The 256,461-nt window shown below is 35.5% G+C and overlaps 25 protein-coding genes, 5 long non-coding RNA genes, 1 other non-coding gene and 1 pseudogene across 91 annotated transcripts; 15 read left to right on the plus strand and 17 right to left on the minus strand.

Annotated features, from left to right (window-relative positions):
• Positions 1-13,077: 13,077 nt before the first annotated feature.
• On the minus strand, positions 13,078-20,565 carry LOC108200203 (probable nucleoredoxin 1-2). Its single transcript, XM_017368270.2, has 5 exons — positions 20,323-20,565; positions 19,997-20,175; positions 15,241-15,789; positions 13,931-14,437; positions 13,078-13,720 (listed from the first exon to the last, which is right to left on the minus strand). Exons 1-5 carry the CDS (start codon positions 20,552-20,554, stop codon positions 13,184-13,186), a joined length of 2,004 nt encoding a protein of 667 aa, XP_017223759.1. The 5' UTR covers positions 20,555-20,565; the 3' UTR covers positions 13,078-13,183.
• Positions 20,566-22,634: 2,069 nt separating this feature from the next.
• On the minus strand, positions 22,635-26,619 carry LOC108200845 (uncharacterized). Of its 6 annotated transcripts, none has more exons than XR_010287221.1 (8): positions 26,389-26,619; positions 26,256-26,305; positions 25,538-26,105; positions 25,291-25,462; positions 25,027-25,214; positions 24,815-24,935; positions 23,094-23,156; positions 22,635-23,002 (listed from the first exon to the last, which is right to left on the minus strand). It is a non-coding gene; the product is annotated as an uncharacterized LOC108200845 (long non-coding RNA). The 6 variants fall into 6 exon arrangements; XR_010287220.1 differs by having other exon boundaries at positions 25,291-25,470; positions 26,389-26,618; XR_010287219.1 differs by having other exon boundaries at positions 25,291-25,732; positions 25,964-26,105; positions 26,389-26,617.
• Positions 26,620-47,028: 20,409 nt separating this feature from the next.
• On the minus strand, positions 47,029-51,024 carry LOC108200262 (probable nucleoredoxin 1-2). Its single transcript, XM_017368359.2, has 5 exons — positions 50,790-51,024; positions 50,467-50,642; positions 48,962-49,522; positions 47,860-48,372; positions 47,029-47,682 (listed from the first exon to the last, which is right to left on the minus strand). The coding sequence occupies exons 1-5, from the start codon at positions 50,914-50,916 to the stop codon at positions 47,152-47,154; spliced, it is 1,908 nt and encodes a 635-aa protein (XP_017223848.2). The 5' UTR covers positions 50,917-51,024; the 3' UTR covers positions 47,029-47,151.
• A 9,874-nt stretch (positions 51,025-60,898) lies between these two features.
• Positions 60,899-64,395, minus strand: LOC108200224 (protein ALP1-like). The gene is made up of 5 exons (XM_017368292.2): positions 63,864-64,395; positions 62,713-63,235; positions 62,401-62,626; positions 61,703-62,322; positions 60,899-61,628 (listed from the first exon to the last, which is right to left on the minus strand). The coding sequence occupies exons 2-5, from the start codon at positions 62,926-62,928 to the stop codon at positions 61,356-61,358; spliced, it is 1,335 nt and encodes a 444-aa protein (XP_017223781.1). The 5' UTR covers positions 62,929-63,235; positions 63,864-64,395; the 3' UTR covers positions 60,899-61,355.
• Positions 64,396-67,270: 2,875 nt separating this feature from the next.
• LOC135149196 (uncharacterized) lies at positions 67,271-69,120 on the plus strand. The gene is made up of 6 exons (XR_010287430.1): positions 67,271-67,506; positions 67,604-67,648; positions 67,769-67,894; positions 68,136-68,216; positions 68,324-68,374; positions 68,670-69,120. It is a non-coding gene; the product is annotated as an uncharacterized LOC135149196 (long non-coding RNA).
• A 1,280-nt stretch (positions 69,121-70,400) lies between these two features.
• LOC135149739 (uncharacterized) lies at positions 70,401-73,715 on the plus strand. The gene is made up of 5 exons (XR_010287934.1): positions 70,401-70,875; positions 70,965-71,916; positions 72,267-72,356; positions 72,630-72,683; positions 72,790-73,715. It is a non-coding gene; the product is annotated as an uncharacterized LOC135149739 (long non-coding RNA).
• Positions 73,716-73,845: 130 nt separating this feature from the next.
• LOC108200602 (protein NSP-INTERACTING KINASE 1) lies at positions 73,846-76,670 on the minus strand. Of its 2 annotated transcripts, XR_001802773.2 has the most exons (4): positions 76,326-76,670; positions 76,168-76,238; positions 74,437-74,569; positions 73,846-74,249 (listed from the first exon to the last, which is right to left on the minus strand). XR_001802773.2 is itself a non-coding variant. In XM_017368815.2 (3 exons), exons 1-3 carry the CDS (start codon positions 74,751-74,753, stop codon positions 74,114-74,116), a joined length of 417 nt encoding a protein of 138 aa, XP_017224304.1. In that variant the 5' UTR covers positions 74,754-76,156; the 3' UTR covers positions 73,846-74,113. The 2 variants fall into 2 exon arrangements, 1 of the variants encoding a protein (XP_017224304.1); XM_017368815.2 differs by lacking the exons at positions 76,168-76,238; positions 76,326-76,670 and adding an exon at positions 74,606-76,156.
• Positions 76,671-81,535: 4,865 nt separating this feature from the next.
• Positions 81,536-82,195, minus strand: LOC135149267 (secreted RxLR effector protein 161-like). The gene has a single exon (XM_064084478.1). The coding sequence runs from the start codon at positions 82,193-82,195 to the stop codon at positions 81,536-81,538; it is 660 nt and encodes a 219-aa protein (XP_063940548.1).
• Positions 82,196-84,698: 2,503 nt separating this feature from the next.
• Positions 84,699-88,621, plus strand: LOC135149114 (uncharacterized). Its single transcript, XR_010287225.1, has 2 exons — positions 84,699-84,894; positions 86,644-88,621. It is a non-coding gene; the product is annotated as an uncharacterized LOC135149114 (long non-coding RNA).
• Positions 88,191-90,720, minus strand: LOC108201005 (B3 domain-containing protein At1g16640). Its single transcript, XM_064083975.1, has 4 exons — positions 90,357-90,720; positions 89,711-90,156; positions 88,831-89,609; positions 88,191-88,745 (listed from the first exon to the last, which is right to left on the minus strand). Exons 1-2 carry the CDS (start codon positions 90,615-90,617, stop codon positions 89,734-89,736), a joined length of 684 nt encoding a protein of 227 aa, XP_063940045.1. The 5' UTR covers positions 90,618-90,720; the 3' UTR covers positions 88,191-88,745; positions 88,831-89,609; positions 89,711-89,733.
• A 1,097-nt stretch (positions 90,721-91,817) lies between these two features.
• LOC108200474 (uncharacterized) lies at positions 91,818-98,946 on the plus strand. 31 transcript variants are annotated; one of them, XM_064085047.1, is made up of 12 exons: positions 91,853-92,568; positions 93,409-93,638; positions 93,727-93,807; positions 94,005-94,104; positions 94,182-94,247; positions 94,355-94,435; positions 94,540-94,650; positions 95,200-95,665; positions 95,771-95,847; positions 97,242-97,370; positions 97,452-98,218; positions 98,444-98,946. In XM_064085047.1, the coding sequence occupies exons 4-8, from the start codon at positions 94,078-94,080 to the stop codon at positions 95,254-95,256; spliced, it is 342 nt and encodes a 113-aa protein (XP_063941117.1). In that variant the 5' UTR covers positions 91,853-92,568; positions 93,409-93,638; positions 93,727-93,807; positions 94,005-94,077; the 3' UTR covers positions 95,257-95,665; positions 95,771-95,847; positions 97,242-97,370; positions 97,452-98,218; positions 98,444-98,946. The 31 variants fall into 31 exon arrangements, 18 of the variants coding, with proteins under 18 accessions (XP_063941132.1, XP_063941133.1, XP_063941117.1 ...); XM_064085055.1 differs by having other exon boundaries at positions 91,854-92,568; positions 93,409-94,104; positions 97,452-97,700; positions 97,971-98,057; positions 98,166-98,218; XM_064085053.1 differs by having other exon boundaries at positions 91,854-92,568; positions 93,409-94,104; positions 97,452-97,700; positions 97,981-98,057; positions 98,166-98,218.
• Positions 98,947-100,361: 1,415 nt separating this feature from the next.
• LOC108200192 (organelle RRM domain-containing protein 2, mitochondrial) lies at positions 100,362-105,558 on the plus strand. Of its 2 annotated transcripts, none has more exons than XM_017368248.2 (6): positions 100,362-100,463; positions 100,563-100,626; positions 102,781-102,898; positions 102,991-103,059; positions 103,462-103,568; positions 105,288-105,558. In XM_017368248.2, exons 3-6 carry the CDS (start codon positions 102,790-102,792, stop codon positions 105,363-105,365), a joined length of 363 nt encoding a protein of 120 aa, XP_017223737.1. In that variant the 5' UTR covers positions 100,362-100,463; positions 100,563-100,626; positions 102,781-102,789; the 3' UTR covers positions 105,366-105,558. The 2 variants fall into 2 exon arrangements, with proteins under 2 accessions (XP_017223737.1, XP_063940776.1); XM_064084706.1 differs by having other exon boundaries at positions 102,759-102,898; positions 105,288-105,477.
• Positions 105,559-105,696: 138 nt separating this feature from the next.
• Positions 105,697-120,467, minus strand: LOC108201006 (DExH-box ATP-dependent RNA helicase DExH12-like; annotated as a pseudogene).
• Positions 111,021-115,579, minus strand: LOC135149170 (uncharacterized). The gene is made up of 7 exons (XM_064084152.1): positions 115,450-115,579; positions 113,151-115,240; positions 112,864-113,043; positions 112,529-112,797; positions 111,958-112,438; positions 111,752-111,880; positions 111,021-111,675 (listed from the first exon to the last, which is right to left on the minus strand). The coding sequence occupies exons 1-7, from the start codon at positions 115,577-115,579 to the stop codon at positions 111,346-111,348; spliced, it is 3,609 nt and encodes a 1,202-aa protein (XP_063940222.1). The 3' UTR covers positions 111,021-111,345.
• A 560-nt stretch (positions 120,468-121,027) lies between the features above and the next one.
• On the plus strand, positions 121,028-122,392 carry LOC108201007 (protein CHROMATIN REMODELING 25). 2 transcript variants are annotated; one of them, XM_017369295.2, is made up of 4 exons: positions 121,028-121,104; positions 121,372-121,567; positions 121,666-121,764; positions 121,993-122,392. In XM_017369295.2, the coding sequence occupies exons 2-4, from the start codon at positions 121,391-121,393 to the stop codon at positions 122,356-122,358; spliced, it is 642 nt and encodes a 213-aa protein (XP_017224784.2). In that variant the 5' UTR covers positions 121,028-121,104; positions 121,372-121,390; the 3' UTR covers positions 122,359-122,392. The 2 variants fall into 2 exon arrangements, with proteins under 2 accessions (XP_017224784.2, XP_063940775.1); XM_064084705.1 differs by lacking the exon at positions 121,028-121,104 and adding an exon at positions 121,179-121,287.
• A 908-nt stretch (positions 122,393-123,300) lies between these two features.
• Positions 123,301-123,373, plus strand: TRNAR-CCU (transfer RNA arginine (anticodon CCU)). The gene has a single exon. It is a non-coding gene; the product is annotated as a tRNA-Arg (tRNA).
• A 1,166-nt stretch (positions 123,374-124,539) lies between these two features.
• On the plus strand, positions 124,540-128,334 carry LOC108201008 (uncharacterized). The gene has a single exon (XM_017369296.1). The coding sequence runs from the start codon at positions 124,540-124,542 to the stop codon at positions 128,332-128,334; it is 3,795 nt and encodes a 1,264-aa protein (XP_017224785.1).
• Positions 128,335-136,584: 8,250 nt separating this feature from the next.
• Positions 136,585-137,707, minus strand: LOC108201888 (ethylene-responsive transcription factor ERF109). Its single transcript, XM_017370225.2, has one exon. It carries the CDS (start codon positions 137,660-137,662, stop codon positions 136,772-136,774), a length of 891 nt encoding a protein of 296 aa, XP_017225714.1. The 5' UTR covers positions 137,663-137,707; the 3' UTR covers positions 136,585-136,771.
• Positions 137,708-142,076: 4,369 nt separating this feature from the next.
• On the plus strand, positions 142,077-150,095 carry LOC108202540 (histone H3-lysine(4) N-trimethyltransferase ATX1). 8 transcript variants are annotated; one of them, XM_064084278.1, is made up of 9 exons: positions 142,084-142,236; positions 142,843-142,970; positions 147,237-147,524; positions 147,741-147,789; positions 148,142-148,216; positions 148,312-148,846; positions 149,034-149,082; positions 149,503-149,570; positions 149,678-150,095. In XM_064084278.1, the coding sequence occupies exons 3-6, from the start codon at positions 147,265-147,267 to the stop codon at positions 148,468-148,470; spliced, it is 543 nt and encodes a 180-aa protein (XP_063940348.1). In that variant the 5' UTR covers positions 142,084-142,236; positions 142,843-142,970; positions 147,237-147,264; the 3' UTR covers positions 148,471-148,846; positions 149,034-149,082; positions 149,503-149,570; positions 149,678-150,095. The 8 variants fall into 8 exon arrangements, with proteins under 8 accessions (XP_063940351.1, XP_063940352.1, XP_063940353.1 ...); XM_064084277.1 differs by having other exon boundaries at positions 142,876-142,970; XM_064084279.1 differs by having other exon boundaries at positions 142,084-142,970; positions 149,503-149,582.
• A 1,939-nt stretch (positions 150,096-152,034) lies between these two features.
• On the minus strand, positions 152,035-159,984 carry LOC108201009 (pentatricopeptide repeat-containing protein At1g63330-like). The gene is made up of 2 exons (XM_017369297.2): positions 159,004-159,984; positions 152,035-153,953 (listed from the first exon to the last, which is right to left on the minus strand). Exons 1-2 carry the CDS (start codon positions 159,852-159,854, stop codon positions 152,231-152,233), a joined length of 2,574 nt encoding a protein of 857 aa, XP_017224786.2. The 5' UTR covers positions 159,855-159,984; the 3' UTR covers positions 152,035-152,230.
• On the minus strand, positions 159,911-160,552 carry LOC135149268 (putative pentatricopeptide repeat-containing protein At1g12700, mitochondrial). The gene has a single exon (XM_064084479.1). The coding sequence runs from the start codon at positions 160,550-160,552 to the stop codon at positions 159,911-159,913; it is 642 nt and encodes a 213-aa protein (XP_063940549.1).
• On the minus strand, positions 160,552-165,003 carry LOC135149235 (pentatricopeptide repeat-containing protein At1g63330-like). Of its 2 annotated transcripts, XR_010287515.1 has the most exons (3): positions 163,045-165,003; positions 161,031-161,209; positions 160,552-160,950 (listed from the first exon to the last, which is right to left on the minus strand). XR_010287515.1 is itself a non-coding variant. In XM_064084274.1 (2 exons), the coding sequence occupies exons 1-2, from the start codon at positions 164,866-164,868 to the stop codon at positions 161,174-161,176; spliced, it is 1,860 nt and encodes a 619-aa protein (XP_063940344.1). In that variant the 5' UTR covers positions 164,869-165,003; the 3' UTR covers positions 160,552-161,173. The 2 variants fall into 2 exon arrangements, 1 of the variants encoding a protein (XP_063940344.1); XM_064084274.1 differs by having other exon boundaries at positions 160,552-161,209.
• Positions 165,004-168,624: 3,621 nt separating this feature from the next.
• On the plus strand, positions 168,625-173,064 carry LOC108202539 (uncharacterized). Of its 3 annotated transcripts, none has more exons than XR_001803143.2 (5): positions 168,625-169,507; positions 169,619-171,032; positions 171,214-171,733; positions 171,844-172,673; positions 172,754-173,064. XR_001803143.2 is itself a non-coding variant. In XM_064084275.1 (5 exons), the coding sequence occupies exons 2-4, from the start codon at positions 170,531-170,533 to the stop codon at positions 172,607-172,609; spliced, it is 1,788 nt and encodes a 595-aa protein (XP_063940345.1). In that variant the 5' UTR covers positions 168,625-169,507; positions 169,619-170,530; the 3' UTR covers positions 172,610-172,631; positions 172,757-173,064. The 3 variants fall into 3 exon arrangements, 2 of the variants coding, with proteins under 2 accessions (XP_063940345.1, XP_017226478.1); XM_064084275.1 differs by having other exon boundaries at positions 171,844-172,631; positions 172,757-173,064; XM_017370989.2 differs by having other exon boundaries at positions 171,844-173,064.
• A 2,911-nt stretch (positions 173,065-175,975) lies between these two features.
• Positions 175,976-179,077, minus strand: LOC108202538 (putative pentatricopeptide repeat-containing protein At1g12700, mitochondrial). Its single transcript, XM_017370987.2, has 2 exons — positions 177,171-179,077; positions 175,976-176,454 (listed from the first exon to the last, which is right to left on the minus strand). The coding sequence occupies exon 1, from the start codon at positions 178,995-178,997 to the stop codon at positions 177,171-177,173; it is 1,827 nt and encodes a 608-aa protein (XP_017226476.1). The 5' UTR covers positions 178,998-179,077; the 3' UTR covers positions 175,976-176,454.
• Positions 179,078-186,289: 7,212 nt separating this feature from the next.
• LOC108201010 (histone-lysine N-methyltransferase ATX2) lies at positions 186,290-198,865 on the plus strand. Of its 3 annotated transcripts, none has more exons than XM_064084566.1 (24): positions 186,290-187,831; positions 188,017-188,065; positions 188,492-188,566; positions 188,658-188,880; positions 189,964-190,087; positions 190,174-190,278; positions 190,906-191,081; positions 191,323-191,415; positions 191,519-191,616; positions 193,002-193,166; positions 193,568-193,705; positions 194,059-194,106; positions 194,288-194,405; positions 194,505-194,570; positions 194,651-194,712; positions 194,996-195,052; positions 195,164-195,232; positions 195,429-195,621; positions 196,133-196,363; positions 197,119-197,180; positions 197,258-197,335; positions 197,787-197,882; positions 198,097-198,200; positions 198,267-198,865. In XM_064084566.1, the coding sequence occupies exons 1-24, from the start codon at positions 187,647-187,649 to the stop codon at positions 198,379-198,381; spliced, it is 2,730 nt and encodes a 909-aa protein (XP_063940636.1). In that variant the 5' UTR covers positions 186,290-187,646; the 3' UTR covers positions 198,382-198,865. The 3 variants fall into 3 exon arrangements, with proteins under 3 accessions (XP_063940636.1, XP_063940637.1, XP_063940638.1); XM_064084567.1 differs by having other exon boundaries at positions 194,086-194,106; XM_064084568.1 differs by lacking the exon at positions 193,002-193,166.
• Positions 198,866-202,047: 3,182 nt separating this feature from the next.
• Positions 202,048-208,284, minus strand: LOC108200958 (ceramide synthase LOH2). The gene is made up of 6 exons (XM_017369237.2): positions 207,957-208,284; positions 205,994-206,202; positions 204,758-204,913; positions 203,309-203,494; positions 203,038-203,216; positions 202,048-202,337 (listed from the first exon to the last, which is right to left on the minus strand). The coding sequence occupies exons 1-6, from the start codon at positions 208,068-208,070 to the stop codon at positions 202,321-202,323; spliced, it is 861 nt and encodes a 286-aa protein (XP_017224726.1). The 5' UTR covers positions 208,071-208,284; the 3' UTR covers positions 202,048-202,320.
• Positions 208,285-208,815: 531 nt separating this feature from the next.
• Positions 208,816-211,739, minus strand: LOC108202728 (ferredoxin--nitrite reductase, chloroplastic). The gene is made up of 4 exons (XM_017371255.2): positions 211,214-211,739; positions 210,446-210,800; positions 210,018-210,306; positions 208,816-209,894 (listed from the first exon to the last, which is right to left on the minus strand). The coding sequence occupies exons 1-4, from the start codon at positions 211,605-211,607 to the stop codon at positions 209,154-209,156; spliced, it is 1,779 nt and encodes a 592-aa protein (XP_017226744.1). The 5' UTR covers positions 211,608-211,739; the 3' UTR covers positions 208,816-209,153.
• A 2,338-nt stretch (positions 211,740-214,077) lies between these two features.
• LOC108201987 (glycoprotein 3-alpha-L-fucosyltransferase A) lies at positions 214,078-219,614 on the minus strand. 4 transcript variants are annotated; one of them, XM_064083945.1, is made up of 8 exons: positions 218,977-219,613; positions 217,972-218,132; positions 216,979-217,220; positions 216,176-216,280; positions 215,271-215,427; positions 214,928-215,155; positions 214,627-214,691; positions 214,274-214,406 (listed from the first exon to the last, which is right to left on the minus strand). In XM_064083945.1, the coding sequence occupies exons 1-7, from the start codon at positions 219,340-219,342 to the stop codon at positions 214,643-214,645; spliced, it is 1,308 nt and encodes a 435-aa protein (XP_063940015.1). In that variant the 5' UTR covers positions 219,343-219,613; the 3' UTR covers positions 214,274-214,406; positions 214,627-214,642. The 4 variants fall into 4 exon arrangements, 2 of the variants coding, with proteins under 2 accessions (XP_017225827.1, XP_063940015.1); XM_017370338.2 differs by lacking the exon at positions 214,627-214,691 and having other exon boundaries at positions 214,078-214,406; positions 218,977-219,612; XR_010287165.1 differs by having other exon boundaries at positions 214,265-214,691; positions 214,928-215,111; positions 218,977-219,614.
• A 2,654-nt stretch (positions 219,615-222,268) lies between these two features.
• LOC108201013 (putative pentatricopeptide repeat-containing protein At1g12700, mitochondrial) lies at positions 222,269-224,695 on the plus strand. Its single transcript, XM_017369299.2, has one exon. It carries the CDS (start codon positions 222,382-222,384, stop codon positions 224,227-224,229), a length of 1,848 nt encoding a protein of 615 aa, XP_017224788.2. The 5' UTR covers positions 222,269-222,381; the 3' UTR covers positions 224,230-224,695.
• Positions 224,696-224,872: 177 nt separating this feature from the next.
• On the plus strand, positions 224,873-226,822 carry LOC135149102 (uncharacterized). The gene is made up of 3 exons (XR_010287166.1): positions 224,873-225,179; positions 225,615-225,768; positions 226,175-226,822. It is a non-coding gene; the product is annotated as an uncharacterized LOC135149102 (long non-coding RNA).
• Positions 226,823-231,101: 4,279 nt separating this feature from the next.
• LOC108202692 (pentatricopeptide repeat-containing protein At1g62670, mitochondrial-like) lies at positions 231,102-239,912 on the plus strand. 8 transcript variants are annotated; one of them, XM_064084981.1, is made up of 8 exons: positions 231,102-233,210; positions 233,651-234,084; positions 234,732-235,050; positions 235,144-235,742; positions 236,130-236,306; positions 236,533-236,615; positions 238,147-238,248; positions 239,463-239,912. In XM_064084981.1, the coding sequence occupies exon 1, from the start codon at positions 231,213-231,215 to the stop codon at positions 232,746-232,748; it is 1,536 nt and encodes a 511-aa protein (XP_063941051.1). In that variant the 5' UTR covers positions 231,102-231,212; the 3' UTR covers positions 232,749-233,210; positions 233,651-234,084; positions 234,732-235,050; positions 235,144-235,742; positions 236,130-236,306; positions 236,533-236,615; positions 238,147-238,248; positions 239,463-239,912. The 8 variants fall into 8 exon arrangements, with proteins under 8 accessions (XP_063941051.1, XP_063941053.1, XP_063941057.1 ...); XM_064084983.1 differs by lacking the exon at positions 233,651-234,084 and having other exon boundaries at positions 234,732-234,895; positions 234,978-235,050; XM_064084987.1 differs by lacking the exon at positions 233,651-234,084 and having other exon boundaries at positions 234,732-234,895; positions 234,978-235,050; positions 235,681-235,742.
• An 8,261-nt stretch (positions 239,913-248,173) lies between these two features.
• LOC108202690 (pentatricopeptide repeat-containing protein At1g63330-like) lies at positions 248,174-250,388 on the plus strand. The gene has a single exon (XM_017371206.2). It carries the CDS (start codon positions 248,330-248,332, stop codon positions 250,178-250,180), a length of 1,851 nt encoding a protein of 616 aa, XP_017226695.2. The 5' UTR covers positions 248,174-248,329; the 3' UTR covers positions 250,181-250,388.
• The last annotated feature ends 6,073 nt before the right edge of the window (positions 250,389-256,461 follow it).

A 256,461-nucleotide genomic window follows, 5' to 3' on the forward strand; every position in this document is an offset into this window, starting at 1 on the left:
TTAATGTTTCAGCTTTAATAGTATAGTAATTTTTAAGGTTTGAGTTTAGTTTTGGTATAATCAAATAGGTTTTATATTTGTTTTATATTTCGATCGTATATTTGTTTTATATTTTGATTTGTTTATATTTTGTTGGAAACCCACTAACTTTGTTTAAAGTCCGCTAAATAAAAGTCTGTATAAAAGCCCGCGTACCGACCGACCAAACTTTTAATGTTTCGGCTTTAATAGTATAGTATAGATGACTCGCTTGATTTGTGATAATACTGAAAACACGTAACCATCTCTATATTTTCCCGATCCTATCACATTCTTTACATGGAGAGACGAGGGATCGTCATGTATTTTAAATTTTTATGAAAATTAATTTTTTTATATTATTTTAGTTTTTTAAATAAAAAATAATAATTATTTGTTATTAAAAAATTTAGAATAAATTATGAAATTACATTTTATATAATTTTATAATACGTGCCGAACATGAGAGAAAATGAAATTATACACCTAGAGAAGGGTGAATAGGTGTTATGGCTAATATACCCGATTTTTAATTGTTACCGAATAGTTAAACTGTCACAGACAGCTTACTGTTAATTTCAGAGTAAACAGTCAGCTAGCTAACAGTGCAGATGCAATGCAAAACAGATATAAACAGTAAGCTAGCAACACAGAGAATTTTAGCCAGATTCGACCCTTAACCCTATTGGTCTACGTCCTGGTCCCCTACCAACTGGTAAAAGATTATATTATTAATCACTAAAATGTTAACAATTACAAGATTCAATAATATAACTCCGTTCAACCCTTGTTCCTGTTATCAGCTTGCTGAAACCCCTGAACCACAAACCAAAAGATCTCCAAGACCTATAGTTCCCAAGTATACTCTTCTCTAGCTGGATATGCAGTAACAAAACTTTACACCTTGAACAATACAATGTAAGTGTGTAATACAACCGAAACTATGAACTCAATATAAATATATAATCAAATATAAGTACTAGAGCTCAAAACGAATTTTGCAATGAAAATATGTTGTATTTCATAAACTTGAGGTGTGTATTCTTGTTTTTGAAAACAGCAACCACACTCAAGTATTTACACCATTATTCCAAACGGTCATAATTCAACTAATCTCCAACGTTCTTGATTCAACAAATCTCACGTTTTATTTGCTTGAAAGATGATCGTTTGAACAACGTATATTTTATTGAGTAAAGCATGAAAAACGTTGTGAAGGTATCTCAATAAACATTTATATTAAAACAACCTTTTTGAAATCAAATAGGAGTAGTTAAAGATACGAACGACTTGAGAGAAAAACTCCTATCTTTTAGGAAATCGTTTTTGTTTAAAATGGAGCTCAAATATTTATATAAGCCATATACAAATATTAAAATCCTTACAAACCGATTCCTAACAAATCTCCACAATTTTAGTCTTCAATTTTTATCCGATAGCTTTTCTGTTCACGCTGTGAGCTTGCTGATAGAACTGGAGTATTTCCTGTAAGCTTGCTGACAGACAGATAAAATACTGAAAACTTGCAAACTGTTAGCACATGTATATAATCCTTTGATAGCTCGCTAACAAGCACCAGTTTTATGCTATTAGCTTGCTGGCAGTGTGATTATCAAAACTTTGAGAGTATCAATCTCCCCCTTTTTGATGATTACACTATATTTAGGAAAAGCAATAATACTCCCCCTGAATACAGCAATCTAATATCACTAAAACCTTTTCACAAATATAGAAATTCATATAAAACAAGTTTTGGAATACTTTTTTTGCCCAGGCCGCCACAACCCCGGGGGGACAGCCCTTTTCAAAAACAATTGTCCGACTCTTGTAGGGGCGGACAGAATGGCCATATATTTGGCACTTCTGTACGACCCTTGTAGGGACTAGGGACGGACATAATAGTTTTTTTTTCAATTTGTTTTGTTTCGATAAGCTATTATTATTATCATATTTTATAATATTAAGCGGAAATTTGGATATGAAAAACTAATATTTCAGTATGTTATTTTGTATACATTTCATTTAAAATATTTTATTTATGGAAAAATAAATCTTATTTTTAAGTAATAATTGAGTATTTAATATTATCAATATGTAATAAAAATTTTTTTTGAAAGGTGTGTAGCATTGGATACGTATGGTCACATCCTGGCAATTTGCAGCAACTGTTCTTGTGTGCATGTATTACAAATGTGTCTGCCCTGTGTTTGGTCGGACACATCAATTGAATTATTCATATATATTTTTATGCCTGCAAACCTGCTTTTCTTTAATTAAAAAATTGATGTGTCCGCCCGGGGTTGTGGCGGTCAAAACAAAATTTTTTGCAGCTGTATCCGTCCGAGGGTGAATAAATTAGAGTGGTTAATTTTGAAAAAATAAAAAAAGTGTTAGAGGGCAGGCCCTTAGGCCCAACTCCGAGAGGCCCAAAAAGAGATCCAGCCCATCATTTGAATCACTTAGACGTTATCATTGTAACGTTTAGGAGCTAGGATCGCGCTGCACTTAAGAGTCCATTACTTCCTTCCGTATCGGGCGAAACAGTTACACACAGGGATTCTCAACCCCCCCTATATAAATAACTAGTAAAACAAGGGTAAATGATTCACATTCATACATATACACATTCACTTACGCTTGCAGTTCGCTAAACCCTTTCTTGAACCACTAATTTATTCTCACGCCGGAGGTGAATCGGGGGAACAATCCCTCGCATTCTTCTCCTTTTCAGGTCACTTTCAGGCTTCGGCATCCGGCAGAATCTTGGCTCCAACAAAAAGATAATTAGTTTTGAAAAGATTTTATTCAGAGCAGTTAGAATAATGCAACGGAGGCTCGGACGTTAAACCTTGTCCCTCCAAACACAACTTCTATATTTTGGACATGATTCATTATTTGGCAGTTTTCATCAGTCAAGTCCGCCTCTAATTAGTACTCCCTCCGTCCCGGTCATTTCTTTACGTTTGGTTTGGGCACGGAGGTTAAGAAATATGTATAAAGTAGTGGAAAGGAGAAACAAAAGTGGATGAAGTGGTGGGACCCATTAATTTTTAAATTATAAAAGAGAGATAGTGGAGTAAAAGTAGTGTGAAAAGGAAGAAAAAGTAGTGTGAAAAGGAAAGAAAAGTTGGGAAGTGGTGGGACCCATTGACTATTTTTGGTAAGTTTTGGAATGTAAAGAATTGGATGGGACATCCTAAAAAGGAAACTGTAAAGAATCTGTTGGGACGGAGGGAGTAAATTTTTTTATTCCATTCGATTTTTACCTATAAATGGATCATTAAAATCGATACATGAACTGTGTCTGTCCGTGGCCTGTGGGCCATTAGCGTAACGCCAACATTTTTGATTGAAGATGTTTACTCTGCTGATAGAAATTAGAGGAAGTGAAAATTATTAGTCCTTCGAAGAGGGGGAACTGATCAACTCTGACAACTTTATACTTACTTTTTCAGTCATTAATTCCTACCTTGACTCCTCTTTTCATTTTATACTGGTAAAATTGAGATAATCTGTCTTCTCCAAGTCTTTTGTTTCTCGTATTTCTGCCCATATAATATGTACTACTCTCACCGTCCCAAAATACATACCGCTTTGATTTTTTGCACGTAATTTGATGTGCAGATAAAACATAATTCTATACATTATTTTTCAATTTTTTTTCTGAATAAAAGTATAACATCCATATTTTTATTCAGAAAAAAAAAAATTTAAAAATAATATATAGACATATATTTTATTTGCACCTCAAATTACATGAAAAAATTAAAGTGACTTGTGGGACGGAGGAGTACTATCTAACTTCCAAGTAACAAAAAGGTGGATGAAGTGCGGGTTCGAAAAATTTGTTAAAATATATGAGTATTTTTTTTGAAAACTTAAAATAGATGAGTATTGTTATATCCTATTATAAACGTTTCTTTTTGAAAAAAACTAATTCAAATTATTCATCTTTCTCTTCTTTCGATGCAAAATTAAGAATAATTTTTTGAAATTATACTTGTATTTAGTATTTCTATGATTTGACCTTTTAAAGTTATACACTATTGTCATTTTTCGATACACCGAATGAGGATATTTTTGTTGAAATAGTTATCCAATCAATTTTTTTTTCTTAATATGTATTTTGTCCAAAAACAAACATGTAGAGCGGAACGGATGAAGTATGTTCGTAGAACAAGAAATTTATATTATAGTGAATACTAATTAATAGCACCAAATAGTGATTATGAACCACCCAATTAAATAGCATGTATGAATTATGAACTTCATTATTAGTTTGTGTAGTATAATGAACAAAATCTATTATATTTATCAAATCATTACACTTCATTATTTTTTTAGTTTGTGTAGTATAATGAACAAAATCTATTTTTAAGTTTAAAACTATTAATTTTGTGTAAGAAAATTAATTAAGGCATACTAATTAATTTGAATTATATATATATATATAATAATTTTTTAGTAAAATGATCAATCATATTAGTATATTATATATATTGATAAATATTTTTTGTAAAAAATATAATTTTACAGGTTACGCGGGTCGGGTTCGGATTAAATGAGTGGACCCATAACCCCTCTATTTTATACGGGTCAATTTCGTGTCCGACCTGTTTTTGACACCCGACCTGAACAACCCCAACCTGTAAAATTCGTGTTGGGTTCGTATTAGGTTATCGGGTCTTGTCCAATCTTGACAGGACTAACTGCCAACTTATAAGTACTATATCCTTTTCTCAATTTAGTTTTAATAGCATAAATTGAATAAGGGTCTGTTTGGCTGCTAATTGATAAGCTGCTTCTGACTTATAAATCTCTTATTGACAAGTGTTTCGCGATCAAACTTATGAATTGAATTTTCAATTTATAAGTTAACCCGTACATTTTTCCACTTATTTTTATTTTTTAGTTTTTTTTAAATTTCGATTTTAAACATAAGTTTTGAAATGCTTTTCAAATCTAAAATTCATACATTAAGACCTCCGTCTCCTTTTACATGTCCATTTTCAAAATATTTTTTATCCCTATTTACATGTCCATTTATAGTTTCAAAACTAATTTAATGATAGTTTTTCAAATATATCCATATTTCAATTTTCAAGACTTGACTTATTTAAAACTTGGTTGAATTCATGTTTTCAAGACATAAAGTAGGAGTATTCCACCATTTTCAAGATATTAAAAAAAATTTATACAAACAATTATTCTTTGGTATGTGTTTTTCCCCTCAAAATGGACATTTAAAAGGAGACGGAGGGGGTAATTATTTATTTTAATTCATTTAAGTAAAATAAACTTTGACCTATAAGTAAATTTATCCAAACACTTATATAATTTATAAGTATTTACCAATTTATCACTTAGTAGCACTTATTCAATTTAAGTCATAAGTCACTTATTTTAAGATTTTATCAAACGGGTATGTGGCAACGCTGAAAAGAGGAGAGTGTTACGTTAGGTTACTGAACTCCGTGAATATAGATAATATTTTTAAAATTTTGATTTAAAATAAAGAATATAAAAACTATCTTACGTAACAACTGAATTTTGAAAATAAAAATTCTTATTTTTGAACTCTATTAACTCCCATTGAAATTACGATATTTTTAATCTTTACAAAACTCCAATATTTTTATTCGGGGGGGGGCTATTTTCTGTTTCTCTGCCCGAGTTTTTGCAGCACGGAAACATGCTAGGACTGAAAGTTCTGAAGTCCTGACAGTCGCTGCAAACCTGTATTTGCAACTGGTTGTCTCTCCATTGCCGCCTCTTCACCAATTTAAATTCTGCTAAAGCACAATTTAGTCATCATGACTCGCTTGATTTGTGATAATACTGAAAACACGTAACCATCTCTATATTTTCCCGATCCTATCACATTCTTTACATGGAGAGACGAGGGATCGTCATGTATTTTAAATTTTTATGAAAATTAATTTTTTTACATTATTTTAGTTTTTTAAATAAAAAATAATAATTATTTGTTATTAAAAAATTTAGAATAAATTATGAAATTACATTTTATATAATTTTATAATACGTGCCGAACATGAGAGAAAATGAAATTATACACCTAGAGGAGGGTGAATAGGTGTTATGGCTAATATACCCGATTTTTAATTGTTACCGAATAGTTAAACTGTCACAGACAGCTTGCTGTTAATTTCAGAGTAAACAGTCAGCTAGCTAACAGTGCAGATGCAATGCAAAACAGATATAAACAGTAAGCTAGCAACACAGAGAATTTTAGCCAGATTCGACCCCTAACCCTATTGGTCTACGTCCTGGTCCCCTACCAACTGGTAAGAGATTATATTATTAATCATTGAAATGTTAACGAATTTTGCAATGAAAATATGTTGTATTTCAGAAGCTTGAGGTGTGTATTCTTGTTTTTGAAAACAGCAACCACACTCAAGTATTTACACCATTATTCCAAACGGTCATAATTCAACTAATCTCCAACGTTCTTGATTTAACAAATCTCACGTTTTATTTGCTTGAAAGATGAACGTTTGAACAACGTATATTTTATTGAGTAAAGCATGAAAAACTTTGTGAAGGTATCTCAATAAACATTTATATTAAAACAACCTTTTTGAAATCAAATAGGAGTAGTTAAAGATACGAACGACTTGAGAAAAAAACTCCTATCTTTTAGGAAATCGTTTTTGTTTAAAATGGAGCTCAAATATTTATATAAGCCATATACAAATATTAAAATCCTTACAAACCGATTCCTAACAAATCTCCACAATTTTAGTCTTCAATCTTTATCCGATAGCTTTTCTGTTCACGCTGTGAGCTTGCTGATAGAACTGGAGTATTTCCTGTAAGCTTGCTGACAGACAGATAAAATACTGAAAACTTGCAAACTGTTAGCACATGTATATAATCCTTTGATAGCTCGCTAACAAGCACCAGTTTTATGCTATTAGCTTGCTGGCAGTGTGATCATCAAAACCTTGAGAGTATCAATCTCCCCCTTTTTTATGATTACACTATATTTAGGAAAAGCAATAATACTCCCCCTGAATACAGCAATCTAATATCATTAAAACCTTTTCACAGATATAGAAATTCATATAAAGCAAGTTTGACATTCATGGCAGTTATTTAATCAGATGATATAGCAAATCTTATAAACAGATATCAATTAAAAGTAGCAAATCATATGAGCAGATACCAATTAAAACCAAATACTTGCATAGATAAAATCCTAACGAGGATAAACCACTTGGTAACCATAATTATCCAAACACAAATTCAACTCAGGATAAACCACCCGAGGACCAAATCCAAACGACTTAAACAACTTAACCAGCAACCAAATCTTTTGTAGCACCAGCATGCTTGACGTCCACAGCAGCAGCCTCCTTGTCCTTATCTGGGCTTTCTTCAACTTTTTCCTCAGTTCCAGTACTGAACTTGATTTCAGAAGAGCCACCAGATCCATAAACCTTATTGAACTTATAGAGTTCTCAACCAGGGACACAGTTAAAAAGGGGGAGGGACACCACTTCTTCACCAATAAAAGCTTATGGGAGAAAGAAGATGAGAAGTGACAAAGTTAAGCACTCTGCACACACACAGGCATCCATTCTGGATTTTATGCCTTTAACTTCTCAAAGTCAGATTGATGTGACTCCAATAAATGTGGAGTCACAGCCCCCTTCTTCATCTCAACCAATCACCCATATTTATGATCTTACCATCTCTACTACTCAAACACAATCCCCAACCTCTTCTGTGGATGTGGAATTAATTCACACCACACTTGTAAATTCTCCATCTTTGGATTTCATGGAGAAGCCCCCATCTGAGATTGATCATCATCATTTTGATGATTTGTTGGATCTTTCTCTTCCATTTCCTTCTTCTGTGACAGTGTGTTCTGTGGATTTTCCTTTAAAATCAATCACCACAGACTCAACTATCACAGCTTCTAAACCTATTTCTTCATTTTCTTCAACTGATCTCCCTCATCAGTTGAACAGTGTTTGTCCTTCAACTGATCTGCTTAACAGCTCTCATCAGTTGAATGCCTCCTCTACTAATGTTTCAACTGATGTCCCTCATCAGTTGACAGCTGCTGCTACTTCAATTACTTTACCTCTTTCTACAGCAGTTGATCACATGGTAGCACAAACACTTCTAGGATTGAGTGGAGTGAGCTATGAAGTGGAGAGGCAGCCTAGTGAGCTGGCAAAAGGAGAGGGTGTGGAGAGTCTGGCATTTTCTTCTAGCCAGGAAAAAGGAGAGGATAAGAGTGACCCTTTAGTAAGGGTAAGTGAGGGAGAGGTGAGTGGTGTGGTGAGCCAAGGGGAGCCCTTGATGCAAGAAAAGAGAGAAATTGAGAGAAATGCAGGTGTCAATGAAGGGTTTAGTGAACAAGAGTTTCAAGCTGAATACAGATCCATATTGGATGGTGTTTCACTAGACCCTGAGACTTTTACTCATGGGATGTCTTCCATTCAAGATTTTGCCAGATTGGACAATCAAGCAGCTGAGAGGCACCTCAATCTGATTCACACTACATCTTCCATGCTTAGAGCAAAGGAGGCATTTACAGCTCTGCCTGCCAATGCTGGAGATGATTTTCATTATGATGATAGTGATGAAGACCTCAATGATGCTCTTGAGGAATCCCTTGTTGAACAACCTACAACTTCTCTACCTTCATGGCTCTCCATGCAGTCTGCCAATGCAACTGTTGTTAGCATGGAGCTGGAAAGGCAAGCCTCCACCATTCTTCAATCACAACCTGGAAGCTCATCCTTCTCTCCAGCCATCTCTGCCACCATTGCCAGTCAAGCTCTGGACAATCTCAAGCTTCACAAATATCAATCTCTCCATTTTCAGCATGAGATAGAGCATCTCAATTCTCTTATTGCCTCTGTTAAGACTGATCTGACCAAACAAATTGATGAAAAGCTTCCAGCTCAGGTCAAATCAGCTCTTTCTGCATCTGAGCAAAAACAACTACAATTGGAAAAGCAAGTGGAAGCTCTGGAAGGAAATGTCTATATCTTAAACTCTAGAATGGATGAGATGTTGCAGCATCAAAGAATTCAGACTGGACTTCTTCAACATCTTCTTCTTGCCTCTGGTGTTTCACTTCCCAGTCCATCCCCTACACTTGCTGCTAACAAAAAGGGGGAGAAAGAATTACCAACTCCTGCAGAATTGATCAGTCAAATTCCTCCTCCTTTCCACACTGAAAGGGAAAAGCAGAAGATTGCAAGGATGAAAGAATTGGACTCTATTGCAAAGAGAGTGGCTCAACTGGGCAAGAAATCATCTACTTCTTCTACAGCCACCACAGCTCAAATCTCTTTTCCAACCACAACCACAATTCTCAGGGTAATTACACCTGAGATTGTTATCCCTTCCAACACAGAAAAGGGTGAGCCATCATTTCTGAATGAGTTCAAGCCAATTCTGTTTCCAAACAATTGTGGTTACTCCAAGCCTGGAAAAGACTCAAGCTCAATCTACTTTCCACTAGCCAGGCCTGACAAAAATGAATACAAGCTTTTGGGCCAAGAAATCAAAAGTTATAAAGACTGTGCAGATGTGGCCTTAAAGGCTCATTTTGCCATCATCTACAGAGAAGGCCAGAAGCTGTTTATTGGAACTGGCCATCCTCACTACTCATTTGCAAAAGCTGAAGAGGTGGCCAGAGAATGTGAAAAAGAGGAGTTTGAATCCCAACTCTCTTTGAACCAAATAGAGGTGGATGAAAGGTATGCTATTGAGCTGAAAGAGGAGTTGGCAGCTGAGCTTTTAAATGAGAAAAGATTGCCTCTCGAATCTTCTCCAAAGAAAAAGAGAGTCAAATCTAAAACTAAGATGCCTGAGGCAGCCAAGAGAAGAGAAGAAGTGCCAGAAAAGCCTATCTCAAAGCCTTCTTCTCCAATCAAGGATACCACAGTAGTACATCCAGATGTCAACTTCCATGATGAGCCAATAATGCCAAAGGAGGAGCCAATTGACTTGGAAGATATCCCAATTCCAGCTTTTCTTGTTCAAGAATCTTCCAAGCTAAAGAAGAAAGTCAAGTCTGTGGCTAAGAGGATGGCTAACCCTCCTAAACCTCCAAAAGAACATGAAAATCCTGATGACTATCTGATCATTGCTAACATTGAAGAAATTTCTGAGTTGGAGCTGGAGCTGGATGATCTTCAAGAAGTAAGAGGAATAGAAGCAACTTCAAAATTACCTGAAAGATTGGTATTCTCTTACAAAAACAAGGGTGATGTCATCTGGCCTCTTCACAGAGTTCTGAATTCTGAGGGATTCAGTTCTCTAACAAAAATATATGGATCTATGAAGAGGACTGGAGGATTTACACCACCTGCAAAGCAAATGGTACTAAAGAGAATCCTTGAAATCAGGAAGGAATGGAACTCAGATGCTAGTCTACAAAGAAGGCTGAAAATTCCCTACACTGGAAAGAAAATTCATCATGAACCTACTCCAGTCATGGAATTTAGGGACAATCAAGGTGTTAGGAGATTTTTCAGACCTAAAGATCAACTCAAGGTTGCTAGCCTGAATACTCTGAAGACTCTTCAATCCAAGCTCAACAGACAAGATAGTGATGAAGAATGGTTCTACAGGATCTTTCAGAAGCAGATTAATATTCTTGAAGAAAAACTTAAGTCCAGAAGAAGAAGATCTTCTAGGAACAAGTAACTGCTCAGTCTAGAGGAGCATAATCATCTGTAATCTTTTCCAACTCTAGTATTTAAATTCTGCATTTTATTTTATTAATGTTTTGTTATCATCAAGTGTAGAATTTATGTCTGCATCTTCTCCAGTCATAAATTGGGGGAGATTGTTAGGAATCAATAATTTTTGATGATAACATAAACATTTTTGTAACATGTCTTACTTAGAATCTTTATCAAATTTCAGTTGTAATTGTTATATTTCTTGTCTTTGGGAATTATCAACGGATGGGTAGAATAGGATGGCTAATTGTAAATATCCAATGCCATGTAATTTTATCTAAGTGAAGGTTATTCAACTGATGAGATGTAACTATTCAACTGATGAAGACTGGATGATGTTTCAACTGATGAAAATCAAGCATTCAACTGAAGACAAAGTGTTCAACTGATGATGCTGGGGAATTCAACTGATGAGACTGGAACAGCATTCAACTGATGGAGTTTGTAATTCATTCAACTGATGAGCCGGGCATTCAACTGATAAGTCAAGAGCAGTTGAAAGAAACCAGAACTTTCAACTGATGAAGCAAAGAGCAGTTGAAAGTGACTAGAGCTTAAGTCTGACAAATCACATGGATCGAATTACACTAAAATAGACATGGAAGCCTAATTAGGAAAATAAAGAAGAAGCAGAAACATACTTATCTCATGCAGTGCAATCTGGATCAAATCAAGATGATGGTCAAAGATGAAGACATCTCAGAAAGCATGCATAAGACAAAGTTGTGCAGCATTGTTTTTAGATTAGAGTGCATTTTGTAATCTAGCTAAAAGCTTTGTAAAACTTGGAGTATATAACCAAGTTAGTAGCATCAGTTGAACTTGTTCAAATTACTTGAGAGAAAAATCTGAGAGTTAGAACTTGTTTGAGTGATGAACCAGCAGCTGTGCGAATTGTAAACAATCCACAGATTCTTCTATATAAAATCTCACGGGTGTATCATTCAATCCACCCGTATTTTTAATACTTGGTGTTTTTCTGTTTCCTGTGTTCTTAGTGTATTATTCTTGAATCTTTTAAATTTGTAAAAGATTGTATTCAACCCCCCCTTCTACAATCTTTCTTATAGTTGGTGTAAAATAACAATTGGTATCAGAGCGAGGTTCCTAACAAACAGGGAAAAAGATCAACACTGCTAGAGAAAGATGGGAAAGAAGGATGCTGGAGTGAAGATTCCTGTTCTTGACAAAGACAACTATTTTCACTGGAAAGTGAGAATGCATCTGCATCTGTTGTCCATTGATGAAAGCTATGTGAACTGCATTGAAAAAGGACCTCATGTCCCAATGAAGGTCTGCACAAGTATGGGAGCTGATGGTGAAGACATGGTAGGTAAGATGATTCCAAAACCTATCCATGAATATTCTCAAGAAGATACTGAAGAAGTGCACAAGGACAAGAAAACCATGAATCTTCTGTTCAATGGTTTGGATCAAGAAATGATTGATAGTGTAATCAGCTGCACAAGTGCCAAAGAAGTTTGGGACACCATCAGGACCATCTGTGAAGGGAATGAGCAAGTGAGAGAGAACAAAATGCAGCTTCTGATTCAACAATATGAGTCATTCCATTTCAAGGCTGGTGAAAGTTTGAGTGATACTGTTAGGTCCAATCAGACGTAGAAGGGGGGGTTGAATACGTCGTACCAATTTCTTCGATTTAATTTAATTGCGGATAATCTTGTTTCAGTCCATGTTAAATCAATCGTAAATAAATAACTCCAGCAAGTCGGGGAATATTCTTTGTATTAGAAATAATCCTCGGGTGCTACAAATTCCAACACAAGTGTCGGCTGCAGAGACTACAATCACTCTATTACAAACTCTCGATAAATACGATCTTCTAATTTAACTCTCGAGAACGTGTATAGTGTGTGCACTTACAAAGTGTGTAGTTGGTTTCAAATGAAACTACAAGGCTCTATTTATAGGCTTTACAAAATCTAACCATGGTTAACGAGTTCGTCCTGGACGACTTGAGTTCGTCCTGGACGGATTCGTTTTAGAAAAATAAATCTAACTCCCCAATATGTGATTGAAGTGGCGCCAGTTATATATATACTTATATATATCACAAACTTGCGCTTGGATACATATATGTATATATATTTTGTATTTAGAAGGTCAAACTTTGCGCCAGTCAAATGTTGCGCCCTATATGAACTCTATTATTCCAAACGAAGTGCCTAGGTTTCCCTCCATATGCAACCTGGTAGAAAGTAGTGTTGAAGGTGTGGGAAGTGGTGTTAATGTAAAACAATCAATATAAAAAGTGCAGGTTTTCTTATGATGAATAATGTGACAAATATGAAGAATAAGATTAAAAAAAAAAGTCAACATTCATTCCAAACTGGTAGAGTTAAACCTCAGATTAAACTGTTATTAATTTAAAGTGCAAGCAATACATAGATATTACAAATTGAATATCAATAGTGCCGGCCAAATGGAAAGTTTGACAAGTTAACTCTTTTCTTGTAGTCGCTGTGTGAGTAGATACTCCTTCCCTTGTAGTCCCAGTAGTTCCACTCGAAGCAAGTATTTAATTGAGATAAGGCCTCCTCTTCTAAACCACATCCAGAAAACGGGAAACATGTATCCTCAATTGTAGGATACCTTGTTTTCCTTACAAGTTTCCCATCTTCATCAAAGGCAAATACCGGAAAATAGGATAGTTGATCAAGAGGCTTGTCATGCCAGATTAAGGAGCCCAAATTGGCAAGTGTCCACTCGCTTGCCTGTGATACGAACCAAGGCATACGTCCAGTGATATGGTTACTCATGGAAGATTCCTCCCTGCCTATCAACACACGGATTACTTCAAATTTATCAGCAGTGCCCTTCGCCTTGCGATACAGCCTTTTTAACATCATTAAAAAATTGGCATTTAGGGACTTGTCACCACTTCTTTCATTGAACTCCAGAACAAGTATGATTCTCTTCCCAGCAACTTGACTAAAAGGAACCTTGAAATCATATTGACAGGTAGAAAAAATTAAAACAAGTTGAGAATATTACATCAATACCATGATATTATTGGGCATTAAAATAGGTATGGAATCTGTAATTTGCAACTTGCTTACAACTAATATTAAGGGATTTATGAAGAATTTTGTTTCAACTAAAAGAAAATAATTGAAAGTTTAAAGCATACATCAAGAAATTAGAAGATTCACCTGGGACCTATCTTTCATTCTAACAACAGTATTTGGATCACAAATCATCTCCAACTTTAGTTCCTTTACTTTTTCGGTCTCCAATTGTGCAACTCGTTTACGGGTGAATGGATATCCAGGAATCTTATACAAGCGCAAGATGTCGGAGGCAAATAGTTCAATATATTCTGCATGTGGCCCAAAAATTACAAGGCCACCATTTGCAAATTGCTCATTACGTGAAATTTCAAAAATCCGATTCAACCTTTTACAATTCGGGTCTCCAAACGGCAACGCCAACCAAGGCATAGTCTTAAACTCCTCCCAAAATAATTCTTCACTTGGCCAATTAGACAGGTTTGCAAACTCTCTGCCATAAATGAGCACAACCTCAAAATTTTCCTTGACTTGTGCAAGTTCTTTATAAACCAACTTAAGTTCTTCAAATAACTCAAGATTCGCCGGAGACTTTGTACCAGTATAGAAATATAAGGCTACAACTTTATCTTCAAAAGTACAAATAGGTACCTAAATAGCAATGATTGAGCAAGCAAAATCATTATACTCAGGGGGGATCAATAGTTAATAAAAGTAAGCAGAATGGGTATTTTTTTACTTTCCTGGCATTTAAACCTAGACCAAGTCAGAAAATGAAATATTATAATTATGAAGTAAATTTAGCTCATAAGCATAGATTTAATGTCCTGCAACTATTTAAGTGCTTGTTGCAGATAAACATCCTACGTCAATGTTAACATTTTGTGCAAACTTCTTGATGTTTCTACAATAATCTTCTCAGTCAAAGGAGTTGAGAATCTTATCCATGCACCAAAATTCATGTCAGCATTAAATACATTAATCTATCAATCCACATGTATCTTATTACTATTATTTATTCGGATTTTCTATGGTGTGCCCATGGGCACACAATAGTCACTAACTCCCATGAAAATATTAGCTTTTGATTGGGGGATGGATAATAAATGTTGATAGCCCCCCTGCATTCACATCAATTCCACCAATCAAAAGAAGCCATTTTCATGAGAGTTGGTGCTTATTGTATGCCCTTGGGCACACATTAGAAAGACCGTTATGGATTTACATCATTCTAATGCTATGATAAACTAGGACTTTCACATAGTTTATAAAACCAGGAGTTTTTTTTTTTTAAATTACTTTCCACTCTCAGTAACATTTATTAGTGTTTGCATGTGCTTTCATTCATCTTCCTTAATTCAATATTGGGCGTGGAATCTGGTTTTGCTGAGTGTTTATTCTCTAAACATATATTATCATAATCAAATACATTACGTAATTAAAGAACACAATACCCGATCTCCTTTGTTTGAAATGACATAATCACGTTGGGGGGAAGCCAATAGTTTTCTTAATGAAGGTTGCTTAATGATAGCTACATCTTCTTCTCTCAGACTTTCTATCTTTTCGTCACTAAATGGATAACTTGAGGCTCCAAACTCGAAAAGAAGATTCCAAGCATCACACTGCAGAATCTTGCCACTGGGATCAACAATGGCAAGCATGTAGTGTGAGGTAATATGTCGCCGGGACAAACCAAAGATTCTTTGCAAGAGTTCTCTGGATGCCACATCGGAAAATGGGATGGCAGTCCAAGGCATGTCAGAAAAGAGAATATCGAAATGTTGCTGACCAACTGGATGTAATTCACTTGGAAATTTGAATGAGCTATTTCCACTTACGGGAACCAACACGACCTCAAAATTATTGTATGGCCGTAAATCTTTGTATACATCCATTACAAATGTCGTATCCCACTTTGTAATGTTATAATCAGAATTGCAGTGTGGCAATTGCAAAAAATAAAGAGCAATAACCCTGCCTTCCAACTGCTCAGCCTTGACCTACAAAATAAATTTTATAGATGATAAGCAAATATGGTAAAGTTAGTCGCACCTATTTTTACTTTTTGTGTGTGTGTTTCATGTGAGCAATGTAAATGTTAAAGGCATAATTTTTCTACAAAAAAAGAAGTGGTATGACATATACAAGACATAGTAACAGGCACATGGAATCTATGAACCATTATTAACACATGAAACCCCTTTTTAGTATATTTGGTTTCACACTTTTTTAGTTTCACGTTTTTTGATTCCTCTATATCTTACAATTCTATATATATTATCTTAATAAAACTTCTTTGGTTTCACCCCTTTTTCATTCCTATATGTCTTATAATTCTATATAAATTATTATTACTATAACAATAGAAATATTGGAATCTTATTACTTGTAATTCTTGATTCTTACATGCCACACATTTATCCGTTGATCACCTACAAATATAATTTCATACAATTGTAATTGTTATAACTAATTGTAAAAGGTTGTAATAAACAATCATTGTCAAACGCATTATATACACAGAATTGAACAAGGGATTGTATTACAATTTACAAGAGAGTAGCATATAAATACACAATTGAATAATGGATTGTATTGAAGTAGCAAATCAATGATAATAACAGGAAATTCTCAATTTAGCTGCAATGGGCACTTGAAATTTTATATTATTATTTTTAATAAAATAGAATTATTGAAATCCTATTTAAATTTGTAAATCTTGATTCCTACCTGCCATACGACTCTCTATTGAGCACCTCTATACTAACTTTTATTTTTCTTTTAATCTGGAGCTAGGTAAAAGTTATGTTGAATCAAAATTCCTTTAAGTAAAGGAAATACAAACTAAGTTTTTTTAATAAAACTCATACTTTTGTTTTTCTTTTAATCTGGAACTAGGTAAAATTTATGTTGAATCTAAATTCCTTCACGTAAAGGAAATATTCTATATATAAGAACTTATTATAAAATTAAATCCGAAAGAATCTAGAACCTCTATTAATATATTTGGTTTCACTTCTTTTTGGTTTCACCTTTTTCTGGTTTCATTCTTTTTTAGTACTGTATGTGTTACAATTCTACATATATTATTTTTAATAGAACTTCTTTGGTTTCGACCTTTTCTAATTCTTTTATGCCTTATAATTCTATATAAATTATTTCTAATAAAATAATATAAATATTGTAATCTTATTTTAACTGTAATTCTTGATTCCTACATGCCACACAATTTTCCGTTGAACACCTACAAATATAATTTCACACAACTGTTATAACTAATTGTAAAAGGTTGTGATAAACTATCCATACTCAGGGCCAACGCATTATATACACAGAATTGAACAAGGGAGTGTATTACAATTTACAAGGGAGTAGCAAATCAATACACAATTGAACAAGGGATTATATTAAAATTTACAAAGAAGTAGCAAATCGATGATAATAACTCAAAATTCTCGATTTAGCTGTAATAGGCACTTGAAATTTTATTTATTACTAACCTTTAACCCGTGCGAAGCACGGGCGAGTATATAATTCTTTATTTTTTATTTATAAGAAAAAGAATATTAGTTAAGAATTTTTACGCTTATTTATATAAAATTTTTATTTGACTTTCAGTTTGTCTTTTATAAGTTATACATCTATTTATAAGTATTTATCAGTATTAATATATGTTATTAATAATAGTTTACTTTTTTCAAGTAATTATAAATTAAATTTACAAGGATAATGATAAAATTTTTGCCTTGTAATACAAGATGAGTGTTTTAGTATTTAAGATTGTTAGGATAATGATAATTTTTTGTCTTGTAATACAATATGAGTGTTTTTAGTATTTCAGATTGTTTAACAATCTTGATATGTTGTAGACTTCTAGTTCTATAGAAAGAGTATCAAACCAAACAAACATAACCAAACCAAAAATTTGTACGACTACAAATTATACCCATGTTGGCTTATTATAGTATAGTATAGATAGTATAGATAGTATAGATTTTTAACAAAATAGAATTATTGAAATCCTATTTAAATTGTAATTCTTAATACCTACCTGCCACACGACTCTATTGAGCACCTCAATATTTACTTTTATTTTTCTTTTAATAAGGAACTTGGTGAAAGTTTTTTTTTATGATAAAAAGGAATCAATTCATTAATTAAAAGCCATACGGCATCTAAAAATACAATCGAAATTGGACAGACGCTGAAGAATATCGCCATAAGATTGTTAGAATCATATTATAATTACAATATTTTTTGTTTAAAATCTACTAAGTTGCATAAATTATACATATATATATATATATATATATATATATATATATATATATATATATATATAGAGTCATGCTCTAGTGAGAACCAATATTAGTGTGAGATATGAGATATAATCCTAACCACTCATTTTATATCTTATATCAATCTCTCATCATACATTAATTTTTAATATTTAAATATTTTATCATTGTCTTTATTCTGATTCCACCACCCGCCACCTTCAACCACTGCCGACCACCATTTCCGGCCACCACCACCTCCGGCCACCACCAGAAAATCACCACCGGCAAACATAAAATCACCACCGTCAAACCAAAAATCACCACCGGAAAACTAAAAATCACTTCTGGAAAAATAAAAATCACCACCAGAATATGAAAACTACTACACCCAGCCATTATCCATGCCCACCAGATCCGGCCACCAACATCGTTTATAAACTCCGGTCACCAACATCATAAAAATAATAACTAGATTTTATTAGGAATCATAACAATAATTAGTAAGTGCCACCACATCACCACTATCACCATCTACAAACCACCACCACCTTCTACAAATCCCCAAATCTGAAAAACTACTTATTACAAAACAAAATCACTAAAAAGGAACTCCGGTCACCAACAAAATAACAATAATCACCACAAACGCCATCATTCATCACCGCCATAAGCATCTACAGACCACCACCACCATCTACAAACCCTCCAAATCAGAAAAATCACCGATTACAAAATAAAATCACTAAAAGTGAACAAAAATGAATAACCTGCTACTTGATAATGCTTGAGGTGTCATGAATTAATTAGGGAGATTGTAATCACCAGATGGAGGTCGGAGAGTCGCCGGAATGCTCCACCGATGGACTCTCGTTTGCGAGAACGAGGAAGAGCAGAGGGGAGGCAGAGAGTGACGGGGAGATAGGGAGGAGATGAAAGGAGGATGAGTTTTTGTATAGTCAAGGATGTGGAGTGGGGTTGCGATGTCGCCGGCGGTGACAACGCCACCGCGACATCGGTGGTAGCAGCAAATAAAGAGGGAGGAGGAAGAAGAGATTGACGGGAAGGGGAGAGGGGATTGCTTGCTGTTTGTGTATGGCCGAGCCCACCGCAGCAGCGACGGAGAGAGGGGGCTGAGCCATTGACGGCGATGACGGCAACACGGGGTGGGGGTGGGGTTTTGAAGAGGTGAGAGAAGACAGTGGGTGAGTAGTGAGGAAGATGGGTGGATAAAAGAAAATTTAAAAATAGAAATTGTGTGGTTGTGATTTAATTTAGGGATAAACACGTGTGGCTGAGATTAGATCTCACATCTCACACTAGTTGGGGTTCTCATAGGAGCACTTGCCTATATATATATATATATATATATATATATATATATATATATATATATCAGAATCATGTATAAAAATGACCTTAAATAAAAAAATTAAGTTAAATAATCTTTATTTGTAAGAGAAATCCCTTTTTAATGAAATTTGGATACCTAATTTGGTTCCCCCTCCTATTTTTATTACACTTCTAAATTCATCTCTCCCCGAAAATCTTATGCTCTTCAATAAAATAATAATACTATTGTTGAAATTTATTGAAATTGCAATACTTTTATTATAACACTATCAAGTTGCACAAATAACACACTCTTGTAAGGGATTAATTTGAAATTCTTTATTTTGGTTTTTAAATTAGATAATAATGCCAATGTTATTGTTTAATTATGATGTAATACATAAAAAAATATATTGTTTATATTATTTTTAATTAATTTAAATAAAATTTTCTTGGGCCCGTACGAAGCACAAGTTATCTAGTATAGTATAGTAATAGATATGCAGCTATGCGTACGTGCATAGTGAACTTGTGAAACATAAACATATGCAAACTGAGAATGTAGTAAGGGAGTAAGGGACGTTGAAGAAATACAAACCTGTTGATTGTTATTTTTGATGAGGTAATCCCTTTCTTTGGTAAAGAGAAGGTCATTAAGATCAATAGTATCCCCTTTTTGTACGAATTGATTGTCAGGATCCTGGTCTGCATTCCTACAATTAGATTTTGGAATCTCCCCTTTTAGGCGTGCTTCTTCTATATATTTAGCAGCATTTTCTGTGGGGACAGTATTAACCAATCAAATCACAGGTAATATAAGCATCAACAATGTGGGTACTGCTACAATTAAGTATGAAATTTCAAGAAAATAGAAATTTGGCACAGTGAATCGAAATAAAAAGATACTTATAGTTTGGTGAGTACCTCCAAAGCGATAGGTCGGCACAGACATGATGTTTCTACTCATATTGCTGCTGTTTGCTGTTGCCGGAGAAGTAATTAAGGATGATGTTCCTCGTAACCTAAACAATACTCCCAAACTCCTCCTCATCCCCTTCTGCACAAACAAATCTAAAAATCTTAAAGTTTGTTTTAAGGTTAGATGTTGATAGTCGGCTGCGCCTTTTCCTATCCTCTTGTGTATTCCTCCCTGCATACTCCCTACGTCCCATATTGTTGTCACATTTCCTTTTTTGTTGGTCAAATGGTCAAATTGACTAATTTTTGACCGAAGATTACAAGTCATTCTTTTATTATTTTTAAAAACTAAAAATTACATCTTAAAGTAGATTAAAAGTTATTTCCGATGACATTTTTTTTTTATTTTTTCAATTGATAAAATATCAAAAAATTTCAGTCAAATTTTGGTCAATTTAATCGGCACAAAACCAAATGTGACAACTAAAATGGGACGGAGGGAGTAATTCTCTCAACAATTATTTTTAAAAAAACATGTAGGTTGTATTGTACTGTCAGTCATTATTAAATAAAATAAAAAAATTACCGCATAAACTCGACTTATATTTCATGTTATATTCATAATATTAAATATACACTTGTTAGTATAACTAGTAATTTTGCCGGTGCTTCGCACACAAGAATGTTATTTTGTTTAATTATATTTTATTTGTTTGTTAAATTATTAAATTAATTTATTTTTTATGTTTGTGTTTTTTTTTAAAAATTTATAGCATGTCCTTTTTCCTATAAATAAATAAATTCTTTATTATAATACCTGAGTCTACCACACTGCAGTTAACCAATCAGAAAAGAGAAATTATTAAAAGACCAATCAGAGGTCATTTCTAAATTTTAGACCAATCATATTCATTCTCCAACTTTCCTTTTACCACACTCTGCAGTTAACCAATCAAAAAATAGAAATTATCTTAGGACCAATCAGAAGTCATTCCTAAATTTCAAAATTTAGACCAATCATATTAATTTTTCAACTTTCCTCAAACCACTTTTTATGTAGTTAACCAATCAGAAAATAAGAATTATTTTAACCAATACAATTTTTTATTATACAATATAATTAATCAACTCCTTTTCATTTTATGATTATAACTCATCTAATTAGACTCCTTTTCATTGTCTGATTGGAGACTATCTAATTAAATAATAATAGAATTTGAGATTTATTTTAAGTAATGTTAAATTTAATTCAATTCAATTTAAGATAAATTAAATTATTTTAGGACTTTAACCAATAAAAAAGAAGAATTATTTTAGTACCAATCAGATATCATTCCTAAATTTTACAGCAATGATATAAATTCTTCAACTTTAGATAATTTTAAAACAAATCAAAGTCCATCCTTAAATTTATTATATGACTAAACAATATTTATAATTTAAGATCAATTTGATAAATTTTTTTTAAAATTATGCGAGTCTCCACACCCTACAGATTAGAATAAGCTTTTTATTTACTTGATGGTAAAATAACAGTTTTTTGTTGTTATGGTTGTTAAAATATTAACATGTATTATGTGACGTGAATGGTTTTAGTGAATCTTTACAAATTTATGCTTTTACGGCATGCTCCATTGAATTTAATAATTTATATTATTTCATAAATAAGTTAAGTGCATACAAATTTTCTAAAATATAGATAAAAAGACTAATTATGCGGGTATAAATGAATTTATGCGTAAAAGTAATTAAATGATAATAATGATGATGATGATGATTACTGATATAAGGAGATGCATCCACCCGATCCGATCGACCTTAATCTTAAATTACTTTATTCAATATGGGAAATTGAAAAAATTTGTGGTCTTTAAATTACTCGCCCCGCTCCCGTCCATATTCTCTAACTGTCCCCCCAATCCTCATATAGACTATGTCCAAACTTTGACTCCGCTTCTTAAAAGTGTGGCTCCCACCAACGGGAGTAACGGAAAGAAGGGTAAAAATGAGTTCCAAATTCTCAGAATGGTGGCCAAACTTTTCTTCGCTTTTTAAAAGTGCGGCTCCCGTAAAGTGACGTTTAACGGGAGGCACACTTTTAAAAAACGGAGCCAAAGTTTGACCATCTTTTTGAGAGTTTGAAACTCTAGCCAATATTTTGAAAATCGGTGTAAACTTTAGCCACAACTCTAAAGTTTACTCTTTAAATAATTGCAAGAACAAAATTAATATAATACAACACCTGCTCTTACAAAATAACACAATAATTGATCATAATTTAGTATTCCATGCTCAATTCCTCACGGCCAACCAAAATCAAAAAGAACATAACAACTTTTTGGATAACTATCAATATCAAAACAAAGATCAACACCACAAAAAAGATATATGTATAATTCAAACTAAATAACAGAAGGAAATGGAAGTACTACAGGTTAACTTTTACAACTGAGTGAGGATCTGTTTAAGCAAGTTTGAGTGAAGACCTGCTTTCTAGGCAGCATGTTACTTGCAGTTTAGGATTATTACACATTATTCCATTATGCAGTCTGCAATGTTTCCAGCCCGACAACTTCTTAACTATTTAAAATTTTCGAACTTCCTGAAACCTGATTAACTGCATTGCAGACTACAATCAACTTCTCTTCTCACATATTATTCCTTGATTAATCTTCATCCTGGTAAACTGCATAAAAATTATCCTATTAGTAGACAGTAAAAAACAATGTAAAGGTCACTAACCAACTTCCACAAAATAGTACACTAACACAGTCTACCTTCATCAAATATTTCTTCTTCAAAATATTGTGTTCATGCTCCATAACAAAATCCATCGTAATCTGATTGTGCAAGCAATCACTGTTAAATCAAAAAATGATAACGAAACTAAAATTATATGATAACAGAAATTAAGTGAAAACTACACTTGATTTTTTGATCGCTCATAAAACAAATGTAGATAAACTCCCACCATTCACTACACATGAAATTTGTTTTTGAAGTTGGAATAGAAATGTTCTCATAAGCGGGGACGCTCGGTCTCGCAGAACCTACGAATGTTGCACAGCTCAAAGATGACTAAAAAGTAAAAACACATAGAAATTGGATATAATGTATATATTAGATTGGAAACTGAGATGCTTGTATAGGCCCATTGCACTTATATTTGTTTATAGGAACATATTGCACTTGCCAAGCCTTTGAAATTAAAATCTTAGATGTTGGGTTCATTTTCATCAAGGGTGCCTAAGTTAAATCTGAGATCGATAGGCATCAAAATTTTCTAACCACATCTTCCCCTTTCCTATGTTTTGCCATGTAGCATTCTGTATACATTTAAAAGATACTGATAGCTTCAAAACTTCCCTGTACTGCCCTTCTAATAGAAAGCAGCAGTGTAACATATATTAATATTTGCACCGTGTTCTGTTCTTGTAATGTTATGACTCTGGCTTGAAAAACAACTTTTTATAATAAAATATATTTTTTTAAACTTCGTGCTACCTTTGGTTGTGATCTACCAATACTATCAATGTAGGTGATTCGTTATCATTCACTTTGGAGGCAAATTTTTAAAAACTTCAAAAAAATAACCGAGGACTACTGGGTCAGTTCAAGCTCGACCTCAGTAAGCGAGAGAAAGGCGTACTGTAATGGTAAGATAGTTTAAGTGCTTATCATTATGTAACCTATGACAGATATATGCTTAGGTAAATCTCAGTATTACCTCTAGACATGCTTATCTGCCTGTGAGAACTGTCGCAGAAAATAAATATGTATACCATATATAATAAAGTAAAGGTAAAGCTTAACGACAAATGCAACTGCTATTGTAGTTTAACCTTGGTGCCTTATCTAATAGCTAGCTCCAAGAAACCGAGGTACCTACCTTATAGCCTTCTTATAAAATTATAGATAAAACGGATAACGGCCTCGAAATTCATTCCTTAGTCTATTTATTAGCCTTAAGATCAATGACCTCAACCTTGCACTGCTTGTAAACATTTCTGAGTCTAATACTGTATTCATAGCCTGATATCTTGCATGATTAATGCTATATACATGCTAAGAGCGTCATGGAAAATTGGAATTTATTGGATCATTTATCTTATCAAATGGACTTGACAGAACTACAGGCTTCCCATCTTTGTGAAGCTTAATTTGAGGTGCATATACTGTTGATGGGTTATTATATTTATAGGTGTTCGGTTGAAGAAATGCAAATGACAACCACTAATATGAGACTCTGAATAATCATACATCTGTTCCTTTGCAATTAATGTCATTACACATATATTCCAAATAAGTTTGTCATAAATTATTCATTAATAATAAGTAGATTAAATGGCTAACTAAAATATTAAGAGCAAAAGATGCAGTGGACACCATTATCCAATTGTTCACCGGCTATGGCAGGTGTAGCCGTGGCTAGTGGTTGTTTATGAGACGAAACTGGAACTGTAAAATTGCAAGTACATGTAAAACCAAAAATGTGTACCTTAGACGACATTAAAGATGGTTTTCTGTCAAAGCTATTCTGAAGAGCATCGGCTTCAATTTGCTCTGGATCCTTGAACAGACTTGGGCATTCATCCTTTGTATATTGCAACTAAAGGCACCTATAGCAAGAATATGTAACAGCCATGTTACTATTTCAACATGAAATCCTGTAAAAAAAAACTCGAGATTATTATAGAAGACATCACTTACATCCAATTTCTGGATATGAATAAATCCAAGAATCTCATCAACTCTTCCTGGACTATTGACAACTCACTGATTTCAACATTTCTTCCAAACAAATGTATCATATTTCTAAAGTGATTGATAATCCAAATACGCTATTCATCTATATTTGATTCATCTGTTGGTGGAGTGCGCGTACTATGTTCAAAGACCTATTGGACATGGAACGGTTGTTAGCAAAACAAAAGTTGGCAGACATGTCAAAGTACAAACAAAAACCCAACTCACTTTTTACTCCTCCTTTCTTGAAAATATGTCATAAGAATCAAGTCATCCTTCTCAGTTGTGTATACTTTTCTGCGGGAATGGTTGGATCAAATCCACTGCCAATCCTTCTTTCCTTTCTTCTGCCAGTGTCATCATGATATGCACTCATCTCTGTTACTCCTTGCCCGCGACACTAATAAGCTGCAAGTTTGAATTTCTTTGAAAATAGTTATAGGTATTAGTTTGTAATAAGAGATAGGAAATATACCCTCAAACTTGCACAATCTCGCACTTGCCAGTATAATCATGTGCAAGACTTTATAGAAAGCAAGACCAAGATTGATGCATCTTGAAAACAAATACGTCTGGAAACTATGATCTAATGTGCAAATCAATTATGAAATTGTTTTGTAATATCTGTTGATTCACTATAAAATCTTCATTGGTTTCTTACAACATTAACCTGAAACACAAATAGAACTTGAAGAGATTAACATGTTAGAATTACAAAACTTATTAAATATTAAATGGATCAAACAACACACAGAATAAATAATTTAGTTCAGGCATTTTAACAAACCCTTGATGACGTCTTAATTACACTAACCATAAATCAGAAATCAAATCATACATGATAAATTATAAATAGATTGAAATAAATTAAATCCAAAATAAAATTTGCAAATCACTGGACCTATTCTTGCCAGAAGTACGAAGCGGAGGGAGGTACATCTTGCCGAATCTGGGTTGGTGTAAGAATCAAAGCATGAAGGAATGGCAAAAAACACTATGAAACTCACGGTCATGGATGGGAAAAAGAGAAACAGGCAGACCTGCTTTACAAATTCAGAACATAAAAAACGAAGTGAACTACACAATTAGTATACTGCAGTTGCGGAGACTGAACGTTAGCAGAGCATTATGATCATTATTAAGCAACCAATTGCTGCTACCAAAAATAATTATTGATGTTCATTCAGACTAACCGGTTCTTGCAGAAGAAGGAGAAAGAGCACACAGTGGATGCGCTTACAACCTGTTTGAAAATATAATAGAACAACCAGTTAGAACTATGTGGTTGTGAAACCATGGAACCACGCTGAGAAGGAGAAAACTTACCATTATTCATCGCTGTAAAGGTGCAATTTTGGACGAAATCAATGAGTGTGAAGAAGTGATATGATCGAAGGTTGCAGTAGAATGGATCAATGTCACTGCGATTTGAAACTAAGGAGGAAGTGGTGCCTGAAATCATGGCTTAAAATAACTGTCTATAATTTTCAAAAATTTCACCGGATCATCCGGCTGTTTTCGGATCCTACTGGATTGTACATCAGTTTTCAGTTGTTTTGGATAATGGGTCATACCCGGAATGTATTAGATGATCCAGCTAGTTAGTTAAAAGACCAAAAACACCTCTCATTTAGTGTAAAGCTGATTTTAGAAAAGGGTATGTTTGGTAAATATTCAAATCCTTTGTATTCAGGAACTAGAATTATATAGATAGAATATAGATAGATATAGATATAGATATAGATATAGATATAGATATAGATATAGATATAGATAGATACTCGGAATGTATTGGATGATCCAGCTAGTTAGTTAAAAGATCAAAAACACCCCTCATTTAGTGTAAAGCTGATTTTAGAAAAGGGTATGTTTGGTAAATATCCAAATCCTTTGTATTCAGGAACTAGGATTATATAGATATAGATATAGATATATAGATATAGATATAGATAGATATAGATATAGATATAGATTATATATTCAAAATTGTGTTAATTATTCAATAAATATTCAAAATAGTAAAAGTCTACAATATTATATTTTTTTATCGAGTGACTGTGTTTTTATATTTATGATCTAACAATATTAAAATTGATGATTATTCATTTTAGCAATTACTTCTTTTTTCATATGGGGTTGGTATATGCTATAGGAGAGAGAAGCGTGCAGTCTAATGAATTTCCATTACTAAAATCGGCTTACTTAAGAGATCTAAATTATTACTTATTCGAAAGAAATCTAAAAAAATTAAAATATTTGTCCTATTATGTGTCCGTCTTTCATGGTACACCCCTAGTATAAAATTCGTAATATATACATGTGTTTTTTTTACAAACAAAATATTTTATTAATACGAAGTACAAACCCAGCCGGGACAAACCCCTGAACTGTCAACTACAATCTGATTGTGAAACAAAGAACGAACTAAACAAATTGTCGTTTTGTTTTCAAATTGCTTAACAAATAAAATATTCATATTCTTTGATCTAAAAAGTATTACAATGATATCTCGAGCAATCCAATCTACATCAGTAATGAAACTAGTAGTAACGCAATTGACCTTCACATAAGCATCATCTGTAGCCCAATGTTCAGAATTATCAGTCAAATCAACTGATCTTGGAGCACCAAACGTCCCCAAAACATGAACAATTATTTGTTACTGTAGTAGTGGCTAGTAGTGGTGTATAAATATCCTAAACAGCTGTAACTTTATTTTTACTTTTCTCTTCCACAAACTACTTCTCTTTTCTTTCTACAACATTCAATACAGTAATACTAGAGTTATGGCTTCTCAGCTGTGTTTCTTAGCAATATCTTGTGTTTCTTCTCTATTTTAGTTCGATATATTCATACTTAATATGGAATTCGAGCATTCCGCAACTTTCTCGATCGTCTTCTCCACCTAGGGTTTCGATTTTGATGATTTTTCTGCCAGTTCTTGATGAATCGCAATCTTCGCAATCCACCTCCTAATCGACATTCGTATGTTAATGTTGTAACAGGTACTTCTCAATCCCTGGCGAATCATGATAACAATGCCACAGATACTGCTTCTGATGTTAATGGTATCAGTCACAATACCCATCCTCTTTACTTGCATAATAATGATCAACGTGCCATGATTCTTATTTCTAAAAAGCTTATCGGATCAGAGAATTATGCTAGTTGGAAGCGATCTATATAGATTGCTTTATCTGCTAAAAATAAGCTTGTCATTCTTAATGGTGAATATAAAGCTCCTGATGATGCTTCTACTCTGTTTGCTCACTGGAAGCGTGTTAATGATATGGTTTGATTCAATTTTGGATTCTCAGATCGAAAAGACTCGTTTGATTCAGTTTTTAATGGGCCTTCGTAGTAGTTACACAGCAGCTAGAGGTCATCTTCTTATGATGAATCCATGGCCAATAGTGAATCATGCCTATATGCTTATCAAGCAAGAAGGAAAACAACGACAGATTGCTGGTACTAGTACTCCTATTGCTATGATGATCAACATTCCCAACTCTAAGCATGCTACATCTTTCTCTAATAATCAAAGAACTTTTGATAAGTCTTCTGAATCTGGTAATTCAAAAACTGTAACATCCCGACTTTTTGGAATATAAATACTAAATCCAAAATAAAACAAATTTATTAATCTTAAATTCTATTACAAAGGTGACTATTACAAAGGCGCATCTAAAATCTATAATCCACGTGTCAAAAGTCTTCAAATCTAATATCATCGAACTCCAAATCCAATGCACATCAACTCGCTCTTAAATCAAACCTGAAAAACTGTAAAGGGGATGAGCTATACAGCTCAACAAGTAACAATTTGACTAACAATAAATCTCGAAATCAGTGGGTGTTTTTATAAAACATTGTTCCTCAAAACAATAATAATTTTTAAAACACTTGTAAAAACAAATCCAACCCACAGTTTATATTTTAAAGCAATCAGAATTTAAAACAGAAGCAAAAACAGAAACAAAAATCTTATAAATACCACAGTCTTGCTCTACGGCCACATTTTCCCAGTGACCGCGATCTTATTCTTATTCTTTTGCCACACTTACCCAGTGACCGGGATCTAAAGTTCAATAATCACGCGCCCTTAATAGGTATCTGAAGTTGCACACTTGTGCGCCTACTAAGGGTATCTAAGGCTAGTTCCGGAACTATAGCGTAAATTATGAACGGGTTCGAAACGTAGAGACTGGGTCATCAAAGATTCTCATGTCTTATATCTTGTAAACTTCGAAACAAAATTCTTATATCTTATACAAAAATCTGAAATTCACATAGCTAAAATATCTTTTCGAAAATAAAAGTAGGTCAAAAAGTACTTACCTCACTGACGCAAACTCAAAAACTCACATCATATAAGATCACCCATCCAATCCTTAGCTAGCAACCAACCAAAATCATCTCCTCCTAAACTCCAAAAGCTTCCATGATTCCAATCTGCCCAGATCACTAATCTACTGTTTTGACCCTCTAAACGACATTTTCTAGGAAAGCTCAGAACACAAAAGTTGTAGAGTACGAAACGATCTTTCCGAAAAGGTAAGGCTCATAAAAAACGGACTCATAACGAATCGGGAATTAAATAAAACGTCTGCTGATTCAGATTCAAAGCGAAAAACAGGATCTAAATATGTTTTGTGATTTTAAAAATAGTTCGAAATAGAATCTGTGGAACACAGTGAACGAAAGTTGTAGACAATTGAAAGAGCTTTCCGAAACATCAATAATCATCAAAATCCGATAAGAATTGAATTTACTACGAATTTTACAAGACTACTGATTTGCGTGAATAAAAACCCTATGAATTTTGTAATAAAATGGAAGAAAAAGTTGGGCGGCTCGGACAAGATTATAAAAAAATGAGGGAACGCAATCGATATATAAAGAGTCTCCAAACCCTAATACAAGTCTGATCCATATTAGGCCCGTATCCTAATTCAATTTTAAATCCTAATCATAATCCAATTTTAATCCATTTTTTTTAATACTAATATATTAAAATTATCTAAAAATTACGGGATATACATACTATCTCTGAGGTCTTACTTGTGCCCTCATTCAAGTTTAATTTGCTATCCATCAGCAAGCTGGCTTCTCAAACTCAGTCACTTATTTGTTTCAATGGCACTGAGTGTTTAATGCAGGGCCAACACCAGACCAATTCTCAGATTCTTGGTAAACTGGTTGATGGTTTGTACTAATTTGTCAATTCAACTCCTTCTGTTTTCACAAGTATAAAGGATGCTTCTCTCTCTATCTGGCACAAAAGGTTAGGTCATGCTCCACATAGAATTATTTCCAAAATTTCTATGTTTGAATCAAAGGTTTCCTTATGTGGTGATGATTCTTTATGTGATATCTGTCCATTAGATAAACAATGCAAGTTACTTTTTTCATGCCTCGACAACTGTATCTGCACATCCTTTCACACTTATTCATTGTGATTTATGGGTGCCATATCAGATTCCTGCTTCTAATGGTTGTAAGTATTTTTTTGAGCATTGTTGATGATCGTACTAGAGCCATATGGACCATACCTCTTCCTACTAAGCAGCATGTTTCTCAAACTTTGAAAGATTTTTCTTCTTATGTTACTAATCAGTTTAATTGTACTGTTAAGAACATAAGAACTGATAATAGAGGGAAATTTTTCAATGCTGATCTTGCTTCATTCTTTACTAGTTCTGGCATTATTCACCAGACTACATGTCCTTATATATACTCCCCAACAGAATGGGAGAGTAGAAAGAAAACATAGGAATCTCTTAGAAATGATAAGAGCTTTGAGATTTCAAAGTAAATTGCCTAAAACTTTTTGGGGTGATTGCTTGCTGACTTCCACATACTTGATTAACAAACTTCCTAATTTTGTTTTAGGTTTCATAAGTCCTTATGAAAAATTAATCAAACAACAACCTTCTTATCAACCCTTAAGGGCTTTTGGGTGTTTGGCTTACATGTCTCAAAATTTACCTGACAAATTAGAAGCCAGAGCAGTTCAAACTATTTTCATTGGTTATTCTCCAACACAAAGGGGTTACAAATTGTATGATCCTGTCAATCATACTTTTCATGTCTCTAGGCATGTCATTTTTGATGAGTCTACATTTTCTTATAAGACTGCTGTCTCTTCTGAGGTACCTTTTCCTATGCATGGCTCTCTTTTTGGTCTTGATAGCCCTTTTGATGATGAACTTGAGTTTGTTTTCACTTTTCCACAATCAACTGCTACACATGACCATTCCTTCACACCTTGTCAATCAGACAATCCTGCTTGATCTCAGCAGGATTTTTCACCTTCATCTAATGATTCTGATCAGTCTGTTGTTACACCTCCTCCTTCTAGAATTTTTTTAAGAAGGAGAATTCAACCCTCTTGGATGAAGGATTACCAAGTGTCAAATGTTTTTGTCCCTTCACAACCATATGTTCAAGCAAATGCTATGTTACTCCATTGTCCTAAGAATAATGACAAGTATAATCTTCAACATTATACTCCTCCTTCTCCTAACACTTTTGCCTGTAGTGTTAACCCCGCAAGTGTTATTCCTGAACCTACTAGTTACAGTCAAATTGTTAAAGACTCTAGGTGGGTAGATGCTATGAACAAAGAGCTTCAAGCTCTAGAATCAAACAACACTTGGACTGTTGTGTGACTTGTGTCTTTACCACCTGCTAAAATGGTAGTAGGTTGCAGATGGGTATATAAATTCAAATATCTTTCAGATGGCTCTATTGACAAATTTATAGCTAGGCTTGTAGCCAAAGGCTTTACTCAGAGAAAAGTAGATTATTCTTTATTTGTCTACAATTCTAAGGGATTTTCATTTTTGCCCTAGTCTATGTAGATGATATTCTTTTGACTGGAACTGATTCTTCATTTATAGCTCATGTCAAGTTTGTTCTTCATCAGCAATTTACTATTAAAGATCTTGGTTTGGTCAAATACTATCTTGGTTTAGAAGTAACTAGAACCTCTGATGGCATCTATATCCATCAACACAAGTTTATTCATGATATGCTTGTAGAGGCAGGACTTGTGTTGCTGTATAGCTTCAACATAACATAGCTTATATGTTAGGTCTAGTTGCAGTCAAATACAACAACACAAGTTTCTCCATCAACACAAGTTTAAGCATGATATGTTTTGTCAGGGAACAAGTTCAGTTGAAGCTTCTTCAGCCAATATGTTCCCAGTTCTCTTTAGCTAGCAGACATTCTTAATAAAAGACTGAGCGGGAAATCTCATTGGTCTATCTCTCTAGATTGAGTGTGCTTTCTCTCAAATTTCAATCTGAGGGGAGAATATTAAACCATGCTGAAATTATAAAGTCAAGTTAACTACTGTAAATAGTTTGTTAGACAAGTTGTTACAGTTAGTTACAGTAATTAAAGTGACAAACTCACCCATACCAATAGCTAAGAACAGAGAAACAACCTTGGTTCGTAACTTCAAACTTTTACACTTTAATTCTTTCTTTTATATTATGTGCTTAGCTTTATTCCAATAAAAATTGATGTACACAATGTTTCTTCACCTACCATGGCACAGCTGGATGGTCGAGTGAAAGTACTTTGTACAAGTGTGAGCCATCATCGAGTAGATATAAAAGGATTTGCGAGTTTGCTAGTGAGATATTCATCACCTTCACCATATATGGCAATATGTTTTTTGCGCTTTATATCGAGCTTTTCAATATCCGTTCTGATAAACACAAAGCATAAAGTGCTCATTGACTCTGTGCTTGAACTGATTTCTCGAGTAAATAAATAAACACAAAGGTCTATACTCTACTCTGCATGGTAAGCAAATAAAAAATTAGCCGAAATATACTTTTAGATGGAATATATAGAATTAGAGTAATTTAAGCATATCACAAGACTTCAAAAAAATATGGCTAGAAAAATTTTAGTTGCGTTACACCTCCAAGTTGTCAGAAGTTGCTTAACAACTGGTGTACAGGCATGCACACAAGCTGATAATATAGAAAGTGAAAAAATTATTAGCTAGGCTCTAGTAATATATTGAAAAACAAATGTTGGCAATGGCTGCAACATGTTAGGATAACAGATGAAATAGTCAAAACTGATAGATTTTGTTGTGTAAGCATTTTTATAGGTTGGTTGTATGATCCCTAACTGTACATGATGATCAGTAATTAGTTGATTCGCGTATAATGACCTCTGTGTGGACCTTTTAAAGTTTTCCTGTTATGCATCAGAAGAATTTCATATTAGGCAATCAAAACCCTTCATTTGAAAATACTTTATCGAATACAATTAAGGCACAATGAGATTAAAGGTTGTATATACATAGTGGTGGTGTGAAGGCAATAAATCTTCGTTTGGAGTAGAAAACAGAGATAATCAAGTCGAGTAATAAAAGACATGATGATCTTCAAGTTTTCTAATTTTCTACTAAAAGCATGAAATGATTAATATTCAAGGAAAAAAAGAAAGTCGCATGAACAAGTTTAAAAACCTCTACTTGTAGTGGAAATATATGCAATTGATTTTTTTTAAACATTATGTAAAGTATTTATAAAATCCTCAAAATATATAACATTGCATCAATTAACCGTACTCTGTACTAATAAGCAATACATGTAGCATGGACAATCTAGGGGAAGATACCACGAACCTCCTATTTATTTTTATATTTTTGGGGAGGACTTGCGCCAAGGATATCAGTTGAAGCATGGCCTCCAGGTGGGGAATTGAAAATATGTTTTGTAAGTAGGTACATTTATAAGATGCATGGCTATTGGCTAGGTACATTTCATGTATGTATCACAAAGAAACTGCTAAAATGCAATCTCTTTCCAAAATAAAAATTTGCAAGACATAGGTATAAGGTACCTCGACAACCATAGTTAAGCATGTTTTGCATAAGATAATTTCCGGTGGAATCAAGAAGACTAGCCAAAGAATTTCTATGGGAGGAGTCAAGGTCATCCCAACGGTCATCCCAACGGTCAAAAAGAGTACGGACAACACCAGCACTTCACCGGCAAGACAAATCAACGGCGCCTCCAACCCAATCAGCAACGGCAGCTCTCACGATGACAATCGGGAGAAGAATCCACTTCAATCTCAATTGGATAAGGTTTACCTCCACTGGTTCCTCCTTGAAGATGACTACATCACCGCAATTAGGAAGGGAAACACGAGTCTGCTACCGGACGCCCTAGCACGAGTTAACTATCTCTTAGATGCAACTCCTTCTGAGCTGATCGTGGACAGTCTAAAGGGGGGGAAGAAGCTCTCTTCAGTCTACATCGTTTCCTCTACAATAATGGCTGGTGGGAGAGAGCAAGGAACCTCAAATCAAGGTTACCTGACAGCGATGGGGGTGCGGATAAGGCGGATCCTCTTTTCCCATTTCTACACGCACACGAGCATTTGATCCATCCGAACAACCGCAAACAGGCCTATGATGGGGACACAGAAGGTATACGTATGGCTCTCAATCAGATCCACTATGGATCTCTGAAATCTGGCACTTCAGGAAAGGGGAAACGACATAAAGCTGGCACACGGAGCCCTGGAGCTCCTGCTCGGGAGCATTTGCTCTCTCAGTCGCAGATTGCTAGGGATTTCATCTCAGGTTTCCGGCACCTGATTGAACCATCTGTGTTCATAGATGCCATGGCTAACGATGAGAAGGCCTTGTCGTTGGCCCTTGGTCAAATCCACCACAAAACCTTGCCGGAAACGGCGGCTCCCAAGAAATCCTTCAGAGATACACTGCTCTCCAATCCAGTCCGGCAGCCTCCGTCTCCCCCAAAAGGGGCCAAGCCCAGACTGCGAATTGGGGAAAATCAACCCAAGGGACCCATTTCAATCTTCTTCACTGGATTTGACGAATCGGTTAGGGCTGCAAGCTTATGGCAGATGTTTAAACAGGCTGGCGCAATCCAGGATATCATACTCCCTAAGCGAAGGGACAAATTCGGAAATCGAATTGGCTTTATAGTCGCTAAAAATGGAGGGGAAGCTTTCAAGATTATAAGCAAACTAAATGGGCATTGCATGGGCAAATCGACCCTCTATCTAGCTTTAGCCAAAAACCCAATTAAGAGTTCCCCCCAAGTTACTCTCCAAGGGGTCTCGCAACCTATTGCTCCTAACACAGGACCAAAGGAGTGTGCGAGTATGAATGCCTCTACTTGTGAAAACAAACACGGTACGGATTCACCAGTCAAAAACCCAGAGAGCATAACAGAGGATGCCTATCCTTCTAAAGCAGACTTTGCCAACACTACTTCCGGCGACACTGTACTGCCTCATGATGCTGCTCTCAAGGAGGAACTGGAGTGCTGTGTACTCTTGGTGACAGCCAAAAAAGAAACAGTATCGAATGTTGAAACGATTGTGGCGGGGCTGGGTTTCAGGGAGGTCGTAATTCGTGGTCTGTCAAGTTTCAAATTCATGGCTTACTTCACTGATGTTGCTTGCCTTGAAGAGCTAGACCTGGATTTCCTCCATGTAGGTTTCATGGAAGTCCGCAAGATCAGAGAAGAGGACCTCATAGTACCTCGCCAGGCCTGGGTAGAAATCAGAGGATTGCCCCTCCATGGGTGGACTGAAGCTAACTACTCTCTTCTGATGAAACCATGGGGAGATATAATTCAGTTTGGTCGCACTCTGGATGAAGATGACTTCTACGTCACCCCAAAGCTACTAATCGAAACTACCCAGCTTGGTAACATTGAGGCAACAAAGCAGGTTGTTATTTCAAGGAAAAGATGGCAATTACAGATCAAGGAGACCTTTGGGGTGGCATCCGACCTACATCAATTCACGGAGAAAGTCCCAACTCAGGAAAATGTTATCAATGATCCTTTCATCACAACTAGCCAGGGGAAAGCCGATTTTCCTCCACCTTCTCCCTCGGGTATCGAAAATGTTGTAGTGGAAGAATCCCACAATAGCGACAGGGTGAGTGAGTGCCCTAAAGTCTGTATTGAAAGTGACTCGGAAGACATAGATGGTTCCTGTATCAATCCTACAACCCCAAGAACCAACGTGGATATGGTTTTCGAAACCCCTTCAGAATACGTCCAGGCTTCACCTCATCCGAGCACTGAACAAGCCTCTCCTATACTGGATTTACACACAGCCCACTGGAAACCGAGGGATAGAGATTCATCCCCATCTTTCCCACACAGCAAAAGCAATGATGGCGAGCCAATAGTAGATGATGATTCAGACACAGGGGTATCTGACACGTTAACAGTCTCCTCTCCGGTTTTGAAGGAGCTCAGAAACCTAAAGGTTCAAGTTAGGAGAGGCAGACCTAGAAAATATAAGCAGCCACAGGTTAACAAACATTTCAAGGTTCCTAGACGCAAGAAAATTAGGGGGGAAGGCCTTCAACAAGTTTCTCATTTTTTCCTAAATGCCGACTATGATGAAGCTGAGGCTATCTACGAAACAGGGATCATGATGGGCCTCTTGCCTATTAACACCAAGGACAAATCCTTGGACCTCATAAAGGAAAACCTAAGGTAATCTCTACCTGGCGCTCTGTTTTTCTCCCTTTCAGTCTTAATGGATTTACAATCTTTTGTTTCTTGGAACGTGAGGGGAACCAACAATACCACTAGCAAATACTTAGTTAACAAATTAATACGCCGTCTTAAACCTGCACTAGTCTGCCTGCAAGAAACCAAGTGTGCTTTATGGTCAGAGAAAAATTTGAACTCCCTGGGTATGGCCCCTCCTTTTGGTTGGATTGATAGTCCATCAGTGGGACAGTCTGGAGGCCTTCTAACACTCTGGAATAAGAATATATTCTCCTTTTCGTCTTCAAAATCAACCGCGAATTGGCTTTTGGTTAGAGGCTCATGCTCTATTGACAACAAAGAGGCTCTAATAATAAACACATATGCTCCCCAGAGTCTTGTCTCGAAAAAACAAGTTTGGGATGAAATTCTGGCTGAATTGTCATCAGCCACGGAGCCATATGTGCTTCTATTGGGTGATTTTAATGCAATCCGTGGGATGGACGAGAGAATAAATTCGAAGTTCAACGCAGTCGAGAGTTCGCTTTTTAATGGCTTCATTCATGCATCCGGGTTATCAGAAGTTCGTCTGGTCAACTCGGACTACACCTGGTTTGGCCCAGCCCAAAAATGCAGCAAACTAGATAGATTTTTTGTTTCTCAGGACTGGCTCGCTCTTGGCACCTGGACTGCAACGGCTCATGACAGATCTACTTCTGACCACCGGCCTATCAGCTTGGCAATCACTTCCTTAGATTGGGGTCCAAAACCCTTCAAGCTTTACAATTGTTGGCTTGAAGATCCACAATTTGTTGAGCTATTAAATCGCACCTGGTCTTCATGCCCGGACTATGGGTTTACCCGCAAATTTAGAAGGCTAAGGGAGGAGGCAAAGAGCTGGGGGAAACTTCAGTTTGGTTCGATAGATGATAAGATTAAGGACCTACAATGTAAGCAACGCAGGTCGGATGAAGGGATTGGACCCAGAATGGATATGACACGGGTACGTGAAGAACTTGATAGATTGATCCGTATAAAAGTAGGGGTCCTCTGCCAGAAATCCAGGCTTAATTGGGACCTCAAAGGAGAAAAAAATACTAAATTCTTTCACAGGGCAATTGCTAGAAGACGGTACTCAAACAATATCACAAGTATCACAAAAGGTGGGGAGTCTGTCTCAAGCCCGGAAGAAATAAAAAGAATTTTGTTTCAGCACTTTAGGTTGCTGCTCTCTAGTCCGCTTCCGTGCAAAGTGTTCCAGTTAGGATCATCTATGCTCCCTCTCTTGTCTGAAGTGGAACGGCTAGATTTAATCAAGGGGTTTTCCTTGATGGAAATTGAAGCTGCCCTTGCGGCCACAGATGGTACCAAATCACCTGGCCCGGATGGGGTGAATGCGGGGATCCTTCGGGCCATCTGGCCAGCCATCCGAGAAGATGTAATGCACTTCTTTTCTTCGTTCCACAGCTCCAATTCTATCCCCAGAGGATACAACTCTTCCTTCATTGTCCTAATTCCCAAAGTCCTCCATCCAAAAGAACCTTCCCAGTTCCGGCCAATTAGCTTGATGAACTCAATTGTAAAACTGCTAACAAAGGTGCTAGCGAGACGCCTAAGGGGGTCAATGAACTCGTTGGTGGGCCCCTCGCAGTCTGCTTTCATCCAGGGGAGACAAATTTCGGACAGCATCTTAGTGGCGGACGAAATCATTCATTCTCTACGGTCAAAAAGGGCGAGTGGATTGGTGCTAAAGATAGATTTCGAGAAGGCCTTCGATAAGATACGGTGGGAGTTTGTATTCGAGGTACTAAGTTGCATGGGGTTTGACTCTAAATGGATAAGCTGGATTTCTTCGATTTTTGAGAGCTCCAGAATTTCGATAATTGTTAATGGTTCTCCATCTGACGAATTTTCTCCTAACCAGGGATTGAGGCAGGGTGACCCTCTGTCCCCCCTCTTATTCAATTTGGTGGGAGAGGTTCTTTCCAAGCTTCTACAACGAGCATCTGACCTGCGAATCATTACAGGAGTTTCCCTCCCCAATTACCCGTCTCCAATCACTCACTTGCAGTTCGCAGATGATGTCATCCTATTCCTAAACCCGGACTCAAACTCGATGGTAGGAGTCAAACGTGTTCTTCAATGTTTTCAGATCATCTCAGGCCTTAAGATAAATTTCTCTAAGAGCTCCCTTTATGGTTATGGCCACCCTGAGTTGTGCACGCGGAAGTGGGCTTTGTTTCTCGGTTGTGCTGTGGGAAATGGACCCCTTAAGTACCTCGGAGCTGAGCTGGGGACATCACCTTGCCTAGTCAAATATTGGACACCTTTGTTAAAAAAAGTGCACTCCAAGATTCAATCTTATGATGCCAGCACACTGTCGATCGCAGGACGCTTGGTGTTGCTTAAATCAGCAATCGATGGCATCCCAACGTACTGGTTCAGTCTGTTCAAAATCCCATCCGACGTGGTAAATAAGATTGAGAAGGCTAGAAGACAATTTCTGTGGAGTGGAACCACAAAAGTGGGAGGAAAAAGAAAATTACATCCCCTTAAGTGGGAGCGGGTGTGTACTCCAAAATCATCTGGGGGTCTAGGCCTGGTCCCAATTCGTACAAAAAATAATGTCTTATTAGCCAAGTGGGTGTGGCGAGCATACAAGGAGCGGGATCATTTCTGGAACAAGGTCATTAAAGCAAGGTATGGCAATGCTTGGAACTATGATGTTAATCTTCTATCGCCTAGAGTATGTTCCCCTATTATCAAAAGCATAATCAATGCATTTCGAGGGTCAGCCCATGCTGCTTTAATGAGGCGGAATGATTTCAAATGGGTCCTCAGAGATGGGTCATTGATACTATTTTGGGAAGACAGGTGGTGTGCTGATGAGCCACTCTGTCTTAAATTCCCAGGTCTCTACTCTATTCTTTCACTTCGCCACCTCTCCGTGAAAGATTTTCTGGAATCATGCTCGGGCGGTCGACCCTGGACTGAATGCCCCTCTCAGACTCATCCTTCGGAATTTAGATCCCTAATGCCTATAATCCGTTCAACGACGCTTAAGCAAGGTGCAGATGTCTTACTTTGGTTACATGCTAATGGCTCTTTCTCATCGAAGGCTTGTTACACAGAACTTCAAAAATCTGTTCCACAGAAACCTGGTGCTAGAAAGTTGTGGGGTACGATCTGGTCCGTCAAAGCTCCTCCGAAAATCATAAACTTCCTATGGCGAGTTCAATGGGATATAGTTCCTACCAGAAAATTCCTGATTTCTCGTCTGAATGGCATCTCTGATATTTGCCCATGGTGTGAGTTGGAGTCGGAATCGAGCCCGCACCTATTCTGGCACTGTGAATTGGCGAGATGGGCTTGGAGCTTTGTTAGCAACTGGTGGAGTTTGCCTAATATTCTCATCAGTTTGCCTCTGTTCTCTTTACAACGTCTGATAAATTTTAAGCTCCAACCATCAACTAGGCGCTTCTGGGGCTTGGTAGTAGCTGCAACTCTCTGGTCAATCTGGCTTGCAAGAAATGAGCTTGTGTTTACTAAAGTTAAAATAAAAAAGAATGTCTTGGTTGAACTCATAAGAATGCGCGTCTCAAAGTGGGGAAAAGCCTCTGGCTTGTTGAATTTTGGTGACACTCCTTTGTGGAAAATTCACCCTCAAGGTGCAATTGCCCTTCATAATCACAAAGTCTCCAAGTCATTCTGGCTTCATAAAAGATCTGGGTTTGATCTTGTCTGTGCTGTTGATGGCGCTTGGGGCCCTGTTAGGAAGTCGATGGGTGGAGGCGTTGGCGGAACTATCCACAATAATCGGGGCTCTTTGTTACTCTCTTTCTCAGGGCCTGTCCACTCCAAAAATCCTATTCTCACAGAAATAGCTGGAGTTCTGTTTGTTATTCAATGTCTCAGGAACCATCGCTTCAAAGCCTTTAAATCGGTAATATGCTCGTCCTCGGTAACAGTGGTTAATGCATTCAACAAGGGCATCAGTTCTGAGTTCCCTCTACTAGACCTCCCCTGCGACCTCGACATGCTTATCAACAATAATATTTTTGTTCAATTTGTTCCAAGGGAGTTAAACGAAAATGCGGTCTCTCTTGCAACAAAGGGTATTACCAGGCCTTCTTTCTCGGCCCATTGGGCTGATCTGTCACCTTATAATTGACTTCTGGTCAAAATATTTTGGGCTGCACTTACGACCCAAACCTGAATTATAATTTAATAGTTCTCGCCAGACGTCAGTTTAGTGTTGGGTCTGCTATCATAGGCCTTACTCTAGTAAATCATATCTTTCCCTCTGCGCCATATCTATACAGGCTGCTCCTTTTAGTACTTGTCATAGTTAGAACCTGCAGTGCTTCTCTTTAACCAGCAGTTTCCGAGGAAGGTTTCTCTGACATAGCCGTTTGTCCCGCTTTTTCATATACTTTCTGTCAAGGCTTTTCAGAAGCATTTCAAAATGACCGTCAAAATTTTTCTCTTTTCGCGGTTGCTTGGGTCTATATCTACCAACACTCTCTCCATTCTTTATCTCATCCTTCTCTCTTTTCTTCCCTTTGCTACTCTCCTTCCCCCCTCTTCTGCACCCATGGAATACCACTGGGAAGTTCCGGAAGCGGGTTTCGTCAAAATCAATGTGCACTGTGTTATGGCTGTGGAACCTCTGGCTAATGGTAACCTGAATGGAGTGGGCGTGATCATTCGTGGCCCTGATGGTGAGTGTCTTTGGATTGCACTGGGTACCCTCTCAGCACTCACGGAGGAACAGGCTATTGTTACGGGGATCCAGGCGGCCTGTGAGCACGCTCTTACCATTGGCAAGGACAAAACTCACATTGAAACTGTGAGTCCTCGTGTTTACGACACGATCAGCCTCCATGAACATATCAACCTCAACGATGATCAGCTGGAGGTGTATCGTAATCTCAATACCTTGTTTGCTAACAACTTTAAGGAGGGGATCACAAAGAGGAATGTTGCCTGTATCCCCCAGTCCATGAACAGCACGGCTGCATACCTAGCCAACTATGGCCTTGCCAATATGTCTGACTTTGGTGAGGTTCAGGGCTCAGTGGGAGAGCTGGACTACTACCTTGCTCGTGATATGGGCAGGACACTGATCCCACCTTATGTGGCTGGAAACCAGATCCCTGGTGATGGGGAAGTCATTGATGGACCCCCCCCCCTCCTCTGAAGAAGCGCAAGATCTCCCCCCCTCCTTGCCTTGCTGTGCACGCACATGAGCCTGCGGACAAAGGAAAAGCCAAGGTCCTCACTGCCTTCTCTTTCAATGATGATGGCGCACTAAACAAAAAGGCTGTGCAACTGCTTGATGAGGGGAAACTGAGCTGCTACTCTGGTGAGTTCGCAAAAAAGGAGATCAATATGGACGCTGTGGTTGGTTAAGGCATCCATGCCAAGGACGTACTTCACCATGCCGTGAATGGCACTATAAGCTCAATCATCCCCAAGCTCTTTGTCCCCAGGGTTTCCCCCCCTCTCGAGAACATCAAAGGCTTCATGACTGTGGAACAAGTCCTCACCCTTATGGGCTTTCAGGCTGATGGGGATGGTCCAGTTGTCGCTTCTACCAGTGGTCCAGTTGCTTAGGTCTCTTTTATCCAGTATTAAGATTATTATGTATTAGGGTTTCTCCAGGGTTTATGTCTTTAGGTTTCTTGGCTTTTGGCAGTTTTTCTGCTTTCTGGCTCACTAGGTGGGCTTGCTTTTGTGTAGAAACCATGGGACATTTGCTAGTTTTAATTTTAATGAATCAATTTCGCTTTTCAAAAAAAAAGGTACCTCGACAACAGTATCTAGCACCTTCTTGGAATACAGAAAATCATGAGGAGAAGCTGGCTCTTTCCATTGTGATCCCTCCCGCTGTAGTGCTCCACTATTCTTACTGTGTCTTAAGTTGAAGAACTATAGCCACTGGCGATTTAATTTTAATGCTCGCAAGCTGCAACCTTCTTAGACGTCATTACTTTGAGGCATCGAGTCAACGCCTTATTCCGTTCTCTCACCAGCTATAGCTTGTCTTTTGAGCCCCACTTGATGGTATCCTATAAAATTGGACTTCTTTCAAAATACTAACAGGTTGATTGCTAGGCTGTTCACAAACAGAGCCGAACTGAGTTTTAAATTTTTTCATATCGAACCAAGCCGAGCTTTCTTATCGAACAAAAAAGTGTGTTCAAGCTCGAGCTCGTTAACTAACGAGCCAAACACGAGCTTGTTCACGAACAAATACGAGCCGAGTCGAACCGAGCCGAGCTGAGCCAGAGAAAAATAAGGTCAAACCGCTATTTTACTCTTAAAATAGCAAGCCAAATAAAATTTTTAGTGTGTTTGGATGGTACCATATTATAGTTAATATTCTCCATCGATTTGATATATTATATGTTGAATTCGGCGTTCAATAACATATATATATGAAATTATCGTGAACATATTGTATTTTTTCGAGTTTTAACGAGCCGAGTTCGAGCCGAACACACTAAAAGCTCGGCTCGAGCTCGTTTTCTTAACGAACACATTTATGTGCTCGAGTTCTTAACGAACCGAGCCGAACCGAGCTTTTATCGAACCGATCTCGAGCTTGTTCGCGAACAGTTCTGTTCGCTAACAGCTCTGCTCAAATCACTTTAATAGGTGTACAAACACAAGTATGCGGATTATGTAGCAGAACTGCCGAATAACATGAGAACTTTCTAGTTGGCATCAGAAGCCGTAAAAACTTTTAACTTAGCCTGCTAATTACAGATTTAGTCGATTCAAATTTCACTTAGATAACAATTAGTGTCATTGGAAACAAAGTAGAGACAGATCGAATGTATTTAAACAACCAATATATACACAAGTGGGTTATATATTCCCGTATGTGCTTGTTTTGTCCTTTACAAAATATTACTTCATTTACGAATCACTTTCTACATGCAAATTTGAGAAGAATTAGTTCCATTAATTAAAATGGTAGTATTAATCAAGTTCAATTAGACTCAATAAGTATTATAACATATATATACTCTCCCAAGTGCCATGTATCCTTTATTAATGAATCAAAATATACATATGCAACAGAAGGTCAGAGAAAGCAAAGACACTTAACCACTTAGGTTTATTTACCTTCACTTTGGGGTGACCAGTGATCCAAAGCTGTTAGACAACAAGGAAACACCAAAGAGCACAGCTTTCCCAGGCTAGGGTAATCAACCTGTTACCACCAATGAAGATGTACGTCAAACTTAATCACATGTTCCCTACATTTCATTCTATAAAATACTTGAATCATTAAAAAACCTGGGTAATGAACCATCTCAACTGATAAGAGGCAACAATAGCATAGGCAACCGTATTCTAGCCGAAGCAGCAGATATCTCATCAGCCTCATCAGATTTATCTATCGAACTCTCGTTAAGGTATTTTGCAACCGGCGGTGCTACTTGCAAAATGACGATTATATAATGTTTGTAACTCATCCTATAAGGTACTTTTTTCCTCAACTTTGGAGGAACTACTGTAACAAAATATCCTCAACCTGTTCAACATAATTGCTAAGCCTTGCATTTAAGCAAGAACATTTACATACATGATATAATAAATTATGTTCACCATTACAGGGTTTTTCCTAATCTATCTATGAGAAACATGTGAATATACAGACCAGTTGCATTGCTTGGTGCCCTCGAACACGGTCAAAGCAAGCAAATTAAGACCAAAGATCATGCAAGCAAAACAATCTACAGTTTTTTCAAATGGAAATATGTTTCAGACTTGTATAAAAGTCGAGTAATTTCCATTTAAGGATGAATAAAGAGCTTTCAAGTTTGGATCATCCTTGTGTTTGTTCCAAGCTCCTTCAAACTGTGGTCCCTTGCATGTAAGGATTTGAATCACAGAAAATAAGTAAAGGTCAACGAACTGAATACTCAACATCGAAAATACAACAGTTCAGAAGTTACTAAGCACTTACTGATGAAGCAAAGATCAGTATTTGCAGAACTCATGTCCTAATCGCTTCACGTTCAATTTTCAGTGCCGCCTCCTTGTATAAATTGACCAACTCATCAACTAATCTGGGGCAGAAACATCATCAACTATCATAATTGCAGAAAAAAACAAAACTATTCCAAATTACAGCACTTAAATGATAAGGTCTAAAATCGGCTATCATCAGCTGCGGTTAGTGAAATGCACTAAGAAGCAGATGTGAGATGACATCAGAAGAGGAACTGAAAGCTCAATCATCGTATTATATAGTATGGTGTATATATATATAACTCAGATATCCAATGTTACCATGAACAGAGATGAATTAATACTAAATCTGGCCTCCAGTTTTCTCTCATGTTTTTGGCCTCCAGGAAGGTTTGAAAAAGCAAAAGTAATTAAGTTCAGTATTTACCATAATCTCTTTGGTTAGCAATCCTTCTCTCAGAAATAACTACTGCCAAGTAAGTGCAAAGTGGTGGTATTACTTAAGCTGGAGGTTACCAGAAGTCCGGAACATGACTTGTGCAAGAGAAAATATATATAAATAACTACAATAAATGGATGAAACACAACAACCAGTGATTCGAACTTCTCTTTTCTAACTCAAAAAGTATAAAATGTTTACAAGCTCTCCAATTTTATACCCATGTTCATAGTTATTTACAAGCTCCAGTGTGAGGTTGTTTGCAGGCCCCTCCATACCCCAGCATTTGTCTCCAGTAGGCCCCCTGATGATGGAGGCAATAGCAACCGTGTTTCCCACAGGAGATGGTACATCAGAAATTTCACAGTGAATGTTAATTTTGTATGCATCTTGATCTGGGATATCCCACATAAATTCCATGATAAGAGAAAGCAGGAAGAAAGATGGAGCAAGAAATGGCTGTTTGTATGCACTGGAAAGTTAAGTGGGTTATATATTCCTGTATTTTCTTGTTTAGTCTTTTACAAAATTTCCAAATTTCAGAAGAACTAGTTCTATTAACTAAAATGGTATTATTCAAGTTCAATAAGACTCGATACGTATTAAACTTGGTTCACTAATATATCTCAAACTTTCCACATTATAAGTGCTGCAAAAAGCTTTTGCAAGCTCTCGAAACGCTGAACTAGCAGCTATTGCAAGTGAATTGGGAATCCATAAAAGATGTTCAGATGTTGAAACTTGTGAGGAAGCTAATTTTGCACATACTAAACCAAAATTCCTAATTTTAATACTTAGTAGGGTTTTGGAGGTATCCGAATCGGTGTCGTTTTGAGGTAAAAGAGACGCCAGAGTGGATTTAACTGAAACATTGAACCTTCAGGTGGTTTATACTTTGTTTTTTTTTTATCGAATCTCAAAGTTGACCCGACAAGCTGTATTTATAAAAGAATGGAATGAGAACACATAATTATATTAATGTGTAAGTAAAATACACAGTGCAGAAGAATACGCAACTTACAGAAGGAGAGTTCGAAGAAGAGCTTCTTTGGGCACAAGGAACTCGCAAGGCACCATCAAGAACTCATTGATGACAAAACAGAGAATGTTAGGAAGCTGCATTGAAACGACTTAGCCCTCCATTTCCACATGAGTTGCTACTTCCAAGAAAGCTTATGAGTGTCTCAAACATATGTATGCCAAATCTGGAACCCAAGTGTGCTCTCTCAAAGCCAACTTGATGCAAAATCCCATAAGTGAACAGTCCCTTACCGAATACATGAAAGATGTGTGGTCACTGGTTGATGCATTTGCACTTGTAGACAACCCGGTTTCAGATGAAGATCTCTTCATTCATTAGTATCATTACACAACTTGGGACTGAGTACAAAGATGTATTGAGCTATATGCATGAAAACTTATTGATTTTGAAAATCAGTTAAAGAAAGACAAAGCATCAACTCCAGTTGCTGACACCCCCACCACTGGTTATTCCCACTGCGAATTACATGTACTCTACTGGCCCTTCGCGTACCATGTAGCCATTCTACAACAAGGCAAACCGATCAGGTCCAACTCACTCAATTCACCCGGGTACAAAATTATGTTCCATCAGGCAATCAGTCATTCCAGGGGCCTTCTGTCACTTTTGTAATCTGACCAAATTATACCACAAAAGAGTGTCTGACAACTGACTCGCTTTCTTCATGAATATAGAATTCAAACCTGTAGCACATTATGCCTCTTCCACTTCGGATGTTTCACATCTCTTAACTTTTACAAGATCAATATATCCTGGACCTTATGCTCCATATAACAACACACCTTTTAGTTTCATAAAAACAGTAGCTTTGTCTTGAATATGTTTTAAAGCCCTTTTATACGGAAATTTTGCTTCACTAATTCTTATTTGAGATGAAAGAATGCTATGTAGCCATTTTTATAATTGAAAAAAGAATCAATGTGAAAGCAAACAAAATTAAATGGTGCAGGGCTTTTTATGGAAAAACACATGACAAATATGACCAATAAGTTTAGCAAAATAATTGATAAATGTCTCAGTCTGGTTTAGCTAACTGAACTGCTGAACTGTTATCAACTTAAATACATAGCATGCAAAAATATAACAACTCAATTATCGATCTAACGACCTAATAAAAACCTTGATAAGTCAACACTTTTCTTGAAGTCACTGTGCGAGTAGATGCTCCCTCCTTTGTAGTCCCAGTAGTTCCACTCAAATTGAGTATTTAATTGAGCCAAGGCCTCTTCTTCTAAATCATACCCAGTAAAGGGAAAACAAGTATCGTCAATTGTAGGATACTTTGTTTTCCTGACAAGTTTTCCATCTTGATCAAAGGCAAACAGTGGAAAATAGACTAGTGTATCAAGAGACTTGTTGTGCCAGATATAGGAGCCTAAGTTGGCATGTATCCACTCGCTTGCTTGTGACACCAACCAAGGCATTCGTCCAACGAATTGATTACTCGTTGCGGACTCCTCACTACCTAGTAAGACACGAACTACTTCAAACTCATGACAAGTTCCTTTCGCCTTGCGGTACAATTTTTTTAACATTGTAAGGAAATCAGCATTTGGCGACTCATAACCGTCTCTATCTTCATGCTCCAAAACAAGCAGGATACTCTTCCCAGCAAGTTGACATAAGGGAACCTTAAAATTGAAATTGACAAGTTACAAAATAGAAAAACTTGAGATCATTACTTCATTACTAATACAAAAATAATGTGGGATACTAATATTAGGGGATTTATGAAGAACTTTGTTTGAACTAAAAAAGACAAGGGAAAGTTTAAAGCATGCATCAGGATATTAAAAAACTAGACTAACCTGGGCCCCATCTTTCATTCTCCGGACACTATTTTGTTCACATATCATCTCCAGTTTCAGGTCCTTTACCTTTTCAGTCTCTAGCCGTGCAACTCTTCTACGAGTGAATGGGTACCCATGAATCTTATACAAGCAAAAGATGTGAGACCCAAATGGTTCGATAAATTCCGCACGAGGGTCAAACATTACAAGGCCGCCAAAACCAGGTGCATCTTGCTTACTAGATGATATTTCCAAAATCCGATTCAACTTCTTGCACCTTGGGTCTCGATATGGCAATGCCAACCAAGGCATACCCTTAAGCTCCTCCAAAAATAATTCTTCACTTGGCCAATCACTGGAGTACCCAAACTCTCTGCCATAAATTAGCACAACCTCAAACACGTTTCCTACTTGTGCAAGCTCTTTATAAGCCAACTTCAGTTCTTCAAAAAACTCAATATTGCCCGGAGACTTTGTACCAGTACAAAAATATAAGGCCACAACTTTATCCTCCAAAGTGTGAATGGGTACCTAATAGTAGTTGGCAGAACGATTAAGCTAAGGGAAGATCAAAAATAAATACAAGCAGGATGAGTATTTTTCTACCATTTTCATAATTTTAGCATTTAAAATTGACTACGTCAGAAAATGATATAGAGTAATTAATATTAGTATTATTATGCAAAGTTATACATGCATTCCTTACAATGTCCAACTAATTATATGCTTGATGCAGATTAAAAAACCCCTACATTAGTGTTGAAAATTTTCACCAACTTCATGAAGTTTCTATAGAAATCTTCTCGGTCAAAGGAGAGGAGAGGAGTTGAGAAGCTTATTCATGCACCTAGGAATTCATATATCAACACTAGTTAATAATACTATTCATCTATCAATGCACATGCATCTAATTGATTATCCATATAATTCTAATGTCGTAACCTTCACAAATTTCAAGAAACTATGTTCTCTGTAACATTAAAAGTGTTAGTGTGTGCTTTTATTCATCTTCCTGAATGGATTCTATTGGTTGTGGCTGCATCTACAGAGTTATTTATTCCATCAACTAATATTCTCATAATGAAAGTACATGATGTAATCAAATGAAGAAAAACAATACCTGATCTTCTTTGTTTGAAATGACATAATCACGCTGAGGGGAAGTCAACAATTTCTTCAATGATGGTTGCTTGATAACATCATCATCTTCTTCCCTCAGATATTCTATTCTTTCATCACTAAAAGGAAAACCCAAGGCTCCATACTCAAAGAAGATATTCCAAGCATCATATTGCAAAACCTTTCCCATAGGATCAACAATGGCAAGCATTTGGCGGGAGTAAATGTATCGCTGGGACAAACCAAAGCTTTTTTGAAGACGTTCCCTAGATGCTACATCAAAAACTGGGATGGCAGTCCAAGGCATGTAAGAAAACAATACATCAAAATGATGCTGATAGTCGGTAGAAACAAATTGAGGAAAATCAGTTGAATCTTTGAATGAGCTTTTTCCAGAAACGGGAACCAACACGACCTCAAAATTGTTGTGTTGTTGTAGCTCTTTGTATTCATCCATTACAAATGATGCATCCCACTTTATCATGTTGTAATCAAAAGTGTGATGTGGCAATGGCAAAAAATACAAAGCTACAACCTTGCCTTCGAAGTGCTCAGCCTTAACCTGTAGAGGAAATTTGTATAAATGATTAGCATATAGTACTAGCAAGGGGTGCCCACTGGTTGGGTCGACGGGTTATATTTAAAAACAAAGCCTGAACAACAATAACAAAGTTGCAATACAATAATTTGCATTTCGTAACCACATTTACTTAGTAGTTGGTACATCCAAATTTTTAACTACCTAGTAGTTAACATCCAAATTTTTATGTTTGGACAAAATCTAAAGCACTCAAGTGTTAAGTTACACACCAAAGGGGCAATTCATCCAGTAGAACTAAGTCTTAATAATGTAATCAGAAGTACACTATATTGCAGTGTGACAGTGAGTACTGGGATTGTTATGCTGCCCAGTGATCTGTGTTACCGTGTATATATAACGTCAATACTTGTAGGCTGCATACGAGGTTGCCCCTATTACAAAAGTAAATTCAATATGCATGCACTTAGGGATCACAACTTAATCCTAAAGATTCTGCAATATCGATTACTGAATTTCTCAAATCTATATACACCTCAAATTAATAATATTATATTATCCTAAAAATTCATCTCTCCCCGAAAATCTTATGCTCTTCAATAAAATAATAATACTATTGTTGAAATTTATTGAAATTGCAATACTTTTATTATAACACTATCAAGTTGCACAAATAACACACTCTTGTAAGGGATTAATTTGAAATTCTTTATTTTGGTTTTTAAATTAGATAATAATGCTAATGTTATTGTTTAATTGTGATGTAATACATAAAAAAATATATTATTTATATTATTTTTAATTAATTTAAATAAAATTTTCTTGGGCCCGTAAGAAGCACAAGTTATCTAGTATAGTATAGTAATAGATATGCAGCTATGCATAAGTGCATAGTGAACTTGTGAAACATAAACATATGCAAACTGAGAATGTAGTAAGGGAGTAAGGGACGTTGAAGAAATACAAACCTGTTGATTGTTATTTTTGATGAGGTAATCCCTTTCTTTGGTAAAGAGAAGGTCATTAAGATCAATAGTATCCCCTTTCTGTACGAATTGATTGTCAGGATCCTGGTCTGCATTCCTACAATTAGATTTTAGAATCTCCCCTTTTAGGCGTGCTTCTCTATATTTAGCAGCATTTTCTGTGGGGACAGTATTAACCAATCAAATCACAGGTAATATAAGCATCAACAATGTGGGTACTGCTACAATTAAGTATGAAATTTGAAGAAAATAGAAATCTGGCACAGTGAATCGAAATAAAAAGATACTTATAGTTTGGTGAGTACCTCCAAAGCGATAGGTCGGCACAGACATGATGTTTCTACTCATATTGCTGCTGTTTGCTGTTGCCGGAGAAGTAATTAAGGATGATGCTCCTCGTAACCTAAACAATACTCCCAAACTCCTCCTCATCCCCTTCTGCACAAACAAATCTAAAAATCTTAAAGTTTGTTTTAAGGTTAGATGTTGATAGTCGGCTGCACCTTTTCCTATCCTCTTGTGTATTCCTCCTTGTATACTCCCTCCGTACCATATTAGTTGTCACATTTCTTTTTTTGTTGGTCAAATGATTAAATTGACTAATTTTTGACCAAAGATTATAAATCATTCCTTCATTATTTTTAAAAGCTGAAAATTAAATCTTAAAGTAGATTAAAAATTATTTCCGATAACATATTTTTTTATTTTTTCAATTGATAAAATATCAATAAATTTCAGTCAAACTTTGGTCAATTTGACCGGCACAAAACCAAATGTGACAACTAAAATGAGACAGAATGATTAACAATTATTTTTAAAAAACATGTAGGTTGTATTGTACTGTCAGTCAGTATTAAATAAAATAAAAAAATTGCCGCATAAACTCGACTTATATTTCATGTCATATTCATAATATTAAATATACACTTGTTAGTATAATTAGTAATTTTGCCCGTGCTTCGCACACGGTAACAGACCTGTTAGTAACCTGCATCAAGGAAAAATACAAGATAACAGGAAAACATGTGCAAAATAAAAATAAATCCAAATTAAGTCCATCCTAAAACAGGAAAAACCCATAAACCAATGTACGAGCTCTACAAAAACTCAGTCCTAATTAATTCAAATCATAAACCTATGTAGTTTATGAAGTTTAAACAAAAATACTGATCATCATATGATCTCAGGGCACATCATGACGTGCTGCATCATCTATTATCTATTATATATATTATATATATATGGTTAGGATCAAATAAAAACTTTTTTAAGTTACAAACTTACAAACTTTTTTTTATTCTCCCATCGTGTTAATCCTTAGTTATATAAAGTATCCATGTTGAAAATTCGTCAAAAAACATCACAATTTTTAAAAATAACGCATAAATAAATCGCGTTTTCAACACATTTATAACTGGGGTTCAACATCGGGTGTTGAACACTAATTATCATTGTGTTGAATATATCTAAAAAGATGTTTAAACTATACCTCTGGGGTTTGGGTAGGGTCTAGAAACATAAATATTAGTTAAATAACATGTTTACCTTAGTTCTTACATTTAAAAATTGGTTTATGTACTTCTCCACCACTATTTTAATCAATGTTCAACAAAATATGTTAAAAAAATGTTGAACTCAAGTTATATATGTGTTGAACAAAAAAAGTTTGTAAGTTTGTAAGTTTGTACCAGAACCCTCCCCTATATATATAAGGGTTTGTCTAGTGTGTGCCCAAGGGCACATGCTAAGCACTAACATTTATAAAATTGGAGGGATTTGATTGGTGTGGTTGTTGTAAATGCAAGGGGGGCCATCATTATTAAAGAGTGTAAGCCAATCAAAATCTCCCAAATTTATAAGTTTTAGTGCTTAGTGTGTGCCCTTGGGCACACCATAGAAAAACCGTATATATAATGCTGCAACATAGACTTTGATGAGCCAGAAAAATCAGTGCGAAATTACAATTTTACCCTTCATTTAGATGCATCAAATTACTTCTTCATCCCTCTATCTGCCCACGTGCCTATTCACTTTTTTCAGTTTTTGTCCGGGGAATTCCTGCGACTCTGCGAGCCTGCATTACCCTTCTAAACCTCCATCTTCCTCTTCTCCTGTGTGTTTGTTGTGTGCACCCAAGCTTCCAGTCCTATTATTTCAGTCATGGAGTGGTTTCTTAGCTGCAGTGGTTTCTCCGAAAACCCTACTTACAATCGTTGTCATTATCGTATATGTATATTCTACAAAATCTAATTCATTTGGTGTTTTATATATTTGTTGGGTAATGAGATTAAATTATTTACTAAAGTTAGGTGCTTTCACGGCCTCTCAGTTATCTGTTCGGAGAATTCCTGCAGACGTGTCCCATTGTTTGGTGAAGTCCTGATTGCCAAAATTGAAAAGTATGCACCAATAGCTTACAGTCCCACAGTTGGCATGTTTGCCAGAACTATATGCTCATCAGGTTTGTCTTTCCATATTCTTTGCAATTGCAGTCGTATATATTTTATTTAAAAGATGATATCCTGTGTGATTTGCTGTTTGGTGCGTATTTTGCCAATATCTGCAGGTACATTGGTGCATATATGAGAGAAAATGAGTGGTGATGCTTTAAATTATACACCGATTTGAAGGTAATTTTATCCATTTCTGAAAGAGTATTGGTGTCATTATGTGTTCGATTAAATGCTTCAATCAGTCAAGTCTCTTATCAAGACATTATGCTTTAGTTTGTAACTTGTATTGATACAAAGGAAGACTTTTTGGTTAAACTATATGACATGCTTGCAGAGATCCTTAAATACAGGACTTGCGTCTTGTATCCGATGCTCATGCTCCTATCTTAAAATTCAAGCACAACGGCATATTTATATATCTTATCCACACCAATGTTGCGATGTGGTCTATACCTGAGGTATGTAATTATTATCTCGTGTACCACTCTGTCACTTTGATTAGAGAATTATTGTTTAAAGTTTAAAGCATAACACTACTTTTCGTCTATGTGCAGTTGTGCACACTACACAGACTCACAGACACAAGCATTGTCTGTACTCTATGCATTTTTACTGCCGTCTTTGCCATTGGGAAGGAGTGTTCTAACCACCATGGAATGCAATGTAACCATTGATTAAATAATCTTAATTAAATACCTCTCTTGACACATTCTATAGATTTATCTACTCCTTCCTAAGTTGCTGCATATTTATTCAAACTAATTTTTCTATATGTTATCCCAAATTTTATTCACTTATTTCAGGTTGCATATATTTGAGGCTTATTTTGTGTTCTATCCCATTTTTCTAATAGGATTAACCAGAAACGAAACCAGCTTTGTACTTCTTGCCTTGTTTTTCATGTTCATATCCAATTGGTGCTTGCTTAAGAACTACTACCTCTGTATTCTTTTGGTTGTCCTTTTGACTTTTTGCACATTTTTTAAGGGGCATCAAAATAGTTCTAAAAATTATATTCAGTATTTTCTATTTATAAATAAAAATTTACTTATTTTTTCACTCAGAAAATAAAAATTGTGTTTATAAAAAGTTTGATTAAAAGTTGTGGTTTGTCATCAAATAGAAAAACTTTTTATAATGGAGTCCTTTTTCATCTAAATCTCTTTCAGTCTTTTGCCTGATGCATTCGTAACACATTTTAAAAAACATATAAAGAAACTGATTTTGAAGGCTGAATCTGTTTGTGGTGTGTGCTTTCTAATTTGTGTAAGAAATCACTAAGATGCCAAATCACAGGAATTCTGTGTTCAGCTATGTATTGGTGGATCAGGGTCTGTCCGCAGATGCCAAAACATAGGTTCTGGTTCTTCAGCATTGTATTGAAGCTACAATTTTATTATTTCCTTTATTCTTGCCTTAGCTTCTCAATCTTTTACTACATTGTTTGTCAGCTGATGCTGGCCAACAATTTTCCCAGTGGTTGCATATTTTGAATTATGTATATGACCCTGGGATTCCTAGATAAAGATGGCACAAATACGTCAATTGATACAAGAAGAGCCTTGTATAAGGTGAATATATCAATAATAGATAAAAAAAGTGGTTATGTTTTTGAATGCTACAAAACAGCTGAAGATTGCCAAGATTGATGTTAATTTGAAAGCCAGAAATATTCTTATTCTCTTTGCTCTGCAGTTGATTATCAACTATTGTTTTAAACATATTCGTCATGATTGTACATGCTGTAATCAAACTGCTTTTCCTGTTTATATGAGGTTGCACTGAAGGTCTACTATCATTATTTATGCCATTTTTGCCTTCTTAGCTCATATATATCTGATTTTATTTTTTTTCCTCAGAAAATAGTGCTGTGTGGAGGATCAATTATGTTTAAGGATTTCCACAGAAGATTACAGCGTGATGTAAAGAAGATTGTCGATGCTGGGGTCCTTGCATCTGATGGTCGAGTCAGCGATGAAATCAAAGTAAATTCTTTTTTATTCTTGTTTTGAGTTTTTGTGCTAAGGAAAAGACATTAGTAATATCACTGAAGGATTATCATCAGGCAAAACCAGTGGAAGTCAATGTAGTTTGGTTTGGAGGCTCTGTACTTGCGTCGACACCTGAATTTTTCCCGTTGTGTCCTTAAAAACTCTACTTAAAAATGAGATCATGACGATTATATCAAGTATTCTTTATCTTCTCCTCCACTTAAAATTATACATGACTAGGTTTGCCATGCAGTTGTCATATTTTAGCAAACCAACTCCTTCTATACTATTTAATGCTATAATCTTTACCAGAGGAAAGATTAATAAAGGTAATTTCAATTTCTAGAACAAGGCCACTGCTAGAACATAAGCTGAAATCCCATTTACAGGGATTTTGATTTGTTGAAACCCATGAAGAGAAGAAACTTGCAGAAGGTGAAGTGTTAAAAGTGGAAAACCAAGACAGTAGAGAAAGTCCTTCTTGGTTCGAAGAACTGATTGGAAACCAGGAAATACTGAGAAGCAAAAAGATCAAGGTAATTGTTGTGCTTGATATTATGAGATTTAGTACCATGTTATCATCTCCTTGCATCTGATATTCTGATCCTCGATATTCGCCAGACTCACATGCATATATTAATATTTAGAAAATTAATTTGAGGCATTTCAGTATGCATTAGAAACCCCCAATGAATATAATGATTATATAATGCAATTCGAAACCCTTCCTCACAACTCAGGCCTAAGAAAGTTTCCAGGTTTTTCGAAATTTAGGTGGATTTTCTTGTGACTAGAAAGACAGAGCAAGGAGTTAATGCAGTATCTGGTATGGACTTGGGGATGGTTAGCAATATTTGTGTACATGTGTGAACATAAAGCCTTTTGCTTAAAAAATTTTACCTCGTAGCAGTAGATTTGTCACAATAAGTTTCCAAATAATCTATTATATATATAATGCTGCAACATGTGTTTTCTGTGAGCCAATTTAATCTTGTGAAATTACAGCCTTACCCCTTCTTATTTTTTTATATTATTTACATGTATCGATCGATCTCTTCGACCCTTCTTGTTCCCTTCCCTGTACCATTCACTCTTCACTCTGAAGCTCAAATTGAGGTATGTGTTGTGATCAATTTAGCTTTATTTTCATATGGGTTATGCATTTTAATTTATTTGTATGTATATATGTGTGTATTGCGACTTGTGATGGTTGTGTTTTATGGGGTTTTATTAATGTCTGTATACTCTGTTGTGTAAGGTGAAGAGTGGAAGTCTTCTTCGTTAATTTGGAAGATTTGTATTGCAAGTATTTGGATACCTGGTGAGACTAGAAGTGACCCCCTTTTGCGATTTGTTGTTTTTGTTAGAAATTAGCCTCTCTTTATTTACAAAAAAATGACTTCTATTTGGGATACTATATTTGTATGAAGTGAATATGTAAGCTGTTAATTTGAGTTCGGAAATAGAATGGGAAGGGTCTTTGGATTTTGCCAATCTCTTACATTTGTTCTGCTTACTACCATTTTTACGCATTGCAAGGTTTGTGCCTTCCTGAATGCATGCCCCGTTGTTGCATAACTATTTTCTTTGTGGTCCTGTAATTACCAGATGATATAGGGCAAGCGGTATATTATTGTATATATGATTTTTGTGTAGAGAGTGAACTAATATTATTTGCATTTTACCCTCTGATTGGGTGGAGGGAATGAATCGAGATAAATGAGCAATTCTAAAGGAATTGAAAGTGGAAGTGCAGGATTTAAGAGGGGACAGTTAGAAAAATGAGTATGTGTATATTTTCTAACTATAAGGTTTGTAAAGGATACATTTGGGAGCTAGGATTGAGAATTTAGACTTATATTATTCTAGGGATTGAGTTTTTGCTCAAATTGAATGTAAGTGAAAATGTTACTCCTTTTTAATACACACCAAATAGTATAAAATTTACAACCTATTTTCATCGTTCCAACTGGGCAAGGTGCAATATACAGGACTATAGGGTGTGTTCAACTTAGAAATAGAATGGCGGGTAAAGAAACTGAAATTAGGCTAAATTCTCAACACGCGTATGAATAATTATTAGTTTATACTCTTTTTTTGGTCAGCTATGCCTCATTTTTTTACATACGAAATACTCATTCTTTGTTTCACCATTTTTTCACATATCTTAAAACAAGACTTTTGCTTTCCTCTTATACATTTCATTCTAACCATTACAGCCTTCTTTTAAACACAACTTCATTTATTTGGCCCGGAGCTGGCTTTCTCTTTACTCTTTAGCTTGACATAATAATGATAATGTTTAGTTGCAAGAAGCTAGCTATTCCATTTATTAGTTTTTTTAGCTCATGCATTAAAGCATTCTCTCTCTTTTTTTTGGGTGCAGAAACCATGTTGAAACAACTGACAACAATATCAACAACCGAGGTAATTTATTGATTTAGCAATTATCTTCAACGTAATCAGGAATATTTGAATTTGAACCATTGACATTGGATGCTGCTACAGAATTACAAACAGAGGGAAATACCAAGGATACTATGAGTGGTGCTGCTGTATTGGATGAAGTTGTCAAGAAGAAAAAAAAAGAAACGAAAGTGAAAAAGGTGCTGCTACAGATCAACCTGATACTGCAGAGAAAGAAGTGGACAACTTTAAGAAGAAATCTGAGGAGCTTTCTGATGTTAATGATTTGATCGAGTCTGCTAAAGTGAAGGGGAAAACAAAGACAAAAAGAGTTTTGATTTTTCTGATGAAAGTGAACGAGTTGAGTCTCTTGCAGATACAGTTGTTGATGAAAATAACAAGTTGACTGATAAAATCAAGTACAAAAAGATAAAGAAACGCAAGTCTAATAAAGTTGACCAAGAAGACAAAGCTTTAATGGAAGTTGTAGTCGAAGAGCAATCTAAGGATCTGTCAACTGCAGCATGTGATGTTGACAATGAGAAGAAAAGTTCCAAGAAGAGAAAAAGGTTGGTTTTTGATGAAAATGAGATCCAGTCTAACAGTAAGGAGGTAGAAGAAGCTAAACCAAAGAAGGCCAAAGGGCCTGAAAAAACAACAAAGAAAGACAAGAGTGCGGTGGGTGGCGAAAATGAAGAAAGTGCAAAGAAGAAGAACAGTCAATATTGACAGCACCAAAATATCGAAGAAAATACCGGATGAACATGAAGTTGGGGACCTCAAGAGTACAAAGAAAGTTCATCTTGATCATTCTGGAAATCATGAGAAGAGTGGATACAAGTAAGGCAATCAAAAATCATCAAAGAAGCAACATAACGGGCCAGCGGAGGTAAGGATTATACTGGCATTACTAATGAAACAAAATTATAGGGGAAATTTTTGTTATTTCAAATAGTATTGGTTGGATATTTTAAATTTTTGTAATTTGCTCTGTACCCATTGTTGTTTAAAGATAGAGTAGTTGGTTCCAAATAATAGATGTGGTCTTCTGTTCATGTCAATGGTTCTATTGTGTCTGCTTGCGAAATTGCGAAAGTCTTAAACATTTGAATTTATGTAAAAAAATTAAATTGGTGGGTTATATTTTTCCAGCCGAAGACGGTAAATGCATTTCAAAGGGTGAAAATTGATGAGGTGGAATTCGCTGACAAGAGGCTGCAAGATAATTCTTACCGGGCAAAGGTATTCTAGAACTTTTGTGTTTTTTTGCATCTCCAACTATGAGATTTACTTTATCATTATATATGTATATATTTACAAGTATTTTCGTTTCTAAATTGTCTGCAGAGCGGTGCTGAGATTGGATATGGCGCTAAAGAACAACAAGTCTTGGGGCAGGTTAGAGGAAGGTATGCATGTTACCAGCATAGTACGCATAAAAGGGTTAAATTGAATGTTTTCCCCTTTATTTTATACTACCTTTTAAATCGGTAAAATCTCATTCTGATTGATATGAAGAGAAATTTCTGTACGGTCCACTTCTTGCGGTTAACCTCCATAGACAATTGTTTTAGGTAGGACGTATTATTACATTGTCGTATTGTTTTTTTAGAATTGTTCTCTCTATAATCTTTTTACTGACGCAAACGTACATTAATTTTTTTATGCTAGCATCTATATGCATGCATGCTTCAAATACTCCTAACTAGCTGTTTAACTTGGTACTTAACATCTATTCTGATTTATGAATGCTATCTAATATTTTGTTTAATTGACTATATAGCAATTTTGTGATTCTTAATTATTATTATTATTATTGTTTTCAATATTTTCTACTCAAAACTAAAAAATTCTTATTGATTTTCTACCCATTGTTCTTTTACTGTGGTTTAGGATAGGCTGGATGGACAACTAGAGGTTTTGCTTGATCTGAATGAACTTAGTGAGGATGAAACAGTAGCATTAACTGTACCTGCAGTAAGCAAGGATGTACCTGCAGTAAGCAAGGATGCTAAATACTTGGCATATGCTCTCAGTTCGAGCGGAAGTGATTGGGTAACTATTAAAATAATAGATGGGGGTTCAGGACAAAAAAGTTCACAATGATACTTTATCATCGGTATGTAGTTTTAATTGGGCATTCTGTAAAAAGTAGATATTGCAGTGATCATAGACATTTGGTACTAATATATTAATGATATGTTTGCTTTGTCCCAAGTCAAGTAATGATAGCAAAGGCTTTTCTATTGTCGTTTCCCAGCTCCCAGGTAGGCCGGAGATTTAAAATTCACTTTTGTAATGATTTCCTGCTATGATTTAGAATTCAATTTTTTGAACTATCTATAATTAGTTCTTTGCACTACTGGTTTTCGTGAGATATGATTGCCATGATATTCAAGTGTGGCTCTGTGAGTACTAAATGACTGTCATTGAGCTTGCGATGTATTATTGTTGATTTAGATATACATGATACGTCCAAGAAAAATCTCCTTTTATAAAAACACTTGGACTTGAAAATTAAAACCCATGTCTTAGAGTTAATGTTGGTATGGTGGATCTCACTGTAGTTTATCAATTCTTTTAAGGACAATGTCATTGCTCAAATGATGCCAATTGTTTCTCTGTCTGCTTAAAATGTGGTGCAAGAAAAAGCCTTGTAAACTCCTACCAAGAAGTTGATTGATACTATATATACAAATAAAGGCACTAGCAAGGTGCAAAAGATTAAAGCTCCGGTTGCAGTGGCAAGCAATGTTCCAACAACTTCTGGAGGGAATATTAGTTATTTGGTGTTATAGAGGGGCCACGAGGTTAACTCGGAGTTTGTAGGCCTGCTTGACCGGATTATGAAGAGCTACACAGAAACCTTTGGGCAGTTGCCGACAAAAAACAAGAAAATTAGGACAATGAAGCTGAATATATTATGCTCTTTAGTCAACAACTTTGTCAAACCCCCAAATTAATTCAGGTAAATACTGAGGTTCTTTATGAGTTTCAGGCTCTTTTTACGGACTTGTAGGGATGGGGATTCAAGCTAAATTGGCTGATAAACCATCTCAACTATATTGAACAGCTCTTGTTTTCAAAGACTACTTAACGAACTTCATGCAATTGACTTTCACATTACTGATGCCAAAAGTAAATTACAGGATCTGCAGACTCTTTGTATCGAGGAAATGATACATTCAGAAAGCTCTCCAACTAAGGGTACCAGTCTTGCTGTTACTGTCGGCTACCTTGTAGATGATATGATATAAGAACCAAAAAAAACATTGACAGATGTGTTTGATCCTTTGTAGATTCTGTGTAATTTATGATATTTTATTCAAGAGTTTCAGGAACACTTTTCATTTGGAGAGAGTAATAGTTGATCTAAGGCTCTAAGCTATGCCTCTAGCAAATTGTCGCCGGTCTACCTTTCTTATGATATTGGCAATGTCCAAAAAATTATGATATTGGATTCATTCTAAATATTCTTGTCTTTTTCGTAGTAGTTCTTTCTTAAAGTGAATATGTAGGATAATGTTGGCTATTCTCTGTTCTGCAGATACTAGAACCATCCCCTACTTTATTCATCTGTGTTTCTGTGGAAGCCTATGAGAGTTTGCAGGTTACAGAAGTGGCTATATATTTTCGAACTTGGTACAATCCAACATATATGTAATTTTCTAACCTGGGAAAAAAACCTTAAAAGAAATGAAATTAGAGCATGCCCGTGCCTCGCACGGGCTATAAAGCTAGTTAGAATACAATATATCAAGCACCACTTCCTTCTTCCATTCATCATCAGAGCTCGAAAAGAAAACATCCATTTGATTTGGATTTGCGGAAAACAAACAAGCAACCCTGATTGCTTCTGGTTTGGTGATACCAGGCAAGCTAGCTATCTCAGGAAGTAAATTTTTCTTTTTTTTTATCAGCCTCTGATTCACGATTCTCTATAGAACTCATGGCATTCGCAATGGTTGATAAGTGATTGCTCATTCATTTCATAAATCCTGAGAATTCGGTAGCCATATGATTAGAAGTTAAATCTATGATTTGAGCAGATTTTTTCTTCTCCGTTCCTTTTGGGGTTTTTTCTTTCTTTTCTTTCTTTATTTACTGGAAGTTGTGGTAGACTATCATCATCACTTTCATCATTCGCAAGGTTAACGATGTCCTCAAGATTGTTGACAGAGCCTTCCGGCAACTCAGAAGCCATTCCATTTGCTCGATCAATACCAAAGATAATATCTAGCTTATCAAGATAAGGAAATGGAGTCCTCCACAGCCCTCCAGCTTTAGGATGATTCTGATTAAAATTGGTACATTAGTTGAAGAATACAAATTATAAATAACTAACAATGTTCTGACAAATTTATTTACCTTGCAAAAATCATCATAAGCTTGTTTCTCACATTGTATCATTTTTGTCTGATCATCCCACTGAAAGCCGGATGTTTTGTTTACCATTTCAGAAACAACAGCATACTTGTCTTTGAACCATTTAAATTTTGACTCAATATGTGGTATAGCTTTTAACCGACAACCAGGAAACTTAGTGTTTAACATTACCTCCAAATGACTTAAATAGCCATTCTTAAATCCTCCCTCACCTTTCCATTGTCGGTCAGCACTCAAATCTAACAAACATTTAATTAAAGCTTCTTCTTCCTCTTTTTTCCAAACACGCTTATTTTTCCCTCTTCCAATAGTAGAAATCTGACTATTTGCATCCATCCTGAATAAAACACATGCCGACACTATACGAGCTCGGGTGCGGACTGGATAAAATGAAGGACTTCTTAAAATCCCCCACCTTCCCTTCAGCAAGCCAAAACTTCTTTCAATTACATTTCTTGCTCGAGAATGTTTCATATTAAAATATTCCTCTGCACTTAATGGTTGATGATCTCCCCACTCTTTCAGATGATAACAATGACCTCTATAAGGTGCTAAAAACCCCTCACAGTTAGTGTAACCAGTATCTACCAAGTAGTAACAACCTTGCAATGCAATAATATGAATTATTAGTAAAGATTAATTATAATTAAGTTAACTGACTTAATTAGTCGTAAAATTACCTTGAGGCACCTTCAAACCATTAGGCCTAGAAAGTGCATCTCTTAAAACACGACCATCATGTGCAGAACCTTCCCAACCAGGCAATACAAACAAAAATTCCATATTGGGTGTGCATACACCTAATACATTCATTGCAAGGTTCTCTTTTCTTGTTCGATAACGTGCCCTCTCCTCATTTGTCACATGAACACTAACAAATGTTCCATCTAAGGCTCCTAAACAGTTCTATAATATACAAGCAAAGGTTTATAGCTTTAAATAATAAATTTATTTAAGTTAAAAATTAAAATTCCAAATTTTATAAATGGTACCTCGAAACACTTCCATTTATCAGAATCACAATCTTCTGTTATGGGAATGGGCTTTTTTAGTAAATGATTATGCAACTTTAAAACCGCCAGGAGGCAAAGATTGAATTGTCTGCTGACACTTTCTCCACTTCTGTGAAAATATTTTCCTATTGTCCTGTTTTTTTGATGATGAGCCAATGTATACAGGAACATAGCTAAAATCTCTTCCACACTCATATTTCAAGTCCCTCTTAGTCCACCTATGTCCTTAACCATCTCACAAAGTGTATAAAAGGTTTTCCTATTCATACGTAATTCATTCTTACAAGCAATGTCACCATCATTGATTAATGCATTTAAGTTATCATGTCTACGACATTTTTTATCCCTCATTCGGTGTATACTATGCACACTTATACCTAGAGTACGTAACACCAAGTACATGATAAATGCAATATTTATAATAACCAGTAAAGGCACAAGTAGTTCATTTTGGCTCCTCCTCCTCCTCCTCTTTGTTAAGGACAATCCACATTGGTCCATTCTGTATACACATTCACATACTCAGAAATAAAAATAAATATTATGCTCATATGTTTTATGCAATTTTACGTCACTGACTATACATGAACTAAAAAATGAATGTACTCCAGTCTTTACAATATCAGCAAGAAAGCACCAAATAAGCTAGAAGCAAATAAAAGATGCTGAGGAGAAGAATAATTATTTTAAATCTCATTGTTGTATGAAAAGTATATATCTAATTAATTTTTAGTATTTATATGTGGTTGTCTTTGTCCCCAGAATTCCTGTACATACAGTTTTTTTTACCGGCAAATTATAAATTTTCTTAGCTAAAGCGGGAGATAATCATTAGAACGAATATGCCGGAGTTATATACAATGCCGGAGTTATGCTGTATTCTTAAAATATCAAAAACAGGATACAACGGACATGTTGATTCTTTCATATCAAGTTTCATACACATAACATCCAAGGCATGAGCATACAATTTTACATGGTACTGTGATTGTTAGTAACGATAGTGGCAGAACCAGGGATATAGTTTTGTGGCTCTGTGATGAATAAAGTTGTGTGTTTCAGCATAAACTAATGTCCATAAACAAAGAATCAGGTAGAATGATGATATAATAAAGTGGAGAGGTGAGTACCTGTAATCTGGCGGCAGCGTGAAGAGAGCAGAGAAGAGGAGATGAAAGCGTTATGAAACCCGCGTGTATAATCTTATACAAGGATGATAAGGACTGGCCCATACCCACCTCCCCCCAAGGGTTTGAAAACCTAGATTTTGGGGGTATGAGGAATCGGTTTTAAAATTTAAAAAAGCCCAACCAAACATAAGGTATGGGTTTAGAATGAAGTAACCCCATACCTGATTCCCCATCCCCATGAACCAAACGGGGCCTAAGAGGTTGTTTAGAGCGGCTACAAGTTGACTGGTTCCAGCAAAAGGTTTGAGCAAAGAAGTGGAGATTATGGTTCAATTAGGATTTAGAACAGAGCAGTTGGGTTAATTAGGGTTTACAAGGGATTTGGGTTCAAGCTCTCTACTGATTTTAAGCTAATTTGGTTCAACTTTAAGGTATAAGCCCTTTTCTATCTTCTAATTAAATGTTTGTAAATTTGTATGTATATTTGGTTTGGGTTCGATTTAGATGTATCTTTGTAGTGTATTCATGTTTGTATGTTTGATTTGGGTTCAATTCAGATGTATAGATAGTGATGTATGCTTGTATTTAGATATATGTTTGTTTTACTTTGTCTCATGCCCCCCTCTTTCTGTCTCACTGTCTCTTTCACACTCTCACTCAATTTTCTATCTCTCACTTTATCTCTTTCTCTCCCATGTTTCTGTTACACGTGTATGATCTGTAGGTCTAAGGCATTTACTAAAAAAGAAAAATATAAAATGTAGTTTAAGTGTGATATTTATCATATTTGATACAATTAATAATAGACAGAGCTGATTATGCTATAATATGTCTACCTCAAATAATGAAATAATAGATATAGAAGAGAGAGATGGTTATAATATGGAAATCATGATATATCTTGGTCTAATATATATATATTTACTAAACAAGTAAAATTATCAAAAATGTTTAGACTGTCATATAGTATATGATTTAGGAAAATAGGGTGCTCGTTAGGTTGTGTATGATAGTATGAGTAAAAATGTAAGTCTGTGTCTACTCTAGTTAATAATTAACATTGCTGTGCTTGACAAAATGTGGTGATGGATTACAAAGAAACCGTGTGGATTAATCTTCCAAAGTATAGTGACGGCTATATTAACGGGATTAAAACTTTTATAAAAAATGCAGTTTCTAGATTCTCTGTAGGTAATGAAATATCATGTCCTTGGAAGAAATGTAAAAATGATAAATGGTATCATGAAGAGTGATCTATAACCATCTGATCTGCAATGGACCATCTCTCTAGTACTCCTACATTATTTTGCAAGACTTGTATGCTTTGATGTTATTTTGCAAGACTTGTGCTGTTTAAGTTATTAGCAAGACTAGTAAGCTTTAAGTTATTAGCAAGACTTGTAAGGTTTAAGTTGTGTTCTTTAGTTGGTGTTGATGGATTGTAGCAGTGGATGTGGTTTATTGGTGCAAAGGATGTTGGTTGCAAATTTATCTTGAATATTGTTGGTTTTGTTTATGGGAAATGCAATATTTGAATAGGATATTTCAAATTCTTTTTGTTTGTGGTGTTACAATAAGGTCTTCTTTATGTTGCAATAGGGGTGCTAAATCATTTAAAAATATTTTTATTTTGTAACATCAATTGTGTTGCAATATGTGTGTTGTGATAGACAACACAGTGGTGGATCCCAAGTGGGCCCCACAGGTGGGCCCTGAGCTTTTTTAAATCAGTACATCTATTGCAACACAGGTTTACGTTGGTATAGGATAAAAAAATGTTGCAATTGATGTCTATTGTAACATCATTTGAGGTGTTACCATAGAATGACCCTGATGTTACCATAGATACCTATGGTTATCGCGTTACACCTAACACCCAAAATATGTTGCAATAGCCCATTTCAGGCCTACGGTAACGTTTTTTGGTGTCTAACACTGATTTGAGGCTGCTAAAAGTCATTTATGGTGTAATGAACTTTTAAAGTTCATTCAAAACAGTAACTTAAGGTAGCATTCAGCCTCCTCTATTTTGGGGTTAATTATTAAATTGGTCACTAAAGTGAGCTTAATGTATCAAGTTGAAAACGATATCAAGATGGTCATTGAAGTCACCGTAAATATCACACAGGTTCCTCGAAATATGAGTTCAAGCATTAATAATATGATTTATAGAGTTTTACATATTATTTTAAAATGTTACCACAACCAACTAAAAGGTTATGACTTCTAGTATTTTGTGATAATATATTTAGATTTTATCAAATTTATTTTATTATTTATTTTTATTATATAATTATTTTTCTTGTTTTAATTAAAAAATAAATACCTAGTATGGATGGAAAATGAGTTTAGAGGGATATTAGATAAACCTAAAACTAAGAAAATGGAAAGGGAATGACTATTTCTACTAAACAAACGCCAACAAAAGGAATGAGTTTAATTGTTTCCATTTTCCTTTGTTAAATACCCCAACCAAACTCTTCCTTAGAGTAACATACTAATGAAACGTTCTTTATATAATAATATAATAGAGTTAAGTTCCATGTAGTCCACATATTTACTATAGTACCGTAGACCATGTATATTCTGCAACTATAGAATGGCATAAAAACATTGCAAAATGTATGAAACTTGTTATTTTGTGAAATACGTTCTATAAATATCACTATTTCATGAAAAATATTGAAAATCATTTATGTTCGACAAGTAGAACACATATGTTCTGTAATATGTAAATATGTTCTGCAAACTTAACATGTTTTGCAGAATAATGTGTTTTTCACTATTTAACTTGTAGAAAGTTTAGGATTGTCAAAATTTTTAACAAAATAATGATGTTTATAGAACATGATTTGCAAAATAACACATTTTGCAATGTTTTTATGTCATTCTATAGTTGCAGAACATATGTGGTCTACGGTACTACAGAAAATATGTAGACTACATGGAACTTTGTTCTAATATCAAAATATTAAAATATCAATTTATGATTATAAAAAGATGTAATTAAACTATTTATATCACTTTAAATATGATTCGATTGTATCAAAATTATTTATACAGTTTTACTTTTCTTATTTCACCCGTCATTACTTTTGAATTACATAATTAAATATTTATTAATTTATTATGAACTTTTATTTTAATTTGAAATTAATTCTCAACAACTCCATGCGCAAATCTATATCTATATCTATATCTTCTTAATCTATATTCTATATTCTATATTTATATATCTTCTTAATGAGTGCAATGCCCATTTAATTTTTTACCCGCGGAATACCCATGTTTTACCCAATTCCTTATATAATTTATCTGTTTTGAATGACCCGTTTAGATTAAAAAACCCGCTATATAACCGATTCCACGAGCTCATATTGTTTACTTGCCTTCTTCACGGAATTTGATTTGCTTATTTATTCTGCTGTCCTCTAATTTTGGCATTCATCTATTTCAGCATGGAAAGTGCGTGTAATCAAAGATGCATATTAGGCTATGTTTGTTATTATTCAAAATTTAAACTGAAGCTCTTTGCTTGCTATGGAAGAGTCTTTTTGTGGGTTGGTGGATTGATTTTTGGCAAAAGTCTCACCAGCCATGGATTCACGTTCGCAGCAGCCAATGATTAATTGTTCAAGCTCAGGTTTGTACCGAAAAGGCATGCTCTTCCGACAGTATTTACCGGGACTGTACTTTGCTCTCCGTGGGTGTGAGAATCATGTATTGTCTTTGATGTGCAGGTCGTAAGAGAAATAAAGAAAATCAGACAGATGGTTCACTTGCTGGTACTAGCGTAACTATAGCCTTGCATTCATCGAATGAGAACTGTACTTTAAATCATGTCTGTTTATAGTAGGAACACCATGTGTTTGTGTTTTTAATTCACCAGTGGCATGATGTTGCAGGTAGCCGTTAGCAAGGGTCTGGTAATGCTCTAAATTTATTTCTGCCGAGACGCGCTAAAAAAATTAAGAAATCCAGAACCACCGGGAATTCGTCATCCTTTGACAATATCAGCTCAGGGAAAAATGGTATTGATGCTCTCTCATTACGTAGGCTTGCTTATTTGTGGTTGATGGCTTACAATGTGTCCAACAACTGTCACTTTTTATTGTCGCAGCCACAAATCGTGTTCCTCTATTGACAGTTGATCAGATCAATCCAGTCAATTTATGTCGGAATTTCTTCCAAATATACAAATTAAGTTTGATGCTGCAGGCTCTGGAATTTTTTGATCTGATTATATTGCCCAATCTATTTTTTTATATGTAGGCACCAATCTATCTCCCCTCTCCAGCGGTCGTCGGTATGCATTGGTTGCAGTAACATGTGAATCGGAATATATTGGCAAAGGTACTGGGCAGGTCTTTTTTAATGGTTTGCCTATAAGTTTTGATTAGTTTTTGAATGTTCGTGGATGACCTACACGCATTCCATCATTGATCATTTTGCCATTTCAGTCACGGGTCGTACCCCGCTATCAGCTGTAGACCAGAATGCATCCAATCAATGTAAGTAGGGCATACCTTTTGAAATGTACGTATTAAAGGGTTTGCTTTAAGCATTGTATTGACTTGATCTGCTTAGAGTGTTACTGCACTGTGTTGCTACTGGTGTTTGTGTTGTTGATCGATGTATGGCCTAGCGAGGTGACTATGTGCAATAATTTAGTAAGAGCATCCCGGTTACTGTATAATATATATCGACACTGGTTACCCCCATGACCAATCGATCTAGTGATCTTACTTACTCCACGCCGAGTCGCAGTAGTTGATATGTTCGTTCATGCTTATCTTTTTGTTGCAGCAATCAGACGTTCTCCGTTGTGCAATGTTGATCAGAATGCAGTTCCTGGCTTTGTGTTGGATTCTACCATCACAGGTAGTTAGCAAATAAGCTGTGTTGGATTCCATTTTAATTGTCCACCTTTATATTAAAAGGTATAAAGGTATATGTAGTGTTATGTTAAGCCATGTTTGTGACCTAATTAACTGTTGGTTTTAAGAATTTGTAAAAACATTTGCCAATAAAATTAGTTCATATTCTGTAGACATGTCGTAATATGTAGTTGTGTTTTCTGACAAAAAAATTTAAAGCAGTTAAAATGTATAATCCGGGACATTGTGCTTCATCAACATTTGCGGCTATTGAGACTATATAGATATGTAACGTTCTCCGTTGTGTAACGTTCATAACTATAGTAGTTGTGTACAATGTTGTCATTTTCAATTTGCCTGGCTGATACCAGAAGTCCTACATGACTTAATGTAACTTATGAAAAATCCAATTAATTTTAGTCAAAGTTCGTTTATTCCATTTAAACAGATTATGCATAAACAGATTTAGGATAGGTTTCAATATTTTTATTTTTTGAGGCCATCGGCTGACATATAGATCTGAATAACAATGAAAGTATATGACATTTGACATCTATATATAAGGTTATCTTCTAATAAGCTGTGTAAAAACAATAAAATTTATATGTTTACACTTTACAAGTGGTTTGGCAAAAAAGGGATGTGTACAATATTTAATCATTTTTGTCGACTTTGGAGTTCACATTATTTTCCACTCAAGAGCACGAACAGACATTATTCAGGTTCTTCACTATTATTTTAGCTTTTTAAATGATGGAGAGGATTCATATAACTCATATAAAAGGCTAACTAATTTAAAATTTAAAGATTCTGCTATGATAATAAGCTTAAAATATAATTTACATGGCTCTGTTGTAAGACTTCCTGTTATATGTCATTTATTCTGGTACTTTTAATCCCGTCCGAGTTTAAGAGTTTGTATTATTTTGTGTTATATGATATTGATTTTTATATTTTTAATCATGTTTAGGTTTAATCGATTCTAATTATGTATCGGCCTTTATAATTTTGTACTACACTACTATCACCAAAGAAATTGACAGTGTCAAATAGAATTCCTTTTCTAAAATTGAGAGTGTATTAAAAAAAGTCGAAGTGAGAAATATAAATTAAAGCAGAAAAGCAACGGAAAGTGTATATGTAGAACAGATTTTTGGCAAGCAATTGTACCACAATTAAGTAGGTGCCTAAAGTAATTGTTTTGTAATAAAAGGGACTTAAAAACATGCCTGAATCCAATCTTTTCACTCCTCTGTTTGATGCAGAATCGAGTAAAGTAAAGAATTTTCGAATAAAGATGATTTATCCTGATGTTTCTTGAGAGAATTCATTACGGATACAATGATAAGAAGAATGAACAGGAAAAGGAAAGACCGCGACTTTAGCTCTGTCCAAGGAAAATCAAACAAAAAAGTTGTACATATAGCATATGAATAATAAACTGCATACTATAGCGCCCATTAGGATCTATATAGCTCATGACTTTCCACCACATGGAAAATTATATAAGTGCATATAATATAGGAATATTATGATTTAGAATTTGATAAAGACACTGATAGTAGTGCTCCTTTTTTCTTAAAAGACTGAACTAATCCAACTGCTTAGATATACTTCTATCTTGCTAAATTTGCAGAAACACAAGTATATATCCTAGCTTTGGAGGCTTTGGGCTTGGAATTATGATGGGTAAAGAGTTTCTATATGGATAGAAAGCATTGTTAAATTCAGTATTATAAGGCACATGGCTATATTCGAGCAAAAAAAGAATAAATACAGGTGGTTTTTCACGCAGTTATAATGCATATTGGTAAAATTTTGGTACTCCTTATATGCAGAGAGCTTGGGAGCCGGTTGTGGACACATGTGCAAATTATAATGGATGAGAAAGAATTATTGCTAATATGTCATTACAAAAACTCTTAACGGGAGAGGTCGGAGGCTATGCGGTTGGAGAATCAACAGTGGTTTATGATTTGGATTCCTATCAAAATTTGGAGATTCCCACTTGATCCAATATCTCCTCTGTCCACGAATAATAAATTCTAAATCGGTTCTAATTTGGAAACAATCATAGAAGTTGGTGATTTGTGCTCTACCACAATGAAATTCTACATCAGCCATGGCTTTCAGTTGTATGTTTCTTAAATTTCATTATTATTTAATTTTATAATGTCCGCCCAACTGTTTTATCAAGTCTTCTCACTCGCGTGATCCTTTGCAGGCCTAAAAATGGAAGATAACTCACATGAGTCTATTGTCTCTTCTTCGATTAAAATTCTTTGAGGCATTGTCTTTTGGTATGACATTACTTTGGTGTTTTGATATTTGTTTTCGTGTTTTTGCAAATTCTTCTATATTGGGTCAGTACAGAGCAAATATTGTATTGTTGGCATACTACTGTAGGAAGTATGCCAGCAATATTAGGCTACAGGTTTAAATCTCCCCTACTATGGTCCAAACTCAGCAATTAGTAGAATAGTCAAGGAACATATTATTAAGGAAGATAGTGCGTACTTATAGTGAGATGTGAAATATGTCAACAAGCTATAATTCTGACAGTAGACATGTATCAGCAACTGCAACAGAACCTGCAACACTACCTCCAGCAGTTGTAACGTCAGCAAGCCACTTTCTCCAATCACGGTGATAATGGTACCTAGAGTAGGTGATAGAGCACCAAATCCAGCAGCAATTGGTGGAGCGGCTAAGTCTGTTAAATAGTGTATAAGCTGATTATGAGAATCCTTTGGTTCTTTATTAAAGCTTCGTTAAAATTTCCTCAGAAATAGGGATAGTATTATTCCACCAGTAATCGCCATAAGGTTAAATGAAGGGTCTGCTGGTATGGAATGTTTTTGAGGCATGGATTCTTTCAAGTGGCTGTAGGTGTGCTGATACTGAGGTTCCACCTTTCAAGCAGCCACCCTCACACTGATCTTTTGATGTGTCTTTCAAGCATCTTTGTAGGAGCATCCGGCCTTTCATGTTTATTTTATTTGTTATCTGAGGTTCCATGGAGATCAATAAGCTTTATCTCAGTTTCTGTATACCTCAACATATCACTCATCAGTTATCACTGTCTTAGTAGCAGGAGTAGTGGACATGTCCGGGACAGGATCAGTAGAATACATTTCATCAATCTCATCATCAGATCTATCATTAACTCTTTTCAGGTACACTCCTCAGCAAGTCAGCATTTTATTCAATAAATATATATATGTAAAGATTTTTTAATTTCAATAATATGTTGATTTTTATAAACATGACGATATGTTCAATTCAATCACAGTACAGATTATTGCCTTTTAAATTTCATGAATTTAAATATATATTAAATATAAAATTTTAATTACTTTTTGTTAATTTAAATTAACATAATTTCTCACATTATTTTTTATCTTATCATGTGTAGTGCGGGCATAACTCCATTACTAAAACACGAGTTTGTTAAATGTGAAGTTAAGTTTAGCTTGAGTGAAGAAACTTTAAAAGGTTTTTAAGATATTTTTTGTATACTTTTCAGGGACTTGCAAGCAAAACTTTTTTGTATTCTTTGGTGAGATCATAGGACTTTGGGTCGGGTTTCGTGAAGGATGAAAAAAATACCCAGAAGGTAGGTAATTAGTTTTTCTGTAGTTTTGGAATAGTTGCTTGGGTTTGATCATATTAATACAATTCTGTGAGCTTTAACATTGAGCAATACAAGACATGGACATTGCAGTGAAGTCGGCCATATAATAATTCTTTTCTATTTTTAGTGCATTGTTTTAGCCAGAAGCATATGTACTTAACTGTAGGATTCAGTAGTCATGCAATAATCAGCTCATATTTTACTGGACTCACCTTCCCACACTAGACTCATGCATTACAATCTTTTATCTCACAGCCTCTTTTATGGATTCCAAGCTCAGCTTCTCCGATAACAAGGAGAATGATACCGGTAAATTTTCAAAAATAATCTTCCCCAAAGATAGCATTGTGGTGTTTTAATCTATTTGTAAGAGTTTGTTTTTGTTTAATCCCTAATCCAAGAATCTCCGATGCAGCTCGGAAATGGTGCTGGACTAAAATTTCGAATGAAAATGCACTGGTAAATGTATGATTTACAGACATTAATTTTGTGAATATATAATATTATCTCAATAGAATTCCAACATTTATACAGCGCACATGCGAAATTCCCATGATACTGCTCTCGATAGGTATCTGTATGATCGGATGATTAGGATTCAACAAAGCAAGCGTTCAACTTCGCATCCAGATTCAGTGTTGGATAAGCCAAATATTATTAAGAACTATATTTCTATGAGTTGTGGCTGAGCGTCTTGGCTCTTTACACTCGATAGTGATGTATGGCTTCCTGATTCCTTATATCTGTTTAATGATTTTGAATTTTAAAAATCTTTGTAACATTTAAACTTAGTTGCTTATCTAATGTACAAACATTGGACGCTTCGTGTCCGTGTCCCTGCCCCCTTTCTCTTCCTTGGGCTTTGGGTTTTTGTCCAACTTCCAACTCAATATCTTAGTCATCCTTCTTTTCGTTTATTTTTTAAATTTGTCCACTTTGTAGGAACTACCGGTACACACTATTGTAATGCCTGCTAAGTGGAATTCTTTACATCAGATTATAGCTGAAGGCAACCTGTACATTGTGTCAAATTTTTATACTAGGCAAGCAACTCGAGGACTTAGGCCTGTTTCTACCCCCAAAGTGCATTGTCTTTACACAAATGATCAGTGTTGAATTAATAAATGAATAGGACTACACTGTACCACTCAACATATTTGTGTTTGTAAAGATTGACGACCCGTACGATGTTTCAGGCAATGGTTGAGGTTCCCGCAGATACTATTGTTGTGTTTGGTTGAGAGGAATGAAATTTGTTAAGAATGGAATGAGATTAGGAATGGAATGGTGAGAGAATGGAAAGAAGGTTGAATGGAATGATCAATTCAAAGTTTGGTTATTTTTTTATGATTGGAATGGAATGAATCATTCCATTCATTTGAGTTGTTTGGTTACTCAAAGGAATGGAATGATAATTAATTAATATTTTTTTACAAATTTTTCCATGTAAAATCTTAACTTTCAGAATATATAAATTAAATACACAAATTAATTAATTTCATGTCAATAGCATACTTCCCAATTCATTACACAGTCAGTAGTACCTAAATCAACTATGATAAATATTAAAAATTCACAAATAAAATCCAAACTTTGGCCACAGCCAGTTCTTCATAATTTACAAATAAAATACAAAATTTGTGAAGTGAATACGAGAACACCGGAGAACCACAACACCTCTAGGCATTATCCATATGTAGAGCTTATCCTCTACCCTGGCCACGGGAGGTAGCGGCAGATCATTTACCAGATAAACTCTGGCTTGAAGTTCCTCTGCAGATAAATTTGCGATTGAGCACTTGCACTGTCTGAAGATTTGTCAAGTTACCAATGCTTGGAGAAAGAATACCAGATAAAGTCTGGCTTGGAGTTCCTCTGCAGATGATAATAACCAAAAAAAAATATTTACCCCATTGTACTAACATTACTATCTACACAATCTGTCACAGGATGAATAATGACTACCATTCAGAACTACAAGAAAATTTTCATGCATTTAACAAGCATTAAGTTTGCTGAATTTCATGAAACTGAAAGCAAGCAGAATTAAGGAATAACATACAGGCCAACGACAAGATAATCAGGTGAACAGGTGACCATTGTCCAGCTACATGGATCAGCTGCATCAGAATCCCACTTTGCTAAAACCCCATGAGGATCCTTCAAAGCAGCTTTAATACTCATCAAAGCTTGCACTGCAGTAAATGTATAATAAAAAAGAAATTAATTACCTTCAAGATTGACTCCTTTAGCAGTAAGCAAGGAGTTAACAGAAGTCCATAAGCTCAGATAAATCACAAAACAGAACACATAAGATAAAGGTAATATACATTCTGAACTTCCTCTAAGATAAAGGAATATGTTACCTCGGTCAGACATCACCAGAATCTTATAACCTTCCTCATTGGATATATCTTAACATTGTAATTATCATAACAAGAATAATATAGACACTAATGAGTGAAAGCTGCCTACATTATCCAATATAGACACTAATGAGTGAAAGCTGCCTACAGAGTAGATTAAAGTACTCCCTTACCTGGCCAAACTGGGGATGGGACAGTCAATTAAAATATTCCGAGTTCTTTAGTCATGAATCAACACAAAGAAAGATGAGATCTTTACCTACATTATCTCTCAGTTTTAACAACAAGATTCATTTGCAAATATGCGCGTAAATATTTAACAGTTTCTGTGAAGTACCAACCAGGTATTTAAGAAGATAAGATAAAGTACATTCTGACTTCTAGTAAAGCATATCTTTCCTGGCCTTGAACATAAACCTGGACCTGAATGTTGGACGATAGACATCGAAGAATAGACGATATTGCAGTTTACAAAATAAGTAAACAGGCACTCCAGCTAAACAACTGACTAGAATAGCAATCCACCTGCCCTTTGAATAAAAAAGAAAGAAGCTGGAGCTAAAAGCAATCATCATGGCAGTAACACTATAGACTAATTCAAGATTTTATCAATAATATTGTAACACTATAGACTAATTCAAGATTTTATCAATAATATTAAAACTGGAGTAAAATAATCTCGTGTTGATATTATTAATCCAACAACTCAACTCATCAATTTTGGCTGACAAGCACCATTCTCTGTTAAGATCAATTATTCATGCCCTTGACAACCAACAAGAAGAATCTTATCATATAGATGATCTAAATAACATATAGATGAGCAATAATGTCACAGCATGATCTAAATAACATATGGTTGGCTATCTTATCATGGACTGGGATGTTGCCTCAAGTACACAAGAACCTACAGCAATGCGTACTACAGCTACAAGAGAGATTGTAGAATACTAAAAAACGCGCTCTCAAACTAAAAAATAGCAATAGACGAAGATTCTACTTGGCAAAGATCAATATGATTTCTGCTTGAATTGTTTATGCAAAATAAAACCAATAAAAAGACACGCTCTCAAATAAACAGAATTGCCGATTATTCCATCTCTAGCAGGCCTGAAGACTATATATTGAAACGTACACAGTAGGCCTGTTTCCATAAACCTTTTTCTAATTGAACAATAAGAATCAATCTACCCATCACATTACTAGAGCAGCAAAAGTTGACAAGTACAGAAAAGTTAGTTATGTGATAGATCCAGGATCATCTTGAAATCTAAAATTAATTTGCAATTATCAAGTTCCACAGTTTACTTTCAGCATACAAAATAATTTACTCAACATGATTATAAATTATGATGACTAGCCAATTTTGACAGTTTTTAAAATCATTGATAAAAACAAACAAAAAGTATATAGTTAGAAAAACAGACCTTACTGATCTCGAATTGCCATAAGCCATGGCTGCACTCTGGATTTCCCCGAGCTTCGGTTAGAACTTAAACTGCAGTTTCAGCAAAAGTTATGTTCTGTAAATTTAAGTGAAACCATAAATCTGATAAAATTTTATCTAAATCGATAGATTTAAAACCTGTTTGGATAGATCAATCGAAACTCCAAAATATCTGATTGAGTCTTAAACTTCGTCTTCAATGGAGATGAATTATGGATTCACAAAATTTTCAGTCGAAAAGAGAAAGAGAGAGTGTAGAGAGGGGGAGAGGCAGAAAAGGGAGAGAGAGATGCGAGGAAGAGAGAGATTCCGGGAAGAGACAGAGAGATGAGAGAGAGATGCGAGGAAGAGATGCGAGAGAGAGAGAGAGGCGGAGAGAGAGGCGAGAGAGAGGCGGAGAGGGAGGTTTGTGAGAGAGGCGGAAAGGGAGGTGCGTGAGAGGCGGAAATGGAATGGGCTTAACCCGCACTTTCAAAAATGAATCGAGTGTTGGATTAACTGATGGTAGGGGAGAGCATGGGCCGGTTCGGCTCGGTTTCGGGATAAAACCGGAACCGGAATTATATATCTCCGGTTTTTAAAATCGAAAACCGCAACCGCCGGTTCGGATTCGGTTTCGGTTTCGGTTTTAAAAAGCCGGTTCGGTTATAATCGGTTCGGTTTCGGTTACAAAACCGACAACTACAAAATTGAAGAAATAATATAAAATAACACAAATTGTTGCAAGCAATCCAAAGATAATAATAATCCAACAGTGAAATTTAAAGTTTCAACATAGATAATTAGTCATAAGAGAGTGCATTCTCTGTGCTAAACTAAAAACAGACTACAGAGTGCTCAAACTTAAGTCAGTTAATTTGTAATTTAGCAAGGCCATCAGTGTTCAAGGCTTAAGTCAGTAATCTTGTAAATTACAAGATCACTTAAGCAATGCGAATCAAACTTAAGTACATAATTTAGCACTATAACAGAGTGAACTATAATAGAATTAAAATAACTTAGTCCAAAATGCTACCAGCTCAACTAATACAAACCTACTGGACAGCTTTTAATTTCTTCTGATGCACCAGTTTTATGTTTGATATAATCATATAAAATATACAATAACAGGGCAGCAACCAAACTAAGCAAGAGCCAAGACTAGCACTAATTTATAATAAAATTCACATATCAGCAAGATTAAAAACACAATTCGATTTACATGCACAAAGATGAACAAGTAATACAAAATTACAAGTACAAATAAATTATGTTTTATTGTAGCTAAACCTGTTCTGCACCTTATTATTAATTTGCATATATATATTTTTTTAAATCTACAAATGTTTATACTTTATTATATAGATTATAAAAAATTATATTTAATTATTTATATTAATAATCGGTTCGGTTCGTTTTTTTCGGTTCGGTTTTGAGATATAACCGGAACCGAACCAATCAAAACGGTTCGGTTTAATTTTTTCGGTTTCGGTTCCGGTTTCGGTTTTTGACGGTTCGGTTTTAACCGGTTTTTCTCGGTTTCGGTTTCGGTTCGGTTTCAGATCGGTTTTTTGCTCACCCCTAACTGATGGATAGGAATGAATAAAAAAATGGGCTATTCCATTCCTTGGGCCAACCAAATAGAATTTTTATTTTTTGGAATGGAATGGCCCATTCCATTCTGGGCTAAAGTCATTCCATTCAGGCCAACCAAACAGAGTGTATAGGTTTTCCTTTTCCATGTGTTACTCTTCTATGCAGTGCCTTAACATTTTGGTTGGGTCTGAAAGATAAAAAGTTCTTTTGTTGGAGTAAAACTCTCAAATATAATTTTTAAATTTTTAAATTTAGACAATAGTTATTTAAAATTTATAATTCTGATAATTAATAACTATGACTTTTTTAAAAAAACCATTCATTTAATATTACGTTAAAAAGTAATATATGTGTAAAATGAGGACATTTATCAAACGTCTATCAAATGTACATCTTATTGATAATATTTCATAATTTATGTAAAGTTTTTGGTAAGTTTGGAGTTTTAAAGGTTTTTTCTGAAAATATTGATATATATTGACTCACCTGAAAATATACATGTTAAAAAAATATTTATGAATAATGTTAATATTATTAATTTAATATATTTGTTTCACTTTCATTTTAATGAAATTTACCCGCACGCGAAGCGCGTGCATAATTCCCTAGTCATACTTAATAACTATTTTAGAATTTAGAACGAAAATTAAAACATCGCTGGTTCCTAGGGGTGTACACCGGTCGGTGAAACCGACCGAACCAACCCAAACCGACCATATTTCACCCGAACCAAACCGGATTTTTTTGACCCGATTGATAATTGAATTAAAAAATGAGTAACCCGATTTAATTGGGTTGGACACGGGTTTCGGTTTTTTTTAACCGATCCAACCCAACCCGATTAAAAAATATTAAATTACATATAAAAATTGTTCACCCCACCCCAATAACCCATAATACATTAGCCTAGTCCATTTAACTAATTGTTCATTCGTTGTGCTTTGCTAATTGTTGATTTGTTGTGCTTTACTAATTGTTTCTATTCAACTTAAATTTTAAATTTATTGCTGTAATTCTGAAGTTTCTGGTATCGAGCTTAACTTAGTATCGAGTTTTAATTGTTTTAGTCACTAGTACAGGTTTTTTAAGATGTTATAAGATGTTATAGTGCCTAACTCATTTTGTATATATTAGGTATTTCACCTGCTTGCTGTAATACATTCAGTTAAAGTTTTATCTTTTGATTTGTCGAAATTTGATTTTGCTAGATTATGAAAAGGAAATTATTTTATATTTCATAACCCGATCAAACCGATCCGAACCGAAGTAATACAAATTGGTTTGGGTTATGAATTTAATTTTTATGATTTGGGTTGAGAATTTGAAAACCCGATTTAATTGGGTTGGGTCGTTAAATTTCTTTAACCCGCCTAACCCGAACCGTGTACACCACTGCTGGTTCCCAGAAAGTGGCCTAACCGGATTTCTTTCATTGTACACTGACACACGCAGCAGGAGCAACTCTGCAACGATCAGTGGTTTTAAAAGTATAATATATATATATATATATGTACCTCCACCCCTATACCCTCTATCTTCTCTCTTACTTTACTACTAATCTGTTAACACTCACTCCATTCCATTACAGAAGAATCAAAAATCAAGAATCATTTTCAAGAATCAAGAAAATGATGAACAAGGTCTTGCTGAAACGTTTCTCCACAAAAGCTAGTCCCGCCACCATGCACCTTCCCGGTCACTCTCCGGGTCAGTTTCTTCCACCTCTCCTCACCACTCCACCCCAACCTGTGGATATGATTACTGCACTCCCGTTAGTCTCTTATCAAGACAAGCTGGAACTCGAAGTACCTGATGGTAACTTCTATCTTTCTCTCTTTTTTTTTTTTTTCTTTTTTTTTTTTATGTATGAAATATCAGTTGCAAATTTATAGAGGGAGTATATATTTGCATGTGTCTTTATGTAATTAGTTATATATTTTAGTGTGTCTAATTAGTTTATAGGTCTTCAATTTGTATAAACTCAAAGTTATGATCTGCTTGGGATCCTGGCCATGGAACTCTAATTAATTTGTGTATGAGGTTGAAATTTTTCGTATACGTCGTACAACTGTGAGGACTGGAAGGTGATGGTTGTACGTGGCATAATTAGGAGGTGGTATGTATGTTTGATAGGTGTAAGGATTTTAGGGAGGTGCAAAAAAATTGAGAGTTACCATTATACATATTGGGGGTTGGTATTGTTAGGTTGTGGGGAAGTGGTGGTACTGGGTGGGGTTCTATTGTGATGAGGGAGGCCAGTAGAAGCATTTGTAAAATGGTGCAAGAAATGAGGAGGAATATGATTGTGAAATTGTGGTTTTGTGGGAGGTGGTAGTCTGGTAGAGGCATATTAGCAATGTGAGTAGATTTTGGTGGAATAGCGTGTGTATGAAGGACTGTAGATAAAACATTACAAGTTAGAGGTGGAATTTGTGAGTTGAGGTTAGGTACCTCTTGTCAAAAGTAGATTGGAGTGCAGAAGCTTCATCTATGCCGGTATCATATCCGTTATTACCCACCCGTTCCTCCGTTCTGCCTTCAATATCTAGAATAAATTGTTTAAGTTCTGCAAAATTGCTATCTACTTTATCCATCCGTTTGAATCCCCAATCGTCCATCCCCACTATGACTACGAGTTCTGTCAACCGTAGCCACAGCGGCATCCGAGGTTTAACCTGGCGCTGATACCAATTGTAACTAGCAAATCCCAATAATAATCAGGAATGAACAACAAATAGGAAGAAACTACTTAAATGAACAGAGCAGAATGAATAGAAAATGTACAAGTCTTCATTTAAAAACCCTAATTAGAGCTCGTTAAACAAACGGTTATGGCTGAGGATGAAAGTTCAGATATTAAAGAGTCTTCACTTACCCAATAACCAAAGTCAGGTAAAAAAGATATAATGTAGACTAAGTATTCTAACATCATCGTCGCCATCCATTTCTTTGTCCGTCATCTGAGCAATTTTCTACCCCAACCTATTTAAGTATAACATGGAAGAAAACAAGGTTCTGGACTACGGGACCAGGGAGTGAACATTATGCAACTAATTGAATCTAGAGCCCCTTATTCACTGGCATTGTCATCACTTCTTAAGAAAACTAAAGCCTTAAAGAAGGAAATGTTAAACTTATATGTTCTTATAACTAGGAACTATAAACAACTAAGTCTCAGATTGTGTTCTTTATCTGATATGCATCCAGGTACATCTTCTAAGTAAGTGATTTTAATTAGAAAAGGGAGGCAAAGTACATCTGTGACCTGTACCTACTGCGAAAACAAGGAGAGAGGCCATAGCCCTTTTGCCAGACCCAGGCTCTGTAGTACAGAGTTCACACTATCTGCTAAACTTGTATCACAGTAAACAATATGTAAAACATAACATTCACACAGATTGACGTATGCTTGGAACAACTCTCTTGTTATTATTTGATAATGACCAAGTACAATACTTAAAGAGAAAATCAAATAAGGAAACTACCACCCTCAGACGCTACAAACTAGGACATCAGCTAACAGGCTCCTAAACATACTCCATTAGACTCCTAAACATACTTACTGGATTTATTCAAAACAAATTCCTAGATAATCTTCAGACACGTATGACCAAATCAAGTACCATAATACTGACTAAATAAACAAGAAAAATAATAATGTGAGTTTATAAGATTATAGCCAACATTTCCCCCCTTAATCTTAAACTCTCTTGGCAAGCTCCCTGACTCCCAACAATTTTCTCATTCTCTCGAACCTGATGGCTGGCAAGGCTTTAGTCAATATCTGCACGCTGATTTTCACTGGACACATGCTTGACAATAATCTCTCCACGTTCAACACACTCTCGTATAAAGTGATATTGAACATCAATGTGTTTGCTACATCCATGAAAAACTGGATTTTTCGAGAGATCGATCGCAGACTTATTATCCAAATACAAAACAACTGGCCCAATAGTTTCATCCGTCACTTGCTCCAATAACTTTCGCAACCATATACTCTGACATGCTGCAGCAGTTGTAGCCATAAACTCAGCTTCACAGGATGATAAAGCTATGCACCTTTGCTTCTGCGATACCCATGTAACCAAGCTTTCGTTTAAGTAAAATACCATTCCCACAGTGCTTCTTCGATCCTCAATGTGGCCTGCATGATCACTATCTGAGTATCCTTTTAATTCATTATTTCCATTCTTCCGTGAATACACCAGGCCAATCTCTTGAGTGCCTTTTACATACCGAAGGATTCTTTTGATCACATTCATCTGCATGATAGTTGGAGCTTCCATAAATCTGCTCACAATACCCACCGAAAAAGCTATATCTGGTCTGGTATGCACGAGGTACCTTAACCCCCCAACCATGCTTCTGAATTTTGTTGCATCAACTCGTACACCCCCTTCATCTTTAGTCAATTGTTCCTTTGGATCCATGGAAGTTTAGTGGGATTACAATTCTCCTATCCAGCCTGCCTGAGAATTTCCTTGGCATAACCACTTTGCTTCAGCTCAACAAACCCATCTCCCTACTCTACTTCCGAACCCAGATAGTAAGTCATCTTACCTAAGTCACTCATCTCAAAGAAACTATTCATTTGTCTCTTGAAGCCTTAGATGTCTGACACACTCGACCCCGTGACCAGAAGATCGTCAACGTAGATAGCGATAATCAAAAATTCCCCTTTCTCTCTTCTGGTATACACAGCCTGATCATATGGGCACCGTTCAAATCCAAGTTTTTTAAGGCAGTTATTTAGTTTAGCATACCATGCACGAGGCGCCTGTTTCAACCCATACAATGCTTTGGATTATTTATACACCAATCTTTCTTGACCTTTCTTCAAATATCCTTTAGGTTGTGCCACATACACCTCTTCGTGAATGTCTCCATTAAGAAAAGCAGTTTTCACATCCAAGTGATGCACTTTCCAATTATTCTTAGCTGACAAAGCCAACAGCAACCTAACGGTCTCCAATCTCGTCACAGGTGCAAAATTTTTTTCATAATCCACCCCATGTTCTTGAACATACCCTTTCGCTACTAACCTCGCCTTGTGTTTCACAATTTTTCCGCTTGCATCTTTCTTTAACTTAAAAATCCATTTAGAATCAATGATGTGTCCATTTGGCAATTCCGTTAAACTCCACGTGCCATTTTTCTCTATAGATTCGAGTTCTCTCTGCATTGCCAGCCTCCAATCCTTTTCGTTTACCGCTTGTTCATAACTCTGGGGTTCCTTTACTCCCGTAAGCATTAATTCTTCCTCTGATTCCACTGGTTCAGACACATTATAAATGTCAACCATGGACATGTAACGTTGAGGTTCAGCAGGACTTTCATCGTGATCTTCCCAGTTTGCACTAAATCTTGGCGATTGCGATGGTTCCATATCTTCAGTACCCCCAGGCTCTCCATCTAAATCTTGTTCAGTAGTTCCTTGACTTTCTTCGTTTTCTTCATCGAGGTTCAGTACAGAGAATGTTCCCAGGTCATGCTCATGACAACTTCTGTCTTTCTCCCACTGCCAGCTTCTATTCTCATCAAACACTACGTCTCGGCTAACCATCACTTGTTTACTTACAGGATCATACTATCGGTAAAGCCTTAGTGCCTGGTTCCCTTCCTAAGTTTATCACCTCCATGCTCCTATCATCCAGTTTCTTTGTGTGAACAGATGGAACCTTCATGTGTGTCACACCCAAATATGCGTATGTGACTGATGTTCGGTTTGACCCATCCATGCTTCGTATGGAGTCTGATTGGAAACAGACCTTGTTGGCAATCGATTCAGCACATATACAGAGTGTCTCACAGCCTCTCCCCAAAACATCATTGGTAACCTCATCTGCTTTAAGTAGCTGCGAGCCATCTCTATTGCTGTTCTGTTCCTACGTTCCACCACACCATTTTGTCGGGGCGTATAAGGAGCAGTGTAATATCTCTCTATTCTTGCTTCTTCACAATACATTTTAAACTCTGTCGAAGTAAACTCCCCTCCTCGATCCGTCCTGAAGACCCTTATTTTTTTCTTGTCATCCTCGACTTGAGCTCGAAACTACTAAACACACCAAAAGCTTTGTCTTTACTCTTTAACATGTACACCCACATAACTCTCGTAAAATCATCAACTAACAGAAAAAAGATTTGTTTCCACCAGGTGTGATTGGATCAATTGGACCACATAAATCTCCATGTACTAACTGCAGAGCTTGTGTTGCATTGATACTCGACTTCTGTGGAAAACTCTTTCTGACTTGTTTTGACTTCAGAGTTCAGACACCCAGTACACACTTCATTTGACAAGCCTACATTGGGAAACCCATGTACCATATTTTTCTTGTTCATCAGAACCATAGATTGATAATTTACATGCCCCAAACGTGCATGCCACAACCTAGACACCTTCTCTAGACACCTTCTCTGTTTTAGACAATAAACACCCTGGTTTGACGGGTTTTGCAATTAATATATATAAACGATTTGGCGAGCGTTTTACTTTCACGAGAAGTTTTCCTTTTTCTTCAAACACCCACAGAAAATCTCCCTTAAGAACCACTTTATTCCCATCCTCCGACATTTGACCCAGGCTTATTATGTTACTACAAAGTGTGAGAATATATAATACCTCATAAAGCTTTCTTTCTTCTCCATTTTTGCATCTGAAAATAATCGAACCCTTACCTTCAATCTTCACGGGTGAGCCGTCACCAAACTTCACCAACCCAGTGATCCTTTGGTCTAGTTCAACAAATTTTTCTTTATCACCAGTCATATGGTTGCTTGCTCCATTGTCCAGGTACCATAGGCTTGAAGCTCCTTCACTCACTTTAACACCACTTGCTAGCATTGGTTTTATCTCTCTTGTTATATCTTGTTTTGTATACATATCTGCATATCATATATTTATCTTAACATTTCTTATGCAGGAGGGATTTTTCTTGATCTGAGGCTGGCGACATGCCGTGTTATGTGTAGGGAGCCTATGCATACCACTATCCCAAACCTCCGGGTTCATAGCTTAAGGACCTCAAAGATTCGGGACTTCAAGAATGATATGTATGTGACGCATCTGAATAACACTATCCATACATTTCCTAACAACATCGTGAGGTTAGAAGATGAAGCAAATGAGGTATACTTTTAATCCTTTCTTTATATATTAAACTTCTATACCAATACTAGTACCTATAGCCAGGGGTGTACGGGGTTCGGGTTGGGCGGGTTGGCGGAATTTATCGACCCAACCCAATTAAGTCGGGTTTTCAAAATTTCAACCTAATCCGAACCGTATAAATTCGTAACCCAAACCAATTTGTAGTACTTCAGTATTTATCAGTTTGGATTGGTTTGGTTGGGTTAATAAATATTATAATCGCCGGTGTCAAATAGGTTTTCAACATCCATTTTTTCACACTAAAAATTACTTTAACAATTTTGTCAAAAACATAAAATTGAATTCAGTTAAAAAAATAAGTGGTAACAAATAATGAACAAATATATTCTTGAATTTAATCTCATATTCTCATTCATGTTTGTTTGCTACTTAAACGGATAAATTTAAAGCCATAAAATACATTTACATAACAAACAAACAATATTCATGTTTGTGTGCTCCTTGACCAACATAATAATGAATTTAATCTCATATTCTCATTCATAAATTTAATCTCATATATATTTAAATAGCAAACAAAAATTACTATATTAAATTTAAGAAGCACACAAATACAATAAAACTAAATAGACTAGGCTAATATGTGACGGGATTGATAAATTTAATATGTTCTCATCTTTTTCAATCGGGTTGGGTTGGATCGGTTTATAAAACTAGAAACCCATATCCAACCCAACTAAATCGGGTTACCACATTTTAATCCAATTACTAATCGGGTTAAAAAAATTCGGTTTGGATCGGACGAAATATAGTCGGTTCGGATTGGGTTGGTCGGTTTCGCCAACTCGTGTACACCCCTACCTATAGCAATACTAGTCCTAGGAGTATCAACACACTGAGTGAGACCTGTACTAACACTCACAACTTCATAGGCAAAATCGGATTCTTTGATCTTTAGAACTTTTTCTGTAGCAATTTTAGAAAAGAGTTTCATTGACATCTTAGTTACAGGATTACACAAAACTCACTTTGAAAATGAGTTGCATGATTACAGATAACCTTACTATAGGGCAAAGCGAGACCTGAGACTATTACCAGCTACATGCAGACAAAGCCAAACAAACTAATAACTTACTACTACCTGCATCTTGGAACCAGAACAACTTCCTAGAGCCAACTGGGGAAAATAGGTACTACTATAGATGAGAATGCAAAGTCAAATCCAAGATGAGAGCATATAGTTTCTATCTTTACCCTCTTTGGACAATTGATCCGCGATATAATTTATGGACCTCTCCACAAACACCAACCTTACTTTAGTGATCCATTTGCTTAGCAGGCCCAAGTCTGAAAATTTACATAGCACTGAAATGATGGACCAGCTTACTAGAGTCCGAGAAAATCGCTAGCTTGTTTTGTTTCACATGCTCTGTCTGTAGGAGTTTAGCATAAAATGAAGAGCTTCTAATTCCGTGTCGAAAACCGTAGCCTGAACTGCAGGACCAGAATATATAAACTTAATACCACCATCTTTGTTGTGGTTTCTTCACCTTTCTTATTTGATTTTATTTGAATATTTAGTGAATAATCAAATCAGCCATCCATTTGATTGTAACCATAATTTTCATCTTTTGAAACTATATATGTCTAGTTAAATAATATAATAATGAGATTTTCTTATATATATCATCATTAGGTCAAGTTTCCCACATTTTCTGATTTGCCTCTATTGAATGATTTCTTAGCAATTAAATTTTTTTTGTACAGATTAGCTTACGTCAGCTGAACTTTCATGACATAAATAAAAGATCTTTGTGGAGTTATTGGTATACTGATGGTCATTTCAAGAAAGACACAGGTTTCATGTCTCGTCAAGTGGTGAAGCATTCCCAGTTTTCTGAGCAAGTAGGAGTTTATGATTATGTTCCCTTGTTGCATTCTACATGTTCTGAACTATTTGATGAGGGACCTAATGACATCCGACGTTTTCTGAAAGATAACGGATATATCACAGGACAATATTATGATTCGAAGAGTTTTGCAGATGTTCTCAAGTGGTATTTCAACGGGCATGATGTTTATATCACGTTCAAACAACATCCTCAAGACTTGTACATTTATTTGGATGAGATTGCGATACTACTCCGCACTTGCGGTAGGATGATCAACCATCCCATGGTCCCGCTAATACCTGATGGGAAGTTTATGCTCCGCCATATTTAGCCAGTGATTATCTGTTTTTAAGTTCAGTACTATATGTAGAGGATGATATGCAGCAAGCATTTGATACTTTGGCATCCTGCAACACTATTTTGGCAGCCTTATTTTAGAAACTTTATTGTCAAACTTCTACATTAAGTTATGTTATATTTTGGTAGCACTTTTCATATGCCATATTTTAGGTGTTTGAACACTCTTATCAGCTAAACAAAGTAAGTTAAAAGTAGCCAACTAAGTGCTCTTCATGGCAATATCAGTTTTCTGAGCAGATTGATCAGGTTCTGTGACAAACACATAAAATTTGAAATCTTGCTCCAGTTCCTGATGCTTGAAAGCTCTTTTCTGTTGATGTTCCTTTATTCAGCTCCCCAGTACTTGATCTATCTCTTTCGCCTTGTTCTTCATTTTTGGCTTGTTATAGAGCTCCTTGATGAAAAGGTTGGCTTCTGATTCCTGAACTTGCATGAAAATATCCAGTCTATGAACAGATAAAGTTTCAACCATCACTAGGTCTCCATATATAGCTTCATTTATCAATATGGCAGTTAATATGTTGAATAACAACCATATCTTTCCTCTTTTTCAGGTTGGAAGAGGATTTAAAATGGCAACAGTACTTAATTTGCTGTTAGTAAGGTAATTTGAAGAACAGTCACATTGAGGCTTATGCTCCTGTTTATGGAGCTTCTCTGTTGCTTCTGTAGTTGATAATGTTCAGGCACAGATTAACATTGAGTGAAATTTTTGAATTAGATCATGCTACTTTGAAATCTGACAGACAAAGAATGTAAAAGATTCACACGCATAAGCGACGGAGTTGCATGTTCTGAGGGATCGGTTTTCTGTTCTTGATATATTTCCTGTCATATCCTTCCTTGGCGAGAAGAGTCTTGAGGGCTCAACGCCCTATGGAGGCATGAGTGTGGGAGTATTTGAATTTTCAGAAGAGAGCCTTGCTCATTACAGCAAACAATGGGGTAGATCAAAGCTAGTCACTACTGAATTCAGATACAACTATGCATGAACCTTAAATGAAACCAAAACAACACTAGCAATTTAATTAAGCAGTTCATAAATATATAAAATCAACTCACTGATATCAGAATATGACAAGTTGTTATTAAGATATGTATCCAGTGCAGTTTCTGAATCGAAACCAATATATTAGCTGTTTATATGAATCCCAAATTGAACTCTACATCAAATAAACAAAACATACAGTTCGTAAAAAATGATAGAGACTTCTTCAAAGCTTTGTTCACTCAGCTTCCTCCACAGCTGCTTCGATTCTCAGAAGAACAAATCCAATCACGACCCCGACTAGAGTTAAGCCATTTATCACTGCAGCAATCCTGAAAATCTCAGCCACTGCATTGCAGGTTGAAGTAAGTGCACCTCCACCTCCACTTCTCTGGTTCGAATGCTTCAGTGAGTAAGCAAAGTTTGCGAAAGATTGTTCAGTGCAGACCGGAAGGCCTAATGCCACAACATTGTTCTGAGCTTTTAGTCCACCAAATGAGTTCAATCCACTAATGTAGTTAACATTAGGCCTCTTCTGGGATGCTCTTATCGGGCTCGTGATCGCTGCAGCAATGCTGGTAAGTTTTCCTGGACATAGTGTAGCTGCCATTGATTCTTCAACTCACCACCTGAAACAAACACAAAGACTTATCAGTATTCTTGAAAAATTGGTAGTAGAAATAGAGGGAATAAATGTAAAGATGATAAATTTACTTGTATTTATTGTTATGGAGTACAGAATGATGAGTGATTATTATTAGAACTTTGTATTGGAAGAGAAGGAAAGAAATCAAGAAAGGATAAGATGGTTGGGTAATGGTTGGTTGAAAAGGAGAAGCAATGAGAGGTTGATTTTGTAGTACGCAAGCCACAAGGCTTCTTAGTTTGTGAAGTCTTCCTTATCTATAGCTAAATATTTCTATTCAGCATGCATTCTACAAAATTATCCCCCTCCCTTGCCAGCAACCTCTTGTTCCAATATCTCTCGCTCTCTTTACATGATGTCGAGAATCTGAACTCGGATAGATTAAAGACAAGTCATCCGGTGGAAAAAACGACAATTTCGAAAGTAAAAATATCAAAACCATTCCAAGTTATTACTAAAGAAAAGGACATAATCTTTATAAAAACATTAACTTCCAAGAAACAGTACTGAAACTTTTCACTCTTTCAAGCAGAGCTTAAGTCTTTTCCAGAAACATTACATAAGCAGCATAATCGAACTACATTACTGCAACAAATATTCGGCTCGAATGCTAATTCGTAGTCGAATTTCACTCCCATCATTTCCTGGAACGAATTCACAGAGGCACTTATCGTTCAGCTTGACTCCATTCCACCTCCAGAAAGCTCTCCACCCTTTCGCTAGACAGGTCCGTCCATCACCCCATTTTTTAACAGCTACAGGCCATGTCCTCCCTTGTTCATCGCAAACATCTATTTTTTTCTGGAAGCTTCAGGTTGAAGTCCCTGATCACATCCATCGGGACACGCTGCAATATCTTTGATTAGTATTTTGCAAGCAAATTCAAACCCAAATCCTAGTGGAAAATTTGATTTCTAGTGTAAATAAATCCAAAGAAATGATCCTTACCAAGTCACTTTTCCGTTTCGGATCTAATTTTCCAACAAAGCAAGCTCATCATCATCCATCTCCACTCTGTTATCTGCCTTATGCTCATCTTCTTCATCTTCCATTTCTTTGTCATGGCCTTCTTCATCTACATAATTCTCGCCTTTTTCATCTTCTTCCTCTTCCATCTCGTCTGCCTCAAAACCTTCAACACTAAATTCCTTCTCACATGCAGTGACTCCAAAAATCCTAACGTCGAAAAAGGATCCCCCATCATACTCAAAAACTAAAAAGTCTCCGTACTGGACATTTTTATCCTGCACAAACTTTGTCCAACCAGCTTCGAAGAACTTTTTCTTTTCTCTCTGCAATACCTCCACAGGCCAAAAATTCTCTTTACGATCCCTAATGAATGCATTATTCGGCAACCTATCTTTCATAATTTCAGAGAAGAATGGTCGGATCAACTGCAAGATGAGTATATCATAGTCAATAACTCAATATCTTCACAAATTAAGCTTTTTAAGCATGATTTGCTTCTATTACTTAATCAATAATCATTAAAAAATTCCATTTGAGCTTTAGACATAAGCATAACAAGTTTCCAAGGAACCTCTTGAATAGAACCTAACTGGACTAAACCACCATTATTGATCAAAAAACTTACCAGTCGTCGTTCCCTATCTTCTGCAACAAAAGGCTTGAAAAACTCTGGAATTTTCTTCAATTTCCTCGATGCCATGTATAGGTAAAGACAGCAAATTATAAACTCTATTTTTTTGCAAAACGTGTTATTTGCGTCCATTTTGCTTTTAAAAGTCGAGACATGTCCCAATGAATGGTGATCAAAGAAAGAAAAGTAAATAGACGGTAAAATCGGCCTGAGCTTCAAAGCAGCAGACCTTGATCTGCAACTAGTCACCTGCATGAATTTTCCGCAAAAAGAGCAAGCTTTTCATATGGATTTAATCCTATAACTCTGAGGCCTTCAGAAACCTCCAGCTGCATTTTTCAATATTGAATTCAATCCTATGAGAAGCTGCTGCATATGGAAATGTCTGTGCTGCCCTTTGTAAAGTGACGGTGTTAACTCTCATGTGACGGTATACTTGCAAATTTGCGTTGATAATTGATGATATGAAGTTCTGTCATTATTCGCTGACACGGAATTTCACATATTAATAAAAATTATATATATGCATGTTATGAGATGAATTTCACATTTTAATAATTGTTGTTTATAATTATATTGTTTATAATTAATCAATTTGGATGTACTCTGCCCTCAAATCTTACAATTCATACTCATAAACCAGGAAACTCTTAAAGAAGACGTGGTCCAAATGTTGAAACTCTTCTATCGGATAATGTGTTGAAGAAGGCGCATTCTCAAGACAAGGAAAACCATGTTCCTGTTCATGGTAAGTCAAGTATAATAATGCTGATTCACAACTTCATTTTACTTAAGTGAAAAATTAGGAGCAGTACATATATTTGAAAGGACAAACTAAGTGGTATACTTGCAAATTTGCGTTGATAATTGATGATATGAAGTTCTGTCATTATTCGCTGACACGGTCATTTGAGATTAAATGTTAAGCAAATCAGGCAGGTTCTTTTTGACCGAGAGGGGTTTTAATAGCCTGGGTCCATGTTGTGCAGATATAGCTCGAGTTAATGATGCATCATAATATATGCAACCAAGTGGTTTTCTTGATAAACCCAACTGAAGATTAAAGTTTAATATGCATTCAGGCTTAGGCTTAATAGAAGGTTGAATGCACTGATAATTATATAATTTTTTAAGTTTCAATTAAGGTATGGGGTGTTTTGGAGAGGCAGTACTTGAAATCGTGGCATCACCCTACTTTTGATTCAATTTATAGTACTCTCAGTTAATATAATATATTTAAGATTGTTTTGAAAAATATGGCATTCATTTTGAATACTTGATACTGATTTTTGATACAATGCCTCTCTGACGTCTTGCAAAATGGCTTAGTCCTGGGACGTACAGGTCATGGACTAAATATTGAGAATCGTTTTCATGATGGTATATATCTGAGCAAATCATCATTTTTTTTTACTCAGTTTTATCTTCGAATTAATCAGTATGATTATCCACACATTTAACCACTGCAGGGACCTATACAATAATGCGTGATATATCAAATAGAGACCTCAATCCAAACCTGGGTTCTGACAGTCTCCAACTTCTATTTGGTGTTCAATCGTTTTTTGGACGTATATTGACTTCTATTTAATTTTTAAGCCTGTGTTAAATCATTTCTTGGACATATATATGCTTCTGTTTGATTGCAGTATCATGCATTGATCTAAGAAAATGATAGAATTGAATAATTGTAATATGGTAGATCTCTTACCATTCGCATTAGGTATTTTATATATTAGTAATCATCAGTATATCAAATAACTTTGTTGTGTTCCATAACTTATGTAGCTTTATGTAAAGAAATGGTAAAAATACTTTCACCATTATGGGATTCTTTTTGTATGTTGATCAGCCAAGGGACCTTCTACAACCGTAAATGTGAAACTGAGTCACAAAATCTTGGCAGTAGCCCAATTATTAATTTAGAATTTAGCTTCCCTAGGCTTATTTAGCAAAAATGATACTTTCTGAAATGCATCAAATAATAAAGAGGACAACAGTTCTTTGAAAATCAAATTCATCGTGTGGTCACATATTCTACGTATGCAATTATCAAATAAAGATAAATGCCGAAGTTAGTGTTCCGATATTTTGTAGGTTAAAGCAGTGAGAGAGGCTATGACTTTGATGGTGGAAGCTTGGAGAGAGATTCCAGATGCACTTGATGAGGTTTCGCCGCTTTCTGATTCTCAATCTTCTTCAAAAGGTATGGCTTCTTATTTTATTTTCTATAATTAGTGAATTATGTAATAAACAAGAAGATTCATATATTTCAATGTCTACTTCCACTGAATTCATGTTACTGCTGCTATCCTTTTCAATATAGAAACCTGATTCATTAATATACTCCATTAATCCAAATGTGCAAACGGAGATGAACCAGATGCATTGAGAATTGGGTCAACACAACACTTATATCTCATTTTCTGCCCTTTTTCTTTTTAAAATAAAATAAAAATTTGATATCTTAGTTTTCTTAATTCAATGTGTTTATCTTGTGGGAAGAATGATGGTTTCGCTTTGCTTGATTATTCTTCCATAGCCAGTAAAAGAAATCTTTCAGAGTTCACTGACTAGAAAATAGATTGCGCTATGTTTAGAAATCTGATAGCAAAAAGCTCATAATCGGAAAATTGAAACTGCAACTTGGTCTGAATAGTTGTTTTAGAGGATATTAATTTAGGAATGAGAAATTATGCAACAAAGACGGTTGGAGACCAATAGAGTTACAAAGCTTGAAACTAGATAGGAACTTTTCAGTAGGAGCTCTGAGAAAAATACACACAATTTTGATGGGCCTAAAGCTGGCTCAAGTTTGAATCTTTGTGATGAAGTGTCAGATTATGTGGAAAAGCTAATAATATTGTCGGAAATCATCATGGGAACCATAAAGAGAGTGATGATCATGGGAATTCAGGCTTTTTAATTTTCTGCAAATATTCTACTTTCTTAATTAGGCTTCTTTCTCCTGTCTTATAGTGTGTGATAATGGATTAATATTTTAAGTTGTACTTTATTTTTCTGATTTTCTGGTTTGCATATGCAGGCAAATGAAGATAAGCAACAGTTCATTGCTGTACATCCAGTTGCACCGAGAATTGACCCAATAATTCCAGACGCATCTTCCTATCAGAACACATATTGCAAGCTCCCTGTTGTAGACGTTTATATTCAAAGTTTTGGAGGAGAACAGAAGATAACATTTCAGTGTCAATAGAGGTTATTAGGTCAATAGCCGTGGAAGAGGACCTAACATAAGCTCACTTTTGAAAAAAGGTATATCAACATCTGATATAATACATTGTATTTTATAACATTCATAAAGTGTGATTTACAGAGTTATATAACACTAATTAAATATCAGATATGACACGTTTGTCCGAATCAACTCCAGCGTATCAACAGCCTGCATCCTCATATACATTGTCTGAGAATAGCCATATTGGTGCGTGTATATGTATCAAACTTATGACATGTCCTGTAATGTATATCCACAAGCATATATATGTGAAAACCTTTTCGTGTTGATTTTTCAGATGCCCTCACATAGACTGTTTAATTAATATTTCATATCACTTGCCTGATACTTAAAATCTTCATTGTTTACCGTATCCCTGTGGGTTCTGATATTTTTTATATCAGTGGTATATAAAAAGGACCATCTGGACAGCATGAGGACTTATCATTAATTTAATAGTGTAAGCGTTTTTCTCCGATGTGTAGCCATCACTGGAAAGCAGAGGTATGCATTTTCAATTGTATCATCTGAATTATGTGCATCTGAAATAGGTGCATCTTCATGTATATCATCTGAAATAGGTGCATCTGGTGCATCTGGGGCTAAGAATCTGCTCGGAGAATTTAACGAGGCTGATGCAGAGGAAGGTACATACATCTCATAATTTTTTGACCTGTCACCGTGATTCCATGTGTTCTATGCTTTTGTTCAAGTTGGATGATCCACAAATTACTGTTTGTTGTCTCTTGAACAGGTGACGAGGAAACAGGGACAGAATTTCAACCCGACACATGGTACTTTCTTAATTAGGCTTCTTTCTCCTGTAAATGTTATTGTAGAATTTCAACCCGACACATGATACTGTCTTAGTTATTGCCAAGATATGGATGTGCATCATTGGATTAAAATTAAATGGTTAAACGTTGGTATGTTCATCAGGTATCTTGCACAGGATCGACAAAAGTAGGGAGTATAGTAACGCAGGCCGCAGCCATGAAAATTTTTATTGTGCCAAGAAACAGAAGATTTCCACGCTTTCAATTGCCACAGGTATGTGTGTTTGAATAAGTTTTTTCAGAAGCTAAAAGAAGAGATAGGAAAAGGGAAGAAGGCCATCATATGGCTTTCGCTATGGAAAGGATGTTGTAATTGTTTTCGATAGAGAAACCAAGCAACTTTATGTTCTATCTGATTATACCTGGCACTTCATTTTCATTTGACAAGATTAATAAGAGGATATTTTGACAAGATAAAATGGTGTAAAATACAATAATTTCCAAAATTTGAAGAGTATATGATTTTTACACTCATATCTGGGGTGCACAAAATGTTATCAGTTACAAGTTTCATGTTAGAGAAGCATATGAATGTATGTTTAAAGATTCGTTGATTGTCAAAGATTCATCTGTAAATTACAGACCCAGTGACATCATAGTAGGATATGAAGTCAGATATAGAAACTTTAAGTTGCAGTCATTAATTAAGTAAATCGTAGGTAAAAGATAAATATATACAGAAAATAAAAATCTGTTTTGATACACACAAATATTAATTTATCTGAATAATTTATGGTCTACATATTGACAGTTGTAATTGTAGTTTGCGTTGCAGAGACCACATATAATGACAGTTGTCGACTGTTTTATGAAACAATAGCGTTCCAAAAGAAGCAGCTTATGATGTACTAAAGGAAGCATTACAAATGAGAGTTTTCAATTTGGCACGCTCATAAATCTTCTTTATGACGGGGATGACAGATACACACATTTCTGAGCTCAGACAAAAGATATGATCACTTCCATACCGTTGGACCCTTATCCTGTATAATGCTTAACCGCTTTCGCGGTGTCCCTGAACTTCTCAATTTATTGTTTCACCCGGTGGAAATAATGTGAAATTGAGTTCTTCGACAATGCACATGTATACTGCGTTGCTGAAACAAATGGCTCATAAACATCTGTTAGCTACATTTGTAAAAGTATGTGCAAGAAATCTTTATGCAACAACACATGGAATGCTCAAATTGGATGATTATGCAAAGTTGTCAATTCTGCAGCAACACATGGTATGCTCAAAATATATTCTATGGTGACATTGAAATGCAGAGAGATGTTTAATTTTCTAAATCAGTTATGATCTTCTGGTGTTAATATCTTTGTTTCTATTGCAGATATAGAGACAGAGTCGTGCATCATTCTTATGATTCAGGATGCTGGCCGGACCATCCTGCTATTTTAAGATAAATAGGTGAGTGGCATGCAACTTCTCTATGATGGTAAATTGAATGATGTTCCACATATGCGACATTCCATTATTATCACCTTTATCAGGTCCTAATAAAGTGGTGAAGCAGCACAGAGGAAAAAATCGAATCTAGGAATTTTTGCTTGCATTGTATTATTTGGTCTATCCATCAGCACTGTTGTGTCAAGTCTGAATTATATATAATCTTTGTTGTGTCAAATGTCAATATGCCAATAAAAATGCAAGGTTTTAGAACTGAAAAGCTGCATACTTGACCTATTTGGAGAGCGCAACCTGAATGATTTATGTTGTTAAATTTAAGAGTGTCGTTGAGATGTCAATTTGTTAGGTGAAAGGAGCTAAACAATTGAGAAGATCCTTTCACACTAGAGTAAGGGAACCAAGTTTCAGATTGGCTTTAATCCATAGTTTCTTGCTAAAGGAACTGCAACAGAAGATCTAATTCTTACTGATTTTTGTGTGCTGGCACACACGTGGCATGGTCCACATGCTGTAAAAAAATCCTGTTAGAGCTTGCATAAGTGTGTTTCCGGTCAAGATTCATGTGATTAATAATCCATATTGTTTTTATTCTAATACTTTTTTAGCTTTAGGGTCTTACCTCATAGCTACTGAAAGCATTTTCTGGAAAACAATTGTATTGGGCAGAAAGGATCAATTCAAAAGTAGTATATAATTTATGTGGACAAACATGCTCCAACATGGTAAAGTAGTGGTAAAGTACGAACTCTGTTGTTCATTGAGGTGTATTGAAACTGAGTTTTAAGTCTCCTGCAATTTGTAAATATTATCACAATATAGTCAGAGCTTGATGAATTAATCCACATATGGTTACCAATTTCTTGATATATTTAGCATCTTACATTTGACTTGCCTATAAAGCAGGTTATTGTTTACATTGTTCTTATTGGCATATTTGCCTTATATTTTCAGCATGAACTTCTTTTTTTACTTCTAGGTGTAATGCACCGCAGGAGTAGAGCAGCATGTTGATTTTATTCTAAAAATTTTAATTTTAAAGTAAAAACTATAATTTGTTCGTAATTGGTTTATGAATCTTTTTATATTGTATGTATGGTGTTGGAATACAATATAATAATAAATTTATTGGTTTCTTTTTATAGTGTAACTATACATATTTGAATTTGAATAACTGATATACGTAATCTCGGACTAATTTGTTGAAACTGGGGAAGGCAACAACCATATCCGATCAAGATTCTTGTAGCAGGGAAATCATCTAGCCATGGTTTTCAGATTTCAATTCCCGCCATAGAATGTGTACAACTTTGCTTGGTGTTTTCAGCTTGCTGATTGCATCGCGTTTTCAGGACAATTGATATGTGCATCTGATGATCTACAGTTTGTGTTTGCAGGTTTGATCTCAGCCAATATTGTCACTTTCAGGGTTGAGGGTTTGACTATTCCTCGAGATAATTATCCAAAACCTTGGACCACAGACCTGAACCGAGGAGCAGAATCCTCGGAGATTGATTTGCATGGAGGTACGATATGCGACTGCAGCATCGAATATTTTACATTGAAAGTTAAATAATTTCAGGTTATCCTCTATCACCGTTTGCCAGGTTCTGAAAGCCTTACCTGGAGGAGGATTGCGAACATATATGTCACAATTTTGGAAAACTGCTGCAGCATCACCGAATATAAAATCAACGCTTCCATAGATTTCACAACTTTTGTAAAATTGAGTGCCGTATCCAACAAAAAGTGTGTCCTCGAACCCCTCAAATCTACACTGATAAAACGCAGAAAGGTGGGAAGTGCTTCTCAACGCCATGGCTTGCTCATTGCTTGATCCAGCTGAATTTATAAAGGTTATACCTATTGCTATCAATCTCCCCTAATATATCTGCAGACTATTTTATATGATTCATTGTTAAACAATTAGGAGGAAAGGAATGGTACAATTCACTGTGGTAGTAGCTAATATAGCTTTTTTTTTTATATTAGTAGCTGATATCAGTGAATAAAGACTAATAAACTTTATATTCTTTACTGGTATTGGCAGCCACTGCTGCTATCGAGTACATATCTTCTAAGTTGAGTAGCAAAAGCTACTTCTAATCGTACGTGACTAATTTTAGCCCTATCTAGGATTTGAGAGGCAAGGTACTAATCAAGGGTTACGTTGACTCCTTCACAAAGGAGGTTACGAGGTGTCAAATTATCAGGTTGTGCTATATCACCTCTGCTGACAGCAATCAATACCACATGTTATGCTTACTAAAACAACATATTAGATATGTCATGAATATGTTATTTATATTATTCGATTATAGATGTAGGCACTTCCATGAGCTCAATCCCAGTGCAGAACAATTCTACCTGCAGGGTAATCAAAATAGTGTAAATTTTGAGAATATCTGTAAATGTTATCGCAGATTTATCTATTTTTCTGTATACTGTTGTTCCTATTATTGGTTTTAGCGCATTTCTAATTTTACTTATTTGATTGTCTCCTGCACACATGGAATTTTGTTAATGTTTTGATTGTTGCTTTCATTGATCAAAACTATGTTTTTATATTCTGTACACATGTTTACTTTTCTCTCTACAGTAGTGGTGCTAAAAACTTTGGAGTCCTTTGATGCTGCACACAATAATCCTTTGTCCAAAAAAGATCAGGAAGGCATGTTATACCCTTCACGTCTATTTAATTTATTTTACTTAGATGCATTTTATAACTTACGGTACACATATCATGCAAGGGTTCGCTAAAAGCCTTTCTATTGCGGTCATACAGAAGCCACAGAGCCCAAGAAGATTTCGATTAACAGCTAAGCCGATCATCTCAACTTCTGTTTGAAGCTGAATCTTACCTCCAACAACATTTCCGTCTTTTAACCTTTTTACAGCTACAATTTATCCGTCTTTCAGGTGCCCTTTGTAGACTATTCCGAAAGCACCTTTAACAATATTGTTCTTGCTGCTAAAGTTGTGGGTGGCAACCTGAAGTTCTCTAAACTGAAACCTTCTCAGGTCTCCAATTGATACTTCTTGGCAATATTGTTTTGAAATTTCAAACAGACGATAGTTCTATAAAAGAATTATACTTCAAAATTGCAAGTCTGAATTATCTTTAGTAGTACCAACCATTTATCTTTATTACACTTCAAAATATGCCTTAGCCTCCTCCAAAAAAGAAAACTAAATATGACAAAAACTAGGCAGATGCACCCGAGGATTGACCCAATTGCTAATGCGATCTTTTGACTTTTGACCTTTTTTTTCATTCATGAAATCCGAGAATATTCGATTGAGATTGTTTGAAATTCAGGATTGTTTGAAATTCATTAAAATCTTGAGTTATTTAATTGGATTTTAAAATAAAATCATTTTAATATAAATTAGTTCACTTTGATGTATATAATAAATTAGTTCACTTTGAGGTATATAATAAGCACACTTGACTATACTTCAAATTTTTCCTCATTTATTTGGTTTATTTCGTTTATGTATTTTATTTTAATAATTATATTATATTTTCTATTCATTTAAAATTATTAATATCATCGAATTTATATCTCTAAATAGGATATGAAAGCTATTATTAAATGTTTTTGGATAAAGATATTAATAAATATATGAAAACAATATATTACATTTATATTATACACTCCTTCTGTTGCCCTCAATTGTATATATTGGGACTTTGGGAGAGCGGGATGTCACACACACTTTAATACTTGCGTCAAATACATTTATGTTACTTACAGTTCATATGGATAACTAACAATTTTTTAAAGTTTGGAAACTAATTTATATTAATTATGACGAAATAACATTAACAATTATGTCTTTTTTATATACATAGTCAAATTTTAATATGAACTCAATATTTCTTACCAATAAATATATGATATGATCTTTGTGTTTATTTTTTCGCGTGGATATAATTTTGATGTAAACAGTTGTAAGATATATTTCTTTATATATAAGTTCAACAGTTAATACAAATAGTTATAAATTGGATATGAATTGTTTTTAGAGAAATTTACAAGAATATATATATTTTTAACTTTTGTTTATAATTTTACTACCTCTCACTTGCACTTTTAATTCTATATTACCATTTTTTTTAATTATACCATTACTTTTGTCTCTCACTCAGTGTTACAGAAATCGGGAATCGGACCTAATCGGTCGAGCTACCGATTCAAGGATTAATCGGAAATCGGGGATTAATCGGAAGGATTAATCGGAGTTAAAATCGGGTTTCTTTTAATATTAAAATATTATTTAATATTTAGTTATTATTATATTAGCTATTTAGTAACTAATATATTTACTATATTCATAAACTCTATAATTATTCATATTTAAAGTAATATAGTATTTTAATTTTAATAATTTATCACATATACTTCGATTATTAAATATATATATAAGGATTAATCGGATTTCAAAAATCGGATCGATGACCGACCTGCAGAGGATTAATCGGGGATTTATCGGTTAAATACTTAAATGGGAGATTTTTAGAACACTGCTCTCACTTTTACTCTTTTCAAAATTAGGGCTCTCCATCGTCTCTCTCGTCTCTCTCTCAAGCCCTGCTGCATTAACTCTCTCAACAGGTACTTTCTCTCTCTCGCTCTCGCGCTCCCTCTCTCTGCCCCCCCTCTCTCTCTCTCCCCTTCCAACTTACTTTCTCTTTCTACAAATTTCACAATCAGCTTCGTTCCATTCCGTCGATCGTGCTCGTTCCTGTTCGTCAATCACCTGACTCTACTCAACTCGGTAAGTTCGCTTCTTAATGTGTGTGGCTGTGTGTCTGTGTAGCCGTACTGTTTGCGTGTTTTGAGAGATTATATGCTTGAGATGAGATGAATGACAGTACTATAGAGTGTGTGTGTGTGTGAATTTGTCATATGTGCTTGATGTTTGTGTCTGTGTTGTTGATTCAGTACAATTATGGAGGTGCTTCCACAAGTAATTGTATAAACTGACAAAATCAGTTGGGGTTATATGATTAGATTGCAATCTAGAGAATCTATTGCTGCTGCTTTCTCGAATATAGGTTCTGGACTATGTCAGCAGTTTATCATTTGGTGAAAATTTGGGGTTTAAACTAGTATTAGCTGTTTTCTCTAATATAAACGCCTAGAGTTCTATATATTCAAGTACTTTTAGAGAATTAATTACCAAGATACTTTTATATTGAGTTATATGATATTTGTAAGTCGGTCATATGCTATATTACATACTAGGATGAATTTGAACTTGTTCATATCGTTATCTTATATCATTTATACTCCTTGCTTCTTAATTAGTATGTAATTTTGTTCTATATACTTTATAGTAATCAGTTATTTGCGGTATCATGTCGCCCAACTAATTGTATTCGATCTTATTGTAGTGTGATCACACTATGTCATCACTATACTAATATTCAGCCGAAACTATTCTTTAAGTTCTAGTCGTCCTATAATATTGCAGAACTTATATTTGTACTTCATGTGTTTCTGGAAGTAGCTTGTATTAGTGGAGAACAAGTACTGATAATAATTTGGTCAAAAGAAAATAATGATCCCAAGGCAGTTGGTCCTCAATACCAGTTCCTTCTTATCTCACCCACCCTCCCTCTAACACCCTCAACTGTCTTCATAGGAAACCTGTACTAATCTATAAAATAAGTTTCTAACTCCTTTCATCTTGCAACCGGCAATTGAAAAGAAAAATCTGATAACCAGCAATCTGATAGGAGTTTTTGCTTTAGACGACAACATCGGTCACTTGCCAAGTTTAGAAGATAGCACAAGTTTCGTAACTTGGTTGGATAATGGGATGCATATGAAGAAAAAGTATGACTTCACACGCGCACACACACACATAAATATATTTGACTAGTCCCATATATTCTTATTTTGAATTTCAGTATAGGCCCCGTAGGGGCACTAGTCTTAACTGTATATTTTTATGGGTTTGTAACCATTGCAACCACATTTGCAACTTCTGCAACTATGGTTGCAAACTGTGGTTGCAAAGGTTGCAACCACATTTGCAACCTATGCAACTTGCACAAGTGCAAATGTGCACTTGTGCAACTTGTATGTAAACATATGATTTCTAAATTAATAATGTTTTCACATGTGAGATATATTGACATTGTGTATCTATACCAAATCAAGAAAAGTATAAGTGATCATCCTATTAGATTAAATTATAATATAGAAAAAAACAGTAATTTATTAGTTTGTTTCTTAATAAGCAAACATTTTGAGTTAGATATAAGTTATAACCATGATCGTGATAAATAAATCTAACTGATTTATTTCTTGGTTTTACGGTTGTTAAAATAATTTGTAAGCAGGATTTTAGGTTAATAGTCTGAATAAGTATAATTCTTATTTTTTCGGATCACTATAAATATACGTGAATTATTCGGAGTAAGAGGGTATTCAAAGCCATCCTCTATTATGCAATTGTTGATAATAATATTATAAATTCACATTTTTTTAAAACAACTTCCCAAAGCTTGATTTTATGTATTTTTAAACAATTTTAATGGGAGCTTGCGTAGCGCGGACATAATTCCCTAGTTATACTTTAATGATGAAAGAGAGCTTTTAATAATAAAATATTAAAAATCTTGTGAGAATAAGGTACATTGTAGTTCAAGTTGATAAAATATGTCCAAAATTACTATCATATGATATTTTATATTACCTCTATTTTTTAATATATTACGTTTAACTTTTTGGCACACACTTTTAAGTGCTTTGACCGGGTAGTTAAAAATATTATTTTTGAATTTTTTTTCTGAATAAAAATATGTAATCAAACTTTTAATTTAAAAAAAATCAATTAAAAATAATAAATTTTACAATTCGGTCTATAAGATGAAGTATTATATTCGGTGCTTGAACTAGGGCTTCTTCGACTTGTTCTTAGATCACCATTATGTCGTCATTTACGAGAGCTGCAGCTTCTGCCACACAAGCCGTCCTTAGAGGCTCACAGTACTCCGCTAGGTTTGGATATCCTCCTTCTTGCAGAGTCTATGTTTCTGGTACGTCTCTTTGTGATTAAAACTCTTAATTAATTCTCTCTTCCTTTCTTTCCCAATGTTACTCATATCTTTCTCTTTTCTTTTCTTCCCAGGGTTATCGGCGGATACGACTGATCAAAAACTTTTTGACGCCTTTGAGAGATTTGGGCGTGTATTGCATGGTATGTTCTTATTGATTAATGAATATGCTTTAACTTAGTCGATAAACCAACTTATGCGTCTTGCATCTAATGTTGTGTGCAATCATATGACTGGATATTTCCAGACGATATTTTCAATTGAATAAAATTGAAAATTGAAGTTATTAGAAATGAAATTCTAATTTCGGGTCATTTCGGGTCAATAGGGTGATTTTCAATTGAATAAAATTGAAAATTGAAGTTATTAGAAATGAAATTTAATTTCGGGTCCACTTCGGGTCAATCGGGTGCACTTTCGGGTTTCTGTCTCGATAAATCAGGTTTTGGGTTGGGTCGGGTTCATGTCGGGTTTCGGGTCTGATATTGCCACCCCTATTGAATATGATTTAACTTAGTCTATAACAACAATTTATGTCTTTGCAGCTAATGTTGTGTACAATCATTCAACTGGATATTCCAAGGGATTTGGATTTGTTACCTATGCTTCTGTACAAGAGGCAGCAGCTGGCATAAATGGCATGGATGACCAGGTAACTTGTACCGTAACTTCTATTTTTTTTTTTTTGCTAAATGAAAGTTTTATAAAAGAAGAGATAGAAATACATATCATTTTGAGCTAAACGTGTCAAGTGCCATGAGAAGGTTTAGGTTCTTTTAATGTTAGATTTTTAGTTATTGTGTATCTAATGTGAAAGTTTATTTTGTAATATTTGCTAAACCTATGAGGTATGATGGTGCAGGTGGTTTTACCTCGTATTGTGCAATAATTAATTCCTTTATTGGCTACTTCTTTGATAATGAGTAATGATTTGGCCACACTTAATTTTGCATGCTACTGCTCAGTTGCTTATTTTAAAACTGAGTGTGTACATTATTCTCTATCAGTTGGCAAGTAAAAGAGGCAGAAAAGTATAACCCCAAAATCTTTTACACGCTGGATGCTTCTGTCTGATTGCATTTTGTTGTATTCTTTGTTCTTATTTGTATGCAAGTTTTTATAAGTCTTTACTGATTGGAAAAGTAAAGAGGAGGATAACAGAGGAAACAGGAAAGAGATTTGTGTATATATATGTAAATGTTGAGAAGTGTAATTGAACTGAAGATTCTTTTTTAGGGGTTTTTAGTGATTGGGCTTTCTTGTTCTTTTTATTCTTCTATCTTATCTAAAGATCTATCTTTTTTAGTTCTGGAGGTTTTTTTTTGAGATAGTTCTGTTTAAGAATCAAGGGTTGTTGAAAATTTAAATTTTGGTTGAATGAGTGGAGTAAATCTGGAAATATTTGATTTTGATTATTTCTTTTGATCTGTTTGGAATTCCCCTTAAGCTTTCCAGAATCTTTTTGAAGATATGTAAGTGGATTTTGTTAAAAATGTGTTTGAATTGTAAGGTTGTTTGTTCAATAGCAAGCTGCCTGCTAATTTTAAGCTTAAAAAGACATTTTTATCTATGGTTTCATGGCATCGGAACCTACGTGGCCATCATGCATGCTTATTGCTGCAATTTTTTCTTACTATTCCGACAGTTACCTCTATCATTCTTATTAAGTACATTGTTGACACCGTGGTCTGTGCCTCTGTTTTTGTGGTCTTCACCCATTTTACATCTGCCTCTAGCACCAAGGTATTTCCCTGGGTCTTTGAATTACTTGTGGCACTATTCCCTGTGACGTATCTCTTGGAAGGCCAGGTCAGAATCAAGAGTCTCCTTGCAGAGAGTGGAGTTGGGGTTGTGGGAGAGGATGAAAGCAAGTTCACAACATTACTAGCGGTTGAGTGGACATCTCTTTTTGGTTTGTTTGCAGCAATTTTTATGCTTATTGCACTAGGAATAAAGTTTGAGTTGGCGTCACTGATGCGAGGAAAGGTAATATAAAGGAGCGGTCTTAGACATGGCCAATCTGGTCAAAGCAGCTCTGCTACATTGCCCTCCAGTCTCAGCTCTTAGTGAGTGAGAGACACTCTTTGCCCTTCATGGTTCATGCATGTATCTGTATACTTGGAAGGCCGAACCGGACGTTTCGGAAGTTGATGGTTCAAATATAGCCTAGTATCAAATAGAACAGGGGATATATTGTCAAGTTCAACGAGCGTCTTGAAAATTCTTATTAATAGTTTTTTAGTGTAGCAGTTAGTTATATTTATTGTTCCATATGACTGCAAATTTTATTCTTCCGTATTGGTAGATTAAGGTTTTTGGCTTAATTTTGGGTTGTTGGATTTATTGTGTTGCTTCTGTGCAATTTTTGCAGTTTCTGGATGGACTGGTTGTATTTGCTGCATATGCTGCTCCGAAGGTGCCACAAACTCATCCACGAGCCACGACCTAGGAATCTAGCATTTGATTGGATTCAATTTTTATTTTCTGTGTATCTGCTTATTGGTTGTCTTACATTTCCAAATATTTTCAAGATGGAGATGCATAACTTATGATCTTTCTCACTCTGTGAACTATGATGTCCACCTCTCATGTTACGAACCATCAATATTTGCAAACCATTAGAGCACCGATTACGAGTTTCATTTTGATTTCTTTACTCAATAAAGTGCTGCAATATCTTTTATGAAAAATATAACTCAATAAAGTGCTGCATAATTGTCATCACAAACCAGTTCCACAATTTCAGTGCATGAAAACCATTCATAGAGGGGTTATACAGAATTCCATACCACATATAATTATGGTCACATGAACCAGGCATAAAGAAGTTGAGGAGCAGCAGAAGTACATAAAAAGTGCAGCCTTACAATAAAAGAGACATCTTTAATACACAGAGTTAAAAGTTTCACTATGTAAACCAGAACAGCCACAAGCAAATCATTCTCTCATGTCATCCTCTGGAACACCTGCATCCTTTACACATGAAATAGAGTGTAGTTGTTCCTATCTGTTTCCGCAGGAGCAGCAAAATCAAGCTTCATCTTTGACTTCCTCTGGAGGGGCACCCTTTTGATGGCAAGCAACTGATTACTTTTCATATCACCAGCCACCATCCTTCCCACTTTGGTCCTACCCTCAAGATCCCGGTTCTAGAGTTACCTGCAAACTAATCTCTTCACCGGCCCTGGTGCTTTGATTATCAAGTTAGTTTTTCATATGCCAAATCAAACGATTGCAATTTCAATTAACTGAGCATCATTCATTTGCAACAGCTCCCGCCTCTTGTCATCCTCCATATCTACCAAATCAAACACTGTTAATTTCTATGCTTCCTCCTCCAGGATTCTCTTGACATCTTTTAGCCATTTCTTTAGTCAAGTATGGAAGCTGTAGAAACATCGAGTCAGTTTCCCTCATGCCTTGTATCACCCATTTGACTCACTTTCATAGCAAGAAGCGCCAGGCTAAGACATCCATTGCTAGAGACGACGTCAACCATCGCCTACTGGCAGAAAGAAGCACCTCTTTCTGATCGGCAGTAGTGGTGGCAAAATGTGGTTTTGGTTTGATTTTGGTTCTTATAAAATGGATTTGGTTTGGATAGATGAACCAAAACCATTTCCAAACCATATATTAATAAATGTGGTTATGGTTTTAGTTTGAATTATGGGTAACTAGTTTAGTAAGTAAAAATAAATTTTATATGATGAACAAAAGTTAATACACTCAAATCACAATATAATGAATACTAAATATAACAAAAGTATGTGTGAGTGTGTGAGTTGATGGAGTGGTTTAAGCTCTTGACTTCTCCAAGTAAGATCATATGTTCGAATCATGGGATGTGCATGTGTGATAATTAGCAAAAAGAAAAAAAGAAAAGAAAAGGAACATAATAGTGTGTGTGGAGAGTTATAAGAAATCTTAAAAGTGAGACTAAATGTGGTTAGAACCATATTTTGTGAGAAATGTGAGATTAAAAACCAAACCAAATCCATTTTTCTAAATGTGATTTCAAATGGATCCAAATTCACAATTTTGGTTTGGTTTGGATTGGTTTAATGGTTTTGCATCCATATTGCCACCTCTAATCGGCAGCAAGGTTCCCACCAACCAGTTGCCTAATATAGTGAGCAATTGTAGTAGAGCATTTTCCTTGACATGTGGGTCCGTGCATTTAGGATTATCAAAGGAGAATCTCTGGTGGCTAATTAATCTCCGTATCAGCTCCTCCTCTCCTGGTCATATAACAAGTTGTTCAAATTCGGAAGCTGATGCCAAAATTTTCAATGGACCTTTCAACTTTGTTTTAACAGTCAAAGAAGACCTAAGACGTTCTATTGTTGTGTAACTGATATATATAATAACTAGGTGTGAAGACCGCGCGAAAGTAAAAACATTTTTCGAGAGCACATTATCAAAACAAATAAGTTGTTTGTTTATAATCTTAAATAACAATATTAGTTGTTATATTATCATTTTTATCACAAGTTCCCAAACTGCTTGCAAGTTGGGAAAGTTTCCTGAAAAGGAATCTGTTCTACTTTTCTTCCAAGTATTATATCACACTCTCATTCTTTCATTTTTCATGTCAGCAATAACAATGGAAAATATGCTTTGGCAATGCTGATACCATTCAAGCTGAGGTGTACCAGAGTAGATAAATTCAATAACCAACCAAATATGCCACCTTGTAGAACACCAGTGTGGCCGAGATTAAGCTGCTGTAATTTGAAAAGATTACCAAGCTGATGTTGAACCGCTCCAGAATAAAGGTTATCAGGAAGATCGAGGTATGTGAAGCTGGTGAAAGAAGGAATGAAAACAAAATAAAAAACTTTAAAATTGCAAATTTAAACTTTTACATTAAAGATAACACATTTGTCTAAAAGTTGAGAACCAAATAAATAACAGCTTATACAATATCTTAATCAAGACAAGACAATTTAAGTCCACCATTATCCTACAATTTGCAAAGCCTCAAAGGCTGCTCACACTAAAAGAAGTCCCAAAACATTTCATAAATTTTTAAGTTAAAGTAGTTGAAGTACATCCTCTGTTTTCTCAGAGCAAACATCCTCTTTTGTATTTGGATTTTAAAGGTGAGCATTTCTCTCAGTAATACGACGGCCTCCATAACAGAAAATTCTTTCATCCATTTGACCACCCCTTCGCCAAATCTGTCTGCCCAATATATTTCGGATCAATGGCCATAAAAATCTTTACGCAACTCCTAAAACCATCTTCGAAGGCCTCTTTTATTTTTTTGTTTCTCAACAGCTCAATTGTTGGCCCTGTCGAGTGACGCCAATGCAAGAACACCCTTGAAAGCCCACAGGCCTAGAACTGAAAACAATCTTATAAATAAAAAGATATTCTTTAAAACATCAAACTTTATCTCTACAAGAATAGTCTATATCTATGTGTAATCACAATTTATTACGATTACGAACTAACAATATATAAGCAGACAAACTTAGGCACATCGTCATAGAATGAACAACAAAGTTATACAACTTATTTAAAAACATCAGTTGGGAAAAGCAGTATAAAGAAGTAGAGACTTGGTGGCCTCAGACAAAGGACGTTGTGCGAATATAACCTGGCTTTCTACTTGCTGGCACCATAGTGGTGAACTGAGCCATTTCTCACCAAAATCTTACTTGCAAATTTGCTAGCTATTAATACATTTCATGGTTATATATTCTTTATTAGATTGTATTCTAATAATTAACTTGTGTTTTATCCTTTATTATACATAAAGATAATATTTAGAAGTAATTTCTGAAAATTCCATTGACTCCTGTTTCACACTGTGCCCACTTACAGGACTTGTTCTAGGGAAAGTGACTTGTGCCTCCAAGCATTTCAAGCTCAAACTGTGAAGCCCAAATAATATAGCAGGCAAGTAGCTTACTATATGTAGCAGTAAAGACAATGCTACTATGCCGGAAAAAATTGCAAGGGCACTCGCAAAGGATCAGATATACCTAATGCAGAATAACCCGAAGGAGGAAGTTCATTATTCACCTCGATACTCAGTTAACAGTTTTTAACTTATAGAAAACCAACAACTTCAAGCAGAAAAGGATCAGGTAGAGCAATAGTAGCTAGTTGATCGTATGATAAGCATCATACAGGAAGTACAAGCTGAGCGATATGTATGCAAAAATTAAATGCCTCAAAGAGTCTGATATGAAGTTAGTTAAGTGTGTCCATATGTGGAGAGATTTTCCATAGCATATAGCAAGGATAAAGAAGCTTATCAATTCATTCTATCAAGCAATAATAATTCAGTTTACCTGAATTTATAAGCGGAAGTACAAAGAAAAGTTCGGAGAGTCCCACGAGAGAATGAATCGTGTCTGAACTGATTGCCCATACAAGATCTCCCTGAAAAGAAGATTGAAGTCCGAGAAATGACACAATAAATGAGAAGATTTCTATCATAAATCACAAGTGTTTGTAAAATAAAATTGCATGCGGAATGACTAAGCTGCAACTACGTATCACCTTGAGCTGCAAAAACATTTCATATGTGAATACAAGAAACAAATGACAACTATTATTAGGAAGGCATGAACACACAAGTCCCCTTAAAATAAGTTGAAAAAAATAATCACCACCTGTGGAATGTAACGATGGCTCTTGCGCTTAGGTTGGTGAACTGCTGCTGTGGAGCAGTCACTTAGAACAGTCTCCACTTGTGCTGGAGGTTTGTTTTTGAGCATACAGCTGGATGCCTGGATTTTCCTCACCTTTCCTTGCCTCTGTCAAATCTAAGACTTTATCCTAATCATCACCAATTAAAAAATTAAAATCCACGATAAATTAAGCATCAAAACCCTAATGAAACACAGACACCAATTCAAATACACATAGAAATTGATAAAGACAACGAACTGCACATACATAAAAATCTGCCGCTATGCTCTCCGGATAAATCAGAAGGAGATAACTGTCCACAACTATGATCATATAACATAAATCAACCCTGAAAATCGGCAAGAATAACATACATACCCGCTTTGATCCTCTAGCTGAATCCGTCATATTCATGCCGATCGGCTTTCCCCGGTGTGAAAAGATTGTCCAGAGAAGGCCATTTATAAGTAAATCTCTGAGGAGGCAGAGAGACCTCAGTTACGGAGCGGGTAACTGAAGTGCCTGTCCAAGTCCCAGGCTGAACATAACCGGTAGGCAAGCTGAGAGAAAATTATAAAAGAAATAGCCAAAAGTGCAGAGAGCAGGGATTTTGATTCAAGAGCGTAAGGAGCGCCACGTAAGCCGCCTGAGATTTTGCTTTATATAGATATAAGATATAGAGTATATTGCAAAACGCACCCCCCTGGTTTTTGCGAAAAGCACTTTTTACCCTAGACTTTCCAAAATTGCACTATCCACCCTGAAACTTTTTTTGGCGCGACATTTTAGACCCTTCCGTTAAATATTTCCGTTACCGTTAGTTACTGCTGAGGGTATGCTTGGTATTTCAGTTTTGTTTTTAATTAAATGCTGAGCAACGGTCTTATTGAGGTTGTCTTTATATACACACAATACATACAACCCCACAGCATCTTCTCTCTCTTTTCTCTTCATTTTTTTTTTCCTCTTCTTCAAATCGACTTACTGAATCATGGCTGGCAAATGTTTCTGTGGTAAATGGTTGGCAGCAAAGACGGCATGGACGGATGCAAATGCCGGACGTCGGTTTATTTCGTGTGAGAGATGTCGTTTTTTCCGGTGGTTGGACGAACCATTGTGTGAGCGTTCAAGAGCGATTATTCCCGGTCTGTTGAGAAGAATCAACAAGCTAGAAGCACAACAACGACCAGAGGCATGCAAGAGAATCGGATTTGTTGACGACACAATCGGTGGGCATATGGTCTGTTCTGAAGAAGGTGGGCGACTGGAGCTTTCGGATAGAAGCGGCATGGAAGTCCAGAAGGAGAAGTGCAGCTGCAACATCAGTCTTACTTTTCTTATCGTGACATGGATCGCAATTATTTTGTACAGTTTCTGTAAGATGCAAGAAGGAGAGGATTAGGATGTTTAGATTGAAGCTGTAGTGGTGTAGTTTGTAATGTAGTTTTATAATGAAAGCTCAGTTTCTTTACAACACAACCTAGTGGTCCAAGCACAATATTTAACACACTGACAAAGATTCCAAAAGAAGAAGAAAAACAAGTAATAATGCAAAGGTTGGCAGTTGATGACATTGAATAAAACGGATGGGGAACATAAATGTATGAGTTAGGATACAACCGACCAAGTCCCAAAATCATATCCTCAAAAGACCATACACTGGTTTCCTAACCAAAATACCATCTTCAAAACCAACATAATCCAAAAGACTACCAACAACAACAAAAAAGAGTCTTCACAAACAAACACTAGGACTTAATAGCATTTTTTTGTAGAAAATAGCATTACTTAGCAGGACCCTTCTTCTTTCTTAGTGCTGCCTGCAACTGTCCTAGTGTTGTAAACTTCTCACCATTTTTTTCAAAACACTCCACTCCCAAAGGACCTGTCTGTGCAGGTGGTTTGAAGGGTCTCACAGTGCCTCCTTGAATTAAAACATGCTTGCCATTCTTTAAGGGGCTGGATCTAGGTGACTTTCCTGCCAATTGTTTAGTCCTTGGTTGCTTTTGGGTGGCAAACAATTCATTCTGTGATTTTTGAAGGTCCTCAAGCTTCTCCCGGAGACTTTGTGCACTTTCTTCAGCATCCTTCCTTTTTTTCTCCTCATCAAGGGCCTGCACAGAAGAAGGAGATGATGTAATGTTGGTTGGATGATGGATATAGCAGATGATAATGGAATGCAAAGTATACCTTGGATGGGCAAGATCTGAGGTTGTGGCCTTCTTCCTTGCAGTAACTGCATTTTGATGGTTTTTGTGGCCACTTTGGCACCTCATCTGGATTTTCAGCTTGGTGAGCTGCTTCAACTCCATCTGATATCTATTTTAAAAAAGAATAAAATTTAAATGTGTAGATAATATTTGAGCTAGATGATAAGGTTGAGATAATGTAGATACCTTTTTGGGACATTTTCTGACATTGTGCTCCCATTGACCACAGTATGAGCACTTTAAACTAGTGCCCTGTCTTTTCAGCATTGTTGGGTTATTTGGCCTGGTTTGGACCACATCATTTTTCTTGTCTCTAATTTTTTTGGGCCTTCCAGGTGCAGTTTTCTTAATAGGAGGCAAGGGTGGTTCTTGTTCAGTTTGTTCCCAATAGGCCTCACCACTTATGGGCTCCAAAATGTGGCTATACACCTGCAAATACCTCTCCTTGCTGTAGCATTCATGAATGAAGTCCATAGGGTCCATTTTCTGGAATAAAATACATGCCACAACATGGAAGCAAGGGATCCCAGTCAATTGCCACTTCCTGCAGGCACATCTCCTCTGCTTCAAGTCCACTACAACCTCATGTCCTCCAGCTGACATGGTAACATGGTACTTGTCCCCACCATTCCACACTGGACTTGCTTTTGCAGCATCTTTAATTGCCCTAGAATAAGTGCAAATAAATAAGTGCAAATAAACAAGTGCAAATAAATAAGTGCAAATAAATCAGTGCAAAGTTGATGGAGAGACTCACTTTTCAATTTTTTTAAGTGTCTTGGTGCAAAATTTATTTTTGTTCTTCTCCATCTTACTTTTCCTCTTCTGGATCCTCACCATGCAAGTTTTGTGAATATTTTTGAACATTGTGACAATGCCATTATCTCTGTATTTGTTAATGGCATTGTTAAATACCTCGCAATTGTTGTTAACAAAAACATCTGACTTGCAGAGTTCTCTGAAGCCACTCCTAGACCACTGAGACCTTGGCTTTGCAGCCAACCAATCATAAGCATTCTTGTTCAGCTGTAAAAACTGAAATTAGTATAGCCTTAAACAAATGCAGTAAAGTTAATAAAATACGACAATTACCTTTTTCAAACTTTCCATGTTCATGTTGAAGAAATAGTCTGTAGTAGACCTAGCAGCCAACCACATTTGCCTAGTCACTCCTATACCCTTAAAATCTTTTTTCATGTTGTGATATAGATGCATCACACAAAATCTAATTTCAGCTTGGGGGAAATGTGTCTCAAGTGCATTTACAAGCCCCTATATCATGCACAGACCAAAATTTACACAATGCACAAACATCTAATTAACACAAACAAACAATGAAATATTCCAAGTTAATATAGATGATAGGTTTAGAAATGGACCTTTTGTCTGTCACTGATAAATGTGTAGGTGCCAGTATTTTCAATCCTCAAGTCATTCTTCAACAGCCCCAAGAACCAGTCCCAGCTGCTGTTGTTTTCAGCTTCAACATGTGCCCAGGCTACAGGGTACATGCCTTCATTTGGATCTGTAGCCACTGCAGTGAGTAATATACCTCCAAATGGACCTTTTAGATGGCATCCATCTAAACCAATCAAGGGCCTACATCCTTCAAGAAATCCTTCTTTTAATGGTCCCAAGCATACATAAAATCTGAGAAATCTTCTTCCAGGAAAACCATTCTCTGCAGGCTCTGTCATCAGCTTCACAGTGGAGGTTGGCATCACCTTCTTAACTTCATTTGCATAAAGATATAGCTTGCTAAATTCTTCTTCATGCCTCCCTGTTATAGTTTCTCTAGCCTTCCTCATTGCCCTGTATGCCATTGTTGATGAAATGTTACATTTCAAATCATTTACAACTTTTGCATGAAAAGATTGTAAGGGCCAACTTGGATTCATCCTTATCTCTTCTTCATAAGTCCTAGCCAACCAAGTTGAATTAATCTGTTTTTGAACCCATGTAGGTGTACATGTGTGTATGTTGCACACTGTCTTGATTTGAATATTGGTTGATCTCTGCTGCTTGATACCATAAACTTTCCAGTCACATCCAGCAGTGCAAACCCACTTTATCTTATCAGATAGATTCTTCTTGAGCCTAACCCCTCTTTGGTGTAGAATAGCATGCTTCCTCACAGCCTCTCTAAAAACCTGGCCACTGCTGAATAGCATACCCATCTCAAATTGTGGATCCTCCATATCATTTTGCTCATTAAATTCTGGAAAAGTGCTGTCCTCTTCATCACAAGAGGAGATGGCCATCCTCTCCACACTACTGTTATACTCACTCTCTGATGAAGTACTATCTTCTTCCATCTCTTCATTTTTCTCATCTTCTTTTACATATTTCTCATTAATTACACTCTCTTGTCCTTGTTCTTCTGGCAACACTGTCTCAATTTCATCTTCATCCTTGTCCTTGACACTCTTGGCCTTGTCCTTTTTCTGACTGAAATACTTGCCCTTGTTCTTCACATTGTTTCTCACTTCTTTTGGCTCTACAGCAGCCACCCTTGCACTTTCTTCTTGCACTTTTTCTTTAACACAAGGCAGCTTTGCACCTTGTTTATCCCCACCCTTTTCTTCAATAATTTTTGTTGGAGTACCCTTCTTCAACCTCCGTACAGATTTCTTCTGCTTTTCTCTCTTGCTAGAGTTTTCACCTCCCTCCATCTCATGTCTCTTGCCTGGTTTTTCAATTCCATCCACCTCACTTCTCTTGCTTATTTTTTCACCAACCTCCTTCTCATGTCCCTTGTTCTGTTTTTCACCAACCTTTCTTCCCTTCTTAGCTTTAAGTGGCTCTGGGGTCACATCATTACCAGCATCATCTAGCACAACAGGGGTTTCCTCTGTGTTCTTAAATAAGCCCCTCAGCATTGAGTACCTCCCTCTCTTTCTAGCTCTGTATGGTGGATTAGGAGGTGGGATTCTCCTCTTCTTTTTTTTAGACTTGGGCAAATGAGTGTCACTGGAATCCATGTTTGAACTGTCCCCATGGAAGCTTAATTTCTCTTCCTCCTCTTGTACAGTTTCTAGACCCTCATCCCTCACAGCAGCTTCTACCTCAACTCTTATATCTTCTATCCTTTCAATTCTTTGATCTATAGCCAGTTGTGTGAATGAAAAATCAGCAAATTCACCATCAAGACCAGGACCATTTGGGGTCGTATAGAGCCTTACCAACTTGTAGTTACACTCTACCAGAGTTTTCACAACCTCAAGATCACGATTAGTTTCAATCGGATTAATATTAGCAGCACAAAACTCATGCTCATTTGTCAAAAACCAAAGATCCATACTCTGAGTACTACAACCTACTTCAGCAAGCATAGCATCAATTTCAAATAAATCCAAACCAGTCACAGAACACATATCAAAATAGGCTATTTCACCACCAACATAAGCAGTACAATCCTCATTCAAATAACCCCCGTAATGAAGTTTTAAGGTAAAGTAGGGACTCATATCTGCAGCAAGATTTAAAGGGACCACAAAAATTTTAAAATATAGTAATAAACTACTGGAGCAAGCAAATATAGTAAATCATTTATCATGACAAACATAAAGGGACCACAAAGATTTAAAAAACAAAAACCCTAAAACACATAATGCATGCCACTATATATAGCAACAACACTAAATACAAAGCTTGAAAAAGGACATCGAAGATGCTTACCACCATAAGCAGGTATTTCGTCAGCACACTCTTTAACTACACTGCCACTATCATCACCGGTTGCTTTATCCTCTTTCCAAAGGTCACCATCATTTCGGGCTTGAACGCCGGTCCTTAAACGCCCTCTCATTGTTGTTAATTACAAAGCTTCAAAATGTTTAATTGCAAGTATCTCCAATCTAGGGTTTTGATCGCAGGGTGTAATCGGGGGAGATGGAGCGACTTCTGGATGGGGGGGTGGGTTATGTCTCAATTTGGGAGGGAATTAGATATTTAGGGGTAAACAATTAGAAAAACAAAAGTGGACTGTAAACTCCTCGGTGAAATTACAGCTTTGCCCTTAAATTTTAACGTTAACGGGAGAGACTAACGGCTGTGGTCAAACCAGGTGCATACTGCCGCGCTTTTGAAATGATGGGGGTGGATAGTGCAATTTTGGAAAGTCTAGGGTAAAAAGTGCTTTTCGCAAAAACCAGGGGGGTGCGTTTTGCAATATACTCTAAGATATAAGATATGATGCCATCATCCCAAGATTTAGAGAGGAGAGATACAGATCATCCTCTGTAGCAACACACTTGTTTCCAGATCGCTAAGTGTGTTCTCTACAAGCTCCGAAAGGTGATCATAGAGACTTTGACTAACTCCCTGAAGATTATAGTAGATTGGATTCTGGCGGGTAAGGCTCCTGGACATGAATGTCCAAGTAACGTAATCCACAGGACCACAGCATCTTGCTTGCTTGTAATGACACCACCTCGGCACCTCTGCATTAAGATTATCGTGCAGAAAATGGTCCAGGTGGCTTTCAACTGGGAATGCTTCATGCAACAACTTTTGTAATATTCCTTTCGTGGTGCATGGCAGAAAGTAACACACTTTCCAGCATTATCTGCAAGAGGACGACTAGCCTGACCCATCATCTGGAGGATATCTGTGAGTATTTTCCCATGATGATCACTAGATGAGCACACAATGGCATCCCCAGCACATTGAATTGAACTGGTCATTACTCACACTTGGATCCAACCAATTTCAAATAGGGTACTTAATATATCATGATCAGTGGGACTTAATTCTTCGTGTAAGTATCCCACACCATACTGCAGTGTCTCATGCAACATTGGTTCTTTGAATCTGTCAACAAAAGGCTCAAGCTCTACACTAGAGAATGTCATTAAATCCACAGCAGTGAGCATAGAGCATTTCTTTGAATCAGTGGGACCTCCTTGACCAGTTGACCCCCAATCAAATGAAGTTGATCAACAATGAAAAGACTTAACTTTCTTAACATGATTCCTCTGCTTCCAGCGGCGAGATAGAGCATTTCTTTATCAGGAGTGCTTACTATCAGTTGACCTTTCTCCAACAGTACGTTTGAGGTCCACAGCAGTTTCACCAGTTTATTCTATCACTCTCATGCCAAGACCTTCCCCAAATTTTCTCTTCCAGTCCTTAGCAAGAGAGTCTACAGGAGCAATGTAAACAGCCCTCAGGAGTCTTTTAATGATTCCTCATAATCGCAAATTCTGCACATATGGTCTTTCCACTCCCGGTTGGTGCAGCAACCATACGTTATCATCTGTGTAATATGCCTGTGAACACTTGAGTCTGCACAGGGCTAAAATGCTTAAATTCTTGGTACTCTGAGTGATATAAACCATGTCAGACGTTAGAGATAATCCTTCAAGCTTCAGCTGGGAAATATAAGCTTGTAACAAGACATTAATGGGAAATATAAGCTTGCCAACTCCATCTTCTCGTCTTGTCTCACAGTTACGTATTTAAATTCTTCACTGAGGCAGAACAGACGATAAAGCTCGATGTCCCCCATTGTTCTCATTGAAGGTAATTATATATCGTCCCATGAGTTATGTAATAGTAACTTGCAATGCGACCCAAATCAGTATCCACTTTTTCTCTCATACTTTATCAGATTGTTCTTGTCTAATGTTGTTGCTGCAGTATGAACCATATCAGCTCCTCTCTTCCAGTAACAAGTCTTTGCTCAAAGCCTCAGGAGCCAAACCAAACAAAGTAGGATTACATAACATGCAAACATACAGGGTACGTGTAACTAAGCCAATTGCAGGCTTCTTTGGCATTCTGCACAGTACCAATCACAAACTCTGCATTTAACTAATCGGCCAGTTTGGACACAAACCGGCTCTCAATTGGAAGCTGTTGATTCATTAAAGAGAGATAATACTGCAGTTCACTATATCCGGTTATTATTATTCCTTCCCCATAAGTGTCAAACTGAGGCATTCCTGCTCGACCAAGCATATGCATAAGTATAACATCCAAAGGACTTAATTCAGTCCATGCTCCTTCTTCCGGATTGTATACCGGGGTACCTTTAATGATGACAGTATGAGCAGGTAAATTGACACCCAAGCAAGAGCGGCTGTAGAAACCAGCACTTGTACATGACCGTCAGCAAACAACTCCTCAACAAGCTGGCGGTCAGCCCTATTCATACCTGCATGATGAATTGCAAAGCCATATGGAGAAAGATTCTTGAGAATTGAGATCATTCTTCTTGACAAGCTCAGTTGGGAACTAAGAATTTCACGAGAAGCACTTTTCTCTTTGATAAATCTGCTAACAGTGTCATTAGCTAGTGCTGAATCTCGTATTGCACGGGCTGTTTTTGCTGTTTCTTTCCTTGAGTGCACAAAAATTAGGACCTGATGCTTACCAGCTACACTAATTAACTTCTCGTAGCATACGTCATTCATCAATTGAAACCTCTGCAGTGGTTTTTTCACCGTGATACCAATATACTATTGAGCAAGAGGGCAGGGTCGATAACTGTTGTCAAAATCAAAGAGGCCTTTCTTTAAATCAACTCGAAGTAACAGAGCCACGTCTTCATAATTGGGGAGTGTAGCAGATAGCCCGACAAGCCTAATATGCTCTTTTGTGGTCTCAATGTGTCCAACAGTTCTCGCAACTATGCTTTCCAGAACAGGTCCTCTGTTGTCATGTAAAAGATGGATCTCCTCAATGATAAGAAGTTTCACAAGCTGAGTGTAGGTGCGATCGCCTAATTTCCTGGTTAAAATATCCCACTTCTCTGGCGTCGTGCCAATTATCTGAGTTTCTTCAATTTGCTGGCAAGTCGGTGCCTGATCTCCACTCAGCTCTTTCACATTAACGTCATAATGCTTCAAACTGTTAAAATATTTATTCACCCACTACTAAACCGATTGTAAAGGCATTAGGTGGATTGATTAAATATTTTAAAAACAACACATTCAAAGAATTAAATTTATTAAAATCTAATTAGAAAGATACTCTTGAATCAGTAATTTTTTGATTTAGAAAAACAAAATATAGCTGTACAAAGGTATGGAAAACATTATTTTAATTATATTATAATTTAAAATAAATTTTTATTTTCAAAGCCCTTGCGTAGCGGGCATAAATACTAGTTAACGTCATAATGCTTCAAACTGTTAGCAAGGTTTCCTAAAACTTCAGCCACAAGTGCTTTCATTGGTGCCACATAAACAATCTAGTAATTGCTGCTCCTGTGGGAGCACACAGCAAAAGATTTTCAGCTGAAAAAAGGGCTGCGTTATAAACTCTGCCTTGAACCCTGTTCAACTGGGACATTCCTTCAAAAGCTGGACGAGCCCAGTCTGGCATGGAAGATACTTTAATAAGCTTTTCACCCTCAGCAAGTGGTTTGTTTTCAGTGCTGGCACATGAACTTCTTCATAGCCCTTGTTATGGTTTCTATAGAAACCCAGAGAGAGCTCGCACTTTCTACTGGCCATCAGCAGACCACCCTGGTTGAATGCAAGGCTTTCCAGATCAAGCAACTGACGCTGCCCATTCAACCACCCACTATCTGCATCTCTATCTTATATGCCCCTTCGACCCCGATCTCCATCACCACCACTCTCATCCTTCAACCTGCGAGCTTCTTCTCTGATGCTTTTCTCCAAATTCTTTTGTCTCTCTTTCACAGTAGCCCTTGTGGCATGCAGCTGCTCCAGAATAGCTGCCAATTCTGGGCCCAACTGCGTCATTTCTTCTTCAATTTTCTTCCTTTCCTCTTGGTCTTCTGCCCTCGCCAAACGGGTACACCAAACTATTTTCATCCGATTCTTCAATAACTACTTGATAAGATTAAACTTATCAAACTGCGGATGCACCAATAACTTGGTTTCAACTTCTCTATCATCACCTTCAGCTAGGATCTTCAACACCTCTTCCGCAAGCTTTTGGCTCTGCTGTGGATCAATCTGCTGCTCATAAGCCTGAGAAATCTTCCTCTGAAGCCAATAGGCATCAATGTCCTGAACATTCAAAGTCATCCCCTCATTTGCTTCCACCTTCATCATCATCATCAATCCCACATCTGCATAGCCCCTGAGCCATGCCCATCTGCCAAATCATCCTCATCATCCTGTACATATCAAGATCACTCTCTTCTTCCTCCTCTTCATTCTCCTCAAACTCAACACCCACACCCACGTCATCATCAAGAGCATCATCCTCATCTGCAGCACCAGCGCCCCCAGCAGCATCACCACCCGCATCTTGACAATCCATAATAAGCCTCCCAATCGACACCAACTGATCAAACATATTACTTGGAATCTCATTTAACAGCTTCTCAATCTCCTTCTTCTTATCCGGGCTTAAACGTATCATTCTTCAACACAGCCAAAATCTCATCCACCGCCCCACTGCTGCTGAATAACACTAAGCATCGCCTCATATGCCGCCCTCGGTCTCCTTAGTTTTCGGATGATACATCCCCTCATCTGCAGTCATCAAAACCAAACTCGAATTAGCCCTATATTCATACTGCGCTTGCGCACCACCACCAAATTCGCCATAGCCTCAACTAACTTAAAAAAACAACTTTTCACTCTCAGACAAATTGTCGAACTTATAGCATACAAATTATCCTTTCACCAATCCACCTACAATTATGCAGACATAAACCAAACCAAACCAAACATAAGAGCGGGGTCTGGGGAGGGTAAGAGGTAGACAGACATATATAAGTTGTTAAAAAAATGAAGGTAATTTTCTGCAAATCTTCTTATAAATATGCTTAAATTACATGTTCTGCAACGTTGTTTTATATTGTCATTTCATTTCATTTGGATCTAAGCCAGTTTACATGGTGTTGACACATTCACTGTCTTAACGACTTGTCTGTTTTAGTCATACAAAGCTTATCAACTACGAATGCTATATATTACATTACATGTACCCTACATGCTTCATCTGGCACCTAGGATCTCTTTTCTCACATTTTAATTTTTCAACTAACAATATTGCGGCAAGTAGTCATTTCGTTAGGGGATATAGCAAGAGTTATATATAGTTGTAGAAATATTATACCTATGTGTTAATATATGTTAGGCTGACTTCATTTATATATAAATCTATCGAGTATATGGACAATCGATTAATTCATACAGATAATGTTCCAACTTAGAAATTGTATGGTCGTATCTGCACTGTCAGTCTGTCATCATCATCATCTCTTGTGCCACAGAGCACAAACTAGACCTCCATATGTTTGTAGTTATAAAAATGTAAAGCTATGATTTCTATGTTTATTTTGTAGGGGAACTTCCTCTCAAGTCAAGATCTACGAGACCTGTTCTCACTTCATGAGAATGTTAGGCAAGTTAATTGAACTACCCACTGATATTTGAGAAAAATAAATAATTCTCTATATACTGTTATTTAACATTAGCATTGTCCAAGGATATTAGATTGACGAAAGTTGCATAATAATTGGCTTTTATATTGCAAGGAAACAACTATTGCAAATGGTTCAACATGAGAAATCTAAGAGAACCGCAAGTAAAGATAATAGAGTGAATAAGTATTACTCCATCATAAAAATCTTGCTTAGTCATAACTGTTTCAAGTGAAATTTGTATGCAGTTCTGAAATTCATGAGAAGATGAACTGTGTCCGTTGCCGAAGTTGTGGAGGTATAGCGGATGATGGACCTGAAACTTATGGAGAAGAGGATGGAGGTAGTTCAGTAAATGAAAATTGTCAATCTGATCAGGAGGATATAGGGGGCTTTGCAGGGATTACTGGGTGCTTGCACAAGTTAAAAAGCTCAGAGAGACAGGTTAGTAAAGTAGATATGTGGAAGTGGAAACTAATTTTTGCAAAGGAATTCTTTTCATTTGCTACCATGAATAAGTCATTTATATATTTGGTTTACAGATAGGAACCCCTCTTGAAGAGGATTTAGGTAGTTGGGGTCATCACTTTAATCCGACATCTGTTCCAGATGCAATTTTACAAGCTTCAGCTGGAAATGAGGTCTGCTAACCGCTTAAAACCTTTTCAGATATTAATATAGAGGAAGCATGATACTGTTTACATATTTATACCAAGGTTATATAAATGCTAGCTATGTGTTTTACTTGGTACATTTTTCAAAGATGGAATATTCTTTTTGTCTTTTCTAGATTTTTTTTAACCTGTATATTTCTTTCTGCTGCTTGGAGCTATGACCTATATGAAGCTTATGATTTTATACCGCTACAGGTCACTTTCGTTTTTACGAATCAAGTTAGTGGAAAGCTTGTGCCTGTTGAACCAGTAGTCCCAAGGACAGGCAGAATGGATGAAAATAAAAACCAATGCCAGTCCAAAGAAAATCTGTTCCCAAAATCTCTATCAATATCACGTCAACCACACGCACGCCCATGGAGATCTTCCAATGGTGATACAACAAAGAACAACTTATCCGCTTCTCTAAAACCTTCACATGGAAAATATATCAAACCGGTTACACCACATTTAGAAGGTACAAAGCATGTAAATTTGAAACCTAAACTCTCCTTGAGGAAGCAATTACCTCAAAAAAGGCATTCCCCAGATTATATAGATGATGATGATGATTTTCAGTAAAACTTTTTAGTTGGTACACAGCATTATCTTACCATTTTCTTCTCTGTAACAAGCCTGATCAATTTTGATATTATACGTGATTCCATTAGTTGAGTCTAGCGCATTGTTTTAAACTCAGTCGAATTACCTAAGTAATTAATAAGTTTATAAGCAGTTGTTGATTGGTCTGGAAAGCAATACAGCTTCAGTCTTACATGTATCTCATACTATCCATTTCAGAACAGTGGAGCATCTTTTTACTTAGTTGCAGTAATGGTTGCCAATGCTCATAGTTAATGCCCAGACTTAATTTTTTCTGAATACCTAAATGGTTGCGAGGCCTGGTTGTATGCATATTGCATAGTCTCAATAATACCAGCAGAAACTACAAGGAACCTAGAACTATTATCAGCATTTTCCATACCTACTCATATCTGCACAAGAGCTAAAGCTAGCTCAAGAAACCATTGACAAAGCCTGCTTCTCAAGATCAATTGAACTCTGCAGTTTTCTTTCAAGATAAAGTACCTAATGAGCTGAGATGAAGGGGCTTGAATCCGTGTTGACTTGGCCATAGCCGGGCATAATCTTCTGGTGAGAGTGCCAGTGATCTAACAGTATTAGCTGAAGGCCACTAGAATGTTCCTCAGTGGTATATCAGCAAAGCTCCATTTAGTTCCATCGATAATCTGGCCGGATACTGGCGGTGGTTCTTTCTTCCCATAGAATCTCCTATCAATATCAATACTTTCGAGCATTATAACATTGTCTGTGAGTTGTGAATTCAAATTATCATTGTTCTTGATGTTCCCTCCAATATTATATTAGTTCAAGCTACACCACTAATATAAATATAAATTATAGTAGTTCCTGAACATGATAGATGACTCGATATTGATATTGTTATTTGTTTTAGTGTGTCCCGGGGAGAATTCTATCATAATTTTCAATTTTCACTCAAAAGCGCCTGTTGCTCAGTGGATAGAGCGTCTGTTTCCTAAGCAGAAAGTCGAAGGTTCGACCCCTTCCTGGCGCGTTTGTGTTTTGCTTTTTCTGAAATATATATTATGAAATTAGAGTTAAGTTCTATGTAGTCCACATATTTACTGTAGACCACGTATGTTCTGCAACTATAGAATGGTATAAAAACATTGCAAAATGTATGAAACTTGTTATTTTGTGAAATACATTCTATAAATATCACTATTTCATGAAAAATATTGAAAATCATTTATGTTCGACAAGTAGAACACATATGTTCTGTAATATGTAAATATGTTCTGCAAACTTAACATGTTTTGTAGAATAATGTGTTTTTCACTATTTAATTTGTAGAATGTTTAGGATTGTCAAAATTTTTAACAAAATAATGATGTTTATAGAACATGATTTGCAAAATAACACATTTTGCAATGTTTTTATGCCATTCTATAGTTGCAGAACATACGTGGTCTACGGTACTACAGTAAATATGTGGACTACATGGAACTTTGTTCTATGAAATTATACTTTAAATTTAAATTAGTGTTGAATAGCGTGCTAAAAAATAACAAAATGAATGTGTTTTGCTTTTTCCGAAAAATATATTATGAAACTATGCTTTAAATTAGTGTTGAATAGCGTGCTAAAAAATAACAAAATGAAGGGACGGGGGAAGCATGCACACTTGAGTATACAATTAGATCACAAAAACAATTACTCCTTTACATTTTCTTTTTTGGAGTGTCTCATCCAATTATTTACATTTTAAAACTTATCAAAATTAGTCAATGAATCCCACCACTTTTCTTTTCTTTTCACACTACTTTTACTCCACTATCTTCTTTTTATACATTAAAAATCAATGAGTCTCATCATTTCACCCATTTTTCTTTATTTTTTCCACTGCTTTATACATATTTCTTGAGAGGGACAGAGGCAGAGGCAGCATACTGGTTTTCAATGGAAAAGGAAAATTGGATTACTCCTAATACTATTGAATTGACTTTGACAAAGCAACCCATATGTTGGGCCAAGCCCAGGATAAGGCCCACTTCCACACCTAAAAGCCCATAGTCACATAAGCCCAAGAAGGTATTATAAATAGAAAGAAGGGAACCCTGGAGAGGGGGTTGGCAATTTGAGACTAAAGAACCGGGGGAGAAATAAGCCCCGACATTTGGCGCTAGAAGGAGGTCTCATTCAGCCAACAGATCGGAAACAATGATAATCGGAGAAGAGGAAGGTGGCGATAACGGCGGCGGAGATGGCAACAGCGTTCCCGTCACCCGCATCTTCCACACCATAAAGAATTCAAGCAGAAGGCCCCCGACATCTAGACAGCTGTTCGCTAGTGACGCGTCGGATAGTTCCGGGGACAGGCCAGTCAGCTCAGATCCGACGGGAAGGAAGAAGTCTCGCCGGAAAGAGCACCGCACTTTGGTGGAGACGCCACAGGGCAAACAAGTGCTGTCCAGCGATGCCCGCCTTCATTTGGAGAAGCTGAAAAGGAAGCGGCAGGCGCTGGAAACTGTGAATGAGGAGGTTAACGCCGATCTACTGGCGGAGGTGGAAGCTCTAGACAAACAGCGTCAACTCTTAGAGCTGAAGGTGCGACAAAAAGAGGAAATCATGCGATTACAAGAGAGGCTCGGCGTAAGCGAACATCAGGGCATGTCCGCTCCAGAATACCAGACTGTGTCCCGAGGGCGAACTTCGGCCCGAGACCCAACATGGCACCCATCGGCTGACAGCGCTCATTCCGGCAGGAGTGAGTCGGCGACCTCGTTTACCTCAAAACAGCATCGGAGAAAACAATCCAGCGTAGCAGAGCATGGTGCCGAGACATGTTGGAGCGAAGGGGGTACTAAGGTGGTTATTCCTGAACTCTCAAAAATCCAAGACGACCTGGCTGTGTGTAAGGATTATGTACGCAACCAGGCTGGGGGACTCGAAACCCTCAACGATAGCCCTCTAACGGAGGACATTGAAAACGCCCCGGTGGACCGTCACCTGAAGTTCCCACCGATGGACCACTTCGATGGAACTTCTGATCCAGCGGACTTCTTGAACACATTTGATGGAAGGATGAGTCTCCAGGGCCATGCAGACTCAACAAGGTGCCGTTTCTTTTGCACATGCTTAAAGGGTAATGCACTCAGTTGGTTTCAGAATTTGCCCCCACGTTCCATCAACTCGTGGGCAATGCTGAAGGTCAAGTTTCGAACTCGATTCTCCAGTAACAAACGAGGGGGTAAAATAACGGCTTCGCTAATGACAGTACGCCAACGGTCGTCCGAGTCACTGCGAGACTTCTTAGCAAGATTCCGCGTCGAAATGGCAGATATACCAAATCTCATAGACGAGTTGGCAGTCAATTACCTGGCCGCGGGGGTGGATAAGCGTCGCCACGGCCCACTACTGGAGGAGTTCTTCGAGAAGAATCCTCGAACTTTGCAGGCCGCCATGCAAATCTTTGAGCGTAGGTTGACCCTGCAGGAGGCTGTGGGAAGCATTCAAACAACTTCACCTCCACCTCGCCGATCGTCGGGCCGATATCAGGAACGTCTATCGCCACGGGGCTCCCGTTGGGAACCAAGGCGAACAGACGTTAGAGCGTCGAATCGCGAAGACAAAACTGAGCCTGGTCAGGCGCGAACTCCGAGGCATGACCGCCAAAACGCCTCACCAGCGAAGCAAAGGTCTGGACGCCAGTGGCCTCCACGCCCGCCTAGAGAAGAGAAAGAATTCACCAAGCTGACCACGGATATTAATTCTATCTTGGCAATCCTGAAGACGGATCCAAATTATCGACCGCCCAGGCCGATGAACCCCAACAGAGCCCCCAGTACCCGTTATTGTGAGTACCACGAGGACACAGGGCATACCACAGACAGGTGCTTTCAACTAAAAAACCTCATAGAGGACAAGGTCAAAAGCGGAGAGTTGGCGCATTTTGCCGTCAAGGAAGAACAGTATCGGGCTCACACCCCTCCCCGAGACCGGGTGATAGATGTTATCTCAGGAGGTTTTCAACCATTCCCCACTTCCGGTAGCCAATCACGAGGGCCGCAGAACGAAATCTTTCGCATTGACTCCAAAAGGCCGAAGAAGAACCCTTCTCCGGTAATCTCCTTCTCCGACAATGACTATGCTCCAAATGCAACGGAGTCACACCGAGATGCTTTAGTTATTACAACTAAGATTGGAGTCAACACTGTAAAAAAGATATTAGTGGACGATGGGAGCTCTGCGGATATCCTTTACCAGGGAGCCTTGTCCAGGATGGATATAGGTGAAAGGAAAGTTTGTGACCAGAACCTGACGCCACTCTATGGATTCACTGGAAACGAGGTCAGGATCGTGGGCACGATCGACCTTCCAGTCTTATTTGGATACGCCCCACAACAGAAATGGATCATAGTAAAGTTTCACATTGTTAATTCAGTCTCCTGCTACAACGCCATATTAGGACGCACAACCCTGGGAGCCCTTCGGGCGATCACCTCCATCACACACTTAAAAATGAAATTTCCCACGGAATTCGGTGTGGGGGAAATGCGCGGTGATCAGATGACGTCCCGACAATGCTACGACGACAGCGTCGCCCCGAAAAGAAAAGGCAGTAAATCGGTCAATCACGTCGCCACAGGGGCTGAGGACTTCAGTCCTGAAGGCTCCCTAGAGTCCATTGACCCAGAAAGGAAGGTACTCTGCGAGCCCATAGAGGATACTGAAGAGGTCGCGCTCTACGATGAGGAGCCCACCAAGGTTGTAAAGGTCGGCAAATCCTTATCCCCAGTTATTAAGAGCGGTCTGATAGCCCTGCTTCGGGAGTACAGAGATGTGTTCGCCTGGACGGCAATCGATATGCCTGGAATTCCAGAAGAAATAGCTCTCCACCGCCTAAATATTAAGCCAGGCGTCAAACCGGTACGCCAAAAGAAAAGGATCTTCTCGCCTGAAAAGCAACAAGCCATCGGTGCTGAGATTAACAAACTCCTGGAGGCTGGGTTCATCAAAGAGGTACAGTTTCCCAAGTGGATAGCAAATGCTGTGTTGGTAAAGAAGAGTAATGGCAAATGGCGTATGTGTATTGATTATTCAGACTTAAACAGAGCTTGCCCCAAAGATTTTTATCCACTGCCCAATATAGATCAATTGATTGACTCCACTGTTGGCAACGAACTAATATCCTTCATGGACGCATTTTCTGGCTACAATCAGATCAAGCTTGCAAAAGGGGACCAAACCAGCACCGCTTTTATCACACACCGCGGGGTATTCGCCTATCGGGTTGTCCCATTCGGCCTGTTAAATGCGGGAGCCACATTTCAGAGAACCATGGATAAAATTTTCGCCCCCCAAATCGGTCGGAACATGAGTATCTATGTCGATGACATGATAGTGAAATCCGCCAAAGCCAACGGTCATCTCGAGGACCTAAAAGAGACATTCGACAGGATAAGGGCGCACTCCGTTCGGCTAAATCCAGCCAAGTGCTCCTTCGGGTTATCAGGGGGAAAGTTCCTCGGTTACCTATTAACCCAACGGGGCATAGAGGCAGACCCTCTGCAAATCAAGGCCATAAGGGACATGCAATCGCCGAGGTCCTTAAAGGAACTCCAAACCCTGACCGGGTGCATCGCAGCTTTGAGGCGATTCATTCCCCAATCTTCCAAACGCACCCTACCACTCCATGATTCAATCAAACAAGCGTTAAAGTCCGGCACCTTCACGTGGAGTGCGGAGTGCGAGGAAGCTTTCATTGCAATCAAGCAGTTTCTGGCATCACCCCCGATTTTGACTAAAGCTAACCCGTGCGAGCCTCTAAAAATTTATCTATCAGCCACGGACTTGACTACGGCCGCCGTTCTTGTAAAGGAAGAGGACGGTGAGCAAAAGGCGGTTTATTACGTAAGTCATATGTTAAAGGAAGCAGAGGTGCGGTACTCCAACGTGGAGAAAATGGTACTATCTCTGGTCATGGCTAGCAGAAAGCTACGGCATTACTTCTAAGGTCGCGTGATAACGGTGATGTCAAACCAACCTCTGCGAAGGATCCTTCGCCGACCCGACATGTCGGGCCGGTTGGCCGCCTGGACGATAGAGCTCAGCCAATTCAGTTTGGAATTCACACCAAGGCACTCAGTCAAATCGCAAGCCCTGTCAGACTTCGTAGCGGAGTGTACTTTCTCCACGGACCTCGGCATCATCAAAGAGCCATCTTCCGGGGATAAGGCTTGGACTCTTTTCACCGATGGATCATCCACCACAACGGCAGGAGGGGCCGGCATCATTCTGACAAGCCCTGAAGGATTCAAGGTTCAACAAGCGGTAATTTTCGGGTTTTCCGTCACTAACAACGAGGCTGAATACGAGGCTTTAATTGCTGGCCTCAAGCTAGCATCTCACCTCGAGGTAAAGATCTTAGAAATCTTTTCAGATTCCCAATTGGTTGTGAAGCAGATTAATGGGGAGTTCAAAATACATAATGAGCGCATGGCTTCATATGAGAGCATATGCTCCAAGTTGCTCAGCCAATTCGCCTCATGGACCCTTCAGTGCATCGACCGATCGGCAAACCACTGGGCCGATGCCCTGTCCAAGCTCGCCACCTCGTCGACAACGCCCATGACCGAACCTGTCTATATGAAGGAGCTCAATCATCCATCTTCGACTGAAATGGACGTGTGTGTCATCGAAGAGAGTACAGATTGGAGGACCCCGATCCTGCAATTCATACAAGGAACGGGCCCAGTTACGGACAAGAACGAGCTGAGAAAATTGACCAACAAGGCGAAAGATTACTGCATCTTGGAGGGCAAGTTATATAGAAGAGCTCTAACAGAACCCCTGTTACGATGCATAGGGGAGGCGGAGGCCCAAGTGGCAATGAATGAAGTCCATTCAGGAATCTGTGGCGAGCATCTAGCGGGTAAAAACATGGCCCTCAAAATCTTAAGGCACGGCGTTTACTGGCCAACCATAAGAAAAGATTGCGAGGAATTCACGAAGCGATGCCACCCATGCCAGTTGTACGGTCCCATGAATCACAGAGCCTCAGTGCCATTCTCTCCATCTGTATCTCCATGCCCGTTCTTTATGTGGGGCATTGACATTGTCGGTCCGCTACCCAAGGCCTCTGGACAGAAGCAGTTCATCGTCGTGGCTGTAGACTATCACACCAAATGGGTGGAGGCTAAGGCGTTAGCCCGTATCAGAGAAATTGAAATGATCAACTTTTTTATGGAGTTTATTGTGTTCCGTTTCGGTGTCCCAAGAATTGTAGTAACAGACAATGGGTCACAATTCACCGGAAAGGATTTTGAAGCCACCCTCACACAGCTGGAAATCAAGCACGTCAAGTCATCAGTAGCCTACCCACAGGCCAATGGGCAAGTGGAGATAACCAATAAAATCATTTTGCAAGGAATCAAGAAGAGGCTCCAAGACGCCAAGACAAGCTGGGTCGATGAGCTCCCCAATGTACTATGGGGTTATAGGACCACACCTCGTAGCACCACAGGTGAAACGCCCTTCCGCATGGCCTATGGCACTGAAGCAGTCCTGCCTCTAGAGATAAGTATGGGGTCGGCCCGAGTTCATCACTTCACCCCGCAGTCGTCAGAAGAAGGTTTGAAGGCGAACGTAGACTTGATTGAAGAAGCAAGAGATGGAGCACAACTCAAAATCGCCCAGTACCAGCAGAAAACAGCTAGCTACTATAACTCCAGGATACAGGCCCGTGAGTTCCAGGTCAACTCTCTCGTGCTCAGAGAGGCCGCGACCTCAATGCCCACGAAAGTCTCAAAAATGTCCGCCCCCTGGGAAGGCCCGTATAAGATAACTCAAGTGGTCAGGCCAGGAACCTATCGTCTCGCCAACTTGGACGGTTCTCCGATCCCCAGTACATGGAATGCCGTCCATTTAAAGAAGTACTTTCAGTAACTCATAAAAAATTATTACCATGCTTTTGTAATTGACACGATTATCTCCTCTTTTGTTGCCAAGTTTAAGTGTTTCCGGTAGTTCCTAAATAATTACTACTATGTTTTTGTAATTAACGCAATTATCTTTATTACCAAGTTTGCGCCAACCAGTGCGAATGGTCCTAAACATTATTAAGATGCAAAGTACCGGAATTAAAAATGCTTCGACTCAAATACCACGCCTGAGCATTGCGCCTAAAGACGTATATGGCTTAAGTAACAGCACATAGATATCACGAACAATCAACCAGGACTCATCTCATGGAGTTTCAGGTATTGGGAGCATTTTCACAATTAAACCTTTACGAAGAATCTCCTCGAGGCCAATAACAAATTCGAAGTTTCGGAAAATAGGTTTGAGTTCCGGCAAAGGCCTCCGGAAAAATCAAAAATACAGGTCTTGTAGTCATTTACGCGTGCCTTTGCAACTTTTGAACAAATAAAATAGCAACAAGACTTATATTCGCCAAACTCTCATCAGTTTAACGAAATATAAACGTCAGCAGTATACTCTTAAAGATTGCCTCAATTACCAAGCATCGAAGAAAGCCTTAAAGACAAGAATAATATGATATAACAGAAAATAACGGTAAACACAGCAGAAAAAAAACAACAAGAGGTTAGGTCACAAAAGATGGAATTAGCCACAGCACCATCAGCATTTAGTTCAAACCAGATTAAACCACAAACCGTGTCCAAACACAACGGACAGTCAGAACAAATAAAAGTACCAGGTTCGAAGCAAAAGGAAGTAGCAAAAGGGATAGCAGAAAGTAAATGTTACACAAACACCTATAGGGCATCCCCCAGGTAAGATGGTCACTCAGCGGGGACATCTGGACCTCCTTGGTTAGAGGAGGCAGCAGCATCCGCAGCCACAGCAGTCTCTTGGCAATACTTCTCAAATGTATGATTCAACATATCATAACCAGCAGCGGCGGCACGTTCCCAGCAAAGGACATAGCCATTTTCCAGCGATTTAAAGGCCTCATCGGCACTTACAGCCAGATCGGCCCTAGCAGCGTCTAGGTCAGCCGTTAACACCCTTTTTTCCTCAGCAGCTGCGGCAGCAAAATCAGCTTTCTCCTTCTCCAGCCCTCGAACGGAGGCAGAGAGGTCAGATTCAATCTTCTGGTAGGAGGCGACCAAGTCATTCAAAGCCCCTTTGTCAGTAAGCAATGAAGTCTTCTCAATTCGAAGAGAATCAATAGCCTTCAGAGCGTCTCGGTGCTTCGCCTCGACGGCCTCACGATCAGCCTGCAATCCAACAACCTCCATCCGCAACTTTGCTATTTCCGCATCCTGAGCCACCAACCCAGGTGATGAAACCAGCCGCTCAAAATCAGATGTAAACTGAACACAAAAGAGAGTATATTAAAAAAGGGCGTTTCATGCAAGGCTACAGTAAAGAATTAAAACTATGGGGACCATACTTATACCTGTCCATAGCTTAGTTTCACAGCACGAATCATTGCCTCAAAGCTCACATCCGGATCACTTCCTAGCTCGACCTCTTTCCCCTTAACCCTGGAAACTCCAAGCTGAGAACTTCCCGGAGGCTTAGGCACCACCTCCCGAGCCCTCTTAATCCGGAGGCGGGACACATTTTCCCCATCCCGGCGAGGGCGCTTTCGATCCCCAACCAAAGCTCCGTCCAGGTCAGCATCAGTTTCATCCACCTTGTCATCAACAGATTGAATTGGGGTATACGTTTCCAGAGGTTTTTCCAATCGAGCACGAGAGGTCTCTTCCGGACCGTGCTCCTCGGGAGTCCGCTCCATCAGGGAAGAGGCTCCGCGCTTCACCATCAACGCTTTGATGCTGTCACTAATCATCTTAGGCCTCTCCTGAATATAAGCCTTAAGGGGCGCTCCAGACACTACAAACACAAGAAGACGAAAGGCGTGATAATCAGATACGAAGTCAAGAATAACAATATAGCAAAAGAAATAAAATCTTACTACTACGCCTAGTCAAGAATTCATCCTTGGCAAAATTTTCAGTAGTAAACTTTGTTCCATCACCACGAAATTTCCGAATAATAGAATCAGAAACGGCAGGAAGATTGTTAAGCCTTTTCAACCAAGCCTTAGAAACATTGTTCCAAGCTCGCACCTTTTCCAGTTCCGGCCCCTCAAAATACAACCACTTAGTATGACAACCAGAGTTGGAGGTGCGAACATCCACAACCCGAACCTTACTCCCTTTCTTATCAAGATAGAGCTGACCACTCGAGTTCTTAACCCGAAAAAACGAGAAAAGCAACTCAAGGGTCGGGTCTTCCTTAATTTCATGAGCGCGAGCAGCCACGCCAGTGACCTGCGCCACAGCGTTAGGGGACAGCTGTGCGATTCCGCACCCCAACACCTCAAACACGGCACTAAAGAGTGGATGCATAGGAAGGCGGAACCCTAATTCAAAGAAAAGCAAGGGAATAGCTTGCCAACCTTTAACAGAAGGATTCCACATGCAATCTCCGGCTTGGGGAAGATGGTAAGAATACCCCAGCCCGAAATCGCAATACCGCCCCAAATCGTCCAACTCAGAAGATCTAGGTGTTATAACACTATTACAGTTGAAAAAAGCCCGAGACTTGAACAGTTTCACATCATCCAAGGACATCTCCCCGGGAGGTTCATCATCTCCCCCACCCAACCCGGGCAAAACCTCCACAGAAGGATCAAATCGGCAAGAACTGCCATACTCTCCCTCTAAAGAAGCAAGACTATGGGAGGATGAGTGAGGAACTGAGATAGGAGCAAGGGGCGTTAAGCCCTCGTACAAGTTCTCATCACAGCGAGCCGAAGGCTTAGTCACACGGGAGCCAGAAGCTCGAGTAATCATCTTTCGAGGGGTAGACATGGCCGGAAAAGAAAGACGAAAGAAAAGAAAGGGCAATGGAAGTACCTGAGAGGGAGGTCAGAAGATAAAGCGAAGAATCCAAAAAGCTGAAAAACAAAAAGACAAGAGAGAAAGGGGTTAAATAAGAGATAGAGCGGAATAAGAAAATGAAAAGTACTAACACAAGGGATAGAGCTCCCAAAGCCACGGAACAGTTGCGTCAGTTTCCGCAGTCAAAATCTCCGCTTTCCAACAAAAGGCAATGAAGAGACACAGCTCCAAAAAGCGGGCTTTTTGACGTCCCTCTTTTAATAATAATAAAAAATATGTATAATAAGGAAAGAAATAGAACACTAGCACATCTAAAGATCCGCTCCAGACTTTGGGGGGGACAAATGTTGGGCCAAGCCCAGGATAAGGCCCACTTCCACACCTAAAAGCCCATAGTCACATAAGCCCAAGAAGGTATTATAAATAGAAAGAAGGGAACCCTGGAGAGGGGGTTGGCAATTTGAGACTAAAGAACCGGGGGAGAAATAAGCCCCGACACCATATCCGATATCCCTATCCAAATATCTAATCCCATGTCCCACCTTATTTCATTCATCACACCCATAACCTCATAACATACATTCGTGTCCCACCTTATTTGACCTTTTTCTCACCCGACTTAACAATGTGTCATTTCCGTGTCTTCCTTCAGGTGATTTTTGTGTGTTTTGTTAACATGGACTTTCTTCCTCCCTCATTTCCTCTTACCACGCTCTTTACTAGGGGTGAACACGGGTTGGGTCGGTCGGGTTAGAGCCGATAAAATGACCCAACCCAATTAGTTCGGTTTTTAAAAATCCAACCCGTTAATCCAAAAATATATGTCTAACCCAACCTTACCCTTTTTATATTGGGTTGGGTTGGTTCGGGTTGGTTTGATCGGTTTGTCCACCTCAACTTTCATATTTCTAAAATCAACTCAACTTCATATCTCTTATCTATATTTCCTAGATCAATCTCATTGCACATATTATGGCCATAATGAGTCAGGAAACTAAAGTAATAAAATAATTATAAATTAGGAATTATATGGATGCACTTAATATCAGGGAGCTTGATGTTTAAAAAAAACGCTCTGCTAGCTTGATGTCATTGACAATTTTAGAACATAACTCAACAGGTGTACTAAAAAAAGCTAGCACGAATTAGACAATTATTACTTAGCAAAACAAATTAAAATACTGAAATACAATCAAATGAGAGTGCACAAAAGAATTTGCATGCACTATATTGTAACATCATTAGATTCAAACATAAAAAATATGTGAGAAAAACTAATTTATTTGATTTATATAAACGGGTTGGGTTGGGTTGGTTAAGGGTTATAATATGTTAAACCCTAACCCAACCCAATTTATTCGGGTTTTTCGAAAATGAACACATTTAACTATCGGTTTTGGACGGTTCGATTTAATCGGTTCAAAAGAGGGTTGGTTTGGGTTGGGTTTCGCGGGTTGGGTCGGTTATGTTCACCCCTACTCTTTACTTCCTTTTTTGTATTAACCTATAAACTGTACTACTCCCTCCGTCTTTTAATTGTCACATTTCTATTTTTATTGGTCAAATTGATTAACTTTTGATCAAAGATTATAAGTCACTCTTTTATCATTTTAAGAAACTGAAAATTACACCTTAAAGTAGATTAAAAATTATTTTCAGTGACATATTTTTCTTATTTTTTCAATTGATAAAATATTAATAAATTTCAGTCAAATTTTGGTCATTTTGACCGGCACAATACCAAATGTGACAACTAAAATGGGACGGAAGGAGTATTATTTTAATTCTGCTTTAAGTCTAATTAGTACAGCTAACCTTCATTTTCCTTTTTATTTTGTTACGGCAATGAAATTACAAACTATGCCCAATTTGATTTTTAGAAGTCAAATTGACCAATTTTTGACTAGATATTACAAATTATCTATTGATTATTTTTAAAATCTGAAAGTTGTAAGTTGCATATTGAAATAGATTAAATATATTTTTTTAATAATATATTTTTTTTTAATTATTTTTTAATTATATCATATATATATATAAATTTCAGTTAATTTGACTGATCAGAAATTAAAATGGACAGGGACAGGGAATATATATAATCCGTCCGTTCGAGAGAATCGGGACGGATTCAAAAAACACTACTCCCTCCGTCCCATTTTAACTGCTTTTGACTTTTTTACACGTATTTTAAGGTGTTAAAAAAATCACATCTAAACATAATTATTTTTTATAAAATTTATATCAAATAAAAGTTTAGAACCTAAACTTTTATTTGATATAAGAATTGTATTATTTTATTGAGTGTAGGTATTGTTTTTTTACACCTCAACATACGTGTTAAAAAGTCAAACATCAGTTAAAATGGGACGGAGGGAGTATCATCTAAATTATTTCTCATCACTGAAGTACATTAATTATTGTGTTAAATTATCTAGTTTAGTTGAACTATATATTTTTCATGAATATCAATTTCTATTAAGACATATTCTACTTAATAACTTATAGGACCTAAATCAGTAATTTAATACGATTTCAAATGTAAAAGATATGAAACTAAAATTAATCGTAACAAATATTAAATTGTATGATATAAATATTTTAGTTAATATCTGTAGAACCTGGTTTTTGACTTTCTGATATGATTTTAAATTAAAATGACATGAAACTAAAATTAATCATAACAAATATAATTATAAAATATAAATAAGAAAAAAGATCGTTTGTCGATTAGCCGATGGACGGTGTACTTATCCATGACCGTCATGTTTAACTGGCTGATCTTTGTTGATTCTAATAAACAGTGGTAAGGTGTTGAAAAGTTGAATACTTCAGCTTATTAATCAAATACTTAATCGTTTTAAGCACATGATTAACATGCGGTTAAGTACATATTTTAGTGAATTCAATGGAAGCTCGCGAGGACATGTTAATAAAATATACAGATAGAATCATACCAATGATATATCCTCAATATATACTGTCCACATCAAAGAATCTAAAAACCGGATAAGATGTACTCCTTCCCGTTATTATTTATATTATAATAAATTATAATCATATTAATGATTTTTCAGATTATTGTACTTGAATTGCTCTTTTTTTTAATCGGGTGTCCGGGTAGTTTTTAGAGCCTCGATTGATCCCGAAAATTGAACTAACATATCTTCCCGGGCACCCACTTAAATCAACAACATTTTTGTGAAGAAACGAATTTGTACACCTACCCAAGTAATCTCAAATTTGCCCTTGTCGTTTGAGTTAAGCTTGGATTGATTTCGTATTTTTATTTTTCCGATATGAAGGGTGAAATATCGCTATACTCTGTTTTCTCTCTGTAAATCTGCAAATTTAATCAAGTATTATATTCACAAAGACATTCTTCTAGTATAAAAAATGAACCATATTCTATTGTTTAGTTGCTTCAAAAAATACACCAAACAGCATGCAATCTTAATTTGCAGCTGCTTGTTACAAGACAACTATTAAAAGAATTTTCCTCTATTTTTACTTGATTAGTAACCATATCGTACCGAACTTATTTCGAAATTCTGATTCCGTCATATTTTACGTAATCAAACACTATGAATATTAGTTCTCCCAGCAGAATCACAAGACTGATCACAACTATCCATCATCATCATCCATTTCTGAAACTCATCATCTCCAGCACTCATTCTCCACCACTCTTTCTCCTTATTCTTCTCCATAATTTCCCTCTCATTTCTCCGCAATTTTTCTTCCTTCTTCTTCTCCTCCTCCTCCCGAATTTTCGCAATTTCCTCCTCTTGCTTTTTCAAAGCCGAAGAAGAATTATTGTAATCGGCGAAGGAAAAATTGAGCTTAGCTCTCGGCCCTCTAAACTCAATAGCCGCTCTATCGTAAGCACGCGCCGCCGCCTCCGCCGTCTCGAATGTCCCTAGCCAAACACGCGCCGCCTTCCGTGGGTCCCGAATCTCCGCCGCCCATTTCCCCCACGGCCTCTGTCTTACTCCTCTGAAATTCTTTTTCTTCCTCTTCATCGTCACCGCATTTACATTATTCTTCCCCTTCTTGTTACTATTTTTGGTATCATTTTCCTCGACTCCGAAAAAATCGCACCCTAGACACCCACTAATGTTACAAAACCTGCATGTCTCGGGTTCCGTCACAAAAGACGCTGAACCCGAGACACCGGCAATAGTCTCGGGTTCCGTCATAAAAGATGTTGAACCTCTTATGACGGAACCCGAGACACTAGCAGCCGTTAAAAAGCGGAAATCAGACGTAGTATCAGTCGGATGAAACCGCAAATCATGTGAAGACTCCAATGAGGCACCGGAGATGACATTTTTCAACGCGTTAACCATGACGGACACTTCTTGCTCGTAGGTGAGTCGCGGCGGTGGAAGTGACGGCGGAGGCTGGTGGCTTGAGGAACCGTTGACCGGCTGACTTTTATGTGAATTGGAGGGTCGGTTGTGCATGTTGAAGAGAGCGCAGACAATTAGAAGTAGTTTATGTTGTTGAAGAGTTGAAGTTATGAGAGTGAAACTCAATTGGATATTTATACGTGTGGTGTCTACGTGGATAGCCAAAGAGCCAGCTAAGATAACACAGTTCAAACACGCATGAAGAAAAATAGACTGATTTGTTTTTTAGTTTTCACGTGTGGGATTGGACCTCATAACCATTATTTTATTCACTGTTAAACAGTTTCTGTTCCATCCATTATGAAACAAATGTGTTAATTGTTTTTTAATTCAAGTGTAAACCAAATTGACTTTCGTAATTGGTTTTCCAATTTCTCTAGACTAAATTCTGGATTTTTCTCTACGTTTTCTTTAAGAAGTTATTTCATCCTTTGGCACATAATTTCCCATAGTTTGACTAGATAAAAAAAAATATAAATTTTAACCCTTTTTATCAATAAAGATAAACAGTGATTATTATAATTCATGTAAAGAAAATTTCAAAACATTTTACCCTGTGGTTAAGGTAATCGGATAGTGTATGAAAGTCAAATGACTTGTAAAAGAAAAGAAGTAAGTTTTCATCTTTAAAATGGATGAACAGATGAAAATAATTAAACCAACACTTACTTTAAGATATGTACTCGTTTGTCCCCTGAGTTGTATATTGAATAAAAAATTAATATTTATATTTTTATTAAAATTTTTATTTTATAAGAGCGTTAAAGTGCGTGTCTGAGTAATGAAAAAATATATATAGAACTAAATAAGAGGGAGTAGTGGAATAATTCATTTTGAAATATTTATTAATGATTATATATATAATTAATTTTAAATTTAATATAAGTGGCTCAAGCTACGGTATGAGTTCAATTCTGAATACTAAAATTTAATATTATTTACTCCATTAATCCTGTCTAGCAAAGATATATGAATTTCATAAATAAAATTTTCTCTGATGACTATTTACCATAAAAAAATATTAAAAGTATAATAAATAAATCATTGGTAGATGAAATTAAATATGAAAAATGTATAATTTATATACATTTATATTTCAGATATGAAGTTTTGCCTCATGGTTTCCCTTTTTCTGGTATTTATTTTCCCTCCCATGATTTTTCTCCACACATAAATAATTTAGGGTGACGATTTCGGCTAACACGTCGTGTTTGTATCAGCAATAGGGTCTATTTTGAGTTAAGCTGAAATCGTGAATAAAATTGAAAGTTTAAGTTTTTAAAAATGAAAATCAGATCATTTCGGTTTGATCGGATGATTTCAAGTTTGTCTCATGAAATCAGATAATGAATTAGGTCGAGTTCATGTCGGAGTTCTGATCGTGTGTGATATTGTCATCTCTCCGCTGAATATCACAAGGATAAGACGAACAGTTGGAGGAGATCACGAGGATGAGCTGTCACGGTATAAGTTGAGTTCACACGACGCGGATGACGTGATGTCTTACCAACACAAACTCGGAGAGTAAGACAATTGAGTCTGGGGAGGCAGGGCAGGGACATGTCCTGTTGTTTCTACTTTGGGAAGTGATTAGAAGATTCCTCCTGTCATTTTCACATCCAGCAAGATTCTAGAACATTTCTTACATTTGCTCCCTGCTTACGTCACACCTTAAATACTCTCGTATGCCCACGTACTTATGACAAATTAGAGCATCATTTTGTTATATACTCTCATTACTCCTATTTTTTTATTATTCGATACTTTGACTTTTGATACATTTTTTAGTGGTTCATTTAGTTTAAAATATTAATTTTGATTGAATTTTTTTATGCGTGAATTAAAATTTTGATTATATTTTTATTCAAAAGAGAAAATTTAAAAAATAATATGTTTAACTATCCGGTCAAAAAATTTAAAAGTGTGTGTAAAAAGTCAAAAAATAAAAAACTGAGAGCCTTTTCATCGATGAGTGCAGGGGTGTACATGGGTTGGCGAAACCGACCAACCCAATCCAAACTGATCATATTTCGTCCGATCGAATCCGAAATTTTTTAAACTGATTAGTAATTGGATTGAAATAATATTAACCCGGTTTAATTGGGTTTTGGGTTTTATAAACCGATCCAATCCAACCCGATTGAAAAATATGTGAACATATTAAATTTATCCATCTCATCACATATTAGCCTGGTCCCATTAGTTTTATTGTATTTGTGTGCCCTTAAATTTAATATGATAATTTTTGTTTGCTATTTAAATATATATGAGATTAAATTTATGAAAGAGAATATGGGATTAAATTCATTATTATGTTTGTCTAGAGCATACAAACATGAATATTGTTTGTTTGTTACGTAAATATATTTATGACCATAAATTTATCTATTTAAGTAGTAAATAAACATGAATGAGAATATGAGATTAAATTCATGAATGTATGTGTTACTACTTATTCTTTTAGCTGCATTCAATTTTATATCTTTGACAAGATTGTTGAAGTAATTTTTAATGTAAAAAATTGGATGTTGAATACCTATTTGACACCGGCAATTATAATATTTATTAAACCAACCAATCCAATCCAAACCGAAGTACAACAAATTGGTTTTGGTTACCAATTTATACGGTTTGGGTTGGGTTAAAGTTTTGAAAACTCAAATTAATTTGGTTGGATCAATAAATTCGTTCAACCCGCCCAACCCGAACCGTGTACACCCCTGGATGGGTACATGCCAAAAATCTCATATCAAATTTTTTTTATTTATATAAAACTAGTTGAGAAGCCGCGCTTCGCAGAGGTCTTTAAAAAAATATTAATAAGTAAAAGACAAAATTTTTAGGATAAAATTAAATTTGATATTATAAATATTTCAATTTAAAATTAATATTAACGTAAAAATTTAAAAATTAGACTATGATTCATTATTAAAAAAATATTGAAATATATTTTTATGTAATTTTAAATCTTGACAGATTGTTTATATGTGTTCATAATATATCGGAAGGATTGTTGTTGTAATAAAACATTATGTTTGCAACATATACGATAATGTCATGCGAAATGTGTTATATACTTGATTTCATCACTTTTATTCTTCCGATCTTATTATTCTCTTCATCTTTTTTCATAGATATTTTTATCCTCTTTTCATCACATATAAACAAAGTTATCACTCGTATGTGTAATATAATGCTTCCTACTCTTGTAATAGTATAATGATCATAAACTGTAGTTGTTAGTTTGTGTTTATTGACCCACACTAGAACCCTTAATAATTTAATATTAATAAATTCTATTATCATTTTACTCATTATTTATTACTATTATATAATTAATTTTATCTAACAATCAGTAATTTATCGAGATATTAATAAATGAGTGCAATGAAAGAGTATTAGGACAAGAGTTACATCATATTAAATACGAATTTTCTATGATGTATCCATGTGCACACAATAATCACTAACTTTCATCAAAATACTAGCTTCTGATTGGTGGATAGGTAATAAATATTATTGGTCAGAAAGACCGTATTAAATATTGGGGATATTCTCAGTTGCATACTCCTACTTTTAATTTTTGTAAATGATGTCTGTGTTATCTATATGATTTTCAGTGATATCCTTGTATTTCAAATTTTACTTGCATTTCATTTCCCCAACTTAATATTAAAAATAATTAAATTACTTATTTGAACCTCAATTTTTTACAATTTTAACAGTCATAACATCTATTAAATAATAATTAAAAATTTTAAATTCATTCGACTTATTAGTTTACTAGAATTAAATATGCAACTATTTCTATAATGATTGAATTAATATATAATTTATTGTCATTCATCAATTTATCAAGATCCTATTGTAATGAAATTCATAAAAATATATAATGTTTTCAGATAAATTTACATGCACCTTGATTTTTTTTTATTGATTTTAAATGTGAATAGCATGGCAATAATGTGTTTTCTCATTTCTGTTTTATTATTATACTTCAAAGTTTTCCTCGGTTTATACGACTTTAAAAGTAAAAAAGTTTCGGTTTATTTGACTGTTTTGCAATTATTGGCAGCAAACTCCATCAGTCTGTAGTATACGACTTTTTAGCTGATTAAATTTCATTTTCTTGTTTTCTAATCAAACCACAGTTCCTCTAATACACCGACCTAGTTACTGTTCTGGGCGCATATAGTATTAAGTTTAAAAAAAAACTCAATTGTAAAACTGTGTTCCAAATATTCTGAGTTTTTTATTTTTTGACGCTTGACTTTTAACACACTTTTTTAGATATTTTAATTGATATTTTTGTAAATTAAAATTTTGATTATACATATTTATAAAAAAAAAAATTTAAAAAATAATATTTTTAAATATCAGGTCAGACGAATCTAAAAATGCGCAAAAAATCAAAACGTCAAATAATAAAAAACGGTGATAGTATTTTTTTTCAAAAACATTAAACTGTGGGAGTATTAACTTATCTGGAATTGTGTTGAAAAAACCCAGCACCTGTAGGCATAAGAATCTTTAAGCTGTTTTGGTTTTTATCCCACTCACATTCTTCAATGCAAACTCCAAACTTGCAGCTTTTTTTGACTTCTGGGTGTTGCGGATTTCGGTCATGGGTATGCTTTTTGCTTCTAATCTTGGTAAATTGTTGATTGCTTGGGGTGATTTAGAAGAAAGTTCTTAAAAATGAAAAAGATTTGATTTTGGTGATAATTAGATATGTGATTGGATGATTAAAAGAGACCCTTAATTATATATGATGGTTAATGTGTGAATTCTGTGGTTAATGAAACTACTTGTAAATGATGCTTTTTGCAATGGATTTAAGTGATTTTAAGGAATATATTACCAAGGTTTTGGTTATGAGGTTTTCTGTTGATTCTAGGATGTTGGTTCATGCACTTTCTACCTTGAATTTGGTTACAGTCCTTACGGGTGTTTTTTCGATAGCTAGAAAGTTTTAGTTGGTTGATTGTAATGATAATTTAGGAGAATGCTAGGGTTGTTTAGGTCAGTGGCGAAAAAAGTTGAAGTTGGGGTTTTTTCAATGTGATTACAATTAAGCTGAAAAAGTTTAGCATAGTAAGACATTCAACCTGGTTGATATATAGCATGGAGGATAGAGTAATTTTTGGTATAGAGTTCTCGGGATACTTATGTCAAAGAGATTGTCGCTTTAATAGACAACGTCTCAAATTCTAGCTGCTGCTTAATTTGTGTAGAATTCTGATTTTTTATGCTCTACTGGTAAAAAGTTTGATCTTTTAACAAACGCATGGAGAAGAAGTTGCTTACCTGTTTCGACTCTGAAGTTAGCAAGCTGAACAAGCCCAAAATCCTACTATCTGAGGTATGTTTGGCAAAAGAAAGTCATCCAACTTACGTGCTACTTTCTTTGTGAACTTCCTTTTCGGTTTTATTATGTTTTCATGATTAATTGGTGCTTCCCATAAATTAGCGATTGTAAGTTTACTTGTTTTAGTTATCTGAATATACTATTTTTGCCATTAGCAGCTCCAAGTATATGTATTCTTAAGTGACCACCGTAAATGTAGTCCACCAGCCTAAACAATTGTAAGGCATGTATGTGAAAAAGACTTGCAACTCCCAACCAACTTTTAAGTCCAAGTTAAGTTATGAAATATGTTAGTCAAATAACGACTATTAGACTTAAAATTGTGTTAAATCTGAACAGTAATATGGAGGCACTTATCCTTTTGACTCATTGCGGTTGACATTCAAATAAATTGTATGTTAGACACTATCAAATCAAATGATCATCCAACCCTTACACAGATAAGAAAATAGTTATAGGTAAAAAGGTTGGTTCTTAAGAAATTATTAGAAGTTATAAGATAAGTTCTAAATAACAGATTACTTTTGTATGTAAGCTAAAGAGGCACTTGATCTCTCTGAACCTTTTCTTGAAAACCCAAATTGTTTGCAAAAAAGTTAGAAACTAAATAAGGTCTTTGATTTTGGATCATTCCTTGTTATGCTCAAGAATCTAGTTATTATAGACCTTAAAAGAGCTGCACCTGGAAGAGATGTAATTTCAGGATTGTACTTTGATATCAAACTGTTTCCAGTTTTCCACTGTTGGCTAGAATAGAGATTTCATTTAAATGTTTTGGGAAGATCAATTTGAAGGCACAACTTGGATGCAGGTTCATAACTTGTTTAATCAAATTTAAACAAAACTAAACCCTGTATGCTGAGTGTATAGCGCGAGTATAACAAAGGAGGGTGAGATTCATGCATGTAGTCTGCCTAGTTCAAAAACAGAAACTAACTCGCTATAAAACTAAAAAACTTCCCTAAATTGAGTTAAACTGGAAAATGTAATTACGATCTTTCCTAATTTTAAATGGTACTCTAGAATAGTATTCAAGTAAGGGGCTTCGAGAGCCTATTGTATTGCTCAACAATAGTTTCTTTAGGCTTCTTAAAAGTTATACTGCATCACCTCACCTCAACTTCCTCCTCCTAGAAGAGTAGAGATGCTATTTCCACAAAGACCCCTCACCGTCGGCTTGAATATTATTTAAAGCATATATCAACCAATGCAACCAACTTTGGAATTTCCTCTTTTTCTGTTTTATTATAAAACCATGATGTGATTAACATTTAATTTTAATTAGGAAAATCTATCAGATAATGATATTGCACATGTTTTTTAAATTTTACTATTGTAAATGGATTTACGTACATTTACATCTAAAGATTTAGAACTACACTAGCCTGAATAAACTTAATCTCTTTTAACCTTTTTTGAGAATTGAATCATAATTCTTACAGTACCACTACTGTTGAGTGCACGAATGCTGTGGGGATGCCAACGCAATTAGACATCAAATTATATGCTTTACCATATTTTTCACACACACCAGCACAGTTACATATTCTATATACAAATATCATATAATCTTGTTATCAATGCTATATCATTCCAATTACTAAACTATACAATTACAAGTGTATTATTGTTTCCACCAAATCCTACTTTCTCAACCTATGTGCAAATTAATTATTAAGATTTGTAACTGATTAAATATATATCTTGTCCATAATGTTGTCTAACAGATTGTTCATTTAAATGATGATATGTATCATATAAAGGGTTAATTATCTGATTGGACACTCACTTCACACCAATATATCATCCGGGACACTCTCGAATTTTCGATCTCATTTGAAACACCGTTTTCAGAAATTGTATCAATCTTAAAAATAAAACGTTAAATTTGAAAAAAAGTCGACAGTTTGAGAAGTGTTCCTCATAGGGCTTTAATATAGTAGGCTGTAGAGATTATGTAGGTACGATTAATTGAATTTCTGCGTCCAAAATGGGTAAAATTGATGGTGGAAGATATGGGTTATGAAGAACCATAATAATCCATATACAGCCATTTTTTGGACGCGGAAATTCAATTAATTGTACCTACATAATCTCTACAGCCTACTATGTTAAAGCCCCATGAGGAACACTACTCAAACTGTCGATTTTTTTTCCGAATTTAACATTTTATGTTTAAGACTGATACAATTTCTGAAAACAGTGTTTCAAATGAGACCGAAAATTCGAGAGTGTCCCGGATGATATATTGGTGTGAAGTGAGTGCCCAATTAGATAATTAACCCATCATATAAAATCATAAAAAATAAAATAAATTGTTCTGAAAAGAAACTCCTACCAACTTATGATTATAAGCTGTTTTTTTTACTACAAGTCACCTTCTGACTTATTACACAAATATTTTTCAGCTTCAAGTCAAAAATCATTTTAAGCCACCAATTTCAAGTTTAAACGAAGGACTTTATAACTATTCAAAGTTATTTGGGAGCACAATTTTTTTAAAGAAAAAAAATGCTTTTCTCATCATTTTTTGATTTTAGTCAAGTATATTAGGGGTTGTTTGGTTCGCTAAGTGATATCGGATTGGAATGAGAAATCGAGTCAATGTGACATGCGGTTGAGGAATCGATATCATGTACTTGGTTCATTGGTTGACTGTTGGGGCAAATATGTTTGAGTCATTAATTTTTAATTAAGATAAAATATTAATTTTATTTAATGTTCCTATATATTTGGAGTCATCTACATGAAATTATATAAATAATGATGAAAATAATAAAAATAAATGATTTCTCGTACGTCTACTTCATACCCACCTCTGCTCTTGGGTATAAGAACTCATGTCTTGGAGGTTTGAGGCATGAGTTTTAAATTAGTTTTTCCTCAACTAAAAACCACCATGTACGGGTTTTTGATGAACGAAACCCAGACTTGATACCCAAAGAACCTAGACCAACGACCCCGAGGTTGTATTGGGTCATTATATTTTGAACAAGCCTTTTCCCCCAACACATATGTTACAATAGTGTAGCACACTTGTTTGGGATTTATGTTTGTATATATTTTTGCTTGCAAAATGGAATCGTAAATATACTCCAAAAAGTTGCCACCTCGTGTATGTATAGTTATAGTCATATAGTTGTCAAACATCTTATCCCATTTTCAATACTCATCTAATTTCCTCATATTGGCCTTAAAAGAAATAGTGTACCGAAAAGTAAAAAAATAATGCTGTCTTTATTTATAAATATATGTGGACACAATTTTCTTAAAAAGGTATATGTTTTAATGAAAAAATATAAGACATTATTTGGTTTTAATTTGTTGATATCAGGTTCCACAACAATATATTAGGAGATTATATTTTGAATTGAACTTATCCCCAAATGCATACATTACACTATCATAACTCCCCAATTTGAGATTATATTTTGAATTGAACTTATGCCCAAATGCATACGTTGCACTATCATAACTCGCCAATTTGTGATCTACGGTTATAATTGTTTTTGAATCTCTATAAAAATTTGAGATCTGTGGTTATAATTGCTTTTGAATGCCAATAAAAGAAGTGTAAATATACTTATGCCTTACACTATCATAACTCCCCAATTTGAGATTATATTTTGAATTGAACTTATGCCCAAATGCATACATTACACTATCATAACTCCCCAATTTGAGATCTACGGTTATAATTGTTTTTGAATGCCAATAAGAATTTGAGATCTATGGTTAGAATTGCTTTTGAATGCCTAGTATTGTTAATATAATTATGCGTTACACTATCATAACTCCCCAATTTGAGAATATATTTTGAATTGAACTTATGCCCAAATGCATACGTTACACTGTCATAACTCCCCAATTGGAGATCTACGGTTATAATTGTTTTTGAATGCCAATAACAATTTGAAATCTACGGTCATAATTGCTTTTCAATGCCAATAAAAGAATTGTAAATATACTTATGCGTTACACTATCATAACTCCCCAATTTGAGTATATATTAAATGGAACTTATGCCCAAATGCATACGTTACACTATCATAACTTCCCAATTTGATATCTACGGTTATAATTGTTTTTGAATGCCAATAACAATTTGAAATCTACGGTTATAATTGCTTTTGAATGCCACCCACTTGTGTATATATAGTCATTCACCCACCCATACACACACATCTCATCTCTCTCTTTCTCTAAACCCTGATTTTCTCTATCGATCTATATCTTAACTTGTGCATCTATATAATCTAGAATGAGCAACGGCACAAATATCAACTGAATGGCCAGAGATTCATTCAAATACGTTCTTCTCCATGAGGAATACGACGCTACTGCTCCCTTTTTTGATGTCCCTGCAGCTTTGAAGAAGGGGAAGATTCCGGAACATTTCAATTTTCATAATCAATGTGAGAAATTGGAAGGTGAAGAAGGAGTAGATGAGACGAGGAAGAGCAAGAGGAGGAGAGTGACCACTTCTAATATGCTGGAAGCATTAGAAGATGGTTCAGATGTCATTGTTGGATCCAATCAATGGAGCTGGTATGTTTTTTATATGTACATGTTCATTAGTTGGTTCTTTCTGATTTTTCTTCTTAAATTGGGAATAAGTCGATACTATATATATATATATATATATATATATATATATTTGTGTGTGTGTGATAAATTATCTGTTTCTATGGGACTCCTGTTTGTGTTTGTATTATATAGAGATAAAGGCATAAAGCTGATCAATTTTGTACTTCTGTAAAACAGGTTGACTATTGACAGCGAGCCAAATAGATTTATCGGTTTAGAATGCAAGGTATGTACTTTAACAATTACTAGGCACAATTCAGTTTGCAGAAAAGTAACTTAATTTTGACCAAAAATTTCATGGCAGAATAATTTTTTATGATACGATTATTAAAATTTCAACGATAACAGTGTTTTTGGATGCCATAAAGAATTTTAAAATTCGAAAATTATTCTGATTAGTTGTAAAGAGAAAGTTATATTCCCTAAAATTGTTTAAAAATTTAAAGGGGTTTTCCTTTTTTCATCAGTACAAGAAAATCGGAATAATGAAATATTTTTTTGCCAAAAAAAATTCCCGGAGTTTATTTTCTGATCATTTGTATAGTGCCTGTTGCTAACTTTGAATATTGGTGGTACAGGTTTATTGGCCTTTGGATAATGACCAGTACTATGGCCGCATTATTGGGTACAATCCATCGACTGACAGATATCATGTAATGCCTCTTTTATCAGTGCACATATATGCATAGCTGTAGCAAATTACTAAGAAGTATCCTAATTTGCATTTTGATTTGTCAAAATGATGTAGGTAAAATACAATGATGGTGTTGAAGAACACCTTTGTCTGTCATATGAGAGAATCTTGTTTTATGTTTCTTCTGAAGAGATGCAACAACTTAATTTAAGTTGTGTTCAACATCCAGATGTTGGTAGCCATGATATTGATAACATGGTTGCACTGAAGTAACTCCCATACTCTACAGCTTTATATACTTATGCATGCAAAAATAAGGGATTGTAATACCCATTTTCAATAATCTCAATCCTCCAAGTCACACCCGCCTCAGTTCATTCTTCACTCATCTCATTTCTCTCTCTCTGAAAACCCCAACTTTCTCCATCTGTCTATCTGTTCCTTGCCAATCCATATAATCTAGAATGAGCAATGTCACAGATATCCATGGAATGGCCAGAGATTCAGTCAAGTACATTCCTCTCCATGAGGAATACATGGCTACTGCTCCCCTTGTTGATTCTAATGGAGCTTCGAAGAAGAGGAAGATTCCAGAAAAGAATATTGACAGGAAAGATGTAGGAGATGTAATATCAAAACAATGGAGCTGGTATGGTTTTCTATGTACTTACTGCTGGGTTGCTTCTTTCTAAAGTTATGTCATAAATTGGGAATAAGTCGATATTATGTTTGTGTGTGTGTGTGTTAGTTATGAATTATTTCATTCTGTGGGACACCTGTTTGTGTGTGTACTGTATAATGATACAGCTTATCAAATTTATACTTCTGTAAAACAGGTTAACTATTGACGGCGAGCCAGATAGATTTATCGGTTTAGAATGCAAGGCAAGTACTTTAGCAATTACTAGGCACAATTTAGTTTGCAGAAAAGTATACTGTACTTATTTTGACAAACGTTTCCTGGCATAATACTTTTATAAGAGCACTCATATGAAATGATTGTTTCCTTTCTTTTGACTGCCATTATTAAAATTACCATGTAAATATTTTTTTGGTTTTTGATAAAGCCATGAAAACAATGTTCTTGAATGTCGTAGAATTTTAAAATTCGTAAAATGTTCTGATTAATTGTGTAGAAAAAGTTATATTCCCTATTATTGGAGAAAAGAAACGAAAGGGATTTTCCTTTTTTCATAAGTCCAAGAAAATCGGAAAAATAATATTTTTTGCAAAAAGAAAAACCGATGTTTATTCTCCGATCATTTGTATGGTGCTTGTTGCTTACTTTGAAGATTGGTGGTACAGGTTTATTGGCCTTTGGATGATGACTGGTACTATGGCCGCTTTCTTGGGTACAATCTATCGACTAACAGGTCAGATATCATGTAATGCCTCTTCTATCAGTGCACATTTATGTATAGCTGTGACAAATTACTATAAAGTATCCTAATTTGCATCATGATTTGTCAAAATGATGTAGGTAAAATACAACGATGGTGCCGAAGAGCACCTATCTCTGTCATAAGAGATTCATTTATGTTTCTCCTGAAGAGATGCAACAACTTAATTTGAGTCGTGTTCAACATCCAGATGTAGATAGCCGTGACACTGATGACATGGTTGCTTTGGCTGGCATGCTAGATCACCGTTCTCAGTTGATATAGATGCTGCCTTTTTCTATGTATGATGTATCTTGCTTCTTACACTTGTTGGGGAAGAAAGTGTTTATTCAGCATGGAGACAGAATTAAATTACAAATCGTGGCTTTATTCAGTGTTTTAAACTTTTGAATCGACATTTACTTTCAGATTATACATTTGGTTATCAAATTTTGTAGTCCACTAAACCTGAGTTCATAATTCAGTTCAGATGTTTATAAATCACACATTTACTTTTGAGCTGTTGAATAGTAAATTTGGTTTTATGCTTGGATATTTGAATTGCTGCTATTGTGCTGAGCACTGCATTTGTTTATTCATTAATTTTGTGTACATTTCAGCTCACAGCAAGGCCCAAACCTGCCAGGGTTCGTTTGGTTCGCAAAATGATACTGGGTTGAGATGAGGAATCGGGTTTAGGTGATATGAGTATAAAGTATCATATTTAATATCATGTGTTTGGTTGAATACTGCAATTAATATATTCAATTTAAAAAAAATTAAGTTATAAAATTATTTTAATTAAAAAATTATGATTATTATATATTTTTGTATCATTAATTATTCTTGTGTTAAATATTAATATTTAATTACTAATATTAATATTTTTGTGGCTAACTAAACTTATGTGACTTATCATGATAAGTTGGAAGTTTAAAATACCTATTTGAGTAATTTTGACTTATTAATAACTTATGATTTATTAAAAATATAATTACAAAAATAAAAGTGATTAATAGGTAATTTTTATCAAAAGAAAGTTTAAAAAATTGTTAAAATTAATGTATTAGAGCATCTCCAACGGTGTTGGCTATAATCGTTGGCTAAATTGGACCTGTAAGACGTCATGTAAAATTTGCTGAACCTGTAGGACATTTCGCTTCAATGGTATTGGCTATATTGGTTGGCTATAATTTAAAAATAGTATGTTATTAATATTTTAGATTGTTAAAATAGAATATATCAGTTCACTATGGTAATAAATGATGTGCAATCTTCCTACAGATTTCTTACAGACCTGGTTCGACAAATTTAGCCATCCATAGGAGGTTGACTAAATTTATAGACAACAGGTCACTATGGTACTATGGTTGGAGTGTGAACTTTTGAAGTGGTTGGCTAAATTTTTTATTTTTGGCATGACAACTCACCTTTTAGCTAAGGGGTGTTCATGGTTGGAGCTCTTATAATCAAAATCCAAGTCATTGTTAATGTTTTAGATCCTCTTTTCAGATAGGCATTGTCTAAGAGAACGGCAAAAAAAGAAAAGTGAACACAATTTAAAACCTGGTTTTTATATTGAAACACAATATCAGATGTTGTTAAGTTATTCTTCTAGTCAATATAAAAAAGTGAAGAGAAGGAAAAAAAAAGCATATCATATTTGGTAAAGTCAACATACTCTTCTAGTTTCTAAAGCTAGAACATCTTAAGTGAAACTGTTTGAATATGCATGTAATTTAAAACATACACTTGCAGCTTCAGGTATATGACATAATACTAACCAATGAATATTCTGTCAGTTGCCAAGACTCGGTGTTATGAAATGCAATGCTGCCAATACTAGATAAGTAGCTAACAAGATACAACCCTCTTTGAAGCATCAGATTGTGATTTTTCTGTCTGAAAATTGCTTTATTTGTTACATGTCAACATGAAAGACGAACAAGATACTCCATAATCAATATCATCGTGTGTAAAGGAGTTTCTTTCGCTCCCCGGCTAGATAAATGCTTTACAGGAGGCAGGCAGAAACACTACCTTAATTATGATATTCCTAATCATACAATTTCTTTAGGGCACATGAGTCATTGATTCAATGTCGTAATTTTCTTTGATTTCTCCGATTCCATTTTGATCTTGAAAGCTTCTATCTTCGAATCTTCACACCACTAGATTAAAGGAAGTAGTAAGAGAATTTCCATGACGAGGAACCTCATGCCAGTTTAAGTATACCAGTGAACATAAACGGATAAGAAATTTGGGTTGGACAGAAAGACCAGAAATTAGTTGATTTAGTGACCAACTAAAATTATTGCAGAAATATTCACCACTAAAACTTCCAAAATGCACAGCAAGAACAATTAAACACATTATAGTAAAAGAGCGAAGAAATTTGAAACTTTGCTAAATCTTTTTGGTGATCAGATACAAATATACAAAGGGCCCCTCCAATCCAATCAAAGCAACACATAACTCATGCATACATATACAGAAATGTAGTTATACAAATCTTTTGCCTATTAGCTCTTAACAAACTGATGGAACCCCTTACATGCTAATTTGAATGAGTCTTTGCTCAGCAAAACATATTACTATAGCAGAATTAAGTTAAAAGATGACAATACATAACAATGAATCATAAAATTCAGTACCTATTCCAAAAACCATTTGCAGAAAGCAAGAACAGAGGGGTCTTGTTCTTCTTTCGATAATAGGTCTAGTACCATGGATCTGGTAGATGCATCTTCTGAGAATTTACGAGCTCGCATGTTCTCTATCAGTACAGCTGCTTCTTCATATCTTTTATTCAAAAGACTTCCACGGATGATAGTATTATAAGTCACATCATCAGGCAAACAAATGCTCGTTTCCATTTTAGAAAATAATTCCTTGGCATCCTCAAACAACCCTTCTTGACAAAGTCCTCTGATCATTATGTTGTGTGCTATGACGCCAGGTTGCAAACCTCTCGAAGCAAGCTTATCAAAAATATTTCTGGCCTCGTCAAGTTTTTTGTTCTTGCAGAGACCATCAATCAGAATGGTATAGCTATAACAGTCTGGCCATATCTCATTACTCCTCATGGTATTCAGCACCTCTAGTGCCCTGTCCATTTTGCCTGTTAAACAATAACCATCCATCAGCGCATTGTATGTGATTGAATCAGGAGGCACACCTTTCTGGATCATAATTTCAATCACATCCTCTGCATCTGTTGTCCTCCCTTCTTTGCAGTATGCATCAACTAGTATATTATAGGTGTGCAAGTTTGGAGAGATCTTCCTAACACCCATCTCAGTTAACAAACTCTCAGTGTCCTCCCATCGGCCAGAGCTGCAAAGACCTTGAAGTAGCGTGCTATAGGTTATAACATTAGGTGATATGCCTTTGTCGGTCATTTCAGACACAAGAACCAATGCATGATCGACTCGTCTCTCTTTGCACAAAGAATCAATAATCGAGGAATAAGTTACAATATTGGGTCTGCAACCTATCTCCTCCATCTTTCTTAACAACTTGAGAGCCATGGAGGTATTTGAAGTTTTGCAGAGACCATCAATGATGGAGGTATAAGTTACCACATCGGGGTTACAACCTATCTCCTCCATCTTTCTTAACAACTTGAGAGCCATGGAGGTATTTGAAGTCTTGCAGAGACCATCAATGATGGTGTTATACATAACTACATTGGGCTGAATTTCTTGAAACATGATAAGCTTCTTAAACAAATCCCCGGCCTCCAAAGGCCTGTCTTGAGATAGAAGGCCCTTGATGAGAGTGTTGTAGGTCACAACATTGGGGACATGACCACTCTTGATGATTACAGCAAGCAATGAAAAGGCATAATCAAGTGTGTTCAAATGACAACATGAATGTATGGCAGTAGTAAAGGTAACAATATTAACAGGAATGCTTAAAACACGGAATTCTCTAAACATGGAGACGGCAACTGAGTACTCTTCCATTCGAACCAGGGCGGTTAACAGTTGTGTGAAATCCACAACAGAAAGCCTATATTTTAGAAGGAGCATTTGATCGAACACAAGAAGAGCATCGTGGAGTTTATCAAAACCAAGCTTAGATTTATGATAGAGTAATTGTTTTAGCTCGGGATGGGTGGTGGATGGAGAAGGAATAAATGGGGCTTTGGGTTGTGAATTAGGGTTAGGTTTAGTAGAGAAAGGAAGAAAATGAGAATGAAAAAGAGAGGATAAAAGAGAACAAGGGCTTCTTACACTGAGAGGCCTTAAGCTGAAACAAGTCATTATGAGAAGAGCTCCTCTCTTGACAGCCATTGCTGAAGCCTCTCTGAGCTGCAATGCGCAGAAATGGGATGCTGAGAAATTGAGTAGGTGGTAAATGTAAATAGTTTTACTTTTTAACCAGTCACGTTGATTTAAAATTTGACCGAAATTTGTTAATTTATTAATATTATAATAATAATTGATGAAATAAAAAAATTATGTCACCGAAAATAATTTTTAATCTATTTTAATATGAAATTTTTAGATTTTTAAAATAAAGTGATAATGATTTACAATCTTTAGAATTATTTTTTTAATTTCAAATTTATTCAATAAAAATTTCTAAAGAAACTGATAAGTCAAAATAAGCCAACATTAAAGTAAATTGAAAATAATATTTAGGATTTTTTATAAATAACCAACTTTAAAAGAATTTTTATAAAAATACTGTCAATTTTTTTTTAAAATAAATTGCAAAAATACTATGTTCCTGAAAATATTTGCAAAAATACGGTATGCAACCATATCAGCAACTGTTAGCAACCATATGCAATCAGAAATGCAACTTTGAAAAAAAATTAAAAATTATATTTATTTGCATAATAAGTTGCAACTGGTTGCAAGACAGAAAAATAAATAACTTGCGGGATCAAATATTGCAACCTAAAAAGCAACTAAAATGACAAACTAGAAATCAACTCAAAAGCAACTCAAAATTATTTATACTCCCAACACTAGAGGGACTGATACGGTTGCATTGTTGATGGAGTGGACACTAGCACGAGTGGTGCTCAGTAAAGATGTACGATTAGGGCTGTCAAACGGATAATTCGGATACGCATATGTCTATTTCCGTATCTGCAATTGTCGGATTCAGATACGGACAATATCCGCTTTACTTCGGATACGGATAACATCCGCTTTTTCTCGGATACAGATGCGGGTATTTCGGACGGAGGTCGGATATTTTTGATGGTCCTACTGTAATGACGATGATTTTCGAACAATTTTTTTACGACTAAGCTCAAATGATTTTTATATATGTATAAAGTATTTGAGTATTTGTATAATTATATAAAATTTGTATAAATGTATTATTCAATGCATATACACACACTACAAGCTAATAAAATAAAATTTTTATTACATATAATTATATATTATATAATTTAAATATCATATATGCATTTAATTTCGGATTCGAATATCACGGATTCAGATACGGATAATATTCGCTTTATTTCGGATACGAATAATATCCACTTTTTCTCGGATATGGTTGCGGATTTTTCGGACGGATATTAGATCTTTCGAATTTTTTTGACAGTCTCATCTACAATGAAGGCTCCACAAAGAACTTGACACTATAGTTGGGCAGTCTCGTGCTGTAAGGGAGGGTGACCTTTTTGGTGGCTTCGTTGTTGCATGAGTTCGAGTGTGGTTTGAGTTCGATTTCTGGTGTTGATTTGTCAGAGACGTCAAAGCTATCGTGTGACATGGAAAATCCACTTGTTGTTAAGGCGAAAGCTAGGCGTGTACATCACAAGTAAATACATACTTAAGTTTGTTATCATGCAATTAAATCGAATTTCGGTATTCAAGCAATTTCATCTAGTATCATTTCACTCCAAAATGTCTCAAAGTGCTGTTCTTCATTGGGCTCCTCCTTCTCCTGGGGTCATCAAAATCAACGTGCATGGCCATTCGATCTCGTCCTCTTTGAGCAATGGCAACGTGAGGACTGCATGGACATACTCGTCCCTCCCACGCCCCCAGACCCTGTTGATATCAACATAAGCATGTCCTTAGCGGAGCAGAAGAATGACCTAGGTCTTGGCCAAGTGGATGCTCCAAGGGTTGCCCGCATGGAGATGGAGGTGTTGGTTTTTCAAGATACAAGAGGGAGATAGATATAATATATGATGGAAACTTATAGGAGAGACATGGAAACTTATAGTTTTATTAATCAAAAGGCTCTTTATATAGAGCTCGTACAAATCACACAAGCACGATTAGTGCCCCATAATAAGTTTATGAAGTTACAAATCTTCTCTAATTAAAGAGACATTAAAACATAAAAATATAATTGATTCTTCAGTTACAATTTTGAATCATAATTCTAACAGGAGGTCGACGAGCTGGAGGAAATCCTCGATGGTGCCGTGGAGGATTCATTTGTGGGAAGCTGGGGATCGAGGCGCTCTCTGCCAGCTCGTGAGCCTCCGTTGGGTGATTAGGACTGAAGTCATGACATCTGGAATGTGGTTTTAGTATTAGTATTAAGTAATGTCTTATCTAGTGCTGCTGGTTTATCTCTAGGAGTCTGCTTTAGGTACTGTTTGGGGTTGCTGTTGCAGACAGCAACAGCAGCTTTTTGCTGAAAAGCAGGTGAAAAACTGTTTGGTAAATCTAAAAGCAGCTTTTCCGAACAGCAGCTTTTAGCTGAAAAGCTGCTGTTAGAAAAAGCAGGTCCTCCCATGCTTTTGGAAAAAGCTGATTTTCAGCTTTTGCAGAATGCTATAATAGATTTCATTATAAAACCTCACCAAAAACATTAATTTTTTTATGTTATAACTCAAAATAAGTAAATATCAAAAAATTACCAAACAGTTATCTGATTTCTACAACAACACTTATTTTACCAGCACTTTTTCTGAATAACAGCACTCCCAAACAGACTTTTAGTAGTAGTTTGTTTTGAATGTTCTGTTGTTGGTTGGTCAGTCCTTTGAGCTTGTTTGTGTTCCTCTAGTTCCTGGCTGTTGTTAGCCCCTTATGGGTTTAGCTAGCTTCTGCCTTGACCTTATGTACTGATATATTATGAAAAAAATTTTGCTTGCCTATAAAAAAAAATCGAATTTCAGAGAGAAGGGGTGAGTTTGAATGTTTGCCACAGATAAATCAAGTGTGTGAAAGAAAGGAGGAAAGATAAGTAATAAAGAAATAAAAAAGTGAATTAGAGAAAGTAGTATATTTGTAAATAAGATTTAAAAGATAGTATATTTGTAAGATTTTAGAGAAGGTTGTATATTTGCAAATAAGATCCAAAAATCAGTATACTTGGTAAATTTCTTAATATTTATTATATTATTTTAAATTTCTGATGTAATATATAGTGTACGATTTTAATTTATTCAAATTTTAATAAGTTTTAATTAATATTAAATAATTTATAGTTTTTTAATAAATTGATTAATTAATTTCAGATATAATATACTTTTTTAATAAATTGATTAATTAATTAAATAAGTTAAAATTAATGTATATTAATCAAAATCCATCCAAGTTACTGTTAATGTTCTAGATCCTCTTTTCAGATAGGCATTGCTCAAGAGACGCCTAAAGAAAATGTAAACACAACTTAAAACCTGATTCTTATATTAAAACACAATATCATATGGCAAATCATAATTATTTGGTTAAGTCGACATGCTATTCTAGTTTCTAAAGCTAGAACTTTTAAGTTAAACTATTTGAATATGCATGTAATTTAAAACATACATTTTTAGGTATATAACATAATATTAACTAGAGTTAATTACAGTTTGTAACCCCTAGGATTGCTCCAAACGCACTTAAGATCCTGAACTATCAAACGTGACATAATGCACCCTGAACTTTACATTCCCATGCAAGTTGTAACCCATAGTCACTATTCCGTCCAAATATACCGTTAACTTTAACTGTTTGAGAGATAACAGTATGTATATTAGTTTCTAACAGCTACTTTACCCCCTGTGACTCCTCAAAGTTTATGTATTATATTTTGAAATTATTTCTGAACACACACAACGATGTAAAAACTATTAAAATAATTTTTAAAATATGTATTTATTTTAAAATTTTAAAATAAGTTACATCGTTTATGTAAAAATAATAATAAATTTTCAGATTCTAAATCTAGATACATATTTTAAAACTTATTTTAAATTTTTTTACATCGTTGTGTGTGTTCAAAAATAATTTCAAAATATAATACATAATTTTTGAGGGGTCACAAGAGGTAAAGTAGCTGTTAAAAACTAATATACACACTGTTACCTCGGTTAAAGTTAACGGCATATTTGGACGGAATAGTGACTATGAGTTACAACTTGCACAGGAATGTAAAGTTCAGGGTGCATTATGTCACGTTTGATAGTTCAGGATCTTAAGTGCGTTTGGAGCAATCTTAGGGGTTACAAACTGTAATTAACTCTATTAACTAATGAATATTCTGTCAGTTGCTTAGACTCGGTGTCATGAAATGCAATGCTGCAAATACTATAGATAAGTATCTAACAAGATACAACCCTCTGTGAAGCACCGGATTGTGATTTTTCTGTCTGGAAATTGCTTTATTCATTACATGTCAACATGAAAGCCTAACAAGATACTCCATAATCAAGATCATCGTGTGTAAAGGAGTTTCTTTCGCTCCCCAGCTAGATAAATGCTTTACAGGAGGCAGGCAGAAACACTACCTTAAATATGATATTCCTCATCATGCAATTTCTTTTGGAGTAATACTCCTGCACATCAGTCATTGATTCAATGTCGTAATAATAATGTCGCAACGGAAACTGATGGGTGAGATGAATACTACAAGAGCCGATATTCAAGAAAAACTACAAGGCTTGCAAAATGCAGGAATGTTCTTTGATTTCTTCGATTCCATTTTGAACTTGAAAGCTTCTATCTTCGAATCTTCACACCACTAGATTAAAGGAAGTAGTAAGAGTATTTCCACAACGAGGAACCTCATGCCAGTTAAGTATACCAGTGAACATAAACGGATAAGAAATTTAGGTTGAACAGAAAGACCAGGAATTAGTTGATTTAGTGACAAACTAAAATTATTGCAGAATATTCACCACTAAAACTTCCAAAATGCACAGCAAGAACAATTAAACACATTATAGTAAAAGAGCGAAGAAATTTGAAACTTTGCTAAATCTTTTTGGTGATCAGATACAAATATACAAAGAGCAGGGGCCCTCCAATCCAATCAAAGTAACACTCATGCATACATATATAGGATGTACTTATACAAATCTTTAGTCTATTAGCTTTTAACAAACTGATGGAACCCCTTACATGCTAATTTGAATGATTCTTTGCTCAGCAAAACATATTACTATAGCAGAAAACTTAGGTTAAAAGATGATGATACATAACAATGAACCATAAAATTCAGTACCTATTCCAAAAACCATTGGCAAAAAGCAAGAACAGAGGGGTCTTGTTCTTCTTTAGATAATAGGTCTAGTACCATGGATGTGGTAGATGCATCTTCTGAGAATTTACGAGCTCGCATGTTCTCTATCAGTACAGCTGCTTCTTCATATCTTTTATTCAAAAGACTTCCACGGATGATCGTATTATAAGTCACATCATCAGGCAAACAAATACTCGTTTCCATTTTAGAAAATAATTCCTTGGCTTCCTCAAACAACCCTTCTTGACAAAGTCCTTTGATCATTATGTTGTGTGTTATGACAATGGGTTGCAAACCTCTCAAAGCAAGCTTATCAAAAATATTTCTGGCCTCTTCAAGTTTTCTGCTCTTGCAGAGACCATCAATGAGGATGGTATGTATATGAATATCATGAACAATGCCTTTACATTCCATCAATCGAAAGAAGGAAATTGCTTCATTCATATATTGGTTCTTGCAAAGGCCGTCCAAAAGAATTCGACATGTTACGATATCTGGTTTATTACCTTCTTTTAACATTTCACAGAAAAGGTTGTGCACCTCAGCATGTCTACCCGTCTGACCATGCATCAGTGTATTGTAGTTGTAGGTTTCAACTTCAGGTTTCAGACCTTGAGCAGACATTTGTCTGAGGAGACTGATGGCTTTGTCTAGTTCCTGCCTCTTACAATAGCCATTTATCAGAATGTTATAGCTATAACAGTCTGGCCATATCTCATTACTCCTCATGGTATTCAGCACCTCTAGTGCCCTGTCCATTTTGCCTGTTAAACAATAACCATCCATCAGCGCATTGTATGTGATTGAATCAGGAGGCACACCTTTCTGGATCATAATTTCAATCACATCTTCTGCATGTGTTGTCCTCCCTTCTTTGCAGTATGCATCAACTAATATATTATAGTTAACAAACGCTCAGTGTCCTCCCATCGGCCAGAGGTGCAAAGACCTTGAAATAATCTGTTATAGGTTATAACATCTGGTGATATGCCTTTGTGGGTCATTTCAGACACAAGATCCAATGCATGATCAACTCGTCCCTCTTTGCACAAAGAATCAATAATCGAGGTATAAGTTACAGTATTGGGTCTGCAACCTATGTTCTCCATCTTTCTTGACAACTTGAGAGCCATGGACGTATTTGAAGTTTTGCAGAGACCATCAATGATGGTGTTATACATAACTACATTGGGCTGAATTTCTTGAAATCTGATAAGCTTCTTAAACAAATCCCCAGCCTCCAAAGGCCTGTCTTGAGATAGAAGGCCCTGGATGAGAGTGTTGTAGGTAAAGACAGCAGGTACCCAACCACTCTTGATGATTCCAGCAAGCAATGAAAAGGCATAATCAAGTGTATTCAAGTGACAACAGGAATGGATGGCAGTATTAAAAGTAACAATGTCAACAGGAATCCTTAAAACACGCAATTCTCTAAACATAGAGACGGCAACGGAGTACTCTTCCATTCGAACCAGGGCGGTTAACAGTTGTGTGAAATCCACAACAGAAAGCCTAGATTTCAGACGGAGCATTTTATCGAACACAAGAAGAGCATCTTCGAGTTTATCAAAACCAACTTTAGATTTATGATAGAGTAATTGTTTTAGTTTGGGATGAGTCCAGATTGCCAAACATTGTGTTCCAGATGAGCATGGAATCTGGTGAAAACCCCTTAAGTTGTTGCTCTTGTCAATCTTGGGAGCCAATATCTTTGTCAAGATCCATCATCGTTATGCCGATGTAATCTCAATTGTCTGTAAAAATTAACCAGTACAGCGACGATAAACCTGTCAAGTTTGATGAAATTCTGAAGTTCGACGCTGAATTAGTTGGCCCGTAAGAGATAATACTCGAAGAAACAAACGGTAAGATATGTGCACAAGTCATTTGAAATGCTTATTCCTACATTCAAGGGGCCACTTGATGAGACCTGTGAGTACATAGAGTTAGGTCTATGACCTATAGCTTTTAAAGATGACTGTCATAGGAGTAAAGACAATGAATTCATACTTTTCTGATCATTTTTCTGCATTTCTAATCAGCAGTCCTCATTCAAACAGGAAGCACAATTAAATGAGGGCCTAGGGGATGCAATTTAGTTATCCAGCACTTGATGTAGAGACCTTCAGATCTATTTGACCGATCTTCTCAAATCAAGAATGGCTCGAGCTGTCAGCGTGATCATTTTTCTGCACAATATCAAACAGGAAGCATAAACATATAAGGGACTACAGATCAGAAAGAAAATATTGCGCAACCATTAAAAATTTCACCTAACAAACCGAAACTTAATTTTCCACATTAAATTATTGAACCATAGAAATACAATTTTATTCCAAAATTCAGCGATCTTTCCAAGCCGAATAGCCTAATATCACTGTTTTGTCTCTGCCAAAGCCACATGGATGAAACAAGGAGAACATGAGAAAAGCATAAACCACAAAAACTATATTCTTGCGAACACTCTATAATACAAATCTCTGGAGAATAGACGCAGAATCTCGCTTCCTAGTGTTCTATAACATATACACCACAATTTAGTTTTACGCATTTTTAGTAGAGAGCAGAATCAAAAGTATCACTATATAGAAATCCCAATAATAATGCAATTATATAAAACTAAAATCTGCCATATGATAGCTGTTCAATTAACCTTATTCCATTTCCTAGTAGTTTAATGCTTTAACGCATGAAAATTTCAGCAACATGTCATAACTCATAAGCTGTAAGCTCCTTGTGATTCAACAAGCAACATTCATACTTCATTTTCTGTTCCAACTTGTTATTTTGTGTAATCCCCTAGACCACAAAAGTTGCGAAACAGTCATTTCATCAGTCAATCTGATAGTGCCCGAAGATGCACAGTAGTGATTTTTGCTAATCCGGCATGCAATTGATTTTATCCTTACAGTCTGGATCGAAATTATAATATATCCAGCACATTTTTTTTGTATCAAACAGAATATCCTTGAGAACTGAGATAGAATAATCTTTTCCCCAACTTTCCATGCCAATAACAGAAAATTTAACTACAACCCATTAGCTAACTGTGATGTGCCAATTCAAATTTAGAAAACTCCAACCATGTTGACCCCTTAGGTAAATTTTTACAAATCTCTGTTTTGTTGTCTGTATTAGTGAATCTCCAGGAGCCAACTTAGCATAATGGAGTTAAATATCAGGGAAAGGCTAGCCAGCAGAAGGGGGGAGACATAAAGGAATTGTAAGGAAAAAGTAGGGATTATCCATTCATTTAAGAGTTTATGTTATTTTAATTAGCGGAGGCTGACCCTCTCGAACACTCAAATCTCTATATAAATTCTCTTTTGAACTCCAAATAAAATACACTTCGTTTAGCTTGTCTTTATTCATACGGAGGCTGAACCACACCTCAATCGGAGGGCATTTTTATTTCAAGGTAGATCGGAACCATCAATGTTGGTCTGAGTTATATTTTCATTCCTGTTCAATAGTGCTTAATCCTCCTATTATCAGTGGTTTGTAGCAGTAATATTACTTGATTCTCAGCACCGTCTCCATAGATAATACTACTTGGCATTGCTTTTACTTAGTCACAATCCTTTTAATAGTAGAATAAATAGAAGTCAGAATGGTATAACAGATAATATCCGGAGAAAGAGATATGAGCTTGTTTGTGAAAGCCTGAATATGCGTGCTGAAGGGTATATCAGGAATGAAGTTTTCTGATTTATGCATTATAGAGGTAGTACAGAGGCTTCTTTTATTATTTTTAAATGCTGATTTTTTTTCTGTATTATGGGAAGCGTCAAAATGCTAGCTTTCAATTCAGAATGACAACTTGTACATAGACTGTCCTTAATACATATCGAAGAGATAGTATTACAGTCACTAATCCATTGTCTATTTCCTCTAAACAAACTGATGGTACCCCTTAAGTTGCCAACAATATAGATTTTTACTCAGCAAAACATATTACTATAGCAGATAACTTAAAGAAGTTAGGAGATGAAAAAAAATAACAATGAACCGTAAATTTCAGTACCTGTTGCAAAAACCATTTGCAGAAAGCAAGAACGGTGGGGTCCAGGTCTACTAACATGGATGTGGTAGATGCATCCGCTGAGAATTTGTGAGCTCGCATGTTCTCAATCAGTACAACTGCCCTTTTATCCGAAAGACTTCCACGGATGATGGTATTATAAGTCACACCATCAGGCAACCAAACACTCGTTTCCATTTTAGAAAGTAGTTCCTTTGCTTCCTGAAATAACCCTTCTTGACAAAGTCCTCTGATCATTATGTTGTGTGTTATGACATCGGGTTGCAAACCTCTCGAAGCAAGCTTATCAAAAATATTTCTGGCCTCATCAAGTTTTCTGTTCTTGCAAAGACCATCAATGAGAATATTATGTATTTGAATATTATGAACTATACCTTTACATTCCATCAATTGAAAGAAGGAAATTGCTTCATCCATGTATTGGTTGTTGCAAAGGCCGTCTAAAAGAATTCCACATGTTACGATATCTGGTTTATTACCTTTTTTCAGCATTTCAGGGAAAAGGTTCCGCGCCTCATTATGTCTACCCATCTGAAACAAACCATGTATGATGGTGTTGTAGGTTTGAACATTGGGTTCTAAACCTGCAACAGGCATCTGTCTGAGGAGCTTGATGGCTTTGTCTACTTTCTGCGTCTTACAATAGCCATTTATCAGAATGTTATAGCTATAACAGTCTGGCCATATCTCATTACTCCTCATGGTATTCAGCACCTCTAGTGCCCTGTCCATTTTGCCTGTTAAACAATAACCATCCATCAGTGCATTGTATGTGATTGAATCAGGAGGCACACCTTTCTGGATCATAATTTCAATCACATCTTCTGCATCTGTTGTCCTCCCTTCTTTGCAGTATGCATCCACTAATATATTATAGGTGTGCAAATCTGCAGAGATCTTCCTAACACCCATCTCAGTTAACAAACTCTCAGTGTCCTCCCATCGGCCGGAGCTGCAAAGACCTTGAAGTAGCGTGCTATAGGTTATAACATTAGGTGATATGCCTTTGTCGATCATTTCAGACTCAAGATCCAATGCATGATCGACTCGTCTCTCTTTGCACAGAGAATCGATAATGGAGTTATAAGTTACCGCATCGGGGTTACAACCTATCTCCTCCATCTTTCTTAACAACTTGAGAGCCATGGAGGTATTTGAAGTTTTGCAGAGACCATCAATGATGGTGTTATACATAACTACATCAGGCTGAATTTCTTGAAATCTGATAAGCTTCTTAAACAAATCCCCAGCCTCCAAAGGCCTGTCTTGAGATAGAAGGCCCTTGATGAGAGTGTTGTAGGTGACAACATTGGGGACATGACCACTCTTGATGATTCCAGCAAGCAATGAAAAGGCATAATCAAGCGTATTCAAGTGACAACAACAATGGATGGCAGTAGTAAAGGTAACAATATTAACAGGAATGCTTAACACACGCATTTCTCTAAACATGGAGATAGCTACAGAGTATTCTTTCATGCGAACAAGGGCGGTTAAGAGTTGGTTGAAATCCACAACAGAAAGCCCAGATTTCAGAAGGAGCATTTTATCGAACACAAGAAGAGCATCGTCGAGTTTGTCGAAACCAACTTTAGATTTATGATAGAGTAATTGTTTTAGTTCGGGATGAGTGGTTGATGGAGATGGAATAAAGGGGGCTTTAAATTGTGAAATAGGGTTAGGTTTAGTAGAGAAAGGAAGAAAATGAGAATGAAAAAGAGAGGATAAAAGAGAACAAGGGCTTACACTGAGAGGCTTTAAGCTGAAACAAGTCATTGTGAGAAGAGCTCCTCTCTTGGCAGCCATTGCTGAAGCTTCTCTGAGCTGCAGTGTGCAGAAATGGGATGTTGAGAAATTGAGCAGGTGGTCAATGTAATCAGTCCGTTTGAGTAGTTTTTAGAACCTGATATCTATATTGAAACACAATATCATTATCAGATGTTAAATACTGGTTTAGTCAATATAAAAAAGTGTAGACTATATAAGGAAAAAAATGCAAATCATGTTTGGTTAAGTTGACGTACTATTCTAGTTTCTAAAGCTGGAACCTCTTCAGTAAAAATGTTTGAATATGCATGTCATGAATGCAATGCGGCAAATGCTAGATAAGTATTTAACAAGATATAACTCCATGTGAAGCATAGGATTGTGATTTTCTGTCTAAAAATTGCTTTATTTGTTACATGTCAACATGAAAACCTAACAAGATACTCCATAATCAAGATCATCATTAGGCAGAAAATCTACCTTAATTATAATATTCCGCATCATGCAATTTTTTTTGGAGTAATACCCCTGCATATCAGTCATTGATTCAATGTTGTAACAATAATGTAGCAGCGGAAACTGATGGGTTGAGATGAACAGTACAAGAGCCGATATTCAAGAAATATTTAAGGATTCAAGTGTTTGCTTTAGTCACGTATTACTTTGACATAGGATGAGATGAACACTATTAGAGACGATACTTAAGAAATATTTTAGGATCAAAGATTTGTTTTAGTCACATATGACATCGTGTCACATAAACTTTTTTTTGTGTCTACATCTATCATAATAAAATAAAATTGTACATGCTGCATATTCAAAGATTACTATTAAATGACGTGCAATTCAGTATCATCATTACACTTCAATATCGATGACGAGCATCGTCTTTGGTTTCAAATCATTTTCGACTTTTAGTATCATCAGTTTTGATGTCGTTAATATGTTTTTGAGTTATGTCACGTTTCTATAGACCTACTTCTGTTTTTTTTTAACATGTCGTGACAATTCGTTCTCAGCAAGTCTGTCACTCGAAAAGTATCATGTCATCCGTTCTTGTGATGAAAAACCCTACTTTTCATTGAGTTCATATGTTCTTGTTCAGTTTCAACTTGTTGCGAGACCTTTTTTGAAGATATATGCTCAAGCCCTCTATGGTTTGTATATTGAAAAATAAATAGAAACTTAATTAAAATAAAATTATCAAGGAATGCTCTAAATACCAGCCTATACTCCATTCTGCTCAGAAGAGGAAATGTTGAAAGATTTTTTGTTAAAAAAAGATACACTGAAAGATCGATATGATAAAGCGGTGAAGAAAGAGGATCAGGCTAAGTTCTGTAGAGAGCTTCAAGAAATGTCTATAGTCTTGAAATTCATGATGCAGACTGTTAAAGTAGATGCTGAAATCATAAGAGTGAAGGAACGTATGGCACACGTGAAGTTGAACAAACTAGCCTTAACAGAAGCAATCGATTATCTCATTCGTCCCCGTTTGATGAAGACGATGGAGAAATTGCTAGTTATGTTATAAAGTTGGCCGTGATGATATGTGAAGCTGCGAGATTTACAGATATCACAGAGCATGTTGCAAGCAATTACCACATAAAAACCCACGAGGACACTGCTTCTTTGTCTGCAGAATGTATTGCTTGAGAAACTACCAAATAGTCTTACATAATAGTCTGCAATATCTTTTATATCTAACACTTAGCCTTTAAATCAGCAATCCCTTTGCTCATCGACTCCTGTCATCGAGGATTAAGATGAGATTAATTTGCCTCCACAATCTGCATATAATAAAGAGAAAGTGGATAAATGAATCTGTAGGCTTGAATATGTTATACAGTGATTGTATGAAGCACTGATGTTATATATCCTATAGTTCTGATTCATGGTTGTCCACACACACTGCGTTTTTGTTGAGATGAATTTAGAATTAATTCATTGAGATGGCTCTGACATCTCGACCACATTTTGGTTAAAATATCATAGTTATCCTTCAGCAAAGAATTTAATCCCATAACAGACATCATCAATCATCATTTACATAGCAGACATCCCTGACTAACAAAATAATTTAATTCCCACCACTTTATATTACTTTTCTTATTTTTGGGGGGGGGGGGGGGGGGTGCCTAAACAAAGATCATCTTAATTTTAATAATCAACGCTTCATTTACTTTTTTCCTGGCAATCAGCTTACAGTCCTAATGGGAATCACCATGGTGTGTCTTTCTGCTTCAAAAGGGAAAAGGAAAGCAATGACTATTCTTATGTTTGAAATAAAAATGTAATAGGATTCGTACACTTTTACATACCTTAAACAATTTCTTATTATTTTGCAGACTTGCAGGTTTATGATCTAGAAAGACTTGTAAAAACTACAAAATGTGCTGATTTAATGAAGAGGAACACTGCATCTTTCTTGACTTCTTTTCTAATATGGACAATACGCGCTCTCCTTCCACTGTTGTTTCACCTGATACAGATAAACCGCATATTCTAGACCTTAACAAAGCCGACGGTGAAGAGTACCATAAGTTCATCAAAAGCATTATCGATGAATTTAAGACACAAGAAGAAAGTCAGAAACTTCGTGGCAAGGATAAGCCACGAGAATCTGAAACACTTAAAGAAATCAATGACCATATCAAATTATGTTTTGATCTAGAAACATTGGTTGTTGAAGTGATCGATGACAAGCCTGGTGAAGATTCTCCTGCACAAACCCCATTTGAAGATGACATCCTTCCTCGTCGGAAGTTTTTCCAAGTAATGTTAACTAATAACCATCGCGATTTGCAGATTTTGATACAAAGAAGTAGTATGTACTTAGCCGGGTACAAGGGGAAATATAGAGATGATAAGGCGAAGATAGATGACAATGTTGAATGCTGGATTATTCTAAGCGGAGGGTGCTGTGATGCAGCTGTTAAGTTTGTTGAGGAATTTCTAACTCCGAATAAGTAATATACATTCTTGGTTCAGGTCTGATTTTGCCTCCTATGTTTTATTTGGAGTTTGTGTTTTTTTGCAGATGAGCCAAGAATAGTAAAATTGGGTTCATCATATTTTAAATTTTTTAGCCCATTTGATTCGGAGTTTGGAAGGAAGAAGCAACGGGCACTGGCCACAAACCTGTACAAAAAATTGACACGTAGAATGGAACAGTTGATAAATAGAGAGGAGAAAACAGACTACGTTGTTCAAATACTGCAGAAAATGAAAAAGAAGATGGAAGAAGATATGAAAGCGAAAATGGAAACGTATCCTTTTGACGAAGTGGAACTACTCGAGGGAAGGAATCCTTTTGACGAAGTGGAACTACTTGAGGAAAGGAATTCTTTTGACGAAGTGGAACTACTCGAGGAAAGGAATCCTTTTGACGAAGTTGAACTACTTGAGGAAAGGAATCCTTCTGACGAAGTGGAACTGCTTGATCAGGAGTTGAAAAGAGCGAACCACTTGTTAAATTGGCTGGACAAAAATAGGTATTCTTTGGAGGCGAGTGAACCTGCGAATGCTGAAGCTAAGGGTGATGAAGGGGCCGAACGGTTTAAAAAATATTGGCGAGAGAGATTTGAAAAGCTGAATAAGATATCAGACAGGGATGCCATGAAAAAGCTTATAAAAATGCTGAAAGTAAAACAAAAGTTTTTTCTCACCCAAGGACAGAACGGAACAGATGCCGTAAAACAACAAAGGCAAGTTCACATATTTCATTTTGAAAGAACTAAATATTACTGCAGAATCACACATGAGGTGATAATTATTTTTTTACTAACATATGCAAATAATCTTTTTAGGGACTTCAATCAATCGCTCATTCCATGGGAAACGGAGATCCGAGAGGCAGTCAAAATCTTAAGTTCCTTGGGTTATGAAATAATAATAGAAACGAAAACCGGAGAGAAAAACAAAGATATGCTAAAAAGGAAGGAGAAAGAGAAAGAAAAGCTGAAAGTGGAAGGGAAAACAGAGGAAGAGCTGATAGAGGATCTCCCCGAAAAGATTAAGTTTATAAAATTACTTGAAAAAGCAATTCCCCAGGAAGATAAATCTTCTGGAGAGATGAAAAAGTTTCTTAGGGAAGACTTGGAAGAGGAATGTGGTCAGCTGCTGCAAAAGAATGGAATTTTTGACGAGCTGAAATTAAAAACCGACGACTTAGATAGGGGCATCATAAATTTATATAGTGAAGATCTGTATGAGTTCTATGAAGAGCTGAAAAAAATAGCCACAACCTTGGACAAGCTGATGAGGTATTTTAGAACTGGTGCCAGCTACAGTGTAGAGAACGAAAAGATTAGAGACTTTGAAGTGAACAGACAAGCCTTAATACGCGCATTTAAGCATCTCACTCAGAACCCATTTAAGGATGATGAAGAAGATTTCGCTAAACATATTACACATTTAGTGGTCATGATATGTGAAGCTACGAGATTTATACCAATTGCAGAGCACATTGAGAAGTGTTACACAAGTACGTCAAACACTAAAATGAGTGAAAAAGACGTCGCTCTGATAAATATGTGGAGTGATTTATCAGGCATAATCACACGCGGGTGGACTTACAAGGGTGAAAGAGATTCGGGGATGGTAGCATTTGTGAACTCAGTTGCAGTCATCAAAGCTACGAATTCATTGGAAGAGTGAATGGAGCAAAAAACATACAGTAAGATGAATGCACAATTTTTCTCCACGGCAATACTCTAAATTTCTTAGGTTTATTTATAGTATCTTTATTGCTCAATTTTCTGGTGCTGATTGGGTGTATTTGATGCAGGAGACGAGAAAGCCCGTGTCATTTCACAAAACTATTTCGTCCACAGACCATCGTCTCTTCTTCTATGGTGTGCTGCCTTTCAGTATTCTCTTTTAAGCAGGTACGCTGTTAGCGACTCTATGGACTACTTGTCTGGAAAGCAAAGTTGGCATTCAGAAGAATCTCGTACTACTTTCAATTTAATGTGAAATAAGATTGTGTTCTGAGTTAATTTGTGCATGTCTTTGTTTGGGATTGTGACTTCTGCCGTGTCTTTGTTTGGGATTGGATTATAGTTGTCTATTTTGATTGAATTTCCGTATTTTGTTTGTTTAGCTCATGCAGCAAATCATTGTTGTTTCCATTTTATGTTGTTGCTGTTTCTCAAGACTCTGTGTGGATTGTGCAAATGAGCATTAGCCTCAGACTCTAAAATTAAGACACCCCGACTATACGTACGTGTTTGACTTAACTTATAAGTAGTGAACCCTATTATAATTAACAGTCTAGAATAACCCGACTACATGTGCGTGTTTGAGTTAGCTTATCAATAGAACATAAGTTAAAAATTTTACTTCACCTTAGAAACTACTTAAAAGTGGAATCAAAGATTAGCAAACTTGAATATTTGGTACCATCTCTTTTGCTTGTGTCAACAGAAATAGATAATGCGACGAAGCAGTGAACCAAAACAAGTTGCCATTATCTTTTTTCATTTGTTTATGTTTGTTGAAGCCTTGGTTTCTGCCGGCTCCGGTTTGTTTAATAAGCCACAAGGCCAAAACTTCACAATCACCTTTTGTATATTAAATATCAACTGGCATTCTTTAGATTAGTATATTAGTAGTTGGAGACTTGCAGTTGTTGAATCCGGAAAGACCTGTAATAAAAAACTATCTTCCGTCACTACATTGCTAACATCTTCGAGCTTATATGACATCTACCTCTCAGCCCACTGCGGCTTCATCTGAACCGCTTACTCTAGACCTTGATAGCGAACACAAAGCTGGGTACGAAGAGTTCATCGAAAGCTTAATTAAGGAATTTTGGGATTGTCCTGTAGCAAAATATCTTACAAGCCTTGATGAAGTGGGCTTTGATGAAGAGTTGAAACCGAAAATTGAAAAATGTTTCCCTCTAATGTTTGTTGGCACTGCTGCAAGCCTCGAAGGTGAGGCCACTGACATGAAAACAGTTTATCGAACCCATAGTCCAGCAGAGTTGAAGGATAAGAATTGGGTTTTCCAAGTAAGGTTAAAGCATGGGGGTCGCAATTTGGAGATTTTGATAAAGAAAAATAATCTCTACTTAGTCGCGTACAAGGGTAAATTCAATACAAAAAAAGATGGAACAGAGCAAGATGAAAACTGGATTGTTCTAGATGGGAAAAACCATAACGAAGTTGCTGAGTCTATCAGCAAGTTCCTGACACCAAGTAAGTCATGTCCAGTTTTGGTTCAGATTTGATTTTGTGTCGTGATTTTCATCGGGGCTTAAATGAGTTCCCAATAAAATGGATGGGTCAAGTGAGATATTTTGATGCAACGGGTGACCAGTTTGATATAAAGCCCGATTTTTATCTCTTTAATTTTGGATTTTTTGCTTTTGTATTGCAGACTCGCTAAAGAAGGTTACACTGGGTACATCATACACTGCATTGTTTGGCAAATCTGGTCCGTCATTTTATGATTCTGCGCGAGAGTCAGACTTGTATGAAAATTTGAAGAAGAAATTGGAAAAGTTTAAAGGACTAGCAGAGCGAGAAGAAGAGAGAAACATAAAATACGCCAAAACAAAATTGGGGGAAATAAAATCAAAAATTGAAAGACAGCAAGAAGAAAATAGTGAGGGGTCGGAACGATTAATGGGAGGTTATGAAAGTCTGGAGGAAAATGAAGATTTCAAGAGAGTGAACAGATTGTTGAATATGGTGCCAAAAGATATTACCCGTGAGCATGTAGAAGAACTTGAGGGTATTGCTAACGAAGCAGAACGAGATTTTTTGAATCATTTAAAAAAGCCGCAAGCGGATCATATCCCTGCAGGAAAGCTAATAGAAAAGCTGCAGAAAAAAAATGAAAATTATAATCAACAAGGTCAGGTGCCGAATGAAGCAGAGGCAAGCGAAAACCAGAGGTACTACTTTGAGTTTTGTTCTTAAATTGTGATGTACTCTCTCTGGTTTTTTTTTCAATTAAAATTTTGATTACTTTATTTTTCTGTAAATATTTTTGTACTTCATATAGGAACCCCTTCTCCAAAGAATGGCCGATTTTGTGGGGAAAGATGTTCAAGAAGAGAGTCGTCATCTTGGGTAGCTTGGCTGCTGGAAAAAAGGATACAATAGATTGGGCTAAGAGAACGGAAAAATATACTCTAGAAGACTGGAAAGAGGAACTTCAAGCCCTGATCAAGCTGACAAGAATGCTAAAGAAAAAATTTGGGATAGATGGAACACCAGAAACGAACCCCACTGATGACAAAATATGGGAAGTTTTTTTTTCAGAAAAAGCTAAACTGAAAAAACAATATGAAGCGGTGAACAAAGAGGATCAGGCTAAGTTCTATAAAGAGCTTAAAGAAATGTCTGATGTCTTAAAATACATGATGCAGAGTGTTAGAGCGGATGCTGAAATCATAGAAGTGAAGGATCGTTTGGCAAAAGTGAAGTTGAACAGACTAGCCTTCACAGAAGCAGTCGAGTATCTCACCAAGTCCTCATTTGGTGAGAACGAGGGAGAAACCGCGAGTCATATTATAAAGTTGGCCATAATGATATGTGAAGCTGCGAGATTTCCAGATATCAAGAAGCATGTTGCAAACAATTACCACAAAACAACCCATGAGGACACTGCTTCTTTATCTGAAGAATGTATTACTTCCGTGTATAGGTGGAGTCATCGATCGGCCTTGATGCAACGTGGGGGGGTGTACGCTGGTGAAATAATTTTGCTGGGAGAAGATCCGGCAGTCATCAAGGAAATGGATAAAAATAAAGTATCAAAAGAGTAATTGGAGCAACAACCAAACAGAAGTTGCAGTTGTGTATAATTGGTTTCATTAGTCTTTCTACACGGTGACACTCTTCATTTCTTGTGTATTTATTCGTTTCATCCTCCCTTGTACTTACAATGCTACTTGCTGTATCTGCTGCAGGAGGCGAGAAAGTCTGCGTCAGTCCAAAAAATATTCCTGTCTGCAGATCCTGGTCTGCTAGCGACACTATGGACTATGTGCCTGGAAAGCAAAGCTGGTATATGGAAGAATTTAGTACTAGTCGTTTTAATTCAGTGTGGAATGAGATTGTGTTCAGAGTTGATTCAATGTTGGGGATTGTGATTTGTGCATGCCTTTGTTTGTTTAGATCATGCAACAAATCGTTGTTGTTTTCATTTATTGTTTTTGCGGTTTTTAAAGACTGTGTGAATTGTGTACTCTTGCACTACAAAGACTGTGTGAATTGTGTACTCTTGTACTGCAAATTTATACTCCCTCGTACAAATGGTTGGGACACGGAGACCAAGAAATTGAGTAAAAAATGAGTAAAGTTAGATGAAAAGTAGGTATAGTGGTGGGACCTATTTATATTTAATACTCCCTCCGTCCCGGTAGATTATATACGTTTGGTTTGGACACGGAGACCAAGAAAAAGTGTAAAAAGTGAATAAATTGAGATGAAAAGTGAGTAAAGTGGTGGGACTCATTTATATTTAATGATAGATTTGAGATAGTGAGGGAGAATAGTGGGTGTAATAGTGTTTATATTATTATAGAATGGAGATAGTGGAAGAATGTAGTGGGTGTAGTAGTGTTTTATATTATAAAAAGTTACTATATTTGGAATGTATAGAAATGATGGGACGTTTCAAAAAGGAAACTGTATAGAAATGAGTGGGACGGAGGGAGTAATAGATTTGAGATAGTGGAGGAAAGTAGTGGGTGTAATAGTGTTTACATTATTATAGAATGGAGATACTGGAAGAAAATAGTTGGTGAAATGATGTTTTATATTATAAAAGTTTACTACTTTTGGAATGTATACAATTGATGAGACGTCCCAAAAACGAAACTGTATATAATTCATTGGAACGGAGGGAGTACTTCATGTCTTCATAGGGAACAGCTAAAACAAGTACTCAAATTTTATCCCAGACAGCTAAACAAAACTTGAAAACAAGAGGAATGCACGTTCAGCGGTGAAATTTTGAGCACATATCTGGCTTTCACAAACATGCTCATTTCTCTTTCGCCGCATATTATCTGGTATTACCCTATATGAATTTATAACGTCAGGATCACCGAATTTTATCAATTTATTGAAATTGTTAATTAATCCAAGTTAAATATATACTATCGACATTATATTGGGAACACAAATCTCTAGTTCATGTATTAGTTTATCGTGTGTTATCAACACATTATTTCAAAATATTGGGTATAACAATCATTAAAAAGCAAGATAAAAGCCTCAGCTACATCATATAAATTACATACAGTAATACTTTTATGGCAAAAAACACACTACTTTACTAATTGAGCTCCAATTTTCCACTATGGATAGTCTGTCCATGTCAGAATATCACTTATCAGCCCTTTTGGCTCCCCGTTTCTTGATGTCTCAAAAGTAAAATGGATGGATGTCATTTATGCTAATGACTAATGATATAAGATAGTTAAATATGCAGCTGCTGACGATTTGCAGCATCTGAAGTCCAGTACTATGCATCGTCTATTTTTACTTCTTTGTTTACATCATGCAGTGCATAGTTGATTTCAGGCACATAGCCAGCTTCCCTGATTAACATCACACAAGGCACAACATTTTGCGAGTCCAACTTAATCAGTGCCTCTGCAACCCTCTCAGCCAGCCAGTTCCACAACTCCATTGACTCTACATGCTGAAAGAACTGCTTTCCACACGGTTGCATCATATCCGACATCCATCTCATTCGGTAACTTCTCAGCCTCAAGTTTTAAGCTAAGATCTGCAGTAGTAAAAAGATGCTTTATCAGGACCTAAGTAAACCATTTACAATTCAGCATCAGACTCCATCCTGTTCATTGGAACAAGTAATAACATCAGTGCTACATACAATCACTGTATCACATATTTAATCCCTAAGGCTAAACAATTACCAATAACTTATCTCAATGGTATCATAATGACATTTATCTGCCCATCTAGCTGAGCTTATAACTTATAACTTAACATGAGTTACGACTTAACATGACTTAATGTGATAAGCTAAGATATCAAAATGTCTGTTTGAATAATTTTTACTTATTAATGACTTATTAGTTATTAAAAAATAATAATTATAATAATAATAAAAGCGATTTATGGGTAACTTATGTCTTAAGGGTAATTTTTATCAAAAAAAAGTTTTAAAAAATTAATTCACTGAAAAAAGTACCTCAAACTTCTGGTTATAAATCATTTTCTAGCTTTTTTTTTTTAACTTTAAGCCGATTTCTGGCTTGTTACACTGACAAACATGCTTAACACGTATTTATAATTTACATATCACTAAAATGGGTCCTATTCCCTGACAAACCGTTGTCAGGAATAGGTTATTTAATACACACATCCAGGGCCGTCAAATCTATATTTCAAGGGTCCAGATTAAAATTTTGTTTTTTTAGTATCCGCTATAATTTTCGGCAGATAGGAAAAGTTCCTATCCGCGGAAGTTTTCCGCCGATAGAAACTTTCCCTATCCGCGGAAGTTTTCCGCGGATAGAAACTTTCCCTATCCGCGGAAAATTTTCCTATCCGCGGAAAATTATAGCGAATACTAAAAAAACAAAGTTTCAATCCAGACCGTTGAAATACAGATCTGATGGTAAAGGAGCTGTGTGTTAGATAAAGCCTCCCTGACAATCAGTTGTCAGAGACCAAAACCCGACTAAAATATTACTAAATACAAAGAGAATAATTACTTTTTCTGAAAAAAATATGAGAGCGGGTAGGACATGCCAAACATGATAAGTACTATTTTCAGTCGCTCAAAATTTTCAAACACCCCAGCAATGACAATAACGATTTTAACAAAGGTCAATTTACATCGTAAGTTGCCATATTTAAAATATCAGATGTGGGAATATCTAGCAAACATACGCTAACTTCCATTCCAACTAGTGTGAGTAATTCTTTGCTTCCTCGTATAACTTTTTGACAAAATCAACTAGTCATTATGTTATGTGTTATGGCATTGGGTTTCAAATCCATCCATAAGTATAGTGTAGGTGAGTTTATATCTATTTACATCTTTAAAATTAATATTATGAGTGTTAAAATTTAATATTTATCTGGGTGGTTTTGTTGCTGCTCATACAAAACGCAAAAGATGGGATTAAATATTCAAGTTTGCTCTTGTCAATCGTTGTCAAAATCCGTCGTTGCTATGCTAATGTAATCTCAATTGTATGTAAAAATTGGCCAGTACAGCGACAATAAATTGGTCAAGTTTGATGATATTTTGAAGTTCGACGCTGAATTAGTGCAAAGCGACGATAAATCTGGATCGAACGAACAATAAGATTTGTGCAAAAGTCACTTGAAATGCTTATTACCATTCAAGGGGCCACTTGATGAAATCTGTTGAGTACATAGAGTTAGGTCTATGACCTATAGCTTTCAAATTTTACTGGCATAGGAGTAAAGACGACGAATTCATACTTTTCTGATCATTCTCCTGCACTTCTAGTAAGCAGTCCTCAATATCAAACAGGAAGCATAAATGAGGGACTAGGAGATGCACTTCAGTTATCCAGCATCTGACGTAGAGACCTTCAGAACTATTTGACTGATCTTCTCAAATCAAGAATGTGCTCAAGCTGTCTGCGTGATCATTTTTCTGCACAATATCAAACAGGAAGCATAACACATGAGGGACTATACAGATTAGGGAGAAAATATTGCGCAAGCGCAGCCATAAAAAGTTTCACCTAACAAACTGAAACTTAAGTTTGCACATTAAGTTATTAGAACCAGAGAAATATAAGATTTTTCAAAAAAGCCAGCTTTCTTTCCAAGACAAATAGCCTAATATCACCGTTTTGTCTCTGCCAAAGCCACATCGATGAAACAAGGAGAACATGAGAAGAACATAAACCACATAAAACTATATTCTTGTGAACACTCTATAACACAAATCTATGGAGGTTCGACGCAGACTCTCGCTTCCTAGCGTTCTATAACACATACACCACAATTTGGTTTTACGGCTTTTAGTAGAAAGCAGTAAAATAATGCAATTATATAAAACTAAAGTTATCTGATATATGCATTATAGAGGTAGTAAAGACTACAGAGGCTTCTTTCATTATTTTTAAATGTTGATTTCTTTTTCCGTATTATGGGAAGCGTAGAAATGCTAGCTTTCAATTCGGAATGATAACTTGAACATAGACTGTCTTTAATACATATAGAAGAGATAGTATTACAGTCTCTAATCCATTGTCTATTACCTCTAAACAAACTGATGGTACTCAGGAAAACATATTACTATAGCAGATAACTTAAAGAAGTTAGGAGATGATAAAACATAAAAATAAACCATAAATTTCAGACCTATTGCAAAAACCATTTGGCAAAAGCAAGAACAGCAGGGTCCTGTTCTTCGTGTTCTTTCTGTTCTTCTTTAGGTAATAGGTCTACTACCATGGATGTGGTAGATGCATCCACTGAGAAATTGTGAGCTTGCATGTTCTCAATCAGTACAACTGCTTCTTCGTATCGTTTATTCAAAAGGCTTCCACGGATGATCGTGTTGTAAGTCACATCGTCAGGCAAACAACCACTGGTTTCCATTTTAGAAAGTAATATCTTTGCTTCCTCAAATAACCCTCCTTGACATAGTCCTCTGATCATTATGTTGTGTGTTATGACATTAGGTTGCAAACCTCTCGAAGCAAGCTTATCAAAAATCTTTCTGGCCTCATTAAGTTTTCCGTTCTTGCAGAGACCATCGATGGCGATAGTATGTACTTGAATATCATGAACTGTATCTTTACATTCCATCATTCGAAACAAGGAAATTGCTTCATCAATGTATCGGTTCTTAAAAAGGCCATCCAACAGAATTCGACATGTTACAATATCTGGTTTATTACCTTGTTTTAGCATTTCATGAAAAAGGTTGTGCACCTCAGCATGTCTACCCATCTGAAACAAACCATGTATGATGGTGTTGTAGGTTTCAACATCGGGTTGTAAACCTTCAACAGGCATTTGTCTGAGGAGATTGATAGCTTCGTCTAGTTCGTGCCTCTTACAATAGCCATTTATCAGAATGGTATAGCTATAACAATCTGGCCATATCTCATTACTCCTCATGGTATTCAGCACCTCTAATGCCCTGTCCATTTTGCCTGTTAAACAAAATCCATCCATTAGCGTGTTGTAGGTGATTACATCAGGAGGTACACTTTTCTCGATCATAATTTCAATAACATCTTGAGCATCTTTTGTCCTCCCTTCTTTGCAGTGTGCATCAACCAATATATTATAGGTGTGCAAATCAGGAGGGATCTTCTGAACACCCATCTCAGTTAACAACGGCTCAATGTCCTCCCATCGGCTAGAGATGCAAAGACCTTGAAGTAATCTGTTATAGGTTATAACATTTGGTGATATGCCTTTGTGTGTCATTACAGACACAAGATCCAATGCATTATCGACTCGTCTTTCTTTGCACAGAGAATCAACAATAGAGTTATAAGTTATGGCATCGGGTTTACAACCTAACTTCTCCATCTTTCTTAACAACTTGAGAGCCATGGAGGTATTTGAAGTTTTGCAGAGACCATCAATGATGGTGTTATACATAGCTACATCAGGTTGAATATCTCGAAATCTGATAAGCTTCCTAAATAGATGCTCAGCCTCCAAAGGCCTGTCTTGAGACAGAAGGCCCTTGATGAGAGTGTTGTAGGTATAGACATCGGGCACCCAACCACTCTTGATGATTCCAGCAAGCAATGAAAAGGCATAATCAAGTGTATTCAAGTGACAACAGGAATGGATGGCAGTAGTAAAGGTAACAATATCAACAGGAATGTTCAACAGACGCATTTCTCTAAACATGGAGACGGCAACAGAGTATTCTTTCATCCGAACAAGGGCTGTTAAGAGTTGGGTGAACTTCATAACGGGAAGCAGAGGTTTTATTTGAAGCATTTTATCAAACACCTCAAGAGCATCGTCAAGTTTATTAAAACCAACCTTGGATTTCTCATAAAGTAACTGCTGAAGTTGCGGATGAGTGGTGGATGAAGATGGGATAAAGGGCCTTTTGGGTTCTGAATTAGTAGAGAAAAGAAGAAAATGAGAATGAAAAAGAGATGAACAAGTGTAACCATGAAATAGAGCTCCTCTCTTGACCAACATGGCAGCCATTGCTCAAGCGTCTTTCAGCTGCAATTCGTGTAAAATGAAAATCTTTCGGTTTGTGATCCCACTATTTGAGATGTAAAAATGATTAATAGATAATATGTAATATTTAAAAATAAAATATATTAATTCGTTTAAAAAATATCTCAAACTAACTTATGATTTTAAGTCGGTATTTGATTTATTTCTAACTTTAAGCCCACTCTGACTTACTACATAAATAAATATTTTTCGCTTAAAGTCGAAGGTTTTAATTCCAGACAAACATGTTCCGGAAGATTATTTATAACTTTTCGCATCTTGTTTATGTAAGAGGCGTTTGGCTTAACTTTTAAAAAAACTTATTATTTAAAGTAAATAAGAGGACTATGAGTGATATAAGTGAACCTGATTTACAAATTATTAAAAATATTTGAATAGTTTTACAGTCAATTGAGAGTTTGGTAATTTAAATTTATAAATTTAAAAAATTCAATCTATTTTTTTTTTTGAAAAAAAAAATCAATCTATTAAAATACAAGAAACTTTATTATTAAATAAAATTTATTACACATTAAAATTTTAAAAACATTATATTAAAAGACAAATCGTCTGAAAAGCTAAAATTTTTGCTCCGGGCTTCCAGCTTCAAATGCCTGAAAAAACACTTATGTTTCTTTTGTCAAATAGTACGCAAAAATAAGTAAAAGTAATTTAAAGTGATAAAGATGCTAGAAGCTCCCTTTTGAATGAATTTCCAACAACTTTATAGACGAGGATGATAAAATAATCCGATCTGACGGATACTTGATCCAAAAATTTGGATTTATTGAAATCGACTTTTTGGATATGGACTTGAATATTAGGTATATCAATCCAAAATTCGAAACCGATTCAAACCTGATCCAAACCCGAAATACGAAAAAAACCCGAATATATAATATTATAAATATATATTGTATAATTTAAACGGGTGATATTGTAAAAAAACAATTTATATGGTAAATATGTTAATTGGGTTTATTAATAAAATATTAGTTATACATATATAAAACAAACTCATATTGTGATATATAATGGATGAAGTTGGAATATTAAAATTAATATCAACTGGTGCTTCCTGTCGCGTGTTCGAGTTCGAGTGCTTATAATATTTATAATTATAAATATCTTTGAATTTCAGGTTTGGATTTCAGATTTCGGACATTCAATCCAAAAAAATTAGGTTCAGGCGTTAGTTTTCAGATATTTTTCGGTTCGGATCAAATTTAGATATGGATAAAAGTTACGAATTTGAATATGAATATCGTATCCGACTTGATCCGACCCGATTGCCATCGTATCTCTGAATGTTTAATCCTATCTAACGAGAAGTGATTTCTATTGACTTTATTTTGAATTGGTTTTTCCAAGATATCATAAAAAAGGTCGAACTAAACTGGTAATTAAATATATGTCATAATTTAGACTCATTATGATGTACTTAACCAAATAAGTTAGATTCAGATATACTTTTACTTAAATTTAACAATAATAAGATTTAATTCTCAAAAAATAAAAATAATAAGATTTAAATGGGCCATAGTTACTTTATACGGTATTAGTTTTCAAACTAGCAATATGAAATATTTTATGTTTCATTTTGTACTTGTTATTTTTTATACATGTTTCATTATATTTGAAATAAGTATATATAAATAATGCTTTCTTAGTCTTTTTATTATATATATATTTTGTTATTTAAACTATGTCGAGGTCTTGAAAATGTTGTTATGCTCTATATTGTATATGATCTATTATTTATACAAATTTCAGTTATAACATTCATAAATACCTCTTCAAATGAATAATTAAAAAACGATTTTTTTAGAGTCAACGGTAATAATTTAATCAATATATATAGTTTAATGAATTTATAATTTTGTGTATATTAATTTAGCATGCACAAGCTCAAAGTACAAATTCAATGATATTAATATCATTCTCTCACCTCTTCGAGCTGAGCTATCAAGTAAACTACTTTACTCAATCATCAAGCAAGCTTCTCAAAACCCTTGAGCTGTATGTATAATGTATCTCTATGCAACCATTTTCTTGCATTTTTCAGGTCTTGAAAACCCTTGAAAGTTGAACAGGAAAATAGGCGTCCAATTCTTGAAATCTCTTGGTTTCTCTCCCACCCACTTTCCTGAATCTCATGTTGACACCATTCCCAGGCCTAAAAATACAGCTTTTTCGAGATTTGGGTATTGTTGATTTTGATCAGGGTAAGTTCTTGCTGAGATTTTGATAAATTATTGGTTGTTGTGGTGATATTTTTTGAAGAAAGTTCTTGTAATATAAAGATTTGATTTTGGTGATAAATAGTTGTGATTGGATGATTAGGAGAGACCCTGAATTGTGTATGATGGTTAATGTGTGTTATTTGGTGGAATGTGGGATTATGGGGGATCAGTTGTCCATGCTTTTAGGGCGACAACCTTGGCTTTTTGCAATGGATTTGAATGATCATAAGGAATGTGAGATTTTCGGTTATTCTTGGATGTTGGTTCATGCAATTTACACCATGATATCTAGAACGTTCCGGTCTTTTGAGCTTTTTGGGTTTCCTTTGGTTAATTGTAATGAAATGTTTAGGAGAATGGCAGGGTTGTTTAGGTCTTTGAAAAGAAGTTGAAGTTGGGATTTTGTTCTATTTGAGTACTATTATGCTAAAAAAGATAGCATAGGAAAACATCCAACATGGTTATTGTATAGCATGGAGAAAAGAGTTACTCTGTATGGAGTTCTCGAGATACTCAAGTTAAGGTGATTGTTGAGGAAGTCACTGCATTATGTGAATGTAGTGGGTTTGCAGGAGTATTTTTTTTTGGATAAGTTTATGTCAAGGCTTCTGAGTAGTGCTAAGAGGTTTTGGTGCTTGTATGTGATAAAGATTTGATTTTGGTTGATTTTGGTGATAAATAGATGTGGATTTTAATGTGTGTTATTTGGTGGAATGTGGGCTTGGGGGTTTTTTTTTGGGGGGGGGGGGGGGGGGGGGTCGGTTGTCGTCTTGTCGATGCTTTCACGGCAACAACCTTGGCAATTTGCAATGTATCTGAGTGGTCATAAGGATTGTGAGATTTTTAGTCGATTCTTGGATGTTGGTTCATGCAGTTTATACCACGGTAGCTAGAAAGTTCCAGTTGTTTGAGCTTTCTGGGTTTTCTCTGTTTAATTGTAATGAAATGTTTAGGAGGATGTCAGGGTTGTTTAGGTCTTCGGAAAAAAGTTGAAGTTGGGGTTTCGTTCAATTTGAGTACTATTATGCTATAATAGATAGCATAATAAAACACCCAACATGGTTATAGTATAGCATGGAGGAAAGAGTTCCCCTGTATTGAATTCTCGAGATACTCAATTTGAAGAGATGTTGAAGAAGTCACCACGTTTCGTGATGTGGTGGAGTTGCAGGAGTATTTATTCTTGAATAAGTTTATATTAAGATTTTTGAATAATGCTAAGGGGTTGTTAGTGGCTAGCAAAGAACATCTTTTGCATTCTTCTGAAGAAACTGATACAGCTTGCATATCGTGTTGAATTTTTCCAAGCATTGAGCTTAACTTTTAACTGGAAGGAGAGAATCATAAAGCAATGAACTTTTTGTTCTTAACTATGACAGTTATTTTTGTGACTGTAAATTTCTGATGTTAGATTAGAATTTAGTTAGAGAATGCACTACTCGGACATTTTTTTGAGGTCTTATTCATTGAAAGCATTGGATTGATCATAGTAGAAAGCAATATGGCTGTTGCTTTGATAGACACCGCCACAGAATCTGGCTGGCTGCTACTTGATTTGCTTAAGTTCCTGATTCTATGTTGTAGTGGGTAAAAAGGTGATCTTTTAACAAGGCAGGGTGGAGAAGTTGGTTACTTGTTTTGACTTTCGAAGTTATCAAGCCAAACGCCTACTATTTGAGGTATGTTCAGGAAAAGAAAAGTAATTCAACTTGTTAGCTACTTTCTTATCGGGAATTCCATTTCTCGTATCTACTATGTTACCATATTTTAATTGGTGATTACTTTAAATTAGTGATTTTATGAAACATCGAGTTTACTTGTTTTACTTACTCGACTACACATTTTAGCCATTAGCAGTTAAAGTGTACGTATTATCAAAAGACCCCTGTAAATGTAGCCAAAAACAATAGCATGAAAGACTTTGAACTGCACCATCCCAAGTAATTATATCTATAAGGCATGTATGAGAAAAGGACTTGCAACTCTGAACCAACTTTTAAGTTTTAACTAAGTTAAGTTATTTGATATATTTGACAAATAACTACTAACCTTAAAATTCAGTTAATTATATTTTTTTTGGAGACAAGTATGTATTGGGTAAACCAACTAGTGCATATGGCAGACCTCATATTTATCAAGTTTCATTACGTATTGGGTATTACCAAAGAGTGACCTAACATTGTTCAAGACTTTATGAGTTCATTAGTAGGGATCTCAGTGTGGGTGAGGATCTCAAGTTTCCTATCCATTCTTTTAATTTGAGATATTAGTATTATAAATTAATTAAAGATAACAATATGATATGGCAAAAATTCAAAGAATAACAAAACCAAAAACTTAAGACACAATATGATTTAGCAACCCAAATAAAACTCTAATGACATAAAAAGGGAAAGATGAGATCAAGAATGGCGATGCAGGAAATGGTTCTAGAACGGGTCAATATTAGATATTAAACTTATCATGCTTAAGACAAATAAATCCTTATATTCATTGAGAAAATGACTGATTTACTTGTTCTGATTTTTTGTTATGCACTGGCCCAAATTACTCACCTATGAAATTTTGGTCCAAAATACCTACAAGATACGTGGCGTGTCTTAGCATAAACAAACATACTTTGTGGATCAGCTTCCCTTTCATTTTACACACATATCTTTTTATCTTTTATTGTTGTTGAGCGCCCTAGAGTAAAGAAGATCCGTGTTAGGGATGACAAAATAATTCTATCCCTACATGATCCGAAACCCGAAAATTTGGATATACCGAACCCGATATTTTGGATTTGGATTTGGATTTAGTGTTTAACGTTCCGATATCTGATCTGAAATCCAATCCGAACCTGAAATCCGAAAAACACCAATATATATATATATATATATATAAGAATATGTATGTCATATGTCATATATATTATTTGGAAATTTGTGTAATATATCCCAATTTAATAGGTCACTTTAATAATATATCCCTTTACATTCAATAATTATAAATATGTTCTATAATTCTTGTCAAAAAACTAATAATAAATATGTTTTATAGTTCAATTTTATCTCATTTAAATAAAAGTCAGTTATATATATACATACATTTTTTCAAATAGAAACTCTGGTCAAAATGAAAACTAGAATCAGTTAGAGCCTCTTTTTAAATCATAAACTCTATGAGATGTTGATGATTATTAATTGATGTAGTTTGAGTGAGATTATCTACTATAATCCTTAGTGTTGTCCAATGTTGTTTACTACTATAGTGCTATTAGTGTATTAATTTTTAATTTTCAGATTTTGGGTTTCAAATATCAATTTTTGGGTATTTCGGATATTTAATCCAAAAATTTCGGGTTTCGGATATATCCGAATCAGAAATCCGTCAGATCGGGTTCGGGTATGGATAAAAAATTTGGGTTTGGATATGAATAATGTCATACCCGATACGATCCGACTTGATTGCCATTATAACCTGTGTTTGTTTGTTTTAGAGGATTATAACATGCATTATAGAGATCGTTTGTGTAAACTTAAAGTTGGTAACTTAAAGTGATTTTTGACTTTAAGTTGGAAAATGTCTGTTTGTGTATTAAGCCACTCAAAGTCAAAAAAACAACTTAAAGCTAGAAGTTAGTAGGAGTTACTTTTATTTTTTTGATGTTGTATAGTAAAAGTTAATATCATCATTCAAATGTACAATTTATCATATCTCTCATAAGTTAATTTTGACATAAAATTACCCAAACAGTTACTAACTTGAAATTTTCACTTTCAACTTATCACATTAAGCACTAAGGGGTCATTTAGTTCACAGAGAAGTATGAGGTTGGAACAAGGAATCGAGTTAAGGTGGTAGGGTTTGAGGTATCAATTATCATTTCTGATATCATGTGTTTGGTTGGGTGTTGGAATATATATGTTTAGTTTTAAAAAAAATTAAGTTAATAATTTTAACTAATTTAAAAATATTAATAAAATTATTATTATCATAATATATTTTTGGGTCATTGATTTAGTTTTGTATCAAACATTAATATTTAATTGCTTAAATAGAGATAAAAATATGAGAAACAAATTGATTCCCATGCCCTTCTCTCATACCCAAGCATTTAAAACTCATTCCTTGGGGGTTTAAGGTATGGTTTAAAATTTTATTTTTTCCAACCAAACACCTGGTATGAGTTTGGAATGGACGAAACCCATACTTGATTCCAGACACCACCCCAACCAAATGACCCCTAAGTCATTATTTGAAGCTTAGCCGGAGAGGCTCATAGTTATCTTCTTCTCTCTCTACTCTATATATCCTATGCACTACTCTATATCGTATGCACCTCTATATCCTATACAATATCTTTCTTTAATTGAATATATCATGCAAACTCAAAATAATTAGATCATATATATGTGTGTGCTGGACAACACCCCAATACCGATAGCTTCCGATTATAGATATAGTTGTCTAGATTGTTTAAGACGCACTACTATGGTAGGGCGGGTGGCAACAACATGTCTTCCAAATACAGCAACAAGCGTTTAGCACCTAATACACGAAAAATGATTGGGACTTGTATGCATGCGTCTGATGATGACTCATCACACACTTCTTGGAATGGGGTTTGATGATGACATGTTATTTGGGGCCATCCCAATTCCTATCCGGCCATCCGTCAATTGGTATTTCGGTAATATTTCACTAAAATTTAGTTTTTTACGACCTTTACCTACATTTATCAAGTATTCGTCCTTTCATTAAAGTAAGTGTCTATTGATAATGAACATTACATGCATGACTTATATAGATCAACTATTAGTTTGAATCCAAGTAATTTCCTAATGGAAAAAAAAGTCTTTATCCCTCTTATCATACTTGCCAATTTTTGATTATTACCATATTTAAACAAAAACAAATAATTTTTTGACTACTAACAAAATACTATTCACTCTAGTCCATTTTGTAAGGTGTTTGACTTTTTCACGTGATTCCACAAACTTAGACACTCTATTATTAAAATTAGTATTCTTTGATTTTTTCTGAATAAAAATATACATATTAAACTTTAATTTATAAAAATGAAAATTAAAAAATATATTCCAAGTATCAAATCGAATCTCTAAGAAGTACGTGAAAAAGTGATATGACTTGCAAAATGGATCGGAGGGAGTATATATCTAGAATATTCTTAATGTATGTAATTAGACTTTGTAAATATTTACAGTCAATTTTGTTATAAAATAATAATACAAAATGAATGTCAAATATCGGGTCCATAAATATATTAGTAGATTATATTTAAAATTGAAGTTATTGCCAGAAGCATATGTTGCACTATAGTAACTCCCCCAGATGAGATCTATGGTTGCATATAATTATGCATGCAAAACAAAAGTATTGTGAATATATTCCATAAGTTGTTACGTCGTGTATGTAAAGTCATACACTTGTCTAGAATTACCCATTTTCAAACTTTTGCTATTTTATTTAGGCGTCGGAGTACCAAGAGCAAGGAACTAAGGCCTAAGCGACTAAATTTTCCTCTTTTGACTTTAGTCATATAATGCCCAGTTTTGGAAGTTAGAGGTTCGAGAAAAAATTAAAGTTTTGGGCCACATTAGAGGTTTGACTATCTGAATCACTCACTGAATCATCTATATTGGTGTTTGATAGTTAAGGGATTGAAATAGCAGTTTGGACTCAAAACTACTTGAAGGAGCTTTTTCAATTAGAGGATTGTCTAATACTGCTAATCCGCTAAAAACTAGCTAACAACTAACCGTTAATTGTCAAATAGGGTCAATATAGATGATTCCCCAAGGATATTCTAGTTATTTATTTATTCATTTGTAGAAATACATAAAAGATTTTCCAGCATTAGCTGAGAATTTTAGATTCAAATTCTCTATACCGTCTATAATAGAAAAATATGTGCACATATTCATGACCAGAAAAGTAAAAGAATATACTATATTTGTTTTAATATATTGGGAAATAAATTTTTCTTTAAAAAGTATCTTTTGAAATCAGAAAATACACTTTTTGGAACATTATTTGGTTCTAGTCAAGTATATTAAGCGCTATCAGGTCCACAAATATATTAGTAGATAATACGTAGAATTGAATTTATTCTCAAAAGCATACGTTACATTGCAGTAACTCCCATACTCTACAGCTGTATATACTTATTCATGCAAAAATAAGGAATTGTATAATATGAATATACTTCATAAAGTTGTCACCTTGTGAATATATAGTCATACATTAGTGAAGCAATACCCATTTTCAATAATCTCTATTCTCTAAGCCACCCCCGCCTCAGTTCATTCTTCACTCATCTCTCTCTCTCAAAACCCCAACTTTCTCCATCTGTATATCTGTACCCTGTCAATCCATATAATCTAGAATGAGCAATGTCAAAGATATCCATGGAATGGCCAGAGATTCAGTCAAGTACATTCCTCTTCATGAGGAATACATGGCTACTGCTCCCCTTGTTAATTCTAATGGAGCTTCGAAGAAGCGGAAGATTCCAGAAAGGAATATTGACAAGAAAGATGTAGGAGATGTAATATCAAAACAATGGAGCTGGTATGGTTTTCTATGTATTTACTTGTTAGGTTGGTTCTTTCTGAAGTTATGTCATACATTGGGAATATGTCGAGATTTTATACACATACATATCTGTGTTATGAATTATCTAATTCTTTGGGCTCCTGTTTATGTGTGTTTTATATAATGATAAAGCTTATCAAATTTATACTTCTGTAAAACAGGTTAACTATTGACGGCGAGCCAGATAGATTCATCGGTTTAGAATGCAAGGCAAGTATTTTAGCAAGTACTAGGCACAATTTAGTTTGCAGAAAATTATATTAATTTTGACAAATATACTCCTGGCAGAATACTTTTTAAAAAACAGTTATATGAAATAATTGTTTTCTTTCTTTTGACTGCCATTATTAAAATTACCATGAAAACATTTTATTTTTTTTTGTTTTTGATAAAGCCATGAAAAAAAATGTTCTTGAATGTCATATAAAATTTCAAAATTCGGAAAATCTTCTGATTAATTGCAAAGAAAAAGTTATATTCCCTAAAATTGGAGAAAGGAAATGAAAGAAATTTTCTTTTCTTCAGAAGTACAAGAAAATTTAAAAAATGGAATTTTTCTGCAAAAAGAAAAACCGATGTTTATTCTCGGATCATTTGTATGGCGCTTGTTGCTTACTTCGAAGATTGGTGGTACAGGTTTATTGGCCGTTGGATGATGACTGGTACTGTGGCCGCATTCTTGGTTACAATCTATCCACTGAAAGATATCATGTAATGCCTCTTCTATCAGTGCACATACATCATAGCTGTTAAAAATTACTGAAAGGTATCCTAATTTGCATCTTGATTTGTCAAAATGTAGGTAAAATACAACGATGGTGTTGAAGAACACCTTTGTCTGTCATTTGAGAGAATCTTGTTTTATGTTTCTCCCGAAGAGATACAACAACGTAAGTTATGTTGTGTTCAACATCCAGATGTTGATAGCCATGATATTGACAACATGGTTTCTTTGGCTGCCTCGCTCAATCACTGTTCTCGCGTTGATCCTATCCCTGGGGATATGATATGGGCAAAGGTTACTGGTAGGCGTAACTATGATTATCTGCTGCTTTTTTGTATGTATAATGTATCTAGGGGGTGAGCATTTGGGTATTTGGATACCAATCCTTGATTGTCTTGTGTATAAGGAATCCCCTATTAGATGAAATTGTATTGCCATTACCAAAATAAATGCGGTCGGTAAAATAAGTGAAGTTCTAAAAATTGTTTGTTTTACCTGAATAACAGAAATTATTATGTATTTTATATTTAACTTGCTTGAAAAAAATGAATTTTAGAGGAAAAAATCGGCTTCATCTGAATTTTCTTAAACATAGTTTAACCTCTTCAGAAATTTGGTATTAATATTTTTATATACAAAGATAAAAGTACCTCTTCAATTAAATTATAGTTTATAATTCTATAATTTGTTTATTAGTTAGCAAATGAATATTTTTAAAGCTCTTTGCATGTACTGAACCAAACTGGATTTGTTTATGCGGTTTCGAACTCATATATTTTGGTTAAACACACATACTGTATTTTGATGCCAAACTATATATATATATATAGACACACACACACATATATATTTGGTGTTTGATAAAATTCTCCGTGCATTGTGCGTTGAAGAGAATAATTTAGCCCTAGTGCAATGCCCATTTGTTACCATTAACAAACAAAAGATATTAGATTTTTCATATATTTTGTTTTGCCTACCTTGTAGTGAGTTTTAGTTAGTATTCTTTTATTTCCTTGAACTAGTATAGCACCTGACCAGTTAGGTTCCTGATTTAGTTTTATAGTTTTATATATAAAGAAAGAAACAAATTGAGCATTTATTTAAACATGCAAGTTCCTTATTAGGGTCCCCTTTACGGTCAATCTAGTTCCTCTTAACTTCTGTATTAGTTATATTGTTCATAGAATATCAAGGTGCTCAGGCATACACAGTTCCAGGGGTGGTTGTCCTGATGTTTGTCAACTAATTATGAAATGATAACGATTTTTGTTTATACCTGGCCTGTATAGTTAACTTGCAATGTAATTGTTTGTACTTACCTTTTCTTGATGATTTCTATCAGTTTCATTTTGTGTATACAATTCAAAAGTATCTGTTAATGCAGGGCATCCTATGTGGCCAGCAATTGTTTTGGATGAATCTGCTTGCAGTAATTTAAAGATATTGAACAAAATTTCTGGAGAGCGGTCAGTTCTGGTTCAATTCTTTGGTACCCATGATTTCGCTAGGTAAGCAATTTATCACCCGTGTATGTGTGTAACCTGATTCTGTATAAATTATTTAGTACTGAGTCCCTTTGTCTTGTTTTATTCAGGCTTAGCAAGAAACAAGTTACCTCGTTTATCAAAGGACTTCTATCTGAATTACATCGAAAGAGCAAGACATCAGATTTCCTTAGAAGCTTGATAGAAGCAAAGACGTGAGAATCTTTCACTTATTTTTTCATAATTTAAAGGAGATATAACTATTATAGTAACATGCGAGAACATATCTATGAAGTCGCATTTATGATCAATACTTTGAATAATGGAACTACCACCTCTGAGTGGACTGGTAAATGTATCTCAGAACATGCTTATAGCCGTATCTTTCTCATTTATTTATATTGCCTCAACTTGTGTTCATATATCCAGTGCCAACTGAAGTCAATTAGTCTCCCTTAAACAATTAACAAGTGATTACTCTCCCTGTCGTGATCTGACACTTTTCCAGAGGCTGGGAAATTTTACAGTGAAAACTCTGTAAAATATCTCAGTTAAAATTTTAATTTAGGTTTTTCAGTTGATTGCATCACTAGCTTAAGACCGTCAAATGCTTCTTTTTTAAAACTTTGCCAATCATTTTTCCTCTACTTTATATGGAGTATTACATCTTTATAGTATATTCAATCGTAGATTAGACAATGAGAGTATGCACCAATCCGGAGAGAAGGTGACAAGGGTTGTTGATCTTAATTAAAATCAGTGCCTGAATTTTTTATATTTATCCATGTTTGTGGACATATATTAAAATTTGCTACAAATAACTTACACTTTCACTTGATCAGGTATCTTAGCACCGAGAAGCTTCCGAGTAGGATGCTATCCCTACAAAGTAGTAATGCGGCTAACTTTGAAAGTGCAAGTGGAGAGGAAGATTGTACAAGAGATGAAGAGATTCCAAAGAACGTAATTTTTAGAAGTTGCCCATTTGATATTGGGGGTTTGCAAATAATAAGCCTGGGTAATTATCTTGCCTGTGAATTGATGTCATCAGAATCATTATACATCAGAATTTATTTGTTTTCTATGTTTTGCATTGCTCACAAAAGCTATTGTTATGTGCCTTTCTTGATATCTTTTTGAGTTAGCTCAATGCATTGTGACTGCTTTGAGAGTTGTGACAAAATTACAAGTACTTGAAGTATGGATTTTCTTTGTTTATAGAAGATTTCCCCCCTCATGCATACTTCATATTGTAACAGGAAAGATTGTCAAAGATTCAGAGTTATTGTATGATCGTAAATATATTTGTCCAGAGGGATATACTGCGGTGAGAAAGCTTCCTTCGATATCAGGTATATCCCCAAGTGTCTCTGTATGTTTCAAGTTCTTAAGTTCAATTCCATTGTACTCATTAAGATTATTTTTTTCCCCTCCTTTTCAATTGAGGATTTTCAGATCCAAAAAAATGCATCTCATATACGATGGAAGTGCTGAGAGATGGTAATACATTGAACAAACCTCTATTTCGAGTTACATCTGAGAAAGGAGAGCAGGTATCTTCTATTTAAATGCTACTTATTTCCACATCCAGTATTAGTTCAACACTTCTACCATCTTTATGTGATACAAATTATTACACCAATTCTCCCTTTTTCCTGACACGTTCCTTTCGTACAGTAGTCTGCTTCGCAATCACATTTTAGCTACAGTGTTTATATGTTTTTAACATATGCATCTATAGTTACTTATTTCATTTCGGCAAACTTCATCCTTGTGTTTTTGTAGAGTATACAGTGTCCACAACTAATGATATATATTACTTGTGTTGTAGCAGGTAGTTATTTATGGTGTTTAGTCTTGAAATTCTTCCTTCATTGACATATTTGTGATAGCACTATTACAACTTATTAGCCTAAAATGTTCCAAACTCTTAAAAAGAAATATGTACTTGTACAATAAATTTCATTTATTATACACAAACTAATGGTATATTTTACTTGTGTTGTAGTAGGTATTTCATTGACGTGGAATGAGAAATTCAAATATTGTTTCTATTTATTATATGTTATTATTTTGGAATAGATTTGGTTGTAAATCATTGAAAGGTTTAATTGTATTATCTCTATATATATGGTTAATGATGAATATTCTGGATTATAACTGGAAATAAGAAAAGGATTGGTTCCATTATTTTTAAGATTTTAGCCGATGGCTAAGTTTAGGGAGTTACTCTTGTATAAAGAGATGTAATATTTTATTATAAAAAACTTTGATTGATTGATATTAAATTGAGATTGTTTCTATCATTTTGAGTTGGATCCATGCAATTTCTTCTATTCTGAAGTCTTGGAGGCAGTGGTTCTTTGGCGGTTGAATCACCTTAGGGCGGTTAAATCACCTTAGATCGTGAATATTCTGCAGTTAATTTCACCTATCCTTTATTGTTTTTCCTTTCTGTCCTGCATCATTTTTTTTAAAATTTCCTTCTTCATTGACATATTTCCATATCAATATTATTTTCCTGGTTTGTATAACTCTAAACTACAGTTAAAGTTTATAAGCATTAATTGGTCCGAATTCATAAAATGGTGCAAAGAAACATATACCAACGTCATGCAAAAAAATATTCACTTGTCGATGCTAATAACCCTAGAACATATAAGATGGTGCAACTTCTATGAACACATTTGAAATTCTTGATCACTTTACCAAGCAACACCTCATTTGCTCAGAAACAAATTAATTCTTGCTAAAATAACCTACAATGGGATACAAGTTTAATAAAAGAAATAATTTGAACAGAGAGTAGTGGAGAACAAACAAGAAGATACATGTGAATGCATCTCAAAATGTACTAACTGATATAATAATATGCAACCCAATTGCACTTAAAAATCTGTACGAAGATGGTGTTATATGTGCTTGTTTTCTTTGGCAGTTCGAGGGACCAACTTCATCTTCCTGCTGGGATAAACTTTATAGAAAAATAAGGAAGTTGCATGGTCATGATGCTTTGAAAGCCTTCGGAGAAGATAACAAAATTGTTAGATCTGGTCCTGCGATGTTTGGATTTTCTCATCCTAAAATAAAGGAACTTATACGGGTATCACAGGATCTTGTTATATATAATATCTTAGTCATATAATAAATTTAGATATGTTGAACTATCTACAAAATACTGCCAATTCTCAAATTAAGTGATGAGGCTGAAGACTAATCAGGCCTGTATGGTCTCTTTTGCAATGTCAATGTACAGTGTCTTTCAGTCCTCTAATACCTCGCGGGGCTTAAATGACGTGTGCAGTTGTTCATTTTACATGAATTCATAATTATATTATCGTTATCATTTTTTAGTTTCAATTTATAAAGCCGGCCGTGTTCATTTATGATGAAAATTCTGTTCAATTGTCTTAATTAATTGATGATTGTTTTAAAGCAATTTTACATGTTTGCCAGATATTTTGTGCCTCGCATAGTTAAATTGATTGTACATTGTATCAACAGCTTTCTTCAACTTGCGGAAGTCCCTTGGATTCCTCTAAGTTGACTTCCAGAAGGTGTCGAGACCCTGCAATTGGTTACAGACGTATTCATATTACATGGAAAGACCTTGACAAATGCAATGTCTGCTATACTGATGAGGTATAACCTGTACATATACCGAGAACTGAGACTGTAAGCAAGTATATCTATAGAAAATTTATGCTCATACATTGCCTTCTTACGGAGACATACACTGGATTATGCTATGTTCATAGTTGTGAAAAGTGCAATTAAGCCCAAAGCCTGATCAGGCCCTGAGTTCTCCTGTTTTATATGTAAAAGACCAGACAGTGTATAAATATGTTAAACAATTCTGTATTATTATGTTTCATTGTTTGTGCATTTAACAACTATGCCTACTTTTCTATTTTAGTTTGATCTTTTCTTCCTTTTTTTTTTAATTTACTTTTGCTTGCTTTATTTTATTTAATAAATATCTCTCCTTTTTACAGGAGTATGACATTAGTCCTTTTCTGCAGTGCGATAATTGCAGGATGATGGTAAGTGATCTGCATTTACTGCGTGACTCTTTTTGTGAACCCAGAGATATCGTTTACAATTATGTCTTCCCTTCTGCTTTATTCCAGAGTTAATTGTCTTAATATAATCAGCTTTGATTAGTATCTGTATAATGTTTTGTCGTTATTCCAATTGGTTTCATTAGTACTATTACATGATTAGGTTCATACTAGTTGCTATGGAGAGCTGGAACCTGCTGATGGGACACTTTGGTATTGCAACCTTTGTCGTGTCGGGGCTCCTGAGTCTCCTCCACCCTGCTGCCTTTGTCCACTTGCAGGTATTAACATTCGAAAGGTTTGAAATTTATTTGTTACAATATGTTGCAGTTTAGGTAAAAGCATGTCTGTCTGAATTTATTAATCGACTTATTTTAAAGGAGGAGCTATGAAGCCTACAACAGATGGGCGCTGGGCTCATCTTGCATGTGCCATTAGCATACCAGGTTTTCTCTTTAGTGTTTTAGGTTTGTATACAGTACAGCAATCATTTTTGCACTTCTGTTGACAATTCAGCATTCTGCAGAAACATGCTTACTAGATGTCAGGAAAATGGAACCCATTGATGGTTTGAACAGAATCAACAAGGTAGATATCTATGTATTAATTCATATAGTTCTAAAACTTTAGTTGATTATTTTAATTAGACCTTCCGTTCTCCTCTTTGCACATCCATGTCTATATTTTCTCTAAATTTTCATAAGCATTTTTAGGAACCGCTCCTTTAAAAATCGAGGTCCCTTGAGCAAGATACATGATGAGGATTAGTTTAAAACATGATGAGGATTAGTTTAAAAATGCTCTGTGTCATGTATTTTATTGTTCACATATCTAAGCATTAATCTTGAGAATCCATCCCGCGTTCATGTAGATTCGGTGGAAGCTATTATGTAGCATTTGTGGGGTTTCTCATGGAGCTTGTATTCAGGCAAGTTATAAGTACTACAATACTACACCTAATGTTGCTTATGATATATAATTCCATTTTGCTATTGTGAAATTCCATGATTCCATACTAATTTGCTATTCTTAATTACAGTGTTCGAACAGCAGCTGTTATGTAGCATATCATCCCCTTTGTGCACGGGCTGCTGGATATTTCCTTGAGGTGATTGTCTTCGTTTTGATATCTTGATAAACTTGGAATCAAAGTGCTTGGATGCAACAGATCGTGAATCATATTCACTGTGATTTGTTTCGTCCACGGATGAATGTTATGTTTCCTTGTATCATTTTAGTTTTGTTTGTTCCGAATCAACCGATGAAATCTTATTTTTGTATATTACTGTTCTATATCAACTTAGTTTTATGAAGAAGACGGATTACGTCTCTGTTCTGAGAAGGAGGATGAGAAAGACCAGTGCATTCGCTTGCGATCCTATTGCAAGAGGCATAGGCGACCATCTGATAAGTGTATTGTGGTTCAAGAGAGCATGGGAACCTGTCAACGACCGGACTATATTCCTTCACCCAATCCATCTGGCTGTGCTAGAACTGGTTTGTGTTTCAGCTGGAACTTTTTATGAACGTCAGCGGTTATTACTAGATTTTTTTTTAAAAAAAAATTAATGGTTTATTCTACATGTTACAAAGAGTTACTCCCTTTGTTTCAAAGTACATGTTTGATTTTGACTTTGTTTTTGGTCAGATGGACCCAACTTTGACTGAATTTCACAAATTACTTTTATATAATTCTGAGAATATGAAAAATACATTCGAAAGTGAATTATGCATATATTTCTTTTAAATTTCAATTACATAATATATGTAAATTTTAGTCAAAATATAGTCAATTTGACCTGACAAAAGTCAAAACAGGACATGTAATGTGAAACGGAGGTAGTAAATTGTTTTAGCATAATTATGTTCTTTCATAGTTGTTATATTCCAGACTTTTACTTTCAATTGGGACTTACGTTACGGCCATGTATTTCATCCTGTATGCTTAATGTAGTAATTAATGATTGTGATTTTCGTTATTATAAATATAGCTCTTTGACTTATGTAGAGCCTTATAACTATCTGGGCCGAATAGGCAGAAAACAACCTCAATCCCATGAGCCTGCATCTTTGAAGCACTTATATTTGGAGAACGTGCCGTACTTAGTTGGTGGTATCCGCCAACATGAATTTTTAAGTAAAGTGGTTTCTTCTCAGTGTAATATTTCCAGTAATATTTCTTCCATGGTTGAGAAATACAGCCACATGAAGGAAACTTTCAGAAGGAGATTGACATTTGGTAAGCAGTTTTATCTCTTAGCGTCTGAAATATATATACCTGCTTGGGAGAGGTTTTTTTGAAAATTTAAGGGCTTATTTTTTTAAATAAATGTATATTTTTATAATATTTTTAGATATAAATGTTGAGGAGGTGTTTTATATTCGTTATTTAGCAAGAAAATAAGGGCTTATTTCAGAAAAAAGTAGAGTTACATGTGCTTTTCTCCAGAAATAATCCCTTATTTTTGAAAAATAAGTTTAGCCAAACGTATATATTATCTACCATCAGTGTAAGAAATATCTTTGCTTGTTATAAAAGCTTGAATAAGGGTAAATATTGTCTTAGTTTATATTTTACCAATTTTCATATCTGTTTTTTTTTTGTTGGATGCCTTTCTAGTTCTTATTCATAATTTTATTTTTAGTTGTTCTTAGTTATAGTTGTTCTTAGTTATAAGTGATGGGTAGTATAGTTTATATTCTTCATATGGTATCCTGACTAATTTATTAGTGTAGTATAGTTCTTATTTATATATCATTTACCTAGTTCTTTCTGATTATGGAGTCTCATCAGATCTGTTTACGTTCTATGAATCACTTCTTCTGGGAGAATGCTTAACCGTGACATTATAATTTTTATTTTTATTTTGCCAAGTGATATCATGAATAGTTGCGTTATGCTTAGCAATAGGTTTACAAAGTACTCTTTGATGTACGACAGATTTGACAAACAAGTATACAGTTATATAGGATCAATTTTCTTTTTCTGGACAGGAAAATCTGGAATACATGGATATGGAATATTTGCTAAGCAGCCGCACAGAGCTGGAGACATGGTACCATCAATTGCGAGGACCTAACTGCATTTCATTGAGACTATTAGATTAAGATTATATTAATTATTTTGTTGCAGGTAATTGAGTATACTGGTGAAGTTGTTAGAGTTAATGTAGCTGACAGAAGAGAGCACTTAACATATGATTCGCTTGTGGTGAGTTCCATTATAACTGATTTAACCAATTACACATACTTGCTCTTATGCCTGCATAAAGTCATCTTCATCTACATTATACGTAAATTTGTTGACATTCCTACTCGTAAAATGGCATTCTATCATCTACTCGTAAAAAATGGCATTCTATCATCTACTGGTACAAATATTACATTCCTCAGCTCATGTCTCTGATAAACCCGCAGCTTATCACTGATCTGGTTTTTTGCTTTACTCAAGGCCAAACTGCCTTTTGTCATGGTTCATAGTCTACATAGGTTTTTTATGGTGTGAAAATTTGCACAAGTGAATGAATGTCGGAGTTGTCAAAGTATATGCAACAAGCCATGTGTTTGTCCATGCAAATGTTAAACACTGGCTTCTTCTTATAAATGGAACATAGAGGTTACTTTTATATCTGAAGCTTCTTAACTGAACTTTCTACTTTCAGGGTGCTGGCACTTGCATGTTCAAGATTGATGATGATCGTGTTATTGATGCCACAAAGGCAGGAAATATAGCACGTTTGATCAATCACTCATGTGAAGTATGTTTTAATTTCCACTGCTTTGTGTGCGAAAATTCTCTAGAAAGTGGGGGATTAAAATATATCTAATTGAGTTTTTTTGACTAAAGTAGTTAATCAAAAAATTGAGTTCAATATAAGTAACTGCATAGAAAATCTTAAACATCCTCTGGACACATGTGATTCTCCTTAGGTCTAGGTTCGCAAACTGATAACTTTTCTCCAATTCTTGCAGCCAAACTGTTACTCCAGAATCATTACCGTTAATGGTGATCAGCACGTAATCATATATGCCAAAAGAGATTTAAATCAATGGGAGGAGCTCACAATTAATTACAGGTTTTTCACTACGCTCTTCTTTGTATCTTTCGTCTGTGCCTAACAATTTATCTAATTATTTTGTAGATTCTCGTCAGTTGATGAACAACTTGCTTGTTCTTGTGGTGTCTCAAGATGCCGAGGCATTGTTAATGATATTAAGGCTGTGGAACAAGTTGCTAAACCATGTATACCACAGTAATTTGACAGCAGAGAATGAGAACAAGTGTAAATAGACTTCGTGATTACAGCAGATTGATCTCAGAAGAAGTCCACACCTGTCGTTTCTAGCTAACTTCATGTATTTCAGATTGTCAGTTGAGTAGCAAGCAGTTGCTATAAAACAAGCTTCTGTAAGAGCAAGTCTGGAGCATAGCTATGCTTGAGTAGTATGTACTTGGGTTTCGTAGATAACATATTCAATCAAATTTGTAGAACACCGCTCCAGTGCGTAGCTATACTGAAATGCATTAATGGACAGTTGATTCCCACGTATCTCGCAGAAATTGCAGCGGACCACATAACCGGAAAGGCAAGAGCAAATCTGGAGAGTGATTCTGGAAATTTTGTTATGGGAATAGTTTTAACTTTAGGCGGGAAATTCTGTTTTTCTGTTATGAAATCAGTGTATAGATATAGACAGAATTGTTGTGAAAGGTTATGAAATGAATAAACTTAATTCCATCTCTCATCTCTCAAATCTCTCTCTCTCTCTCATCTCTAAATCTCTTTCTCTCTTGTCACTAGTAAATCTCTACAACCAAATCCCATGTTAGCTAATACTAGACCTCCCTTGTTGCCGATACCTCAAGGTACTCAAGGTAGGCTTGATCAACTTGCTTTAACAAAAACGGGAGCAGTACCTTATTGGCGGTCACTTTATTATTAAGACTAGCCAAAAGAGTCTCAAATGACTACTACAATAGAAAATCTCTACTTCTTTCCCGCAATTTTGGTTGTCAGAATTGTTAGGCTTTGATTATGAAATTCAATATAAACAAGGAAAGGAGAATATAGTTGCAGATGCTTTATCAAGGATTTACCATGTTGAGGTATTATACTTGACTATTTCTGTAGTGTCATCTGACATTGTAGCCTTGATTGCTGAAAGTTATGCTCTTGATGTTCACTTAACAACTCTACTAACCACCTTACAACAAAATCAAGCTTATCGGGAGGATTACTGTTTAAGGGACAAATTGAATAAAAAGAAAAACAAGATTCTCAATGGTCCTGATTTTCAACTAAGGAAATACTCAAATGGCATTACAGTCTGGGGGTGGTAACTCTGGAAGAGAAGCTACTATAAAAAGGATCAAATCTATATTAATTGAAAGGGCTTATCTAAAGATGCCAAGTTGTTTAAAAAGATTGTGAAATTTGTCAAGCTGCTAAGTATAACACTGCTGAATTCCCAGGATTACTACAACCTTTACCTATACCGAAGGGATTTCATCACTGGATTACCCAAGTCTAATGATAGAGAGTTCATTTTGGTTGTTGTAGATAGATTGAGCAAGTATGGCCATTTTCTAGTACTATCTCATCCTTTTACAGCTCTGCAGGTAGCTCGGGTGTATTTAGATAATATTTTCAAGCTACATGGGTAGCCTAAAAGCATAGTGAATGATAAAGATGCGGTATTCTTGAGTGATTTTTGGAAGCACCAGTTTATGGTTCATGGTACTCAGTTTTTTAATGTCATCTGCTTATCATCCAGCTACTGATGGACATACAGAGGTTGTTACTTGAGACATATCCAAAATGTATGTGCACTGATCAGGGCAAAGATTGGAGTACTTGGTTACCATTAGCAGAATGGTGGTATAATACTAGTTTTTAAACTGTTATTGGCTTAAGCCCCTATGAAGTTGTCTATAACCAACAACATTATTTGCACCTACCATATATGTCTAGAGAAGCTGATAATATTGTAGTAGACAGAAGTTTGCAGAAAAGGGAGGAGATGATTTTAGTATTGAAATTTCAATCACTTCGAGTTCAACAAAGAATGAAATCTCAGGCTGATTAACATAGGGGTGATAGAACCTTTAAAGTGAATGATTGGGTGCGGCTCAAGTTACAGCCATATAGACATAATTCTATTCAGAAAAGGCCAAGTCAGAAGCTAGCAAGGAAATATCAGTCCTTTCCGGATTGAAAATGTTATTGGTAAAACAACATAAAGCTGCAGATACTCAGATTTACAGGATTTTTCATGTTTCTCTACTCAAACCATTTTATGGTTCTCCCCCTGTGTTGGTTTCTATATCTGACTGGATGAGAAAGTCTAATGCTGCTGTTTTAGTGCCTCGAGCTTTACCGAGGAAATGTGTTCAAATTCGGTATTTAGTCAAATGGATGCATTTGCCTGATCACGAAGCTACTTGGGAAAATGCAGAACAGTTTATTCACAAGTTTCTTGATTTCCCAATCGATGAAGTTTTAGTTCAGTTGCAAGATCGATATTCAAAAGAGCTATCATAGACTTTAGGTCAAGTCTTCTTGAATGGGAGAGCATTGTTGTGGGATAGTTTTAACCAATTCTTAGGCGGGAAATTTGTTTTCTGTTATGAATTCAGTGCATAAATAATTAAATATAGGCTTAATGACCTTTTAGCCCTTGAAGTTTGGGTGGAAATTCCGATGCGGCCTCGAAGTTTAAAAACGTACCTTTCGACCCTCAAAGTATCTTTGTCGTATCTTTTAGCCCTTATGGCGTATACCGGTATATAACGGGGGTGGGCAAAGTTGACATTTCTTAACTTTCGACCATCAAAATATCTTTGTCGTACCTTTTAGCCATGGCGCCCTTGAAGTTTGGGTGGAATTACTATGAAAGGTTATGAAATGAATAGTCCATCTCTCAACTTTCAAATCTCTCTCTCATCTCTAAATCTCTTCTCTCTTGTGACTGGTATATCCGAAACATATCATATTTTTGTAAATTTAAAGAAAAGCATGAGGGTGCCTCCTACACCCTTAACAAATTTTCTGACTTGTCATCCATGACTAGAACTAAGCTAGCAATATACACTATACTAATTTAATATAAAACTAAATTGAATCCTAAGACAATCTAGATAATCTCAAAAAATAATAAATGTGACTTATTTTCACAATGGATTCAATCAAAGCTACATATGTCTCTTCCCATTGTCTGTTACAGGTGTTGTTTACTTGGAAAAAAATTAAAAAATTTGCAGGTGTTGCGAACTTGAAAAAAATTAAAAAATTAAGTAGATCGAAATGGGTTAAAGAAATATTTGGAAATATTTCATCCTTGAGCGAAGAAACATGGAAGCTTCCATGAACAATATTGATGTTTCACATTTCATTTTAATATTACTATTATTTTAAGATAATAATTTGTCTTGTCTTTTCTATTACATATATTATCAAAAGATACATGTAATTTACTTATAAAATTTACATATATAATATTAAGATGCAGTCAAAGAATATTGTTAAGAATATTTTTTACTTTTTATCAGAATGTTGAATTTCATTCAAGTTGTTAGGAATATTATTGCCGTTTACTTGAACTTTATTTTTCAGAAATAAGAATTTATTTCTGAAAAAAAAAGGGAACGCGCGATTCTATTTTTTTATCCTTTTTCTAAAATAATTCCTTGATTTTTGACTAAATAACGAATATAAAACACCTACTTCACAAAGTATCTACAATTCTACTTCACTTACTTTACTATTCCAAATTCTAGAAAAAGGAAAATCGCCAAACACGCTTCACTTTTCTTACTGTTTCAAACGCTAAGAAAAGAAAGATCCAGAGCCACTTTATGAAAGATCTCTGTTCATTATCAGACCATGCGAGACAGTATATAGTATGAACAAAGCAAATCCACAGTTGTAAAGCCCAAGAACCTGAATATAGACTCTAGTATATAATTTTCTGTAATTCTAAACTAAAATACAATTCCCTTCTGGTAAGAATTGCAAGCAAAAAACTCATGTTAACTTCTTATCATTTATACATCAGATCTATACCAAGATGCCTACCCATTCTACGATATATGAGAACATAAAGATACAGTGACAAATCTACAGTCATGTCAAATGTAATCCTCTGGCAGGATAATATCTCTCCTCCGGAACAGTAACCAGGTGCAGATCCATCCAACTAATCATCTTCTGAATCTATGTTCAGATAGAACAAAGTTATTAGATATCTAGTTTTTATTGAAACTGAAAAGTATTAAAAGCTAGAAATTAAAACTAAACAACAATTTTACTTTTAATACAGACATATAACTGTTTCTACAAGTAAAGAAACTGTGAAAGGACAGGCAACAGGAAATTCTCTTCACACATATTATTGCCAAATAGTTCTATCTTCCGCCCATGTCCTTTACTAGAAGGTAAATAGTTCTCTGGTGACAGAGAGATTTCTCATTCAGCGTGTCTTTACCAGAGTTCTATAATTTATATGCACCCTACTTAAACATTAAAGAATTTCAAAACCTCTTAATCAGCCAAAAATTGTGGATGAGATATTTTAGTTTTGTCAATACAATTGACCAAAGATTGATGTTAAAATGGTAATGTTGTTTTCCATAGCACTGAAGTACTCTCCAAGAACTTTTTCTTTTTTTTTGATAATTAAACATACTCGCACTCATCTTGTCTTCGACAAGATTCAAACCCTCAAACTCTAGTAAGAAGAGCGACGGAGACACGATCTGACCAAGAAGTCACTGGTCAAACACTTGTATTCCGTTGCATAGATGAGAACAATATACATGTATTTTTATTTAGCAGATTTATTAAATTTGCACCACTGCACCTCATAAAAATTAGCTTTGCTAAATAACTAAAACAGAACTGCTAGTATGCATACCAGATCTTATATCTTCTCCAACCTGCCCTCTATTTTTTAGCTGCCTCTTGATCATAAAGCATATGAGTATCCACCAATAGATGTGAAACACGAGTAGGGTCAATAGCATTGTGTTGAAAACATAATATAGTAACATGTCATATGCCTCTGAGAGCCTCAAGACCTTAGCAAGATGATAGCTGAGAAATTGAAACACAGCCAACATGTCATGGAGCAGATTATAACAGTACTAACTCATAATTTTGAGAAAAGGGTCTTTTTTGGAACAAACCTTGAAGCATGAATAACCCAAAATGGAAAAAATATAAGCCTCGTTAGAAGCCATGAAATAGCAAAAAACCCAAAAAGTACACTTGCACCAAGCTCATTCTCAGCATATTTGAAAATTTTGGCTGCTTCCATGAACACGTCACTTGCATCATGCAATGCTAGAACAACAGACCCGATCCGGAAGAACCTACATGAGATATTTCATATTTTTAGTACTATTTCCATCAAAAGTTCACCATATCTTGTTCAATCCAGAGAAATAATTTAAACAGGATAATATTGCCGAAAAGTGAGCACATATATAAAGTTATTTTTAACAGATGGTTGTCCCCTTTTTCATTGCATGATCTGATAATTTTCCTTCTGATGTGGTTACTTCTTGGAGGCCAGTTATAGTTATACAGTACTCATAATTAGCTCCAGAACAAGCCTTTAAAACCCCTTATAATTGAAAGGGCTGAACGTGTATTATGCCATGTCAACTAACACACACAAATGTATGCCACGGTCATGCACAGTGTGCACACACACACAAACTGCATGCACCAAATGGAGCTCATTAGTCTCCTCCAGTTCTCTAAGTTACTAAATATGGAAGATTTATTTTAATTGATGGATAGAGATCAGGCATGCAGATCGAATAAAAGGGGACAGCTCTCAAAAAGACTATATAATTCAACAAAAAGAAAAATATCACTGAGCGACATACTAAAACTATAAAGGATCTACTTGCTAAAATTGAGTCTTAGTACAGTTGTCCAAATAAAAAAATCCCAGGTGAATAACTATGTTATTACAGTGACCACCTATGGTAAAGCTCGTTTAGCTTTATGCATAATATATGTAAATAAGCAGAGACTGACTTTCTGGAATACAAAGCCAGCCACTACAAAGTTGTCCCAAAGATGGTTCGCCATGTCGATAATTTGCAAGGAGTTTAACTAGGAGAGTTTCAGAGACCAATCTATATAAATATCATATGCTAGTATATGGCATCCCACCCTTAACATGATTGGTTCCTGTGACTGAAGAAACCAAATATCATGCATCCAGGCAGGAATGACAACAAGACCATTAGACATCGATGGGTCAATATAGAGACAATACAGATTTATAGGGTTAAATAGCTAATTCATCACCAACCTGGCCGTAAACTTGCAACTGGGTCATGTTGTTGAAAACATGATTTATATAGCATCAACCTTGCAAGTTTCCAGCCAGGTTAGTGATGAATTAGCTATTTAACCCCAGATTTATATAGCATCAACCTTTGAATTCGCACAAGGAAATTACTGGAGCATCTTATAAATGTAGAGACATTTATGAACTCAACCTTAAAATGTGGAGACTTAATATAAATCTATAGCCTGAACCTTCATGCATTACACTGACATATATAAAACTGACAAAGGCATTAATTATAGTGCTAAATGTCACTAGAGAAAGATACCTTGTAATGTATGAGTAACTAATGAGGATGACAGTTATTATATGGTGAGACATCATAACAGAAAAGTCCTTCCTGCGTGTTTCCCATTTGACCAAGGCACCAATGCTATAGAGGTAGAACCCACACTGGCACATATAATAAAGCTTTACAGGAAACCTGAAAGGTAAGAATAACATGTCACTGAAGGTATACTGAGTGACAAATGAGATCAAAATTACAACTAATTTAGGTAAATATATTATTCTACTGTTAAACAAGATCATGTGCAAGTGGCAATCTTACAATCAAGATATCATACCATTTAGAATAACACTGATGATTTCAGGCACATACCATGAGATTCAAGAAAGACATCAAAAGTATTTCAGTAATATTAATGGGAAATCAATCATACTTCCGATGTAAAGTTAGTTCTGCTTTATTATGAAATTACATGCATTAATTTAAAGCTTAGACATACTTGGAGTTAAATGATCAAGATAAAATTCAGCAGGACTAAAATTTTCACTGCTTGTATAGGAGAAAGAAACATTATACATTATACCGTAAGAGGTGAATCATATGAGTCATGAGCAGGACCCTTACTGCACAATTATAAGGAAAACAGACATAATAAAAACAGGTAAAACCATGTTTCCAGAAAAGCATTATATTTGTATTTGTACACTAACAAAGGCAACTATTAATCAACTGTTATTCGTGGTTTTAAGATAGATACCCTGTCATAATCAAGTTGCTTTACAACTTACAAGTGGTAAATGAGGTATCTAGGTACCCTTTAATTTACTAGCTACGTGTATACCTGAAATTATTACTTTTTAATTTGTGCTTCAAATTTTTATATTACCTCCAACCAAATTCCTTTGTCCCAATTCTTCAATTGTTTATCCCCAAATTTTCTCCAGGTCAATTGAATATAGGAGATTAAGTGTTAACTTTCTCAAGTTTTACGAAAGTTAATTTGAGTGAATAAGAGGTGGAATTCTATCCGTGGACAAGAAAAATGGAATAGAGTGAGTATTAATATTGCTTGTTACTGTGCTTTAATTTAATATCACAGACTGTATTTCAGCCTTTTGGAAAGACGCATATGATATTTGGCTAAGCTAATAAAAGTACTTAATTATGAGCACTTACTTTAAAATAGAAAAGTTGGTCCTTTGACTAATATTACATTACATATATATTAATAAAAGTGATATGGTACTTGGGCTATCTTACTAGTAGATTACTCACGTCAACTCCTGATTCGGCCAGCCTTTGAAGTATTCCTCTGTACTCCTGAACCACTTCTCGTGGTTTATAGCCTTCAGTATACAAACTTCGGCAGTGCCATAGTAAGTTAGCTTCCACATAGACTCCATGCACTTCTCAATTTTTGCTTGTGAAGATTCGTCATATTTCAAAGATATACTTTTAAAGCTCAATACCCAAATGGCCAACCTCTGTATAATAAGCAAAGACAATAAGAGAAGTGCACATTATGAAAAAATCAGACTGACAGTAGAGATAATAATATATGTAATCATCAAAAACTAAGATTGTCATAGAAACCATTACATTAGATGAAAATAGAGAAAGTATAAGCTGCACAGATGACAGACCTGAAATATATATATATATATATATATATATATATATATATATATATATATATATATATATATATATATATATATATATATATATATATATATATTTATACTATATACTATAATAGCTGGGGTAGTGTATAATTTGTAGTATGGTCAAACTTTTTTTATCATCCCTTTCAATAATAACAATCGTTGGATCTATAAAAGCAAATTGATGACAGCAGTTAGGTCCAATACCAATAATATTTTATATTATAAATTCGTACCACCAGAGTTCAAAGGTTCAATTCTCATAAACAACATATTAAAATTAAATATTTTAACTATACAATGACTTAATCTACACTTTACTGTTCACATTATACTATCACAAAATTTTTATATAATTATATGAAAAAAAAACATGAGAAATAATATATAAAATACTAAAGGAGGTCCGTGCATTGCAAAAAAAAACTAACCCTCTAAACACTACAAAAAGTCTAATAAATGATTTTTGAAATCAATGAAAGAAGAAAAACAATAATTTTCCTGATAGCAAGATTAGATTAAAACATGAAAATGGTGAAGTTGTATATTTAATGGATTGCAGTACTTTAATAGGTAGCTTATTATGTTTCTATTTTGTATTACATATATGATTCCTAAATTGACATGTTCATTTATTTATCTGAATATAAGAGCCGGACATCATTGGGATGAAGTGAACCAGGTGACATTAGGCGCAGTATAGTTAATATTTGACATCAGAGGGGTGAACACAGTAACAATCCTGCCTGAAAACAAGAATAATCATACAGGTAGATGAAACTATACAAGATCTCATACAGCTAAGGTGATCAACTTAAATATGAAGATATAGAAATTAGATATATTAAGGTATGTAAAAATATAGCCAAGTGATAATTGTGCAATGGCAAACAAGTGACATGACTAAACTCAGGATTTAATAGAGCTAATAATGCTTCAAGGTTACCATGTTTTCCACATATATCACTGCATTGAATTATTATTTAGACTCTTGAAATCATCGGAAAGACACAGTTATATCAATCTCTTACAAATTCATAATTAACGAAAAAAACTGATTTATGAGTGCGCGCGTGTGTTAGATCCAATACTACTTCTCCTCCACTAACTTATCGAAAGTAATTAGTGCATTTAATTAATTATTCTCTGACATAATCAAAAATACAATATATTATTCATTAATTAAGCTATCTACATAAATCATTACTAACAAATAACTATATCAATCTCCGAAATGAAAAAATGAAAATAAAAATACAGGAAGTATATACTATAAATCTATAATGTATGTACAATCAATTATATGTATATACTACTAAAGCATATACTACTGCTAATGAGCTAACTAAACTAATCGTTGCAGGTATATCATTTCAACAATCTCCGAAAATCATATACACATTCACTAAAAGGAACACTACTTCATTGCTACTAAACTATCGACATAAATCATAGCAGCTGATAAACTAAACCAGTTTGTAACATAATCAAATTGAACATGAATACACATAGATATATGTAAATGTGTGTGTAATTGTAAGGGAGGGAGGGAGAGAGAGAGAGAGAGATCTTACACGAAAGACGAATCGATTGAGTACGAAGCGAAGAAAAAGGAAAACGAAGGCGAGCAACAGCGAGAAGATCAAATGCCAGGAGCTTACGTCGCTTTTATTAATGTTCGAGTCCATTGAAGCAACTCGAACTGTGAAGAAATCGAAGATTGTAAATCATCAATTGATTGAAAAAATGTGAATTACATATGAACATTAGAGAGCGAGCATTGTTATTTGCCCTAATTTGTTTTTATGTTGTATACGCGAGAGAGAGAGAAAGAGAGAGATTGAGCGAGAGAGATTAAAGCGAAACAGAAAATCTAGAGAGAGAAATTGGAGAGGTTAATCTAGAGAGAGAGAAAGAGGGGGCAAAGTGGAGTGATCTGGTGGCGTGAGAGATGATCGTGGCCGTACGATTTGTGTTCGAATATGAATATCGAGATTGGTGCGCAGCAGAAATAGCTCATCATATTGTGGGAAGATTTCTTTATTAAATACATTTTGGTATTTTCTTTTATAATAACACTTTTAAATAAGTGTTTGACAAATAAATAAATTTGTTATATAATATATCGATTTCTAATTTTTTTTCCATATATGTCATATATAATTACATATATGTTAATTATCTTGTACATATAATTAATGGTCTATATATGTTAATTATCTTGTACATATAATTAATGGTCCATATGAACATTAAATAACTCGCTAATAGTTCATATGAACATTAAATAACTCGCTAATAATCCATATGAACATCAACTAACTTGCTCAACAGATCCTCGAATTTGATATTGTTCAATTCGACTCTAACTTATTATAGTTTATGCTTTATTTGATACATAAGAAAAATAAAAACTCAAATCTAATATTAATATACATGGAAAGAAAAGTAAGATATCTTTATTTCACAAAAATTAAAAATATAGTGTACTTATTACATTGTCGAAAATCAATGTTCTTGCAAATATACTTGCACATTTTGGTACTTGTATGAGAGCCCTGAAACAAATTGTATCACAGTACTATATATCTCATGAGAAAACAAAAAACGACAGTAACCACTGGACATGATTGTAAGGTCTCGAATACTGTAGATATGTTCTTGGCTCCGTTTTCGAGTAAACACTTGACTATCGCGTTAAGCACAGGTTCACGGTGCTAGACTTGCATGATCAAAAGGCCAGGAAGATTGAAGGTTACTAAAAGTGATAACTAATCTTCAGCTTCTTCCCTTTCTATTGGGACTGCACCAAATTTTTGGACCAAAATTTCCGCAACTAATGGCACCAAGTCCTTACAAGGGACACCTTTTTTATAGATTTCTCCCAAATGTGAGTCGCTTCCGATCCTCCCTCCCAAGAACACGTCCGCGCCTTCACAAGGCTTCCCATTTTCATCCCTTGTCATGCACCCCATGAACCCGATATCAGCAACTTGAACTTGTCCACACGTGTTTGGGCAGCCGGTCCAGTGCATACGAATGGGTCGGGTCACAGACACTAGTCGTCCCACGTCTTCAGTCACTTGGAGAGCCCGGGCCTTGGTCTCGATTATGGCTTGTCCACAGAACTGATTGCCAGTACAAGCTACTAGTCCTTTTAAGAGAATGTGTGGCTCGGGTAAGAACCTTTCCTTCAAAAGAGGCTCATTGAGCAAGGCATCGAGCTTAGAGTTTTCAATATTTGGGATGATGATGTTTTGCTCCACAGTAAGACGTAGTTCACCTGATCCGTACTCGTCTGCTAGTCGAGCTAGCTCATCCATGTCATCGGCTTGAACACGTCCGACTGGAATATGAAGGCCTACGAAACTGAAGCCCTCTTGTTTTTGTGGGTGGACACCAAGATAGTCTCTCCTCTCCCATTGTGCTTGTACCAAGTCTTCGGAAGATGATCTCTCTAGCTCTTGCTGAGGCATTCTCTTCACAACTTCAGACCGAAATCCCTCTACACCCTGCAGTGCCACAATGCACAAATTTTACAGAAAAAGATTAATTTTTGTATAGTCTAAAGTCCGATGTGCCTCATTTAAGGACAAGGAGAGCTAAATGGATTACTAAGACAAATCTCCGCTTACCAGTTCATCAATTAGCCACATCATTCTGGTTTTCTGTCTGTTCCCCCGTGTACCGAGGTCTCTGTAAGCTTCTAACACTGCTTTACACAATGGAATCACATCATCTGCTGGAACCCAGGCATCAAGAGGAATTGCCTCAGCACATCTTTTTGGGCTAAAGAATCCGCCAACTAGCAAATTGAATCCAAATCTTCCGTTCTTTGTGGCAGGCATGTAAGCAAGGTCATTAATATGGGGATGCTCGTACAGATCATGTGAACCGATAACACACACATTCCATTTTCTAGGCCTGTTATGTTGAAAAAAATTAGTGGTTAGAATTGGCTTTAAAAAAACATCGCAATTACTGGAATCTAATGTTTAAAATCATCGGAATTGTAAAGAAACAATCAAGGAGAAATGATATAGAAGAGAGTTTTGAATCTTACAAGTTAGTGAAATCTGTATTTCCACGCGAATTAGCAGTGATGAATTGGGATAGCAAATTCGTATAAGGCCTTGTATCAACAATCTCATCCGGATCAATTCCTGCAAGCGGATTTCCAACCGGATTTCTCACGTTATCCATCCCACTCTGCAAACTTGTCAGACCAACCTCGTCGAGTCCCTTTAGTATTGCTGGCACATCAGGTAGTACTACACCCCGAATTTGCCAGTTTTGTCTAGTGGTAACATCTGCACAACCCTCCTTCCCATACTGCCTTATGACACTAGCAAGGTATCGAGTTTGTGCACTTGTTGTAACTCCATTCGGTAGCTTCAATCTCATCATAAATCTACCATCTGATCACACCATTTAAACACTTTTTAGAGCATAAAATATAACCTCGAAACAGAGCAGGCCATGATTCGGCATATGGAAAAAAAAACACAATTTAGATTGTTCGAATTTTTAATTTCTCGGGATAAATCTTATTTATGAAATTCATTTTCTGAAAACTGCTTTACATAAACTGTTAAGTGATCGATTCTTCCAAAACATCCAGGAGGGCTTAAGAGGATCATATTATATCACCTGACCAATTCTCCTAAAACCTCGAGACACGAGGGGTCTTGTCATGATCATATTATATTCTAACATAAACATATCATACCTCGCTGACACGAGGTCTCAGGTCGGAACCTTGTCAAAGATAAGACGGGTGTGTGTGCGCGTTTAATTATCAAATAAAAATCACAAGGCTTTAAGAACTTACAGTGATGCTTTCTCCTGTGGAAGAGACCAAGCCACTTAAGCCTAACATCAACATCATCCTTAGTAGCTTTCAACTTATCAAGATCTTCAATAGGAATCTTAGCAAGATCTTCAATACCATTCTCAACAAACAACTTCATGGGCTCACTCTCAATCTTAACCTTCTCCTGAGGATTAATACCTTTCCTGAACTTCTCCTTCAAAACCCAGTAGCCTTCTCTTTTTTCCACTCTAGCCTCCAGCCTTTCGCCACCATCACCGCCTTCTACGGCAGCAGAAGGCGGTGGCACGGCTGTTTGAGCTGGAGGAGTTGCATGTAGCCTGGAATTCTTGGTGTAGAAGCTTGTGTTTTGTAGCATGGGAGGTGCCAAGAACTTGACAGAAAAGGATGACATTTTGTGGAGGAGGGTGTCGGAGTTTTTGGTGGTGCTGCCGGGGAGAGTGGTGGTGAGTGGTGGCTGATAGAGGAGGTGATGAACATTTTGTAGATGAGAAGGGGAGTGTGGTGGACTTTTGGTGAGTGCCAAAGGGCAGGGTGTTTTTGTGTGTTATTGAGGTGTAAGGTGTTAAATGTTAAATTTCATTGTCAAGGGGTGAAATTGGTGAAAAGATAAAAGAGCCTGATTGGCTTTGAAGATCGGGTTTTAAGTTATTTTCGATTTTAAATTAAAAATTATTTATTTATATATTAAGTTAGAAATTGTATAAAAGTCAAAAATAAATTAGAAACTAAAATTAATTTAGATGTTTTAGTGACTTAATTTTTAAAAAGTTCTGAAATTATTCACAAATAAGTTACATGTAAATCATTTTCATTTTTATTTTAAATTTTTAAACATTCATAAAATCAAATTATCCAACAAATATTTCAAATTCTTAATATATTAAATCATGTTAAATTATCGAGCACAATTTTAAATTGAGTCAAACGGTCTCAAAATCATACGGTTAATATGTTCCGGCTATTATGTTTATCCGTCATAGTTATAACTCAAAAACATTTGCGCCGTTTAGGCAAATTTAAAAAAAAGTGATTTCTGGCTTAAAGTAAAAAAGTGGATTAAAATGTATTAAAATCCCAATCGAATACACCCCCTAGAAGTGAGAAATAAATAAGTTAATAAAGTGTTTGGAAAAGAAGAGAAATTTTGAGACAAATTCTTAAAAATACTTATACTTTTTTTTTTTTTGAAGGTTAAAAATACTTATACTTATTTACACAAACGGGTTAAAAGAATTAGAAATCAGAAGTTGTGCTTCTCAGAAACAATCGGGGCCATTATGATGGTCTTTTTTAGTGATAGGATCACGAAATATTTTTGTCCCGGAAGAGCCAACGAAAGAGGTTCCAGTCTGACGTTATTTTTTGACATCGATAAGTGTGCCATGTGAGTGTTCCATTATTTCGCGGACGCATCATCGTGTGGTTTGGCCGGAGAGAGTTGAATTTACATTAAAATAATGTTCACTCGATCATAAACATATTTGTGTGATAGTTATCTCTTCTGTGACCCTTTTGTTTTGTCTATGTTTAGGTATGTGGCGAGCTGCCCATTGTTTTCTAGCGACTTTTGTTATATGGAAGCACGAACGGTCCATAAACAAAGCAAGCAAGGTGGCATATAGTAGTAATTGTAATTTTTTGTTGGAAATTAATTCAATAAATTAAAAAATATCTTTTTGAAACAACAGTTTTGAGCAGTGTTACAAAAAATGTAAATCAGACTTAATCAATGAAATCATGTAAATACTGATAGGTGATTAATTAAATTGATCAAGAATTAATCAGATTGATTAATCGATTTAATCGGTGATTAATCAGAAAATTAATCAGTTCGACGAATTATTAAATATAGATTAATCGATGGAAGTTGTTTTACAAAAAAGGATAGGAAAGTAAGAAAGGGGTTGGCCTTCCCAGTCAGCCAAGAGCTAAGCTGGAACAACTGAACAAGACGCCACATGACTCTTGGTGACTTAGCCACACGCACTCGTACAGGGTCCATTTGACTTTTTTGCTTGTACACACGTTTTAAAATTACACTTGCATTCAATGTACACAACAGCTGTGCTCCGTCCGTGCAAGGTGTGAAGAAAAGGCAGATCAATTGATACTCTTTCCGTCTCAAGTAGTGTACTTTTTTACGGTTTGTTTTCTCGAATGGTTTGTTTTCTCGAATGCGTTATCTAATTTTTTACATTTCAAAACTTATCTAATAATAAAATTATGATACATCGTTTGTTACCTAGAAAGGCTCTTCAACTTGCAACTCGGCTACCATTAGTGTAGCTTCTTGCATCTTAACATTTTGTGGGTGTTTGGCAACTTAGGGGCCGTTTGGCTAAGCTTAAAAAAAGTGATTCTGTGCTTAAAGTGAAGAAGTGGATTAGAAGTGAGAAGTAAAAAAGTTAATAAAGTGTTTGGAAAAGAAGCAGAAGCTGTGAGGGAGAAGTTAGCATTCTCAGCTTCTTAAAAGTGCTTCTGCTTATTTACACAAACGGGTCAAAAGAAGCAGAAGCCAGAAGCAGCTTCTGCTTCTGAAAACCAAACACCCCCTTAGCTTCTCAACTTTTTTACTAAAGAAATGCTGTCAGGCTTTTTGTATGCATGTCTGGCAAATAAATTTAAGCACTTCTGAGGGGTATTAAAAGCGCAGAAAAAAAAAGTTGTGCATCCTCACTTTTTATGATCAACCATATATATACATACTTAAATAACTTATAAGCCATTGTATCAAAACATTTTTAACAACTTATAAATCCAAATCAACTTCTCACTTATAATCCACTTCTTTACTTTAAGCAATAAGTCACTTTTTTTAAGCTTAGCCATACAGCCCTTTGATGACAAGCAATGTGTAATAAACGATAATCGAGTAAAACTAGCCATTGTTCTGTTGTCAGCTAAATGTTAGTGATGCTGTGGTTAGCGTTTGAGTTATACAAATATTACCTCAAATTTTGCGCAAGGATTTTCCTCAATGTGAATCTTTAATTCATCATCCCCTTTGAAACTGAATGTATATAGGGCTTCTCGCTGTGTCAAACCAAGAGGATAGACCCGATACAGTTTGAGCTCATCAGTTCCTCTTAGGATTTTCGGTCTTTCCTCCTTCCAAACAGGAACATGTTTTAAAGACTTGAACTTCAACAGCACTGCAGATTCTAAGGCCTTGAGGGTCAAATTTCCAGATCTGAAAGAAGATACATGTGAGAGATTTCTTTAAAATTAAGAATGTTGAAGGGTTCAACTTTGTTCATTTTTTAGTTCATGTAGCATTACGAGTGTTCCTTCTATAACTTGCTGGAAAAAAAAAATCAGAGTTACGGGTTATTATATGTTTATGGAGCTTGTAGGCTGGTAAACACTAAACCAAATTGAATCGTATCCTGGCTCAAGTAGGCAAATTTTACCTTTACTCCAAAGACTCTAGAGAATTTGTTTCCTGTAGACTCCGGCTTGGACAACACTCACAAACCTTCACAGTCCATTCATTGAATCAAGCTCTTCACTTTGGTTGTAAGCAAAATATCAACTATGGACATATTATGCATTTATCAAAAAAATTACACACGCGCACACATACATACATTTGATTTCTATAAATAATTCTACTCATCAACCAGCACGTAATTGACAGGGTGCATAACAATGTGCAGATATAATAATAATATAGATTGGTGTATCAAACAAGTTAAGCAAAAATATGATTACCTAATGAAAATTGACTCCATCTCGAACCTCCCTCTTTCTCGTACATATACATGATATACAGTTTCTAAGCCTCGGGTACACTTGCAAGGGCGTTCCGTCAAGTTCAGATTATTTTCCTCTTCCTCACGCATCATTGTTGCAATGTGAATGCACAAGCGGCATGATGAGTGAACTGCTGCCATATCTAAAAGAGCCTTAAAAGAATCAGAAGGTCCCTCAAATTTCCACCTAAATAATGTAGACGCCCAAATTTTTGATAGTAAGACGTAGTTGAGGATGAAATGTGCCCAGAACATTTAAAGTAAAAAATAAAGAACAATTAATCAGATATTATCTGACTTACCGAAGTGACTGGTTGTATGCATCAGGGTTGTCCGCTAGGTATTTCATGGTCTTGGCAACTGGTTCGACGTGTTTAACCTCTTTGATATGTAAAACTGAACCAGGCAAAGGCGCAAAGTCTTGGATATTTGGAGCACCAACAACTACGGGAATAGCTCCTACAAAATCAACAAACTTTACAATAACAGCAAACATCATTACCTCTCGGTCTTGGCCATTAAAACCCAAAAGAAGTGCTAGATTATCGACAGTAACTACAATCACAAGTCTAATATGTACAGGGTATATGGCTGTTTATACTCTTAAGTATGCCAAATGGCAGATGATAAAATATAAGTCTGTGCTTTCTAGAATTATCAGCCACCCAACAATTACAAAGTATCCCATGATTTTGCATAATTCCATAAATACTACTCCCTCCGTCCCAGTCAATAGTATACATTGGGGGACGGGGGCGCGGCACGGACTTTAATGCTTCAATATAGTATAGTTCTGTAAATTATTTTTAAAATTTTCTTTTTCTGTATAAAAGTATAACATTTATACTTTTATACAAAAAAAGAAAATCTTAAAAATAAGTTGTAGAACTATGTTTTATAAGTGCCTTAAAAAGCGTGTCGAGCAGTGAAAAAGAAACGTATACAATTGACTGGGACAGAGGGAGTACACTAATAAATGTGAGGGTAAATCCAACAAACAGGAATATTGCAACCATGGAGGATTGCGAATAATATTTGTTAGTACTGAATACAAGAAGTGGCTTCCACAGGCAAGAGAAAGCAAGCAACCAAAACATGAATATATAAACTATATGTTGCTGAAGGAAAGAGATCTATATTGCCTCCATTAACAGATATTGCTGCCAAAAAGCCAAATTGTGATAGTGATACAAAAGTAAGTATATACCAGCAACAAGAGACTGAAAGTATTTTTCAGTAACATAATCTTCTTCGTTGGAATTCTCAAACGCCAAGCTAAATTTGTAGCGCTTCAGAGTATCCACTTTGTTCACTGCAAAGGCAAACTACAATATATAAATACAAATTGGATGCCTGTTCAACAGATGATGCTAAAGTTAAATTTATATTATGAGTAGATTAAAATTAACTTTGTGAAGACGGCTTTAGTAAAATCATGGAAAAGAAAACAATCCCACAACTAGCTGGAGCACTTGACAAAAGTTCACACACTTATACATGTAAGACCGACAATCCCTTCTAATATAACGCATTAATAGATTACAATATAAAGAGATGATATATAAAAGACAAAGAGACTTATCTGCAAGACTGATAGAGAAATTATGAAGTCTCTCTCTCTCTCTCTCTCTCTCTCTCATATCTTATGTAAATATTAGATAGTGATGACTCCCAGACAAAATTTAGACCAGAAGTGCAGTCACCAGATATAACAGTATAAATCCCTAGTCCCATGGCATACGAAAGGATCTTACCATCCTTACACAAAGGTAGTAGAAACCATAGCCTATAATAGGGCACATGAATATGACCCAACAAAATACCATAAGAACAGATATTCCCAAACTCAGACTTAAAAACATAACGCCTTCCAGGTAACACAAATTAAAGATTACCAAGTTTCACAAAATTGTGGCAGAACTTAACAATCATTAAAAATGAAGAGTACCCTTGCAACACATGCCTTGCCAGGGTTTGGGCATCAATTAAGTAGAGCTCCAAAATTCTCACCGTCTCCGTCACGGGTTCGGTAACATGCACCATAAGAATCAACTGTAATGTTTGCCGCCTTAAGACCTTCAAGAGCTTGCAAGCGTAAGTTGTGAGCAACACAATTAGAGATGAAAGCAGCAGCCAGAGCATTCTCGGTCTTAGGTTGCAAAGGAGCCATAATGTCATACTCAGCCCAAGAAAAATATCCAGCAGGAATATCTGACGAGAGACTAGTTGTCATAATATAGGCATATCCCCTCCTGGTAATGAAAAAGATTATTAGTTCATTTGACTTCTGGCCAAGGATATTAATATAAAAATGATTGTCAAAGCTAACGCCTTTGCCACAAGTACGAGATTAAAAACTTTCACCTAAAAAGTCCAAGTCATTGCATACAAATTCGAGTCTCAAACGGTAAAAGAGACCTGAAGCATAGAGACAAACTCCGTCCGAGAAGGAACTGAACAAAGCAATATACTTAATATAATTCAGAAAGTTTAAGTAACTCCTATAAGTGACAAATCTAGAGGAACTTGTATTATTAGACTCGGTAAATACATGCAAAATTGAAGGGAAAAAGCAGCAACGATATTGAGCAAGGGACGTTCAGATTAAAGCTTGATAGTTTATATGAAAAAAGTATATATCTTGGGGTAAAATAAAAGATATTTTCCTCTAGATCAATTTTATACCGCATTCATATTTAACTTCCATAGTTGGACCGCTGAAAGTTTTAGCACCAAGTATATGTTCAAGGGAATTATATGAGATTGAGTCGGCAGTTCTAATGTGGAAGTAAAAGCACCTATCAGTGCCTTCTCATAATTCTTATTGAAATCAACTTTCCTTTCAAATTTTGTTCTAGTAATACAAAGATTCGAGGTGGGTTTGAAAAGAATATACTCCAGCCACGGAAAATGAAGATATGATTTCAACACTAGGAGATACGTCGAATCCATATCTCCAAAATTAAGACATACAAAGAGTCTTTTCGAAATGTGCTTACCCACCGTCTTGCGTAATCGATATTGTTCTCCGGATAGTAACTAACTGGCTCCATTGATCGAAGTACAAAGGGTCCCTTATCTGTTTTTGCAGCTCCAAACGTAGCGTCAGCCTTCTTGTCACGAATAAATCCAAGTTTACATCCCACCGCACAAGATTTCATGTCCTAAACAGATGCGAACAAGAGAAAGTTTAGAACACCATGCACTTCAAGACACATAAAAAACACATAGTTCACATGAACAAATTTTATTTTTGCCACAGCTCAAAATTGTTTAGACATATCTGTGCTTGGCATAAAAAAGTGGTAAGATCTTTAAATAACTGTTAAGCAATAAGATTATTTACTTAATTGTAGCAGTAAATTTCTTAGAAGACCAAGGAGTAGCAACTCCCATCTTATCTGTAACAAAACTTGGCTAATTCCTGAGATTTGGTCCTTCGATATGCAAAACCAGAGATAGACAGAAAAACATGTAATCAGCATACATACACTGAGATACAGTAACTACTTATAAGACTGCTATAAACTACCTAGGTTTTTTAAAGGCTGTCTAGTAAGCCTGATTGACTATAAACGATGAGTTTGGCATCAAAGAAGCAGTTTACCAGCAACCACAAACAACTGTACCAGTTCATCCGCCTGAGCAAATTTTGAGCATTAAGGACAACAATCGGCACATGCACACATGTTATACATTCTCAAATTTCAATCCAAAACTGCAAGTAATTAGGACAGGTACATGCCCTACAAACACAAGCATGTACATACTACAAACACAATAAGTGCTTCCCTATCTCGGTTCATTGCGGTACTAGCCGAGCACTTTTACCTACCAATTTACCAATCTCTAAACTTCAATACAGAATAAGAATAAAAATCCAAAATAAACATCAACAACCCACAATCTCTATCCAAGTTATCAACTTTACAATCAAACCAAGCTAAAAAACCACAAAAACAAACAATGCACAACCAAAATTTGACAAAACCGGGTCATGGGTCGAACCTCATTCGACCCGGAAACATAAACGGGTTCTTTTTCAAAATCCCTAGAATAAGCCACAAAATCATGTTTCTCCAACCATTCCTCACATTCATCAGGCACTGAGTACTCCTCAATGCCACCGACCTGACCCGACCCGACTCGATTATCATCATCATCAAAACCATAGCTCATTAAAGACCAAGGCAATGTACTAAACTGATATAACGAGCCAGCCCATGAATTAACCAAAGAGTTCTTGTGAGCAACGTTGACTCGACCCAGAAACATAATCTCTGCAATCACCACAACAAGAACACATAAAGGCATTAAATTTGAGCATTTTCTCCTCATTTTTTGGTGGGTATTTTCTGGTTGAGGCGGGCTCATTGTTAAATGTAGAAAGTTTGAATCTTTCTTCTTTTATATGTGTAAAGGTTGAATCTTTATTGTTTTGATTGTTTAAAGGATGAATCTTTATTGTTTTTCTCAAGAGGGGTTGTTTAATTTTCATTGAATTTTGTTGGGTGTGTTATGTTTAGCGGAGATGAAAGTGGGGGGAAAGTAAAAGAGGAGAGTTCGGGAGTGTGTGGAGCAATGACAAGTGCTTTTTGTTGGTTCTTGTGAACCATTTGAATGTTGGTTCTAACATGGGAGTTAAATGTGAGAGTAAACAGGGTGCTGACAAGTGGATGAGTGTGTACAGCATCTAGAAGAGTATATAAATATAGGATAGCATCTAGGATAGTTTAAGTAGGGATGGGCGCGGGGTACTTCGGGGGCGGGGAGTGTTATTCCCCGAACGGGGATTATTTTTCTCACCGATCTCCGCCCCGAACGGGGAACAGGGATCTCGCGGGGATTCGAGGAATTTTATTTTTTAATATAAACATAATAATTTTATAATATATGTTATACTTTTTAATCAAAAAAACAAACTACTAACTCCTAATATACTACTAATATTATCAAATATTTTCAACATCAAATCATATTAAAATTGATTTATAATATAAATAAACGACAATTTATAATTATAAAATATATTATATTATAATATATTAATAATCAATCAATAAAAATAAAGATTTTTTTATTATATTATAAATGTTATCTATTTTTAATAATATATTTAGTATAATATATATAAATATATTATTATTTATTTATATATATAATCGGGGTCGGGGATCGGGGTCGGGAGACGCAAATCCCCGACCCCGTCCCGATTCCCGATTTTTTTTTAAAACTTCCCCCGATCCTCGTCCCGACCCCGAAAAATTCCCCGAATCCCCGACCCGAACGGGGCGGGGATCGGGTCAGGACCGAGCGGGGCGGGGTGAATGCTCATACCTAAGTTCAAGCTTATTTCAACAAAAAAAAAAGGGATAGTTCAAGCTGTTTGATAATTAGAATTTAATAACTATAGCATAATGCCCAAATATCATATCGACTCTGCTATTAACTGCGTAAATCTCGCTTTATAAACAGGAAGGTCCATTTTTGAAGTCAACCTCGCCTCCTATTGGGTCCTCGCCACTAGCTTGCCCCGAAAATTGAGGCTCAGTGTCAAGCGGCTCTGGTCTTCAATGAGGTCCTCGCCCGATATGTGTCCTTGCCCTCGACATGGCCGAGCCCTGCGGCCTAGTAGCTAGTAGCCCAAGTTTTCGTTAGAGTCCTCACCCTCAGTGATTAGACCTTGTTCAGAACGCTCGCCTGATGCTAAAAAGGTCGACTATACCTGGTTCTCGGGACTTATTATTATTATTATTATTATTATTATTATTATTATTATTATTATTATTATTATTATTATTATTATTATTATTATTATTATTATTATTATTATTATTATTATTATTATTATTATTCTATCTTGGTCTCAAGCCCATCTTCAGCCTCGCCCTAAGAGAGGATGGAGAGTTAGCCCATACATCTGATTCTAAGGAGGTCCACGTAGACTAGAGCTGGTTGGCCCACCTAGTACCATGCTCTTTGGAGAAAATTAGGCTCCAAATGTCCGAAGAAATGAATAATAAATACACATCTTTATGTCCGATGACATTAACATGCTAACACATGGACGGATAGGAAGGGCTCACGACTTGAGCACCTTCTACCAAAAAAATATAAAATTAATAGTAAAATTAAAAAATAAATTATATGTATAAAAGCACCGAAGAAAGTTATATGGAGACCATATTATTTGGAGACTACAGAGACCTAATCATGGCCATCCAATCATTAAACATCCAAAGACTGCATATATTTGTCCTGCACATTCGTTTTCTCTCTCTATCATGTCCTGCACTTCTAAAGCGGTGAACAACAAGCAGTATTTCTAAATCCTGCAGAACATAAAATGATAATTTCATAATATTGGCATTCAGTCACCGAAATCCTAACAAATAAAAATAATAATTGCATACAAAACAAAGATGTAGTTGGACATTGCTATGATTGGCACTGAACTCATCGTCATTGTCCTGCAACCAATTGAATTTGTTGCAAGACAAAATAACACTTAGATATATCACAAATATGCAGGACAAATTATTAATATTACATTACTAGAAATGCAGGACAAGAATAGTGTAAATTATAAAGATAGTTTTGAATTAAAACTAAAACTCATGCTGATGATCTTGCAGTAACTGAAGCCATAATATCTCAAGAATCTATTCTACAAACTACAATGTTCTGAAATTGTTGTTTATTAGAAATGCAGGACAAAAATATTACCAAAAATGTAAGACAAGTCTCTAAGAACTCTAAAATCTTGGGTCTCCATTGAACCCACCTCTAAAAGCACCTTCTAAATTCATTTGAGTCAAATTTGAAATGAGTGGCATACTGTGGGTGTTTGGCCCCCCTTTTAAGCCGGACTTCTCGACTTATAAGTTAGAAGCACTTATTTCGTACCGTTTGTGTAAGAAGTCAAGAAACACTTAAAAAAAGTTAGGAATGCTAGCTTTTGTTCCAGGGCTTCTACTTATTTCCCAAACACTTTAATCACTTATAAGTCTTATATTGCTTCTAACTTCTACTCCACTTATTTATTTTAAGCAATAAGCACTTATTTTAAGCTCACCCAAACAGCCCCACTATTTTTTTTAACACATTCGGTCTATCTCCGTGATATTTAACCCAGTAAAATGGAGCACGATTGGATAGCCCAGTGGTGGGTTTATCCTCTGTTGTCCCGGGACACCCGGGTTCGACTCTGGCTCACCCCGAGAATTGTTAGAACAGATACTAATTTGTAAGGCATATAAGCTTGCATTGTCAAAAAAAAAAAAAAACCAGTAAAATGACACAAACATCATTTACATTGTTACAAGTTCAAAACTACTCAAACGGTCTAATTACATTCACCACCTACTAATTTCTTAACATCCCAGCACATTGGAGCTCAATGAGGTTTCAGCAATGGCTGCCAAGAGAGGAGCTCTTCTCACAATGACTTTTTTGAGATTAACGCCTCTAATTTTAAGCCCTTATTCTCCGTTATCATCTCTTTTTCATTCTCATTTTCTTCCTTTCTCTACTAAACCTAACCCTAATTCACAATTCAAAGCCCCCTTTATTCCTTCTACATCCACCACTCATCCCGAACTTAAACAATTACTCTATCATAAGTCTAAAGAAGGTTTCGATAAACTCGACGATGCTCTGCAAGTGTTTGATAAAATGCTCCTTCTGAAATCTGGGCTTCTTGTTCTGCAATTTAACCAACTGTTAACTGCCCTTGTTCGGATGAAAAAATACTCTGTAGCTGTCTCCATGTTTAGAGAATTGCGCGTTTTAAGCATTCCTGTTGACATTGTTACTTTTAATACTGCCATCCATTCCTGTTGTCACTTGAATACACTTGATTATGCCTTTTCGTTGCTTGCTGGAATCATCAAGAGTGGTTGGGTGCCCGATGTCTTTACCTACAACACTCTCATCAAGGGCCTTCTGTCTCAAGACAGGCCTTTGGAGGCTGGGGATTTGTTTAAGAAGCTTATCATATTTCAAGAAATTCAGCCTGATGTAGTTATGTATAACACCATCATTGATGGTCTCTGCAAAACTTCAAATACTTCCATGGCTGTCAAGTTATTAAGAAACATGGAGGAGATAGGTTGTAAACCAGATATAGTAACTTATACCTCCATTATTGATTCTTTGTGCAAAGAAAGACGAGTAGATCGTGCATTGGATCTTGTGTCTAAAATGAACGACAAAGGCATATCACCTAATGTTATAACCTATAACAGATTAATTCAAGGTCTTTGCAGCTCCGGCCGATGGGAGGACGTTGGGCGGTTGTTAACTGAGATGGGTGTTAGGCAGATCTCTCCTGATCTGCACACCTATAATATATTGGCTAATGCATACTGCAAAGAAGGGAGGACAACAGATGCAGAAGATGTGATTGAAATTATGATCCAGAAAGGTGTGCCTCCTGATTCAATCACATACAATGAACTGATGTATGGTTATTGTTTAACGGGCAAAATGTACAGGGCACTAGAGGTGCTGAATACCATGAGGAGTAATGGGATAGCGCCAAATTGTTATAGCTATACCATTATGATAAATGGCTATTGTAAGAGGCAGGAACTAGACAAAGCCATCAGTCTCCTCAGACAAATGTCTGCTGAAGGTCTGAAACCTGTAGTTGAAACCTACAATACACTGATGCATGGCCTCTTTCAGATGGGCAGACATAATGAGGTGGTCAACCTTTTCCATGAAATGCAAAAAGAAGGTAATAAACCAGATATCATAACATGTCAAATTTTATTGGATGGCCTTTGCAAGAACCGATACATGGATGAAGCAATTTCCTTCTTTCGAGTGATGGAAGGTACAGGTATAGTTTATGATATTAAAATACATAATATCCTCATTGATGGTCTCTGCAAGAACAGAAAACTTGATGAGGCCAGAAATATTTTTGATAAGCTTGCTTTGAGAGGTTTGCAACCCGATGTCATAACACACAACATAATGATCAGAGGACTTTGTCAAGAAGGGTTGTTTGAGGAAGCAAAGGAATTACTTTCTAAAATGGAAACGAGCATTTGTTTGCCTAATGATGTGACTTATAATACGATCATTCGTGGAAGTCTTTTAAATAAAAGATATGAAGAAGCAGCTGTACTGGTAGAGAACATGCGAGCTCGTAAATTCTCAGAAGATGCGTCTACCACATCCATGGTACTAGACCTATTATCTAAAGAACAGGACCCCTCCGTTCTTGCTTTCTGCAAATGGTTTTTGCAATAGGTACTGAAGTTTATGGTTCATTGTTATGTATTGTCATCTTTTAACTTCCTTAAGTTTTCTGCTGTAGTAACATGTTTTACTGAGCAATGAATTACTCTAATTAGCAATGTAAGGGGTTTCATTAGTTTGTTAAGAGCCAATAGACAATATATACGAGACGGTAAGACTATGTCTTTTATTTGTATTGAGTACGGTCTATGTTCAAGTTGTCATTCAGAATTGAAACTTTGCATCTCGATGCCTCTCATATACAGAAAAAGAAATCAGCATTTGAAAATAATAAAAGAAGCCTATGTAATACCTCAATAATGCATATATTCAGATAACTTTATTCTGGATATTCTCTTTAGCACATATTTTGGCTTTCACAAACAAGCTCATTTTTCTTCCTCGTCATATTTGGATATAATAAATGTTACAACATATTGGCATTCTTCACCATGGTGAGAGGGTATCCGATTAACAGTAATAAGTAATAACAAGGTAACCACCAGATTGGTGACAGGATAGGTCCAGTTATTATAAGTTCACGATGTTTGAATGATATTTACTGTTATTTACTATGCTGGTCTTGCCTAGCACTACGGTAAGTCAGCAGTTGCTGTTGGCCTCCTTTTGTTGCTGAAGTCGGCATCTATTTGGATATTTAAGAATCTGATGGTGTGTGGGGATATACTAGTACGAAGTTCTTATATGTATTTCCTCTCCAATTTATATCTTGGTCAAGAGGGCTCCATTCCTTAACTCATTAGTGTACGATTTAGACATTGCAAATCAAACTCTGCTTGCACCCTTCCCGCTTTAATGTGAAGATGTGAGATCAAAATCTTCCTGCTTTGGTATGGCCCCTGCAGCTAAATTTGTATTCAGGTTAAATCTGAAGGCACTGGATGCCTCCAATGACAGTTAAACAGGAGCGCAATGCACAATGGCACTAAGATACATTGAAGGTATGTCAAAACTTTTTTCTTTTGACAATTACATAGCCCAGTAGAAATAGTGTGTACTGCAAAAACTAATGAAATTGCAATCGATAAGTAAACAGAATGGAAGGCAAATTCAGTTTTCTTGTACTGAATTTTGGTTCTTATTATCATATACCAAAGTAATATGTGACAAAATCAAATCCTTCGATCCTTAAATATTTCTTAAATATCGGCTCTTGGAGTGTTTATCTCATCCTATCAGTTTCCGGTGCAATATTATTACTGTATTGAGGCAATGACTGATATATCGTGACATTTAAATGCTATGATCCCTAAACTGACAGATCATTGCATACTCTGTGCGCCACAATTCCGAACAAATTTACCTAGCTAGCGAATGTACTATTGCTTGATGAAATACTAATATCTGATAAATGTACACTTTGGGATATTTTGCAGGCTTATACTCTTAGAAATAGAAGCAGAAGTTGTGATGTCAAAGTCGATACAAATAACTTGTAATGTCCGAAATAGTACATAGCGAATTGTGCTAAACTTTTCTTCGTCTGGTTTATTTTTGCGCAAAAGTTCCAAGGATATGCAGAAAACGCAGGTAAACTGGCATTCACTAGTATATTTATCTACAACTTTGTGCCTATATAATCAGGAGTAAAAATAAATGATGTGTAGTACTAGACTTCAGATGCTGCCAATTGTCAGCAGCTGCATATTTATTTATCTTATATCATTAGTCATTAGTATCAAACCACATCCATCCACTATAGTTTTGAGACATCACGAAACTGGGAGCCAAAAATGTTGTTTAGTAAATATGCACTATGCTGAAGATGACTTGTGAGAGTGTGTTTGCACAAGTAGTAATCACGAGTTTCTAGTTCATAAAAAATTTCTGATGGCAGTGTTCGGCATAACCTACAATTGTCATATTCTTCTTCTTATTTTTTAATCAATTTAGTGATATTGCTCGGTTTTTCATTCTATACATTCATATTTAATAGGTACTGTCCGGGTCTGGACATTCAACATCAGGGCATAATGTCAACAGGAAAAGACCGGTAAACGGCTTAATTCTAAATTTTGGATGAATATGCAGGGGTGTTATGGTACGTTTAACGGAAAATTGTCTCACTTTACGTATCACTTTAGATGAATATCAGGATATGCTGGGGTGTGTTTTAAGCATTCCAGTTAACAAATTTACCTTTAATACTGTCATCAATTCCTTTGCTCACTTAAATGGTCTTGTCCCTAGTGTTGTTACCTAAAACACTCTCATGAAGGCCCTTCTATCTCATGCCTTTGGAGACTGAGTTTTTGTTTAGTAGCTTATGAGATTTCAAGAAATTCAGATAGTCTCTGCAAAATGAATACGAATCATGAATCATATTCCAGTTTTAGGGTAGGATCATTTTATAGAAGATAATACGTGACCTAAATTGAGCGGTTATATACTAATATAAGTGATAATATCTGGGATTAATAATCATATTAAACGCAATCATCCTATCTTTGGTGTGCAGATGTTCTTGGACAATAAGCCAAGCATTGAAAGCATGCTTGGGAATATAGCAAATTTTTCATATCAAATTAAACCACAAAGATTTTAATTTATGATCAGTAAGGTCAGAGTAATGGTGGCAAGTTTTACAGGCACAGAATTATTTTTTAAATATTTAGATTATATAATTTTTTTTTTGAATAAAAAATTATAGAACTATGTTTTATACGTTCATTAAAGTGCATGTCAGACAGTGGAAAAAAAATGTTAAGAAATGAATGGGACAATAGAGGGAATATTAGCTAGAAGTATATTATTAATAATTTTGTTTAATATTATGTTTAGGCTAGATTTGAAATTCGGTGTAGTTTGGTGTTTAGTTGGTTTGATTTGAGTCTTGTTTTGGTCAAAAATGGGCAGTTTAGGGATTTTTTAGTGTAGAATTTGTTGTTGAATTTGGTTTAGAGGTTAGTGGGTTTTTATTTGTTATATTTGGAATGACTAGATTTTCCGGAAAATTAATTTTCCGGTGAGATTCAAGCTATTCCGATGACCTCTATAAATTCCGGTGATAAACTTTTGTTTGTTTAGTTTTGGTTGGGGTTTGCGCGCGACGACGGCGAGTAACTATTTTCTTATTTCGTGTGCACTCTGTTTTTTATTTCAGGTACTGATATGCGGCTTGTTGATTTTTTGTTTTTTTTATATTTTGTTTTCTTTTTATTTTTAATTATTAGTTTAATAATAGTTATTAACTAATTACAATAGCTGTTTATCAATTTTAGGTGAATAATTAATAATTATATATTATTTTCTTATTTTAATTATCAACTTAGATTAATCCGAATTCTACTCAAAATTTTTTGGTCTAATTTGATTAAATTAAAGATTAAGATTTTCGCGAGAATAATTTTAGTCTTTGTGGAACGAATCTTATATTATTAAATTAAAGATTAAGATTTTCTTATTTATTATTATTTTAATAATCGGTTCGGTTCGGTTTTTTGCGGTTCGGTTTTCACTTAAAACCGGAACGTATCCATTAGAATCGGTTCGTATTTAAAATTTTCGGTTTCGGTTCGGATATTTTTATACGGTTCGGTTTTTGATCGATTTTACCGGTTTTAGGTTCGGTTTTTTCTCACCCCTGAGGGCAGGAATTCTATCTGTATGAAATATGTGAACTTGCCTTTGTCATTTTTTCGCATCTGTTCCGTTCTGCCCTTGGCTGAGAAAAACCTTATGTTTTACTTTCAGCATTTTTATAAGCTTTTTCATGACATCCCTGTCTGACATCTTATTCCGCTTTTCAAATCTCTCGCCAATATTTTTTAAACCGTTCTGCCCCTTCGTCACTCCTAGCTTCGGCACCCGCAGGTTCATTCGCCCCCAAGAAATACCTATTTTCGTCCAGCCAATCTAACAAGTGGTCCGCTCTTTTCAAATCCATATCTTCTACCGCCGCTTTTTCATTTTCTGTAGTATTTGAACGACGTAGCCTGTTTTCTCCTCTCTATTTATCAACTGTTCCATTCTACTTGTCAATTTTTTGTAAAGGTTTGTGGCCAGTGCCCGTTGCTTCTTCCTTTCAAACTCCGAATCAAATAGGCTAAACAATTTAAAATATGATGAACCCAATTTAGCTTTTCTTGGCTCATCTGCAATAAAAAACACAAACTCTAAATTAAAAAGATAAAACTAGGATATACCATATCCTAGCTCTTTAAAGACCAAGACAATGTAGTAAACTAATAAAACGTGTCAGCCCATGAATTAACCAAAGATTTCTTGTGAGCAACGTTGACTCTGTTGACCGAACAATTGGTAGATGGAAATTTTAGAACACCAACTTCCTGCAAAAATAATTAGAACAAATTGCTTTGAGGCGTGATACTATCACTTTCTTTAAGGATTTATTTCGCCCCAATTGTTTAACAATTTGCTAAGAGGTTACTAGCGAAATTATTCCTACAGGATACAACAAAGCATGAAGGATGGCAACTAGCAATATTGGTATCCTTCCTAATTACTTAGGAACAAGATTTCATAATTGTGTATAGCATTTGTGTCGTGAGAAAACTCAGAAGTTTTTTCTTCTTATATATCTCATACAAGATTTGCCTCTATTTATAATGTGTTCTCAATAAATATAACTCCCTCAGATTTAATTATATTTATGACTATCTCAATAAATATAGTCATTCAATCTAGGAGTTTCATATTAATAAAACCAACACATTATCTGCAGCTTTTATTTCTCATCTGCTTTAAATATAAAATATTTAAAGATATAAAAAGATTTCACAAATATCTTTTTTATTTTATTGGTTCCTATATTACAAAAATCCAACAGACTCGACCCAGGAACATAATCTCTGCAATCACCACAACAAGAACACATAAAGGCATTAAATTTGAGCATTTTCTCCTTATTTTTTGGTGGGTGTTTTCCGGTTGAGGCGGGCTCATTGTTAAATGTATAAAGTTTGAATCTTTATTGTTTTGATTGTTTATTGTTTTGATTGTTTGGTGGGTGTTTTCTGGTTGAGGCGCGCTCATTGTTAAATTTATAAAGTTTGAATCTTTATTGTTTTGATTGTGCAAAGGTTGAATCTTTATTGTTTTGATTGTTTAAAGGTTGAATCTTTATTGTTTCTCTCGAGAGGGGTTGTTTAATTTTCATTGAATTTTTTTGGGTATGTTGTGTTTTAGTGGAGATAGAAAGTGGGGGAAAGTAAAGGAGGAGAGTTCGGGAGGGCGTGGAGCAATGAGGATTGAGGAGTGCTTTCTGTTGGTTCTTCCGAGCCATTTGAATGTTGGTTCTGATATGGGAGTCAAATGTGAGAATAAACAGGGTGATTGACAAGTGGATGAATGTGTAGAGCATCTATGATAGTATAAAAATTAAAAATTAACGATAAACGAATCGAGCCGAATCGAATTTTTTCCCAAATTTTTTTACTTATCAGGTAAGGAAGCTCAAGAGATTTATATAGTATATTTCTGCAGCTAAACTTGAATTGATGTGCAATCAATCTGTCTAGGTTAAAATTATGTCGAATTGAATTCTAATTTATTTATATTTTTTACTTGTTTTAATAAATTATTAAATTATAATAAGCTCAACTCGAAATATTAGATAATTGTAATTTAATAACTAAATTATAAAAGTAAGATTTCAAAATATTGAGTCATATGAATGTATGATTTATTTCATAGAATAGAGTTTTCAATCGTGACATTAACCAAAAGCCAAATTCTTTACAAAAACATGACAGATCAATAAAATTATGACATGAGTCTAAAACTACATTATTAGAGTACTATGAAAATTAACTAAAATTATGAGTTTTTTTAGTGAAACATTAAAAAAAATTGTGTATACATGAACTTGTTTGATTTTGGGATTTTGTGAAATTGTTCATAAATTTAAGGCCTTTAAATTGTTTTGGCAAATGAGATTCGAAAGGTACAAACAAGTCGGTTTATATTAGATTTAGTAATATGTATGTTGTTTATTGAAGAACTTGTTCGTGAATATGCTGTTAAAATTGGTTTAGGTAAGAATGATTTTTTTGTCATAGGATTAGTTGATATACACTGAGTGCAGGAAGAATTTGAAAGAGGAATTATGTTTCTTTGATTGTTATGATTAGTGGTATTCTAAAAATACTAAAGAGTATATGTTGTATATGTTATTTATAGCTTGTGCAACATTATCTTCTCGCGATGTGAAAATGAAAAATATTTTTTAATAACTTGGCCTAGATGGATAGAAATGAATAATCAAATACATATCTTGACGTCTGAACACATTAACATGCTGACCCATCACCATGGGTGGATCGGAAGGGCTTGAGGCTTTAAGTATCAAATAAAAAATTAATAGTAAAATTAAAATTTATATATACAAAAGCACCTTCTAAATTTTTTAATTGTGTATAGTAATAGTTTTGATATGTCTGATCTTATATTAATATAAAAAATTATCAATTTTTGAGATTATTTTTTCAATAATAATTAAATTTCTATTTATCAAATCCTCAATCCACATTCATCGTTGTACTGATTTGATACACAATCATAATTTCATATTTTTAGAAAATTTATCAAGACTCACACAGCAGAACACGAGATAAAAGCAATGAAAACCACATAGTACATATATGTGTTCAAGTCATGCTCGTAAAAAGTGGGAATCAAATTTGAGTGTAACCGGTAAATTTATATAAAAAAATTGAAAAAAATATTATAAAATTATTTATCTGTAATTTTATAAAAAAATATTAGTCCATGCATGATTTAAAAAGAATAAATTTATTCTTTTAAATTTGTGCAATCAACTTTAATTTTAAGCAATCATGAGGATCCGTTTAGCAAAGTGCACAAATTTAGCATGATAGTATGATACAAATATCATTACATTATTAATACTATCAAAACTGCTCTAAGTTCTAACGGACTAATTACACTTACCACCTACTCAATTTCTCAGCATCCCATTTCTGCACATTGTGTAGCTCAGAGAAGCTTCAGCAATGGCTGTCAACAGAGGAGCTCTTCTCATAATGACTTGTTTCAGCTTAAGGCCTCTCAGTGTAAGCCCTTGTTCTCTTTCATCCTCTCTTTTTCGTTCTCATTTTCTTCCTTTCTCTACTAAACCTAACCCTAATTCACAATTTAAAGCCCCCTTTATTCCTTCTCCATCCACCACTCATCCCAAACTTAAACAATTACTCCATCATAAATCTAAAGTTGGTTTCGACAAACTCGACGATGCTCTTCTTGTGTTCGATAAAATGCTCCGTCTGAAATCTAGGCTTTCTGTTGTGCATTTCACACAACTGTTAACCGCCCTCGTTCGAATGGAAGAGTACTCTATTGCCGTCTCCATGTTTAGAGAATTCCGTGTTTTAAGCATTCCTGTTAATATTGTTACCTTTACTACTGCCATACATTCATGTTGTCATTTGAACACACTTGATTATGCCTTTTCATTGCTTGCTGTAATCATCAAGAGTGGTCATGTCCCCAATGTTGTGACCTACAACACTCTCATCAAGGGCCTTCTATCTCAAGACAGGCCTTTGGAGGCTGGGGATTTGTTTAAGAAGCTTATCATATTTCAAGAAATTCAGCCCGATGTAGTTATGTATAGCACCATCATTGATGGTCTCTGCAAAACTTCAAATACCTCCATGGCTCTCAAGTTGTTAAGAAAGATGGAGGAGATAGGTTGTAACCCCGATGCGGTAACTTATAACTCGATCATTGATTCTTTGTGCAAAGAGAGACGAGTCGATCATGCATTGGTTCTTGTGTCTGAAATGACTGACAAAGGCATATCACCTAATGTTATAACCTATAGCACGCTACTTCAAGGTCTTTGCAGCTCCGGCCGATGGGAGGACACTGAGAGTTTGTTAACTGAGATGGGTGTTAGTAAGATCTCTCCAGACTTGCACACCTATAATATATTAGTTGATGCATACTGCAAAGAAGGGAGGACAAAACTTGCTCAAGATGTTATTGAAATTATGATCAAGAAAAGTGTACCTCCTGATGTAATCACCTACAACACACTAATGAATGGATTTTGTTTAAGAGGCAACACTGACAAGGCATTAGAGGTGCTGAATACCATGAGGAGTAATGAGATATGGCCAGACTGTTATAGCTATAACATTCTGATTGATGGTCTCTGCAAGAACAGAAAACTTGACGAGGCCAGAAATATTTTTGATAAGCTTGCTTCGAGAGGTTTGCAACCCAATGTCATAACACACAACATAATGATCAGAGGACTTTGTCAAGAAGGGTTATTTGAGGAAGCAAAGGAATTACTTTCTAAAATGGAAACGGGCATTTGTCTGCCTGATGCTGTGATTTATAATACGATCATCCGTGGAAGTCTTTTGAATAAAAGATATGGAGAAGCAGTTGTACTGATAGAGAACATGCGAGCTCGTAAATTCTCAGAAGATGCATCTACCACGTCCATGGTACTAGACCTATTATCTAAAGAAGAACAAGACCCCTCCGTTCTTGCTTTCTGCAAATGGTTTTTGCAATAGGTACTGAAGTTTATGGTTCATTGTTATGTATTGTCGTCTTTTAACTTCCTCGAGCTCTCTGCTGTAGTAATATGTTTTACTGAGCAAAGAATTATTCTAATTAGCAAATAGCAATGTAAAGGGTTCCATCAGTTAAGAATATGTTTTTTGGAGGCATATCATATAAGGGACTCAGACTGTTCCCATCATTTCCATGAACGAAAATGTTTTTGTGGTGATTACTTGTATGAAGTTCTTATATGCGTTTCCTCTCCAATTTATATCTTGGTCAAGAGAATGGAGGGCTCCATTTCTTAACTCATTGGTGTACGATTTAGACATTGCAAAATCAAACTCCGCTTGCACCCTTCCCACTTTAATGTGAAGATGTAAGATCACAGTCTTCCTGCTTTGTTATGGCCCCTGCCTCCCATGACAGTTAAACAGGAGCACAATGCACAATGGCACTGAGATACATTGAAGGTATGTCAAAACTTTTTTCTTTTGACAATTACATGGCCCAGTAGAAATAGTGTATACTGCAATATTAATAAAAAAATGCAATCGATAAGTAAACAGAATGGAAGGCAAATTCAGTTTTCTTATACTGAATTTTGGTTCTTATTATCATATACCAAAGTAATATGTGACAAAATCAAATCCTTTGATCCTTAAATATTTCTTTAATATCGGCTCTTGGAGTGTTTACCTCATCCTATCAGTTTCTGGTGCAATATTTATTGTTGTATTGAAGCAATGACTGATATATCGTGACATTTAAATGCTATGATCCCTAAACTGACAGATCATTTCATACTCTGAGCACCACAATTCCGAACAAATTTACCCAGCTAATAGCGAATGTACTATTGCTTGATGAAATACTTATATCGAATTAATGTACACTTTGGGCTATTTTGCAGGCTTATACTCTTATGTTGTGTTTGGTTGGGGTGAATGATTCCGGAAAGAATGGAATGAAAAATTAACTATATTATGGGCAATTGTTAACAAGTTTCATTCATTTCTCCATTCCATTCCTTACATTATGTGCTAGAGATCATACATTCAATTTGAGATGGAATGCTCCATTCTCTCCTACCCCCAATTTCTTCTCAAATCTCATCATAGCAATTTTGCCCTCACTTACATTTATTCCAAAATTTCCCTCCTATCTCTATTAATTACAAGTAATTTTACTCATTCTATTCCATTCTATCCAACCAAACACAACATTAGAAATAGAAGCAGAAGTTGTGATGTCAAAGTCGATATAAATAACTTTTCGAATTGTGCTAAACTTTTCTTCGTTTGGTTTATTTTTGCGCAAAAGTTCAAGAATATGCAGAAAACGCAGGTAAACTGGCATTCTCTAGTATACTTATCTACAATTTTGTGCCTATATAGTCTGGAGTAAAAATAAATGATGTGTAGTACTAGACTTCAGATGCTGCCAATTGTCAGCAGCTGCATCTTTAATTAATATCATTAGTCATTAGCATCAAACGACATCCATCCGTTATAGTTTTGCGATATCAAGAAACTGGGAGCCAAAAGTGTTGTTTAGTAAATATGCACTATGCTGAAGATGACTTGTGAGAGTGTGTTTGCACAAGTAGTAATCACGAGTTTCTAGTTCATAAAAAATTCTGATGGAACTTGTTTACAGTGTTCGGAGTAACCTGCAATTGTCATATTCTTCTTCTTATCTACTTCTATATATTAAAGGAGAACCAGGGGCAAAAAGAGCAAAAATAATACCTGTGAATTTCCGTATATACCCTCGGTTTTTACAGAATTTTGATCATACCCTCAACTATTATACCGGATTATACCCATGTTTTCTAGACCCGAATAGTAGCCTGATCGTTTTTAGCTCAATACTCCTCATTTTCTTCACGATCTATAATAGTTTCTCAGTATGTATATTGTCATGATGTTTGGTTTAGCATAAGTATTCTTGTGACCCACGATTTCTGTTTTGTGATGGGTTGCCTATCGTAGATTGGGTCGCAGAGAAAAGGGATTGAACAATATCAATTGGGTTTACGAGGCACACCATTCTTCCAATGGATGGTTTCCCTAAAAAACTTGGCAGGAGAAGTTGTACCTGATCAAAGACATTCGATATTTAAAGCGAGGGATAATCTTGTGTTTCTGAAACGCTGGTTCTTCAATTTTCCTTTACAATCATATCATCCACTGTTTTCTGTGTAAGAGATTAAAATGATTAACCGGCTATATTTTCAGTGCCACAGTGGGGGGTATACTAGACAGAGCCATTGAAGCAGAGGGCTGAAAGCATGGAGATTTTATAAGGCTGGTAAGGTTTTGTAGCCTATGTATTATTATTTTCTTCTTCTGTATTACTCAGTGTTGTTTTCATCATTTCCTGCTTAAACTTCCAAATGTGCAGGATCAAGTTTCAAATTGTTGTCCTGGCTTATTAGGCACAAATCACTTGATTATTTTGTTGATAAGGAGCTGGAGGAAATGATCAGAATAAAATATTATGACGCACTCCATTCCCCGTTCAAGAATGAAACCAATTAAGATGTTGACAAACATCTTTTCTCAATTTAAGCCTAATTTTTACTCCCTCCGTCCCACCAGGTTCTTTACGTTACTTTTCGGCACGCATTTTAAGACTCTTATAAAATATAGTTCTATAATGTGTTTTTTTATAAAAAAAATCCTGAAAAAAAGTTTGAGGTTTAAACTTTTATTCAAAAAAAAATAATTTAAAAAAACGTTATTGAACTATACTTTATAAGAGCCTCAAAATGCGTGCAAACAGTGAACGTAAGCTTCCTGCTGGGACGGAGGGAGTATCTGTTAACAAGAACAAGTGAATTCAATTTATATGTAGATTATGTAGGTAAGTGGTTATGCCATACTTCTATTTTTGTAACTTGCTATCCTCTAACTCGAGCTTCATTTCATTACCTTGCAGCAACAGAAAAAGCCCAGAATATATATTGGATGCATGAAGTCTGGTCCAGTCCTTGCCCAAAAGTAAGTCTATTTGTAAGCTAAACATCTTTAGATTTTTCTTATTTTCTTATACAAGTATATGGGTGAAAGGTTTCTAATATTAAAATCAAATTATTAATCCTAATATAGTAGATGCCAGTAGTCTTAGCTATAAAAAGCAAAGTTAAATACATCTACTGATTAAAACTGTTAAGTTTTAAAGGTCTCGCAAGGACTACTGCAGTAGAATCTGACCGGATTGTCGGTGAGTTTCTGCAGCAGTTGTAGGAAAAATATGTAAAGGGTGAAATTGAAGATATATTAGGGGAAGTTGCATGGACTAGGGGTCCAAATGCGATACAGTGAGTTCTTGTTTACTTAAGATTGCAATTAAATCCCAAATAACTTGTTTGACCACTTCACTGGTAGGACATTGGACAAAACTATATCAAATTATGGAGTAAGGCTCGCTGCAGCTAGAGCAGCGCAGGACTCTATTTTAAGTGGTTCTCCGGAACCAGCAGTTTATATGTATACAGTACTATACCAAATTGCCAAATATAGCAGCAGTTTAGGTGGACACCTGTTTATAGCATGTGCTGGATGGTAAGTTTGTCACCTTCTTTTCCTATGCTAACTCTATACATGATACATTTTATAAAAATAGAAATGTACGTTTTATTTCGAGCTTAAATATCAACAGCGTTTGTATTTGGACCTCCATTTTACTTTTCTTCTAGCAATGTTCAATGCTGGCAGTATCATCAGTAGATTCACCAGGACTGCTGATGAACTCTTTGGCATGTTGATTGTTTTTCTATTCATCCAACAGGCCATCAAAGTAGTGTTTAGAGCCAGAAACAAGATATAGTCATTGTTGGACATGGAATTGCAGGCCTGGCTACTGCTACACAGGTTACAAAATTCAAGATTCTGTATATTCCCTTCTGCCAGTATGTTATTGTATGCATGCAAACCGTAAAGTTACCTAAAAACTTAGTTGTTGGAACTAGATAAGAAATTTAAATTCAGATTTTATTACTCTTACATTTCTTGTAGAGCTAGCTGGGTGAAGAAACTGGTTTGTGGAATGTTGTTTTTGACTAAATTTCATAATCAACTCGGATGCAAGTGTGGCCCCAGTTCTTACACATGTTATGTATAAGACCTCTACTTACAATGTAAAGATGCTGTTCATTTAAACCGGACATTTGGTACTTCTACAATGACAGTCTCACTCGATAGTTCAGCACATAGTAGGCTTCAGCAATAAAGTCCAAGAAAATAGGAATGCAAATCTAGCTTAAGATGACATTCACACATCTATAGTCTATACACTTAAGAGCAAGTCCAATGCTAGATGCTATATATCTATTGCTATTGCTATAATATAGCACCAAAAAGTGTTTTTTGGTGCTAAAATAAAACTTGCACTCCAATGCTAAGTTCTATAACTAGTTTCAAATTCAACCAACTCATTAACTTTTACCTAACTTCTATATAGAACCAACTCTTTAACTTTTACCTAACTCATTAACTAGTTTCCAATTTCTATTTATTGATGATGTGGCAACATGGATGGATCCATCCTTGGTTTCAAATATAGAACCAAGGATGCATCTATGCATGGATGCATTTAAATATAGCTCCCCTTTGGAGTTGATTTTTTTTACTTTTGATGCTATAATATAGCAATAGAACCAAGTATAGCATTGCATTGGAGTTGCTCTAAAAGAGTAATCAAGTTTGCTGAAATTGATTACGTGCGTCAAAAAAAAGATACTAGCCTCCACATTGCTGATGATCTGGTAATGGGTATATAACTACACAAACAATAATATCCTCTTATAATTATTTACTTGCTTAGAAATTGAATATGGAGATGTGGAATTGGGGTTTGATTTAATTAGGGGAAGAGCGAAACTTAGCCTAAAAGATAAGTGGAGGAGAGCGACAAGTAGTCTTAGTGTTAAAGAGATGATGATCTTCTGCGCAGAGAGAGTTGATCTCAAGAATATGGATGTTCAGTTAGAGAAGCACTTGAATAGGATTCCGTCAATTAACTTGTAACCATATTTGCCTCTGCCTAAAGAAGATTGGGAGCTTGATCTATGTAAGCTGGAGATAAAATACTATAAAGCTCTAGGCACTTTTGATCCTGTATATAGGGGCACATATGAGGAAACAGATGCTACCTTTCAAGAATTTATTTGTGATTTTTTTTGGTTATCTAACTTGTGTTTTCTTACCATTCTCGCATTCTCTTTGTAATATGTTTCAGCTACTCTAATACAATTGGATGCATTAGTTCTCTTTTTAAGAAAATTGTCTTTCAAAGTAGTTGGGATAAATTGAAGCTTGCTATTGTTTTGTATGATTACTTTTTATACCTTTTTATTTAATTATCTGAAAGATCTCACCAAACTTCGTCATTCTTATATCACAGTGAAGCTGCTGGATTGGGGAGAGGACGGGAAGGCCATTAGTGCAGAAACTGCAGCTGTGATGTAATCGTATTTAGAGAAGGATCAATTACATTTAACATACGGTAAATCTAATTTTCACCTCCTCGGTTACAGATAGATATAAGAAGTGATAATATATATAAACTACGATATCAGACGAAGCCTTCAGGACATTGATTCATTAGGTAGTAGTGTAGTACTACCATTCCCAAATTAATTTTTCTTCTGAAATAAAAACTGAATTAAATAACAAACTGTAGAGCAGGAAGTGGTAGGGATAGCAAGTATGACTAGGAGTCAAATTAGTACCAAAAATCAGTATAGGCTGGAGGTCATTGATATCACATACCCAATAAGCCATTAATATTTAAGATTAACCAAGACACTTGTTTGGGACAAAATATATAATCTAAGACTAATAGTAACCATGAAGGATCAAAATGATTATCAAATTGAAGGTAGATTGAAACAACCAATATTTTCCATTAATACCCTACAAAAAGTCTATGCCTGACAAAAACTCTACCAGGAACTGCATTACATGGAATCTTAAATTTTAAAGTTACACAACATGTAATATTATGCATATAAGCAGACAATATCCGCAACCATTCGACAACTCAAACTAGACCTGTTGTGGTAAATAGAAAGGGGTTCTCTGTTCTCTTAACTTTTCACCTGTTCATATTAAAATTAATACATGATGCACACTACACAGAGTATAAACTACTGATAACAAGAAAGGAAACAACTTGGTGATGAGAGTTGAGACTAAATACCTCCTTGGTTACTGTAAGATACTTAATTTTCAAAGTGAAGTCAATGACTTGGATGGATTTGATTCCGGTTACTTATACTGCAAAGATGTGCTCCCACTAACAAAATGTTTATTTATTTATTGTTTTTGTCAAGTAATAATATAGGGTTCCATGTCTCTGAGACTCTGACAATATATTTCTGCAACAATCTATCCGCGGTTTTTACCACCGACACACTATCTATTTTTTATGTGAATGCAAGGTGTCATGTTACTTATCTGCTCTTTAGATACCCATTCTGGGGTTTCTATCTTTCCACTATAAATAAGCTTAATGTTAATTATCCACTAAAAGTTTTTGATGAATAATCTATTTATCGGCATGACTCAGGGAATCTATCTATTCTATATGTAATAGGAGAGCTAGGGTCTAAAATAATGAGATATTTTGTTTTAAAAAAATTGTGAGACATCATGTAAAAGTACATTAGCGCCCCTTTATACTTTGTCTAATGCACAACCATTTTGCTTCACATTCAGCGACGGTCTTGGTGATGATAACACGAGGGCGACCACCTCCTTGTTGGGGGATCCATGCACCACGAAGAGGCTAAAGTCGCTGCGAAGGATGAGGCGGAGCTCAGGAACGACCAAGCAAAACAGGAGGGAGGTGGAAAGGATGACAAACGGAACTGGAAAGTAAACAGGCACGTAATCAAGAGGCAAATAAAGGGGGACACCTAGGCAGGAACAGGGGTAGATTGGTAAATCACAGAAGATTAAAATGTGACATGTTGTGTAATAAATTTTAGAAATTATATTTTGAACTCATGTACAAATTGCAGAGTTATATAAAGCACAGATCGGTTCTAAGCGGGTCAGTAAGTGGATTAAATATATATGTGAATATTCAGTTGTAATATTAGTATATTTAAATATAAAATCATGTCGTGATAAGAATTTAAATTTATAATATTTTTGATAAGACTCCCTGTGCCCCCTGAATTGTATACAACTGTACACGACACTCATTTTAATACTCTCTTAAAATATAGTTTTATAACTTATTTTTAAGATTTCTTTTTTTTTTTTAAAATCCAAATTTGACATATAAATTTTTATTGAGAAAAAAAAAATTTAAAAATAAACATTAAAGTGCGTACCGAGCAGTGAAAAAATGTATAGAAATGAGTAAGGAGTGAGTATATTTGTTTTTAATTTTTATATATACTTACGATTACGTTATAAAAATAATATTTTAAAATTAAAAAAATAGCAACTAAACATCATTTTTACTGGTTTATTCCACTTAACGACCGCTTAAGCAGCTTAATTTTAAACAATACTTTTCCCCCGCTTAGTACAAAAGCTAAGCATTTACGCGTAGTTTCAGTCTAGCCGACAACTTACTTGGTTGCTTAAGACGCTTTCCAGAGAGTGACAAATTGATATTTAATTTCAAATTTAAAACTTAATCAAAAATTTGTGTATTAGTGTCATCACAATCATTCTTTTTTTTTTTTTAGTAATACTTGTCAAATTCAGGATTTGTATTTCTATTTCAAATAGTCATTCTATAAATCTATAATAAAACACTCTTTATTACTTCACGATAAACTTTGTGCAAGGAATATATGTGGTTTTAATTATATATTAAGGTCGAATTTAGATATACACATATGTTCAATTTGATTGTGTTGGTCGTTATGTTTGAATTGATCTCACTGATTTTTTTAGTCGATTAACTAGCTTTGTTTTATATTGGTTTAAGTTTTACGAAAACCCCTTTTGTATTTGACATTTTGCAGATATGTATCTTTTAAATAGAAGATTATCAAATATATTCATATCCCAGATATTTCTGCTCGTAGAACATGCATGATATTTGGGTGTTCAATATAATAGTGGTTTTAATCCAACTTTTATTATAAAAAATGGATTTATAAAAAATTGAGTGAAATATTATAAATTATAATGCATATAAAAGATACAGTTGAAATAATGAAATATTATTCTTTAATGTTTTAATAATTAAAAAATTATTTAAATTATTTTATAAAATATTAATTTCGATATAATATACAGCCCGTGCCTTGCACGGGTTTTTACGCTAGTTTTTTGATCAATTTAGTGATATTGCTCGGTTTTCATTCGATACATTCATATTTAATAGGTAGGGTCAGGGTCCGGGTCCACACATTCAATATCAGGACATACTGTCAACGGGAAAAAACCGCTAGACGTTTTAATCCTGAATTTTTGATGAATGTGCAGGGGTGCTACGGTGGATTCAACAGAAAATTGTCTCACTCTAGGGTTTTTCTCATTCAACAGCATCTTTTTTTTTCATCGGAATTATGCTACTGACGTTTTGACTATTCTCGACCTTAGCAGGTGTTTGTTTTTACCAAAATTTGCAGGGTTAAAAGCCAAGCCTATTTAATTTCTATAACAATGAAGTACGTGTTTTTGTGTATGAATAATTAAAAGATCGAATGGATGAATATCGAAAAGAAAATAAAAGACAAGAACACAATCAATTTTGGTGACGCGGAAAACCCCTTGTAAAAGGTTAAAAACCGCGGGTGGGAATGTCCCAGCCAAATATCCACTATAATGTTGTAATATCAGCTTACAAGTATGAGAAATACAAGATAAAAGCATAAAAAGATGTTGTCATCAGCTCCAAAGGAGTTCACGTTCGTCATCAATGTGCACCCGTCGGCAGCAGAGAGTTCCCGTCGGCAGCATGACTTGAGAGAGATGAAGATGTGTAATCTCAGTTGGTAGAAGATGAAGAATCTCAGCTATTGTATGTTAATGTATGTATGTGTACGTGCATTGGTTTGTATATCTAGGGCTTGATTTAGGGTTTACAAGTAAGAAAAAGAACGATATTAGGTAGAAGATGAAGTTGTAGGCTTATAGAAGTGGATTGATGATGATAATGATTCTGAGTTGTGGTGCAGTTATGTAGTATGTGGGAGATATATCAGAATGTGTAATGTAGTTATCCTCTCATACATATTTGAGGCTATATATAGCTCATGTAGTTAGACTCCTACTCTCCCTCTAACTCCTATTTTTCCTCCTTTTCTTGCTCCACGTGCATGTTAACTCCCTCCTATATTGCTGGCACTTCTTCAACTACTGTTTGAATTCTCCTCCTAAATAGGTGGGCTTGTTAGGACTCAGTCTTCATGCTTATCCACTTGTTACATCACAGTTGCTTTCTCGTCATGTCGATGATTCATCCCGTCATGTTCATGCATGTCCCGTCATGTCTTGACACCTGTAAAATCTGGGTACAAACAATAGCCCCTAATTTTATTGGGTGGAGACATGCAGCCAATGAAATTACGTCTTGAATACTCTGTTTTCCTCTGATCAATGCAAATAGGAACACCGATGCTATGTGAAAATACCGACGCTTGCAACACATGATCACGTCATGTCGATTTGTCTTGTTCGCTATTGTCTTGTATCAAATCTCTATCTCGTTGTGTCGTTATAACGTCATCTCGAGTTGTCATCATTGTCCAGATCTTCTAATGGTGAAAACACCGATGAGTAGATGCTCTGTTGTCGTCATATTCACGTTCTAAGATAAGAACCTTTGTATACGCTCTAGTTGTTTATAGGCTCGTATGTAGTTGAAATCAACCCCGTAATATTAACATGTCAAGTTGTATGATGTTGCTTTGCATTATATATGTAAAGCCCCTTGTAGATGTCTTCTGACATGTGTAAGATATTGTATATATCTTGTCATTGTCAGTTGCATATTTTGATGTGTCCATGACTTGAAATTGGTTCATGTGACCCCTTAATTGGGAGTGACTATGACGTAATGGATAGGAGTACCAACACGTAAAGTGTTTTAAAACATGTCTTCCGTTCGTAATATGTAATTTGTAGACCTGATGTGTAACTCGTCATCATAGCTATAACGTGATATGATGTTTGTAACTGTATATGTCACTTATAATTATAATGTGTGACATGTGGTTTAATTTGTCATGACACGTGTAGGTGGTGACATGTAGAAATGTATATTGTGATTTATATGTAATGTGTCCGACTAAGGGTCATGACTAGTGTAATTTCGTGGAGCATTCGTCGTCATCATATGTTAAATACGTCGATGTATATAAACTTGTGATATGCGTAATTGTAGTCGACAAATTTATTTTTTATAACGTTGGTGCACGTAGTATATGTATTCGACAAATATATATATTCAATGAATATATAATTTTCAGACGTTGATGCATGTAGTATATATATTCGACAAATATTTAATTTTCAAACGTTGATGTATTCGACAAATATGTTTATTTTCAAACGTCGATGCATGCATTCGTAGGCTAGTTAAAAGGCCTTTCCCTCTTGAAACTTAGCTCGTAATTGTAATTGTGATTATGTAATTATTAAATACATAATGTTGAAATGCATCATTATTCGTGGCGTCGTAAGTTATTTGTGAAATGTGTAGTGTTGTCGTCACCATCATTCGATAATGATCAACCGTAGTAGGATGGGTGATCAGCCCTCCTTGTCTATTAATATGTATCTAAAATATACTCATGCAATATCATGTCACAATAAATATCATGATGAAGACGTCAACTTTAAGCAGTTAAACATGGACAATTTAGAATAACTTGCATAACATATTTCAAGACACATATCTATCAAGTAGAGTAGCAAGTCATGTAAGAAACAAGCACATGTGACATTATGCTTAGATCACAAATCATTCAAGCAAACATTTATTCGAAGCATGAAATATCATCTGAATGGCATAAGCCCAAGTAAAGATCGTAATCGACTTATTATCATATTGCTACAGACTAAGAGAATAAAGAGGATGAGTTCACTTACATGTGATAAAGCTTCAAAAGTAGCATGTTCAAGCCCCTGGGGACTTGTAATTCGTAATGTCTTGTTGAATCAGGTTGAAGTCGTCGGACACTTCCAAAGGCGTCAATGATTCATGTCCCGTCATGATGTTGACTGTCATGTCAGTTTACGGATATGTCCATAAGTTGATGAGGTTGTACCCCTTTCTGGGTATATGTCTTGTACCACGTTCGCCTTGTCATCAAGCTAACCTTAATTAAGTATTTTGGACTGGTCGATAGTCCATTTTTGATTCTTTCTTCTAGTTTATCTTTCGTGGTCATGTCATGTCTTTTTTACTTCACATCATGTTGAACCAGTGATGTCGATCGTGTTTAGGGTATGCTATATTGTCCCCTTGTGGCGATTTTAGGACAAGTCCCAATCATGTCCTGTTGAGATAGTAGATTTGGACTGAAATCAGCCACAAAATTAGCAAAATATGTGACTCGATCGTTGTTTGTGACTCATAGGTGATAATGTATTCGACATGATCTGTCATGTTTCTAGAGTTCATGTCTAGTTGTCACGTCGATCATCATGTCAAGACTTCATGTCCGACTGTCACGTTGTTATTTTTACACTGTCACCATGTTTGCTAGTCATTCTGGACACTCGACTTCATGTATGATGTCCCTTTTGATTTAGTTGTTTGCTTTTCGAGTGATTATCATAATGCTGTTTGATTTCCATTTGACATGTATGCGGTTTGAGTTGTCATCATTTAACTTGTGTATGTTCATGTCGAGGCTGCTACCCATCATGCCGTCTTGATCCCAAACGAAGGTGTCCATTCTTTCTGTCAAAAAATCAATTATGTCGGTTTCTCTCTTTGGTGTCATGTCATGTCCTCTTGTGGTGTTGTTTTTTGTCGTTTAGATGTCATCCATGTCGTGTTGGTCATGTTGTGTCACGTGTGATTTACTAGTTCCCGTCAGACGTGATGAGATTAGTGTAACTTGTTCATGTCAATCTAGTCGTACATGTCATGGTCGTTTGTGGTCACTTCAATTCAGCCAACCCGTCGGACATCCCCATGTTTGTAACTAGAAATCTTCTCGCCATGTCAACCAAAGTGATGTGATATAGAAAATCAGTGTATCCATGATGCCTATCTCTTGTAGCCCCTTTTGAACCGATTAATATGCGCGTCGACGTGAACTCCATGTCATAGAAATCATGTAAGTGCTTCGCTAGTTTCCCACAGACGGCGCCAATTGTTTTTACCAAAATTTGCAGGGTTAAAAGCCAAGCCTATTTAATTTCTATAACAATGAAGTACGTGTTTTTGTGTATGAATAATTAAAAGATCGAATGGATGAATATCGAAAAGAAAATAAAAGACAAGAACACAATCAATTTTGGTGACGCGGAAAACCCCTTGTAAAAGGTTAAAAACCGCGGGTGGGAATGTCCCAGCCAAATATCCACTATAATGTTGTAATATCAGCTTACAAGTATGAGAAATACAAGATAAAAGCATAAAAAGATGTTGTCATCAGCTCCAAAGGAGTTCACGTTCGTCATCAATGTGCACCCGTCGGCAGCAGAGAGTTCCCGTCGGCAGCATGACTTGAGAGAGATGAAGATGTGTAATCTCAGTTGGTAGAAGATGAAGAATCTCAGCTATTGTATGTTAATGTATGTATGTGTACGTGCATTGGTTTGTATATCTAGGGCTTGATTTAGGGTTTACAAGTAAGAAAAAGAACGATATTAGGTAGAAGATGAAGTTGTAGGCTTATAGAAGTGGATTGATGATGATAATGATTCTGAGTTGTGGTGCAGTTATGTAGTATGTGGGAGATATATCAGAATGTGTAATGTAGTTATCCTCTCATACATATTTGAGGCTATATATAGCTCATGTAGTTAGACTCCTACTCTCCCTCTAACTCCTATTTTTCCTCCTTTTCTTGCTCCACGTGCATGTTAACTCCCTCCTATATTGCTGGCACTTCTTCAACTACTGTTTGAATTCTCCTCCTAAATAGGTGGGCTTGTTAGGACTCAGTCTTCATGCTTATCCACTTGTTACATCACAGTTGCTTTCTCGTCATGTCGATGATTCATCCCGTCATGTTCATGCATGTCCCGTCATGTCTTGACACCTGTAAAATCTGGGTACAAACAGTGTTGTTCAGAAGTTGTCAGACTGCATTATTCCTTCTCCATCCACCACTCATCTCAAACTAAAACAATTACTTGGTTTCGACAAACTTCACCATGTTTTTTTGATGATTACTAATATAATTTTGAGTTCAGTTGTGGATATCGATAATAATAAACTAATATCTTGAATAATAACTTGAAACTTACTACATCAATTCTTTCTTTGACGGAACTTTACTCGGATAATCATGAAAATAAAATTCATAAAATAATTTTGTCAAATTAAAATTTATTTGGTTACTACATTGATGATAATAATAAACTAATATCTTGAAACTTACTACATCAATTCTCTGTTTGGGAACTTTAATCGAATTCAAGTTCGACCGGGCCTTTAATTTCAAGTTCGAAGCTCGGCTCGTAAATAGTTCGATAGGCTCGAGTTCGTCTCGAAACCTCGAATCGAGTCACCAAATATTGACAAAAACTCGAATTATGATTGGTTCGACTCGAATTCGATCCGATAAAATATATAAATTATAAATAAAATATTAAATATATTTGTTAAAATATATTTATAATAAAAAATTAAAAAATAATAGAGGTTCGATAAGGCTAGCGAACCTTACGAGCCGAGTAATTTGAAGCTCGAGCTCGGCTCGGTAAAACATCCAAATAGCTCGAGCTCGAGCTCGGCTCTATTATTACCGAATCAAATTCGAATATTTACCGAGCCGAGCTCGAGTAGCTCACGAACAGTTTGGTTTGTTTACACCCCTAGAATCAGCTACATGGTTTGTATATTCCAAACCCATACTTGGTGTTTGGTTGGTAAATACAAAATCTCAAACACATATCTTAAACCCTCAAGATAAGGATTTTTGATACCAAGGGGGAGGTGGATATGAGATGGAGGTATGAGATAGCATTTATTTTTGATTTTGTTAATGAAATAATAATGTTTAATACAAAATTAAATCAGTGATGCAAAAATATATGACAACAATAATTTCATTAATATTTTTAATTAATATAAATTAATAACTTTGAAAAATAATTGTATATTTTGATTCAATCACTCAGCCAAACACACACATGTTATCAGCCAATTCTAATTTAACCTCATATCAGTCCTCCTCGAACCAAACCATCCCTAATAGTTACTTGTATGGTTGATCTTTTAAGATAGTCTCATAAGAAAATGCCTGAGATTGAGAAGTTATCGAATGTGATGGATGTCTAATGTGATGCAACCGTATCTACAAATATTGCTTTCACCATATGGAGTACATGAAGTTGCAGATTTGGATAAGAGGGCAGTAGAGCCCCTATTTAAATTGGACCCGTAAAATCTTACAAGAATATTGAAAATGAAAGACATTTTTAAAGGGATAAATATCAAGTAGGTCACTCGTTTCGTCTAAATGTATCAATTGAGTCACTGATTTCCAAATTGACTCAAATAAGACACTAATTAGAAAAATTTGTATCAAAAATATCATTCTATCGTTAGTCGAAATTTTGAAAGTATTATATATTGAGTTTTGCACATTTTTTATGAATGGTATTACATCCAAATGAAAGATTCCGAATTCTACTATTTTCGCTAATATTTTTATATTTTTATGAATGGTATTAAAATAAAATGTGTATTTCATCAAATACACATCTTTACGTCCGAGGACATCAACATGCTGACACAGGGAGGATGGGAATAGCTCGGAGCTTAAGCACCTAGTGCCAAAAAAAAGAAAAGAAAATTAATAAGAAAAATAAAATTTTATATATACAAAAGCACCTTCTAAATCCTTTTAAAAGTGTATAATAGTAGTTTTGATATGTATTACCTTGTATTAATATAAAAAATATCAACATTTGAGATTATTTTTTCAATAATAATTAAATTTTTATTTATCAAATCATGAATCCACGTTGGTCGCTATGCTGACTTGATACACAATCATGCATCAATCATATGTCAAGTTGTCAGAAAATGTAGTCAGAGATCGCTCAATAGAACATATGAGATGAACCCATGAAAGCCATAGTAGATATATGTGTCAAGTCTCGTAAAGAGCGAGAATCAAATTTAAGTGTAATCGATAAATTGATAGGATATTTTAAAATATTTATACGGATTATTTAATATTGTTTACTAAATCGGAATTTTCAAAATTTGTTTAAAGCCCGTACTGTTTGAGAGGGTTGTTCAAAGAATTATTCAAAACTTGTCTGTCAAGTCTACACGATCAATTTAAGAGGTTGTTCAACTGTCGTGCCGTTAGAAAAAGTACTTATTATATAACTGTTTGACACTACTCATAACGGACCAATTGCATTTACCACCTACTCGATTTCTCAACTTCCCATTTCTGCTTAGAGAGGCTTCAGCAATGGCTGTCAAGAGAGGAGCTTCTCTCACAATGACTTGTTTCAGCTTAACCCCTCCAATTATAAGCCCTTGTTCTCTTTTACCCGCTCTTTTTCATTCTCATTTTCTTCCTTTCTCTACTAAACCTAACTCTAATTTACAACCCAAACCCGCCTTTATTCCTTCTCCATCCACCACTCATCCCAAACTAAAACAATTACTCTATCATAAATCTAAGCTTGGTTTTGATAAACTCCACGATGCTCTTCTTGTGTTCGATCAAATGCTCCTTCTAAAATATAGGCTTTCTGTTGTGGATTTCACACAACTGTTAACCGCCCTGGTTCGAATGGAAGAGTACTCAGTTGCCATCTCCATGTTTAGAGAATTCCGTGTTTTAAGCATTCCTGTTAATATTGTTACCTTTACTACTGCCATACATTCATGTTGTCATTTGAACACACTTGATTATGCCTTTTCATTGCTTGCTGTAATCATCAAGAGTGGTCATGTCCCCAATGTTGTGACCTACAACACTCTCATCAAGGGCCTTCTATCTCAAGACAGGCCTTTGGAGGCCAGGGATTTGTTTAAGAAGCTTATCATGTTTCAAGAAATTCAGCCCAATGTAGTTATGTATAACACCATCATTGATGGTCTCTGCAAGACTTCAAATACCTCCATGGCTCTCAAGTTGTTAAGAAAGATGGAGGAGATAGGTTGTAACCCCGATGCGGTAACTTATACCTCAATTATTGATTCTTTGTGCAAAGAGAGACGAGTCGATCATGCATTGGTTCTTTTGTCGGAAATGACCGACAAAGGCATATCACCTAATGTTATAACCTATAGCACGCTACTTCAAGGTCTTTGCAGCTCCGGCCGATGGGAGGACACTGAGAGTTTGTTAACAGAGATGGGGGTTAGGAAGATCTCTCCAAACTTGCACACCTATAATATATTAGTTGATGCACACTGCAAAGAAGGGAGGACAACAGATGCAGAAGATGTAATTGAAATTATGATCCAGAAAGGTGTCTTTCCTGATTCAATCACCTGCAATGCACTAATGGGTGGATTTTGTTTAACAGGCAAAATGGACAGGGCATTAGAGGTGCTGAATACCATGAGGAGTAATGGGATAGCGCCAGATCGTTATAATTATACCATTCTGATAAATGGCTATTGTAAGAGGCAGGAACTAGACAAAGCCATCAATCTCCTCGAACAAATGCATGTTGAAGCTATAAAACCCGATGTTCAAACCTACAATACACTGATGCATGGTCTCTTTCAGACGGGTAGACATGTTGAGGCGCACAACCTTTTCCATGAAATGCTAAAAAAAGGTAATAAATCAGATCTCGCAACATGTCGAATTCTCTTAGACGGCCTTTGCAAGAACCGATACATGGATGATGCAATCTCCTTCTTTCGAATGATGGAATGTGAAGGTATAGTACATGATATTCAAATACATAATATCCTAATTGATGGTCTCTGCAAGATCAGAAAGCTTAATAAGGCCAGAATTATTTTTGATAAGCTTGCTTCGAGTGGTTTGCAACCTGACGTCATAACACACAACATAATGATCAGAGGACTTTGTCAAGAAGGGTTATTTGAGGAAGCAAAGGAATTACTTTCTAAAATGGAAACGAGCATTTGTTTGCCTAATGATGTGACTTATAATACGATCATCCGTGGAAGTCTTTTGAATAAAAGATATGAAGAAGCAGCTGTACTGATAGAGAACATGCGAGCTCGTAAATTTTCAGAAGATGCATCTACCACATCCATGGTACTGGACCTATTATCTAAAGAAGAACAAGACCCCTCCGTTCTTGCGTTCTGCAGATGGTTTTTGCAATAGGTACTGAAGTTTATGGTTCATTGTTAACTTCCTTAAGTTTTCTGCTGTAGTAATATGTTTTACTGAGCAAAGAATTATTCTAATTAGCAATGTAAGGGGTTCCATCAGTTTGTTAAGAGCAAATAGACAATATATTTGAGACAGTAAGACTATGTCTTCTATTTGTATTGAGTACGGTCTATGTTCAAGTTGTCATTCAGAATTGAAACTTTGCATCTCGATGCCTCTTATATACAGAAAAAGAAATCAGCATTTGAAAATAATAAAAGAAGCCTATGTAATACTGAATCTAAGGGTGTGTGGGGATTGCCATATTGCTATGAAATTTTTATCAAAAGTTTTTGAGAGGCTATCATATAAGGGACTCGCACTGTTCCCATCATTTCAGTGAACGAAAATGTTCTTGTGGTGATTACTAGTATAAAGTTCTTATATGTGTTTCCTTTTCCTCTCCAATTTATATCTTGGTCAAGAGAATGGAGGGCTCCATTCCTTAACTCATTGGTGTACGATTTAGACATTACATTGCAAAATCAAACTCTGCTTGCACCCTTCCCGCTTTAATGTGAAAACGTAAGATCACAATCTTCCTGCTTTGTTATGGCCCCAGCAGCTAAATATGGTTAAATGAATCTAAAGGTGCTGGACAGTTAAACAGGAGCACAAATGCACAATGGCACCGGGATACATTGAAGGTATGTCAAAACTTTTTCTTTTGACAATTACATAGCCAGTAGAAGTAGTGTGCACTGCAAAAACTAATGAAAATATACAATCCATAAGTAAACAGAATGGAATGCAGATTCAGTATTGTTTTACTGAATTTTGGTTCTTATTATCATATACCAAAGTAATATGTGACAAAAGCAAATCCGTTGATCCTTAAATATTTCTTAAATATCGGCTCTTGGTTTATCTCATCCTATCAGTTTGCGGTGCAATATTATTACCGTATTGAAGCAATGACTGATAAATCTTGACATTTAATTGCTATATTCCTGAACTGACAGATCATTTTATACTCTGTGCACCACTACTCCGAATTAATTTACCTAGCTAATAGCGAAGGTACCATTGCTTAGAGAAATACTAATATCTAACTAATGTACACTTTTGGATAATTTGCAGGCTTATATACTTAGAAATAGAAGCAGAAGCTTGATGTCAAAGTCAATAATAATAACTTGTAATTTCTGAATTTTATTTTTAAGCAAAAGTTAAAGGATATGCTAAAAATGCAGGTTAACTGACATCCACTAGTATATTTATCTACAATTTTGTGCCTACACAGTCTCGAGTAAAAATAAATGATGCATAGTACTGGACTTCAGATACTGCCAATTGTAACGAGATCCATCCATTTTACTTTTGAGACATCAAGAAACTGGGAGCCGAAAGTGTTGCTTAGTAAATATGCACTATGCTGAAGATCACTTGTGAGTGTGTTTGCATAAGTAGTAATCACGAGTTTCTACTTCATGGAAATTTTGATGGGACGTGTTTGCGGTGTTTGGTATAACCTACACTTGTCATAGTGGGTGTTTGGCACGGGCTTATAAGCCCCGGCTTCTGAATTATAAGTTAGAAGCACTTATTTGTACCGTTTGTGTAAAAAGTCAAGAAGTACTTAAAAAAAGCTATGATTACTAGCTTTTGTCCCACCGCTTCTACTTATTTTCCAAACACTTTTATCACTTATAAGTCTTAACTTGCTTCTAACTTCTATTTCACTTTTTTATTTTAAGCAATAAGCACTTATTTTAAGCTCATCCAAACGGTCCCATAATATTCTTCTTATTTGTTATTTGATTTAGGTACTGTTTGGGGTTGCTGTTGCAGACAGCAACAGCAGCTTTTTGCTGAAAAGCAGGTGAAAAACTGTTTGGTAAATACAAAAACAATTTTTCCGAACAACAACTTTTAGCTGAAAAGCTGCTGTTAGAAAAAGCAGGTCCTCCCATGCTTTTGGAAAAAGCTGCTTTTCATCTTTTGCAGAATGCTGTTATAAATTTCATTATAAAACTTTACCAAAAACATTATTTTTATTTATATTATAACTCAAAATAAGTAAATATCAAAAAATTACCAAACAGTTATCTGATTTCTACAACAGCACTTATTTTACCAGCACTTTTTCTGACAGCACAGCAATTTTCCCAAACAGACCCTTAGTGATATTGCCCGGTTTTCATTCTATGCATTCATATTTAGTAGGTAGGGTCCGGGTCCCTCACATTCAATATCAGGGCATATTGTCAGCCCGAAAAAAAAAAATCTCTAGACGACTTAATCCTAAATTTTTGATGAATATGCATGGATGCTAAAGTGTCATCCAACGGACTATTGCCTTATTCTAAGTAATAATCAAAGTAATAATCTTTTAATTTAACAATAAAAATCTAAGACATTAAAATACTACTCCCTCCGTTTTTTAATATTTGACGTTTTGACTTTTGACACACATCTTTAGGTGAATTGACCGGATAATATAAATTATTATTTTTGATTGATTTTTTTTTTGTGAATAAAAATTTTGATTATATATTTTTATTCAAAAAAAAATTTAAAAATAATAATTTTAACTACTTGGTCAAAATACTTAAAGATACATGCCCAAAATCAAAGCGTCAAATATTAAAAAACAGAGGGAGTATATTGTTGATATGAAAATTAAAAGATGGGAAATTCCTAATGGTACCATTGTAGAATTGGCTTTTCCAAATGGTACCAATGACTATTTTGGGCTTCCAAGTGGTAACACCCAACTTTTGACTTCATCCGGCACATACCACTCTGTTAATCAAACGTTAATCAAGCTGTTAAGTAGTAACTAAAACCATATTTCCCTCCAAAATACTGTTACCAGCAAGTTAATACAATATCCAAAACAACCAACAAGTCTGAATCAAATAATTTCTACAGAAGTTTCACAAATGTCCCAAAATATGTTCTAACCATTTAAAGCATAATAAGCATAATAAAACAGATCTGATTTAAGGCTGGGATTGAGATAGTGGACATTGAGACATGTTGATTTCAGTGGACTGTGATGTGTTTCCCTCTTTAGTCTGATCTGAAGCTTTCTTTTTCAGAGCTGCAGCCGCTTTCCCTGCCTTGGATTGATCCCTAATTCTTGGATGTCTAACCACTATTGGTCCATTCCCTGCTGCCTTCTTTTCTTTTGCAGTCAAACCTCCCTTGCAAGTTCTTGAATTGTGGCCAAGGCAGTCACACTTAGTGCATTTCACTGTTTTTGCTCTCTTCCCTTTCTGGTTTTCTCCTTCTTCCCTTTTCCTGTTTCTGCTTGGTCTCCCAACCCCTCTCTTCATTGCAGGTGGCATGACAATAGGTAGATCATCATATGCAGGCCATTGGCTTTGGTCAGGTATGGGGTTAATGCTAAAACTATAACAAAGTTTGTATGTCCTAACAGAGTACCATGCACTAACAACATTGTGAGGATCAATCTTGGCATGAACCATAGCCCTTATGGCATGCCTACATGGGATGCCACTAATCTGCCAAGCTCCACAAGAACAGATCTTGTTATTTAAAGATAAAAGAAAGTGAGATTTACCCTCATGAATTTCATACTCTCCTGGACTAGACATATATGCTTTGCAGCTTATAGTGTCCTTGCTAATAGCTTTCAACACCTTCTTTATCTTTGGACAAAGGTCATCATCCTTCCAAGTCATGGCAGTTTGACTTTTTGTGGCAATTCTTACCATGCACACTCTTCTAATACTTGTTTCAAGCAAATTATATAATTAGGAATATCAATGCAAAAATATGACATGAAGAATACAAACATGTATATACCTTCAAGTAAAGTCAAGACTGGTCTGCATCTATCAATTCCAAGAGTGGAATTGAAACTCTCCACAAAGTTTGAAGTGTTGGAATCATTACATACATTAGGATCAAATTTGTGTTTACTCCAACCAGCAGGATCTCCTAGCTCTGCAAAAAATTTCATGACACTATCACCACCCACTTCTTTCAGCTTTTCCATTGCCTTCCTATATGTGAACTGTGATGTGGCATTACAAGCCCTCCAAAAGAGAATATAGAGCAAGGGACCAGAAAATTGTTTTTTGTAATTTCTGGAGATGTGTCTACAACAATATCTCCTCTTTACAGTTGGCCATACATCCTTATCTGACTCTAACTTGTGATGCTTCATCATATATGCATAATCAAATGTTGGATAAGCATAATCTAACCTCAACCTCTGTTTTTTCCCTAACTCTTCATACTCAACAATAATGTCCAGCAGTGAGGTTTTATCTACATCAACCTTAACCTCTACCTCAGTACCCATCCAGTGAAAAATTAATACTTTCTCCATCTGCACATATTACACCCAATGCACCCAATGCATTATGAGTATTATACAATCATATTACACCCAATGCACCAGTTAACAGTTATGAGTATTATACATATCAATGTATATTATGCAAACCCAAAAAACCTCATTTACAGGGGAGTCAAAAACTGTTAACTATCATACATAAACACATATACACATATAAACTCGCACATATACGCAGATAAAACCTAAAACAATGAATTAAGCCGCGAAAGATATATATGTATCGATTATATAGAGTAATTGAAGGTGAAATGCATACCTTATATTTTGATCACTGTTGAATTAAGTAGCGAATGGCTGTATTGTTTTGTATCTCGATCAATCCCCTCCGTGCAGCAGAACCCTAATCCTGTGTGCGTGTTTGATTCTGTGACATTAAACCCTCGTACCCGACTAATGACCCAAATAGCTGTTTTTTTACTTTTAATTCATTTTATTTTAATTACTTTTTTAATTAAATCATAATGGATTAACGTTTTATTAACGTTAACTAAACGGAGTGGTATGTGCTGGATGAAGTCAAAAGTTGGGTGTTACCATTTGGAAGCCCAAAATAGTCATTGGTACCATTTGGAAAAGCCAATTCTACAATGGTACCATTAGGAATTTCCCTTAAAAGATTAAACCACATTAGAGTAATATGATATGTATATGTTCACAAGAGATACCAATGATTTACGATGTCATTTCTTCATGTATTTGATGATGTTGGAATATTATGTCACTTTATTAGTAATATTATTCATTTTCTCTTTATTTTACATGTGCTGGAGAAGATGAAATTTTCATGGAGAAGTAAAAGGTTATGCTCGTAGAAGTCACACTTCAGAAAGATATTCTCGGATCTTTGTGCTAGTTCATATACAATTAAATCTCTATTAATTAATAATGGAATAATAACCTTGTAAAAATAATACTTTTTACCAGTTTCAATATAATAACAAAAACAGTATTTCTATAAAAATAAAGTCGGTGAATTATTTTTTCCTCTTCGACCCAAAACTATTACTCCCTCCGTCCCACAATACATGTTTCTTTTGGAAGAATTTTTTGTCCCATCATACTTATCCAATTTTAGTTTCCAATGCAAATATATTGGCATTATTCCAAAATTACCCTTCTTGAAAGTTGTATAACAATTAATAAGGGTTGAATAGGAGTCTACATTCATACATTATTAAGGGTACAAGTGAGAAATTTTTATCTAATTAATGTTTTCTTAATATGCGTAAATTTTTCAAAAGAGACATGTAGTGTAAGACAGAGGGAGTATTTTAAAGATCCACAATTTCTCGTATAAACATCCAAATTTTGGTTCAGCTGGTTAAAGAGGGGACAAGTATCTTTTTGGTTACAAGCGGTGAGATGGTTGAATGCTTCTGTGAAGGCTAGTCTGTTCAAATTCACGTCTGCCAAACGCTCCTTCACTTTTATGATTTCAGCATCTACTTTAACACTCTGCTTTATGAATTTATCATGTTCTCTCAGCAGCTTTTCTGGTTGCTTTCCCGCAGGGTTATGATCCTCTCCCGGCTCTTTCAAATATTTCAAAAAATCTCGCACTGCTTCGTTGTCATGACCCTTAAAATTTTCTATTGCTTGCTCATAGGTAATCTTTCTTGGCACCACAGCTAACAATTTGTCCACTCTTTTGATCAAGTCTTTATAGTCCACTGCCACTATTTTTTCCTTTTCTGACCCTTTATTATCTTTTCCCTCCAGCCTTTCAATTTGCTCTTTCATTGCCTTCAATTCTGTTTCGGCGTTAGTTATTTTTCTATCTTTGTCTCTCCCTTTTCGTGCTAGAACCTATTCGACTTCTCTTCTATCTCTGCACTCCGGTCTGCCTCTGGCTCAGAACCCTTAAATGATGGATCAGATATGCCAAACAATGCACTGTATG

Source organism: Daucus carota, chromosome 9 (genome assembly GCF_001625215.2).
Source record: "Daucus carota subsp. sativus chromosome 9, DH1 v3.0, whole genome shotgun sequence".
Lineage (NCBI taxonomy): Eukaryota > Viridiplantae > Streptophyta > Magnoliopsida > Apiales > Apiaceae > Daucus > Daucus carota.

Excerpts from the sequence above, each read along its gene's own strand:
- LOC108201010 (XM_064084566.1), top strand. The coding sequence starts at position 187,647 with ATGAGCAATGTCAAAGATATCCATGGAATGGCCAGAGATTCAGTCAAG. Across the intron at positions 188,066-188,491 it reads TCATCGGTTTAGAATGCAAG|GTTTATTGGCCGTTGGATGA; the intron begins GCAAGTATTTTA and ends TTGGTGGTACAG. Across the intron at positions 193,167-193,567 it reads AAATAAAGGAACTTATACGG|CTTTCTTCAACTTGCGGAAG; the intron begins GTATCACAGGAT and ends TTGTATCAACAG.
- LOC108201007 (XM_017369295.2), top strand. The coding sequence starts at position 121,391 with ATGAACTGTGTCCGTTGCCGAAGTTGTGGAGGTATAGCGGATGATGGA. Across the intron at positions 121,568-121,665 it reads TAAAAAGCTCAGAGAGACAG|ATAGGAACCCCTCTTGAAGA; the intron begins GTTAGTAAAGTA and ends TTTGGTTTACAG. Across the intron at positions 121,765-121,992 it reads AAGCTTCAGCTGGAAATGAG|GTCACTTTCGTTTTTACGAA; the intron begins GTCTGCTAACCG and ends ATACCGCTACAG.
- LOC108200958 (XM_017369237.2), bottom strand. The coding sequence starts at position 208,070 with ATGGACTCGAACATTAATAAAAGCGACGTAAGCTCCTGGCATTTGATC. Across the intron at positions 206,203-207,956 it reads TCAATCGATTCGTCTTTCGT|AGGTTGGCCATTTGGGTATT; the intron begins GTAAGATCTCTC and ends CTTATTATACAG. Across the intron at positions 204,914-205,993 it reads TGGCCGAATCAGGAGTTGAC|GTTTCCTGTAAAGCTTTATT; the intron begins GTGAGTAATCTA and ends CTTACCTTTCAG.
- LOC108200192 (XM_017368248.2), top strand. The coding sequence starts at position 102,790 with ATGTCGTCATTTACGAGAGCTGCAGCTTCTGCCACACAAGCCGTCCTT. Across the intron at positions 102,899-102,990 it reads TTGCAGAGTCTATGTTTCTG|GGTTATCGGCGGATACGACT; the intron begins GTACGTCTCTTT and ends TTTTCTTCCCAG. Across the intron at positions 103,569-105,287 it reads TAAATGGCATGGATGACCAG|TTTCTGGATGGACTGGTTGT; the intron begins GTAACTTGTACC and ends CAATTTTTGCAG.
- LOC108202690 (XM_017371206.2), top strand. The coding sequence starts at position 248,330 with ATGGCTGTCAAGAGAGGAGCTTCTCTCACAATGACTTGTTTCAGCTTA.
- LOC135149268 (XM_064084479.1), bottom strand. The coding sequence starts at position 160,552 with ATGCTCCGTCTGAAATCTAGGCTTTCTGTTGTGGATTTCACACAACTG.
- LOC108200224 (XM_017368292.2), bottom strand. The coding sequence starts at position 62,928 with ATGAGTGTGGAAGAGATTTTAGCTATGTTCCTGTATACATTGGCTCAT. Across the intron at positions 62,323-62,400 it reads TGGTTTGAAGGTGCCTCAAG|GTTGTTACTACTTGGTAGAT; the intron begins GTAATTTTACGA and ends TTGCATTGCAAG. Across the intron at positions 61,629-61,702 it reads CTTATGATGATTTTTGCAAG|AATCATCCTAAAGCTGGAGG; the intron begins GTAAATAAATTT and ends AATTTTAATCAG.
- LOC108201888 (XM_017370225.2), bottom strand. The coding sequence starts at position 137,662 with ATGCACAACCGACCCTCCAATTCACATAAAAGTCAGCCGGTCAACGGT.
- LOC108201987 (XM_017370338.2), bottom strand. The coding sequence starts at position 219,342 with ATGAGCCCGCCTCAACCAGAAAATACCCACCAAAAAATGAGGAGAAAA. Across the intron at positions 218,133-218,976 it reads ATGTTTCCGGGTCGAATGAG|GACATGAAATCTTGTGCGGT; the intron begins GTTCGACCCATG and ends GCATCTGTTTAG. Across the intron at positions 214,407-214,927 it reads ATGGAGTCAATTTTCATTAG|ATCTGGAAATTTGACCCTCA; the intron begins GTAATCATATTT and ends ATCTTCTTTCAG.
- LOC108200474 (XM_064085047.1), top strand. The coding sequence starts at position 94,078 with ATGTGTAGCCATCACTGGAAAGCAGAG. Across the intron at positions 94,105-94,181 it reads GCCATCACTGGAAAGCAGAG|GTGCATCTGGTGCATCTGGG; the intron begins GTATGCATTTTC and ends CATCTGAAATAG. Across the intron at positions 94,651-95,199 it reads CACGCTTTCAATTGCCACAG|TTTGCGTTGCAGAGACCACA; the intron begins GTATGTGTGTTT and ends TTGTAATTGTAG.
- LOC108201008 (XM_017369296.1), top strand. The coding sequence starts at position 124,540 with ATGATAATCGGAGAAGAGGAAGGTGGCGATAACGGCGGCGGAGATGGC.
- LOC108200203 (XM_017368270.2), bottom strand. The coding sequence starts at position 20,554 with ATGCAGGGAGGAATACACAAGAGGATAGGAAAAGGCGCAGCCGACTAT. Across the intron at positions 15,790-19,996 it reads TCAAAAATAACAATCAACAG|GTCAAGGCTGAGCAGTTGGA; the intron begins GTTTGTATTTCT and ends TTTATTTTGTAG. Across the intron at positions 14,438-15,240 it reads TTTCAAACAAAGGAGATCGG|GTACCTATTTGTACTTTTGA; the intron begins GTATTGTGTTCT and ends ATTGCTATTTAG.
- LOC108202540 (XM_064084279.1), top strand. The coding sequence starts at position 147,265 with ATGGCCAGAGATTCATTCAAATACGTTCTTCTCCATGAGGAATACGAC. Across the intron at positions 147,790-148,141 it reads TTATCGGTTTAGAATGCAAG|GTTTATTGGCCTTTGGATAA; the intron begins GTATGTACTTTA and ends TTGGTGGTACAG. Across the intron at positions 148,217-148,311 it reads CATCGACTGACAGATATCAT|GTAAAATACAATGATGGTGT; the intron begins GTAATGCCTCTT and ends AAAATGATGTAG.
- LOC108201009 (XM_017369297.2), bottom strand. The coding sequence starts at position 159,854 with ATGATCCAGAAAGGTGTGCCTCCTGATTCAATCACATACAATGCGCTG. Across the intron at positions 153,954-159,003 it reads TGCCAATGGTTTTTGGAATA|TAAAACTATTTACATTTACC; the intron begins GGTACTGAATTT and ends CTGGTTAAAAAG.
- LOC108201013 (XM_017369299.2), top strand. The coding sequence starts at position 222,382 with ATGGCTGCCAAGAGAGGAGCTCTTCTCACAATGACTTTTTTGAGATTA.
- LOC108200262 (XM_017368359.2), bottom strand. The coding sequence starts at position 50,916 with ATGAGGAGGAGTTTGGGAGTATTGTTTAGGTTACGAGGAGCATCATCC. Across the intron at positions 50,643-50,789 it reads GCCGACCTATCGCTTTGGAG|AAAATGCTGCTAAATATAGA; the intron begins GTACTCACCAAA and ends CTGTCCCCACAG. Across the intron at positions 49,523-50,466 it reads TCAAAAATAACAATCAACAG|GTTAAGGCTGAGCACTTCGA; the intron begins GTTTGTATTTCT and ends TTTCCTCTACAG.
- LOC108200602 (XM_017368815.2), bottom strand. The coding sequence starts at position 74,753 with ATGTCTGACCGAGGTAACATATTCCTTTATCTTAGAGGAAGTTCAGAA. Across the intron at positions 74,570-74,605 it reads TAAAGGAGTCAATCTTGAAG|TGCAAGCTTTGATGAGTATT; the intron begins GTAATTAATTTC and ends CATTTACTGCAG. Across the intron at positions 74,250-74,436 it reads GATTATCTTGTCGTTGGCCT|AGGAACTCCAAGCCAGACTT; the intron begins GTATGTTATTCC and ends TATCATCTGCAG.
- LOC135149235 (XM_064084274.1), bottom strand. The coding sequence starts at position 164,868 with ATGGCTGCCAAGAGAGGAGCTCTTCTCACAATGACTTGTTTCAGCTTA. Across the intron at positions 161,210-163,044 it reads GCAAATGGTTTTTGCAACAG|AAAAATGATCACGCTGACAG; the intron begins GTACTGAAATTT and ends GATATTGTGCAG.
- LOC108201005 (XM_064083975.1), bottom strand. The coding sequence starts at position 90,617 with ATGCAGGTGACTAGTTGCAGATCAAGGTCTGCTGCTTTGAAGCTCAGG. Across the intron at positions 90,157-90,356 it reads AAGATAGGGAACGACGACTG|TTGATCCGACCATTCTTCTC; the intron begins GTAAGTTTTTTG and ends CTCATCTTGCAG.
- LOC108202538 (XM_017370987.2), bottom strand. The coding sequence starts at position 178,997 with ATGGCTGCCATGTTGGTCAAGAGAGGAGCTCTATTTCATGGTTACACT.
- LOC108202728 (XM_017371255.2), bottom strand. The coding sequence starts at position 211,607 with ATGTCATCCTTTTCTGTCAAGTTCTTGGCACCTCCCATGCTACAAAAC. Across the intron at positions 210,801-211,213 it reads CCACAGGAGAAAGCATCACT|ATGGTAGATTTATGATGAGA; the intron begins GTAAGTTCTTAA and ends TGGTGTGATCAG. Across the intron at positions 209,895-210,017 it reads TGTGGCTAATTGATGAACTG|GGTGTAGAGGGATTTCGGTC; the intron begins GTAAGCGGAGAT and ends GTGGCACTGCAG.
- LOC135149170 (XM_064084152.1), bottom strand. The coding sequence starts at position 115,579 with ATGAGAGGGCGTTTAAGGACCGGCGTTCAAGCCCGAAATGATGGTGAC. Across the intron at positions 115,241-115,449 it reads CGAAATACCTGCTTATGGTG|ATATGAGTCCCTACTTTACC; the intron begins GTAAGCATCTTC and ends ATCTTGCTGCAG. Across the intron at positions 112,798-112,863 it reads ACATGGAAAGTTTGAAAAAG|CTGAACAAGAATGCTTATGA; the intron begins GTAATTGTCGTA and ends CAGTTTTTACAG.
- LOC108202539 (XM_017370989.2), top strand. The coding sequence starts at position 170,531 with ATGACATCTACCTCTCAGCCCACTGCGGCTTCATCTGAACCGCTTACT. Across the intron at positions 171,033-171,213 it reads CAGCAAGTTCCTGACACCAA|ACTCGCTAAAGAAGGTTACA; the intron begins GTAAGTCATGTC and ends TTTGTATTGCAG. Across the intron at positions 171,734-171,843 it reads GAGGCAAGCGAAAACCAGAG|GAACCCCTTCTCCAAAGAAT; the intron begins GTACTACTTTGA and ends TACTTCATATAG.
- LOC108202692 (XM_064084981.1), top strand. The coding sequence starts at position 231,213 with ATGGCTGTCAACAGAGGAGCTCTTCTCATAATGACTTGTTTCAGCTTA.
- LOC135149267 (XM_064084478.1), bottom strand. The coding sequence starts at position 82,195 with ATGGATCCAAAGGAACAATTGACTAAAGATGAAGGGGGTGTACGAGTT.